A 256,101-nucleotide genomic window follows, 5' to 3' on the forward strand; every position below is an offset into this window, starting at 1 on the left:
ACTATTTGGGGGATACAAGAAGGGGGGAATAATATGTTGTGGCTATACTATGCGGGGGCTACAAAGGGGGATATACTATGGGCGCTACACAGGGGGAAGGGCTATACTATGTGGGGGGCCTATATTATGTGGGACTGCACAGGGCATCTATATTATGTGTGGGGGGCTATATGCCTGACTACTATTTGGAGGCACATATTGGGCCTGACTGCTTATGTGGAAGCACAGAGGGGGCACTGTTACTGTGTAAAGCAATGGGGAATATAAGGTTATAATGAGGTATAAGGTTAGGATGATGCTAGAACGTGGAGCCTAAAGTGTTTGTCTCGCAGATTCTGGGGAGACGAGTCATGGCTGGAGAAATCTTCATGATGGGATGAGCCAGATGAAAAGAAAAGGAAAAAACAGACAGCTTTCACTACCAAGAACGTCACTTATGATTCATGTAGGAAGACGCCTCCTGTAAGTCACTGGAAGTAACTGCACAATCATGCATAATCACTTTTTTGGTGCATTCACACGTACAGGATCTGCAGCAGATTTGATATCGGGTTCCGTCAGTGAGTAATAGAACAGGAAAAGAGTTGTCAGCTCACCCACTCAGTCTTGCTTCACCTGATGTGTGGATCTCCGTGATGTGGAAGCTCGCGGGTACTAATATTGGAGACCGCAGCCCGAATCATCCATGATAAGAAAAAATGTGTTCATCCGCAGCTTCATAAAATTCAATGGCTTTATTCAACGTCACAAAACATAAAATAACAGGTGATTTAAAAGACACGCCGACGCGTTGCAGGGTGAGAACCCCTTAATCATGGGGATGATTAAGGGGTTCTCACCCTGCAACGCGTCGGCGTGTCTTTTAAATCACCTGTTATTTTATGTTTTGTGACGTTGAATAAAGCCATTGAATTTTATGAAGCTGCGGATGAACACATTTTTTCCGTCATTGAGTAACAAAGCTATCTGCAGCATCAAATCTGGTGCATATCCTTTATGTGTGAACACACTCTTAAAGGGGTAGTTCACCCAAAAAAATGTTCTTTCAAATCAACTGCTGCCATGAAGTGCCAGAGATTTGTTAGTTACTTCTATTAAAAAATCTCAAGCCTTCCAGTACTTATCAGCTGCTGTATGCCCAACAGGAAGTTGTATTATTTCCAGTCTGGAGAGCAGGAGATGTTTTCTATGGGGATTTGCTGCTGCTCTGGACATTTCCTGACATGGACAGAGGAGGCAACAGAGAGCACTTTGTCAGACAGGAAAGAAAACACCACTTCGTGCTGGACACACAGCAGCTGATAAGTACTGGAAGACTTAAGATTTTTTAATAGAAGTGAATTACAAATCTCTGGCACTTCATGGCACCAGTTGATTTGAAAGAAATTATTTTTTGGTGGACTGCCCCTTTAAGGTCTGTAGATCCTTTGTATAGCTGGATCTCTACCTCTATTTGGTCACTGCTAGAGATGAGTGACCTTACAGTAAGTTCAGGTTCACATGAACCCAAATTCTCTGAACTTCATCTCTAGTCAATGCTGAGGTAGAATATTGCATTTTATATACTGGTGCTATAAAGGGAATATTATTTATAGACAGTACAGCAGTATTATCCAGTCACTGTATGGTGATGACGGCAGTGGTCATGGTATTATTTGTCCTGTGTATACTCCTTTTATTGGTATTACTTGTGTTCGTGTAGTGGATTTTATTCAGTGACAGTATAGTGGTATTAGTCATGTTGTTGTAATGATGGTAGTGGCCATAGTGTTGAGGTATTATCTGTTACTTGTATACTGTAATAATGGTAGTATCAGTCTCTTTATAATAGATTGGCCAGTAACAGTAATGATGATATTCGCTTCCTGTATACTGGTGTTTTTTGGTAACTATAATAGCTATTTAGAGATATACAGTATTATCATGCATAGAAAATTGTCTTACCAGTGCTAAAATTATATTAGGAAATGTGTAATATTATTTTACATATCCTACAAATTTCCCTAGGACCCTACTTATATATATTATCACTGCTGTAACCTGTTGTTGCATAATAGATAGATAGATAGATAGATAGGAGATAGATAGATAGATAGATAGATAGAAGATAGATAGATACAGTAGATAGATAGATACAGTAGATAGATAGATAGATAGATAATAGATAGATAGATAGGAGATAGATAGATGGATAGATAGATAGATAGATAGATAGATAGATAGATAGATAGATAGATAGGAGATAGATAGATAGATAGATAGATAGATAGGAGATGGATAGACTTGGCACCATTTCTGTAAATAAAAATGAGTTGAAATACAACACAACACGACCTAAGTGTGTTATGGTATGTGGGCTGGAGGGGTGTGAGTGCCAGGGCTGATTTTCAGTCCCAGTCCGGCCCTGCCCCCCCATGTCACTCCGCCGCGGCCGCCGCCATCTTAAGCTGATCGGGTGCACTGAGGTTGCGTATGGCCTCAGCGCACCACTGCTGGTACGTGCGCCGCCCACCTGTCAATCACCTCCGGCGCGGCGCTGTCCCTCTGGGTTCCGTCTCCCGCGCTCGCACCAGGTCAGTCACTTGCTGAACAGCATAGGAGCCGGACGGCCGCCTATGACTGCTGCTGCTGCACACAGAACAGGGGAAGGCCGACCTGGACATGTGGAAAACGGGGTGAGGCTGGACATGTGGAAAACAGAGGTGTGCTGGACATGTGGAAAAGGGGGGTGGGGTGCTGGACATGTGGAAAAGGGGGGTGGGGTGCTGGACATGTGGAAAAGGGGGGTGGGGTGCTGGACATGTGGAAAAGGGGGGAGCTGAACATGTGGAAACAGGGGGAGCTGGACATGTGGAAAACTGGGGGAGCTGGACATGTGGAAAACTGGGGGAGCTGGACATGTGGAAAACTGGGGGAGCTGGACATGTGGAAAACTGGGGGAGCTGGACATGTGGAAACAGGGGGAGCTGGACATGTGGAAACAGGGGGAGCTGGACATGTGGAAACAGGGGGAGCTGGACATGTGGAAACAGGGGGAGCTGGACATGTGGAAACAGGGGGAGCTGGACATGTGGAAACATGTGGAAAGCAACCGAGCTTCAATACCACACACACACACACACACACACACAAGATAAAGACAGGGGTGGTGTTTTTTTTTTCTAGAAGAGAGCAATCATGTTTTTCTTATCCTGAAGAACCTCTTTCATTTTATGTGTCTATATATGTAAATGTAGAAGCCTCTAACACTGCTCTTTATCTTAATTCACTATGAGTAATGGAGCAGAATATACCCTTTATTATTTAGAAAGCATTGTTGTTAAGTGAGGTTCCCTTTGGGTAACATAATCGGTTGGGGGCCCACTCAGACTTGCTCGCCCCCCCCCTAGGCTGAACCCCTAGCTACGCCCCTGATTTAGGGGTCTGACTGTACATTATTCCATACCTAACCCCATAATAACTGCCCTATCCAAATATATATCACATTATCACCTAGTATCTGCAGGGGTAGGGAATCTTAGCTCTCCAGCTGTTGCAGAACTACAACTCCCATCATGTCTAGACAGCCAAAGTTTTAGCTTTGACTGTCTATGTATGATGGGAGTTGTAGTTTTTCAACAGCTGGTGAGGCAAGGTTCCCTATGCCAATCTATAAAGCACCTGTACCTGTCATTTTTCTAAATTATTTCTATTTTGAATTTGGTGATGGAAAACCTTACTGGAGGTGTTACTGCTGTTGTCTCCGCTGCTGAGTGGAGTTGATCGAACCTCGGGAAATCCTAGGTTCTATAGAACTCGAACATTCATGAACCTGCCGCATTAGATTGGTGATGCCTTCCCGGTCCGTGGGGAAGGAGGAGAAAGCCCGGGTACCGCCTGGAATTCTGGGATTCAGCCTTTGTAATAGCTGGGTACTCTCCTCCTTACCCATGGACCGGGAAGGCATCAGCAATCTAATGCGTCAGGTTTGTGAATGTTCGAGTTCAATCGAACCTAGGATTTCCCGAAGTTTGATCAACTCTACTGCTGAGCGTATCTGTGCATTAGGAGACGGCACCATAGAATCACATTACACTGGGTGTCACACTGGAGATAGATCAGCTTTGCCTCCTAGCTTTGCCTCCTAATTCACAGGTACAGACAGCAGGGAGCAGAGACAACGGCACCTCCTCAGGTACAGACAGCAGGGAACGGAGACAACGGCGCCTCCTCAGGTACAGACAGCAGGGAACGGAGACAACGGCGCCTCCTCAGGTACAGACAGCAGGGAGCGGAGACATCGGCGCCTCCGTTGATGTACTTAGAGACCAAATTTTAAATGGGAACATTCCAGGTACACAGTAAATAGCCCATATTGTGAACACCACACTAGTGCTGCCGGTAGAGATGACCGATTCGCTCATCTAAACTATCGCTCACCTAAACTTCATAAAAAAAAAAAAAAAATTACCGTATTTTTCGCTTTATAAGACGCACTTTTTTTCCTCCCAAAGTGGGAGGAAAATCTAAGTGCGTCTTATAAAGCGAAGACGGCTCCCAAGCAGTGCAGAGCACCGCATGGAAGCCGTCCCGCCCGCCTCCTGTATTGCCGCTCACTATGCATATGCATAGTGAGCGGCTCTGAGCGATCCCCTCCGCCCGCCCAGCCTGCCCCTCCATCGCCGCTCAGCTGAGCTGATCAGAAGCCCGAGCAGCACTTTCCTGGGCTCCTGATCGGCTGTCAGCTGAGCGAGCGGGCGGAGGTGGTCCCGGAACTCACCTGTCTGGCGGCCCCAGCAGCTCCTGTCTCCCGTCGGCCGTGCGCACTACCGACATCCTCCGGGCACAGGCAGCGGGGTACAGAGACTGCCTGTGTCCTGGATGTGTTCTGCAGCCTCTATCATTCATGATAGAGGTTGCAGGACACTTCCGGCACAGGCAGCGTCTCTGTACCCCGCTGCCTGTGCCAAGAGGATGTCAGAAGTGCGCGCGGCCGACGGGAGACAGGAGCTGCTGGGGCCGCCGGACAGGTGAGTTACTGGTTTGTTGTTTTAGGGGGGGAAATGGCTGCTATGGGGGGCACAGGGTACTAAGGGGGTCACTGGCTACTATGGGGGCACTGGCTACTATGGGGGTCACTGGCTACTATGGGGGGATTGGCTACTATGAGGGGCACTGGCTACTATAAGGGGCACTGGCTACTATGAGGGGCATTGGCTACTATGAGGGGATTGGCTACTATGAGGGGCACTGGCTACTATGAGGGGCACTGGCTACTATGGGGGGATTGGCTACTAGGGGGGGCACTGGCTACTATGTGGGGCACTTTATGGGGGATTGGCTACTATGTGGGCACTATATGCTATCTCCAAACTGTGACAATGAGGAAAATATTTTTTTTTTCTATTTTTCTCCCCTAAAATCAGGGGTGCGTCTTATCAAAAGGTGCGTCCTATAAAGCGAAAAATACGGTATATATCTATATATATATGGGCCCCCCTGTGCTTACTGCGCATACGGGGGGGGGGGCAAATTGAATCTTTGCCCCAGGTGCAGGAGAGCCTAGCTACACCACTGGGCTTATGTGACAGGATCAGTTTATGGCTCTGTGACATGGGAGGCGTATGTGGCAGGATCCGTATATGGCGGCTCCTGTGCTGCATAATTTTCTCTGTTCCGGAAGCCTGTAGCGCTGTATATTCCACTGTCATACCTGTGTGGACAATGTGCGCCATCAGTATACCCGAGTGGCATGGTGTGTGACACCTATATTCTCAGGATGCCATGTGTGACACTCAGGTAGCACGGTGTGTTACATTCAAGGGGTACAGTATACACGGTCCTGTTACATTCAGGGCGTACAGTATACACAGTCCTGTTACATTCAGGAGGTACAGTATACATGGTCCTGTTACATTCAGGGGGTACAGTATACATGGTCCTGTTACATTCAGGAGGTACAGTATACATGGTCCTGTTACATTCAGGGGGTACAGTATACATGGTCCTGTTACATTCAGGGATACAGTATACATGGACCTGTTACATTCATGGGGTACAGTATACATTGTCTACATTTAGAGGGTACAATATACTTACTGGACTCTCCATATAGTCTGCAGTGTGGTAATACTCTGCAGAGCCTGTGATCAGGGGCGTAACTAGAAATGGCTGGGCCCCATAGCAAACTTTTAATTGGGCCCCCCCCCCCCCTCAACCGACCACTACACCGTCAACACACCCAGCTCTACACAGGGTCTGTACTACATATAAATTACAGTGCAAATTTATTTAGTGACTCACAGGGGACGTCTTCTCTGATCGGAGTTCTTCCCTTTTCATCTTCTTCTCCATCTGTCCTGGGCCGTTATGAGAACTTCTCCGAGCCACGAATCCACCGAATCTGCCAGACAGACATATTAGTCTCCTCACTCTGGCACCATCCTCATCTCTATACACACTGCACATCTGTTTTGGCCCCTTTAAGCCCTCTTTCAATGGGTAGCCCTGACTCCTTATAGATAGTCCCTTGTTCAGTCTTCCACATAGATGGCCCTGTGTGCATCTACTATAGTAGAGAGCCCCTCTGTTTTTATAGTACATGACAACCTCTGTAGGGTAGGGAACCTCGGCTCTCCAGCTGTTGCAAAACTACAACTCCCATCATGTGTAGACAGTCAAAGCTAAAGCTGTAGTTTTTAAACAGCTGGAGAGCCAAGGTTCCCTATCCCTGCCCTGTAGTATATGGCCCCCTCTGTGTAGTCCCCTTATCGATGACCCCTCTGTTTAGTCCACTAAAATAAATACCCCCCCCCCTCTGCGCATGCCCTATTATATACATCCCGCAGTGTAGTTACCCTTATAGATGCCTCCTCTGTGACGTCCTCCTTATAGATTGCCCCCTGTGTTGTTCCCCTTACAAATGGCCCCCAGTGTTGTCCCTCCCCATATATATAGCCCCTAGTGTTTTCCCTCCCCCATATATATAGCCCCAAGTGTTGTCCCTCCCCCATATATATATATATATATATATAGCCCCAAGTGTTGTGCCTCCCCATATATATATAGCCCCCAGTGTTGTGCCTCCCCCATATATGCAGCCCCCAGTGTTGAGCCTCCCCCAATAGCCCCCAGTGTTGTCACTCCCCCATATATATTGCCCCCAGTGCTGTGCCTCCCCCATATATATAGCCCCCAGTGCTGTGCCTCCCCCATACATATAGCCCCCAGTGCTGTGCCTCCCCCATACATATAGCCCCCAGTGCTGTGCCTCCCCCATATATATAGCCCCCAGTGCTGTGCCTCCCCCATATATATAGCCCCCAGTGCTGTGCCTCCCCATATATATACAGCCCCCAGTATTGTGCATCCCCCATATATATATATATATATATATATATATATATATATATATATATATAGCCCGCAGTGCTGTGCCTACCCCATATATATAGCCCCCAGTACTGTCCCTCCCCTATATATACAGCCCCCAGTGCTGTGCCTCCCCCATATATATACAGCCCCCAGTGCTGTCCCTCCCCCATATATACAGCCCCAAGTGCTGTGCCTCCCCCATATATATAGCCCCCAGTGCTGTCCCGCCCCCATATATACAGCCCCCAGTGCTGTGCCTCTCCATACAACCCCCAGTGCTGTGCCTCCCCCATATATATATATATATATATACAGCCCCCAGTATTGTGCATCCCCCATATAATATATATATATATATATATATATATATATATATATATATATACAGCCCCTAGTGCTGTGCATCCCATATATATATATATATATATATATATATATATATATATATATATATATATATGGGATGCACAGCACTAGGGGCTGTATATATATATATATATATATATATATATATATATATATATATATATATATATAGCCCCTAGTGCTGTGCATCCCATATATATATATATATATATATATATATATATATATATATATATATATGGGATGCACAGCACTAGGGGCTGTATATATATGGGGGATGCACAGCACTAGGGGCTGTATATATATATATATATATATATATATATATATATATATATATATATATATATATATACAGCCCCTAGTGCTGTGCATCCCCCATATATATGCAGCCCCCAGTGTTCCCCTCTGATAAAAATAAAAAACCTCACAACTCACCTAACCACACGATCCCCCGTCGGTCGCAGGCCTCTTCATCTGCACCCGACAGATCAGCAGCTTCCAGGCGAAGTCCCGGCAGCGCCACCACTGAGCTCAGTGTGCGCCGCGGCGGCTGGGACTTCCGGTACAGGGTGCGCGTCACTTCCTGTACCGGAAGTCCCAGCCGCCACGACGCACACTGACCTCAGTGATGTCGCTGCCCAGGACTTCGCCTGGAAGCTGCTGATCTGTCGGGGGCGGGGGCAACACTCTTGTGATCGCAAGCAAATGCTGCTTGCGGTCACAAGAGTGATTGACAGGGCGGGAAGCCTATGGCTTCTCGCGCTGTCAATCAGAACACTGAACACCCGGGAGGCCCGCTCGGCCCGCTCGGCCACCGGGTGTTGTAGGCAGTAAGCTCCGGGGGCCCAGGCCACGGGCCCCTCGTTGCTAGGGGCCCCGTAGCAGCCGCTACGGCGGTAGTTCCGCCCCTGCCTGTGATGACCAGGTATCAGCCCCCACATACAGTATAGCCTCCTGGCTGCCCCCGCACAGTGTACAGTCTACACTGGGAGGGTGGGGGGCATTTGCCTTCTCTGCCTAGGCCACCAAAACTCCTTGTCTCGGCCCTGCATGTACCTGTAAATGGTACTTGCAGCATCATAATCAATTATAATGCACTGATCTCCCTTACACCCAGAGTAATAACTTACTGAAGTGTCACAGCTTTGTCAGTTCTGTTGAGTATTTCTCTGGCCTTTTGAGAGCTCATTGCATCATTCCTATGATGCTGCGAGTCCCATTACACATAAGTTGTCAGTCCATCATAGAAGTGCAGCACACAGGCTATATATAATGGGTTGCACACAGATATGTGTTTTAAGGCTTTTAGAACCAGAGAAGGAAAAAGCAAAAACAAAAAAATTCTCCAGTCTTAAAGGGGTACACATAAACAGAAAATAAAATTACTTTTCCTCACTCCCCAGCATCCCACTTCTGCTTCAGTGTAATCACAGAAGTTTACTGTCTAAGAATGGGGTACTCTGCACATACTCTCTAACGATCATCACGTGGATGAAAGCACTGCCACATGCTGTAGCTAATGGCTACACAATACTGCATAAAAGGAGAATATGTCAGCTCACCCTTGATAGCCACAATTAGCGCAGGTGTGTGTGGACCTCCTGGAAGTGAAGCACGTTCTGGCTGTATTGCGGGCCACAACCTGGAAAGTCCATAAAACGAAAAATTCCATCCACGGCTTCAATAAATTTATGGTAGCTTTATTGGGTCATCACAAAAAAGAAAACAAAAACAATAATAATAAAAGATAAAAACACGCTGACACGTTGCAGGGTTAGAACCCCTTAATCATGGCAAATGTATGTGGGTAACTTACAGGTTTATATGTGTATGGAATGTGATGTCCCGCCTCAGGATAGACACTCCCCAGACAAAGGAGAACGGGAGCACCTGTTCCGAGTAAGGTCACATGACCATTAACATCCATTAGTATAGCATCATAGAATACAAATGAAAACAAACACAAAATATATACATCAGATACAAATATATACACAAATTGCTGAAAAGAAAACAAATCTGACTTGTAGTTTAACCCTTTCGGGTATCTAGTGTTGAGGTTGAGAATCCACAGTGCCTCCCTCTTGCGTAACAGATGGGTCCAATCTCCCCCCCGGTTTGGGTCTGTTAACCCTTTCTACAGCTGAAATTTTCAGACCATTCAAGTCCCCTCCATGACACTCAACAAAGTGTCTGGAGAAACCAGAGAGTGAGCGTGGGTGGGTAGAGACCAAAGCTGTGCGCACGTCACTCAAATGCTCCCTGATACGAGTCTTGAGCTTCCGCACACTGGATCCCACATACTGCAGATTGCACACAGTACAGTGGGCAACATACACTGTGTGCGTGGAGCTGCAGTTGATGAAGGAACGTATCCCGAAGCTCCGACCCGTAACACATGAAAAAACTGAGGACTGCTTAGATGCATATTCACACATGCTGCAGCGTGGTGCTGCACAGCGAAAAAACCCCTTCAACTTGAGCCAATTCTCACTATCTGTCTCTCTAGTGCTGATATCACTCGGTGAGAGTAAATTTCCTAGGGTTTGGCCTCTCCGGGCTACATACCTGACCCTAGCATTCAGGACCTGTTCACACTTGGTGTCTGCATATAACAACGGAATATATTTATTGATAATATTACGAATTTCACTAAATTGCAGACTATAGCTGGTAGAGAATGTTAAGGGTTTAACTGAAGGATTAGTGTCTGCTTGGGCATCTGCTACCCTATCACACAGATGGTACGATCTATCCTTTTGTTCAGCTATATGTCTTGCTCTATGTATGATATGAATTTTATAACCCCTAGCCAGGAGTCGCTTCTCTAAATTGTCTGCTTCCTGTATGTAGCTATCCTGGCTAGAACAGTTGCGGATGAGACGGATATATTCCCCTATGGGGAGATTTCTCGTGACATGAGGTGGGTGGCTACTCCTAGCGTGTAGTACACCATTACCCGAAGTGGGTTTACGATACAAACTAGTGGCTATTTTACCGTCCTCAAACTGCAACTGTACGTCAAGAAAAGCTATGGCGTCTGGCTCATACTGTAACGTGAACTGTAAGTTTAGGGTATTGCCATTGAGGTAACGGACAAAGTCTGCAGCCTCTTCTGGAGACCCCCGCCATACTAGGAGGAGGTCATCTATATAACGCCCATACCAAAAAATAAAACCTAAATAGGGGTTATTGGCGCTATATAGAACAACCTCCTCCCAGTAGGCCATATAGATGTTAGCAAGGGAAGGTGAGAAGCTGGCCCCCATGGGACAACCAAGGGTCTGAAGAAAAAAATCACCACAGAACTGGAAAAAAATATTAGATAGCAAAAAACGTGTGACCAGAAAAATGAAATCCAACAACTGTTTGCTGTAATTACTGTACTTGCCTATATGATAGGCCAATGCATGGATCGCCATGTCATGGGGAATATCAGAGTATAATGCGACAACGTCGCATGAAAGCCATGAGACATTGTCCATAGTTGGTAATTTGTCCAGACTAGCCAGCAAGCTCTTACTGTCTCTCACATAGCCCATTGTTCTTACTGCTAATGGCTGGAGCAAATTATTCAGCCAAACACAGAGTCTCTCAAGGGGTCAGTGGGGTCAGACAAAAGACATTTGTAAGTAGTGGTGTCTTCCAAGATTTTAAGGACTTCCCTGATATATAATGCTTTGTCCAAGACAACCACAGATCCGCCTTTGTCTGATCCACGAATAACCACATACGGATTATTAATCAGCTCATTTAAAGCAGTTCTTTCATTTTTAGAGAGATTGTCTCTATTGCCACCTGAAAGGGATCTATTACTCAGCTCAGTCAAAGCCTCCTCCACTTTGTGCTGGAAGGTGTCCATGGCAGGTGTTCTGGACTGAGTCTGGTAATAGGACGGATTCGGAATGGCAAGGCGACCATCTGTATGTGTTACCTGATCCAAGATGGGTGCAGTACTAGATTGTAAATTAAGATTTTGTACACACATTTGCTCAGGAAACGAAAGATGTAGGGGAGTAGAACCTTGACCCACAACATTTAGATCAGGAATGGGAGCTGACAATGGAGATGTGTTGTTGTGGGATTCATCTGCGGAAACCGCTTCTGAAATCCCTGACAAAAAATGTCTCTTAATAGTAATTAGACGTACAAACCTGTTGACATCCTGGATGGTATTATACAAATTAAATACTTTACACGGTTCAAAGGATAAACCCAATGACAATACTTTTATTTGATCATGTGATAGGCAACAAGCAGAGAGATTATAAACATCAAGGCTGGGGGATTTTAGTATCTCCTTTGAGAGCCTCCCCTCCCCCCTGTGTGCTGTGACCGATGTTTCCTCCCTGCCAGTTTGGGCCCTGATCGTTTTTTGTTTGGCCACTGCCACCTGCGGCCCTGGAGCGGGTATTGGGAGGTTCACGGTAATAGTTCTTATTCCTACGGCGGGGTTTTGGGGGGGGGAATGTTACCTCGAGCATTACTTGACATCTGATAGTCCTCCTGCTCCGAATAGTCCGTTTGTCCTATGCTCCTATGTCCGATGTGTCAAAGGATAAAAATTTCTGTTAAGTAGAAACATGGCTGGGATTTTTCAATATGGATGTAACTTGCCGCTGTCTGCGGCGATGTTCCCACCATTTGTAAACCATTTCTGAGGAATAGTCATCATATCCCTGGCAAACTTTGTCTTTTTTCCTTCTATGATGGTATTTTCTGTCTCTAGAAGGATTTTATTGGTAGTTTCCATTGCCTGTGTGAACTCCGGCAAATGGTGAAGTATAGTATCAACATCAAGCAACTCCTTGTCAATGTCCACCAACTTTTTTTTCACCCTTAGCAATAATAATGTCCATAGTGCATTGTTCCAGTCCGTTGTGTACTCCTCACCCTCTGTCGGGTTGGGGGGTCAGTCACAGCACACAGGGGGGAGGGGAGGCTTTCGAAGGAGATACTAAAATCCCCCAGCCTTGATGTTTATAATCTCTCTGCTTGTTGCAGACAAAGGCGGATCTGTGGTTGTCTTGGACAAAGCATTATATATCAGGGAAGTCCTTAATATTTTGGAAGACGCCACTACTTACAAACGTCTTTTGTCTGACCCCACAGATAACGTCAGGGCTGCCCTTATTAATGTCCTGGACACTGGCGCAGAGCTGGGGGTCCTAAGCTATAAACAAAAACAATATCTTCTTCCATCACATCCTATAGTGCCGGTTTTTCATGCACTGCCAAAAACACATAAAAATCAATTTCCCCCACCTCTGCGCTCTATTGTCTCAGGCATAGGGTCTCTCCTTGAGAGACTCTGTGTTTGGCTGGATAATTTGCTCCAGCCATTAGCAGTAAGAACAATGGGCTATGTGAGAGACAGTAAGAGCTTGCTGGCTAGTCTGGACAAATTACCAACTATGGACAATGTCTCATGGCTTTCATGCGACGTTGTCGCATTATACTCTAATATTCCCCATGACATGGCGATCCATGCATTGGCCTATCATATAGGCAAGTACAGTAATTACAGCAAACAGTTGTCGGATTTCATTTTGCTGGTCACACGTTTTTTGCTATCTAATAATTTTTTCCAGTTCTGTGGTGATTTTTTTCTTCAGTCCCTTGGTTGTCCCATGGGGGCCAGCTTCTCACCTTCCCTTGCTAACATCTATATGGCCTACTGGGAGGAGGTTGTTCTATATAGCGGCCATAACCCCTATTTAGGTTTTATTTTTTGGTATGGGCGTTATAAAGATGACCTCCTCCTAGTATGGCGGGGGTCTCCAGAAGAGGCTGCAGACTTTGTCCGTTACCTCAATGGCAATACCCTAAACTTACAGTTCACGTCACAGTATGAGCCAGACACCATAGCTTTTCTTGACGTACAGTTGCGGTTTGAGGACGGTAAAATAGCCACTAGTTTGTATCGTAAACCCACTTTGGGTAATGGTGTACTACACGCCAGGAGTAGCCACCCACCTCATGTCACGAGAAATCTCCCCATAGGGGAATATATCCGTCTCATCCGCAACTGTTCTAGCCAGGATAGCTACATACAGGAAGCAGACAATTTGGAGAAGCGACTCCTGGCTAGGGGTTATAAAATTCATATCATACATAGAGCAAGACGCAGTGGCATCACTAGGCATAATCATTCGGGGCCTAAGCCCCGAATGAATTATGCCTAACCCCGAAAGTTTTTTGCAGCCGCCACCCGCCAGCGCGGGATTTGCAGCAGCTGCGGCCTCTGACCCCTGGCCTGACCTGCACCTCAGATTGGCCGCTCTCAGGTACCACTCAGTCACAGATTCAGTGACGTCACTCGTCAGCCATGCATTGGATGCGTGCGCCGCGGCCGTCCGCTGCGGCGCCACGCTCCTGACCCAGCCTCTCTCCTGCCTTGCGCAGCACAGCCTCTCTCCTCTCTCCAGGAAGTCACCTGCAGTGTCGGACTGGCCCCATCCCCCGATCCCTGTGGCCTGTGCGTCCCCTCCTCCTCCAGAGACCAGGGCGGTGTGTCGGCGATGGTGGGGGGTATGTGCCGATCCTGCCTCTGTCATCCCCCAGCAGTCCCCCTGTCAGCCCCAATCACCCCAGCAGTCCCTGTCACCCTCAGCAGTCCCCCTGTCAGCCCTAATCACCCCAGCAGTCCCTGTCACCCTCAGCAGTCCCCCTGTCAGCCCCAATCACTCCAGCTGTCCGCCTGTCACCCCCAGCAGTCCCCCTGACAGCCCCAATCACTCCAGCTGTCCGCCTGTCACCCTCAGCAGTCCCCCTGTCAACCCCAATCACTCCAGCTGTCCGCCTGTCACCCTCAGCAGTCCCCCTGTCAGCCCCAATCACTCCAGCTGTCCGCCTGTCACCCCCAGCAGTCCCACTGTCAGCCCCAATCACTCCAGCTGTCCGCCTGTCACCCTCAGCAGTCCCCCTGTCAGCCCCAATCACCCCAGCTGTCACCCTCAGCAGTCCCCCTGTCAGCCCCAATCACCCCAGCTGTCCCCCTGTCACCCTCAGCAGTCCTCCTGTCAGCCCCAATCACCCCAGCTGTCCCCCTGTCACCCCCAGCAGTCCCTGCCACCGCCAGCAGTCCCCCTGTCACTCTCAGAAACCCCTGTCACCCCCAGCAGTCCCCCTGTCAGCCCCAATCACCCAAGCTGTCACCCCCAGCAGTCCCTGCCACCCCCAGCAGTCCCCCTGTCACCCTCAGAAACCCCTGTCACCCCCAGCAGTCCCCCTGTCAGCCCCAATCACCCCAGTAGTCCCCCTGTCACCCCCAGCAGTCCCTGTCACCCCCAGCAGTCCCCCTGTCACCCTCAGAAACCCCTGTCACCCCCAGCAGTCCCCCTGTCAGAACCAATCACTCCAGGAAAAAAGAACATCTTAGATCAAAGAAGACGTCACCTGTGAGTCACTGAATGAGGTTTTTGCATTTTGTAGAATGTTATCTGGTAGGAGTTCCCGAGGTAGAAAAGGTCCAGAAACACTGGCCTAGAGGATAGGACCTAGGGCAGACCTCCCAGAGGCTGTGTACTGGGGGAGCTGTGAAGGAGTTGCAGTAGTCTGCACCACTGGGGTGTACTGCTACTGGTGACAGTGTCCCTGACAGGAGCCCAGGGCGGGTGGCAGCCATAATAACTACTTAGCAGTTGTTATGGGTGGAGGCAATAGAGCTGGGCTAATAGAGCAGTCATTGGGGTTACTAGCTTCTGCACTGGGCTCCTTCGCTAACCACTTACGACGGCACTCAGAGCGCCGGGGCCCTGGATGTTTTTGGACCCTAGCAACGCCCCAGGCAAGACGTATAGCTGAACAAAAGGATAGATCGTATCATCTGTGTGATAGGGCAGCAGATGCCCAAGCAGACACTAATCCTTCAGTTAAACCCTTAACATTCTCTACCAGCTATAGTCTGCAATTTAGTGAAATTCGTAATATTATCAATAAATATATTCCGTTGTTATATGCAGGCACCAAGTGTGAACAGGTCCTGAATGCTAGGGTCAGGTATGTAGCCCGGAGAGGCCAAACCCTAGGAAATTTACTCTCACTGAGTGATATCAGCACTAGAGAGACAGATAGTGAGAATTGGCTCAAGTTGAAGGGTTTTTTTCGCTGTGCAGCACCACGCTGCAGCATGTGTGAATATGCATCTAAGCAGTCCTCAGTTTTTTCATGGGTTACTGGTCGGAGCTTCGGGATACGTTCCTTCATCAACTGCAGCTCCACACACACAGTGTATGTTGCCCACTGTACTGTGTGCAATCTTCAGTATGTGGGATCCAGTGTCCGGAAGCTCAAGACTCGTATCAGGGAGCATTTGAGTGACGTACGCACAGCTTTGGTCTCTACCCACCCACGCTCACTCTCTGGTTTCTCCAGACACTTTGTTGAGTGTCATGGAGGGGACTTGAATGGTCTGAAAATTGCATCTGTAGAAAGGGTTAACAGACCCAAACGGGGGGGAGATTGGACCCATCTGTTACGCAAGAGGGAGGCACTGTGGAATCTCAACCTCAACACTAGATACCCGAAAGGGTTAAACTACAAGTCAGATTTGTATTACATATACTAATGAAAAAGTTTTTGTTTTTTTTCCTCACGTTTATTTATATTATCATTTATTGGTTTTTCTTTTCAGCAATTTGTTTATATATTTGTATCTGATGTATATATTTTGTATTTGTTTTCATTTGTATTCTATGATGCTATACTAATGGATGTTAATGGTCATGTGACCTTACTCGGAACAGGTGCTCCCGTTCTCCTTTGTCTGGGGCGTGTCTATCCTGGGGCGGGACATCACATTCCATACACATATAAACCTGTAAGTTACCCACATACATTTACCATGATTAAGGGGTTCTAACCCTGCAACGCGTCGGCGTGTTTTTATCTTTTATTTTTTTATTTTTTTTTGTTTTATTTTTTGTGATGACCCAATAAAGCTACCATAATTTTATTGAAGCCGTGGATTTTTCGTTTCATGCTACACAATACTGCCAATTTGAACAAATGGAAGGTAGTACCTTTCCTCCTCCTGGATAACCCTTTTAACAGGTTATAATTTATGGAACATTTTATGTATTCCAGAGGAAACAGTGCTTTCTTTTGGCTGTACATTTATCTGTATGCAATTATTTTTCTCTTTTTAAAGGGTTTTTGCATGGAAAAAAAGTATTTTATAAAGGTAATAAAGATCACACTCTTTAATTACTGCGATAATTATCAAAATTTGATCATATTTTCACCTAAAAAAACCTTATGTAAACGTAGCTTCAAATTGTAGATAAGGTTTACTCAAGGGCAAAATAAAACAAAATATGGGCGTGAAATAGTTATAACATTTTATAACTATTTTACGCCCGTATTTTGTTTTATTTTGCTGTAAGTAAACCTTATCCACAATTTTAGGCAGATGTATTTTATCATATTATGTGATGCATTAAAGTTTAAGGAGAAAACTGTGCACAAACTAGTAAAAAAAATGTTGTTGTTTTTTTATGTGAACCTATTTTTTTTTACTGTGTGTGAACCTAGTCTTGAAATGCAGTTTTATGCTAGGTTCACACTACGTAAGTTTCCGGCCGTAGCGCGTTCCGTGAATAAGCGGCCGGAGATTTACGTCGTTTACGTACAATGGAAAGTATACGATCTACGTCTGCACAGTTCACACTACGTACAAACTTACGCCCGGATTGTATGCGGCGCCGTAAAAAATTAACCAGACCATTGTTTCGGGACGAAAATGCTGTGACTTACACCCGTAGCGTAATATGCGGTCCCGTACGGAGTGGTGATTTCTTCTTTTTTTCACTTTGATTTGCTGATCCAAAAGATTCTGTGGGGTGTCCGGGGCTAGCCGAAGATATCCCAGTAAAATACCGCTGTCAGATCGCTACGTACGCCGCTCGGGAAGCGTTTGTAGCTTACGGGCGTAAGTTCGCGGACCGTACGTAGCCGGCCACAACTTGCGTAAATTCTGGCCGGAGTTTTACACGTATATGTCTGGTCGCGAAAAATATGGCCGGACATATACGTAGTGCGAACATAGCCTTATAACTTAAGCAGCCAACCTTGTGTAAACATGCCCTAAGGCTATGTTCACACATTTTTTTGCTCAGTATTTTTTCAATCCAAACCAGGAGTGGGTTAAAAGCACAGAAACTGTGCAAATCTTTCCATTATAGTTTATAGCTGTCGGTTCCACTCCAAAATTTTGCCAATACTTTGCTGATTTATGTAGAGGCGCACTGCCTCTACATAAATCCCGTGTGCACTGAGGAAACCAGATCTGGCGTAGGTTTCCTTATCATTTTTCGGCGTGAAAAATTTTAAATTAAGCGGACCCAGAGTCCGCGCTCCCAGTTCCACCCCTTCCACACCTCCTCCCCGCCCCACTGGCGAAGTGGGCAAAAAATGTCCCGATGCGAAGATTTATTTGCAAAACTGCCATAAATTTATTCACATCTGGCCATTTTCTGACAAATACAACTTTTTTGGATGATAAATGTCCCCCTATGTGTGAACATAGTGAAAGGTGACACTAGTCGATAGCAAAAGCAATAACAAATTCAACCTTCCCCTCACTGTAAAATGAGGCCACAACGCATGTTTACAAATGTGTCCCATAAAAACAATAGGGACTGAAGATGTTCTAGGTCCACGAGGCTTGCCATAAAGCATTTCACTTACGCCTTATTCACATGTTCAGTAAAGTTGTCTGTGATTGCAGATCCGCAATTAGGAATCTACTTATTGGCCATTGATTTCTATTGGGCTATTCACACATTCCTTGCTTTCACGCATCCACAATCCGTGTGACAAAGCAATAGGACATGTCCTAGTGCAGATTGAATTGCAGCTCGGATTAGCCAATAGAAGTCTATGGAACCATGTTTTCACCAGACATCACAGATGTCACATCTGCGACATCCATGAAAAACACAAATCAAATCTAAGCAAACTAATGAATTATTTTTTTTACCAATCCAACATTTTTGTGGAAGCGGCTACAGATGCACTACTGGAAACAATTAGGGACCATTCTCCACAGAGAGAAAATAGTGGAGGTATTTGCTCACCATAAAAATCACTGAACACGTAAATGAGGCCTTAAAGAGGACCTGTCACCCCCCGTGCCGGGGTGACAAGCTCCCGACCACCCGTTAGAGCCCCCTATACTCACCTATTCCCGCTGGGTCCCGCTTCTGGAGATGGTTGGGTGACGGAGATCTCAGCCGCTGCAGCCCGGCGCGTGCGCTGAGAGATGAGTCCAACACCCATAGAGAATGACAGGAGAGTCCAGTGCTCTGTCATTCTCTATGAGCGTTGGACTCATCTCTTAGCGCGCGCGTCGGGCTTCAGCAGCTGAGATCTCCGCGAACCGACCGGATCCAGAAGCGGGACCCGGCGGGATTAGGTGAGTATAGGGGGCTCTAACTGGGGGTAGGGAGCCTGTCACCCCGGCACGGGGGGTGACAGGTTCCCTTTAATCCTTTAATGTAAAATGTACTAAAAATAAAATGAAAAAATATTACAATCAGAAAAATAGAAACAGGTCAGAAAAAAAGAATATGTTCCAGCATCCGGTTGTAATATCTAAGAACAAAACTAGATGATAAATTCTTTTTAGGTACTGCCGTAACACCCTGAGAAATGAGAAGAGGTTCTACCAAATAATTAACTTGCTCCTGTGTAATTATATATATATATATATATATATATATATATATATACTATTAATCCTTCTCCTGGAATAATACAGATGGGAAACGCTAATTATATGTTTCTATTTTGCTTTATAAGGGCGATATCATCATTGATATGAGGGTGTGGCCAGATTTAAATATTTAATTAATTCTCACGTACTGTATCCTTGGCATGTGATTCAGTGAGACAAACAGGTAATCACTTCTAAACCAAGTACCATAATTGTGGATTAACAGGAATATTCTCTTTCTATTGCATGACTTACTCTCCATAGATCTTATCACCTTCTTGTATTTTCAGGTCTACCCATCACATAGCTGACCACGCTAGTAAATTATTTTGTATTTACGTAGCATTGATGGGTGTGAGTATATATTGTAAACCATCAGATCATATTTACCAAATCTCATTAAGGCCATGTTCACACAAAGTATCTTAAATAAATCACGTGATTAATGCAAAAGATACCTTCTATTTTAAAGAATGGAATCCCAGCCAGAGTATATACACATAGTATACACTCCAGCAGGGACTCCATCATGAAAAATTGATATGTCATTTAATTAATTTAATAGCAGCCACACAGACATGTCAGCTCACAAAATGAAGAGTGCGGCTCTCCATCCATTGTGTGCTATTGCCAGCGTTGTTACATACATGGTGATACCAAATATGTGTACTTTTTTTCTACATTTATTGTTTGCCTTGGGGGACATGTGAATTATGTGTTTATTTTCAGTGATGAGTCCAGTTTTCATAGCTACCATCAGGACTCTGCTACCTCTTTGCAAAGCCCTGATGGTGAACAGAGGACGATTTCTTCCTCTGTTATTCCTATAGATGCAGCCACACTGAACACAGCATCTATAGGGTTAACTATGACGATCACAACGACTACAGTCCCTAAAGTTCTGTGCCTGTTTCATCCATAGATGTGTCAATACATCCAATACATCCAATAAACAGTTATACTTGCAGGGCTCGTCAAGTTTTTTTTTCTTTTTCCATGTTGAACACTGTTATCCCTTGCCCTTCAACATATATTCTGTAAAATTTCATTACAAATTGGAGACATGGTAAAAGAATGGATGCTGGAAAAGGTACAACCCACAGAAACAAGGAGGTATTATACTGGTAAATAAACAGTTAGTGTTATAACATTACAATCTACAGATGAATGGAAAGCAAGGCATACTTAGGCCTTGTTCACACAGCGCATGAGACTGGACGTTCTGCAGTACTGGCCAGATGATCTTCATTTCCGTTGAATTGGGATGCGGCACATCCGTGTGTTTATTGTGTTTATTTACCAGTATAATACCTCCTTGTTTCTGTGGGTTGTACCTTTTCCAGCATCCATTCTTTTACCATGTCTCCAATTCGTAATGAAATTTTACAGAATATATGTTGAAGGGCAAGGGATAACAGCGTTCAACATGGAAAAAGAAAAAAAAACTTGACCAGCCCTGCAAGTATAACTGTTTATTGGATGTATTGGATGTATTGACACATCCATGGATGAAACAGGCACAGAACTTTAGGGACTGTAGTCGTTGTGATCGTCATAGTTAACCCTATAGATGCTGTGTTCAGTGTGGCTGCATCTATAGGGATAACAGAGGAAGAAATCGTCCTCTGTTCACCATCAGGGCTTTGCAAAGAGGTAGCAGAGTCCTGATGGTAGCTATGAAAACTGGACTCATCACTGAAAATAAACACATAATTCACATGTCCCCCAAGGCAAACAATAAATGTAGAAAAAAAAAGTACACATATTTGGTATCACCATGTATGTAATAACGCTGGCAATAAAATTATCGCATGATTTAACCTGCACTGTGACTGCAGAAAAATGTTAATTTTACTTTTTTTTATTATTATTAAATGTGGGCAGGATATTGGCCAAAATTTACCACTAGCCTAAAGGTAAAGCATCACAGAGCTATCACCACAAGTGAGACATGTCAGATTTGAAAAATCATCATTCTTGTTTCATGAAGATCAAAAAATTTATTTTTATGTATCCAGTGTCTCAACCTCTGTGGGTCATTACCAACACAAAAAACAAGAATCATAGCTACAATATTTAAATATTACATAGAATGTTGAAAATTATACAGCGTGAACAAAACTCCCCCAGTCTTGTGTGGAAATAAAAACCAGAGCATTTCAAAGTGTGATCTATAGGACTAGTATCAAGGCACTCCTGCTATTATGCAATGGGGAGACTGCCTAATGTCAACCTAGACCAAAAACTAGCAGCCTATCTAATTAGTGAGTTTTGAAAGGGTATCAGGCCGCACAAACAGAATTAAAGGCACCATTTTAGTGGGGTCAGATAGTCTTGGCTGCTAGGAACTTAGGTTGCATCTGCAGAGGACAACTTACAATGGTTGTCCTGAATCCAATTAAAGGGAACCTGTCACCCCCCGTACCGGGGTGACAGGCTCCCGACCCCCCATTAGAGACCCCTATACTTACCTCATCCCGCCGAGTCCCGCTTCTGGATTCGGTCGGGTCCCGGAGATCTCAGCCGCTGCAGCCCGGCGCGCGCTGAGAGATGAGTCCAACACCCATAGAGAATGACAGGAGAGTCCAGCGCTCCGTCATTCTCTATGAGCGTTGGACTCATCTGTCAGCGCGCGCGCCGGGCTGCAGCGGCTGAGATCTCCGGGACCCGACCGAATCCAGAAGCGGGACCCGGCGGGATGAGGTAAGTATAGGGGTCTCTAACGGGGGGTCGGGAGCCTATCACCCCGGCACGGGGGGGTGACAGGTTCCCTTTAAGGCTGGGTTCACACACAGTATATTTCAGGCAGTATTTGGTCCTCATGTCAGGTCCTCATAGCAACTAAAACCAGGAGTGGATTGAAAGCACAGAAAGGCTCTGTTCACATAATGTTGTAATTGAGTGGATGGCAGTCATTTTATGGCAAATGCAGTGTCCCAGAACAGCCATTCTTATGCTCACACTTTCATTATAAACAGTTCTGTTCTGGAAAGCTATGGTCCACTGCAAACTGCGTGCATTGTGCCCCCCTTCTCAGTATTTAAGTCTGCCATTTCAGTCATTTATTGCATGTGAATTCAGGTATCAGTGTCAAAAGGTATTATGTCGCCTCCTAGTGTTCAAGGATGGTACTCCTCATGTATATTCCTCTGTATATGCCTAATGGTGTGATGATGCAATGGCTGGATGTCACGTGACTGTGCCCTGCTTCCATGGTAACACCAATGGTCATCGAGCTTTTGGCTGGGGTTACCATGTGACTTCCTGTGCTACCTCAGTCTCAGTCGTGAGTCAAGTCTTGTCCTCCACCATCAGGAGACAAGTTGTGCTTTTGTCCTCTCTCTCCCTGCTAAGGAGAGAGGCCTCTGTGTGCTCTGCTGCTCCAGTCCACTGGCTGTGTTCCTGTCTCAAGTCTCAAGATTCTCATCTGGGTGTCGATTCTTCAGTCATTCTTCAGCTCCTCTCATCATCATCTTCCCAAATCATCAACAGCAAGTATTCACTTCAAGTCTCATTCCACCCAGCATCTCTGCTTCAGTATCACTACTACTCCCATTATTCAGCACGCTAATCTCACAGCCTATTGCAGCATCACCCATTATTCTGCTTTATTCAAGATTGCCTTATTCCCGGTTGCATCCGGAGAGACTGTTACTACTAGTTACCACCGTTACAATAAATACACAACTACCGTTGTTTCTGAACCTTGGCATTGGTGTGATCATTGGTGCCCTGACTAAGGACAACGAAGAATCGCATGCCCAGTATTCCCGCATGGTCAGGAGCCCGGCTTCCAGCTGTAGCACCCTCGTGCCTAAACCGTGACCACTACTTCCTACAGCTGCCCCGATTCCTGCACCCATCCAACATCTGTATAGCGGAGTGGCCCCTAGGGGCCAGGGCATCGCATTTGGCTTCACGAACAGGATTACGTTTGCATTGTGTGCCCCAAGACTGTGCCGCAGCCCCAAAAAGACTTTGCCATATCACCATGGGGGTAATCGAGGCCCTCAGGGCCCTAGGCTGTACACAAGATGGCCGCCGTCTTCTTCAATTTCTAACTGCGCCATACCCCGGAGACGAGGGGGTTAATTGCCATGCTGCCAAAGCGCGGGAATCGCCCGGCGCCATAGACTTTGCATTGACTGCTCCTGATTGGCTGCCTGCGCCAGATGACGTCACTGTTACCGGGCAGACTCTGCAACCTGATCCTCCAGCTCTCTGCTCCTCCCCTTCCTGCTACAAGATCCGGTCAGAGAGCAGCAAGATGGCGACCCGCAAGGACGGCGCGTGTGTGGCTGCTACCGCTACTCTGCCTATGCAGCCTGCAAGTCTGCCTGAACTGGATCCGGCCTGCCTACTGGTCCCACTCCCGTCCGATGACGACTCCAGCTGGGGGTCCACCGCATCAGACACTGCCGGTCCCAGTCGAGCTTCCAGCCCGGATCTCGGCCAGCAAAGCGAGGACTCCTCTCCGAACCCCAGCCTCTCCCCGGAGCTAGGGCGCTCCAGCGACTCGGACTTGGCCTTCTCGACTGGGGGATCCACTTCGCCTGACTGCGATTTCAGAGTGAGTACTGACACTCCGTGGGCCCCTGTCCCCGTCCCTAGTAAGGGAAGAAACTCCAAGGCATCCCGCTTCACCAGCCCCTGGCGGCTCCCAGGACCTAGGTCGCCTCCCTTACCTCAGTGGGTGTTTCGGGATGAGCCAGCCATCCTTAAGTTGGCCGAGGATATCCAACAGGCGCTGTCCCTGCTGCCGTCTGTTACTAAAGCTGCGCCTGCCATGGCTACCCCGGCGCCTGCAGCAGCCACCACCGCCCGGCAGTTCACTGCAGCCCCTACTGCCGGTGATACCTTCTCTCCCCAACGCGGCCTAGCCCCGGAACCACCTCCATGTGTGCCTTATTCAGATTATGCTCCGCTGTGGGGTCACCCATATACCCCCTATCTGGAATCTCACGCTGCATCTGAGCGGTTGTTCATCCACGAGCTGGAAAAGCCCCGACCCGGTGCTGCCCCCCTAGAAAGGAGGAGAGGAACCGTGACCAAATTTGACAAGCGACGGGGGTACGGCCTGGTCATGGATTCGTACACCGGGTTACTAGTGCTGGTGAATAGACGAGCTGTAATGCGGGACTACCAACCCGCCTATCTCAATAACCTTGTTCCTGGAGAAGTGATTGAGTATACCCTGGTGGGATCCCCGAAGGGTCCATGGGCTGCAGCAGTCACCCGGCCTAAGAATCCGGTACAGCGGCCCTTCCTACCAACTCCCTCAGAGGACTGGAACGAAGATTGGCAGGATTTTAAACCGTTGGGTTCTATCACTGCTGCTTCCAGGGCTCCAGGTTCAGCTACCACCGCAGCCTGCTCTGCTGCCTCTGCTGCTGTGGCTAAAGCCGCTTGCTCCACCACTACGGTCACCTACCATGTGGCGCCCATCATCTCCCCCGTCACCACAGTGACCCCCAGCGTTGTGGTTACCACCGCGTCTGCGAACGCCTCTGCCCCAGGGTCCCCACGCTTCTATTATCCGTGGGAGGAGGAAAAGCAGAGGAAGGAGAAGGGGCCTAATGAGGTTCCTCCTGCCTCTTCCCAGTAAACAGAGACCAAAGTCTTTAACACTAGAACTACTGATGGAGTCATTTTGACTCCTTTCGTTTTTTATTTCTCTTCTGTGACTACATTTTTCAGAATTCTGGCTTGAAACTTGGTGACTTTTCCTCAAATATGATGTGAAAAAAGATTTTATGAGAATAAATAATTTTGGTGAAAAATTTGCGCGTTTTTTTCAAAATTTACCAAGAACTACTGAAGGGAGTCATTTTGACTCCCTACTATATTTTGAGGTCCTTTTGTCACTAAATGTTGCTATAAAGTTTTGTGCATAATTTTTTCACTCTGTCTTATTTACCCTGATGTTCATATAGATGTAGTTCAATTTACATGTCAACTTTTTACATTTTCCTTGTGTTCTACCTGCTTGTATTACTGTGTAATGCTGAACAAAATAGCTTGTTTACTCTAGGCTCTTATCTTATGCTAATGAAGGGTGGTGTTTTTCTAAGGTTCTAGCAGGAGACAGTATTCTGGATAGTAACTTTACTATCAGTTCAGCTGAAGAGACAAAGAGAACAGACGCAGACATACGTCGTGGACAGAAAAAATCAGCAAAACGTCCCAGAAATGAAAGAACAACAGGTAACGATGGCGGCGAAGGTAATGCAACAACAAACACCAGAGAAGGCGAATCTGAAGGAATACTAGTTTCAGCGGATGGTATTCAATGGAAACCTGTTGAAATTGGAGAACACTTGCCTGGTAGGCGTGACAGCCAAAATATTCTTCGAGAAGCACCTGGCCCTACAGGATACGCCAGAAGAAATATCATTATCGATAGTCCTTTGAGCGCATGGCGTTTATTTTTTGATTCATATATATTGACACATATAAACAAATGTACGCTTGCAGAAGCATGCAGGAACAATAATTTACAGTTTACTCTATCTGATGAGGAGCTAGATGCATTCATTGCGATATTCTATGCTCGTGGAATATCTGGCACGAACCGTCACTCGATTAGCAGTATTTGGTGTAATGACTGGGGAATACCGTTTTGCAAAGCGACAATGTCTAGGGACCGCTTTGTTGAAATTATGAGGTTTCTCAGATTTGATGAGAAATCGACTCGATCGGAGAGACTGCAAACGGACAAGTTTGCTCTATTTTCTACTGTGTGGGACAGGTTTATTGAAAATTGTATTGCGTGTTACAAACCTGGCCCATACATAACGGTGGATGAGCAACTTTTCCCAAGCAAAACTAGGTGTCCATTCACGCAGTACATGCCTTCCAAACCAGATAAATATGGCCACAAATATTGGCTAGCTGTTGATAAGGATAGCAAATATCTGGCAAATGGCTTCCCTTATCTAGGCAAAGATGACACACGCCGTGCTGAGGACCGTTTAGCTGACCATGTGGTAATGAAGTTATTGGACCCGTTTTTGAAAAAAGGTCGCAATGTTACAACCAATAATTATTTTACTTCAGTAAAATTAGCTAAACAGCTAAAAAGCAAAGGAACAACCATCGTGGGAACACTGAAGTGTAACGCCCGGAGTAGTGGATCCACTGGACCGGCACCAGCGATGGCACAAACCTCACCAGGGAGCGGAGTCTAAGGGGCCACTGGTTTTCACCAGAGCCCGCCGCAAGGCGGGATGGACTTGCTGCGGCAGGCGACCCCCAGGTCGCTACCCCTGGCTTGGTTGCTGGTGTCGGCAGGCGAGGCGTGGCAGGAGATGGCACAGGCAATAGTCTGCAGATGAGAGAGCACGTGACAGGCTGGACACGGGAACAGGTGAAGTGACAGGGGAACAGGAACCAGGAACGGGGACTAGGGACCAGGTAACGGACAGGACTCAGGAACAGGGACTTGGGACCAGGTAACGGACAGGACACAGTAACAACAGGGAGCTGGGCCAAACGCTATGGGAAGCATGTAGAGGCTCCAACACTAAGGACAGGGCATGCTGGGATTTATAGGGGAGTGATTGGTGACACTAACCAATTAGGAGCGCACTGCCCCTTTAAATCTGAGACAGCCGGCGCGCGCGCGCCCGAGGAGGCGGGGACGCGCGCGCCGGCCGGCACAGACTGCGACATGCACGGAGGAGAGGTGAGGCGCCCCAGGGGCCGAAGCAGCAGCAGCGCCGGGTCCCTACACAAGGACCCCGGCGGCTGCACGGGACAGGAGGCGGTCGCGGCGGCAACCCGGAACGGGGGATGCCGCCGCGGCCGTGACAGTACCCCCCCCCCTTTGGCCTCCCCCTCTCTCTTGCCTGCAAATGGCACAGGAAGCCACAAAGTCTTTGACATCTTGGGATAGGCTGGGCCACCAGTAGTGGCGAGAGATCCGTTGGCCGGTCTTACGGACTCCAGGGTGCCCGGCCTCCAACGAGGAATGTCCCCACTTCAAAATACCTCTTCGAAGCGCAGGGTGAACATGAGTCTTTCCGGGGGGTACTCTCTGAAGAGTGGGGGTGACGACTGGTACTAGACGATCAGGCGGTATAACGTGGCAAGGGACTGTGGGTCTGTGGACGAGGACCTTCTGTAAGTTCTTCCGGTGGTGAGAGGACACGACCTTAGTCTTGGGTACGGGGAGAGGGTACACCTCGGCAGAGAAGGCATCCGCCGAGTCTTGGTCTTCTGCCGGTAGGCCGGATAGAGGCTTGGCCGGGACAGGAAATGACATAGTACACTTGGTCTGAGGTGACTTGAGACACTGGTGGGAACAGTCCTGACCCCAACTGAGAATCTCCCCGGTTCTCCAGTCCAGCTGAGGGGCATGTTCTTGTAGCCACGGGAGTCCCAGGAGGACCGCGGGGGAAGAATGGGGCAGGACGTAGAAGGATATCTCTTCTTGATGTAAAGGACCCACCTGGAGGACTAAAGCTGCGGTCTGGTAGTACACACGGTCGGTAAGAATTTCGCCCGTGACCGAGGAGATAGTCAGGGGCCTGGCTAGTCGGGTCACGGGTAGCCGCCATCTTTGGACCAATGTTGCCGCAATAAAACTGCCTGCTGAGCCAGAATCGAGGAAGGCAGTAGTCTGATGATTTTGTCCTGAGGGAGTCCGGATGGAAACTGGCATAGACAGACTTGGAATGGTGGCATTCGCACCTAGGGACACCTGTCCCACCGGACCTAGGTGCGAGCATCCTCCGGATGTTTGGGGACGTAGGGGACATCCCAGCCGGAAGTGATCGGTACCACCGCAATAGAGACAGAGATTCTGCTCCAGGCGCCGGATTCTTTCATCAGGCGTCAGGTGAGCCCTTTCCACCTGCATAGGAATCTCAGGAGAGGGTTGGGACATCGAAAGGTCAGGATTCTGGAAAACCGGCGCCAGCTGGGGATGGCGACGGGAACGGGTTAGTAAATGTTCATGCCGAATCTCCTCCTCCCTCTCCGAAAAACGAGTATCAACTCGGGTGGCCAGTAGAATGAGTTCGTTCAGGGAGGTAGGCAGGTCTCGGGCAGCGAGCACGTCTCTCACTCGACTAGACAGGCCCTTCTTGAAGGTGGCCAATAGGGCGGCCTCGTTCCAGTCCAATTCAGCTGCCAGGGTGCGGAACTGGATGGCGTAGCCACCAACAGAGGAGCTGCCTTGAGAGAGGTTGAGGAGAGCAGTCTCGGCTGAAGAAGCACGGGCAGGTTCCTCAAAGACGGAGCGAAACTCGAATAGGAAGGCCCGGAGATTGGCAGCAACAGGATCATCACGGTCCCACAGTGGCGTGGCCCAGGCCAGGGCTCTACCTTCTAATAGGCTGATGATGAAAGCCACTTTAGAGCGCTCGGTGGAAAACTGACTACTCAAAAGTTCAATGTGCATGGTGCACTGAGTCAGGAATCCTCTGCACAACTTAGAGTCCCCAGAGTACTTGCTTGGGAGGGCCAGTCGGAGTGAAGAAGCAGCGTCAGGAGGTGGTGTGCGCTGGGCAGTAGTCTGCTGCTGTAAGGCGGCAGTGAGTTGCTGGATCTGCTGCGACTGTTTCTGGATTTGTTGCGCCTGCTGAGTGACCACTCTGGCGACGTCACGGAGATCAGGCACCTCGCCGGGATCCAGGGTTGGAGCCTACTGTAACGCCCGGAGTAGTGGATCCACTGGACCGGCACCAGCGATGGCACAAACCTCACCAGGGAGCGGAGTCTAAGGGGCCGCTGGTTTTCACCAGAGCCCGCCGCAAGGCGGGATGGACTTGCTGCGGCAGGCGACCCCCAGGTCGCTACCCCTGGCTTGGTTGCTGGTGTCGGCAGGCGAGGCGTGGCAGGAGATGGCACAGGCAATAGTCTGCAGATGAGAGAGCACGTGACAGGCTGGACACGGGAACAGGTGGAGTGACAGGGGAACAGGAACCAGGAACGGGGACTAGGGACCAGGTAACGGACAGGACTCAGGAACAGGGACTTGGGACCAGGTAACGGACAGGACACAGGAACAACAGGGAGCTGGGCCAAACGCTATGGGAAGCATGTAGAGGCTCCAACACTAAGGACAGGGCATGCTGGGATTTATAGGGGAGTGATTGGTGACACTAACCAATTAGGAGCGCACTGCCCCTTTAAATCTGAGACAGCCGGCGCGCGCGTGCCCTAGGAGGCGGGGACGCGTGCGCCGGCCGGCACAGACCGCGACATGCACGGAGGAGAGGTGAGGCGCCCCAGGGGCCGAAGCAGCAGCAGCGCCGGGTCCCTACACAAGGACCCTGGCGGCTGCACGGGACAGGAGGCGGTCGCGGCGGCAACCCGGAACGCGGGAAGCCGCCGCGGCCGTGACATGAAGAAGATAAGGCGAGAAGTGCCTAAAGAAATAAAATCCATGAAAGAGGAATTGTACAACACTAAAGTGTTTAGAAATGAAGACCATTTTACACTTACAGTATATCAAGGAAAGGTCAACAAAAATTTTGTCATTTTGAGTTCCGTCCATCCAGATGTTGTTGTTGCGTCTGATTCCGCAAAAAAAACTCCAGAAACGGTAAAGTTTTACAATGAAACAAAATATGGAGTAGATGCAGTGGATCAGATGGCACGAAAATATACCACACGAACATGCACAAGGAGATGGCCTGTTCATGCATTTGAAAATGCCTTAGACTTTGCGGGTATAAATGCATGGATAATATTCAAGATTACCCACCAAAAAATGTCACGCAAGGCATTTTTGCAAACGCTTGTGAGAGAGTTGAGTGGTCCTTATGTCACAGATAGGGAAAAGGGTTCCACGTCCCAAGTTTTTACAAGTGATGGTTCAAACAAAATTTTGCCAGATCAAAGAAAAGTGCAAGAAAAATAGATCTGTCGGCAATTGTAAGACTTGTGGTAAGTCTTTGTGTGGGCAATGTACTGCCATAAATCAAAGGCAATGCCTAAAATGCGAAACACAAAATGTTTAGAAGGTGAATTCTGCGCCATATTTTAATTTTTATGCTCCTCCACCTACATTTTCTCTGCTTTTTGTTCTTCAGTTGTTGTTGTTTATATGTGTGCACTTGAATAAAAAAAAATGTTTGAAAAACGTCTATTATAATTATTGTTATTTTCTGTAGAAAAATAAGAAAAGCAGAAAAAAAAAAATCAAAAGCATTACTGTTGGATCTCACAATAATAATACATTACAAAAAATATAATTATTAATAAATAACCACAAATGAAACTCTAAAAATAAACGAAAACAAGACAGGAGTCAAAATGACTCCTTTCAGTAGTTCTAGGCGGGGTGACGAGTCCAGTAGTCCTAGTGTTAACTGTTCCTGTTCTGTTGTTGTTTGCTGTGTGAAGTTCCTGCAACATTCAAGGTTCGTGCCTGGTCCTCCTGACCAAGTCCCTGTACTAACCAGCTATGTGCTGATGGACACTCATTGACCAAACTGTTCTTCAGTGCCTGTCCCAGAGCCTTTACATGGACGATGTTCTATGTTGCCTAAAGAGACTCTACCACACAGAGACACTTACCCATTCCTTCCTAAAGCATTTTCCAGAGTATGTGATTGTCAGAGGTTTATTATTGTACTTCAGTATTGCACTTCAGCATTGCACTTCAGTAGTTAAAAGTCTATTTTCTTGTCAGAGTCTTATATATATATTTTCCTACCTCTGAGTAAGCAGACAAGTCATTTAGATAGTCTCAGAGTAAAGTGTGTCTTTTGAAAAAAGCATTTCTTCTCACAGTGTATATTTTCATGTCAGAGTCAGACAGTTTCCTCCTCCTCTGAGTAAAGAAGTCAGCCTACATATTTATATCTATAGCCTCAGAGAAAGTGTATTTTCTAAAAAGTGTATTTTTCAGAAGAATCTTCTATTTTCTCCATGCATAATCTCATTGTGCATTATTATCATATCTACAGCTGGAAAGATTAAGTTGAGCCAGTTTGTATGCAGATTTTCTTCAGATTTTCATTCAGATTTCTCTCAGGTTTCCTTCAGAGTTATGTGAGCCAGTTCTCCTCAGGACCTCGCAGTATTTGTTGTCTTTTGTATTTCCCTTCCTTTTGTCTCCAGTGTTTGTTCACCTCTGTCTTGTTCCAACACAGTAGTTGCTACACATAGTCTTACTTAACATTCACACTTGTCCATACATATTGCACCTTGGATACCCTTTCGTGTGTTTGGCCTATTGAGTAATTGTGTTGTATGATTGACCCGTATGCATGGGCGCCCAAATGTATGTTTGCTTTTGTTATTTTATTCTTTCTCTTCCAGGTGTCCAAGTCACTTCACACAGACACCCAAGGCAGTACACAGGTCTTCACAGTTCTCTTTCTTCCAGTAGGGTAACTCATTGTCATTGGAAACCTACTGTCAAACTGACTGGAATATTGAGGGTCCCCCGCCAGCAGTTAAGTTGTCCTGGCTTCCATGTCAGATGGTCCACGCACTAACTACCTGTAACCAGAGTACGTTAGGCACCCCTAGGTGAAATCCTGCCACTAGGGTTTTCTTTCTCTTCATATTTCTCTTGTCACCTGTGCCTTGAGCGTGGGAAACACACATCTACAGATTCACTCACACTAACATTCCTTCCTCTTGTCTTGTTGTCCTGGTCCTCTATGTTCTTTCGGCCACATCTACCTCAGCTTGTGGTTCGCCGAGGTCGGCTCATTTCTAGTAGGGAGGTATGCAGTGTCCCAGAACAGCCATTCTTATGCTCACACTTTCATTATAAACAGTTCTGTTCTGGAAAGCTATGGTCCACTGCAAACTGCGTGCATTGTGTCCCCCTTCTCAGTATTTAAGTCTGCCATTTCAGTCATTTATTGCATGTGAATTCAGGTATCAGTGTCAAAAGGTATTATGTCGCCTCCTAGTGTTCAAGGATGGTACTCCTCATGTATATTCCTCTGTATATGCCTAATGGTGTGATGATGCAATGGCTGGATGTCACGTGACTGTGCCCTGCTTCCATGGTAACACCAATGGTCATCGAGCTTTTGGCTGGGGTTACCATGTGACTTCCTGTGCTACCTCAGTCTATTCCCTGCCACAGAGGGGGTAGGTCGTGAGTCAAGTCTTGTCCTCCACCATCAGGAGACAAGTTGTGCTTTTGTCCTCTCTCTCCCTGCTAAGGAGAGAGGCCTCTGTGTGCTCTGCTGCTCCAGTCCACTGGCTGTGTTCCTGTCTCAAGTCTCAAGATTCTCATCTGGGTGTCGATTCTTCAGTCATTCTTCAGCTCCTCTCATCATCATCTTCCCAAATCATCAACAGCAAGTATTCACTTCAAGTCTCATTCCACCCAGCATCTCTGCTTCAGTATCACTACTACTCCCATTATTCAGCACGCTAATCTCACAGCCTATTGCAGCATCACCCATTATTCTGCTTTATTCAAGATTGCCTTATTCCCGGTTGCATCCGGAGAGACTGTTACTACTAGTTACCACCGTTACAATAAATACACAACTACCGTTGTTTCTGAACCTTGGCATTGGTGTGATCATTGGTGCCCTGACTAAGGACAACGAAGAATCGCATGCCCAGTATTCAGGCCTGTATTTGGAGTTCATGCTGCCCTAGGCACCTTGGATACCCCCCCAGTCACTGGCAGGTTACATGCATGGTGCATACCCTGGCACAGCTGGCAGGCTGGTACACCAGCACCCAGTACTACTGAGCGGCACCCCCCCCCCCACTGTCAGAGCAGCAAGGCTCTGCTCAGTAGTATTGGGTGCTGGGTACTGGGGTGCTGCTCTGCTTGATGCCCGCTCTTCTTATCAAACAGACGTGATGGAGGAAGGAGAAGGAGGCCGGGGACGTCTTAGTTTGGGGACCGCTTCTGTCCAGTGTCTGGGACTGGGGTACCTGGGGCTCAACAGAGAAAATGATCCTTGGGGCCCACCAATATAGAACCAATGAGACACAACATGCTGACCCCGTCCTTTCCTGGATTCATCTGTATCTGTGACAAATTCTCAGAACCCCCTACACTTATACAGCTCTCAGGGTATGCTGGGAGTTGTAGTCTCTGAGAGCGTTATTCACACGGGTGATATATGTTGAATTTGTACTATATTATTTCTGCAAAGAAGTTTATATGAAAGATTAAGCAAAAACTGAGGTGTCAGTATCTTTATTGCATACGGATTGGTGAAGGGGATTAAGGCGGCCCCTATATCTGGCACTTTCCGCCCGGTGTGAACAGAGGTGCATCATCTTGATTCATACGTCTCTGAGAGGACAACACTTTAATAAATCACTGTGTGCAGAGTCTCCTGGTGGCTGCAATCTGTGGGTGACAACCATCAGCCCTGAAGGTCCAGCAATACATCTGTCTTCACTGTACTACAACTCCCAGCATATCCAGAGGGCTGCAGACTGTCAGTACATGCTGGGAGTTGTAGTGCCTGCAGCTGTTGTAGCTGGTTCCTATATACTGGATGCTTTGTGGTATATAAGAATACATAGATCTGTGGGGGCTCAGTGTAGGGAAGTGACCCCAGAACAGCACTAATAGGGGATAGAAGGAGATGTTTTTGTTCTATCCCTTATTAGTGATGTTCTGGGGTCACTTCCTTACACTAAGCCCCCACAGATCTATGTATTCTTATATGCCACAAAGCATCCAGTTTATAGGACCCAACTACAACAGCTGCAGGCACTACAATTCCCAGCTTGTACTGACAGTCTGCAGCCCTCAGGATATGCTGGGAGTTGTAGTGCCTGCAACTGTTGTTGTTGGGTCCTAGTTTAAAAGTTTGCGCTAGTGTACTGTAGTGACCGCGGGGCAAACAATACCATTTAGACCCCAATGGTACACAGGCTCTGCACACTATAGAAGCGATTACAGTGCAGTTACTAATGACTCACAGGTGACATCTTCTCTGATTGCCGTCGCTCACTTTTTGCTTTCTTCTCCATCTGGCGCAGCATCATGAAGACTTCTCCGACCACAACTCATCTGCAGGTGGGAAGCTGGGGGTGACTGGGGAAGGGAGGCAGCTGGGGGTGGAAGGGGGAGAAGCTGGGGTGACAGGGGGAGGAGGGCAGCTAGGGTAACAGGGGCAGGGGAGCAGCTGGGTGACAGGGGGAGCAGCTGTGGCAACAGGGGGAGCAGCTGGGGCCACAAGGGGAGCAGCTGGGGCCACAAGGGGAGGGGGAGAAGATGGGCAACAGGGGAAGAAGATGGGGGTGGCAGGGGAAGACTCTGGGGGTGGCAGGGGGAGAAGATGGGGGTGGCAGAGGGAGAAGCTTGAGGGCAGGGGGAGACGCTGGGGGTCGCAGGGGAGAGGCTGGGGATGTCAAGGCAGGGGAGATGCTGGGGATGGCAGGGGAGATGCTGTGGGTGGCAGGGCAGAGGCTGGGGGTGGCAGGGCAGAGGCTGGGGATGGCAGGGGAGAGGCTTGGGGTGGCAGGGCAGAGGCTGGGGGTGGCAGGGCAGAGGCTGGGGGTGGCAGGGGAGAGGCTGGGGGTGGCAGGGCAGAGGCTGGGGGTGACAGGGGAGAGGCTGGGGGTGGCAGAGGAGAGGCTGGGGGTGGCAGGGCAGAGGCTGGGGGTGGCAGGGGAGAGTCTGGCAGTGGCAGGGCAGAGGCTGGGGATGGCAGGGGAGAGGCTGGGGGTGGCAGGGCAGAGGCTGGGGATGGCAGGGGAGAGGCTGGGGGTGGCAGGGCAGAGGCTGGGGGTGACAGGGGAGAGGCTGGGGGTGGCAGCGGAGAGGCTGGGGGTGGCAGGGCAGAGGCTGGGGATGGCAGGGGAGAGGCTGGGGGTGGCAGGGCAGAGGCTGGGGGTGACAGGGGAGAGGCTGGGGGTGGCAGGGCAGAGGCTGGGGGTGGCAGGGGAGAGGCTGGCGGTGGCAGGACAGAGGCTGGCAGGGCAGAAGGAGCAGATGAGAAGCAGGGGGAGCGGTCGAGGGGCAGAGGGAGCAGCCGGGTAGCAGAGGCAGCAGCAGGGGGGAAGAGGCAGGCAGGTCCCCCCCATTGCAGGGCCAGGGTGAGCTTCCGGCACATTGAGCCTGTCACACAGGCCGGAAGCTCACAGTTCAGCCCCAGTTCAGCCCCGCGGCGCCCGGACTCCTCCCCTGCACAAGCGATTACAGTGCAGTTACTAATGACTCACAGGTGACATCTTCTCTGATTGCCGTCGCTCACTTTTTGCTTTCTTCTCCATCTGGCGCAGCATCATGAAGACTTCTCCGACCACAACTCATCTGCAGGTGGGAAGCTGGGGGTGACTGGGGAAGGGAGGCAGCTGGGGGTGGAAGGGGGAGAAGCTGGGGTGACAGGGGGAGGAGGGCAGCTAGGGTAACAGGGGCAGGGGAGCAGCTGGGTGACAGGGGGAGCAGCTGTGGCAACAGGGGGAGCAGCTGGGGCCACAAGGGGAGCAGCTGGGGCCACAAGGGGAGGGGGAGAAGATGGGCAACAGGGGAAGAAGCTGGGGGTGGCAGGGGGAGAAGATGGGGGTGGCAGGGGAAGACTCTGGGGGTGGCAGGGGGAGAAGATGGGGGTGGCAGAGGGAGAAGCTTGAGGGCAGGGGGAGACGCTGGGGGTCGCAGGGGAGAGGCTGGGGATGTCAAGGCAGGGGAGATGCTGGGGATGGCAGGGGAGATGCTGTGGGTGGCAGGGCAGAGGCTGGGGATGGCAGGGGAGAGGCTTGGGGTGGCAGGGGAGAGGTTGGGGGCGGCAGGGCAGAGGCTGGGGGTGACAGGGGAGAGGCTGGGGGTTGCAGAGGAGAGGCTGGGGGTGGCAGGGCAGAGGCTGGGGGTGGCAGGGCAGAGGCTGGGGATGGCAGGGTAGAGGCTGGGGGTGGCAGGGTAGAGGCTGGGGGTGACAGGGGAGAGGCTGGGGGTGGCAGGGCAGAGGCTGGGGGTGGCAGGGCAGAGGCTGGGGGTGGCAGGGCAGAGGCTGGGGATGGCATGGGAGAGGCTGGGGGTGGCAGGGCAGAGGCTGGGGATGGCAGGGGAGAGGCTGGGGGTGGCAGGGCAGAGGCTGGGGGTGACAGGGGAGAGGCTGGGGGTGGCAGAGGAGAGGCTGGGGGTGGCAGGGCAGAGGCTGGGGATGGCAGGGGAGAGGCTGGGGGTGGCAGGGGAGAGGCTGGGGGTGGCAGGGGAGAGGCTGGGGGTGGCAGAGGAGAGGCTGGGGGTGGCAGGGCAGAGGCTGGGGGTGACAGGGGAGAGGCTGGCAGGGCAGAAGGAGCAGATGAGAAGCAGGGGGAGCGGTCGAGGGGCAGAGGGAGCAGCCGGGTAGCAGAGGCAGCAGCAGGGGGGAAGAGGCAGGCAGGTCCCCCCCATTGCAGGGCCAGGGTGAGCTTCCGGCACATTGAGCCTGTCACACAGGCCGGAAGCTCACAGTTCAGCCCCGCGGCGCCCGGACTCCTCCCCTGCACTGCGGGGCTGCACTGTGAGCTTCCGGTCTGTGTGACAGGCTCAATGTGCCGGAAGCTCACCCTGGCTGCAAATCTACACCCCGGCCGACCGATCGAACCCCCCACCCCCTGGCGCGGACGTCAGCGGAGGCGGAGAGGGGGTTAGCAAAAAAAATTACAAAAAATGTGTCCTGCGGATGCCGCCCCCCGCAGGGCGCCGCCCTAGGCACCGGACCACGGGTGCCTAGTGGCAAATACGGCCCTGCCAGTATTCCCGCATGGTCAGGAGCCCAGCTTCCAGCTGTAGCACCCTCGTGCCTAAACCGTGACCACTACTTCCTACAGCTGCCCCGATTCCTAGGGGCCAGGGCATCGCACAAATATGTGCTGTTATCGTAAAACAAAGGCTGCTGTATTGAAATAATGGCAGTTATTTACCTTTAAGACGGCCATCCACTCAATTTTAACATTGTGTGAACAGAGCCTTTCTGTGTTTTTAATCCACTCCTGGTTTTGGTTGATATGAGGACCTGACATTAAGGACCAAATACTGCCTGAAATATACATAGTGTGAACCCAGCCTAATATTGTAAAGGACCATGCTCTGGTCAGTAGTTTGAGCAAGGACAGAGCAGAAGAACCCATATTCTCACAGCAAGGAGAGACTGATAAGACAGTGGGGAACTGTAATGGAGGCTAGGTGGCAAGTAGGGATGGGCAGTACCGGACGGATGATCTTAATTTCTGATGAATTTGGATGCGGACGCCATGTAAGTTTTTTGTGTGGCTGGATAGCGTATACTGTGTGTATGCGTTTCGGCCGGGATTCCATTTATTCTAATGCAACATATGTTTAGCATAAACCGGCCGTTGTTGCAAATTTATGCTAAACATACATTGTGTGAACATGGCCCTATAGTTATTTGTATAGTTTTTAACACAATGATTTAATTTCACAAAGTACAAAGATATATTATCAGGTTATGGCTAGGTTTACACTGCGTTTTTGAAGTCCGCTTAACATGTATCCATTTTAAAATGATTACTTTTGGTCAACCACGTTTTTGTGTACGTTAAAAAAAAGGATCTGTTTTGATCCGCTTTTAATATTCAATGAAAAAAACGGATCCAAATGGATTGCACACCACTGCATCCGTTTTTGCATCTGTTTTTTCATCCCTTTTTTTCCCCTCCATAAAACGTATATGTTAAACGGACTGTAAAAATGCAGTGTTAACCCAGCCTAGCCTCATTTTGCAACTGACATCTGTTCCCTCCACAGAGCACCTGCCCAGAGGTGGACTTATCACTTGTGCAGCCTGTTCAGCTGCACAGGGGCCCAGGCCAATAGAGGGGCCCACCAGGCTCAGACTCTAAAGTGTCAGATCAGCATGGCACATGTCTGTAATGGGCCCCCAGGCGGTATCAGCACCCGGAAAGTGCAGGCCCCCTTGCTCCTGTGGGGCCCACTTAGTGACTGGATGCTGTGTCGGGCCGGGGCTGGTTCTCCTCTCTCCTCCTACACGCTGCTGCTGCTGACACCCCCTCCTGTACTCCACTGTCTAGAATACCTTGTGTGAGGAGGAGAGGAGCATGTGATGACAGGGGCTGGAGGAATCCTGCAGGGTTATGGCTGCCAGGGACAGGACTGTGAAGAGGAGCAACAGCTCTGACAGTGAGTGATTATTGTCACTGTGTCTGTCAGGCTGCTGGAAGGTGTAAAACAGAAGGTGGACTGTGTAAGAGAAATCACAGAGCCCCCCACCATCTGATGATGATGTTTGATTATGAGTTGTTGCCAATAACTGTGCCCTCCTGCCCCTGCTGCATGGTTGTTTTTCTCTTTCATCTCCCCCTTAAGCAGCCACATACAGTACATGTATCCCCCAAGCAGCCAGATACAGTACATGTATCCCACCTGTGCAGCCACATACAGTACAGTCTTCCAACTGTGCAGCCAGATACAGTACATGTATCACACCTGTGCAGCCACATACAGTACATGTATCCCTCCTTTGTAGCCACATACAGAACATGTATCCCACCTGTGCAGACACATACAGTACATGTATCCCACCTGTGCAGCCACATACAGTACATGTATCCCACCTCTTGGAAACTACAACTCCCAGCATTCTTTGAGAGCTTCATAAGTGTAAGGCATTCTGAGAGTTGTAGGGTTCTTATTTGGTTGCCCCCAATATCCGTTCTATTGGTTGGCCACAGGTACTCCAGTCCCACACTGGGGCCTGCACAGACTACAGTACAGTCCTTTAGTGGGCCCTGGCATCTGTGCTGCGCTGTAGGGCTCTCCCGAGAAACCAGGACACGTACCGGATACCTGGGCGTTCATATGTGTGCGCCTTTAAGGCAGAAAGGTGGAGAAACTAATAGGTTATGGGGGCCCAAACAAATTTTTTGCACAGGGGCCCTTTGCAGTCTGTGTTCGCCCCTGCAACTGCCACCTTATGTCCTCCCCTACCACCTTGTGGATTTACTTCCTACACAATGATATCCTCCCTGATCTCCTCTTGCTGATTGGAGGGATGTTTGGAGGTGAAGATTTTAGCTGTATAAACAGATACAGTACATGGTCCCTTATTACATCCATCCATGGCTTATTTTGAACACTGCAGTATTAAAAGGGAACCAATCAGCCCGTTTGAGCTGATATGGTTCCCTTGAGCATTGTATAAAGCACCTGGAGCGGCCCCTGCACGTACTGGCCGCGGCCGCAGCAGGTGCTTTATACCGGAGAAAATGACTTTAATTCCCCGGCTCCTGACTAGATACGAGCGGGGAAGTAGTCATTGTGGGCGGCTCCCCGCTCGTATCTAGTCACTGCGGTCTACCTGTCAGCGTGCTCGGCGGGATGATTGACAGGTAGAGAGGCCAGTAACGGACCTCTCTGCCTGTCAATCATCCCCTCTGAGCGCGCTGACAGACAGAGCGCAGTGACTAGATACGAGCAAGAAGCCGCCCACCATGACTACTTCTCCGCTCGTATCTAGTCACGAGCCGGGGAATAAAAGTCATTTTCTCCGTTATAAAGCACCTGCTGCGGCCGCGTGCAGGGGCCGCTACAGGTGCTTTATGCAATGCTCAAGGGAACCATATTAGCTCAAACGGGCTGATTGGTTCCCTTTAAGATTAAAGCGACTTTGTACCCACAATCTGTCCCCCCCAAACCACTTGTACCTTCAGATAGCTGCTTTTAATCCAAGATCTGTCCTGGGGTCCGTTCGGCAGGGGATGCAGTTATTGTCCTAAAAACAACTTTTAATCCTGCAGCGCTGTGTCTAACGGCCGGGGCTTACATTTGTATATGCATTAGGCTGGCACCACCTCTTTGTCCTTCCTCCCCACCCTCCTCATCATTAGGAATGATCCAGGAACATTTACTGCTGTTTGAGCTTTGCACAGGTGTATTAACGATCCAGCCCATGTTCATTATACACACAGGTGGGGAATAGGAGGCAATCTGCCTGGAGCATTCCTAATGATAAGGAGGGCGGGGAGGAGGGAAAGAGAGGTTGTGCCAGCCTAATGCATATTCAAATGTAAGCCCCGGCCGTTAGACACAGCGCTGCAGGATTAAAAGCTGTTTTTATTACACTAACTGCATCACCTGCCGAACGGACCACAGGACAGATCTTGGATTAAAAGCAGCTATCTGAAGGTACATGTGGTTTGGGGGGGGGGGGGTCAGATTGTGGGTAGAGTCGCTTTAATCAATGTGTGAAACCATATGGTAACATGTCTTTGAGTCGCCATAGAGGCCCAAGCTGACTTCTGCCTATCCCACCAGGTTTGATAGATATTTCTCTATATACAAATAGGGAAAGTTTATGCATTAAGAAGAGTCCCTGTATATATTTATAATGTATTTACTCTTACTAGCAATTAGTAACAATGTAGCTCAAAGTTACAGATGTCTATGGCACAGATGCATGAGTGGCCCAGATTGAACTTTTGCTCCAAGGGCCATAAGCCTATAGTTACACCCCTGCATAATGGTAGTCTAGTTAAAAAAAAAATAATGTAACTGTAATCCTAGTACAACCCTAAATGTAACTGTAGTACAAAAAAACCCTTAAAAAGCCCAAGTACCTAAAATGTACTATGTGGAATTCAATGACATTTTCCATTGGAAGTATATTTGTTTTCTTCCTAAGCCTCTCTTGGAATGCCTCCATCTCGCTTGCCATTCAGCAGCTGGTATAAACTGTGTCAGAGCTGAAAGCTTTGTCTCTGCATACTGTGTGTAGTAGTAGAGCTGTGTAGCTGCAGAGCAGCTCTTCTTCACTGCAAACAGCATATGGAGCTGAGGCTCCTAGTTCCCACATACTGTTTATTTTGGATGACATGAGTCGGTCAGCTGATCAACCTTGGTGCACCCTGCCATTTAACTTTTGGTGGCCTATCCGGTGAATAGATCATTATTATTTTTTGGCAGATAATCCTTTTAATGTATAATAGGCTGTAATAACTATGATTTGCTTCTCACAGCGATCACCTTGTCAACAACCAGCCCCATACTTTCTGACCACGAAATGTTTAAAGGGGTTATCCAGTGCTACAAAAAAATGGCCACTTTCTTTTAGAGACAACACGACTCTTGTCTCCAGTTCAGGTGCGGTTTGCAATTAAGCTTTACTCACGTAGCGCTGGATAACCCTTTTAAACAATCAGATGCTGGCCACAGCCACCTCTGATTGGTCTTCTATAGCTATCTTCCTTTGTTGTTCTGCTGGATTTTCATGCTTTGCCTGTTAGGTATTTCTTGTAATCCAGTTTTTCTATTTCACCTAGACATTTGGAGCTTCCTGGCACATTTAAACAGATGGCTGCTGGCCACAGTCACTTGTTACTGCTGCTGGCTCTCACTGCATCCTCCTACAGCTTTCCCAAGCAGATCCAGTTCCTGCTCTAGCTTCTATCTATGGCCACTGCTATGCTCCTGTTGCTGCTAGTCCATCCTGTAGGGTGAGACTGCATTTTTTGCTGTGCACTCCTAATTCTTCCTCCTCTTATCTTTGCTTAATCGCACTTTTATCAACCAGCTCTCTAGTGCCCTGAGCATCATAGTGGTTTTCCATTGTGAATGTGTGCTGTCTACTCTGACCCTGCTATTTCTATGTATGACCCGTGCCTGCCTGGCTCATCTGCAGTGTAGCAACTCTCCTGTTACCGAACTTGATTGTTGACCCAGAACCTGTGAATTCTGCTTTGACCTTCTTGCCAGTTACTGAATCTGTTCTCTTCTGTGTTTCATTTAGACTGCTCACTATTTCTACTTGCCTGATCCAGTCATCTGTGGATGATTATGCCCATTTCCATGGTTTTGCACAATCCTAAGAAAGAAAATGAAAACAATTTAGGAAAAGGGTATTACTAAACAGCCTGATGTGTCATGAAAATCTATATAATAAAAATGAAAGTCTGTCTGTCTGTCCCAAATAGACTTCCAAACGCCTCAACCGTTTGACCCCAAATTTGGCACACAGATACATTGGGTGCCCGGGAAGGTTTTTGCGAAGGTCCCGTCCCCGCCAGATGTACAGGAGAGGAGGGGGAGGGGGAAGAGCGGCACCCCATAGAGATGAATGGGAAAATCTCCACACTGCAAACACAGGTGACATAATTAGCTGCAGCTGCCCAGCAGTTGGCAGTTGGGAGCCTTAGCAACCAATAGGATTACTACTTTCGCAGGGAGCTGGAATGTGAATGGTTGATAGGGCCAGCTGCCTCACAACAGATCCACAGAAATAACTGGTAGACCCCCTACTCCATCTATACAGTACATGTAAACAGGACCCCCTACTCCATCTATACAGTAAATGTATACAGGACCCCCTACTCCATCTATACAGTACATGTACAGTATACAGGGCCCCCTACTCCATCTATACAGTACATGTATACAGGACCCCCTACTCCATCTATACAGTACATGTATACAGGACCTCCTACTCCATCTATACAGTACATGTATACAGGACCCCCTACTCCATCTATACAGTACATGTACAGGATACAGGGCCCCCTACTCCATCTATACAGTACATGTATACAGGGCCCCCTACTCCATCTATACAGTACATGTATATACAAGACCCCCTACTCCATCTATAAAGGTATACAGGGCAGTATTACCAGCTGCTGCTGACCTAAGCACTAACAAGGAAGAGGTGAAGGAAAAAGGACTATTGTGGTGAGCCCAGAGGGCTGAGGGACCGCTGGGTAAGGCGTCCCTCCGCCAGACAGTTACTGGCCCTGCACTAATTCATCATAGAGAGGTATGTAGGCTGTCAAAAAAGTATATATGTCAGATCAATGGCTTTAGTAAAAGAGGCACCGATCGGTGTGCAGTAAGGGGAGTTAGGAGACTAGGATGGTGTCTCAGGTCAGTACTGTACTTGAGACACCATCCTAGTCTCCTAACTCCCCTTACTGCACACCGATCGGTGCCTCTTTTACCAAAGCCATCGATCTGACATATATACTTTCTTGACAGCCTACATACCTCTCTATGATGAATTAGTGCAGGGCCAGTAACCGTCTGGCGGAGGGACGCCTTACCCAGCGGTCCCTCAACTAGTATAGGTAGGGTATAACAGGGTCACCTTACCCAACAGCACCCTAGCTTTTTAATAACTCATTCACACCTTTATTGCACACTTATGGAATAATTGCACTTTCTATGTACTCTGCACTTTATGATCATCCAATAAAGCTGCTTTTTGTATAATACTCTAAGCTCACCACAATAGTCCTTTTTCCTTCGCCTTTTCCTTGTTTGTACTATAGACTTGTGGGAGCCACATATAGAACTATTCAGCTAGGTACCATACTCCATTATTACTCCTAGCCAGACCTGACCAATACCGACACACTGTGACTGAATAACACTGCCATACCAGACCTGACCAATACCGCCATACTGTGACTGGATAACAACGCTATACCAGACCTGACCAATACTGCCATATCCCCCCTCGAAAAGACACCAGATTTTCTGAACGGGAGGGTACTGCCCCACTGCAAGGTGCTACCCTAGGCACCAGACCATGGATGCCTAATGGTAAATACGACCCTGCAGGTATACAGGACACTACAGGTATACAGGACCCCAAAACTATACACTACAGGTGCACGGGACCTCCACCAACTATATACTACAGGTATACAGGACCCCAAACTATACACTACAGGTATACAGGACCCCAAAACTATACACTACAAGTATACAAGAACTCCACCAACTATATACTACAGGTATATAGGGCCCCAAACTATACACTACAGGTATACAGGACCCCAAAACTATACACTACAGGTATACAGGACCTCCCCCAACTCTATACTACAAGTATACAGCACCTTCACCAACTCTATACTACAGGTATACAGGACCCCCAAACTTTAAACTACAGGTATACCGGACCTCCACCATCTATATACTACAGGTATACAGGACCCCAAACTATACACTACGGGTTTACAGAAACCCAAAACTATACACTACAGGTATACAGAACCTTCACCAACTCTATAATACAGGTATACAGCACCCCCCCACCAACTCTATACTACAGGTATACAGAACCCCAAACTATACACTACAGGTATACAGGACCCCAAAACTATACACTACTGGTATACAGGAACTCCACCAACTATATACTACAGGTATATAGGACCCAAAACTTTACACTACAGATAGATATACAGGACCACCACCAACTCTATACTACAAGTATACAGCACCTTTACCAACTTTATACTACAGGTATACAGGACCCCCAAACTTTACACTATAAGTATAAAGGACCTCCACTAACTACATACTACAGGTATACAGGACCCCCGAACTATATACTTCAGGTATACAAGACCTCCACCAACTATACACTACAGGTATCCAGGACCCTCAAACTATAAACTACAGGTATACAAAACCTCCACCAACTACACATTACAGGTATACAGCACCAACTATTTACTACAGGTATACAGGACCCACGAACTATACAGTACAGGTATACAGGACCTTCACCAACTATACACTGCAGGTATACAGGACATCCCAAACTATACAGTACAGGTATACACCCCCCCCCCCAACTATACACTACTGGTATACAGGACCTCCCTCAACTATACACTACAGGTATACAGCCCCCCTCAACTACACACTACAGGTATACAGGCCTCCCCCAACTATACACTATAGGTATACAGCCCCCCACCCCCCAACTATGCACTACAGATATGCGGGACCACTACAAACTATACACTGTAGGTATACAGAACCCCTCCAACTATGCACTACAGGTATACACTAATTCTACTGATGAAACAATACCTTTGGATTGGCCTCCTGGGCACCTTAGTACAAATCTAATTAACACAGTGACACTGTATACCCGGGCAGTGCCGGGTACATTTTCTAGTCTATATAATAAAAATGAAAGTCTGTCTGTCTTTCCCGTATAGACTTCCAAACGTCTGCACCGTTTGACCCCAAATTTGGCACACAGATACATTGGGTGCCTGGGAAGGTTATAGCAAAGGTCCCATCCCCACCAGGAGGGGAGGGGGAGGGGAAAGAGCGCCCCATAGAGATGAATGGGCAAATCTCCACACTGCAAACAGGTGATATTATTAGCTGTAGCTGCCCAGAGAAAATGGCAGTCGGGAGCCTTAGCAACCATGTGAAAGGTTGCTAGGGCCATCTGCCTCACAACAGATCCACAGAAATATATGGTAGGCTACCTACTCCATCTATACAGTACATGTATACAGGACCCCCTACTCCATCTATACAATACAAGTATAGAGGACAGTATTACCAGCTGCTGCTGCCCTAAGCACTAAATATGAATAGACTTCCAAATGCCTGAACCGTTTGACCCCAAATTTGGCACACAGACACATTAGGTGCCTGGGAAGGTTATAGCGAAGGTCCTATCCCCACCAGGAGGGGAGGGGGAGGGGAAAGAGCGCCCCATAGAGATGAATGGGCAAATCTCCACACTGCAAACAGGTGATATTATTAGCTGTAGCTGCCCAGAGAAAATGGCAGTTGGGAGCCTTAGCAACCATGTGAATGGTTGCTAGGGCCAGCTGCCTCACAACAGATCCACAGAAATATATGGTAGGCTACCTACTCCATCTATACAGTACATGTATACAGGACCCCCTACTCCATCTATACAGTACATGTATACAGGACCCCCTACTCCATCTATACAATACAAGTATAGAGGACAGTATTACCAGCTGCTGCTGCCCTAAGCGCTAAATATGAAGATGCCCCATCCTCACTCACCAATTAGCATCAGGATAGGTAGATAAATAGCTCCACACGTCACATTTAACATGGCCACACCAGACCTGACCAATACCGCCACACTGTGACTTGATAACACTCATACCAGACCTGACCAATACCACCATACTGTGACTGGATAACACTGTCATACCACACCTGACCAATACCGCTATACTGTGAATGGATAACACTGTCATACCAGACCTGACCAATACCACATACTGTGACTGGATAACACTGTCATACCAAACCTGACCAATACCGCCATACTGTGAATGGATAACACTGTCATACCAGACCTGACCAATACCACCATACTGTGACTGGATAACACTGCCATACCAGACCTGACCAATATCGCCATACTGTAACTGGATAACACCTCCATACCAGACCTGACCAATACCACCATACTGTGACTGGATAACACCACCATACCAGACATGAGCAATACCGACACACTGTGACTGGAAAACTCTGCCATACCAGACCTGAGCAATAACGCTATACCCCTTCTCGAAAAGATACCAGATTTTCTGGCAAGTCTGAACGTAAGGGTACTGCCCCTCTGCAAGGTGCTACCCTAGGCAACAAACCATGGGTTCCTAATGGTAAATACGACCCTGCAGGTATACAGGACACTACAGGTATACAGAACCCCTATACTATACACTACAGGTGCACGGGACCTCCACCAACTATATACTACAGGTATACAGGACCCCAAACTTTACACTACAGGTATACAGGACCTCCACCAACTCTATACTCAGGCCTGTATCTGCCATGAGGCGAGGTGAAGTGTTCACCTCAGGCGGCAGATAACAGAGCCCTTGAGGGGGGCGGCATCAGCGTCCTGTGTCCTTATCATTACAATTAGTTACAGCTCAGTGCCCAGCCATGTTTCCTGTCAGTTGCCTCATGAGAAGCGCTGAGGAGGCACTGGAAGCCTCATATTCACAGGTATTCACATCACATAAGACATAGATATAGTGCCTCCTGCTGTTAACCCCTTCAATAATGCAGAGTTATTATACTCTGCATCACTTACACACTGTAGAAAAGATATATTATGTCTTCTCTGCACTGCCGACCTCCGAGCTGACTTCAGCATAGTGCAAGAGCAGGAGGAGAGGCATAAAAGTCATGTTCTGCTCTGCTGTTAACTCTTTCTGTATTGCAGAATGGAAGTGATGCACAGTAATACTCTACATTCTGCAGTACTGAAAGAGTTAACAGAGCAGCCCGTTTTATGGCTCTTCTCTGGCTCCTAATGTCAGAGGTTATCTATAGTGGTGTCCCATACACACTGCGATGCTGATCTGTGCCTGTCCTGGATCTTCTCTCCCTGACCATTGCTCTGAGGTCCCTGCAGTTTAGATTGCTGTCAGGTCACAGGATAGGATAGCTTAGGAATTTATCATGTTGAATGGGGGTACCAGGGAGTGCTGGAGTTCTTGTCTGGGGAATGTGAGGGGCACTATGCACATGGTAATATTACAGGGAATGTGTGGAGGGCAGGGGGCATGATAATCTTGTAGGGGGAATGTGGGGGAACAGGCATATAATGCTAAAATGTAATTTTTCAGCTCATTCAAGTACAGCTGCTAGTTCTGCTTCATCTGTGTCTTGGTGTATTTTTTCTGCTTATTTAACATAAAAATAGAAAATCGAGATTTAAATCGAGAATTGTCTCAAAATAAAAAAAATAGAGCTTTTATTTTTTGGCCATATCGCCTGGGGTGGGGGGGTGCGCTTTGTCAGTTCTCGCCTCAGGCAGCAAAAAAGCTAGAATTGGCCCTGTCTATACTACAGGTATACAGGACCCCAAAACTATACACTACAGGTATACAGGAACTCCACCAACTATATTTTACAGGTATATAGGACCCCAAACTATACAATATAGGTATACAGGACCCCAAAACTATACACTACAAGTATACTTGACCTCCACCAACTCTATACTACAGGTATACAGGACCCCAAACTATACACTACAGGTTTACAGGAACTCAAAACTACACTACAGGTATACAGGACCTCCACCAACTATATAATACAGGTATACAGCACCCCCACCAACTATATACTACAGATATATAGGACCCCAAACTATACACTACAGGTAAACAGGAACTCCATCAACTATATACTACAGGTATATAGGACCCCAAACTATACACTACAGATATACAGGACCCTAAAAATACACTACAGGTATTCAGGACCTCCACCAACTCTATACTACAGGTATATAGGACCCCAAACTATACACTACAGGTAAACAGGAACTCCATCAACTATACACTACAGGTATATAGGACCCCAAACTATACACTACAGATATACAGGACCCTAAAAATACACTACAGGTATTCAGGACCTCCACCAACTCTATACTTCAGGTATACAGGACCTCCACCAACTCTATACTACAGGTATACAGGACCCCAAACTATACACTACAGGTATACAGGACCCCAAAACTATACATTACAGGTATACAGGACCTCCACCAACTCTATACTACAGGTATACAGCACCCCCACCAACTTTATACTAGAGGTATACAGGACCCCAAACTATACACTACAGGTATACAGGACCCCAAAACTATACACTACAGGTATACAGGAACTCCACCAACTATATACTACAGGTATATAGGACCCCAAACTATACAATACAGGTATACAGGACCCCAAAACTATACACTACAGGTATACAGGACATCCACCAACTATATACTACAGGTATACAGGACCCCAAACTATACACTACAGGTTTACAGGAACTCAAAACTATACACTACAGGTATACAGGACCTCCACCAACTATATAATATAGGTATACAGCACCCCCACCAACTCTATACTACAGGTATACAGGACCCCAAACTATACACTACAGGTATACAGGAACTCCATCAACTACATAATACAGGTATATAGGACCCCAAACTATACACTACAGGTATACAGGACCCCAAAACTATACACTACAGATATACAGGAGCTCCACCAACTCTATGCTACAGGTATAAAGCACCTTTACCAACTCTATATGACAGGTATACAGGACCCCCAAACTTTACACTACAGGTATACAGGACCTCCACCAACTATGTACTACAGGTATACAGGACCCTCAAACTATACACTACAGGTATACAGGGCGCCTGAACTATATACTACAGGTATACAAGACCTGCACAAACTATACATTACAGGCATACAGCACCAACTATATTCTACAGGTATACAGGACCCCCGAACTTTACAGTACAGGTATACAGCCCCCCCCAACTATCAGACCTGACCAATACCGTCACACTGTGACTGGATAACACCGCCATACCAGACCTGACCAATACCGCCATACTGTGACTAGATAACAACGCTATACCAGACCTGACCAATACTGCCATATCCCCCCTCGAAAAGACACCAGTTTTTTTGAACAGGAGGGTACTGCCCCTCTGCAAGGTGCTACCCTAGGCACCAGACCATGGATGCCTAATGGTAAATACGACCCTGCAGGTATACAGGACACTACAGGTATACAGGACCCCAAAACTATACACTACAGGTGCAAGGGACCTCCACCAACTATATACTACAGGTATACATGACCCCAAACTTTACACTACAGGTATACAGGACCCCCAAACTTTACACTACAGGTATACAGGACCCTCAAACTATACACTACAGGTATACAGGACCCCTGAACTATATACTACAGGTATACAAGACCTGCACAAACTATACATTACAGGCATACAGCACCAACTATATTCTACAGGTATACAGGACCCCCGAACTTTACAGTACAGGTATACAGCCCCCCCCCCAACTATACACTATTGGTATAAAGCCCCCACCCCCACCCCCCAACTATGCACTACAGATATACATATATACATAATCCCTCCAACTATGCACTACAGGTATACACTGATTCCACTGATGAAACAATACCTTTAGATTGGCCTCCTGGGCACCTTACGATCGTTTCGCCAACACTGGCTTCCTCAGGGAACAGTGTGTTCCCTGAGGAAGCCAGTGTTGGCGAAACGATCGAAGGGACAGTCGTGACCCACGTAGTGAATATGGGTGAGTTTTAGACACTATGCAAGACTTGTATTGTCTGCAGATAATCATATAGTCCGTGTACTAATAGGGTGGCAATGTTTACACATCTCTGACATGTAAATAGACAAGTCTTCACACTCATAACTTGGCGAACTGTTCATTTTATGTGGGTTTTTTATATATATATATATGTAAATTTTATCATTGAGTGGTTATTTTAGAAGTATATATATAATTTTTATGTAATTTTTATTCCTAATCATGTTGTGTTATGTACCATGGTAAATAAACTTTGATACTATTCAGACTTTATGCCCATAGTTTTTATTGTGTATCCATTCTGTTGGTGGGTTGTTCTGGTTGTTTGGTGGAGTGACGCCCGGGGTTGCGGTAAATTTCTGTGCCCTATATTGTTATACAGGGTTATTGTGTCTTATCCACCAGTGAGCCTTTTTGTGTATATATACTACAGGTATACAGGACCCCAAACTTTACACTACAGGTGTACAGGACCCCAAAACTATACACTACAGGTATACAGGACCTCCACTAACTACATACTTCAGGTATACAGGACCTCCACCAACTATATACTACAGGTATACAGGACCACAAACTATACACTACAGGTATACAGGACCCCAAAACTATACACTACAGGTATACAGGAACTCCACCAACTATTTACTACAGGTATATAGGACCACAAACTATACACTACAGGTATACAGGACCTCAAAACTATACACTACAAGTATACAGGACCTCCACCAACTCTATACTACAGGTATACAGCACCTTCACCAACTCTATACTATAGGTATACAGGACCCCCAAACTTTACACTACAGGTATACAGGACCTCCACCAACTATATACTACAGGTATACAGGACCCCAAGCTATACACTACAGGTTTACAGGAACCCAAAACTATACACTACAGGTATACAGGACCTCCACCAACTATATAATACAGGTATACAGCACCCTCACTAACTCTATACTACAGGTATACAGGACCCCAAAGCTATACACTACAGGTATACAGGAACTCCACCAACTATATACTACAGGTATATAGGACCCCAATCTATACACTACAGGTATACAGGACCCCAAAACTATACACTACAGGTATACAGGACCTCCACCAATTATATACTACAGGCATATAGGACCCCAATCTATACACTACAGGTATACAGGACCCCAAAACTATACACTACAGGTATACAGGACCTCCACTAACTACATACTTCAGGTATACAGGACCTCCACCAACTATATACTACAGGTATACAGGACCCCAAACTATACACTACAGGTATACAGGACCACAAAACTATAAACTACAGGTATACAGGAACTCCACCAACTATATTCTACAGGTATATAGGACCCCAAACTATACACTACAGTTATACAGGACCTCAAAACTATAAAATACAAGTATACAGGACCTCCACCAACTCTATACTACAGGTATACAGCACCTTCACCAACTCTATACTACAGGTATACAGGACCCCCAAACTTTACACTACAGGTATACAGGACCTCCACCAACTATATACTACAGGTATACAGGACCCCAAGCTATACACTACAGGTTTACAGGAACCCAAAACTTTACACTACAGGTATACAGGACCTCCACCAACTATATAATACAGGTATGCAGCACCCCCACCAACTCTATACTACATGTATACAGGACCCCCAAAGCTATACACTACAGGTATACAGGAACTCCACCAACTATATACTACAGGTATATAGGACCCCAATCTATACACTACAGGTATACAGGACCCCAAAACTATACACTACAGGTATACAGGACCTCCACTAACTCTATAATACAGTTATACAGGACCATCAAACTATGCACTACAGGTATACAGGACCCCCGAACTATATACTACAGGTATACAAGACCTCCACCAACTATACATTACAGGTATACAGCACCATCTATATACTACAGGTATACAGGACCCTAAACTATACACTACAGGTATACAGGACCACAAAACTATACACTACAGGTATACAGGAACTCCACCAACTATATTCTACAGGTATATAGGACCCCAAACTATACACTACAGGTATACAGGACCTCCACCAACTATATAATACAGGTATGCAGCACCCCCACCAACTCTATACTACATGTATACAGGACCCCCAAAGCTATACACTACAGGTATACAGGAACTCCACCAACTATATACTACAGGTATATAGGACCCCAATCTATACACTACAGGTATACAGGGCCCCAATCTGTACACTACAGGTATACAGGACCCCAAAACTATACACTACAGGTATACAGGACCTCCACTAACTCTATAATACAGTTATACAGGACCATCAAACTATGCACTACAGGTATACAGGACCCCCGAACTATATACTACAGGTATACAAGACCTCCGCCAATTATACACTAAAGGTATCGAGGACCCTCAAACTATAAACTACAGGTATACAAGACCTCCACCAACTATACATTACAGGTATACAGCACCATCTATATACTACAGGTATACAGGACCCCCAAAACTATACAGTACAGGTATACAGGACCTTCACCAACTGTACACTGCAGGTATACAGGACCTCCCTTAACTATACACTACAGTTATTCAGCCCCCCCAACTACACACTACAGGTATACAGGACCCCCCCAACTATAGACTATAGGTATACAGCCCCCCCAACTATGCATTACAGATATGCGAGACCCCTAAAAACTATACATTGTGGGTATACAGAACCCCTCCAACTATGCACTACAGGTATACACTAATTCCACTGATTAACTCAGATGAAACAATACCTTTAGCTTGGCCTTCTGGGCACCTTAGAACAAGTCTAATTAACACACTGACACTTTATGCCCGGGCAGCACCGGGTACATTTTCTAGTAATATATAATAGGGGACATTTATCAAAATGTGCCCCAGGTGTACGTGCTCGTCCGAGCTTGGTACTCGATCGAGTATTACGGTACTCGATGGTACTCATTACTCGGACGAGCATCTCGCGATACTCAAGTAAATCTCATCATCCGTTTCCTGTCAGTTGGAGCACTATTTCTCAGCCAATAAACATGCAGGAGACTCTTTGGTACATCCTGCGTGGGACCCATACATGTCGATAGCAGTGATTGGTTGGCCAGATCAGATGACCCTGCCATATAAAACTTGGCGCCGGCAGTGCCCGCTTCAGACGCATGCTGTGAGAGATCAGGACAGAGCTGCTGCTGGTCAGGGAGAGTGTCAGTGTAGGATTTAGCGTTCCAGTAGGCAGGGTATATACTAGCAATACAAACAAACAGCCCCCTGGTGTACTACACTGTATTGCTGGGATTAGTAGTGCATCCTGCATAGAACTTCACTGCTCATTGTATTGGGGTGACAAAGTGTGTACAGTTGGTGCCCATAACAGATAGCACCGTCAAGCACCCCCTAAACTATTGTGTACTCCACTGTATTGCTGGGATTTGTAGTGCATCCTGCATAGAACTTCACTGCTCATTGTATAGGGGTGACAGAAAGTGTGTACAGTTGGTGCCCATACCAGATAGCACCGTCAAGCACCCCCTAAACTAGTGTGTACTACACTGCCTTGCTGGGATTTGTAGTGCATCCTGCATAGAACTTCACTGCTCATAGTATAGACGTGACAGAAAGTGTGTACAGTTGGTGCCCATACCAGATTGCACCGTACAGCCCCACCAAACCATTGGTTACTACAACTATTTTTCCAGATATCTGTATTTCATATGCAAGGCCTACCTCAGTTCCATACTGTGCAGTGTCCATAAAATGGTGAACCCCAGGGGTAAGAGTCGAGGGCGTGGGGTTTCAAGTGATGTGGTTGCTGGAGGCCGTGTTTCAGGGCAGGGTGATACAGCACCACCTGTTGAGGAGGTAGCAGTGGCACACTGCAGACGTCCACTGCCTAGCTTCTTTGACCAACTTACGTGGTCTCAAGGTAGACCGTTATTGAAACCGCAGCAGTGTGAACAGGTGATCACATGGATAGTGGATAATGTGTCCAGTAACTTATCCACCACCCAGTCTTTAACGCAGTTCGCCCACGCTACCCAAGGGAGTGGAACCCTTGCTCCATTAGCTCTGCCTCCTTCGCCACAGCCTGGCCCTTCAGGGCAGGAAGGGATTCAGATCCACCACCATGCTCCCAGGAACTGTTTTCTGGACCCTTCCCTGAGTCAGAGCACCCGGAGCAGTCAATTTGTCCTGATGCCCAAACTATGCAGCTCACTCTGTCAGTGGGTGATGAGAGTGGGGACTTGCAAGCGGGGTTGGAAGAGTTGTCTGATGATGACGATGAGACCCGGTTGTCGGACAGTGAGGTTGTTGTCATGGATGTAACTCAAAGTGAGGAGGAGAGTGAGGAGCTGGTGGATGAGGACGAGGTGACTGACCCGAGCTGGATGGATAAGCCTAGTGAAGACCGTGCTTCTGAGGGGGAGGCAAGTTCACCCGCAGGACCGGTTGAAAGAGGAAGAGGGGTGGGCAGAGGGAGAGGCAGGGATAGAGCAAGTAGATCAGCAACTGTTTCACGGAGTCAAACTCCCTTGGCCAGGGCTAGATGTTCGGAAGTCCGGAGGTTTTTTAAAGAAACTGCGGATGACCGACGGACTGTAGTGTGCAACGTGTGCCACGCCAGGATCAGCAGGGGAGCCACCACTACCAGCCTAACCACTACCAGCATGCGCAGCCATATGAGTGCTAAACACCCCACTCAGTGGAACCAAGGCCGTTTAATGACTGCAAGTCGCACCCCTGCTCCTTCCCCTGTGTCACTCGCTGGCTATGTCAGTCCCCCTGCCCAGGCCCCAGCGCCTCCCACCCTACACGCACCCCTTCACCTCCACTATGCTCCACACCCTCCAGCAAGATGTCCAAGCGCAGAGTTCAACTGTCCCTGCAGCAACTGTCCCTTGTCTCCATGTTGGCTACTGCTGGGCCTTTACTTGCATCCATGTTGACTACTGGTGTGCCTGCCCTTGCCTCGTTGTTGCAGGGCCTTAACTGGCATCCATGTAGACTACTGGTGTGCCTGCCCTTGCCTCCTTGTTGGCTACTGCTGGGCCTTAACTGGCATCTCGGGTTCTTGTGTAATTAGCAGTGAGCTTATTTGTGTGTGACAAGGGGCAGAACCTGGTGGCGGCTCTGCAACTCGGCAGCCTCACACATGTACCATGCCTGGCCCACGTCTTCAACCTAATGTTGCTGCGGTTCCTTAAAACTTACCCCAATGTGACTGACTTGCTCAACAAGGTGCACCGCATCTGTGCGCATTTCCGCAAGTCAACTGGCATCCATGTTGACTACTGCTGACTACTGGTGTGCCTGCCCTTGCCTCCATGTTGGCCACTGCTTGGCCTTAACTGGCATCCATGTTGACTACTGGTGTGACTGCCCTTGCCTCCATGTTGGCTACTGCTGGGCCTTAACTGGCATCCATGTTGACTACTGCTGGGCCTTTACTGGCATCCATGATGACTACTGCTGACTACCGCTGTGCCTGCCCTTGCCTCCATGTTGGCTACTGCTGGGCCTTAACTGGCATCAATGTTGACTACTGCTGCTGTGTCTTCCCTTGCCTCCATGTTGGCTACTGCTGGGCCTTAACTGGCATCCATGTAGACTACTGCTGGGCCTTTACTGGCATCCATGTTGACTACTGCTGTGCCTGCCCTTGTCTCCATGTTGGCTACTGCTGGGCCTTAACTGGCATCCATGTTGACTACTGGTTTGCCTGCCCTTGCTTCAGTGTTGGTTACTGCTTGGCCTTAACTGGCATCCATGTTGACTACTGCTGACTACTGGTGTACCTGCCCTTGCCTCCATGTTGGCCACTGCTTGGCCTTAACTGGGATCCATGTTGACTACTGGTGTGCCTGCCCTTGCCTCCATATTGGCTACTGCTGGGCCTTAACTGGCATCCATGTTGACTACTGCTCCGCCTTTACTGACGTCCTTGTTGACTACTGCTGACTACTGTGGTGCCTGCCCTTGTCTCCATGTTGGCTACTGCTGGGCCTTAACTGGCATCCATGTTGACTACTGCTGACTACTGTGGTGCCTGCCCTTGTCTCCATGTTGGCTACTGCTGGGCCTTAACTGGCATCCATGTTGACTACTGGTGTGCCTGCCCTTGCCTCCATGTTGGCTACTGCTGGGCCTTAACTGGCATCCATGTTGACTACTGCTGACTACTGGTGTGCCTGCCCTTGCCTCCATGTTGGCTACTGCTGATCCTGCCTGGCCTCCATGTTAACTACTGTTGCTCCTGCCTGGCTTCCATGTTGGTTACTGTTGCTCCTGCCTGGCCTCCATGTTGGCTACTGCTGCTCCCAAGAGTTCTCTGTGTGCTCAATGCCATGCAGTGTTTGGACTAATTTTGGGGAGGTTCACTTGCTTCCTCACTCACTTTTAATGGTTCTCTGTGTGCTCACTGCTATGCTAGGTCTGGTATAATTTTCGGAAGGCTGACTAGCTACCGCTTCTACCTTGTTCACTCTGTCCTCACCTCTATGCTGTGTCAGGCTGGTGGTTCATGATATGCTACATCTGTTTTAATTGTTCCCTGTTTTCTCACTGCCATGCTGTGTCAGGCTGAGTTTTTGGGTGATCCCTATGCCTAGCTCTGTTTTAACCAGGCTGTTGCACAGAATTCAGGCATAATGGTGCCATTAGGCAGCCTCAGAGGTATGCATACATGCTGCCCCTGCTGTTTCCTGTCCATTTCCGTTGTGTTTCCATCAATTTCTGAGGTTGACAGGTATTTACACGACCTTCTCTCTACCGAACTTTAATCTCCTGCAAAAAAGCTTGAGTCTCTCATTGACTTCAATGGGGTTCGTTACTCGAAACGAGCACTCGAGTATCGGGAAATACTCATCTTGAGTAACGAGCACCTGACCATTTTAGTACTCGCTCATCACTACTAACACTAACATGTGAAATTGCCACTCATGTTTTATCAGAATCATAAGCAGTCCAGCAAAAAATAGATGGGGCCTCATGCACCTCTATCATGTCTCTGTTTAAAATAAAGCTGTTCTGTTACATTACTTCACATACAGTGTCTGCATCCTAATGATGAGCAATGTACAGTAGATACAACACAAAAGAGGCAACATTTCCCTACCACACTGTATCATTGTATCATAGACAAACTCAGAATTAATAACAGACTGGAATGCTCCGGTATCTGCAGCCATACCTTTGGTTGAAAAGCATTTATATAAGAGTTATTATATTTGGATTATGCTAGGTGGACTTTTATATATGTCAGGCAGTTAGATGATAGCATAGGAAAGTATTACATATTACTTTATTGTATGTTAACATGTCACTGTCGTTTACATTTATTTATTTTTGCAGAAATCAATAGTACAGGCAATTTTAAAAAAAACTTTGTAATTGGGTTTATTAGCCGAAAAATGCATTCTTATCATGAAAAAGCAGTTTGAAGCTCTCCCCCCTGTCTTCATGATTCTCTTATGGAGAGGGGAGGGGTTAAGGGAGATGAGGCACCAAAACAGGACAACAAAGAGTTAATTCACAGCTACATCACTGGGCTATTCCCTCTGAAGTCAGCACTGATCTCTCTGATCTGCGAATACCCACTTTCACACAGGTCCGACTGTGTAATCCTTTGCTCTCTGCTGGTGACTAATCTCCCTCCTTCCCTCTCCATAGGTTTCACAGGGCCCACCTGATGTAAAAGAGTCGAGATTTCTGATAATGAGCAGTGGATGAGAGAGTGGAGGGAGGGGGGGACCTGGGAAAAGTCTTTTTAAATGAAGATAATGGCATATTTTCCTAATAAACCCAATTATAACGTTTCTTAAAATCGCCTGTACTATTGATTTCTGGGGGGACGCGACGGGACGACAGTGGCACTTTAAAGAATGGCATGTTGTTGCAACATCTAAATAATTGAACTCTTATTGTACAGGACACTTTTACTCTCTAATGTAACCCTATGGAAATGTATCCCAACCCTAGGCTCCATGTATTTAGTCATACTATTTCTATGTGAAAGAACAATATAATGAAAACAGAGATATTTTTTTTTTGCTTTGGGAACACCTTTCTTGAATTCATAGGATAAGATCTAATCCTGGTCTTGTCACTAAATATGTCATTATATTTGTTGGGGCATGGATCTGTGAGGTCTGCATAATTCTAGGGGCCTTATACTGGTGTCTTATTCTTGGGTCTGTATTATGCTGGGGGCTTCATACTGTTATGCAGAAGGCTCGATTTATTTTTCCCCACTTTTTACTGTGGAGTAAAAATAAAATTTCATCTTAACTCTGTGGCTCAGTAAAAACGCACTAATGTCAATTAGGTATTTAGGTTCTTTTTATATTTGATGGCTTTTTTTTGTGGGATTTTATTTGGGATTTATTTTTTGTGGGATTTTATTTGGAAGGGGGACTGAAGGGGAGGGGTTAAAAAATTCTAAAAAAAAAAAATTATAATTTTTTTATAATTAATTTACTGCTTTACAATGTCTTTTTATGACTTATCTAAGGCATTGGGATACAGAGTTTTTGCCTTATTGCTTTCTCCCCCTATCAGATTGCAGTGAAAAGTGTTTAAGGGTACAAACCCACACACCGTATATGCAGCATATTTACTACTGCGATACGCAGCAAATACGCAGCAGATACGCAACAAATACGCAGCAAATACGCAACAAATACGCAGCAGATTAGATCTAAATAACTGAACACAGCATCAAATCTTCACCATCACATCTGCTGCTTATTTGCTGCGTATTTGCTGCGTTTTTGCTGCGTATACGGTGTGTGGGTTTATACCCTAAAAGGCAAAAACTTACCTCTTGTGCTCCATTCAGTTCTCTGGCATCAGACCCTATAGACTGTTCCATTCAACCAATCAGTGGCTGAGGCAGGACTGGAGCCCAGGAGGTAATTATAACATCTTACTCTTCTGCACAGGCAAAAGATCTTTCAGGTCCTTCAGATGCCAAGGGGTAATGACCGGCCAGCTTCTGAAGGGTTAACTTGCTCCCTCTGTCAATCTCTCTTTACATGTTGTGATCTCTAATGACCACAGCATGTAAACAGTTAAACAGTTTTGGCCTCGGCCATTTAGCCCAACCAGGAATTGGGCAAAATTGTAGGCGGGGGGTTTACCTGTAACAAGCCACACACCCTTCAAACCCCACCCACAATAGGCAACTCCCACCACCACCAAGTCAAAGCTGAATTGTCCCTTGAAAACATTTTCTAAATTAAAAAATTATGGTAATATTTGGTCTATAGACAACAAGGTTATATGATAACTGTATATGCAAAAATCATAGGTGTCAGTTCTGACTCACAGTGGGAGTTAGTCCAGAGTGGGCCTGTGTTATTTAAGGGATCCCAGGCAACGTAAGACTATATAAATGGACAGGGTCAAATGGACAAAAAACACCAGGATCTGTCAGAAGAATGGTCATTAACAGTTTGACAACCCCCACACTGTATTCACACTATTATCAGAGGTTTGGAGCCTCCATTGGTAGTTACAGTAGATTGAATAGGATGGATAGTGCAGTATAATAAGAACAATAATTATAATTATATTTATTTTTTTCATATAGCGCCAACATATTTCATAGTTCTGGGGGTACATATACAGACATAGATCAGACACTACAAAAGTACACATAGATATCAAAAGTGAAGTGAGGGCTCACAAGAGCTTACAATCTGTAATGGACAGGGAGTGTGGACCCGCTGTGCTACACAACCAGTTTGGCTTTGTGCAAAACCAGTGAGCAGAGTCTAAGTGCTCTAGGTGTTCATTCTTTATCCTGCTCCAGGATATGGAAGCTGGACTTCTGCGGCTAGAGGCACCAAGTCGCTTCACAAGTGTGGCCCTGTGTAAGCAGCAGTTGTTTCCCAAGAACCAGCCAGATTCGTTGCTAGACACCAGGGAACAGGCCGAGTATACAATATGCGTTCAGCAGGAGAGTCAGCTCAGTACTTGGGATGAGACAAGTATCATACTCAACTGAAAGACAGGAAAAGCATGTGCACAAAAGTGCTGCACATTCAAACAATATTTTATTTTGTCAAATCTGCCCTTTTGGGAGTGCAAAAGGACTTACCAGACTTGGGGGAGCGCACTGCCCACGTGGATAAAATGGCGAATTTTGCTAAAGCACACAACACTGTGGCAGATGCTAGCATAGCACTAGAAGACCAGATGGAGGCGCTAAAGTTAAAAGTGGCTAACCTGGAGGACAGGTCACACCGAAATATCGTGCGGTTCAGGGGCATACCCGAATCCGTTAAACCGGACCAATTCTCTGATTTCCTTACTGATTTATTTGTGGCGCTGATACCTGATGCACAACAATTGGAAATAACTATAGATCGGGCCCACAGTATCCCGAAGCCTTAAGCTTTACCCCAAGCACTGCCCTGTGACATAATTGCACGTCTCCATTTCTTTCAATTTAAGAACAGACTGATGTATTCCTACCGGCTCGGCAACACGTTCTGACAATCACGAACGCCGATCCCCGCCCCGGGATATGACCGAAGAATGGTCATTGGTTCCTTCTGGTAGAAGAAGATCGCCTTACTCAGAGTCTGGTACAACCTGTTAAGCATTGGTTGGCTTCTGTCATAAGTTACTTTGTGCTGCACTGTTTGCTGACACTGCATAAAAGTGTCCTGTTGAGTATAAGGGAGATGGGATCTTAAGATGATTCGGTTTAAGGTAGAGGGGTACTGGTAGGGATAATAGAGAAGAGGGAATGAAAGGAGGGAGGAGGGGAGGGATGGGGAGAGAGAGAAAAAAACATATATATAGGATGATATATATATATATACTTTACTGTAGTTTATCTACTTATGTTTGCTGCCCCTGACCTCCCTAAAGATCACAATTGCAGTTATCTCTATTGAGAGTTATTTGGCGATTGTACCTCATGAGAATTTCCTGCCCTCCAAATTAACTCGGAGGAGTCTGGGTGCAGGCCGCACTGGTTACTTTGGTGACCTAATTCCCAGCTTGTGGTTCTATCCACCCGCTACGTGGAACCGATTCCATGGCCTGGTACACTTACACTGTTGTTTGTTGAATTTATGTTTTATACCTGCTATTCAGAATGATTACTGTCGTGCTATGATTTTGGAGTACCATCAGAGGATAGAATACTATTTTACAAGCTATGGTGATACAGATAGTATCTATTAATGTAAAGGGCTTGAATAGCCCGTTCAAGAGGTCGCAGTTTTGGAAGGAGGCTATGGGGACGAGGGCGGATATCATCTATGCTCAGGAAATGCATTTGAACCAAGAAGATTTGTTTCGTCTTAAGCATAGACGGTTTCCACATGTGTTCATTGCTCCAGCAGCCGCCAAAAAGAATGGTGTAGCTATAGTCATCAAGGGATCTTTGGCCTTCTCCTTAATAGCCTCATATGCTGACCTCGCTTTCTTTTTATAACTTGCTTACTGAATAATGTCCCCTATACACTAGTCTCGGTGTATGCACCTAACTCTGGGCCAACTAAATTTGTTAGAACTATGTTACAAGTGATAACTAAACATAAAGCTGGAACTCTTGTAATAGGAGGCGATTTTAATAAAACCTAATGGCCAGTGCAGGATTCATCGGCTGCACAGGGTGTAACCACACCCTCTGACTTATATAGCCTCCTACAGTCAGAAGACTTAACTAGACATCTGACGTTTACAACATCCTACCGAAAAGAATTTCCCTTATTACTCTCATCCACATACTACCTTTTCCCGAACAGATTTTTTTCTAATAGAGCGTTATTTTTTGCTAGAACTATGTCCTCAGACATTGGTACGATTAAGTGGTCAGACCACGCCCCAATCCACCTAAAACTTGCAGAGGAATTTAGCACACCCCTCCCCCCTTTGCGCCCTGGAGAGTGAACCAATTTATTGAAAAAACTGTTTTCTGTTAAGGAACAGTTAACAGAATTCTTTTCGCTTAACGAATCCCCTGAAACCTCAAATGCCACACTGTGGTGCACGCATAAAGCGTTTATTAGAGGGGTATTTATTAGTAAAACTGCTCGCCATAATAAAGAATGTAATAGTCTCCAGTCTACATCTATTAGCAAACATTGCTGAGCGGCCAACTAAAAAAAGCCTTCTGTCCCCACAAATATGACATGTTAAAAGACTTGCAAAACCAACTGCACAATCTAGACTAATGGCCCTATTCCACGGGCCGTCTAGAGGAGCAAACGAGCGCTCTCAGCTCCGGGACCTGATGGTCTCTCTAACGAATATTACAAAATATTTAAGTCCACAATAGTCCCCTACCTTCACCGCACCCTTCTGGCTATCCAAGCCACAGGCAGCATCCCGGCTGAAATGCTAAAAGCTTTAGTAAATGTCCTTCCTAAACCTGGGAAGTCTTGTGACAAACCCGGTAACTTCCGCCCAATATCCCTTTTAAAAATGGACCTCAAGTTGTACTCCTCAATCCTGGTTACTAGACTATCTGAGATTCAACCAGATCTCATTAATCAAGACCAAGTGGGATTTGTCAAGGGCAGGGTATCAGTGGATGGCATGAGACGTTTTGTGAACATTATTGACTGGGTGCCCTTCGCCCAATGTATTCGTGCCAATGCTGACATCACTGTAATACAAATTGCAGACAGGACCCATGTGATAGGCCTATTTGCAGATGATGTCCTCATTGCAGTTACTTATCCTGACACGTCCCTACCGGCAGTTATGCAAGTAATACACAGCTTTAGCTAAGTATCTTATTACAAAGTCAATTTCACTACGTCCCAAATTTTAAACATGGGTTTGACCCCACAGGTCCAATTACGGCTCCAGTCAATGCACTCCTTTCCATGGGTGACAGACAGACTTCCCTATTTAGGAGTAAAACTGGGTTATCCAGTTACTACCTTGTTTGCTTTAAACTTCCCCCCTTTACTCACTGCTCTGGTCAAAGAAATGGAAGCATATTCTATTCATGACTTATCCTGAATTGGTCGCATCTCATCTTTTAAGATGTTAATCTTACCAAAAATCCTGTACTTATTTAGGAATATGCCTATTCCTCTCCCAGCCTCCTATATAAGACAACTACAAGCATCCCTTTTACAGTATGCGTGGAACCGAAGGACAGCGAGAGTTAATAGTAAGATACTTTGTCTTCCGGTGGCCAAAGGAGGTTTAGGCTTTCCTAATGTGCAAAATTACTACCATGCTACCCTTCTAGACCAAACAAGACCAGACCACAATAACATTGGGTACATTTAGAACAAGGGGTTGCCTCCCCTATACCTCTTACGCTACTTCTACATAAGTCTTTTATGCGGTCCTCCTTACTGAGTACTCCCAATATTAGCATAACAAAAAATAACAAGTGTGGTGGTGTGGAATAAAATTGTATTACCCCACAACCTACTCTCCTTTAGGGTAAAAGATCAACCATTGGCTTACTTGACGCATGTTATCCCTAATCTTAATCTGGTATCAAGGCACGCAGCAAGGATACAACTAGAGATGAGTGAACCAGGTTCGGGTTCCAGTCGATCCGAACCCGAATGTTAGGTATTTGATTAGCTGAGGCTGCTGAAGTTGGATAAAGCTCTAAGGTTGTCTGGAAAACATGGATACAGCCAATGACTATATCCATGTTTTCCACATAGCCTTAGGGCTTTATCCCAACTTCAGTAGCCACTGCTAATCAAATGCCGAAAGTTCGGGTTCGGATCGACTCGAGCAGATCGCAGATACAACCTATAGGACAACTGTGGTCTGGATCTCACCTATCTTCCTTTTCGGACCTTACAAAACAGTACTGGTTACCAAAACATGACTTTTACAAGTATCTGCAAATAAGGCACTACCTATCTGATATAGGTGGGCCTGTGTCTCTACTCAAGACGCTTTATGAAATTTTCTTCTATAATTGTAAAAAACTTAAGAAAGGAACTTCTATGGCGTATCAAGCTATAGGCGACACCATTCAGATACTAGACCTTCCATGCCTCCATAAATGGCAAACTACTCTCAAGGTGCAGATACCCATGGATGATTGGAGAGGATCTTTTAAATTGCCCTCCTTAGTTTCTAGATGTACTAACCACTTGGAAGCAGCAATAAAGGTGTTTTACCAGTGGTATTACATCCCAGAAAAACTGGCAAAAATCTACCCTACTTGCTCCAGTCTCTGTTGGTGTTGTGGGACAGACACAGGCACGCTAAGCCATATTTTCTGGTCATGCACTCTGTTACATCCATTTTGGAATTCCATTAACTTGCTCCTAACTGACGTATTGGCAAGACCCTTTATATGTGACCCAATAAATGCCCTCCTACATATAGGTATTATAGATATGATCCCAGAAGAAAGTTCCATAGTCTACCATGTTTTAGCAGTAGCAAAGACCGGAGGTGATTGCGTCAGTTAATTTTAATTGCCGAATGGAGAGCGCCTACCATACATCTGAGAAATCGGACAAACTGTGGTACAAATGGATGTCCTCTAAATACTATCAAATTTAGCACGCTTTATCTCTATTCTTTATGTATGTAAGAAGGTAACTCTGATTGGCCATGTTGGTTGTTCAGTTGGCCTCCGTTATGGTCGTTGGTTATAACAGTATAACTTACATATAAAAACTCTTAGTCACTTATGCACTGATTGCATGTTCCAGATACACTACCCTGTGATTGTACACATTTGGAGAATTGTATATTTTCAGATCGTCCCTCATGACAGCACCACCTGGAGATTGATCCCCATAGGTCCTAATAGGAACAGGAAGCACAAGAGGTTAAAAAGGGCCCCACCCCTCCACCTCCTCAGTGTTTTCCTGTTCCTACAGGACACATGCACAGAAAGGTTTACCTCTTTTCTCCTGGTCCTGGGGCTGGCGCGGGATCAGTGTTTTCTGCCAGGCGGGCCAAGGCGACCGGATCATCCTCTCCTCTTCAAGTGGCTCGCACTGGGTCACGTGACTTTAGGTCTGTGCCTCCTGGTCCCGTCAATACCCCGCTGCCGCACTTAATGAGTTAAAGCAGCGGGGAAGCAGCATGGAGCTGCGTGCCAGGCCTCGGTCCCACGAGTGTGGTTTCCCTGGTTCTCTTCCGGCCTAGGATCCCTGCCGACGTGACCGGTGTCTTACATCACGACACCGCGTACTACGTCATCATGCTGCGTTGCGCGGGGTATCCTGGGACCGGAAGCTCCACCTCCAAGAGGACACCGTCCACCGGAACGCTGCCGCAATGGGGACGTCGGAGGGCAGGTGCTGGGGGCGTTTGGCGCCAAGGCCCAGCTGATCTGAGGTCTGCTGCTTATTTAAGGTAAGCCAGAGGCTGCATGTCTTTCTCTTTGAATCATGGACGCTCCCCGCTCTGAATCTGTGGAGCAGGCCTCTGCGGCAAACCCAGTAAGTAGCTGAGCCAGGGGCTCACTTGCTATACTTTGATACAAACATAATGGCTCTCCTTCTCTCTCTCTCTCTAGGGAGACAAGGAGACAGCTAAGAAACCTAAATCCAAGAGATGCAGTATATGCAATGACAGGCTGCCAGAGGGTTATGAAAAACTGCTATGTAAACCCTGTACGGCTAGAGTATTACGGCAGGAGTCCACCTCAGTCATGGATGAACTCCGTAAAGCTATTACTGAAGAGGTTAAAGCCTCAGTGTCTGCAGCTTTAACTAAAGATAAATCTCAGTCCCCTCAACCACCACCAAAAAGAGGCGCATGGTTATTGCTGACTCCGATTCGGAGGTTGAAGCTGTATCTATTGGAGATAAATCTGAGGAAATTGAGGCTGAGGATATAGAACCTACTGTAGAGAATGTAATACAGGATACCAAAAAATACTTCTACTTTTCGGCTGAAGACACTGACATCCTATTGAATGCTGTAAGGAGCACAATGGATATTGAGGAGGTGCAGCAACCTTCTAATAAACAGGACGAAATGTTTGGTGGTCTCAAACCGAAAAAAACATAAGTATTTCCTGTACATAAAAATGTGAAGGGGTTAATTACAGATGAATGGCAGGAGCCAGAGAAAAACTGCAAATTGCAAAAGAATATAGAGCCAGGTTCCCCTTTGATGAGGAGGAAACTAAATTATGGACTGAGTCCCCAAAGGTAGACGTACAGGTCTCCAAGATGGTGAAGAAAATTTCTCTTCCCTTTGAGGATGCTTCACAGTTAAGGGACCTGATGGACAGGAAAATAGATGGACTGTTGCGCAGAGCATGGACCTCCACATCCTCTGCGATCAATACAAATATTGCTGCCACTACCATAGCCAGATCTCTGTTTATCTGGCTCCAGGAGTTGGAAAGCCACCTGGAGAAAAAGACTTCTCCAGAAAAGATCCTAGAGTCTATCCCTATGCTTATATTGGCCACTGCTTACCTAGTAGACATCTCAGCCGAATAAGTTCGTTTTGCAGCTAAATCTGCGGCCGTAACTACGGCAGCCAGGAGGGCCCTGTGGCTAAAGAACTGGGACGGGGATAGTACATCTAAGAATAAACTGTAAACCATTCCCTTCGAAGGTTCCATGCTGTTCGGCTCCGTGCTCCACACCATTTTAGAGCAAGCAGCCGACAAAAAGAAGGACTTCCCTAAAGAAAAAGCTGCCAAAAGGTAAACAAAATTTTCGTTCCTTCAAGCAGTATCCCTCTAAATCCTATAGATGTAAAGGCAAAACGGGGAGGTGGAGCTACCCCAAGGGTGGAAAAGGGAGAGAATTCCTCCTCAACCCTAAATCCTCCGACAAAAAGCAATAACAGCATTCCAGTGGGGGGCAGACTCTCCCAGTTTTATCATCAATGAGAGAACATAACAAAAAACCCTTTCATTTTGTCATCTTTAGAAAATGGGTTCAAAATAGAATTTTCTGACCCCCCCCCTCCTCAAAAATATTGTACCACTAGGGTCAGCCATCTTAAATGAGCGTCTGTGGCAAGGGGTGTCAGAACTTATTACACTAGATGCAATTATCAAGGTACCTCCGGACCAACAAGGTCAGGGCCACTATTCCAGATTTCTAAAGGTGCCTGGTTAGCCACGATAACCTCTTAAGGACCTGGCCTGAAATAGCCTTAAGGACCGGAGCAAATTTTATGAATATGACCTGTGTCACTTTATTCATTAATAACTTCGGGATGCTTTTACCTATCCGGACAATTCTGAGATTGTTTTCTCATGACATATTGTACTTCACATTTCTAGTAAATTGGAGTCAATACTAATAACGAATCTTTATGAAAAAAAACAAAATAGCGTGAAAATTGTGAAAAAATCAATTTTTCCAACTTCAAAACTTTTCTACTTATACAGAAAATGGTTATGACCATATAAATTATATATTAAATAGCATTAGCAACATATCTACTTTATGTTGGCAGCATTTATTAAACTATATTTCATTTTTTTTTTTACAATAGAAAGCGTAAAACATTAGCAGCAAATTTCCAAATTTTCAGTAAAATTTCAAAATCAGATATTTTTAGGGACCTGTTCAGGTTTAAAGTGTATTTGAGGGGACTGTGTGTTAGAAAGCCCCATAAAGCACCCCATTTCAGAAACTGCACCCCCCCAAACTCTGCAAAAGCACATCCAGAAAGTTTTTTAACCCTTTAGGGGAGTCACAGAAATAAAAGCTAAGTGTGTAAGAAATGTGAAAATTTTAATTTTCTGTACAGAGATTTTATTGTAATCCAATATTTTTCATAATTATAAACCTATTACCAGAGAAATGCACCCCAATATTTATTGCCCCGTTTCTGCAGTTTATAGAAATACCCCATATGTGGCCCTATTGCGCTATTTGACGCAACCACAAGCCTCAGATATAAGGGAGTGCCTAGTGAATTTCAATGGCTCCGTTATATTTGGTCATTTCTGACTGTACCACTTCAGGTTGGCAGAGGCTCTGGGGTGCCAAAACCTAAAAAACACCCCTAAAGGGACACCATTTAGAAAACTACACCCCTCAAGGAATGTAACAAGGGGTGCCGTGAGCACCTGGACCCCACAGGTGCTTTACAGATTTTCCGAACAATGTGGCGTGAAAAAAGACAAAAGTATTTTTTACACTTAAACGTTGTTCTAGCCTTCAATTTTTCATTTTCACAAAGGGATAAAAGGAAGAAAAAAACACAAAACATGTAGCGCAGTTTCTCCAGAGGACGGAAATACCCAACATGTGGACATAAAGTGCCAAGCGGGCGCAGCACGAGCCTCCAAAGGGAAGGAGCGCCAATTGGCTTTTGGAAGCTGGATTTCACTGGAATAGATTTCAAGGCCCACGTCGCATTTACAGAGCCCTCGTGCTTCCAAAACACTGGAACCCCCCCACAAGGGACTTAATTCTGGAAACTACACCCCTCAAGGAATCTAACAAGAGGTGCAGTGAGCATATGGACCCCACTGGTGACGGGCACAAATGTGGAACAATGTGACGTGAAAGTGAAAAATTTCATTTTTTCACTTTCACGGCACAAATGTGCCCGTCATCAAGGGGTCCATATCCTCATTGCACCCCTTGTTAGGTTCCTTGTGGGGTGTAGTTTCCAGAATGGGGTCACTTTTGGGGGGTTTCCAGTGTTTTGGCAGCACGAGGGCTCTGTAAATGCGACATGGCGTTCATCATCCATTCTAGCCAAATCCAACCTCCAAAATCCAAATGGCGCTCCTTCCCTTTGGAGGCTTACCCTGCGCCCACATGGCGCTTTATGTCCACATGTGGGGTATTTACGGACTCGGGGGAAATTGCTCTACACATTTAGTGTTTTTTTTCTCTTTTATCCCCTTGTGAAAATGATAAATTTAAGGCTAAACCAACATTATAGTGTAAAAAATGTAATATTTCATTTTCACGGCACATTGTTCCACATTTGTGCCCGTCACCAGTGGGGTCCATATGCTCACTTCACCCCTTGTTACATTCCCTGAGGGGTGTAGTTTCCATAATGGGGTCACTTGTGGGGGGTTTCAACTGTCTTGGCAACATAGGGGCCTTTTAAATGCAACATGGCCCCTCGAAATCCATTCCAGCCAAATCCAGCCTCAAAAAACCAAATGGCGCTCCTTCTCTTTGGAGGCTTACACTGCACCCGCATGTCGCTTTATGTCCACATGTGGGGTATTTCCGTACTCAGGGGAAATTGCTCTACACATTTTGTGGTTTTTTTTTATCTTTTAGCCCCTTGTCAAAATGAAAAAATCATGACAAGATCAATGATTTAGAGTAAAAATTTTAAAAAAATTACACTAAATGTTGGTCTAGCCTTGATTTTTTTTCCATTTCCACAAGGGGTTAAAAAGAAAATAAACGCAAAACGTGTAGGGTAATTTCCCCTGAGTACGAAAATACCCCACATGTGGACATAATGTGCCATATGGGCACAGGGCAAGCCACCAAAGGGACAGAGCGCCATTTAGAGGCTGGAATGGAGGATGGAGGCCATGTCGCAAATACAAAGCTCCTGTGCTGCCAGGACAGTAGAAACCCCCTACAAGTGACCCCATTCTGGAAATTACACCCCATAAGGAATCTAACAAGGGGTGCAGTGAGCATATGGACCCCACTGGTCGTCACCAGGGGGCCATATACCCGCTGCCCCCCTTGTTAGATTCCTTATGGGGTGTAGTTTCCAGAATGGGGTCACTTGTGGGGGGTTTCTACTGTCCTGGCCGCACAGAGGCTTTGTAATTGCATCATGGCATCCTCTAATGGGAATAGCGGCCATACCTATTTAGCTGGGGAAAAGGGACGATTCTAATTTATTTGGGGGTATTAGGCCAATTATTAGTTTATAAGGTTGAAAATGAAAGGTGTCCAGAGGAAGGCAAAAAACCCTCGTAAGGCAGACAACAGTAGCCTCATCACAGGGAAAAAATTAGTTCCCGACTCCATAATGGCAATCAGAATAATCCCTGGACCAACGTGACCCCTGAAATAGGAATAAGGGACAGAATTTAGATAATGTAGAACTTCAATGACGTGTTGTACGCCTTGAAGCGATCCTGTATGCAGAGGCCGGGGTGATCAGGACAGGCGTCACACTGGAAAATGTTGTCCCTCCTGATCCCCCTGTTACGCCACACTCCACACTTCTTCTGGGGTCTCCCGTTCTCCTGTGTGTGAGACGTCACCTGGAAAATGTTGTCCTAGTGTGATACGGGGTCCCACATATCCAGAAGCACTGGGTCCACTCCATGGCTGCTAAATATTAGGGCTCTATTACTGCTTCTGATATTTTCGGATCGTGCCGCAAGCTACAGTAGCTCGGGCAGCGAGGGACCGGAAGAGGGGGGTGCTGGAATAAAAGTTATCCCCGTACAGGTGGTGACCTTTATCCAGCAGTGGGAAGATCAGGTCCCAAACTATCTCCCCACTATCTCCGAAGATGGGGGGAGGGGGCATCTGGGGGCTGGATTCAGGTGTCCCTTCCTACATACACTCTAAGGGTACGTGCACACTGCGGAATGGAGAAGGATAACCCTTTGTGCATTCCGCAACTGGCACCCACCGGCGGACTGATGCGGGCGCGCGTCTCTGTCCGTGTCATAGACTCCATTCTATGCACGGGCGGATTCCGCTCTCCGTCCAACGTATTCATTCTTTGGACGGACGATGGAATCCGCCCATGTATAACATGGAGTCTATGACACGGGTGGAGACATGCGCCTGCATCAGTCCGCCGGCGGGTGCCAGCTGCGGAATGCACAAAGGGTTATCCTTCGCCATTCCACAGTGTGCACATACCCTAAATCTGTAAGTGTACCCTGAGGTACTCTCACAGAGTTTGTAGAATTTCACGCCATACCGTCATCTCTTATTGGGACGATACTGGCGGAAAAGAGGTGTCTGGGGGGCAGCGTACGCTACGCTACCCCCAGACACGTCATTGGAGGATGAGGACGAGGATGAATGGAGGAACGAAGGATCCCCCATTCATCCTCACTGGCTGTTTCGGTGTCTGAGGCAATAATAGCGTATGTGTCCGATACCGAAAACACGCCGGGGACCACTTTTATATAGGAATTGGTATATGGGGTATGTAGTGGTGTAGTGTCAAACTTTATTCAATGTAGTGTAGTGTGGTGTAATGTAGTGTTTTTTACGTGTTTTTTTTACAGTAAGTATAAAAAAAAAAAAAAAAACCTACGCCAAAAATGGTGTTGCTGATAAATGCCGCACTTATGTGCGGCACTTATCAGCAGACCGTGGCAGTAGGATATAGAAAAAAAACACCCTACGCCAAAAAGGAGGAGTTGCTGATTAGCAGCGCACTTTCGTGCGATGCTGATCAACACTCAGCGGCGATAGGGTGTGAAAAATAGAAAAAAAAAATTTGGAAAAAAAAAAAAAAAACCTTTATTACATACTGAACATCCCTATAGTGGCTGATACGTGTATTACACTTATCAGCTGCTAGGGGGCAGAAGAGCGCAAGATCCGAAAAAAGACGACGCTGGAGCCGAAAATAGCCGTAAAAAGCCGAACAGGACGTCACGGAAGGAGCCGAAGACCCGACCAGAAGACGAGGACGCCGCGAACCCGGAAGACGCCAATCAGGATCCCGGGACACGTGAGTAATGTACAAATACCTGCTCTGGACCCCTCAGCTACTTAGCTGAGGGGTCCGGAGCAGGTATTTATAACTTTTGGGGCTACAGGCCGGACGTTCACGGCGATCGGGCCGGTGGCACCGTGACCACCATTACTTTTTACAGTAATGGCGGTCGGTTCCGTCCTCGGACAGCATTTTTTTCCGGGTCATCGAGTCACCGATGGCCCAGAAAGGTTCCGATCGCCGCTATTGGCTGATCTGAACTGATAAGCCAATAGCGGCGATCGTCGGCATGGGGGGGTTAACAACCCCCCATGCCGACAGGGAGAGATGGCCTGCAGTGTATTTCTGCAGGCCATCTCTCCCGATCGCATGCGGCCGGTCCGCGGCGCCCTCTTAAAGGACCCGCGTACCTGTACGTCATGGTTCCTTAAGTGTCAGTGATCCATGACGTACCCATACGTCATGGGTCCTTAAGAGGTTAAAGACGCTTATTTTCACGTACCCATATACGAAAAACATCAGAAATATCTGAGATTCTCAATAGTTCACAATCACATTACTCATCATTTTCAGTTCAAAGCCCTACCATTTGGTATAGCGTCAGCACCACGCATATTTACAAAGGTTATGGTCGAAGTAGTGGCTTATCTCAGACTACAAAATGTGACAATCATTCCATATCTAGATGACCTACTGTTGGTGGCACAGTCAAAAAAGCTTCTAGAGTTAAATATTGCAATAACCATATCTTGCCTTCAGGAACTAGGATGGATCGTAAACCTACAAAAATCGGACTTACATCCGTCTCACAGAAAGAAGTTCCTAGGCATGCTTCTAGATACGGAACTTCAGACAACTTTTCTTCCCCAAGAAAAGGTAAATACACTTCTAGAGAAATTCAGAAAATTCTCCAAGGAAAAGGTGACGACCATACGAGAGGCAATGTCTGTCTTGGGATCAATGACATCTTGCATTCCGGCAGTACCGTGGTGTCAAAGCCACTCCCGGACATTACAGTCCCAGATCCTAAAGCCATGGAATCAGCTTCAATCCTCTCTGGATAAGAAAATGTCATTATCCAGTCAAGTGAAGGCATCTCTAAAATGGTGGGTAAACGAAAAGAACCTAGCCAAAGGTCTTCTCTGGTTTCCTCCCCAGGTGACAGCGTTAACCACAGATGCCAGTCAACAGGGCTGGGGCGCCCATGTAGGAGACCGGTACCTACAGGGACAATGGTCGGAGAGGATAAGTCTCTGTTCCTCCAAATATCGAGAACTAAGGGCAACATACGAAGCTTTAAGACAAGCAGAGCATCAAATCTGCCGACAACACGTCAAAGTGTATTCAGACAATGCGACAACGGTGGCATTTCTAAACCATCAGGGGGGACACAGTTCTGCCCAGACAAAGATTTTTGTCTGGGCAGAACTGCATCTACAGTCTCTATCAGCAGTCCATCTAAAAGGCTCAAGCAACGTAGTGGCGGATTACCTCAGTCGCCAACGAATGCTACCAGGGGAATGGAGCCTCAGTCAAGCAGTATTCCAAGACCTCACAGAGAAATGGGGCACCCCAGAAATAGACCTATTTGAGTCAAAAAGAAACAAAAACGTAAAAAGATTATTTTCCTTAAATCCACAGGACAATCCATGGAGTGGATGCTCTAGCCCAAAACTGGAATTTTCATCTAGCTTACGCATCCCCGCCATTCCCTCTACTGGGGAAGGCCCTTCACAAAATCCTAACAGGCCGAACGCAAGTTATCTTCATAGCCCCAGTGTGGCCGAGGAGGAGCTGGTTCTGTCTCCTAAAACGTCTGTCAGTAGAAGATCCCATCATTCTTCATCAGACACACGACCTTCTGACCCAAGGCCCTCTACATCATCAGGGATTAGAACAACTCCATCTGGCAGCGTGGCTTCTGAAAAGTCCTTCTTAGCCCGCAAAGGTCTCTCCCCTAAAGTCATAGACACTATGCTAAAAAGCAAAAAAGACGTAACCTCCACTATCTATCTTAAATACTGGAAGAAATTCTGTACTTGGTGTGGTGAGTCCCCTCCAGATACTCTTAACCCAGACATTCCCCAAGTATTAGAATTTTTGCAAGACGGCTTGGATAAGGGGCTAGCCCTCAGTACCCTAAAGGTACAGGTATCTGCGTTAGGTTGTTTTTTTGATTCCCCATTGCAGAACATAAGTGGGTTAAGAGATTTTTTCGCGCCATTTCCAGGATGAAGCCCAAAATCACTAATCTTACTCCTCCTTGGGACCTTACTTTGGTTCTCCAAGCCTTAACCCAAGATCCTTTTGAACCCATTGAGAAGCTATCAATGAGATTTTTAACTCTTAAAACTGTGTTTTTGATTGCTATCACCTCAGCAAGAAGACTCTGTGAAATCCAGGCATTGTCAGTGGAAGATCCTTACCTGACCATTTTCGATGATAAAATCATCCTTAAATTAAATCCGTCTTTTCTTCCCAAAGTCGTAACACATTTTCACAGATCGCAAGACATTGTGTTACCTTCCTTCTGTGATCCAACGAATAATGATAAAGAAGCAAAATTTCATTCCTTAGACGTACGTAGGACTGTCATTACTTACCTAGAGGCTACAAGAGAATGGAGAAAAAATTCCAACTTACTGTTACAATTTCAAGGGCCTAATAAAAGTAAGAAGGCTTCCAAAGCCTCAATAGCAAGGTGGATAAAGTCTGCGATAACAGAAGCCTACAAGTCATCAGGTAAACAAATTCCAGAAAAACTTAAGGGCCCATTCCACCAGGGCAGTCTCTGTCTCCTGGGCAGAAAGATCGGCAGCTTCATTGGAGCAGATATGTAGAGAGGCAACCTGGTCATCACCGCATACGTTCTACAAACATTACAAGCTGAATGTGACAGCGTCTCAGGACATGGTGTTCGGACGCAAAGTGTTACAGGCTGTGGTCCCACCCTAAATGGATTATCTGGTATGTCTCCAGGTGGTGCTGTCATGAGGGACTGGAAAGGGTCTGAAAAGCTGGAATTATTACTCACCGATAATTCGTTTTTCATGAGTCCATCATGACAGCACCCATTTATTACCCGCCCGCAATGTATATTTATGTTGTGCTATGTTGGTAGTAATCTGTAAACCACTGAGGAGGTGGAGGGGTGGGGCCCTTTTTAACCTCTTGTGCTTCCTGTTCCTATTAGGACCTATGGGGATCAATCTCCAGAAGGTGCTGTCATGATGGACTCATGAAAAATGAATTATCGGTGAGTAATAATTCCAGCTATCATGTAATACTATGAATATGCTATGTACAATGTTGTTGTATAACTTGTGACTAATAAAAATATTTTGAAAAAAAAAAAAAAAGATGCAGACAAGAGACAACTCTCCTCAAGACCATGACAGGGTTAAAAACACTTAAAATGCATAGATCAATACTTGCTTGCTGTCAAGATGGAATACACTATTAACTGATCCCTAAACACATCATGGGTGTGTGGTGTCCTACCACGGGTGTTGCAGTTGTATACACCCCTCGCAAAACTCCGTACTTAATGCACTATTGTGGTGTTGAAAGTAGTACAAAGGTGTCGCCACTAGATGTCACTGTATTCTATATGTGTATTTGGAAGCCGCACAGCTGAAGGATGTAAAGGGTTACTGTTTCTCTACGTGTCACCAGAATCTGCAGATCAGGTAGGAATCTGTCTTTCTTCTTTCCTATCCCCATCTCTCCTTATTTTTTCTTTTGCACTCTTCACCCACTCACAGCGCATGTTAGTTACGCTAGAGAAGTGACATGGGTGGAGGAGGTGCAAGGTCTTTCGTGTTAAGGCATTGTGGAGGAAGGACGCAAGCTAGATACTGTAGCTCTCCACAGTGGACCTATCTGGGCCCTGGCCCTCTGCCAGGTCCCCGTATCCTCAAGAGTCAGTCTTAGCCAGAATCCCATATGGGAAGGATGCAAGACAGTACGCCTCTAACAACTTCCTTACTAGTAATGCTACACAGCACTATTAAACCCCTCTTAGGAGAGGACAAGCCAGAGACAACCTCAACCCACGCCGTGGACAAGGAGAGGTCACAGAGCAGGACAGTACCTAGTAAAGCCAAAGACCTAGGAACTGATCTAGATAGAGCAAAGTTGCAGTAAGCCTATGAACTCTGTCTTGCAGCGTGGGTGTCAGCAGGGAACCCTCAGCATTCGGCTGATCCCAGGTAACAAGGTATTGGGCCTGTGTCACCGTCTAGGAAGGTTCAGTCGAGTCTAGTGGGCAGAAGGTGGTGTGAAGACTAGTCAAAGTCAATACACGGGCACAGGTGTTCTTTTTCTTCTTCTAAGTATTCTACCTCATCCTCCAACATCCCGGCAGAGCACAGTACTACATGGATTGGGACTCTCGTGGCATTCTCCTCTCTTCTACTCTGCTTCCTCATATCATTCAGCACTACTCAGTCAACAAGACTATATCCTACACTGCACTTCTTCTACAGATCTGGTTGCTGTATTGTCAAGTATTTATTCGGAACTATTGTCCCGTGTGTTTTCAAGTGCTTTATCTACTGAAAAATTGTACTATTATGTATGCCCTGCTACACATTTGCGACTTTCAGTAAACCCAGTTTATCCATGTTAAACAGACTGTGTGATTTCCCGCTATCCACCGACACAGCACACACCATCACCTTGGGACACTTCCCCTTTCTGTGGGTGGTGGTTCCAATAGTACAGGAGGGTCACTTCACCACTCTGGCCATTCGTGATAACACTAACCCAAGGGACCCATTAGAATCCCAGCAGGACACTGACCACAGGGAAAAAAGTTACAACTGGCCTTGTCAACTAAAAGCAGGCGTGCCATCACACCTGTGTGCCCCCAGGCACCGGCGTCACAAAGTAACACTCTAAGGTCACGCTGTATCTCAGCCAACCACCACAGAAGTAGCGTTACACCTCACCACCTAGCAAGTGACTGGCCGCTCCTCCGATATAACATCACACCGGGGGTACACCACAGATGTAGAGTAATGGAAAAAATAAGTACAATCATTGAAAATAATGTGGTAATATTATAAACCCAAAAAGCAACAACAAAAAAAATACAATGAAAAAGTCAATTCAGTTAAAGCTGTGTTGACGGTGGAACGTGTGGGGTGCTTCTCCTATCTGACCCCTTTTTATCCTTTACACATAGTGACTTTTTTCATTGTATTTTTTCATTTTGGGTGGGGGTGGGGGGTTGATATTATCATCACATTATTTTCTATCATTGTACTTATTTTTTCATTACTCTTAATCCATGTTGTGTTTAGGGGTTAGGGGTTAGTAATTGATTTATGCATTTTAAGTGTTTTTAATCTTACCTTGTCATGGTCTTGTGAGAAGGCTCGTCTCCTCTTGTCTATTGTCTTGTATACTTTGACTAAATAAAATATTGTTTGGATGTGCAGCTCTTGTGTGCATATGAGTAGTTTGTATGCATAGCTGTTATATAATGTGGTGTCCACCTGCTTGCTTGTTAGGTACCTTATGGTGCGTTTACACAGACAGATTTATCTGACAGATCTTTGAAGCCCAAACCAGGAACAGACTATAAAAAGGGATCAGGTCATAAAGGAAAGACTCTTTTCAAATCCATTCCTGGCTTTGGCTACCAAAATCTGTCAGATAAATCTTTCTGTGTAAACGCACCCATAGTCAGACAGGTAAAGTATCAGGGAAAACAGCTTCAGAGGCAAGTCAGACAATCAGAGGCGGCAACAGGAAAAGTACACAATATAGACAGGATTCAGGCATAGAGATGAGAGCAACTTGAGAATGCTCGAGTTTGGCATTTGAATACCGGTGGTGGTGAAGTTCAATGCTGCCCTAGGGCTGCCCGAAAAACATGGATACAGGCTATGGCTATATTGACACAACGTAACTTTTGTCTTAATCGAGGCCGTTGTTGCCTTTTGCAACCACGGCCGTGATTAATGCACTGCAGTCTGAGGGAATCCCGTCCGGAGTGTATAAACATAGTATACACTCCGGTCAGGATCCCTAGCGGCCGCACGAAAAACTGACATGTCAGTTTTGTGCAGCTGCTATTCATTTAATAGCGGCTGCACAAGCCTCACAGGCTGCACTCTCCATTGTCGGCTATGGTAAATTGGGATGCGGGTGCAAGCGGATGCGGCCACATCCCAATTCATCACAAATAAAGATAATCAGGTCAGTACTGCAGTACGGCTGGGTCACAGAACGATTGGTGTTTTACGTAGTTTGAACCCGGCCTATTTTCCCAGACTCCCTAGGGCTGCATACAATTTCTTCAGCCACTGGTGTTCAAATGGCATTCTCAAGTATTGCTTATCTCTAGTCAATTAGTGTAAAGGCCCTATTCCACGGGCAGACTGTGAGGAGCAAACGAGGAGCATTCCCCGTTCACTTTTGCTGCTATTACACGCAGCGGCAGAGAGTGGGTGGGGGCGGGGCTGCCCGGGTGATCGCCATAGAGGATAGTGGCGGTCTGCTGCCACCGCTCCTATCCCACGGAGCGGCGGCAGCAGATCCCTGCCATCACAGTCGTTTGTTTTTCAACATGCTTGAAAAAACAAACAACTGCAACGATCAGCGGGCATGAACGATGTCGGCTGATTGTTGCCCTTTATGTCACCGGACAACCGCATGCGTCTGATAATCGTTCCATGGAATATGGCCTTTATTCAAACAAAGGGTAAGGGTCAAAATTCAGAGAGTCAGAAGAAGAATAGCAGAAACACACCTTCTCTTGCAATGCAAGAATCCAACAATGTTTAGGCAGGGAGGTGCAGGTGGAGCTGCTTTAAATAGGTACAAGTAGATCTGGATTGGCAGATGGCAGTAGCAGGTGAAGACAAGCTACCTCTCTAAATGCAGAGCAGTTTTCGCTTGTGCACCCTAGTGACCAGAGGTGTCATTGCAGGAGGAGAAAAAAGATGGCAGAAGACACAAGCAGCCCAAGGATGAGCATGGAGCACAGCAGAGGAGGAGGACACATGGACAGATCTCATTATAACATAACAGGGCCCATCAGATGGATCCAAGAGCACTTGTTACTTTCAACGGAGCAAACTTAAGAGCCCCTATTACTTGAGGCGATGTCCGGGATCAAGTGAGCACCGCCGACCTATCACATGCTATTACAGCAAGGGGGAAAGTGTGCGGGGGGGGGGGGGGTATTAGGCTCCCCGGATGATCTGGGGGCCCATAGGAGGTAGCGGCAGTCTGCTCCTATCACACGGCCAAAAGCAATGAAATGCACGTCAGGGTGGTGGCGTCCCGGGGATTGGTATGATACACACACACACACACACACACAATAGGAACTGCGACTGTCTGGTCCCTTATTTGTGTGGGGTTTGAGATGCTTAAGGACATTTTTTGGGGAATTAACTCTTGATGCTATGATGTGAACTGATATATGCTATGCACTTGCACTTTATATTATATTGTTGATCATGTAACTAGTCCGTTTCATAATTTTGCCATTTACCTAATTTGTCCATTAATTCTGATTTGTGTCTGGAATCATGATGCATGATTTTGTCATCTTCTTCAGGACTGCCACTATTCTATTTTAATGTTTGGTCTTTTCTCTTTCCTTATTTAATGATGTTTTATGGAATTAAAGATTATTCTGCTACTTAAATTCAGTTATTTTGTTTTGCATGTGGTAAATCAGTGATACTGTAGTAGCATAACAACCTCTTGAACATAGCTGTACACTGATCATTATTGCATGGTTAGAATTTTGGTGTATGGAGAGACATTTTAAGTTCTTCTATTAAACCAAGTGATTATTATTATTATTATTATTATTTTATAAAGTACCCTTAATTCCAGAGCGCTATACAAACGATAAGGGTAACAAACAGGAACAATACAATATAAACACATTACATGAAGGCAAATGGCAGACTGGTACATGAGGAGAGAGGATCCTGCCCGCAAGAGCTTACAATCTATAAAGTCGTAATGGCCGATAATTGACCAAATACGGCTGATAATCACTTTGTGTAATAGGGCCTTAGGGTATAAACACACACATCGTATACGCAGCGTATTTACTGCTGCGATACGCAGCAAATAAGCAGCATATTAGATCTAAATAACTGAACACAGCATCAAATCTGCACCATCAAATCTGCTGCAGATCTGCTGCAGATCTGCTGCGTATACGGTGTGTGTGTTTGTACCCTTAAGGTTTTTTCAAGGCCCAAGGCCCCCTAAACCTAGAGACAGCCCTATATGGGGATATGATTGTTTTTAAGACACATGAATTCCATGGATAAGTTTAGGTAGATATCAGGCCTTTTGATACTTTAGTCCAGGTGGTTAAACATTAGGGAACTATTTTTTTTTTTTTAAACGATATTTTATTAGTGGCTTATGTAATATTTGAACATACATATTGAAAATTCATTATATATTCAAAAAGAAAGTCGCTCACAGGCAACAAAGGATTGTATGTTTACAATATCATACAGATACAATGAGCCTTTGTAATAACCTTAAAAGACATATTATCATATACAATACAACGTAGTCTTACCAAAAACATAGGTAGAAAAACAGTAACCTATAATATCACCTTAAAACATGGTATAGATGTCAGATATTCAAATATGCTACCAATAGAATGGAGAGAATTGTCTTTAACAGAGAAGATATTTAAGAGAAGATATTTGGAGTGCTCCCAGAGTTCCCTGTTGGGCGGCCATGCAATACCAATCAGTGTCCTTAAATTGATTAATGACAGAGTCTCTCTCTTCTATAGTAAAATCATGAATTAGAAATTGTGTCCATTTGGACATAAATGTTTTTGTTGATTTTTCTTTGGTGCGCAATACATCCAAAAGTTCCCAATGAAAGATCTCCTTCAGAGCGGAGATTACCTCAGAAATGTCTGGTAGAGTATCCAGTATCCAGTGTCTTAATAAACATTTCAGGGAAACTAATAGAGTTAAATGAATTCCTTAAGGGTGCATTTACACAAAGATTTATCTGACAGATTTTGGAAGCCAAAGCCAGGAATGGATTTGAAAAGAGGAGAAATCTCAGCCTTTCCTTTATGACCTGATCCCTTTTTATAGTCTGTTCCTGGTTTTGGCTTCAAAGATCTGTCAGATAAATCTGTCTGTGTAAATGCACCATTAGAAGTAAGTAATTTAGGAGAGGGAGTAGTAGAGTCTATATCAATAAAATGAAAAAGATAACTAAGAGGGAGAAGTGGTATGGCATGGCCCCAAGTGGACAAAAGATAGAGCCGCACAGAGTCCCAAAATTCCTGCACTCGCATGCAGGCCCAGGCACAGTGAAACAAGTCTGCTTTAGGAAGTGAACATTTCGGGCAACTGTTTATGTGAGAAGTGTGGGAGTTGGAAAAAGGAATATTAAAGGCATATATTGCCTTGTGTATAAAGCGGAAATGTATTTCACGTAGAACCACATTAGGAGTGGCAGAATGCACTAGTTGAGATCCTCTCAATATTTGTTGGGTCAGATCCTCTGAAAAAATTACGGAGGACCATTTTAAAAAAAAAATTTGTCTAGATAAATTCTTTTGAGAGCGTGATCCAAGTTCTCCATATGTATGTGATAAAGAATTATGCACTGGTGGTGGGGGAACTATTATTATATGGGAAATAATTACTGTGGGACCTAAATTGTTAAAAATAGTTTAGTTGCGTAAACTTAAATATCATATGTGATTATATTAAAGATTTATAAGATTTACGAATACCAGGTAATATTTTGGCAGTTCCCATCCAAGAGATGGTAAAGCTTTACCACATGGATAGAAGATGATGCCTATGGGTGCCTTTACACAGAGAGAATTATCAGACAGATTTTTGAAGCCAAAGCCAGGAATGGATTTGAAAAAATGAGAAATCTCAGTCTTTCCTTTATGATCTGATCTGAATAACAAACGTTATCACAGCGGACATCAAAATAATGATCATGGCAATTATTTTGGGACATCTTATGTGGGGTATGTATTTCTTTACTTTCTCCCTCAGCACATAAATCACAGTAGCACTGGACAGATCTCTTCACTACTCTAAATGATAGGAGGATATTGGAACTACAGAACTGAGGTTCTTGTCCTCCGTAGCTGTGATTGGTCAGTCAGAATTGACTGACCAATCTTAGCGATCAGCGGGTGGGAAGAGACACAATTGGCCAAAGGACATGACATTTAGCTATCTATAATAGCTTCAGTGTTTCCCCCAGATTCTCCCCCTGCCACCCCCAGCATCTCCCTAACTGCTCCCCCTGCCCCAGCGTCTCCCCCTGCCACCCCCAACTGCCTCCGCCCCAGCATCTCCCCAACTGCTCCCAGCATCTCCCCAACTGCTCCCCCTGCCCCCAGCGTCTCCCCTTGCCACTCCCAGCTGCTTCCCCTCCCCCCAAGCTTCTCCCCCGGCCCCTGCCACCCCTAGCTGCCTCCCCTCCCCCTGCCAACCCTAGCTGCTTCCCCTCCCCTGGCCCCTGCCCCCCCTAGCTGCTTCCCCTCCCCGTCTCCCCAACTGCTCCCCCTCCCCCTGTCGCCCCAGCTGCTCCCCCTCCCCTGTCGCCCCAGCTGCTCTCCCTCCCCCCAGCTTCTCCCCCTCCCCCTGTCACCCCAGCTGCTCCCCCTGTCCACCAGCTTCTCCCCCTCCCCCTGTCACCCCTGCTGCTTTAGACTTATTATTTTAGATGCACTTTACACATGAAACTGTAAATATGCTGTATGTAGTTGGCTTGAATAAGCATTTGAAACAAGAAGCCATTTGCATTTTTAGATTGATGGTAACAGTGCGTTCACACAGATTTATCTGACAGATTTTTGAAGCCAAAGCCAGGAATGGATCTGAAGAGAGAAATATCAGTCTCTCCTTTATGACCTCTTCTCTGTTTATAGTCTGTTCCTGGCTTTGGCTTCAAAAATCTGTCAGATAAATCTCTCTGTATAAACACACTATAAGGATATGTTCACACTGCGTATGAGTCCGGCCGTAGCTCGTACGCCGCCGTACATGTGCGGCTGAAACTACAGGCGTGGGAAAAGTAGACATGCGACCGGATGCGTACGAACCGCGAACATACGCCTGTAGTACAGTTATGCTTCCCTAGCTTCTTTCGGAGCGATCTGAAACAGGTCATTTACTTGGAAATCTTCGCCCAGCCCAATAAAACTCACAGAACCTTTTGGATCAAAAAATCAAGTTCAATTTGGCTGAAATAAGTACTTCGTACGAGACCGCACTGAAATCCACGGCCGTGAGTTTCAACATTTCCGTCCTCAAACAATGGTCTTGTTCATTTTTCACAGCGCCGTATACGATCCGGTCGTAAGCTCATACGTAGTGTGCATTGTGCGGGCGTATATCGTATACTTCCCAGCGAACGCATCAACCTCAAAACTACGTGCGTATATTCGCGGTTCGCACTATGGAGAAAGAGTGAACACACTCATTATTACTGAAAGGTATAGAATACAGCACACAATCCCTTTCTCAATAAAGAAGCAAACTTTCCCATAAATATTTACTTTATATAGACACTGACACATCTGAATGATACAACAAAATACTATGTACAAGCATTGTATCTGCATTTACAGATGTAATACTCTACATTACCTATTAGCATTTCACTTATTTAACTTACCACAAATATTTCTGAAATTGTCACAATTATGTATTAGTACAGTGATCCCTCAACTTACAATGGCATACAATATTTTTAACATACAATGGTCCTTTCTGGACCATCGTAACTCGAGACCAGACTCAACATACAATGCTATGGACAGTCAGGATCTGCAGCACATGTAACAAACTAGATGATCAACCAATTAAACTGGCCAGTTTTTATGGTAAAACCCCAGTATTAGTGAAGTGCCTGCACTGGTTCGCTGTCTAGTAGTGATTCTCCAGAGTATAGTGTGATACTACATGTCCTGTGCTGCTCTTTACCTGGGACAGTTTTCCATAAATTGTTGGTCTCAACATACAATGGTTTCTTCCTGGAACCAATTAATATCGTATGCTGAGGGACCACTATATACCAATTAAAAAAAAAGGTCAGGTTTAAAATAACAAAGATAAGTGGTGTTGTCCATACAGGTCCAGTTAATTACAGGTTCTTGTTTATTGTGTAAGATAAGTAAATCAATTATACTTATATCATAATTATGCTCTATAATTATACCTCTATGTTTATACTACAGTGGTCCTTAAAAACATATTTATTATTAGCATAACAAATGTCTAGATCAGATATCCAGTAGTTCCTGTTTAAGAATTTTGGCAACACACCTTGAGTGTACAGTTGATTAAATTCTGGCATCGGGCAAGGCCCAGATTTGACAACACACCTTCAATGTACAATTGATTTAATTCTGGTTCTCTAGGGATCATCCGATTATGACTGCTGGCTACACACCCACAGCACTGGCCTTATTCACAGGCATTTCTTTGGTATCAGTGTTGTGCTCTAAGCACAACATTCATAGGGGAGTGCTATTTTACTACATATGCAAGTAATACCCACCCTATGTTTCACACAGGGACGCTTTCCCTTTTCATTTTGTTCTAGTGTAAGATTAAAAAGTGACGGGTGAAGACATAATACAGTAGTTAGACAACAGTATATGCAATATTTTAATACATAACCCTTAAAAAAAAAAGGCCACTTCATAAAGATTAGTATGTTACTTGCATCAACTATTATGTAGTGCAATGGTGGGAGCAAATTAAACCAATCTTCAGCCATTAATATGGATATTTTGAGGGTAAATTAGGGTCTATTTACACAGAAAGATTATCTGACAGATTATCTGTCAAAGATTTGAAGCCAAAACTAGGAATGGATTTGAAAAGGGGAGAAAGCTCATGCTTTCCTATATGACCTGATCTCTGTTTATAGTCCATTTCTTGCTTTGGCTTCAAATCTTTGGCAGATAATCTGTCAGATAATCTTTCTGTGTAAATGGACCCTAATGCTAGGTTTACACGGAACGATTATCGTGCGTATTTGCACGATAACGATCGAATTCAAACAATAATCGCACGTGTAAACGCAGCGAACGATCGAACGACGAGCGAGAAATCGTTCATTTTGATCTTTTAACAGGTTCTTAAATCATCGTTCGTCGTTCGCAAAAAATCGTTCTGTGTAAACAGTTGTCGCACGATAGTCCGGCCACCCGCAGCCCCGCCCCGCTCATCCGCAGCCCCCTGCGCCGGCTCGATCGCCGCCCCCGCCGATCCGATCGCCCCCGCCGCGACCATACTTTTCCTGCTCCGCGTAGCAGGTCTTCCACATCCCCGGCTCCCCTCTCCAGTTCACTGATTGGCTGAAGAGGGGAGCTATTAATTTCAAACGGCTCCTCTTCAGCCAATCAGTGCTCCTCTTCAGCACTGATTGGCTGAAGAAAAGCCGTTTGAAATTCCCGGCTCCCCTCTTCAGCCAATCAATGCAAGGCAGCACTGATTGGCTGAAGAGGAGCCGTTTGAAATTCCCGGCTCCCCTCTTCAGCCCATCAATGCAAGGCAGCACTGATTGGCTGGAGAGGAGCCGTTTGAAATTCCCGTCTCCCCTCTTTAGCCAATCAGTGCTGCCTTGCATTGATTGGCTGAAGAGGGGAGTCGGGAATTTCAAACAGCTCCTCTTCAGCCAATCAGTGCTGCCTTGCATTGATTGGCTGAAGAAGGGAGCCGGGAATTTCAAACGGCTTTTCTTCAGCCAATCAGTGCTGAAGAGGAGCAGTTTGAAATTCCCGGCTCCCCTCTTCAGCCAATCAGTGCACTGAAGAGCAGAGCCGGGGATGTCGAAGACCTGCTACGCGGTGCAGGTAACGTATGCTCGTGGCCGAGCCGGCGGGGGCGATCGGAGCAGCGGTGGCAGGGGGGGGGTTGCGATCGGAGCGGCGGGGGTGGATGATCAGAGCGGCAGTAGGGGGGCGATCGGAGCGGCAGGGGTGGCGCAGGGGGCTGCAGTTGAATGTGGGGCCGGGCTGCGGATGAGCAGGGGGCCGGGCTGTGAGCGGGGGGGGGCGATCGCAAAACGATTTTTCTGTACGATATATCGTACCGTCTAAACGCTGATTGTTATAAAAAAAAATTGTTACTTCGAAATAGTTAATCATACTATCGGGCCAATAATCGCCTCGTGTAAACTTAGCAGAAGGGTAAGATTTAGAGGTGTGTGTGGTAATAAGGCTGGTAACGACTGCATATGCAATTGTTGTTAAGTCAAGTACATGAAAGGATAGGCACACAATATAATTTTTAGAAAAAAAAATTGGAGACATCCATAGTTAATATTTAGGGCTATTCAATCGTAACTTTTATTAAAATAACATTTTTGTAATTTTACAATAATGGGAAGTATTTACTTGTGGTCGATACATAAAAAACAACATGTATATAAACTCTTTAATCTAAAAGAAAGTTCATAAAGGAACAGCTATCATATGACTATTAAAAATAACATTTTGCACCCTAAGGCCACTTTAACACTGTAGTATTTTGGTCAGTATTTTGCATCAGTGCTTGTAAGGCAAAATCTGGAGTGGTAGATAAACAGAGAGAATCCTTTAATGGAAAAACTTTTATTTCTTCTACATTTTAGACCCATTGCTAATTTTGTTTTACAAATTCTTATGCAATATACTGCTGTATGGATTGGCCTAAGGCTGTATTGACACATTGCAGTTATGTCAAACTTGTTTAAAGTTTCTAAAATTGTAGTAAGAGCACAATACTTTTGTAAAACTAACGGCATAAGAATGAAATATATTAATTTTAAAATAGCTAAAATGCTCACTGTAATATTTATTGCCCAATAAGGAAAGTAGCTGTATATTTTAAAACAAGTAATTAAAATGCCTATGCTTTATTGGTTCTCTGCATAGACATTTTCTAAATGCTAAAGGGGTCCTATTACATGATTATTACGAAATGTTCCCACACTGAAACCCCTGTAGTCAACTCTGATCCATAAAGAAACCTGGCAGTAGGTTATAAGTTTCCATGCAGCACCACCACAAGGGAAAATATAGTATAACAGTATCCACACAGTAAAGATATTCTTTGTAATTGCTCTCCACTCTGACAAAAAAGATCAACCTCTATTCCTTAAAAAAGGTCTATAATTTTTTTTTCTAAATTGGACAACCTCTTGTGTTTGACTTTTTTTTTTACTTTGCACTGTTTATACTCAAAAGGACTATAAAAAAAAAATCAGGTTATGTAATTTTTTTTTTTTTTTTTTTTACACCTGGGTTCACAAAAGTAATGTCAATAAACCCGTGTCCACACTGACATGTCATACGTTTTCATCCATTTCAAAACTTGGATTCACATAATCTCCCCGATCACTTGTTATTGCTAGGTCTTTAGGAATTGAAACTTCTTTATGATTTAATGGAGGCCACTCTGAGTCTTTTGACAATTGGTACTGTAGCTTCTTATATGGACTTTTTGATCTATAATGAGTCAGATGTTTCAGCAAGTTCCATAGTTTTACGTTCTCAATTAGGGTTTCCTGCAAAAGTATAAAAAATAAAAAAAAAGTTTAATATTATAATTAAAAAGACCCTAAGAGATACCATGTCATTTTAGGATTCTGGTCCTTTAGGATCCCTTGTCAATAGATAAAAACAGGTCGATAGACTAGTCAAAACAGGACCTATTCTCTTTCGGGAGAAAGATACCCAGCATTCACCAATTTGTTTAGTTGCTGATAAGCAAGCTGATGAAGGCCATGCTTAGCCGAAATGTGTACTTCTGTAATATTGATGCATCCTGCACTGAATAAATGAACTAAACAAATTTATTAGTGCTGGGTATAGTTCTCTACATACTGCTGGATTCCTCTACGACAAGCACCACTGACACATGGAGTGCCATTCTTCCATTTCTACTATTCTCTTTCCTGACATTACTGTTTTAGTAAATACTTGTATTTCCCATCACTTGACTATTAGTGGCGACAATACAGAGTGCACAAATATTCCTCTGAAAAAGTTTCGTCGTAACAGCAAGGTTATTTTTCAGAAAGAAAAAAAAGAAAAAAAAAGAAGAAGATGGAAACTAATGGCAAAACGTAGAAAACTTTCAAATTATGGCCTGTCACATTTTGGTCACTTACCTCAGAAACATACGAAAGTGCTAATATAATGAGTAGCATAATTATTAAAGAACCTCTCCACAGGAGGGGGGTACATACAAGCTGCAAGAGGGGAAAAAAATAGAAAAAGACATCAAAACAATTAAAATGTAAAGACTATGGATAGCTTTGCTTTTTTTTTTAATACAGTGGCCAACATTTCTCAACAGTGGAATTTTAGCTCATTTCTAAGTTAGGCCATCATGTTCACACAATGTCAAAATTAATGAAAAGGCGTCCGATTTTCATAAAAAAAAAAATGCAGTTTTTGCAGCAATTTAACTGACTGCAATGACAATGCATTGAAGTCTATGAGAAGACAGACGTCCAATGCACACAGTATTGAATAAAGGACATTTTTGCGTCTGACGTCAAAATAATGAACATGATCATTGTCTTTTGCAAACAGCTGAGTTTTTTTTAGTAGTAGTTCACACGCAGTTTTTCTTTTCTCACCCTTTTCACTATTAAATTCAATGGACTTTTCAATTAAGCCGCATCCAAAGGCCAATTAGTGACCCCAAACTAAAATAATGTACAAACACCAGTCATTGCACTACGGGAAGGCCAGGCTGCTAAATAACGTCTATTATTTTAGCCTCAAAATAACAGACGTCATTTTAAACAGAGATGAAAAAACGTTGTTTGAACATAGCCTTAAAGGGGTTATCTGGATATGCAAAATAACTATGCTGTTGCAAATATGTAGGGGGAAAAAAAAACATTAAAAGAAGTTATACCTATCCCAATGTGCTCCCCCCATTGCCCTTCTACGGCCCTCCTGAGACGAACTTGTCTCGGGGATGCAGCCTGCTTAGCCAATTAATGGTCAGGGTGGGACAGCGTAGCCAGTTATTGGCTGAATGGACTGTCATCCCCAAGAGGAGTCTCAAAAGAGGAGGCAGGATCGTCTCGAGAAGATACTGGCGACCCGTGGGAGGACAACAGGGAGGGGGTAGCTTCTTTAATTTTTTTTACATACTTGCAACCATACAGCTATTGTTTTGCATAGCCGAATATCCCCTTTAGAGCTACAAAATTTTATTGATGTAGTTAATGACACATTAATGGTTACCGGTTCCCTTCCTTTCTGTCAAAGTGTCAGAAAAGTTCACTTTTACACTGGCTCAAATGGTGGCACTTTTCCTACACTTGTGTGGACCTTTTTTTCCACCTCATGCAATTTTTCATTTAATCTTTCAATATCGGAGGCAATATCACAGCATGTCTAAGCTCATGTCTGAGTTGAGCTACAAATTACATTTACAAAAGAAAGGAGGGCTTGGCAGGAAGGCAGTTTTGGGTATTGATACAGAATTACGCACCTTGCAGCATATTGTAATACATATGGAAAATTATGGGAAAATAAATATTATAATCCTATTACAAATTGTTTTCAACAGCTACAGTACAATGCACTAGGGAGGGGAGAAAGAAGGGAAGGAAAGGAAAGGAAAGAATTGGTACTTACTTCCATAGCAGTGTATAAATTAGATATGTTTGCAAATAGAAAAAAAAGGCACACTGCAAACTGGACTAGAATCACAATAACAAATAGATCTGAAAGAGAAAAAAAGAAAATGGACATTTACCAATATTTCCTGTACAGTAAATCATATATACTATTTGATTATATACAATTTTATAATATCTATCTTCACAAAGAAATGTACTTACAATTTTTATAAACTGGTTGTCTGAATGGCTTCCCTTTTGAGAATACAAAAGCGACGATTAAACAATTTAAAGTTCCTAAATACCAAACAGTTGAGTTTTCATAACTCTGGAAATTACTCTTTACATCTGGGTTCTGTGGCTGCAGTATATAATCGGTTCTAGTTGTGGTATTAAGATAACTCCCATTAGCTGGTCTACAGGCACTGTGGTAGAGAATACAAAAAAAGGATATAATTATTAGTAAATTATTAAACTATTATTAAATGTGTGAAAGACATACTACATCTTACTATTATTAATAAATAAGTTTTTTTTTGCAGAAACACATACTAAACACTTCTGAAACGATGTCCTTGCAGAACAAAGAATTATTATGCCCCCAGAAAAATCTGCTATTGAGGCACAGTCAGATGCCCCAGCACATGTAAGATTGTGAGAATCTGCTGACATTTTTATTGTGCGTTTGGGTATTACTGAAAATGAGGCACAGTTTTATTCCAAATTAACATACTGTATAGCATTTTCAAAAATAGCAGTAAGAATAAAATAGCAAATAGGAATAGTAGAATTACTATTATAAGGATTATAAGGATTACTATTAGTTTTGTTTTTTTTCCCTATACATAAATACTACACCTTGTTATCAAAATATAAAATGTATTCAGTTTGTGTTAATCCTTAAATGGTACCTATCACAAAGTACTGTACGCTGGACCCAATCGGCATGCAATCCATTTGCTGATGGAAGTTCGGGAATCCATAGAGATGATCAGCTTCAGCGTGACAAGTACGCTTTCAATTTGGTGCAGTTCTCTATAGGTTTTTCCTGTCTCTAATCAACATTTTATTTTATATTTTTCATGAGAGCAGTGTTTGGATCAACACGATTTCCCCTGTTTTTCAGAAGGAAATGCACCCTCCCACCATAAGGGCCAAAATTGACACTTGTTATTCCACAGAATGAAGGACTTCACCAATATAACTCATTGTTGGTATTATGTTGGAATGATTAAGGGTATAAACCCACACACCGTATATGCAGCGTATTTACTGCTGCGATATGCAGCAAACTCGCAGCAGATTAGATCTAAATAACTGAACACAGCATCAAATCTGTACCAACAAATCTGCTGCGTATTTGTTGCGTATCTGCTGCGTATACGGTGTGTGGGTTTATACCCTTAAAAGGGAACCATTCACCCCGTGGCCCCCGTCAGAAACTGACATACAGTGACATAAAGGTCAATATACTTACCACATCGCTCCCGGTCCCGTCCCGAAGCCCGTTGTTGACACGGAGAAATCGACGATTCTTGTTCTCGCGCCCATTATGGTAATGAGCGCCGCCGGGTCCGAAGTCCAGCCTTCTCCCCGCCTCCGACACTTGATTGATGCCAGGTCCTCTTCCTCCTCGTCTTCTTTCTTCTCGCCGGATCCCGCGCAGGCGCCGTGACAGTCGTTTTCGGCGCATGCGCAGTTCACAATTAAAGCCGCTCCGCAGCTTCACTGTTTACTGCGCGTGCGCCGATTGGCTCGAACACGTTTCCTGTTTACCGCGCAGGCGCAGAAGAGGTGATGAGACCATCGCAGCGGCGCCTGCGCGGGAGTTCGGCAGAAGACTGAAGACTGAAGACGTCAATCAAGTTCCAGGAGGCGTGGAGCGGCGACGAGAAGAGGACCTCATGAATAAGTTGGACTCGTCCATCGTTTCCTATGGACGTTGGACTCATCTCAGCTCATTACCATAATGGGCGGGAGAAGAAGAATCGGCGATTTCTCCGTGTCAACAACGGGATCCGGGACGGGACCGGGAGCGATGTGGTAAGTATATTGACCTTTATGTCACTGTATGTCAGTTTCTGCCGGGGGCCACGGGGTGAATGGTTCCCTTTAATGTTTTTTTCTACTGTTCAACTATACTTACAAGTAAAATATTTGCTGTCGACATATCACCAAGACATTGGTTAATTGGGTTAAAGATGTTGGACTGCTATTGTAATAAGCCTACTGTACAATGCATTGAGAAAGACTTTACACCTTTCACTTTTTTACATTTTAGTATGTTTTTAGTATGTTTGTAACATCAGTCTACAGTTTATACCTGCAGAAAGGAACAACCAGCTTTTTTTCTAGAGCCAACTACCCTACCAAACTCTTTAATTGGGGAAGAAGGGCCAAAACCAAATTTTCACCCTGCCTGAGCTCCAAAGAATCTCTGTACAGATTGGAGAAACTTTCAGAAGGTCAACCATCACTGCAGCACTCCACCAATCTGGGTTTTTGACAAAGTGTCTAGAAAAAGGCTTCTCCTTAACAAAAAAAAACCCAAAAGATCTGTCAGGAGTTGGCCGTCACGCTCGGCTCCCAGTACTGAAGCCTGGGGCCATCCTCTCGCAAGCATTCGCCAAAGCATACGGTGGATCGAACGGCTGGTTTGTGAGGAGCGCACCGACTGCATCTGGCCTGGCCAGTTGCTAGGGACGTGGCAACATAGCTTTGCATTATCTGGGGCTGGGACTCCAGCCTCCATAAATATCCTCTTATGTGTGTCCTTCATTGCCTGCGATGAACCTGAGTGTCAGTACCTGAGTGTCCCTTGACCTAGCATTTGTATTCTGATTTCCTGGTTTCCTAAGTTCTAGCTTGGCTTTTGACGTTTCTTCTGACTCTGGTTTTGTACTGCATCGACCATGGGTTACTGACCCGGACTGTTTACCCTGCTATTATTGTGTTTTGTCTGTCTTGACTGTCGCCCTGTTATTCGCTGCCACCTAGGCAGGGTCTGCAGGGCGGGTGTCAGCGCTAGAGCCTCACCTGTCCCATATGCTCTAGTCTTATAACCTTACATGATCTGTCCAACACCATCCCGATAGTGAAGTATGGTGGTGGCAACATTATGCTGTAGGGGTATTTTTCAGTGGCTGGGTCAGTAGCCCAGCAAGAGCCCTGACTTAGACAAAAATGGCTGTCCATTAACAACCCCTAGCCAACCTGACGGAGCTAGAGAGGATCCACATAGAATGGCAAAAAGGGCCCAAATCCAGGTGTGCAAACCTTTTTCATACCCAAGAATATTGGAGACTATAATCACTGCCACGGTGGTTCAACTAAGTACTGGATAAAGGGTCTGAATATTTATGACAATGCAATATTTTGGCTTTTCTATTTGAATAAATTTGCAAAGATTTTTAACATTCTCATCAACTGGTTTCATAAAGTTATATAGATTTGTAATTTACTTCTATTTGAAAATCTCAAGTCTCCGCAAACACATCAGCTGCTGTATGTCCTGCAGGAAACATTGTTTCCCTATCGTCCCATTGGCATCACAACAGAATGGGGTAAATTCGCCCCTGCGAGCCCCTGGGACGAAGGAATCTTTTAATGAAACAATCAATCAATCATTTTAATCCCCTCCCACGGAAGTATAAGTGGGCCCCCCCCCCCTCACCTAGTCAGTCTTTTTTTGCTTCGCCTGTTTAGCCCCAGGGGACCTTGCCCCTCCTACCTAACTATGCTTTCTTTTTCAGGCTTTCAAGAGACGGCTTTGCTACACAGTTTGTACCTGTGTCTAGCGGCACCACGTTGCCCGCCGCTCGTGGATGCCGGGGCTTAGACCGTGCGTTCCCGGTAGTTCCTCCCTCCGGAGGCCGGACAGCGTCATGACGTCCGACGCCGGCGTCGCTCAGTCATGACGCCGACGCCGCTCGTGACGTCACCAGCGGCCGCGGCGCTTCAAAAGACCGGCGGTAAGCCAGAAAGCCGGATCCACAGCGTTCTCCTGGTGAGTGTAGCTTGCTGGGATCTTTTGCTGAGTCCTAACCTGCGGTGAATCCTCTGCTGTGCTTCACATCATCCTGTGTGCTGATCTACACTTCCAGCAAAGTAAGTGGAGATAGTCTCCTAATGCTAGGCTGCCATCTAGTGGTAAAATGAGAGTATTACAGGCTAGGCTTGTATGACCACTACTGATATATGGGAATATGCATATTTATTTCAGATGTCAGCCATGGAAACCAGTCCCACGGGGAAAAGAGTTTCTAAACGCAAACATTTTTTCTGTGCTGACTGTGAGACACCATTGCCAGATGCATATGAATACCGTACGGAGATTTTCTGCTATCAACTTTCAGGTTCCTCATGTGTATATTACGTATTAGTTACGTGGTTATATGTATTTTCAGTCCGTTGTGCTTCCTGTCGGCCTAAGCCTAATGAGGAACCTGATGTACAAGATGTGGTTGTATGGGTAAAGGATTACGTGGAAAAAACACTGAGTAGCAAGGAATGTCGCCATTCTCGCCAGAAAAAGAGATCAAAGCGTAGTGTATCTCCTTCTGTTTCCCAGCCTGTAAGTACGGTCTTTTTGCCTGGAGTTCCTTTCTCCTCCTCCGGTTGAGTCTGTGTATTTTTTTGCCTAGGGGTCTATTGTAAAGGTGATTAAGGAAGATAGATCATCGTCATCGTCAGAATCTTCTTCTTCCTCTGAGGATGACAATGAGACCTTCAAGGGATACTTTCCTATGGACAGTATATACAAATTACGTAGGGCTGTCCAGGAGGAGATTCATCCGGAGGAGCGAGAAGACGGGGGTTCTCACGCCAAAAAGCCTAGGGCTTTTTCGGTTGGAGAAACATCTTTGTCCATGATGCAGAATGAATGGAAGAAGCCGGAAAAAGCTCCGGTGTTAAGTAAAAAATTTAAAACCTTATATGTCCTCAAGGAGGAACAGTGTAAGGATTGGAGTGAGCCTCCTAAAGTGGATACAGCTATTGCTAAATTATCCAAAAATACTGTCCTACCAGCGGAGGATGGCTCTAACATAAAGGATCCCATGGACAGAAGAGTAGAGGTGGCATTTAAAAGAGCATATAATGCTGCTACAGCTCAAGGAGCTGTGTCTATCTCTTCCTTTGAGGTCTCTAGGAGCCTCAGAAGGTGGTTGGCCAAAGTCCAGGAGGATCTGGAAGGTGGGGTGAACAGGGACAAGGTCCTTCGTTCATTCAAAAAAGTTAACATGGCTATAGATTTCCTATGCGATGCCGCCTCGCAAGGAACTAGATTAGCTGCAAAATCTATGGCCCTGTCTACAGCAGGACGCAGAGCCCTTTGGTTAAAACCATGGGCTGGGGATTCCAATTCTAAGTTCCAGCTTTGTAATTTAGAATACCAACCTGGCAGATTGTTTGGCCCTGAACTGGATAAAATTATGGAAGAAATGTCCGATAAAAAGGGTAAGTCCCTTCCTCTAACCTCCTCGAGCGGATCATTTAAAAATCGTAGTTCCTTTCGTAGGAACAAGTCCCCTCAGAGAGGAAAAAGTCGCTACCAATCCAGAGGAAAGGGTAGATATTATAATAAAAGAGGCGGAGGTAACCAGCAGAAGAAGGAGTCCGCAAAGAAGCCGGACTTCTGACGCCAGAAGCATACCTGTGGGGGGACGTCTGGTTCATTTTCTTCATGCTTGGGAAGCATTAATAAAGGATCCGTGGATTGTAAGCATTATCAGAGAGGGTTATGTGCTTCCTTTATCAACTCCTCCCCCCCCAAGGTTTCTTACCTCCCGTTATCTAGGTCCTATAAGGCATCCGGTGTTGGAAAAAGAGGTTCTCCACCTCCTAGCGGTCGAAGCCCTAGAAGACGTCCCTCAGGCGGACATCGGTCTAGGGGTGTATTCTCCAGTGTTTCTCGTGCCGAAGCCATCCGGAAAGTGGAGGCTTATTATAGATCTAAGGTATCTAAATCGGTTCATGGAGAAGAAAAAATTCCGCATGGAGAATATAAAATCCGTAAAAGCCCTCCTCCAGGAGGGGGATTTTATGGTAACAATAGATCTCCAGGATGCCTACCTCCACATACCTATCTTGCCTGCCCACAGAAAATTTCTACGAATAGCGATCCAACTCCAAGGGAGAATAAGACATCTGCAGTTCAGGGTACTTCCATTTGGAATAACCTCAGCTCCCTTCATTTTTACAAAGGTGGTAGCGTCGATCATGGTCAACTTCAGGTTACAAGGGATAAAGATTATACCTTACCTCGACGACTGGTTGATTATGGCTCAGACTCAGACTCTTCTGAGTACTCAACTGGAATATGTCATGGACATTCTGCTCCAGTTGGGATGGCTAATCAACCAGGAAAAGTCAGACCTGATCCCGTCCACAACGAAGCTGTTTCTAGGATTCATCATAGATTCCAGACAGATGAAGTTATTTCTTTCTCCTCCCAGAGTGATTCGGATCCAGAGAGGAGCACAATTTCTCATTCCTCCTCGACAGGTCTCACTCCGGACCCTAATGAGATTCCTGGGACTGCTCTCCTCTGCAGCGGAGGCAGTTCCATGGGCGCTCTGGCACATGAGGCATCTCCAGAAAGAAGTCCTGTCTACATGGAGTCGGAGACTAGAAGATCTGGACGCCCTGCATGTCCTGTCAACAGGGACGCGACAGTCGCTAACTTGGTGGAGACAGGTGACACATGGAGTTTCGATAGCCGAACCACAGTGGATCACGATAACGACGGACGCCTCAGGCTCAGGTTGGGGTGCACATCTGGAGGAGAAGTTGATTTCGGGGGTATGGAGCAGACAGGAATCCGCCCTTCCATCCAACGTTCGAGAGCTCAGAGCAATCTACCTGGCTCTGTCACACTTCTCTCCTATACTAACACAGAAGGCTGTCCGGATCAGAACAGACAACATAGCGTGTGTGGCGTATATCAACAAGCAAGGAGGTACCAGATCATCTCTACTTCTCAGAGAAGTAGAGTGTATCTTCAGATGGGCAGAGCCCAGGATAGCCAGGCTATCTGCTCTACACATCAGAGGCATCCACAACACCTTAGCGAATCGATTGAGTCGAGGGTTAACGGTTCCGGGAGAATGGTCTCTTTCCAGGAAAGTGTTCATTCTGTTAACCCGGAGATGGGGTCTTCCGGAAATAGACCTCATGGCATCAGCAGAGAATGCCAAACTGAAGAACTTTTGTTCCCTCTACTCAGTAGACAATCCAGCGATAGTAGACGCCATGTCCATTCAATGGACCTTCCAGCTGGCATATATATTTCCCCCAATCTCTATGATACCGAGGGTTCTCATAAAGATCAGGAGGGATCAGACGTCAGTGATCATAATCACTCCCTTTTGGCCCAAGAGGTCATGGTTCGCCCTCCTCATGAATATGAGCAGGGGGGAGTTTTGGAAACTCCCCTTGATACCGGACCTAATATCGCAGAGACATCATCTATGCCAGGACCTTCACAGCCTCAGTCTCACGGCGTGGAGACTGAGGGGGCCGTATTAAATTCTAGAGGATTGTCTGAGAGGGTACTAGCTACCTTATCTCATGCTCGTAGTACAGCTACGAACAAGTCTTATTCCCGTATATGGAAGATTTTTCAGGCATGGTGCCTTTCAAAACAGATCAACCCTTCCAAACCTGACACTCCTCAGTTGTTAGAATTTTTTCAGGAGGGGTTTGATAAAGGATTGACGCCAGGTTCAATTAAGGTTCAGATAGCGGCAATTTCGGCCCATCTGAACTATAAATTGTTCCAGATTTTGGATATAAAGAATTTTGTTAAGGGCATAACAAGATTGAGACCCAGGGTCACCAGACACGTGGACTCCTGGGATTTGTCGTTTGACCTTAGAAGTCTTTGCCGTCCTCCTTTTGAACCTCTGGATGAGGTTGACTTGAAGTTTCTTACCTTTAAGTGTACCTTACTTTTAGCAGTAACTTCTGCTAAACGGGTGGGAGAGCTTCAAGCCCTAGGATCTACACCTCCATACGTTATCTTCGCGGAAGATAAAGTAACATTGAGATTTTTACCAGGGTTTCTTCCGAAGGTACCATCATTTGCCAATATTAATGAACCTGTCATCCTTCCAGTTTTTTCTCCCAATACCCAACCTCAGAGCCAAGTGGATCTCTCTTTGTTGGACGTATCCAGAACTCTAAGAATATACTTATCCAGAGTGGATGCTTTTAGAAGGGAAGAAAACTTACTTATCCTGTTTTCAGGTAGAAATAAAGGAAGAAAAGCATCCAAGCCCTCCATCTCCCGATGGATTTGTGATGCTATTGGATTATGTTATTCTTCTGCAGGAAGACCTCCACCAGAGTTTACAAGAGCCCATTCCACTAGATCAGTGGCTTCTTCTTGGGCAGAAAGAGCAGCAGTACCATTACAGGACATTTGTCAGGCTGCCTCATGGTCATCATTGTCTACCTTTGTCAGGCACTACAGGATTGAGGAAAATCTTTCTTCAAGAACGGCCTTTGCCAGGGCTGTTCTTAACGCTGCCTCTACAGATGACCCACCCTAGGGGAATTTACTTGCTAGTTCCCCATTCTGTTGTGATGCCAATGGGACGATAGGGAAGCAAAAATTATTATGTTAATTTGTTTTCCCTGAGACCCATTGGCATCACAGGACTCCCTCCCTGTTATGTTTCGTGCTATGAGACTGACTAGGTGAGGGGGGGGGCCCACTTATACTTCCGTGGGAGGGGATTAAAATGATTGATTGATTGTTTCATTAAAAGATTCCTTCGTCCCAGGGGCTCCCAGGGGCTCGCAGGGGCGAATTTACCCCATTCTGTTGTGATGCCAATGGGTCTCAGGGAAAACAAATTAACATAATAATTTTTGCTTTCTTTTCAGTTCGACACAGTGCTCTCTGCTGCCTTCCCTGTTGGAGACAGAGCAGTAAAGGTTTTCTATGTGTGTTTGCTACTGCTCTAGACAGCTCCTGTCTCAGCCAGAGATGTCAGCAGAGAGCACTGTGTCAGACTGAAAAGAAAAAACATTTTCTGTAGGACATACAGCAGCTGATAAGTATTGGGCACAAGGCCACAACATAACATGTGAAAAAGTGAAAGAGACTGAAAATGTGTAGACACTTCAAGAAATCACCTTGTTGAATGAAAATACCTTACTAAATTGTGGATATAGTGTTTATATACAGTAATACATTTCCTTAACCCCACACGTGCAGTGTATTTTGCTTACCTATAGATGTCACTTGAGCTGTACCACATTTGGTTTTGTACAATCAGAAAGCCACATATTTGTAAGATGAGACTTAGGATAATGTTAAATATTACAGAGAGAAAAAGTGGAGGAGAGACCAGTTGTGCTGGTGGTCTATACGGGGAAAGCTTTGGATAGGCATGATTCAAGCTCACTGAAACAAAGAAAATATATGTTAGGTGTATGTTCTGGAGCTTCATCTATTAGCTAGAGAATTGTATCTCTTACTTTTAATGATTTTAAGGTAAAATGACAGGTGTGTAATCAAATCCCTCACAGATTAGGAAGCCTTTACACACAGATTTATCTGACAGATTTTTGAAGCCAAAGTCAGGAACAGACTACAAAAACAGAGAAGAGGTCATAAAGGAAAGACCGATTTCTCCTAATTTCAAATCCATTCCTTTCTTTGGCTTCAAAAATCTGTCAGATAAATCTCTGTGTAAAGGTACCCTTACAGATGATCACATGTTGTCTCAGCAGTGAGATATTCCTATGATCAGCATCACTGCATTCATTTAAGATGATAAAATATAATCTAAAATACTAAAAACCTACAGAGCATTTTTTTAAACTTTAAAATGCATGGTATTTCTCTCACCCCCCCCCAAAAAAAAAAAAAGAAATAAAAAAAAAAGCTTGTGACGGCATTCCAAAGGAACAATTATTAAAGCACCATTAACCCCTTTCACTGCCACCAATTTGTGACACATTTGTAACATTTCACCTTCAAGGAGCCAGAACTCTCTACTATAAAATTGTTTTATGCTGTTCACTTTGCAGTAGAATTGATATTGTTAATCTGTGGGTCAGTAAAATTACAATGATACCCAATTTGCATAATCTTATGTTTTACTAACTGTGAAAAGGTTTAAAAAAAAAAAAAAAAAAAGAAAAATGCAGCAGCAACAAGGCTTTGAATCACCTATTTTAAATCTCTATAAACATTTATATTTTTTGTCTACAGACCAGTATGAGGACAATTTTTGTGTGCCGTGATGTGTAGTGTTTACTGGTAGCAGTTTGCAATCTTTTATTCTTCATTACATTGTAATAGCTCAGACAATTCTGCATACAGTAATACCAAATATATTTATTTTGGTTTACTTTTTTTTAGGCTATGTTCACAAACAACGGCTGTTAATTAATTCCGGTCGTAAGTAGCGTTAAACAACGGCCATTTGCAGCTATTTGTATTGTGAGGGTTTTTTTTAATAATTAAAGTCCTTTCCCTTATAATAGTTCAAGTCTGGTGACTTTTAACCTACCACTGTTCTCTGCTGTAGCTTCTTCCCCAACAACAATCTCACGTCTATATATTTACAGAATAATGAGTATAATAGGAATGTAACAAAGCATGGATATATAAAAATGCACTTTTACTTACTTGTGACACTAATGACAGTAGTTATAGCCAAATCTTGGAAAAGGAATTGATAGTTTGCATATGTATTTTTTTCCTGTTGGCAAAAAAAAAAAAAATTAAAGAGATTTTAAGGCTGAGCCGTTTGCTAAAATGTATGCTGTCTTGTTTGTGCCAATCCCCTCAGGAATACAGCACTAACTATACTATAACTATTCTCTCTCTTTTTGTGCTTTTATAAGTGTTTTACTCCCTCCTGGCTTCTTGGAGTAAAGACTTGTAACTATGTTATATGGGTTCTTCTACCACCACAGTGGAACAGTGACCAAATTCCAACCATCTATTCTAAATACTGTGATTTTGCAGCCCTAGCTCATTCACACCCGTATTCTACAGGATCTACAGGGTTAGCCATCTACAAAGTTATCTGTGACATCACAATAGACTTTATCTGAAAGACTACAACACTCAGCTAATGTGGACTATTCTCCTTATTGGACCCCTGCAATGTTAAGAATGGCCTTCCAGAGTGGGACTCTAAATGGAATGATGGTGCTTGCAGCCCTAGGGAAGGCTAAAGAAAGCCTAGCGAGGGCTGAAGTACATCACTTGACTATTTTTGGCACTCCAACATCTAGAATCAAGATTCCCTGAGAACCGTGCTGTCAATTTGCTTCGTTCTGCGAAGAAAAATCCAGCCGATTCGTTAAAGAAACTCACAAAAAAAAAACAATGGCGGTCGCACATACTGTCTGGAGCGTCACTGGGCAGAAAAAAGGGATTAACCATAATCGATGTTAGCACCTCCTCCTTTATACAAGGCCATTAGTTAACTGAAGTGGCCAGTCAGTTGTCTGTGGAGGAGAGAGCAGGATTGCAGCAGGCAGTTAAAGCAGAGCAGGGAGAGACTAAGGGTGGGTTTACACATAACAAAATCGCAGCGGATTTCATGCTGCAAGTTTGCAGTCAAATCCGCTGCGATTCCCCTCCTGTCAATTTCCATAGGATTACATTCTCGCAGCGGAATTGTCATCCCGCTGCAAGTATGAAAAAGGCAGCCCTCTTAATTGGATGATTGGCTGATTGAACATTTTTTAAATTCCGTTTTTTCCGATTTTTGACACTTTTAAAACAACATTCTTTAAAAAAAAAATTCCCTTCTGTAATAGTCCCAGTATTGTAGCTACTATAGTTTTGGCTGTTTTAATGAAATTTGTTAAGATTTAATGCGCAAATCTTAACTAGTTTGACTGGAAATTTACAAAGCTTGCAAAAAGTATTTCCGGCTGCTTTGCTCATCTCTACTGCCACAGAAAATAAATGGAGCAGCAGTCAAGTCTGCTGCTTGAGCTCTTCTGGTCCATTTTTGGGAGGCGCATGATTGAGATTGGAGAAGCGCTAAGTTTCTATACTGGTAAGTCCCCTTTAATAGAATTAATGCTGAAATTTTATGCATAAAATTTATTATGTCAAACGCTGTTTGTAAGGGACCTATAACAGAACACAAACAAGTGTACCTCTAATGTACCTCTGCATATGCCAATTTAATAGAAAAGGGTGGTATCATATAGGTTTTGGTAATACAGACTTAATAATTTACAGTGTTCTTCAATAATATGCAACATATCACAAGTAAAGGTTTCTATAGTATGTTCAGAGAATCTCAATATTGCCATCATACCCAGTAAAGTAGCAGCACACCAATATACTGGATCATGCTATACAGTGCCATGTACTTGAACACACAGAAGGAGGTGACCAAAGCAGCTCTTCCTTCCCTGCAAGAAAAGAAAATATCAGATTAGGATAATAAGAAAAATAAGGAAAACTTTTTTGAAACAAAAACACAAAACATTTTATATAATTATATTATATATATATATATATATATATATATATATATATATATATATATATATATATATATCTCAACTAACATAGTTATACTTGTAGCGTACATTGGGATAAATATTTTTGCCAATACATTTATTTAGCAAACGTATCTTCTTATCCTGGTATACCAACTTTGAAAGCAGAGTTGGTAACCTTTGTGAGCAAAACAGTGGTTTGACTGGTATATATATCTATATCATAAAAAATGAAAGTCTGTCTGTCTGTCTGTCCCATATAGACTTCCAAACGCCTGAACCGTTTGACCCCAAATTTGGCAGGCAGATACATTGGGTGCCTGGGAAGGTTATAGCGAAGGTCCGGTCTTCGCTATATGTACAGGAGAGGAGGGGAATGCAGAAGAGCGCCCCATAGAGATGAATGGGAAAATCTCCATACTGCACACACAGGTGACATAATTAGCTGCAGCTTTGCCCAGCAGTAAACGGCAGTTGGGAGCCTTAGCAACCAATAGGATTTCTACTTTCATTTTCACAGGGAGCAATGGTTGCTAGGGCAGCTGCCTCACAACATCCACAGAAATAACTGGTAGACCCCCTACTCCATCTATACAGTACATGTATACAGGACCCCCTACTCCATCTATACAATACATGTATACAGGACCCCCTACGCCATCTATACAGTACATGTTGTAGGGATCTTCCCAGGGGATGGTGTGTTTGGACACAGTTAACAGCAGACTTGGACTTTGGCGTTTATTTGCAGCATAAACAGTTCATCAAACAGAAACACAGAAGCACCGTGCTTTAAGAATAAAACAAACAAAAAGGTCTTGCCCGTCTGGGTGCTTACTAACAGGTTGGCTCACCTATCTAACACTTATCACAGTGAGTCTTCCACCTGGATACCGCAGGGTATACATAAGCTCCAGCAGAGGCTTTATTCCCAGGTTACTCCCAAACAGACACCCAGGCTGTTCACTCCTGGCTGAGAGCAAACACTGGATCCTCTGCAGTGCTTTTACCTTGTCAGGCTGATTAGGGTCAGAGACACCTGACCCCAAAACCTGACCTGGATCGGGGGGAGGGAATGGCAAATCCCATTACCAAAACCTACCTGCCATTCCATGTAAGTCCAGGCCCGGGAATAATAAATAATAGCTCAGCAGCATAACACTGCTGAGCACAGATCCCTCCTGGACTTACCATCTCACGCTACGTATTAACCTGGGTGAGATGTACATCCCCTCGAGCACTTCTCCCGTGACATGTCCACATATCCCCCCCCTCTTTTTCAGACCGGAGGGCTGAGCGTTTTGTCCCCACAGACAGTGTACCCTTGATAGGGCGTCAGCATTTGCCTGTAGCTTCCCTGGCCTGTGTTCCACCATGAAATTAAAATTGTGTAGGGACAGAAACCATCTAGTCACCCTTGCATTTTTCTCCTTGTTGAGCTTCATCCATGTTAGGGGGGCATGGTCTGTCACTAACTTGAATTTTCTGCCTAGCAAGTAATACCTCAGGGATTCTAGGGCCCACTTTACTGCCAGACATTCTCGCTCAACAATGGCGTAGTTTTTCTCGGCCGGGGATAGCTTTCTGCTCAAGTACATCACCGGGTGCTCCTCGCCATTCACGACCTGTGAGAGAACGGCACCTAACCCTGTGTTAAAAGGCATCTGTCTGTACTAGAAACTCTTGCCTAAAGTCAGGGGTAACTAGCACAGGTTGTTGGCACAAGGCAGACTTAAGGCTTTGAAAAGCCTTCTTGGCCTCTGGAGTCCATGTCACCATTGCGGACTTCGCACCCTTTGTCAGGTCAGTTAGTGGGGCTGCAACTGAAGCAAAATTTGGCACAAACCTTCGGTAATAGCCCGTAATACCCAGGAAAGCTCTGACCTGTTTCTTTGTAAGGGGTTGAGGCCAATTCTGTATTGCCTCAATTTTATTTAGTTGTGGTTTCACTAACCCCCTCCCAATAATGTAGCCCAAGTATTTGGCCTCTTCTAAGGCTAGTGCACACTTCTCTGCATTGATGGTTAACCCTGCATCACTTATGGCATCTAACACCGCCTGGACCTTACAGAGGTGACTTTCCCAATCCCGGCTAAAAATGACCACATCATCGAGGTAGGCAGTGGAGTAATCACGATGTGGTTGCAGAATCAAGTCCATCAACCTCTTAAAAGTGGCAGGGGCTCCATGTAACCCTAATGGCATCACTACGTATTGGAAGAGCCCATCAGGGGTGGAGAATGCAGTCTTCTCTCTAGCCTCAGGAGTGAGGGGGATCTGCCAGTAGCCCTTAGTGAGATCGAGGGTAGTTATGTACCTGGCATTACCCATCCTTTCTATTAACTCATCAACCCTGGGCATGGGGTAGGCATCGAACTTGGAGATCTCATTTAACTTTCTAAAGTCATTACAGAACCTCCAAGTTCCATTGGGCTTTGGGATTAGCACAATCGGGCTGGACCACACGCTCTGTGACACCTCAATGACTCCTAGGTCAAGCATACGTTTTACCTCGGACGATACCGCCTCCCTCCGTGCTTCTGGTATCCTATAGGGCTTGAGGTTTACTCTGCTTCTAGGCTCGGTTTTAATATGATGACTAATGAGATGCGTACGCCCTGGCAGGTCAGAAAACCGATGACCGATGACCAACAGGATTTGTCGCCACCAAGGATTCCCTGTCTTTCCAGGGCTTGATCAAGTTTATGTGATAAACTTGAAAAGGCTTCCTTCTACCTGGTTGGTGTACCTTGTAGTTAACCTCACTGACCTTCTCTACAATTTCATAGGGACCCTGCCATTTTGCTAAGAATTTGCTTTCTACCGTGGAAACAAGTATGAGGACCCGGTCACCTGGGCTAAATGTCCTGATTCTTGCAGAAGATTGTAAATTCTGCTTTGGCCCTCTTGCGCCCTCTGGAGGTGTTCCCTTACTAGGGGCATTACAGTGGCTATACGGTCCTGCATTTGTGCTACATGCTCTATAACACTCTTGTATGGGGTGGACTCACTTTCCCATGTCTCTTTCGCTATATCCAATAAACCCCTAGGGTGACGACCATAGACCAATTCGAAGGGAGAGAACCCTGTGGACACTTGGGGTACTTCCCTAATAGCAAACATCAGGTAAGGTAGTAAGTGATCCCAATCACGACCATCTTTTTCCACCACTTTCTTCAACATATGTTTCAGTGTTTTGTTAAACCTCTCCACTAACCCGTCTGTCTGTGGGTGATACACAGAGGTACGTATGTGTGAGATTTTAAACAGTTTGCATAGCTCTTTCATCATTTTTGACATGAATGGTGTACCTTGGTCAGTCAAGATCTCCTTGGGGATCCCCACCCTGGAAAACGTATAAAACAATTTCCGTTCAATTGTTTTAGATGCAGTGTTTCTTAGGGGTACAGCCTCAGGATAGCGGGTCGCGTAGTCTAATACAACTAGAATGTACTGGTGACCCCTAGCCGACTTTACAATGGGACCCACCAAGTCCATTGCGATCCGGTCAAAAGGAACCTCTATGATGGGGAGTGAAACCAAAGGACTGCGGAAATGTGACATTGGGGCGCTAAGCTGACATGTGGGGCACGACTCACAGTATTTTTTTTATGTCAGCATAAATCGCAGGCCAACAAAACCTCTGGAGGACTCTCTTCCGCGTTTTATCCGTCCCCAAGTGGCCCCCAAGGACATGATTATGGGCCATGTCGAGTACCTGACGCCGGTACGACTTAGGCACCAGAAGCTGTTCCACAACCTCATCATTAATTTTAGTGACTCTATAAAAGAGATTGTTAGTCATAGAAAAATGTGGAAACTTTTTCTCAGCTTCTGGTTCCTGAGGTACCCCATTTATAACAGCAACCTGCTCTCTCGCATTTTTGAGAGTGGGGTCCTGTAATTGTGCAGTACCAAAATTATCTCTAGACACCTCTAAGTCTGGAACATTCTGCTCAGTGGGAGGAGCCTCTTCCTCACCAGCCAGGACCTGCAAAGGAAAAGCATCATTTTCATCCTGTACATTTCTATCATTTACCGTGGGTAATGCAATAGACTTAGGGGTATTCTCACTTCTTTCAGGGGATTGTTGTTTTCCCCATAGAGCCCAGAACAATGGAAAATCACGCCCCAATATCACATTATGCATAAGATTTTTAACCACACCCACTTCATATGGTACAGTGCCTAGTTCCGTCCCGACATTAGCCAGTACTATAGGGTAAACCTTTGTATCGCCATGTATGCATACCACGCTCATATGTCTTTCTGGCACAAAGTCCCCAGCCACCAGACTGGCATGCACCAAGGTGACAAGGCTTCCTGAGTCCAGCAACGCCTTAAAAGGAAAGTCATTGACTGTAATGTTGCAGACTTGCGGTTCAGTCTCTAGTCCAGTGACTGCAACAAAAGACGGTTCCGCAAATAGCGACTGACGCCGGCTAGCGTCACACTCCATGGGCTCAGTGGTAAGAGGGCAATGGGCAGACACATGTCCCGTCTCATGGCATCTCCAGCACTGGATAGGGCCTGGTCTCCTTGGCAGGGAGTCCTTTTTAGGGCCACTTAACCACCTGGGAGCATCACCAGTCTTTTGCCCTTGAGACACCGCCTGAGGGCTCTTCCCTCTTTTAGCACCCCTCCACACTCCCCCAATAGATGGAAGTCTCTTACCAGCTGAAGGCACAGGTCTGGCACTCCGGGGAGGTGAAGGTGCTGCAGGAACATCACGGAGGTAGTCCTCGGTCGCCTGGAACCTCTCGACAAGGTTGACAAGTTCGTCAGCACTCCTAGGGTCACCTTGTCCCACCCAGCGTTGTAGATCAGCAGGAAGTGCACAGAGGTAGCGATCCATCACGACCCTCTCTAGGATCTGTGCAGGAGTAGAGGTGTCTGGCTCCAACCACTTTCTTGCCAAATGGATCAGGTCATACATCTGGAACCTCGCTGACTTGTCCAGACTGTAGCTCCATTTGCGTACCCTCCGGGCACGGACAGCAGCAGTAACTCCTAGTCGGGCAAGTATCTCCGCTCTTAGCCGATGATAGTCTTTGACCTCTTGCTCACTGAGGTCATAGTAGGCCTTTTGAGGTTCGCCTGTTAAATAGGGAGCAATGACCTCTGCCCACTCAGTGGATGGTAACTTCTCCCGCTCGGCCACACGCTCAAAGACAGTTAAGTAGGCCTCAACATAGTCATCGGCAGTCATCTTTTGCAGCGCTCGCTGCACAGCTCTTCTTACAGACAAAGTCTCTGGAGCAGCAACGGCCGCTGGCTGTGGATTAGCACCTGCAGGCGCCTCTTGCTTTGCTATCAGGTGCTCAATAAGTTTCTGTTGTTGAGCCATTGCCTGTTGTTGTTGAGCCATCGCTTGCTGATGTGCAGCCATTTTCTGTTCATGGCGCAGGTTAGCGTCTGTCAGAGCCTGTTGTTGCTGTCTATTAGCCTGCTCATGGCGCAGGTTAGCGTCTGTCAGAGCCTGTTGTTGCTGCAAACTCACTTGCATTAACTGCTTCATCATCTCCTCCATGTTGCTTGTCTGTTTTTGGAGTGAAGCAGCAGCCTTCACCCAGGACATAAGCAGCTGTAGCCAAGTTGATGCACACCGTTGCCCCTAGCAACAGTTTTGCCCACTCCGCAGCACCAATTGTAGGGATCTTCCCGGGGGATGGTGTGTTTGGACACAGTTCACAGCAGACTTGGACTTGTAAAATAACAGCTTGGCGTTTATTTGCAGCATAAACAGTCCATCAAACAGAAACACAGCAGCACCGTGCTTTAAGAATAAAACAAACAAAAAAGGTCTTGCCCGTCTGGACGCTTACCAACACGTTGGCTCACCTATCTAACACTTATCACAGTGCGTCTTCCACCTGGATACCGCAGGGTATACATAAGCTCCAGCAGAGGCTTTATTCCCAGGTTAGGGCCCTTGCACACTGAGCAATTCTCGAGGAATTGTAGCTGAAAGTTTTCAGGCAGAATTCAAGCAGAATTTAAGCCCCCCATTGACTACTATAGGATTCCTCTAGCAGATCTACAGCAGAAAATTCTGCTCGGAAATTCTGCAGTGTGAACAACAGAGCAGAAAACCCATTGAACACAATGGGACTTTGCTCTGTACATATTTTACGGGAGGAATTTCAAGCTGAATTTCAAGCTGAATTTCAAGCTGAATTCCTCGCCTTTTCCTCAGTGTGCACATACCCACACTCCAAAACAGACACCCAGGCTGTTCACTCCTGGCTGAGAGCAAACACTGGATCCTCTGCAGGGCTTTTACCTTGTCAGGCTGATTAGGGTCAGAGACACCTGACCCCAAAACCTGACCTGCATCGGGGGGAGGGAATGGCAAGTCCCACTACCAAAACTTACCTGCCATTCCATGTAAGTCCAGGCCCGGGAATAATAAATAATAGCTCAGCAGCATAACACTGCTGAGCACAGATCCCTCCTGGACTTACCATCTCACGCTACGTATTAACCTGGGTGAGATGTACATCCCCTCGAGCACTTCTCCCGTGACATGTCCACAATGTATACAGGACCCCCTACTCCAACTATACAGTACATGTATACAGGGCAGTATTACCAGCTGCTGCTGCCCTAAGCACTAAGCCTGAGGACGCCCCATCCTCACTCACCAATTAGCATCATGATAGATTGGTAGATAATAGCTCCAGAGGTCACATTTACCACCATCATACCTGACCTGACCAATACCGCCACACTGACTGGATAACACTGCCATACCAGACCTGACCAATAAAGCCACACTGTGACTGGATAACACTGCTATACCAGGCCTGACCAATACCGCCAAACTGTGACTGGATAACACCACCATTCCAGACCTGACCAATACCGCCATACTGTGACTGGATAACACTGCCATACCAGACCTGACCAATACCACCACACTGTGACTGGATAACACCGCCATACCACACCTTACTAGAGATGAGCGAACCAGGTTCGATTCGATCCGAACCCGAACGTTTGGCATTTGATTAGCGGTGGCTGCTGAACTTGGATAAAGCTCTAAGGTTGTCTGGAAAACATGGATACAGCCAATGACTATATCCATGTTTTCCACATAGCCTTAGGGCTTTATCCAACTTCAGCAGCCACTGCTAATCAAATGCCGAAAGTTCGGGTTCGGATGGACTCGAGCATGCTCGAGGTTTGCTCATCTCTACACATGACCAATACCACCATACCGTGACTGGATAACATTGCCACACCAGACCTGACCAATACTACCATACCCCCCTTCGAAAAGACTAGATTTTTTGGCAATTCTGAATATGCAAGGTGCTGCCCTAGGCAGACCACGAGTGCCTAATGGTAAATACGACCCTGCAGGTATACAGGACACTACAGGTATACTACAGGACCTCAAAACTATACACTACAGGTGCACGGGACCTCCACCAACTATATACGACAAGTATACAGGACCCCAAACTATACACTACAGGTATACAGAACCTCCACCAACTATATACTACAGGTATACAGGACCCCAAAATTATACATTACAGGTATACAGGAACTCCACCAACTATATACTATAGATATTAAGGACCCTCAAACTATACACAACAACTATACAGGACCCCCGAACTATATAATTCAAGTTTATAAGATCTCCACCAACTCTATACTACAGGTATACAGCACCTCCACCAACTCTATACTACAGGTATACAGGACCCCCACCAACTCTATACTACAGGTTTAAAGGATCACAAACTATACACTACAGGTATACAGGACCCACAAACTATATACTACAGGTATACAAGACTTTCAGCAACTATACACTACTGGTATCCAGGACCCTCAAACTATAAACTACAGGTATAAAAGACCTCCACCAACTATACATTTGAGGTATACAGTACCTTCACCAACTATATTACAGGTATACAGGACCCCCACCTATACAGTACCGGTATACAGGACCTCTACCAGCTATACACTGCAGGTATACAGTACTTCCCAAACTATACAGTACAGGTACACAGCCCCCCCCCCCCCCCCAATTATACACTACTGGTAGACAGGACCTCCCTCAACTATACACTACAGGTATACAACCCCCCCCAATTACACACTACAGGTATACAGGACCCCCTCAACTATACACTACAGATATACAGCCCCCCCCAACCCCAACTATACACTACAGGTATACAGGATGGATGTTTGAAGTTTTTAGTTTATTTCTAATGTGCAAAAGCTAAAATTTACATAAACAGTGCAGAATTGTTGGGTTTATAGGGGCATATAGGGCTACTGGCAATTTCTACTTAAACAAAAAAAACAAGGACATAGATTGGCCTCCTGGGCACCTTAGAATAAATCTAATTAACACACTGAAACTTTATACCCGTGCAGCGCCAGGTACACTTTCTAGTTTATCTATATAATAAAAATAAAAGTCTGTCTGTCCCGTATAGACTTCTAAACGCCTGAACCGTTTGACCCCATATTTGGCACACAGATACATTGGGTGCCCGGGCAGGTTATATTGAAGGTCCCGTCCCCGCCAGATGTACAGGAGGGTAGGGGGAGTGGGAAGAGCAGCGCCCTATATAGATGAATGAGAAAATCTCCACACTGCACACACACAGGTGCCCAGAGGAAACGGCAGTTGGGAGCCTTAGCAACCAATAGGATTACTACTTTCAATTTCATAGGGAGCTGGAATCTGAATGGTTGCTAGGGTGGCTGCCTCACAACAGATCCACAGAATTAACTGGTAGACCCCCTACTCCATCTATACAGTACATGTATACAGGGCCCCCTACTCCACCTTTACAGTACATGTATACAGGGCAGTATTACCAGCTGCAGCTGCCCTAAGCACTAAACCTGAAGATGCCCCATCCTCACTCACCAATTAGCATCAGGATAGGTCGATTGGTAGATAATAGCTCCAGACCACCACACCAGACCTGACCAATACCGCCATACTGTGGATAACAATATCATACCACACCTGACCAATACCACCATACTGTGACTGGATAGCACAGCTATACCAGACCTGACCAATACCACTTTACTGTGACTGGATAACACTGCCATACCAGACCTGACCAATACCCCCATACTGTGACTGGATAGCACAGCCAGACCTGACCAATACCGCCATACTGTGACTGGATAACACCACTATAACCAGACCTGACCAATACCACCATACTGTGACTGGATAACACCACCATACCAGACCTGACCAATACCACCATACTGTGACTGGATAACACCGCTACACCAGACCTGACCAATACCACCACACTGTGACTGGATAACAACGCCATACCAGACCTGACCAATACTGACACACTGTGACTGGATAACGCCGCTATACCAGACCTGACCAATACCGCCATACCCCCCCTCGAAAAGGTTTTTCTGGCAAGTCTGAATGGGAGGGTACTGCCCCTCTGCAAGGTTCTACCCTAAGCACCAGACCATGGATGCCTAATGGTAAATACAACCCTGCTGGTATACAGGACCCCAAAACTATACACTACAGGTGCACGGGGCCTCCACCAACTATATACTACAGGTATACAGGACCCCAAAACTATAAACTACAGGTATACAGGACCTCCACCAACTATATACTACATGTATACAGGAACCCAAAACTATACACTACAGGTATAAAGGACCTCCACCAACTCTATACTACAGGTATACAGCACCCCCACCATCTGTATACTACAGGTATACAGGACCTCAAACTATACACTACAGGTATACAGGACCCCAAAACTATACACTACAGGTATACAGGAACTCCACCAACTATATACTACAGGTATATAGGACCCCGAATTATACACTACAGGTATACAGGACCCCAAAACTATACACTACAGGTATACAGGACCTTCACCAACTATATACTACAGGTATACAGCACACCCTCCAACTCTATAGTTTGGGGGTCCTGTATACCTGTAGTATTAGGTTGGTGCTGTATACCTGTAATGTATAGTTGATGGGAGGTCTTGTATACCTGTAGTTTATAGTTTGAGGTTCCTGGATAACTCTAGTGTAAGTTGGTGGAGGTCTTGTATACCTGTAGTATATAGTTCGGGGTCCTATATACTTGTAGTATGTAGTTGGTGGAGTTCCTGTATACCTGTAGTTTATAGTTTTGGGGTCCTGTATACCTGTAGTATAAACTACAGGTATACATGAACTCCACCAACTACATACTACAAGTATATAGGACCCCGAACTATATACTACAGGTATACAAGACCTCCACCAACTATACACTAGAGTTATCCAGGAACCTCAAAACTACAGGTATACAAGACCTCCATCAACTATACATTACAGGTATACAGCACCAACCTAATACTACAGGTATACAGGACCCCCAAACTATACAGTACATGTATACAGGACTTCCCAAACTATACAGTACAGGTATATAGCCCCCCCCCAACTACACACTACAGGTATACAGGACCCCCCCCCCAACTATACACTATAGGTATACAGCCCCCCCTTCCCCCAACTATGCACTACAGATATGCAGGACCCCTAAAAACTATACACTGTAGGTATACAGAACCCCTCCAACAATGCACTACAGGTATACACTAATTCCAGTGATTAACTCAGATGAAACAATACCTTTAGATTGGCCTCCGGGGCACCTTAGAACAAATCTAACACACTGACACTTTATACCCGGGCAGCCCCGGGTACATCTAGTATTATATAATATATCGCTATACAGCTACGTTAAAGCTATAAATACAGCAGCCAGACCACTGCTTCTAGGATAGAGTGGTGGTCAGTAATCTAGACAATGAGGAGCATATGAGTTTGCTAAATTATTGCATTTGCAAAAATAATTATCTTGATGAGCCCTACAAGTTGAACTAGTTGTTAGTTGAGAAGGGTGTACCTTAAGGCTATGTTCACACAATGTAATACAACGACCGTAGTTTACTACTACATGTTCCTGTGGTTGACCAGCCATATCGGCTGCAGGAACATTATCTTTTTCCCATTCAGATTGCGAGCACCAAATAAGCATTGCATAAAACAAAGTGTGGCCAGCAGCTGTACTTTACATTGATCGACGAATTGCAGCCGTAGAAAATAGTCACAATGCCTGTAATGTATATTGTGTGTATAGACTATGCAAACATATTGATTTAATTAAGAATGGTCGCTCCACGTGTAGTGCAGCAAGTCAAGCATTATCTGCTAATGGAACAATTGGAGGCAGAGCCCTCTAGGGAAAGGAGAGCTGAACCCTTCTTCAGGAAATGGAGGGCATTTATAATCAAATTCCTGGATGAGGCTGAAAGGCAGAAGGTGGTTAGACCTTTTTGCAATACAAGGTGGTACCTCATGGCTGATATTGCTGGTACTCTGGGCAGATTACATCTTCCTGATTAGGCAGTGTTGCTGAACCTGCTGACTGCAGAATGAGAGAACCTTGGGCCGCGAGCAATTTTTTTTTTTTTTTTTGGGGGGGGGGGGGGGGGGGTGTTGGGTTGTTTTGTTATGTTGAAATGCCTGTTTCTATATGCCTGGAGGGAACGAGATGTGAGACTTCCTTTGTCAAATGACCTTCATATTTTGTAAAATTGTGAAAATGAATAAAAAAATGTTTGAAAACAAAAAAAAAAGAATGGCCGCTCATTTAAATGAAAAGAATAGCCATTGTTAATTAAATTAATACATTATATCTCCTACAAAGACCACCAGACCTGACCCAGGTCCTTACACAAAAATCCTATACAAAAAGGCCACCACTGTTATACTGATAACTTTATTTATATCACATGTAAAATCACAAAAAATGGAGTAAAATTATGCGCACAAGAGGTACTGTAAAATTTACACAAGAATGTTAAGACAAAATGTTGAATACAAGGGAATAGGTATATTATCTACCACTGGAAATGGTAGGTGAATCCTTCTCAGTCCCTACAGAATAGCCTGGGCTGGAAAGTTCCTGCACAGACTAAGCTAAAGTTCAATCCCAAAGACCTGAAAACAGTATCTGATATAAGCTGCGTGCTACCACCTCTAAAGGGAGGTGGTAGCACGTGAGAGGTGGTAGCACGCAGCTTATATCAGGTACTGTTTTCTTGTCTGAAAAGTGTCATCCATATTCAGTTCCTCTTCTGCTAATCTGATATATTGCTCTTGCTGCTGATTTATTTGGAATAGTTAATGGATGTTTAACCCCTTCTTGACTGTCACACATTAACATAAGGGGCAGGGTTGTATGAAGTGGGCTTAGGGTCCATTTACACAGAAAGATTATCTGACAGATTATCTGCCAAAGATTTGAAGCCAAAGGAGGAAGGTATGTGTGTTATCTTCCTCCTCGGCGCCAGTCATGCGCCGTTATTCGCCAGAATCTTTGTCTGGGAGCACTGTTAGGAGCACTTGCCGCCCGACAGCATCATTTGGCTCTTTATTTATGCTAATTATGTCATGCCCTTTTGATGGTGTTGATATAGAGTTATTATTTAAATACTGTATTGAGGAATAATTTGAGCACTGTATGGTACTGCTTTTAATCTATGTAAATACAGTATTATTCGGGCTCTTTATGGTGGCAATATTTAAGCAAGGTTTGTTGGTACCATTTAGGCGCTAAACTGTTTTATTACACAGGTGAAATGACATAAGGAGAGTCTTGGAAGTACTTACTTTAAAAGTTTTGGGACGCACTCAATATTTGGAGTATGTGATGTAAATGGTGAAGCCACCGATGCTTCTTGTTCAGACAAAGAAACTCCAACATGTGCCATTTTTAGGGCCTGAAAGAAATGAAATATTAGGTAATCACAAGTGTGAATTTATATTATGCAGATGCAACTGACAAAGGAAACCAAGGATGTTAAATTACTTACACCACAGTCATTTGCACCATCACCGCACATACCAACGTAATACCTTAAAAAAAATAAAAATATGTTAATTATATTATCTTTCACACTCATCACTATGAATTCCAAAACAGGCACAATACCATCCTAAATTTCAACATAGCAAGCGGTTTAGCATTTATGTCAGAGTTGCATCATGAGATAATTGTTGTTCGCCAAATGTTTCTTTGTACTAGCGTAATTATCTATATGCACGCAAAGATTTTACCTTATATTTTTCCTCCTTGTTATATACATTTGGAGATTATTAACCTTTACCTCATTTCTCTTCACTTTGCACATTGCCCCCAGCCTAAAGATCCTAATACACCTTAGTTAAAGGGGTACTCCAGTATGAGAAAATTGTATTTAAATTATCACCCAAAGATATATATATATATATATATATATATATAACTTTCTAATATTATGTTTTTACCAATAGTCTTCTCTTCAGTGACTTTTCTGGATTTTTACCACTGACAGGACTATAAAACTTGTATTGACCCCCAGCTTTTTGCCCCCCTGTTCAACGCATCATCTCTGAAGTCAGAGGAGGCTTGGCTGGATTTCCCACCTTCTGAGTGATTTACTATCTCTGACCAGCCCTACAGCCTACACCTGAGCGGGCAAGGAGTGACAGAAGCAGCTGCTGCAACTTCACTGTGCAAAAGTCTGAAATTAGGGCTATGTCCACACACGGAATTTCATTGCAGTACTGCAATGTCTTCACAGAAATTATGAAGCACTGCAATGAATTCATGCAGTAATGGAATTAAATCATAATAAACAGCACAGAAGATCAGGGCCAGCACTGCCAATTCCACCCGCACAAAAAAACAAGACATAGACTATGTTCCCACACAATATTTTTGCTCAGAATTTTTCAACCAAAACCAAGAGTGGATTAAAAACACAGAAAGGCTATTTAGTGAATGGCGTCATATAACAGCCGTTATTTGCCGTTAAATGACGGCCATCCACTAAATTTCAGCAGTTTGTGAACCTAGCCTTTCTGTGTTCTCAATTTACTCATGGTTTTGGTTGAAAAATACTGAGCAAAAATACTGTGTGGGAACATAGCCGTAAACAGTATATCTCATGGTAGATAATATCGGATATTGTGGGGCTTAAGTTCAAAGACAAAAGATGCTTGATCATAATACTGTACATGCATGGCAATGAAAAGAAAACAGCACAAATTAAATTCAAAAAGTTCCAATATCGGCGTTACAGATATACAGTGTGCTGTGTGGGTGGGACCACAATGAAATGATAAAGTACTGCAATAAATATTTCAGTAACAGGATAGTAGCTACCATAGAGGCAGGGTAGGCAGTTGCTATAGAGCCCATGCAGGAGGGGAGCCTGCGGTAGAAGGTAAGGTGTGTCCTTCTGCTTAACCCCTTATGTACTGCAGTGTGTAAGTGACCCAATGTTTACAAAAAAAATGCTGCAAAAAAAAAAAAAAGCAGAAGAACTCTGCTTCACTGCAATGATAACCTCTGACCTCTGTTTTCCAGCTGCGCAATCAAGCAGGAAAATGTGCAGGGGTCAGGGGTTATCAGTGCACCAGCAGTAAAGCAGATATTGCCTTGTCTTCTGAACTTTGGGTCACCTACACAGTACAGTACATAAGGGGTTAGGCAGAAGGTAGTCTGCTCCCACACCTATGTATTTACCCATAAGGCCTCCTAATGGGCTCTCATGGGTAAAAACAGTGGACTGTCATAGCAAGCAGCCATTGGTGCTCTGTTCTGCCAGTCACTCTTGTGGCTGCAGACAGAATTCTGCCATATATATAGACGCAGAATTCTATGATATATATGTATGCAGTGTGTAGGGGAGGGGCCCTTAACATTTTTTTGCTTTGTGTGAAACTGCAATGTGTGAACACAGCCTAGATGTTCAGCAAGAGCTGCGGACAGGAAATGGGCAGGGAGGGGGACTATGGGAGCTGAGGGAAAGCAATGCATTCTGGAACCTGTAGTATTGAGCAACTGCTGAACCAGGAAGTACACCCACACAATACAGAACTAAGATGCCTAAAACAAATGGATTTTGGTACTTTTAGAACTGTGTCAGACAGGTAAGTAATGCTATATGCTTCTGCAGTAGTTTTTTTTTTTTTACTTCTATTTGGCCACCCTTTGGTCCAGGACTAGACAATCTGTACTGACAACTTGATGCAATTTCAAAACAAACATTTGAGCATATAGTTCATTACCCTAATTTTTGGAATTCCTCGACAAGGCTTGATTTTTGCCCAGGAGACATTCGAGCAAAAATTGCTCCATTTATAAGTATCTAAAGATAAAAAAAAAGTTTAGCATGTTGTAGCTTGTACAGTATGTTTACAAATTTCCTATGTTACATGCCCATAACTGTCCTAAGGTGTTGTGTCAACCTCCATACAAGAAAAAAAAACAATCAAACTTATCTTCCTTAAGGTGATATAAGAGATATGTGAATATGTATTTGCTTTAGTCAGTGACGAGTGACATTTCACAAGAAGAACAGGGTAAGCAAATAATATAGCTGGGTGTGGATGCCCATATTATTTAGACAATCTGTACAGACTGCATGCATACATATAGGAAAAACAAGTCATTTAGATAAACAATACAATTTTAATGTGAAACATTAACCCCTTAAGGTCAATTTCATATTTGCACTTTTGCTTTTTTCTCCTTATGTTTATAATACCATAGTGCTTGCAATTTTTCGCCTACAGACCCACCATGAGCCCTTATTTTTTAAGACACTAATTGTACTTTGCAATGACAGACTTGATTTTTTCATAAAATATGCTGCAAAATGGGGGGGGGGAATCATTTGTGCTGAGACATTTAAAAAAAAAAAATTCATTTCAGGGAGTTTCGTGTTCACGCCGTTCACCCTATGGTAGAACTGACATATTATCCATGTTCTTCAAGTCAGTACGATTACAATTTTATTTCCCAGATGGTAAAAAAATAAAAAAAATAAATGTGTTTTAAATTGCTCTATTACCATCCTCATAACGCTTTACAATTTTTGATCTATGGGGCTGTGTAAGGTGTCATTTTTTGCGCCATGATCTGTACTTTCTATCGGTACCTAGATCACTTTTTATTACAATTTTTCTAGATTTAAGGTGACCAAAAATGCACAATTTTGCACTTTTTTTGCGCTTATGCCGTTTATTGTGTGAGATCAGGAATGTGATAATTTAATAGTTCAGGTGATTGCGCACGTAGCGATAACAAATATGTTTGTTTATAAAATGGGAAAAGGGGGGTGATTTGGACTTTTATTAGGGGAGGGGATTTTTTTTTATAAAAACACATTTTTATTTTTATTTTTTTTACACTAACTAGAAGGCCCCCTGGGGGACTTCCATATACACAGCACTGATCCATCAGATCAGTGATACATTGCTTCGGGCTGCAGCACCCCAGAGCAATGTACTGCTGAGTCCCGGCCCGGCTAGAAGAACGGATCTTCCCCCCGCGGTCGCATCGCATGCCACTAAACACCGGGGACATGCGGAGGAGACAATTTAAATGCAGCTGTCAAATTTGATACATTGATAAGAGCCCAGTTTAGATAACTACAGAACAGCACTATACTTTAAACAAAAAACATTCAACAAAACCAGCAAAACCAGTCTTATACAGCACTGTACTGTATGTGAAGCCTCACCAGGTACAACCCACAATTCACGGTCGCAAAAACGTTTAGATACCAAGCAAAGTTTGAACTTTGAATGTTACTTCCAGGTAAATTTTTGTTTGAATACTGCGGTATTACTGTACTTCAAGACTGGGTGCCTGAAAAGTGTTTGAGAACCGAGCAATAGTTTAAGAACCAAAGCAAACTTTCCTTGAAAACACTGAGTTCTGAGCAGTTTGAGAACCGAGGTACCACTGTATTTGATACTGCATTTATTTGGTACTGCATATCTTTCTCTGCACAGTGAGCATTAATGCTCTAATAAATCAAAGACTTTTTCTACTTAAATCAAATGTACCACTTCCCGTAGATCCCGGTAGTTTAAAGTGAATCTGTCAGCTGCAATTCATGTTCCAAAGGGAATCTGTCAGCATCTGGACCAGACATGCTGCCAGTGTAGTGTAGGTGTCTGGCCCCTCGTGTGCATGGTACCTGCATCTATGCAGTGGATTCTCTACAATCTTGCTAAACCTTCAGTAATCAAGAGTTAAAGGAGTAGTGGCTTGGCATTTGTGCCGCACTGTGGTGCGCCTCACCACATCTTCCTCCTCCCTCTTTTTGCTGCATATTTACCGCAGGCCAGCCTCCTGTTCCATGCTGGCATCATCTTAGTGCGCGCATGTGCTGTTGTTGGCAAGGGCCACATGCGCTGATATGTCAGTTCAGGGCTGTGCTGTGCACTCCCAATAACGTCGATCACGCAGGAGGAGTGGTGCATGCACGCTGAGTGATTGAAATCAATGCCCTCAGTTGGGACACTCAACATGCGTGCAGATCCTTCAGCCTATGGTACATGCACAATCAACATTACTGTGAGTGTGCATCCCAAGAGACCAGCAGCGCAGGCGCGAACTGGCAAGTCGGGGCGCCCGGCCCTTGCCAGTACAACTCCTCTTCGGCTCTTGATTACAGGTGGTTTAGCAAGATTGAAGAGAATCTACTGCACAGACGCATTTAATACAGGTAACATGCTCACAAGGGATCAGACACCTACACTACACTGTTAGTACCTCAGATCCTATCCGGGTGCTGACAGGTTTCCTTTAAACACTTTCAATGACTGATATATCTACTGTATAGTGTCATATTTAAGTGCATAATCTTAGTTTTTAAATGATACCAGGATAAAAAAAAAAAAAAGAATAAGGTGAGAATTACACAATAACCTCAGCCTTAATAAGAACTCCAGGATTCAAATGTTTAAGGTCATATTGGCTTGCATGGGTTTCTGGTTGGTTTAGTGCTTATGAATATGTGATAAATGCATGTAGTCGAGGCTTATGGGTAAGATGGTATAATATATATATTTTTTTGAAGTAGTGCATTTGTCAAAATGGGATATCATATAAAACATGCCTCTTAAAAATAAATAAAAATTCATTAACTTACCTTTTGTAGCGAATGATTAAAATGTTGCAAAATGACATCATAGGTGTTTCCAGTCATAGCAAAATAATAAGGAGGCTTTTCGTTGTCTTGTTTGGATTTATCTGGAATATCTATATAAATGTCCTAGAAGCACAGTAATGTCAATCTTTTTAGTTAAAGCTTAAGATAATAATATTAAACTTTAAACTCTTTAGAATGTGGGAATTGTTCACATCCTGACAAAATGGGATGACAGCGAAAATGTACTCATACTGACATGGCTCTATTCACTCCATGTACTGAACATAAGAATCTATTGACTACATTTGGGCCATTTCTCACGTGCATAAATGTATTACCGGGAGTGCAGAACACCACACTGCTCTTGAGTCCCAGTATAAATATACATATCTGTATGCGAAATGGCCTAACAGAGAGGCTAGGTTCACACATGGTTGTACTGTAATCTGAGGATTTTTACTTAAGACATACAGCAGTTTAATATTCAAGCCACTTACCACTTCTTCAAAACTTTTTTGTTTCACAGCTTGTACAACAGTCCATGTAATAGAGGCCAGGCTGGACTCAGTGGGATTCTTAGCATCGACCATGATAACATTGCTGCTTTCACTTATCATGCCAGAGTTTTTAGCAACAGTTACGGCTGTCTGCAGATTGTCACCTGAAAGAGGAACATTACAGAGTTGTTAAAATAGGATATTCTGTTTTTGTAATATACATAGAAAACTCCTAGTATGATATTATGGGTTACCAAAACATGAAATACAAACAAGAATAATAATAATAAGAATAACAACAATAATAACAACAACAAAAATATTATTGTTATTAGTTATTATCATTAATAATAATTTGTTTCAAAACCTAAACAATTTACAGATCCCACCTTATGGTGCTTTCTTTCTGCAGGGGTGAAACATAAAAAGGTAGTGCAATGTGGCATAAGGGATCATTTGTACTAGGATAGAATTTTTTGCATTTTTGCGAAAGCATAAAGCTGAACAACAGAGATAATCGAATTACTCGTAAATTCATTTTGTGAATATTCGTGAAACACATACAAACGCTTAAAAAAAAACCCAAAAAACAGGAAAACTATAGCAGCTACAATAGTGGGACTATTACAGAATAGCATATTTTTTTTCAACAGCTGTTGCTGTGACAGTGTCAAAATCGGAAATTGACAATTTTTTTAAAATGTCAATCAACATGTCAATCATTCAATTTTCTCTATGGACAGTAATGGACGTTGGTGGCGTAACATCAATTTTCTCCCAGGACAGCAGTGGGCATTGGTAAATGAGCACCCAGTGAGGTATTAAGATGGACACTGCGTTCACTGTGACTTCCTATAATGCACACCCAGCACCCAGTGACTTGGTATAATGAACAACAGTCAACCAGTTACTTGTATACTGGACAATGGCTTCACTGCTCCCACAGAAAACCACACACAATCCGACCTCCTATCCTCTCCTCTCTGTCCCGATCTCTCTGTATTTCTCTTCCTGCTCTAACTGCCTGCTGCAACCTACTCTCCAGTATACACAGCCGACTAGACGCCTCCAGCAAGGGAATCATTGATTGGATTGGCGCTAGGGATTATGGATAAGTCCCTATCTCTGCCCCCTCCCCTCTGTCCCCTGACGCTGTTAAAAGCTTGTAATAGCAGTAGGGGAGAGAGGGGAGGGATAAGAGCTCGCAGCCACACGCTTAAAGCAGCCTTACCTCCTTTCCCCACCGGCCTCCATAGCCATGACATCGGGAGGCTGAGGTTACCAGACAGACAATTCTCCCTTTGTAGAGGGAGACTTCTCTGTCTGAAGTCCTATAGATGATGTGATCGTGCTGACTGCAGTATCTATAGAGTTACCCGTCAGCACCAAACCGCAGCTCGGGTGCTGACAGTTGCAGAGAGGCCCCGGCTATCACTGACAGCCAGGACCCGCCACAGATGACACAGGCACAGCTTCTGTGCCTGTGTCATACTGTATCGTAAATTAACATTGCTTCAGCCTCTGGCATAGGCAGCAGCAATGTTACTTTACTGCGCAGTGGTGGAAGGGGGTTAAGTTCCATTCTGGATAAAAATATGGGCCTATAAATGTAGTCAGTCATTGCTAGGTAGCACCCAAACAGGTAGTTGCCTTGTCACAGACACCGCCAACAGCATGTGAGAATGTCAAAGCTGCATGCTTTGAGGTCTAGGAGTGTCACTCAGCCCAGAACATAAGGGTTAGCCAATATACACCACTGACACCCGCATTACTTACTTAAATATGTGAATCCAATGATTTGACATGGAGGAGACAAACTAGTAGGGCAACTTCTCAAAAGATTTGTATAAAAAATATTGCATAATTCTTAATATATTTGTTTCTTGATCAATATATTACTGGTCATGGATAAATAAACAATATGTAAAGAAACTGTATGAGAATGGAAAACAGGGCTGAGGGAGTTGCGATTACTCTTGCAGTAACTGTAAGGTCAGGCATACACATATTACCTTTCATTTAGCTGCCCCTGACTGCAAGCTGGTAATAAATAAATAAATAAATAAAATGCTGTTTTAGGATGCACAAAAGTGGCGTAGCCCAGGCATTCAGAACTATGTAACACTGTAAACACTTTGGTACTCAATTTCCAGGTGATAGATTTCCTTTACATACTAGGCCATACTGGTCACATTATATAGTGTCCTCAAGACCCACCAATAGGTCATGTTTTGCGGATAAAGAAATAGCTGTGGCAGTTACTGGTGCACTGACTAGAATTATATCACCTGTGAAATCCTCAAAACATGACCTGTTGGTGGGTCTTGATGACTGGAGTTGAAAAACACTGATATAGAGTAATTAAAAACCATAGAATTTTACCTGTAATCATGACTGTTCTGACCCTGGCATTAGACAGCTCCCGTAACACGGGTCTGGTTTCCAATTTAAGACGATTTTCCATCACAAGGAGACCAAGGAAAGATAGCTCACATTCCACTTCGTCTCTTAATATAAAAAGGTAAATTATTAAATAATGTGCAACACAAGGAAATCCTGTTATATACATGACTTATCAAGGAGCTTTGTAACATACATATAATCATCATACATAGACTTCAATGTTTAAAAAAAAGGTATACCATGTGCTACTTTTTTTTTTTTAAAAACTAAATCCTGCTCTGTGGAGTAGCACAGAGGTTTTCACTATTCAATTTAACAGAAAAACACAACCCTGCTGAAGAAACACCAAAATGGAGGCCAAAATGAATTTTTCTGGCCTCCGTGGGGTAATTGGTATGTGTGCTATATGCGCTGGCAGTTTCCCAATGTATATGGCAAACTCAAAACCACAGATGTGTTGTGAAAAGAACCTTACAATCCAGCACGCTGTCATTTTTAGAATTCCTAAATTTTTACTTGGTTTCCCACTATACTTTTGTTTGGCAATACAACTTACAGCAAATAGAAAAGCTGATAAAGCACCCTTAGATACTAGATCTAAGGGTGCCTTTACACACAAAAAAATTATCCGACAGATTTTTGAAGCCAAAGCCAGGAATGGATTTGAAAAAAGAGGAGAATCTAAGTCTTTCCTTTATGACCTGTTCTCTGTTTATAGTCTGTTCCTGGCTTCAAAAAAGGTGTAAAGGCATCCTAAAGGATCAAAAAATGCCAGATCAATGACTAGCAAACCACAACAGAAGTTCTAACATTTTGCTTTCTTTTTTCATTAAAGCAATATTAAGATAACTGATAGGGAATTGGTCCAAATACGGGTATGCTGTTAGCAGAATTATAGTACAACAATGGAATCCAATAAATAGAAATTCCTTTTAAGCACATTCAGAAAAACACAAAGGATCAGCAAGCTTTAATGGATGGATTATTGCTAAAACCAACTTTTTCTATCTGCCTGGTACCAGAATAGTTCTGCATCCAACCTCCTATTTCATAATGTAGTTCAGCAACACCAGATATCAATCCAATATAATGTCTAGTATATGACATGATATTAAATAGCCTTACCGCTTTAAAGCTTTGATGTTTATATTTTGACTTCTGTCCAATATTTTGTAGGCTAGCCCAATAACACGAAATCCTTGCTTTGTGTACAGCTCCAGTTCATCTGAGAAGTTGAGGGGAACTGTTTGACAGAACAGAATATAATCATTGTAATAATATTCTAACTGTTAAAGTGGTTGTCCAGCGAAAATCTTTTTCTTTAAAATCCACTGGTGTCAAAAAGTTATGTAGATTTATAATTTACTTCTATTAAAAAAATTCAAGTCTTCCAATACTTATAAGCTACTATATGCAATGCAGGAAATGTTTTCGTTCAAACACAGTGCTCTCTGCTGACATCTCTGGCCAAGACAGGAACTGTCAAGAGCAGGAGAGGTTCTCTACGGGGTTCCCATAGAAAGCCTCTCCTTCACTAGAGAGTGCCTGTCTGGGTCAGAAAGTATTGTATTGCCCCCAAAAAGTTATACAAATCACCAATATACACTTATTACAGGAAATGCTTATAAAGTGCTTTTATCCCAGCACTTATTACTGCATCAAGGCTTCACTTCCTGGATAAAATGGCGATGTCACGACCCGACTCCCAGATGATGGCAGAGGGATGCTCAGTGTCCCTTCAGTGCCCTGTGTCCCTCAGTGCCCCCCTGCCATCATCCTCTCCAGCAGCCACAGCCCGCAACTTCTGCTTTAATAGAGGCACTTATTACTGAGTTACTGTAGTGCAGCGGTCCTTAACCTTTTATCCACCCAGGACTTGTTTCAAGACAAGACCATTTTTCCATAGCCTGGCAGGGAAGGGCTGTGGTCATATCGTGACACGGTATTAGAGTGGGGTTGGCATACTGTATCATTTAATTATCATATATTATATATATATATATATATATATATATATATATATATATATATATATATATATATATATTATAATATATATATATATATATATGACTATAGGCAGCAGTAGACTAAGCAGCAGAATATGAGCAGCAGTAAATTGCTGCTTATGCATTTCCTTAAAAAGGGAAACTAACCTCTGTAACATCTATTTTTGTCTATGTATGTACCCCCAGAATTGTGTACAGTGCTGCAAAATCTGTTGGCGCTTTATATAAATAAAAATTATTATTATTATTATTATTAACCACAGCTTGGAAGACTCCATGGCACACAAGATGATCAGAGTGAAGGTAATTTTTTTAAATCTTTATCCACTATGTTTTTGTTAAATCTCTAGTGTAATTAATATGTAAATTAGGTGATTTGTCTGTTTCTCCTCATGAATATTCATCTGGTGGTTTGCATTTACGAGCGCCAGAGTGACTTCACTGCAGAGAGCTACCTCAATATTCATGAGGAGGCAGTCGGGGGTTGGGGTGTATTGGTGCACTAAGGTTAACAGTCCTGCCCCAGTGCTCTAAACCGTGTAATTTACATATTAAATAAACTGAAGATTTAATGATGCTGAGGATAAAAGGTAATAAAATTAATAAACTGCCTTAAAGGGGTATTCCCCCAAGAGATAAAAAAAAAATGCAAAAGGTCCGAAAATCTTCCCAACCCCCCCCCCCCCCCCCGAGTATTTTGAGCCCTCTCCTGTCTTTCTAGCTGCCACCATTCCAAGTTACAAGTTTTTCTCAAGATGGTCTATATTGGCTTCTCTCCCTGTCGTTCATCCCGCTGAGAGAGAGCAGTGACTAGTCACGGACGGGGAGCAGTGCAGATGACTACCTCCCTGCCTCTGCCTGCCGCACGCCCAGGTAATAAAACTTCTTTTTCTGCCGTATTAAACTTCGGCTGCAGCCGTGGCCCGAACGTGCCGCAAGCTGCACATCAGCTGTATACAGTGCTCCAAGGATTGGGCTGATTGGCTCCCTTTATTAGTTGCAGAACTACTTTTTTTACATTTTCAGACCAGAAATATTATTTTTCCTGTTTTGCAGTATGTCGTATGATAAAATGAATTATGTCATTAAAAAGATCTGTTTGTCCTGCGAAAATTAAGCCCACATATGGCTCATTATATGGAAGAATATAGTTATGACTCTTTGAATTTGTGGAGTTCAGGGCTGTGGAGTCGGAGTCGTGGAGTCGGAGTCAGAGCTAGTTTTGGCTGGAGTCAAGCTAGCTTGGCTGGAGTCGGAGTTGGAAAAAAATGTACGTGTTTCAGAGCACTGCTCAGCTCTTTCCTCAGTAATGAGTTGCAAAAAAAATTTTTTTGCAACTCATTACTGAGGAAAGAGCTAAGCAGTGCTCTGAAATGCGTATAAAGAGTTGCTACTACTATTGAATATACTGCAGAAATATACTGCCATAACCACCTACCACCGGTCCCACCATTTATTAGCTCACAGCATAGTGAATGCATACAAATACTCTTATGCTGACAGAGAACACAGGAGCAGCTCTTAAGGGTAAACATCCATCTGATGTCAGGAGAGACAACCGAGCACTGAGCATTCAGCTCCAAACCGGACAGTACTCTAAACAAGACCCCGTGCACACGACACGAGGAACACTGAACATGAGGAGAGCTCCTGACGACATCTTCAAGTAAATAACCCTTTGTCTGCTCCCACCAGTCTGCAGACCTCATAGAATCAGAGTCTTCAGACCGGTGAGAGGTGGATTTCCACCAAATCTATTTTAACATATTTCTGTGAAAACGCTAATAAGCGCCACTAACTGTTGCAATTTATATTGAACTGATAAACAGAACAGTGATAACTGACTTGATCAAATATAGTAGTAATAAACCACGGCGACTTGCAAGGGCCCTGCACTAGTCGCATGCGGTTTTAACCGCACCGTATGCAACAACTACATGCGGACTTAACAGTACTATATTAATTTTAACCGCATTATATGTATTTTAACCTACAATTAATCAAGTCTATATCCTGTATTATACCATTTGCATCCGCATGAGATTTATATACAGAGATTTTTTTGTAAGCGTGTAGTTACATGTTCATTTGTTTATATGTTTTTATGAATTTTAATTTTGATTTAGATAAAGTGTTATATATACATATTTACTTGTGATTTAATTATACCTCGAGATTTACATTTGTCTCAAAAATAATATTTTAGGGGTATTGCTAGAGAGCCTACTAATTATACATACTAGTCTAGTTCTGAGTTGTTCAGGACATGGAGGCTGGAGACTGGCTGCATCCACTGCACACACAGGAGAAGCTTCCTTTGTATGTTTCAGAAGTCGCCCCAGGATCATGTAATACATTAGGGAGAAGCTGCTGAGCCAGTGTGATAAATAACTCCCCTGGTATATGACTGGCCATTTATGAAGGAGCAGGAGTCGGGAGTCTGAGTCGGTCCTGATAAAATTCAGGAGTCTGAGTCGGAGTTGGAGTTGCGGCTTACCGACTCCACAGCCCTGGTGGAGTTACAAATTTACCAAAAATCTCATAGGGGGGAGGGGTTAATGTTTTTATTTATTTTTTAAACACAACTAACCTGTGTCCGGTTTGCAAAATGAGGCCACCATCTCTGGAGCACCTTTCATGTACACAGCATATTCATCACCATTGAGGATTTGGGTGATCACAGACATGCGTTGCAGGCCAGAGGAGAACGGAAATTGTTGCAGGATGACAATACCTTCAACAGTGACCTAACAGCAATAAATGTTGCAGCTATTAATATTCATATATTTGGCAATCACTCTGCAAATTCTATACCCTATAGGATTATGTGGTATGGACAGTAGCTAACACGAGTAAATGTGTGTAGCTATCTCTAAATATTTTTTACCTTAGTTGCCTCAGGACCTGGTTTTACAGTCATGGATTGCATTGACTCTTCACAGTTACCTTCTGGAGCTTCCTCAATGTCCTTAATAAAAAAAAATAAAGGAATAGCATAAATTAGCACAGTATTAACAAAAATGTATCACACAGTATTTTTATTTACTTAGGGGGTCTAGAAGTAGTAGTATTTTATCCATAGAAGTTACTTATTCTTACTATTAAGTATTTCTTACTAGTTACTATATTCTTCCATATTATATTAGTAGGTTTCAACTAGTTTCAGACCAATACTAGTGTACAATGTAACAAGAGACAGAAGAATTTACCCAGCATGTGAACTCAAACATTTTCAGGTCCAGTGGATCTCCTTGTACGCTGCCATCTAACAAAATCAATGAATGGCAAGAAGCCATAGCTCCCAACAGAGGCCCCCAGGAAAGTGATGAGCCGCTTGTAACTGGAATGATATCTTGAAATCTAGAGTTAGACAAAGGAATAAAGCATGAACATTTTAAAGTCTTAAATCTAGGCTGCTGCCATGAAGTAATCTTTCCAAAACAAGGAGGTTATATTGCAGGGCACAGAATGTTGTAAGTTTTTTAGGAAGACAACAAATATATTGCATTAAGGTTAACGGTGGCACAGCTAGACATGAAAACACAAGTCTGGGGCATACACGCAGGTCTGAGGCATACACACAGCGTGGGTGTTTCCAGTGTGCTGCAGAGTGTATTTCCTAGATATACGCAGCTCCATATCTACACAGTTGCATACTGTAAAATTGCCAATAATCATCATTGTAAAACAATGTATATAACAGTACAGTGGTACCTTGGTTTAAGAGTAACTTGGATTAAGAGCGTTTTACAAGAAGATCTCACAGTTTTTCAAAACTGTAACTTGGTTTGAGAGCATTGCTTTGGTTTAAGAGCTTCCTGTACTGGGTGGAGATGGGAGTGGGTCAAGGTCTGCATAGTGTGGTCTACAGCACTGTACTCTGACCCAGGAAGTCTCCCTTACCTTCCAAATCATAGCAGATCCACTTCAGGCTGGGGCTTACATCAGGAGACAGGACTGTGGAGGTAATCTCTCCATAGCTGTAACCCCTCTCTTCCCAGATAGAGAGTGCTGCATTTATGTGCCCACATCTGCCAGTTCATTCCTTCATACTCCCTGCAGTCTCTGTCAGCCCTTGTGTTTCCCATCCTCTCCATTCCTGCTATAAGGTACCTGCACTCACACTCAGTTATACACTCTCCTGCTATAATGTGCCTGCACTTACACTCAGCTGTACAGAAAAGTTTATGTCACTGTCCTCCTGCACAGCTCTGTGCTTCTCACTTCCTGATTGGTCCATGCTGAACACACACCTCTTCCCCATTGCTGTCATGTGACCACACAGACCTCTGACAGCACTCCTGCTTCTCTGTTCTGGCCTGTTGTACTATGCTACTGCATTATGGGTATCTGCATCTCCATTCTGTATCTACAAACTGCTGCTGTTTTTTTCAAGTTTATGCACTTACTATACTGTACATTATACTCCATATGCTGATTGCTATACTGTACAGTAACTCATAATATGACAGATTCAGCTGTTCCTAAATGTTTGGTTTATCTGCTTCATGTTATTCAGAATAAAAAAAAATCATTATTTTGCGGTTATATAACCAATTGTCTGCATATAAGTGATTTCTTTTGGGAAAATTTGCTTTTGTTTAAAAGCAGATTTGGATTCCAAGCACAGTCCCGGAACGAATTATGCTCGTAATCCAAGGCACCACTGTATATTACAGTCATTTATTCTGACTTCTTGTAGAAGGTGCAGATAAACTCAGCAGAAGTTTTGAGAATGGCTGAGCATTGTACTATTTCCCTGACTATATTTGAGTGTGAATGAAGCTGTGTATACAATCCAATATGTATCAACTGGTAAATCGGCACTATGTGTTTAAGCATTTTCCTACAATAAACACTAACATTCAGGGGGCCTTTACACACACCAGATCTGCAACAGATTTCACGCTGCAAATTCGCTGCGGATCCAGTGCCCGTTCATCCCAATGAGAATACATACCGGCAGCGGGATTAACATCCCGCTGCGTGTATGTAAGTAAACCCCCCGCCGGCCTGAGCATACATTACCTGCTCCACGCTCCGGCTTGCTTCAGGGGTTCTCGGCTGGACGTCCCGCTCAGCCAATCAGTGGCGGGGCAGCGCACTGATTGGCTGAGCGGGACAAGCAGATGCCAGGAACCCCCGAAACAAGCAGGAAGGCGGAGCAGGTAATGTATGCTCTGGCCAGCGGGGGGGTTAAGTTACACACACGCAGCGGGATGTCAATCCCGCTGGAAGTAAGTATTCTCATTGGGATCAATGGGCACTGGATCCGCAGCGGGTTTCGCTGCAAATTTGCAGCGTGAAATCCGCTGCGGATCCAGTGTGTGTGGAGGCACCCTTAAAGAGGTTACCCATGCATTACAAAGACAGCTCACTAATTTCGATGGGTGTCATATGCAGATGCATTTTGTTGCATGAGTAGGGAGGAATAGTGTTAAGAGTGACCTGGGGATATGAGCTGATCCTAAAGGGTCCTAGAATTGAGTAGCCCCACCTCCTTCAATTTATTATGAGAGATAAAATCAGACCTTCCAGACACACCCTCCATTTAAAAATGAGATCACTTTTATTTATTTATTCTTTGATTGATATTAAATTATGTGCAGAGAATACAAAATACAAACATGCATAAAATGCTAAGCAACAAAAATCTTATTAGCTGTAAATCCCTACAGGTCTGTACATGTTGTAGATGTTTTCATGTAACTGTTACGTGTGTTTTAAATAACTACAAATATATAGAACATTTAAAGGATTAAAAGGTGAAAAGCATTCCATACCATACATTCAAAATGTTCACGGAATTCTGCTAAATTGTGCAAAGCATGCTATATACTATAAAACAACATATGGTCCTGTGAGTTCAAAAATATTGCAACAATCACAAATTGCTGTGATATGATCACTAGCATTTATAGCAACTCTAGCATGGATTAGAAAAAGTTACTAAGCCTTTTGCTATTGTAAAGAATTATGAAAGTCAATTTATGTCACATAACTTTATTACCATGTTGAGTTCATATTCCCAGTATGCACTGAACACCTACCGATATCCATAAGAAGGGACAATTCCCCAAAGATCCAAGCCATCTTCTGTTAAGGTTCCAGTCTAGCAAAAATAGTAACATAGGCACCTATGTTAAACATACATGTATACTTAAAATATTCAGTACATAAAAGTAAAAAAAGAATGTATAGATGTACTGGTGGACAGCACTGTAGACTTTGCTTAAAGGGAAACTATCAGCAGGTTAGACTTATCTTAGTTTCCATTTGATGTGATTATTCGTTACTCCTTAAAAATATTAGGGAATATTACAATATAATATGCATCAATTTGTTGTTGTAGTAATAATAATAATAATATTAATAATAAATATAAATAGTCAAAATACTCAATTACATGTATCCATCTTATGACTGATACACTGTAGTATACCATATTGGTATCCATGCAAATAACACAATCTATAAAAAATGTACCGGCTGATCGTTCTCTCTATTCCACCGAGCGATAATCGGCCGTATCGGGCCGAATGGGGCCGATACGGCCAATTATCGTTCCTGTGGAATAGGGCCCAAAGGCTTACAGCCCATCTTTATCGTCTGGACACAATTGTAATTGTCTTTCCTAATAATGGTCTTAATCTCATGAATGTATTGTTGTTTGCACACTTTGAGGGGGATTTATGAAGACGGGCATATTTGTGCAGGTCTTAAATGAGGCCCTGCCCCAAATTGGCCCACTGGATTCAAGCACCTTTTAGCGAATCCAGCCTGATCCTGTTCATGAGCGGGTGTCGATTTCTGCTATGATTCACGCCTGCAAGCAGGTGTAAACCATGGTAAATATGGTGCTGGAAGAGGCCACACCTCCTCCCTGCCTTGCCGCAGCCCCCCTGCCCACCCATCATGTGAGCGGGGGATACAGCAGGAATACGCCAGGGAGAAAGGGCGAATGTACCCCTTCTTCCAGGCTTACGCCTTGGGCGCAACAATGATAAGTCCCCCCTGTTTTGGTAAGGGTCTGTTCACATCCCATTCATGGCCTCTGTATAACATATGCTGGGATGTATCCATTGAACTGATGTCACCAGGACATATGTAACAAACAGTAAACACAAGAAGTACAATCCAAAGTTTTTTAGAGAGGAAAAAAAAAACTGCCTGGTATTGGAACAATCAAAAAAAATGTAATGACTAAAAGTTCAAATCACCCCATCTTTAAACCAATAACATTACAGCTGACTAAACACACTACATAAGTCCTCACATGGCTCCCTAGACTAAAAAAAAACATGTTATGGTGGCGATGGCCATGCAAAGTAACAAATCTAAAAAAAATATATAAATTAAAATGGCTGCCACAGTAATTATTTTGAAAGTGTTGTAAAAATATTGCTTCAGAGTGCAATTATAATCAGAGCTGTAACTGATGAATCATATGTTTGTTTTTAATGCAGTTGTAACCTCAAACTAAATGACTCTTATAGAAGTTTCAATTTTCACCACACAGAGCTCCATAACAGTACCTTATCAAAGCAGAATAGGTTCACAGACCCACAGAGGTTGATACGTTGAGGACTAATACAGAAGATTCCAGATTTCTCTAGTCTCTTCTGAGCATATATAATTCCTGCTGTGAGGGCTGCTGGAAGAGCAGGAGGAACAGCAATGGTGATGACATCTAGAGCTTTCTTCACAACTTCTCCAGCTTCAACCTAGTCAAAAAAATACATAAATAAATAAATCGTATAGTAATAAAAATCACCTAAAGGCTATGTACTCACACTCTTTTAGTTCGGCTCTTTTAAAAGAACAGCCGCCATTTGGTGACCAAATAAGATCAATTATTTGGTCTCACAATTACAGCCGTCCCTAAAAGACGATCATCAATCGCCAAAAATAAAAATTTCTTTGTTCCTGATAGTCAGAACAGGAGTTCATCTATAATGTGAAAGTTAATGTACCACGTAAGATTCAACTAAGTAGATCTGGAGAGTGTATTTAAAGGGATACTCCAGTATGAAAAAAATTGTATTTAAATGAAACTATCACCCGAAGATATATAACTTTTTAATATAACGTTATTACCAGTGGTCCTCACTTCAGTGGCTTTGCACCACTGACAGGAAAATGGAAAGACTACAAAACTTGTAATGACCCCCAGTACTGTGGTGTTACAGGTAGAGAATACAGCGTGCTGTGTGGTGTTACAGGTAGAGAATACAGCGTGCTGTGTGGTGTTACAGGTAGAGAATACAGCGTGCTGTGTGGACAAGAACACAATGAAGTGCAGAACTGCAAATGATAAAAGTACTGCAATTAAATAATTCAGTAACACAATGAAACTGCAATGTGTCAACACAGCCTAGATGTTCTGCAAGAGTTTTGGGAATGTGCAGGGTGGAGGAGTGTGATGGACAGCTGAGGGAAAGCATTGCATTCTGGAACTTGTAGTACTGGGCAAATGCTCAACCAGGAAGTACAACCACAAAATACAGAACTTTTTGGATTTTTGGTAAGTCAGATAGGTAAGCAATGCTACATGCTTCTGCAGCATGTTTATTTAGTTTTACCTTTAGCTGGAGTACTGGACTTACTGTAGCTGGAGTTGCTTAATTTTTGTACACACTTATCCTAACAAGTGCTACAAATGCATTTCATTTCTCCACGTCAATTTGACTATTATTTTGCATAATTTGGAGGTTAAAGGGAAACTATCAACAGGTTAGATTAATCTAACCTGCTCATAGCCCCCATTGCACATGGGGTGCTGAGGATGAAGACAAGTCTCTTATCTTCATCCTCACTCCATTTCAGTGACTTTGCAGTTTAATCTGGTGAGTAGTAAGGTCATTTGGAGCACTGGTGGGCAGGGCTAAAGCCCCGGATCACTGATTGAGTCGCCCCCCCCCCCACCCCCTTAGCAAGCCTTCATTAGAAGGGATGTGTCAGCCGTGGACGCATTGGGGGGAAAGGGGGGGCTTTACTACACACTGGATTAAACTGCAAAGTCATGGAAACTGTGTCAAGGATGAAGGTAAGAGACTTACCTTTATCATCAGTGCCCTGTGCGCAATAGGAAGCTATGAGCAGGTTTGATTTGTTTAACCTGCTGATTGTTTCCCTTTAACTCTCCTTTGCCCTTTTCTGTATTTTTTCAGACAGATCTTATTGTTTACTAGCCACTGTAAGCCAAGCGCAAACACATCTGGGTTTATGATACTATATATGTGAAATGAGCATGTTATTTATATTACACCAGCTTCCTTTGTATCAAGTAAAAAGCTGGGAAAAAAAAACAAGATATACCGTAGTTTCTTATTTTTCAAAGGGTGTAAAATTGAAACTGGTGTAACCGCCCATAGCAAACTTAATTGTGTTACCAGAGCTCAAAGCTGAGCTCTGATTAGTTGCAGTGGACAGTTTACACCAGTTTCGAATTTAAAACACTTTGATAAATCTGGACCACAGTCTGTACATTTCCATAACAAAATGTGCTTCTAAATAGGCCCTTGAGGTGTATACGCCTATCAAGTTGCCAAAAAGTACATTCTGTTCTTACTTTTATAATAATTACAGTTTGCAAGAGTTTATCTTAAACATTTTCCATAGCCTTGAATGGCAAATCTGCCTACTTATAGAATCCATTACCCCTCATATATTAGAGGGATATTATGACCTCATGCCCCTCCACCAATTGGTTTGAAAATGCAGTGTATGGGGTAGATTTATCAACCTGGTATGCAGAAAATCTGTGCTTTTTCCCCTGACATAAGTCCCGCTTGCCGGCAGCCGGGAGGGGCATGGAAAGGAAGGGAGTCTGATTTATAATGGTTTACGCCTGCAAATTATAGTATAAATCTACAAGCTATAGTATAAATCTACAATCTTTGGAGCAAAGATTGCCACAGGCCCTGACTGATCTATTAAAACACGTGATCATTACTAAATCAGACAAGGTGAATAGGGGCGGGCTTTAAGACCTAGATACATCTCCCGTAATATGTCTTTTAAAGGGGATATCTGGAGAGCAGGAAAGATCCTACCTCTGCTCTTCAGCACTCCACTTCCCCCATCTGCCTGTCTATGCTGATACTTTCGCAGACAAGAGGGGGGCGGGGGAATATTGCGGGCAGGGCAAAACTACACCCGGACTGTCCAATAGCTGCACAATGTTGCTGCAACATTGGTAATATTGGGCAGCTATTGATCATTGCCCGCAACCTGATCCTGCTTCCCTCTCGTCTGCAGAGGTATCAGCAGGAATGGGCAGAGGGAGGAAGTGGAGTGCCAGAAAGAAAAAGAGGTAGCACCTTCCCTTTAGGCTTTTGGGGCATGAATTTTAAATTGAATACAGTGAAGTTTTCATTTTTTGATGGTGTGTTTGTAGCAAACTCATAATAGGAAATTATTTTAGGTTTATACTGCAGGGTTTTTTAATCACTGAAGGTTCATAGTCTTGAGTACAGAGAGATTTTGATATAGGTTTTGTGTTTGCAAGTTTGTCGTTCAGGAGACTGAATGACATAGATGGAAACCCCAATAGGAACTCTAAAGATACGAAGTAAAATGTGTCTCCTTTAAAGAAATAAATACAAGAAATAGCAGACTAGATTACAAGAACCTGACAGGGAAATATTATATGCAGTTAATTCTATTCTATCTTAGAAGGAAGCTGTGTAACAAAAACATTACTTTTGGGCATTTGAGTAAAAACTTGTGTACTGTATGTGCGGGAAATAACACAAATGTATTAACTAGTTGACTACGTTTGGCTCATTAAAGTAAATGGGCCTTTGTCTGTCTGAGCACAGTAACGTCGGCATCTGATTTTGACAAGGTGCTAGTGTATGAGCGCATCAGAAGGCACAGTTGTAATAGACAGGGCCGGCGCCAGCATCCAGCTTACCAGGGCAAGTGCCGGGGCCCACAGCGCCACCAGGGGTCCACGGCTGTCTGGTACTTTTTTTGTCACTGCAGGCTGTGGCTCTACCAGGGCTGTTTGCAGCATCATGATGGGGACCGCGCTGGAGCAACGCAACCCCCCTCCCCTGACCTCACTCAGCACGCCTCTGACTGGAGGAGCACAGCGCTCAGGACAGTCAGAGGCGACAGGGAGGAAGAGGGAACCTGGCAGGCGGGAAGTTGCTGCTTCTCTTGCACCTATTGCTGGTAACTTCATCACCCAAAAACTGCTCTAGGAATATTGCACACAGACTCTGCGGCTGCTGCTTAATGTGAGGCAGAAGAAGAGCTGCAGGAGAGTGTAGAGGCTGCACGGAGCCTGCGACCGGTAGATGCACTGTGTCATCCGTCCCCTGCTCAACGGAGGCTCCATCACTGATTAGGAAGTGGGGATATGCAAAGGTATGGCTACTACTAACTAGAGATGAGCGAACTTCTCAGATTTTTTTGAAAAGTTCGGTTGGACCGAATTTCGGATTTCTTCGGATTTCCTAATAATCTTTTTGTCTTTGCTTTTGTACAATATCTTCTCAGTGCAGCAGCAGCGTTTTGTCACTGACAAGCTTTGTGCACTGCTAACAGTCTCCTTCCTCTCTCTGTGCAGACTGCCTCATGTGACCGCTCCTCTTAAAGCGATACCAACGTCACACAGGGGGTGGGCTAGTGCAACATCCCTGCTGATAGGATGTGTTCAGGGCATCATGGGAAAGCGCTATTCCCGCCCAGAACACTTCCTGATTTCTAAAATGGCGGCTGCCATTTTAGAAAGCAAGAAAAAAAAAAAATCGGAGCGGACTTCCAAAAATCAGAATCCGACAGGACTCTGATTTTTTGAAAAATCCGAACCGGATCCCATAGCGGCCGAACTGGTTTGCTCATCTCTACTACTTACCCCATCATGTTACCACACATCACATGGGGCAGCTACTGCTCAGCTAGCTAGATAGTTTTACTATCCCTATAGGTGTGCCAAAAAGGATGTGTTTCACATTAGGGGAAAGTTCACATTTGGGAATTGAAGAACAATGGCATCCTTAGAATAAGGCTAGGGCTGCATGGTCACAGTGAACCACATGTAAGGGCATGTTCACATCAATGATAATTGCATGATTTTTGACACCTTAAAGAGAACCTGTCAGCCCCCGTGCCGGGGCAGAGCCCAGCCGACCCTCCGGTGCAGACACATATACTTACTGCATCCATAAATTCCCGGAGCCCATCCCGCCACAGAGATATTTCCGACCGAAGCCGCGCGCGTGCTCATCAGAGAGGAGTCCGACGCTCATAGAGAATGACAGGAGCAGTCATTCTGTATGGGCGTCGGACTCATCTCTGGGGAGCACGCGCGCAGCTTCGGACGGGGATATCTCGGAGGCGGGACGGGCTCCGGGACCGGGACTTTGTGGATGCAGTATATATATGTGTCTGCACCGGGGGGGTCGGCCGGGCTCTGCCCCGGCACAGGGGGTGACAGGTTCCCTTTAAACAAAAACCCTTTAACATTGGTTTCAGTGGGAGACAGAAATGTGCTAAAATAAATGACATGTCACTTCAATTTTGCATGTTTATATTCTGAAGCACCCATTGAAATCAATGGGAACTTCATAACAGGCTTTCAGCGATTATCATTTGCGCAACTTATCTGGGAGTTTTACAGTGACATTGTGACATCACATCTGATGATTGTCAATGTAATCACAATGCGACTTGATACATGATGCAACAGTGACATAATAGTCGCTCAGAATCTTAACCTTAACAGATTTTTGGTCACAGGTCACACTTTGCCAACATTGACCTGAATGTAAGATGTGGCGCCTGCCACAAATAAAACTTTTGACATGTCATAACTAGCACATACAACATGTCGAAAGTTTCTGATTGCACTGGGTCTCACTCCTCCTGAGTCCTGACACCCAACACATGATTTGCTCCACAAAGGGGCCCTTTGAGGCTCTGTCACCCGAGGGCCCACAAAAACCTGAAGCCAGCCCTGGTAATAGAGCACGGCATATGTTGGAAAGTTCTACTTCTTAGGCATCATTTAGTTACAATGTAAGGCCTTTTCAAAATATTATAAAGAAAACCATGGGAACTGTGAAATAGATATAAGGTGTAAAAAAAAAAAAAAAAAAAAAAGATTAAAGGACTAGTGCCATGAAAAACTTTTTCCCTGTAATTGAAGCACATTACAAAGTTATATAACTCTGTAATATGCTTCAATCACCTATCTGCCTCCCTTCCCTGTCTTTTCCCCCCTCCACCCCCCACCAGAAAGTGCACTAAACTCACACAGACCTGATTACTGTCGTCACAGTCACCAGGCAGCTCCTTCTTGTGAGGATGAGTCATCAGCAGGAGGACTGCTCTAGGTCCTGTTACACCAGCCTCCCCCTCCCCTCCTTGTCAGGCGACTTGCTCAGCTTATCTTCTCTAGTGACATGACTTCTTCACTGAGTCCACGGCAGCAGGAGAGAGGGTATGAGGGGAGGGGGGAGCTGCCTATGTGCCGGAGTCAGTCTGAGGGAAGATAAGCAAGTGAGATGTGACAAGTGATGGCTTGTAGTTGTTCAGCCAATGGGAGCTGAGCAAGCCTGTCACCTGACAAGGCAGGGGAGGGGGGAGGCTAGTGTAACAGGAGAAGGAGCTGAGAGAAGAGCTTGGTGATGGTGACGACAGTAATCAGGTCTGTGTGAGTTTAGTGCACTTCCTGGTGGGGGGTGGAGGGGGGAAAAGACAGGGAAAGGAGGCAGATAGGTGATTGAAGCATATTACAGAGTTATATAACTTTGTAATGTGCTTCAATTACTGGGAAAAAGTTTTTCATTGCACTTGTCCTTTAAGGCTTTGGTTCTCCCAATGTCTTTTTAAAAACAGACTTTTATAGTGATGGCTGCTAATAATAATCATTGTTGCAGCCATTACTAGAAAATAACGGCCATTAATATAAAAACAAAAGTTTATAGAGAAATTAACAGCATGTTGAAGTTGTAACCTGCTGTTATGTTTCCATAGGGCTAGGGGTCTGAGAATGGAGGTCATTGGATTATTATTAACCCTTTTAAGGACGGGCCTAAAATGGCCTTAAGGACCGAGGCAAATTTTATGAATATGACCTGTGTCACTTTATTCATTAATAACTTGGGAATGCTTTTACCTATCCGGCTGATTCTGAGACTGATTTCTCGTGACATATTGTACATTACATTTCTGGTAAATTGGAGTCGATACTTTTAACGAATATTTATGAAAAAAAACAAAATAACATGAAAAATTGCATTTTTCCAATTTTGAAACTTTTCTGCTTATACAGAAAATGGTTATGCCACATAAATTATATATTAAATAGCATTAGCAACATGTCTACTTTATGATGGTGGAATTTATTAAGCTATCTTTCACTTTTTTTAGACAATAGAAAGCTTGAAACATTAGCAGCAAATTTCCAAATTTTCAATAAAATTTCAAAATCAGATATTTTTAGGGACCTGTTCAGGTTTAGGCTAGGTTCACACTATGTAACTGTGCGGCTGTATTTTTTATGCGGCTGTAAATGTGCGGATGAAACTCCGGCCGTGGGAAAAAATAGACATGCGGCTCAAAACATACAGTCATTTACTTGGAAATCTGGTTCAACTAAAAATAACAAATAAAATCTTAAGAAAGTGATGCAAACACCTCTGGATGCATCTGGAAAAGCAGGGAACACAGTTTACATGAATTGCTATTAACGGGGTTTGCGATCCTCTGCAGTATGCCGATGTCTCTCATGGTTAATCTATTAAAATAATAAAACACATTTTCGTTGTAATAAAGTGCCTTTCGTTGTTCAATAATTAAATTTAAACTAATCCATCATTTTGCAATTAAATATACTGTTAAAATAAATAGATATATAAATAAATGTATATTTATATATATATTTATTTTTTGACAGTATATTTAATTGCACAATGATGGATTTGTTAGAATTAAATTATTGACCAACGAAACTGAATTTATTTCAACGAAATTGTGTTTTATTAATTAAATATTAATTAGTACAGGAAGCTCCATAAGCCGTTAACTCATATGCCGGCAATAGAGCTTTCTGTACTAATCATCACTTTACTTTAATGAAAACATCAAATGTTTCTTCTAATTATGTTATCACAATAGCATTATTAGAAGAAACATTTAGAATTATATGTGCGCTCAGCTGATTGGCTGATCGGCTCAGCGCACGTATAATTAGCGGGTCCGCAGCACAGTGACTTCATTATGCTGTGGACCAGCGAAGAGGACACATCGGGGTGAGTATAGAGCTCTCCCCACCCCCTCCCCAGCACTGCACCCCTCTCAGCAAGGAAGGGGGGGTCAGTTAACCCCTTCCTTGCTGGGATGGGTGCAGTCTGACATCAGTCTGGCCCCCAAGGGGTTAAGGGGGATGCAATACATCCTCCCTTAACCCCTTGGGGGCCAGACTGTAAGCAGCGATCTGTAAAGATGCTGCATACTGTAAGGAGCACAACACCGCTCACAATGATGGGTGTTGTGCTCCTGTTTGTGTGTTTTTTGTGTGTTTCTCCCTTTTTGTTTTTCAGATATCGGTATCCTGTGGATTACGTCGGATTCTGTGGACTACGTCGATGACCAGCGTTTTTTTTATGTTGTTTTTTTTAATAAAATGGTCAATGAGGGGTGTGGGGGTGTTCTTATTTGAATAAAAAAATTTTTTAACTTGTGTCTTGTCTTTATTTCTTTACTTTATAGACTTAGTAGTGGAAGCCGTCTAATAGACGGAATCCATTACTAAGTTGGGGCCTAGTGTTAGCCGGTATAAAATGGCTAACACTAACCCCCTATTATTACCCCAGTACCCAATGCCACCAGGGGTACTGGGAAGAGCCGGGTGCCAGTGGTCCCGGAGCGTCAAAATTGGCGCTCCTGGACCGGGCGGCAGCAGGCTGGTAAGATTTAGGCTGGGGAGGGCCTAAACCAATAGCTCTTCCCACCCTGGTGTTACCAGGCTGCTGTAGTTTGGTTTTTTACCCGGCTGGTTATAAAAATAGGGGGGACCCTATGCGTTTTTTTTTTTAAAAATAAATAAATAATTAAAAAAAAACGCATAGGGTCCCCCCTATTTTTATAACCAGCCGGGTTAAAAGCCAAACGACAGCAGCCTGGTAACACCAGGGTGGGAAGAGCCATTGGTTTAGGCCCTCCCCAGCCTAAATCTTACCAGCCTGCTGCCGCCCGGTCCAGGAGCGCCAATTTTGACGCTCCGGGACCACTGGCACCCGGCTCTTCCCAGTACCCCAGGTGGCATTGGGTACTGGGGTAATAATAGGGGGTTAGTGTTAGCCATTTTATACCGGCTAACACTAGGCCCCAACTTAGTAATGGATTCCGTCTATTAGACGGCTCCCACTACTAAGTCTATAAAGTAAAGAAATAAAGACAAGACACAAGTTAAAAAATTTTTTTATTCAAATAAAAACACCCCCACACCCCTCATTGACCATTTTATTAAAAAAAACCATTAAAAAAACGCTGGTCATCGACGTAGTCCACGGAATTCAACGTAATCCACAGGATACCGATATCTGAAAAACACACAAAAAAACACACAAACAGGAGCACAACACCCATCATTGTGAGCTGTGTTTTGCTCCTTACAATATGCAGCATCTTTACAGATCGCTGCTTACAGTCTGGCCCCCAAGGGGTTAAGGGAGGATGTATTGCATCCCCCTTAACCCCTTGGGGGCCAGACTGATGTCAGACTGCACCCATCCCAGCAAGGAAGGGGTTAACTTACCCCCCCCTTCCTTGCTGGGAGGGGTGCAGTGCTAGGGAGGGGGTGGGGAGAGCTCTATACTCACCCCGATGTTGTCTCTTCGCTGGTCCGCAGCACAATGAAGTCACTGTGCTGCGGACCGGCTCTTTATATGTGCGCTGAGCCGATCAGCCAATCAGCTGAGCGCACATATAATTCTAAATGTTTCTTCTAATAATGCTATTGTGATAACATAATTAGAAGAAACATTTGATGTTTTCATTAGTAAAGTAAAGTAAGTAAAGTGATGATTAGTACAGAAAGCTCTATTGCCGGCATATGAATTAACGGCTTATGGAGCTTCCTGTACTAATTAATATTTAATTAATAAAACACATTTTCATTGAAATAAATTCAGTTTTGTTGGTCAATAATTTAATTCTAACGAATCCATCATTGTGCAATTAAATATACTGTCAAAAAATAAATATATATATATAAATATACATTTATTTATATATCTATTTATTTTAACAGTATATTTAATTGCAAAATGATGGATTCGTTAGAATTAAATTATTGACCAACGAAAGGGACTTTATTTCAAAGAGAATGTGTTTTATTAATTTAATATATTAACTATTAGAGGCATCGGCATTCGGCATCATTGCCAGCTATTTTTGAAGTACTCCTTACGGACCGCCTGTCAATCCTCGGCCGCATGTCCAGCCGCAAACAATGGTCTTGTTCATTTTTTACAGGTCCGTTTACGATCGGGCCGTAGATTCATACATAGTGTGCACTGTGCAGCCGTATATCCTATACTTTCCAGCGTACGCATGAACCACCAAAAATACCGCCGCACAATTACAGCCGCAAATACAGCCGCACAGTTACATAGTCTGAACCTGGCCTTAAAGTGTATTTGAGGGGACTGTATGTTAGAAAGCCCCACAAAGCACCCCATTTCAGAAACTGCACCCCCCAAACTCTGCAAAAGCACATCCAGAAAGTTTTTTAACCCTTTAGGAGTGTCACAGAAATAAAAGCTGTGTGTAAGAAATTAAAAATTTTAATTTTCTGTGCAGAGATTTTAATGTAATCCAATATCTTTCATAATGATAAACCTATTACCAGAGAAATGCACCCCAATATTGATTTCCCCGTTTCAGCAGTTTATAGAAATACCCCATATGTGGCCCTATTGCGCTATTTGACCCAACCACAAGCCTCAGATACAAAGGAGCGCCTAGTGAATATCAACGCCTCCGTTATATTTGGTAATTTTTGACTGTACCACTTCAGGTTGGCAGAGGCTCTGGGGTGCCAAAACATAAAAAAAAAACCTAAAGAGACACCATTTAGAAAACTACACCCCTCGAGGAATGTAACAAGGGGTGCGGTGAGCATTTGGACCCCACAGGTGCTTCACAGATTTTCAGAACAATGTGGCGTGAAAAAAGAAAAATTTATTTTTTACACTAAAACGTTCTAGCCTTCTATTTTTTATTTTCACAAAGGGATAAAAGGAATAAAAACCCAAAAACCGTGAAGCGCAGTTTCTCCCGAGTACGGAAATGCCCCACATGTCTCCAAAGGGAAGGAGCGCCAATTGGCCTTTGCAAGCTGGATTTTACTGGAATGGATTTCAAGGGTCATGTCGCATTTACAAAGCGATCGTGCTGCCAAAACACTGGAAACCCCCCACAAGTGACCCCATTCTGGAAACTACACCCCTTAAGGTATCTAACAAGGAGTGCATTGAGCAAATGGACTGCACTGGTGATGGGCACAAATGTGGAACAATGTGACGTGAAAGGGAACATTTTCATTTTTTCACTTTCACAGCACAAATCTGCCCGTCATCAAGGGGTCTATATCCTCATTGGATCCCTTGTTAGATTCCTTGAGGGGTGTGGTTTCCAGAATGGGGTCACTTTTGGGGGTTTTCAGTGTTTTGGCAGCACGAGGACTCTGTAAATGCGACATGGCGTTCATCATCCATTCTAGCCAAATCCAGCCTCCAAAATCCAAATGGCGCTCCTTCGGAGGCTTGCCCTGTGCCCACATGGTGCTTTATGTCCACATGTGGGGTATTTACGGACTCGGGGGAAATTGCTCTACATATTTTGTGTGTTTTTTTATCTTTTAACCCCTTGTGAAAATGAAAAAAATCAAGGCTAGACTAACATTATAGTGTAAAAAAATGTAATATTTCATTTTCACGCCACATTGTTCCACATTTGTGCCAGTCACCAGTGGGGTTCATATGCTCACTACACCCCTTGTTACATCCCTTGAGGGGTGTAGTTTCCATAATGAGGTCACTTGTGGAGGGTTTCAACTGTCTTGGCAACACAGGGGCCTTTTAAATGCAACATGGCCCTCGAAATCCATTCCTGTCCTGGCAGCACAGGAGCTTTGTAATTGCATTATGGCAAGTCTCTAATGGGAATGGCGGCCATACCTACTTAGCTGGGGAAAAGGGACAATTCTAATTTATTTGGGGGTATTAGGCCAATTTTTAGTTTATAAGGTTGAAAATGACAGGTGTCCATCAAATTCAACCTGTGTTGATCCAGGGGAAGGCAAAAAACCCTCGTGAGGCAGACAACAATAGCTTCATCACAGGGAAAAAATTCCTTCCTGACTCCATAATGGCAATCAGAATAATCCCTGGACCAACGTGACCCCTGAAATAGGAATAAGGGGAAGAATTTAGAAAATTTAGAACTCCAATGACGTGTGGTACGCCTTGAAGCGATCCAGTATGCAGAGGCCGGGGTGATCAGGACAGGTGTCACACTGAAAATGGTGTCCTTCCTGATCCCCCTGTTACGCCACACTCTGCACTTCTTCTGGGGTCTCCTGTTTTCCAGTGTGGGGGACGTCACCTGGAAATTGTTGCCCTGGTGCGATACGGGGTCCTTCATATCCAAAAGCGCTGGGTCCGCTCCATGGCTGCTAAATATTAGGGCTCTATTACTGCTTCTGATATTTTCGGATCATGCCACAAGCTACAGTGGCTCGGGCAGGGAGGGACCAGAAGAGGGGGTGCTGGTATAAAAGATATCCCCATACGGGTGGTAACCTTTATCCAGCAGTGGGAAGATCAGGCCCCAAACGATCTTCCCACTAACTACGAGGATGGGGGGGGGGCATCTGGGGGCTGGATTCGGGTGTCCCTTCCTTCATACACTCTAAGGGTACGTGCACACTGTGGAATGTCGAAGGATAAACCTTTGTGCATTCCACAGCTGGCACTAGCCGGCGAACTGATGCAGGCGCGCGTCTTCGCACATGTCATAGCCTCCATTCTATGTACAGGCGGATTCCGCCCTCCGTCCAAAGAATGAACGTGTTCATTCTTTGGATGGACGATGGAATCCGCCCGTGCATAGAATGGAGTCTGTGACATGTGCGGAGACGTGCGCGCCTGCATCAGTCCGCCGGCAGGTGCCAGCTGCGGAATGCACAAAGGGTTATCCTTCGCCATTCCGCAGTGTGCACGTACCCTAATAATCTGTAAGTGTACCCTGAGGTACGCTCACAGAGTTTGTAGAATTTCACGCCATACCGTGATCTCTTATTGGGACAGTACTGGCGGAAAAGAAGTGTCTGAGGGGCAACCCTAACCCCAGACACGTCACTGGATGATGAGGATGAGGATGAAGATGAATGGAGGAAAAAAGGATCCCCCCCCCATTCATCCTCACTGGCTGTTTCGGTGTCGGAGGCAATAATAATGTATGCCACTGACGCCGAAAACACCCTGGGGGCCATTTTTATTTGGGGATTGGTATATGGGGTATGTAAATGTGTAGTGGTGTAGTGTAAAACTTTATTCCGTGTAGTGTAATGGTGTTTTTTACATGTTTTTTTAACATTAAGTATTAAAAAAAAAAAACTTACGCCAAGAAAGGAGTTGCCGATATATGCCGCACTTATGTGCGGCACTTATCAGCAGACCGTGGCTGTAGGATATAGGAAAAAAACACCCTACGCCAAAAAGGAGGAGTTGTTGATCAGCGGCGCACTTACGTGCGATGCTGATCAGCACTCAGCGGCGATAGGGTGCAGAAAATAAAATTTAAAAAAAAATTGGGGAAAAAAAACCAAAACACCTTTCTTCAACCCTATAGCTATTGATATGTGTATTAGGGGGCAGTAGAACACAAATTCCGGAAAAGGCCGAAGTTTGACGACGCTGGAGCCCATGATTGCCTAAGGGGACCCCCGGAAAAAGACGCTGTCGAAGACGAGGACGCGATCGGAACCTGGAAGACACGATCGGGACGCTGGATCAGGTGAGTATGGGTCAATACCTGCTGTGGACACCTCAGTTACCTAGCTGAGGTGTCCACAGCAGGTATTTAACCCTTTCTTGGGGTACTTACTCACGGCGATCGGGACGTGGCACCGTGGCCACCATTACTTTTAACAGTAATGGCGGTCGGTGCCGTTCTCGGACAGCACCGACCGCCATTGCTTTCCAGGCCATCGGGTCACCGATGACCCGGAAAGCTGCAGAGCGCCGCCATTGGCACCCCCCGTGCCCACAAGCAGGGATGGCCTGCTATACATTATAGCAGGCCATCTTCCCCGATCGCTGCGTGTGGACACGCAGCGATCGAGAAAACCCGGGCGTAAATGTACGCCCGTTTGCGTTAAGGCACGGGCTTTCGGGGCGTACATTTACGCCCGCGGTCATTAAGGGGTTAATAACAAAGTTCAGAGACATAATTGTAAAAAATGCACCTTCAGAAGTGTAGGTAAATGAGGTACAGAGATTTGAATTTTATTATCATCTTAGATCTGCTGCCAAAGTTTGCCCAGTGGCTTTTCTCAAACGAAGGCTATAAACCCACACACCGTATATGCAGCGTATTTACTACTGCAATACGCAGCAAATAAGCAGCAAATATGCAGCAGATTAGATCTAAATAACAGAACACAGCATCAAATCTTCACTATGACATCTGCTGCGTATTTGCTGCGTATACGGTGTGTGGGTTTATACCCAAAAACAGTATACTAGTACTATAAAATGGTGTTTAAGGGTAGCTTCACACGGGCGGGCTCGCAGCGAGATTCTCGCTGCGAGCCCGGCAGGTCCTGTCAGTTTCCATAAACTACATACTTGCTGCGGACCGCAGCGAGTATGTAATTGTACCGCGCTTAACTCCTTCTACTCCCGCCCGGCTCCCCCGCTGTAAGCAGCATACATTACCTCTCCTTGCTGCACGGGTCCGGCGTCCTGCTCTCCCGCCCGGCCAATCAGTGGCTGCGGCTGGGCAACACACTAATTGGCCGGACGGGAGAGCAGGACGCCGGACCCGAGCAGCAAGGACAGGTAATGTATGCTGCTTACAGCGGGGGAGCCGGGCGGGAGTAGAAGGAGTTAAGCGCGGTACAATTACATACTCGCTGCGGTCCGCAGCAAGTATGTAGTTTATGGGAACTGCCAGGACCTGCCGGGCTCGCAGCGAGAATCTCGCTGCGAGCCCGCCCGTGTGAAGCTACCCTAAAGATGAGGTATGGTCTCAATTGAAAAAAAGACAAATTTGGTCAGCTACTAGGCAGGAGCACGTTGTTATGACTGAAGTTGCAAACACACAAAAAAAATGCAACAGCTCACTGCAATGGCAAGTTGCAGATCCACTACAGACATCAAAATAGTTAAAAGCAGCCCCCCTAACTGCTAAAAAAAAATTCCCACAAAAATAATGAGGCTTTTGGTTTCCATTTGCAAACGGTGTAAACTATCCCACCACGTTACGGTGGCCTTATACCGGGGCAGTCCTACACTGTACTATGGCCTCTCCATGGCATGAAATACTCCTATAGTCTGGGCATGCAATATCTGTCTTAGGTCCTTTTACACAGAAGATTATCTGACAGATTATCAGCCCAAGATTTGAAGCCAAGGCCAGGACTGGATTTGAAAAGAGGAGAAATCTCAGGCTTTCCTGTATGACCTGATCTCTGTTTATAGTCTGTTCCTGGTTTTGGCTTCAAATCTTTGGCAGATAACCTGTCAGATAATCTTTCTGTGTAAAAGGGCCCTTATACCTGCAAAAATAATTACACCACCTGGTAAGATAGGTGGAGTGCACGACCAAGTAGAGGCAGCCACTCCCTCCCATCTGAAACACAAAAAAACAACAACATGCAGGAGCATGTTGTTATTGCTGAAATTACAAACACACAAAAAAATGCAACAGCTCACCGCAATGGCAAGATACAGACATGAAAAGTTAGACCCACTACACACATGAAAATACTTAAAAGCAGCCCCTCCAACTGCTAACAAAAAAATCCCCCAAATAATGAGGCACTTGGTTACCATTTGCAAACAGTGTAAACTACCCCACCACGTTTGGTGGGGCAGCTGACCAAATTTGTCTTTTTTTTCTGTGTCTGCCTCTACTTGGTTGTGCACTCGACCCATCCCACCCAGGTGGTGTAATTACTTTTGCCTGTATAAGATGGATCTTGCATGCCCAGAGGATAGGCGTATTTCGTGCCATGGATAGGCCATAGTACAGTGTAGGACTGCCGTGGTATGAGGCCACCGTTTGCAAATGTAAGAGCCTCATTATTTTTGTGGAAATTTTTTTCAGCAGTTGGGGGGGCTGCTTTTAACTATTTTCATGTCTGTATCTTGCCATTGCGGTGAGCTGTTGCATTTTTTTGTGTTTTTGTATGGTTTCCATTACAGATTTTACATTGTAGCCCTAAAACTACACCATTAACTTTAACAGAGTTATCCAGAATTAGGAAGGCTAGGCTATAGGATTATCATTTAAATATGAACGATTTTCCGCACGATAATCATCCTGTGTGAATTAATTTGACCTTACGGCATCTCTCTTCATTTAAGGTGAGCCTAAAGGTCCTTTTACACACATAGATATGACACATTTTCTAACAGATTTTTTTTAAGCCAAAACCAGGAATGGATTTGAAAAAGAGAAGAAATCTCAGTCTTTATTTCTTTCTGTCTTTACTCTGGTCCTTGGTTTCAAAAATCTGTCAGATAATCTGCATGTATAAAAGAACCCGAAGAGACACAAGGCTCAAAGACAGACAAAACTTCACACCTATATAATCTAGAGCAAATTGAAGAGATGCACATTTACACTGATATCTGTTTGTTACTTTTAAAGCAAATAAGGTTCAGAGATGATTAAAGGGGTATGCCAGAGACTAAGCAAAAAAAAAAAATATATATTTTTTTTCTAATACATTGCTTTAACCCCTTAGCGACCCATGACTTATCCGATACGTTATGGTGCCACGGGGGGAGTTCAGAGAGGGGTCCCGCCAGAACCCCGCTCTGAACGATGCAGCGCTCGGCTGTTATGTACAGCCGGGGAGCACCTCTATTAGCCGCCACGGGTCCCGTTGCCGCGCTGGCTAATCAAGCTTGGTGTCCCTGGTGTCTAGTGGGGCAGATCTCCCCCCTGAGATCAGTCCTTCTGCCCGTGCCGACACTCAGCATCGCAATGACGCTGATCCCGGCTCGGCAATAGATTGCTGTGGCTTGCAGCAGGCCAAAGCAATCTATCACCAATCTAAATCGATCTGATTGATGATTGATCTTTATGAGAGATCAGAGCTGTCTATATACAAGTCCCCCAGGGGGACTTCTTGTTAAAGTAAAAAAAAACAAAAAAAACCCTCCCCTAATTAAAGTCCAAATCACCCCCTTTTCCCTTTTTATAAATATCAATAAATAAACATATTTGGTATCGTCGCGCTCGTGATCGCGCAAATTATTAGCAAATTATTGCGCATTTTTGGTCGCATCAAATCCCCCCAAAAAATAAAGTGATCAAAAAGTTGCATATGCGCAATCAAGGTAGCGATAGAAAGTACATGTCATGGCGCAAAAAATGACACCTCAATGAGCCCCATAGACCAAAGAAGAAAAGCGCTATAAGCATGGGAATAGAGCAATTTTAACCCCTTAGCGACCCATGACATATCTGATACGTCATGGTGCCGCGTGGGGTGTTTAGAGAGGGGTCCCGCCGGGACCCCCCTCTGAACGGCGCTGATCCCGGCTGACATGTGCAGCCGGGCAGTGCCTCTATTAGCCGGCGCGGGTCCCGTTGCCGCGCCGGCTAATTAAGCCTCTAAGTGCAGCTGTCAAACTTGACAGCATCACTTATAGGCTTTCCTCCGTGCATCCCTGGTGTCTAGTGGGTCGGATCTCCCCCCCGCGATGCGATCACGGGGGGGGGGGAGGAGATCAGTTCTTCTGCCTGTGTCGGTCCTCAGCGTCGGAATGACGCTGATCCCGGCTCGGCAATAGATTGCTATGGCCTGCAGCAGGCCATAGCAATCTATGACCGATCTAATCGATCTTTGCTGTGTATATACACAGCATTGATCTCTATGAGAGAGAGGGGGGCTTCTAGTTAAAGTAAAAGTAAAAATGTTTTTTATTAATAAAAAATCCCCTCCCCTATTAAAAGTCCAAATCACCCCTCTTTTCCCATTTTTAAATATAAATAAACATATTTAGTATCACTGCACGCGTAATCGCCCGAACTATTAATCACATTCCTGATCTCGCACGGTAAACTGCGTAAGCGCCAAAAAATTTCAAAGTACAAAATTGCGCATTTTTGGTGGCATCAAATCCAGAAAAAATGTAACAAAAAGTGATCAAAAAGTCGTATATGTGCAATCAAAGTACCGATAGAAAGAACTCATCATGCCGCAAAAATGACACCTCATACAGCCCCATAGATCAAAGGATAAAAGCGCTGTAAGCCTGGGAATAGAGAGATTTTAAGGAACATATATCTGTTAACAATGGTTTGAATTTTTTACAAGCCATTAGATACAAAAAAAGTTATACATGTTATATATCGTTGTAATCGTAACGACTTGAGGAACATATATAACAAATCAGTTTTACCCCAGGGCGAATGGCGTAAATGCAAAACTCCCCGAAATCAAAACAAATTCCTTTTTTTTTTTTCAATTTGACAGCACAAATGATTTTTTTCTGGTTTCGCAGCATATGTTATGGAAAAATAATTCCTGTCATTGCAAAGCGCTATGGACTTTTAAACATAGTGGAAAAAGCAAAAGTGCAAAAACGAAAATTGGCTTTGACCTTAAAGGGTTAAGGAACATATATTTGTTAACAATGGTTTGAATTTTTTACAAGCCATCACATAATATAAAAGGTATACATGTTACATATCGTTATATTCGTAACGACTTGAGTAACAAATATAACAAGTCAGTTTTACCCCAGGGTGAACGCCATAAACACAAAACTCCCTGAAATGAAAACAAATTCCTTTTTTTTCAATATTTTATGGGAAAATAAAGTCTGTCATTGCAAAGTACAATTGGTGTCGCAAAAAATAAGGGCTCATGTGAGTCTCTAGGTGAAAAAAATGCAAGCGCTTTGGCCTTTTAAACATAAAGTGGAAAAAGCAGAAGCGCAAAAACGAAAAATTGGCTTTGACCTTAAGGGGTTAATAAAGTTATATTACTTACATACATAATTACTTTCATTGACTGGCAGTAGTAAGGGGCGACAAGGCCACCTTGTGTGGGGGATGGCAGGCTCTGATCCCCTGGTCTGTTCTAGTGCTGCCACACATCCCTATATAGAGCAGGGTCCTGTCCCCCCCCCCCCCCCCATGTACTGTATATTCTTATATACAGTACATAGGGGGAACCTACCCGACAATTCCTGTGTCTGACAGCCTCTGCACAGTTAGCCATGATTGCCACCACTGCTCACTGTGCTAGAAGCAGAACAAGCAGTGAAAAATCCAGTGCTTAAAGTGCAAAGGCTGCCAGACACAGCAATAGTTTTGGGTAGTCTGCCCCCTCCCCCCTTTCTGCTGGATACCGTATATGACAGTAGACAGTACACAGGGGAACAGGACTCAACAGGAACAGGATGCAGCAGCCCTTGAGAAGAGCAGGGGATCGGGAACTGCAGGGCATAAACATCGGTGGCAGCAGAGGAGGCCATGTCACCCCTTACTGCTACCGATTATATACTTAAAAAAAAAAAAAAAAATATTATATATATATACATACAGTTTAAAGTTATATCACAAAGTAATATAGCTTTATTAAAGCAATGTAATAAACTATTGTTTTGTTTCCTGGACCGGAGTACCCCTTTAACATTTATCCTTTACACCTGTGGAGAGCAGTCAAAATGCAAATAGGGGGTGACAGTGTCACTTTAATCAGACAGTAAAGCAGCTTACTGAAAGCAAAATTTAAATTTTTACAGAAATACTATAAGATTTTCAACATTGAAAAAAATATCATACCCCATCCAAGGCAAATACGCAAATTGCATAGATCATCCCAATCACAGACAGACCAATAAGGCAGCACAGGAATGTCAGTGCATCTCTGTACAGCTTGTAGTTCACAGGTTTAGGATACAGAATGGACCGTACCAGGTCACCTTTTGCTGTATTAAAACCTAAAAATAATGGTAAAATAAATGAGAAAAATACATAACTGCAAATGAAGGCATGTTAATGTGTTCTCCATTAATACCATGTATCACTTTAAAAAGGCAAAAACTGGAAATAATTTATTTGGTTCTGATATGGTGTACACACCCCCTAAACCACTGAAATTATATATTTTTTTAAATGTCTGGGGACAACAACTTTAACACTTTCATGACCCAGCCCGAAATAGCATAATTGACGACACCAATTTTAATTTTTTTTTTGGTATGCCGGGCTCAGAGTAAGGCGCACAGCAGGCCGCATTAACTAAGAGGCATGAGCCTCTTAGTTAATTCGGGCAAGGAAAAGGGGATGGGGCCTAATTTAAACCCCCAAGTGCTTATCAAGCAGGGAGGGGGAAACATTGTTTTAAAAAAGCGACATTTCATTAAAAAAAAAAAAAACAACTGGAAATGCTGTCTAACAATATCAGTATTTTAGAATGTGAATTCTAGCTGACAGGTTCCTTCTAATTACAGTAGCTGTGGTCTTGTGACCCAGATTGCAGGGTTCTGTTTGTCTATATGGCCGCACTGGCACCTTCACAGCTAAAACAGACGCTTTAATTACACAACAAACACTGGGCATATGATTCAATGAGCAGCATATTAGATGCATATGCTTAAATAGAGCAGTGCCACTGTTTTTCATAGTTGTACACGTGAAACCAGCATATTTACTTAGGAGTTGACCTATTACATACTGTACTCACAAGATTGTCTGAATGTGGCAAGTTGCTCATTCCATTCCTTGTTCTTATTACAGGTTTATAAAAGCAACATATTCTGCACAGAGGAGTCCATGAACTTTACAACATCCTATTTATGAGTAAATGACAATTGTAGGGTTTAAAAGCCATAGTCATGGACACCCCTCCATGTCGCTTATTAAAAACTCAGAATTTTGTTTTTGTCTAGAGATGCACTTTCAAGGGAAAAATGTTTTCAGATCAACTAGTGCCTGTACTTTCCAGAACTTTTCAGCTGCTGTATGTCCAGCACGAGGTGGTGTATTCTTTGCCGTCTGACACTGTGCTCTCTGCTGCCACCTCTGCCTCTGACAGGAAGTGTTCTGGACAGTTCCTGACATGGACAGAGGTGGCAGCATTTGTGTTTCCCCAGAATACCCATTCTTTAAGTACAAAGAGGATGACTAGTATCACATATTTATCCATTTTAATGTATTCTGTTTTTACATAGCACTGTGGGGTGTGTTTGCCCTATCTAAGTAACAGGATAATAGGTTAATCACCTCAATTATGCAAGATGGGTTCCTTTTATACTACATGAAAACACCATTTTGATTTCTGTAGTTGTTAGACCATATATACCTGGCTAAGGGTGACTTCATGCATAGCGAATCACAGCACTGTCATTTTGAATAGGTTTACATACTTGCAGCACCCCGCGCCACAGCCACTAATTGGCTGAGCAGTACGTCAGAATGCCAGGAGCCCACGAAGCAAGCGTGAACTGGTAATGTATGCAACGGGCCATCGCGGGTTAAGGGGGCTGGCGTTTACATACTTCCAGCAAAATGAAAAATCCGCTGCAAGTATGTAATCCTATTCAGAATGACAGTAAGGCATTTGCAACGCATTTCACTGTGAACTCTCAGTGTGAAATCCACTGCGGATCCATTACATGTGAACCCAGCCTTTGATACGCCAACAAAAATCTTCACGGCATCAGTCAGTTCAAGATATCCTATTTAACCAATTTAAGCTGTAGTACCATTCACTTTTCTTAACAACACATTTTCGGGGAAAAAATACACAGTTAATTGGCAGGTTTTATTTGTCCCAAGATCTAGTAGGTCATGTTTAAACATTATAAAATTACCTGTTCTTAATACAACAGCTTTCACATAATCTGATGACTTGGTCTGAATGACTTGAGTCCCACAGAACAGTACATGTCTCTTATAGTCATGCACACTGTGAACTTTCCATGGCTCTGTGTTGTCTGTATTTGGCAGTGGAGTCTTAGTAACTGGAATACTTTCACCTAAACAGTATAAAGGACAGGTAAGCCACAGTAATTTCATATACATTGACTCTAATTGTGGTCTTTAAAGTATAAAGCTACTTGTAATAAAATACTTAACTAACACACCTCACAACATCGTTATTAAAGAGGTTTATCCAGCTTCTAAAAATTGATGGACTTTCCTTCTGGTAGGCCACTTTTATGTTAGATCAGCAGGGGTCGAACTCCCAGCACCCCATAAATGGGCAATTGGAAGGGTCTGCCATGCTGGTGTTTTTTAGTTAACCTGCACTCATCCTTGTAATTCCCATACTATGACTAATGATGGTGGAAGAAACTGCTATGATGTCCTATTCTACTGATAGCACTCACACAAGTTCTGAAGATTCTTCAAACAGCTGATCAGAGTAGGGACACAGATTGTTACAGGTATCCCTAACCTCTGCCTATCCACATTCACTGTGCAGTTTCCCACTACTTGTTTTATTTAGAATTCCCTATGAGTCCACACACGTGCAGTGTTTCATAACCTTACGTGGGAAACAGAGGGGGGAGGAGTGTGCTCTGGTAGGAGATAAAACTGGTTTAGGACACTTCAGTTTAGTCTAGTCTAGAGGTCTGTTGTTCAAGCTAGGAGTATCATAGGATCAGTACTATAAGCCGTTATTGCAGCCTCTCCATACAGGTGGGGACCAGCAGTATTGTGGCCTCCGTGTTAGAAGAAGACCAGAGTTACACATTTGCCTGGGATCAACTGAGGCATATCTGCTCACGGAAAGTGACTGCAAAGCAGAGCTTCATTTATACTATACAGAGGGCAATTTCTTAGGGAAGAAACTTTAGACTAACATTACCTTGAAGTATTCCTCCCAAATTTCCTAAACCCACTTACACTAGGTGCACTTCTTGCTCCAGTTATCTACCATTACTGCACCTGCGTCTATAGAAAATAGGATTGTCCTGTGAAGCCAACTTTCCTAGTGACAACTACTGAAAACTTGTGACAGAACTACTGTACCCACCCATACCACATGGGCATGCCCAGCTTGCATTTCCTTAGGGACAATTATTTACCATAAACACAAGCCATTGTCTGTGGACTATGCTAATAAATGTACGTAAAAGGGGATATGAAAATAGTTATAGTCTATGGTTTGTAATCAGTTTTTAACTGGCAACTTTTATTAACTTCAGGATGAAAGTATGGTGTAATGGGGATGCTCAATCCCCTAGTTACATCAAGCCTGAAGATATAAAGTCCCCCTGGCATAGCTAGGTATATGGAATTGGACCTAAACTTTAATTACAAAATAATATTACCTGTAAGCATGCTTTCATTAACAATACATGTTCCACTGATAAGCAATGCATCACAAGGGAGAAGTGAATTTCTTTCTACTACAATGACATCACCAGGGGCCAAGCGAGAGGATTCTTCATAGAAGGCACCTGCAAAGATTTAAAAATCTCAGCATATTAGAGAAACTCATCCAGAGACAAACATAAGCATACCATTTTTTACATTGGGGTTTGTAATTTAGTCTTTGAGATTTGAATGGAGAGATACAGTAGCTGGCCTTATGTAGTAGACTAAAAAGAGACAGGAAACTATTAAAGATGATGGTTCTACCAGCAAAACTACATGCTAAAATTTTTACTTTATCTTCTAGAAGCATGGCAAATATTTATCAGGTTAGGCATGTATCTGGTCAGTCTTTAAAGACTTTTATCATGAGACATTCTAAATAATTTGTTGCAGACCTCACTCACTTTTAATATTATGTATACTCTAGGCTTTACAGGAACAGAGAGGTTACAGTCAAAAGCTGATGGCAGTTTTCCCCTTTCACCCTCCCTTGCAGACATACAAAACCATACTTTATTACCATCTAATTTTGATTATTATTTTTTATATTATATCTTTATAGTAATCACTGCTTTCTTTTTGTGATCTCTCGATCCTATGCTTAGGTCATTTTTAAATAAGAAACATGTTGGCTACCAGCAGCCACCACTAGATGGATCTAAAAAATAGTTCAATATCCAGTAAGCTCCCTCTAGTGGCAGCCAGCATGTTATGATTCAGGTTTTCATTTAGGCAGGGGACAGATATGTAACTCTGTATCAGGAGAACAGAACTCCTATCCTTAGAGATACTTTAGGTAATGAAACATCACATTTTGGGCTTAGCATTATTCGATACTAAAAGCAAAAAGCCATTTATAATTCATAGAAACCAAGAAGGTGGTCGGCGGAAAAAGACTACCTGGTCCATCTAGCCTGCCCATATTTATTTCCTTTATGGTTATCTTAGGATCGATATCTGTTTATTTAATTTCAGGCATGTTTAATTTCAGTTACAGTAGATTTACCTACCACATCTGCTGGAAGTATGTTCCAAATAATATTTTCTCATGTTGCTTCTGCTCTTTCCTCCAACGTACGTCATTGTGTCTAGTGTTCAGTTTCCCTTTTTAACCTTATTTAATCCTTTAACATACTTAACCCCTAATGACCCATGATGTATATTTACGTCATTGCACCGCTAGGGGGATTCAGGGGGCGGCCGTCAAATGCAGCTGCAAACATGACAGCTGCATTCCTTCATAGGGCATCAGTGGTGGTCTAGTGACTGGGCCCCTCAGCCTGTGATACAATCGCGGTGGGGGGATCCCTTCCTTTTACCGGGCCGGGCCTCAGCGTAGAAATGACGCTGATCCCGGCTCAGTAATCTAAAGATCTGGGTTGCAGTAGCCCAGAGTAAAGGCCCTATTCCACGGGCCGACGGAGAGGAGCAAAACGAGCGCTGTCATTGCTCGTTTGCTCCTCGTTTCCCACTCGCTGCCACCACTATTACACACGGCAGCAGCGAGCGGGTGAGTGTGAGAGCGACCGCAGTGACCTGCCGGAGGGGCTGCCCGAGTGATCTTTAGATCGTCCGGGCAGCCCATAGGGGATAGCGGCGGTCTGCTGCCACCACTCCTATTCGATGGAGCGACGGCAGCAGATATCAGTCGCTTGTTTTTTTATTCCAAGGGAAGATTATTGGCCGTGACAGCCAATATCGGACGAATATGGCCGATAATCGTTTAATTGGAATAGGGCCTTAATACAGCACTGATCTCATCAATCAGTGCTGTATAAAGTATGCTGAACTGATCTCTATGAGAGATCAGTGTGTTTGTGTTAGAAGTCACCCAGGTTGACTTCAAATTAATGTACAAGTTCAAAAAAAAATATCCCCTAATAAAAGTTTGAATCACCCCCCCCTTTCCCATTTTATAAAAAAAACACATATTTGGCATCACCGCATGCATGAGCAGTAAACAGCGTAGGTATAAGAAATTTCAAACTGCAAAATTGTGCATTTTTAAACGCATCAAATCCAGAAAGATTGAAAAAACTATTGTTCAAAAAGATGCATATACACATGCAAGATACTAATAGAAAAGAATAGATCATGGCACAAACAATGACATACAGCCCCATAGACCAAAAAATAAAAGCGCTACAAGAATGGTAATAGAGCAATTTTAAGGAACATTCTTTTTTTAAAGGTTTTATTTTTTTAAAAGCTGTCAAATAAAATAAAATTTTTATGCAAATTGCATAACATTGTAATCGTATTGACTTTAGAAACATAGATAACATGTCAGTTTTACCTTAGGGCAAATAGCATAAACACGAAACCACACCAAATTATAAAGAATTGTATTTTATTTTCTGTTTCACTGCTCAAATTTTTTTTTCTAGTTTTTAGCATATTTTATGGAAAAATTCAATGTGTCTTTGCAAAGTACAGTACAATTAGTGATGCAATAAATAAGGGCTCGTCTGGGTCTGTAGGTGAAAAAATACAAACGCTGTGGCCTTTTAAACACGAGCAGGGGGAAAAAAAGCGCAAAAGTGAAAATTGTCCCAGTTCTCAAAGAGTTAATCTCTTCCCTTCTTTCCTTTAGACCAAGGGTACTCAACAACCTTTAGTGAAGGTCCACTTACCGGGGTCTATTGTCAGGTGAAGGTCCGAGCTGAACGTCAGTAGGAAACGTGTTTTGTTACTTTTCCCAAACGTTCAACTATTTACATACAGAATTGCTGCTTATTAGCGGGAAAACTGGCATTTTCTTTCTCTCACCAGCACTTTGATATTAGGTACAAAGGGGGTGACTGCCCTAGTAGCATATAGCCCCCCTGTGCACTCTCCCCTGTAGTGTATAGCCCCCCTGTGCACTCTCCCCCTGTAGTGTATAGCCCCCTGTGAGGTCCCCCCTGTAGTATATAGCCCCCCTGTGCGCTCTTTCCACTTATAGATGACCCCCCCCCCCAAAAAAAAAAAAAAAAATAACTCATTTAGCACCTCGCTCCCCGCTGCGGCTGTCTTCTTCTTTCCACCTGTCGGTCCGGCCCTCGGCTGATACACGCTCTCTGGGGACGTCACAGGGATTCCCCAGCAGAGCGCGCACCCGGAAGTATAGGCCGGCGGCGTGTACTTCCGGGTGCGCGCTCTGCTGGGGAATGCCCGGGACGTCCCCAGAGAGAGCCGGACCGACACTGCCCCCAGCCCCACAGGCATACTGAAATCTAAGGACAGTACTCCTATGGGGCGGGAGGCATTGCGGTGGGGAGCGGGACCTCCTAACCGCCCCGGATCTGGGGCGGTTAGGAGGTCCGACCAGGGGTCTGGACAGCTGGCCTCCGCGGTCCGGGTTCGGACCGCTGCTTTAGACTATACAGATTAAGATCTAGAAGTCTTTTTGATATGTTTTATGCCTGAGACATTCTACCATTTCTACCGTTCTATAGTGTTGATTGAACTGTTCGAGGAAAGTTAAGTTCGAGTCGAACATCTCGATTTTCTTGAACCAAACATTTTACTGTTCGTTCGAGTTAGTGTTCGACCGCCTTTTTTGGCACCCAATCAGTGCAGAGTAGAAACGTCATTGCTGAGGTATAGGGGTCTCATTGGTTGCTTAAATCACATGACCATGTCACATAAAAGTCTCTGTGCCACGTACTGGGCGTCATTTGCTCCTCATTCAGCGTGGTGTATGGACGGCAATCTCAGTGTACTATCGTCTGCCTGCAGTCGCTGTGCTGTGTTCTGGACACCATTGTCTCCTTACTCACTGTGCTATAAAAACTGCTATCGCAGTGTGTCATTTCCCTGCATGCAGCCATTTTGATTAGCCCCTATGCAGCTTTCTGGACGCCATTGTCTCCTCACACACTTTTCTGTACAGACAGTTATCTGACAGATAGGCATTAAGATTAGAGAGATTAATTGGGTGTTCATCAAGGTTACAATACCATATTTGCAACAAGCATTTTCAACAAGCCAAGGACACAGATGGCTTCCATCACGTTCCATCCCGTCATGTTGCAGAAAATATCTCAAGCACGTTAGCGGCATCTGTGTCCACCAAGGTCCATCTCACAACAGATCCATGGACCAGTAAGCACGGTCAAGGTCGTTACATATCCTTGACTGCTCACTGGGTGACTTTGGTGGCTGACACTGCCTCTGGTGCCTTTGGGTCTCCATCGACAGTCTCCAAAACTGCTTGGATGGTGCACAGCCAGGATCCTCAACCTCGACAGGTAGCATCACTTACTAAGAGAAAACAGGCCGTTCTTAAATTAATTTGTCACGGAGACCGTCAACACACAGGTCAAGAGCTGTGGAGGGCTCTTTGCACTCAGACTGACCAGTGGCTGGGTGTTAACAACCTGTGCAATGATGTGCGACAACTGGAGCAATCTCCTTGCTGCCCTTAAGATCGGCAGACTTACACATGTGCCTTGTCTGGCACACATCATGAACCTGGTTGTGCAGAAATTTCTTAAGTGCTACCCTGGTGTTGACTGTCTCCTGAAAAAGGCTCGAAGTTTTAGCTCCCACTTCTGATGTTTACACACGACACCCGCTAAGAGACGTGGTCTTAGGTCCCACTTCTGACGTTCGCACTTTGGTGCGACTGGCATCATTGCAACGGTATCTGGGCTTCCCCATCAACCATTTCATCTGTGATGTGGCAACACTCTGGAATTCCACGCTCCACCTGCTCCAGCGGTTGTGGCAGCAGCGTAATGCCATTATGCAGTACGAATGTCGCATGGCCTATCAGTGGTGCGGACCTCGGGATGTTCACTCAGAGTGGACACAGGTGAAAGATCTGTGCGCCATCCTTGCCAGCTTTAAAGAGTAAGTCAAGACGATGCCCTTAACAGCATCACCGTTCTGGTGATATTTTTACTGGAACAAGCGTTAGGCAGCAGGTCTCAGCAGTGATGGAAGAGAGGGAGGAGGCAGACACGGAACCTTACTCACCAGAGAATGTAGAGGATCCAACTGTTACACAGTTGTATAGGTCTTCTTTAGGCACTGGTTCTAGGTCGAGGGCAGGTGCAGGGCGGCAGTACAGCTCCCAGGGTAGAGTGCATGAGGCTAGTGATGGTCAGGAGGAAGAAGTGGAGGAGGATGAGGAGGCAGGGGTGGACACCACCAGTACTGATTCCCCTTCACTGGTAAGAGGTTGGCACAGATTACAGGGGAGGAGGAGGAAGAGGAGGAAGAGGATAAAGATCCTGTTAGTGCCTCTCGACCCCGAGGCTTTGAAGATCCCAGTAGCATCTCATACATGAGTGTTTGGATGCTACATTACTTCCAACATGATCCACGCATCAAGGCAATAAAAATTAACCGATTACTGGGTGGCAACCCTCCTTGATCCACGTTACAAGACCAAAGTGAGTAATTTCCTTCCACCCACAGAAATTGGTAGTAGAATGCATGATTTTGAGACAGTGCTCATCGACCAACTCAAAACATCTTTTGGGTCTTCACATTCTAATGTCATGGCGGAACAGCGTCAGCAACGCGAGAGCAGTAGAATCACAAGTAGCCGCTGCAGCAGCAGGCAGTGTGGCAGAACCTTACTGGGTGACATTTGGCAATCAATTTTTACCACATCACCAACACCGGCAAGGCAGGGCAGCATTAGGACACAGAGACCGCATTAAGACCATGGTCCATGACTATCTGCGCCTTAACATCGATGTTTTTGGACTTGGTCTTAAACCAATGAACTGCTGGGTGTCCAAACCGGATGAATGGCCTGAGCTTGCTCGACATGCCATAGAAGTGTTATCATGCCCAGCAGCCAGTTTTATCTCGGTACGCACATTCAGCACAGCTGGCGGGGTGATACCTGAGAAACATATCCGTCTATCCACTGACAATGTGGATAGTTTGACATTTATAAAAATGAATCAAGCATGGATCTCTGACTATTTTGTTGTCCCGGTTGCCAATGTCACTGACTAGTAAACTGTAGCATATCTTCTTGGAAATGTGAAATACACATTTCCACTACACTACATCTCACGTCTGTAGTTCCTATGCCTGCTGCTCCAAAAAATTGGATTCTGCTGCTGCCCACAGCTAGTGTTCCAAGTGTTACTGCTGAATGTATTTTGGAAAAATACACCTGTATGAGCTTGATGCGCACTGCATACACCTCTTTCTCCTCATCCTCTTTGTAGGCCTCCAAATGGTTATTTTTTAAATGCCTCCATCTCTCCTGCCATGTTCTGCTACCTAATTTAGTTGAACCCGCTGCCGCCAATGGTACCAATTTTTCAGGAGTGGATAAAAAGCCCTTTTTTTTTTTTTTTGTCAGTCAGCATTTCAGAATATTTTTTTATAATTAGTCTGAACATCTGTTTGATTAATCAATCTTTGGTACAGAGGAGTTGGTGGTTCAATTTTTTCTGAGTGGGCAAAAAGCCAATTTTTCTCAGTCTGCATTGCAAAATATATATATTTTATTTTAAATTAAGGGGTTGTCCAGCAAGAATCTTTTCCTATTAAATCAACTGATATCAGACAGTTATATAGATTTGTAATTTACTTCTATTAGAAAAATCTCAAGTCTTTCCATACTTATCAGCTGCTGTATGTCCTGCAGAAAATTTTGGTTTATTTTCAGTCTAACACAGTGCTCTCTGCTGACATCTCTGGCCAAGACAGGAACTTTGAGTTTTCTATGACTCCCCACAGGAAACCTCTCCTGCTCTGGACAGTTCCTGTCTCGGCCAGAGATGTCAGCAGAGAGCACTGTGTCAGACTGAAAATAAAACAACATTTTCTGCTTGACATATAGGAGCTTATAAGTATGGGAAGACTTGAGATTTTTTAATAGAAGTAAATTACAAGTCTATTTAACCAGGGCCGGCCTTAGGGGTGTGCGACCTGTGCACTTGCACAGGACGCCTCCCTCCCGGCCAGCTAGGGGGCGCTTTGGCAGACAGAGAGCTGCTCTGCATATCTAACTAGAAATAAAAGTTAGTTGTGCTGTCTGCTGGAGCGCCCCCCCTCCCCAGGCAGCACAACTAACTTCTATGTGTCTGCCTAATAGGGCCAGGATCCAGGGCTGCAGTGTGTGAGGAGAGGGGGCTGGGCTGCAGCTGCCAAGGGTCCCACACTCTGTGGCACTGTCTAATGACTTGCCTGTCCGATCTATGTACACTCTGCACAGGCAGTGAGACTGGGCAGCAGTAATACATATCCTGCAGCTACTTAGTGCCTGTACTGTAGTCATGTATTTTACTGCTGCCAAGCAGTCTCAGTGCCTGTGCAGACTGTACATAAATCGGACAGGCAATAGATAGACTCCTTATCAACCCTGACAGCTCCCAAGGACCCCTGCACACTGACTGCTACAAGTGGATAGAAAGTCTTCAGAGAAACTTTATGTAGGGGACAATGGATCAGGTAACGATCTGCTGCTCTGTCTGTAGCAGCCACCACATCCCCCCATGTCAGCCCTGCATTGCCTGATCTCACTGTGCCAGCAGCCTGCAGCAGAATATACCCCCAGAGATACCAGCTGCTGCAGACTGGCAAGATGGCAGCCCATGTCACCAGCAGGGGATCACCTCATCTCCTCTGATCACCTGGTTATACAGCCCCAATAGTCTACCAAGTAAGTCATATATGTATATGTGTTTTTATTGTTGTGTTGTGTTTAGTTGTGGTATTCTATCTATCTCCTGTCTATCTATCTATCTATGATCGCACCACCCAAAAATGATCAATAATTAGTAAACACTTATGAGGACACTTAGGGCCATTTTACACAGAAAGATTATCTGACAGATTATCTGCCAAAGATTTAAAGCCAAAACCAGGAATGGATTTAAAAGGGGAGAAATCTCAGTTTTTCCTTTATTACCTGATCTCTGTTTATAGTCCATTCCTGGCTTTGGCTTCAAATCTTTGGCAGATAATCTGTCAGATAATCTTTCCGTGTAAAAGGGCCCTTACACAGCTTTGCTACAATAGTGTGTCAGCAATACAACACAGCCGGCATCCATAAGTGATAATGCGTCCACAGCTCCTGTGTCCATACCATCAATCCTCTGTTATTATATGGCCACCCCTCCATGTTACTAGCATGTAATGGACTCTATCTGCATTGTTTGGTGCTTGTCTCTTCTCCGCTGCCATAGACATTAGTGGGAGCTACAGAAAAAGCATAGACAGCTGGTGTGACTGTATTTGGAATCCCATTCACCTCTGCCCACCGCTCATGGTTACGTTATGGGAAGCATATTGGTGTTTGGGCAGTGGACTGTAATGGTGGTAGAAATGATTTATTATTGTGTGATCATGGTATTATGTCATGTTGCAGCGGTTTTATCTGTTTTGTGCGCTTTGTTCAGTAACAATATGGAGGTGATAGAAATTAGCGAATTTATAGTACCCCAGTAAGTTTCCCAGGACTGGATGCAGCTTTTCCAGGCACTCAGGGTGGAGCGGCACAGACTCTAAAAGCAGCAGGGTAATAAGCAGATTGCCAAGCTAACAAAGCGATTCGCTTTGTACTGTAAATTCACTCATCTCTAGTGATAGTTTATCGCTGTATGGCAGTAAAATACGCTCTTGGTATAGTGGTACTGTATGTACAGTATATAAAGATTTGTGTGTATAGGAAATATGTAATTGGTTTAGAGGCTGAGGAGGCTATGGTACGCTATTTCTGAATAAACTGAGTGTGTCCGTTTTGCTGGTGCAATATTTTAGCATTTGAGGCCCCACTTTTCATTTTGCCCAGGGCCACACTTTGCCTAAAACCGGTCATGCTGCCGAAGCGCCCCTGCCGCCCTCCTCTCACAGTGGTTAGCTTCTCTTCTCCCTTGTGCACAACGTCCATCCAATCAGTAAGGGGACGTGTGGTCTGGGTGAAGACATGCCATGGTCGGCGCTCTGGTAAGAATTCACGGCTGTGGCTGGGGGCTGTAGTTGTGTGGGAGGCTGGGGGTGGTAGTTTGGGGGGCTGGGGGTGGTAGTTGTGTGGGGAGATGAGGGTGGTAGTTGTGTGAGGGGCTGTAGTTGTGTGTATGGAAGAGAGGTAGCTGTGTGAATGGTGGAGGGGTAGTTGCTTGTATGGAGGGCGGGGGTAGGGTAGTTGTGTGTATGGCAGAGAGGTAGTTGTGTGAATGGCTGGCAGGGGGGGGGGGTGATGGGTGTTGTCTGGAGGGGCGGAAGGCTGAAGGAGCTTTATGTTACCTTAAGGGGGGAGGGCGCCGAAAAAAAGGTTTTGCACAGGGCGCTATTTACCCTAAGGCCGGCCCTGTATTTAACTTTCTCACACCAGTTGATTTGAAAGAAAAGGATTTTTGCTGGACAACCCCTTTAATCTGATCATATGTTAGATGAATCAAACTTTGATACAGAGGAGTTGGTGGTCAAATTTTTCATGAGTGGACAAAAAGACCATTTTGGTCAGTTTATATTGCTGAATAATTTTTTCAAAAATCAATCTCAACATCTGTTAGATGTATCAATGTTTCGTACAGAGGAGTTCCCAAGTATTTTTCTCCCATAGACTACAATTGGATTCAATATTCGTACGAATATTGGGAGCTATTCTATTCAAATTATCGAATATTTCACTATTTGCCCATCTCTTTCATTCTTAAAGCCAAATTTCAGGCTATAAATTGTTCCATGTTTCCAGTTTACTCTTCTGGATGATAATTACAGTTTCTCCTACTACATATAGGTGTCAAAATTAATCCGAACATCTCCCATTGACTTTAAAGGACAACTCCGGCAGGACCTGTAAAACAAACAAACAAAAAAACACACACACACACCATACTCACCATCTCTCTGGTGACTATCAGCAATCGCCCGCCGTCTCCGTCACCTCCGCCCGCCGTCCTTCAATCTTTATCACTTCCAGGCTCATGGGAGAGAAAAGGCTGCCGGTGCGCTTGCCAATCAGGGCTGAGCAAGCTGGAAGCCATGTGATGTGCTCCAACCAATTAAAAGGCTGATGGTGCGCAAGTGCACCAGCAGCCTTTTCCTGTCCCATTCACTTAAGCAAAAGACGCGAGGAGGAAGAAGACCTGGCCCGCCCCCTGCTGTGACTACATTGCCACAAGATGCCGCTCGGGAGAATAGGATGGGGGTCGACAGTTATTGGGTATGTATACTTTATTTAACTTCCGGGGGGGTTGTCTGGGTCGAAAAGTGGGGGAAGGGGGCCAGATACATTATTGACACACATTACAAATGTATAACTTTGTAATGTGTGTTAAATAAGCTAAAAAAAAAATTGTGGGAGTTGTCCTTTAATGGAGTCCGAGTTGAACTTCGAACCGAAAACAACTACTGTTCGAGGTTCAACTCTAACATTTTACTGTTCGCTCATCACTACTGTTCTATTTTATCAATATCTTTTTGTAAGTGAGGTCTCCAGAAAAAGGACATAGTATTCCAGATGTGGTCTCACTAGAGCTCTATACAGCAGGATCACAAACTCCCTCTTCCTACTGGTTATATCTCTAGCTATACAGACCAGCATTACATTTGCTTTTCCTACCGCCTGGTGGCACTGGTGACTCATTTAAAGGAAAACTGTCACTATGAAAATGATACCTGAACTATTAAAGGGGTTGTCCGGCGAAAAAAATTATTCACAGAATAACACACATTACAAAGTTATACAACTTTGTAATGTATGTTATGTCTGTGAATGGCCCCCTTCCCCGTGTCCCACCACCCCCACCCGTGTACCCGGAAGTGTGGTGCGCTATACATTACCTGTCACGTGCCGACCACGGTCTCCGATCTTCAGTAGTGACGTCTTCTTCGGGAGGCCAGCGGATCTTCCCGAGTGCCGGCCGCCCTCTGCAGCGTCATCCGAAGCTCAGCCGCGATTGGCTGAGCATAACTGTGCTCAGCCAATCGCGGCTGAGCAGCTGATGACGTGGCCGCGTCATCAGCCGCTCAGCCGCGATTGGCTGAGCATAACTGTGCTCAGCCAATCGCGGCTGAGCGGCTGATGACGCGGCCACGTCATCAGCTGCTCAGCCGCGATTGGCTGAGCACAGTTATGCTCAGCCAATCGCGGCTGAGCTTCGGATGACGCTGCAGAGGGCGGCCGGCACTCGGGAAGATCCGCCGAACTTACGAAGAAGACGTCACTGCTGACGATCGGAGACCGTGGACGACACGACATGCGGTGAGTATAATGCACCACACTTCCGGGTCTAGCGTGGGTGGGGGGAAACACGGGGAAGGGGGCCATTCACAGACATAACATACATTACAAAGTTGTATAACTTTTTAATGTGTGTTATTCTGTGAATAATTTTTTTCGCCGGACAACCCCTTTAATATCATGTTAAAGAGCAGAGGGAGCTTCTATATATGTTTATGGGAAAAGATTCAATATAACTTGTAACAGGTTCCCTTTAATGCTTTCTAAAATCACTACCCCTAAATAGGCCTCTTCTGAAGTCTTTGCTAACACAGAACTGCCGATATGATACTCAGAGGATTCCTCCTCCCAAAGTGCATTATTTTAAGATTTGGAAACATTGAAGTGCATTTTTCATAGTTTTGACCACTTATTTAGTGAAGCTAAATCACATTTCTAGGAAGCTATTTTGTGCAAACAAACCTCCCTACCTCCTCTTTCTGGCACCAGTCTTGTTATTTTTTGTATAACCTGCCATTTTCAAGTAATTTAATCTGAACAAAATATGTAAATGAGCTCCTTTGGTGCTCTTCAGCATTCCTTGACCGCCTCCAGTACACCATTTGGCCCACCCGCCAGTCATGCCTACTTATGCATATTCAAAGTACTCCAGTCTTTGATGTGCATGTGCAGTTACCCGCCTGTACAGAGAAGAGCTGCTGTTCCGAAAAATGTGCTGCTCATACTGTGTTTTTGCAGTTAGTGTGCTGTTACTGCAAAGACTGGCATGATTATGTATACTTGAATATGCATAATAAGTGTGACTATAGGAGGGGACGTGCTGAACGGTGCACTAGGGGCTAAAGAACACCCCCAGTGCACCAAAAGAGCTCATTTACATATTTCCTCAAAATTTAATTATTTAAAAATGGGAGGACCTACAAACGTAAGACCAGTGCTGGATAGAGAAGGAAGGAAGCTACAGGGACTTATCCGCAAAAAAAAAAAAAAAAAAATCAAACATCCACCTCAGTGGAAGTTTAAGAACATATTCACATCATAATTTGTGCCTGAAGCATGAATACATCAAGAAACTGTCAAAATGAAATAGTGACATAGCTCTGCTTAGATCAGAGCATGTCCAATTCATTTTAATGCCCCAAGTGGAGTCAGCTAGTAACTGTGTTGTGGTCACTTTCAAGGGGGTATCCGAGTCTTGTCTCAGTCTGAAAAATGTTGCATTCCACACTTTTTCAATCTGTCACTAGAGGACTACGCTCAGACAATTAACATACAGTAAGTACTTATCCAAGCAGGCATACATCAGCGTGTTTCCTGAAGGCACAAATGATGGTGTAAACCCTGCGCTCAGCACTGCAAGGGAACAGTGCTACATTAACCATTAAGCCAATGGCTGCCAACACATTACAATAAATATATATACAAAGTATTAAAGGGATTTGGTAGAATTTTCATTGGGCAATGATTACCTTTTCTTTACATGAGCCTAGAAATGGCATTAAAATGTAATGCAGTAATTTTTCAGTAGTGGAAAACTGGAAATGCTGATTTACCTGCAGGATCACCCTATGGAATGCAACTAATGGGATGTTTGCTTACAATAACATTGTTAGACATCCTACATTCAGGTGATTATTTAAATGCTTATACAAAACTCTACAAATAGTGAGATATATATGCTTATATGCTTTACTACAGCAGCTTATAATGTACTTATGTACCAATGTATTTGGCATTGAATGGTGGCCATCTACTAAATTCCAACAGTGTGTGAACATAGCCTATCTGTATTTTTAATCCACTCCTGGCTTTGGTTGCAATATGAGGACCAAACTACTGAGCAAAAATACTGTGTGTGAACATAGCCTTAAGCTGTCAATGTCTGGGTGTTCAATAGAATGAATAGAATAGAATGCTGCCCACGCTCCCTTGACCTAGACCTAGATGCACTCCATAGACTTGCATTGAAAGTCCGTCTAGGTCACATTGGGAGTGAACACACTGCATGCAGACTTTTCCTGGCTCATTCTCTTGAACAAAACTTTTGATATGTTTCTCTGAGGTTTTTTTTTAATGACAGTGCCCATTGAAGTCCTGAACCCTATACAGATTTTATACGGATTAATGCTGCATGTGCCGATGTCAAATATTAAATATCTACACGTAGACAAAAAAAAAAAATACCAAACAGCCATTTCTAAAGACTAAAAAAGCTCCTGATACACAAAGTAAAGGTAATTCAATACAAGTCAAGACAGATTTTAAATACAACTGGATATTCTTGCTTTTTTAACCTCTAGTATTTAGCTATTTTCAGGGAAAGGCCTGAATGGGGAAAAAAAAAATAATAAATCACTGCATTTTCTTCAGGTGTATTATGTTCCAAATTATTGATTTCAGGTTGGGTTCACACACCAAATGGGAACTAAAATACACACGCCATACTCATTGAAGAGGTGTAAAGGAGCTATGAAAGTGCTGTGTAGGGATTTACATGAACATATTATGACCACATTTTTCTTCCATATTATGGCAGCAAATTCTGGACTACTTGTGGGTGAAAAAATCATGCAACATTTATAGAAGGCACATCAGACCAGTCTTGAAGAAAATAAATTATGTCTTCTTCATATCAACTTATCGGAACTTCTCGATTACATAATTCTGTACTTTTCACACCCTAGTTCTCTCTTGCATATGTTCCCTGTTACCAGTGACAGCCACAATAATACATATATTACAATATATGTATTTTATTAACATACATTAACCAGAGAAAGCCCCAATGCCTGAGAACGAGAGTATGTCCTCTACTGAAAACTCACCTTGGTGTTCTCCATATACAGAAACCTTGATGTTATTATGAGATTCAACTAGTCTGTGCAGTTTAACTGATTGCTGTAAATTGGGGGAAGCAGATGTGTGTAAAGTGTTAGAACAGCAAAGCAAGGTTGATCATGCATCACATTATATTATTAGGGAATAGTAAAAATGAAAATTCCTGCTACTGTACGAAAGCTGTTGTCTGTCAAGTTTCTAGAAATGTTACTGTGCTAATAAACCATATAGAATAGTAATATAGAGTTGTTTCTGCAACCACTGTTTTTCTTACATATAAAATTCAATGATTACATGTCAGCACAAAACATAAATGATGATGTGGGAAGCAGGCACCTTGCTTCCCCACGGGCACTGAGTCATTGTGAGGATAAAATCATATAGGATTAGAGTTAGTCTGTACGAAAACTTTGTTGGCCTTAATTGCTTTGTCATGTCTGCTGTCATCAGTGGCGTGGCTATATGGGGCACAGAAACTGAAGTTACACCTAAGTAAGGGTGCCAATGAAATCCCAAAGACACCCATGTTGCATAATAGAATGGCAAGACTATGAACTGTCTGTAGAGGTTGTTGGGGTGCCACACACACACATTGTTTCTGGGGTGCAAGAGTCATAACCCCATATATCCAAAACCTGTTAAACTTAAAAGGATTTACCATCAGCTCTTTAATCTGACCCAGGGATAGATCGGCGCAGTCACGGGGAAGCCCATGCCGCGGTCCGTTTTTTGGCTCCCGTGTACCGCGCCGTTCTACCCACAGGTCCCGGGCCAGAGCTGAAGCACAGGAGGCGGGCCGGCCTGCCCCCAGTGGGAGGGAACCCCCCCCCATGAAACGGCTTCATAAGAATCAATGGAGCCACGTCATACAGGGGCAGGGGATTCCTCCCACCGGGGGCAGGCCAGCCCGCCTCCTGTGCTTCAGCGCCGGACCAGGACCCGTGGGTAGAACGGCGCCGTACACAGGAACCGGGCATCAGTTCAAAAAACTGACAGCGGCACCGGCTTCCCCGTGACGGCGCCGATGTATTCCTGGGTCAGATTAAAGAGGATGTACCTGATGGTACATCCTCTTTAAACATTCCAAAAGGGAACATTTGTGTTCAGGTCACAAAATACACAGTATTATTACCTATAGTTATATCCTTGCAAATACAAACATACCTGTCTTAAGGTGTACACAGACAGGCCTATGCAAATCACAGACATGATTATTATGGCCACAGAATATTCAATGTATTCTTCAGCAAACCATAGGCAAATACTGAACAGCTGGAAAATATAGAATGGACTCAGCACCTAATAGAGAAAATAATTATACAAATAACTAATTCAAAGAAATAAATTGAATGAATTGCTCAATGTGACTAAAGATCTGATAGCAGATACTATAGGGGAGATTTATGAAACTGGTGTAAAGTAGAATTGGCTCAGTTGCCCCTAGCAACCAGATTCCACTTTTCATTCCTCACAGGTTCTTTGGGAAATGAAAGGTGGAATCTGATTGGTTGCTAGGGGCTACTAAGCCAGTTTCACTTTACACCAGTTTGTACTGACCTATTTTACTATAAAGTGGCCAACTCCTTTAACAAAGTACAGTGGTGCCTTGGATTACGAGCATAATTCGTTCCGGGACCGCACTTGTAATCCAAATCCACTTTTAAACCAAAGCAAATTCTCCCATAAGAAATCATAGAAATGCAGAAAATTGGTTCCACACCCCAAAAATAATGATTTATTATTCTGAATAACATTTAAAACAGATGAAACAAACATTTAGAAACAGCTGAATGTTATATAATAATTTACTGTACAGTAATGGAGAGGATGGAAAACACAAGGGCAGACAGAGGCTGCAGGGAGTATGAGGGAATGAGCAGGGCAGATGTGGGCACAGTATAGCAGCACTCTCTGTCCGGGGAGAGCGGGGTTACAGCTATGGCGAGATTACCTCCACAGTCCTGTCCCCTGATGTAAGCCCCAGCCTGAAGTGGATCTGCTATGATTTGGGAGGTGAGGGAGACTTCCTGGGTCAGAGTACAGTGCTGTAGACCCTGCTATGCAGACTATGCCCCTCCCCCACTCCCCCTCCCACCCATTACAGGGAGCTCTTAAACCAAAGCAATGCTCTTAAACCAAGTCACAATTTTGAAAAATTGTGAGCTCTTCTTCCAAAACTCTCTTAAACCAAGTTACTCTTAAACCAAGGTACCACTGTATTCGTACCTGTACTCGCTGTATATACTGACAGCAGCTCTCTGTGTACCTCATAGAGCTAATATCAGACTCCCCTTCACCAGGCTGTGGTGCCCTGCTCGGTTTTGTTTCTGTCCATAAAATGGCCGACATGAAGGAGCATGTGACCATGCCCTGTCCCCTGTGTCCTCCATAAACATATACAAGCTCAGGGGTGGACACTGGGGGACAGGGCCTGGTCACATGCTCCTCCATGTCAGCAATCTTATGGACCAAAACACCACAGAGCAGGGCAGCCCAGCCTGGAGGAAGGGAGTCTTGATATTAGCTGTATGAGGTACACATAGAGCTGCTGTCAGTATATACAGTGAGTAGTTAATACTGTACATTGACCTATTTTACTATAAAGTGGCCAATCCCTTTAAATCTCCCCCTATGACTCCAAAATGGGCTTTACTATAGAACAGAACTCAGCTGCAGAAAAACTGGCATTCTGAAAATATAATTCACCACAAAGTACTTTGATACCGGTAGCCTATTAGGATAGGCTATCAATATCAGGTCATTGGTGGTTCAAATCCTGCACCCCCATTGATCAGCCGACTGAAGGGCCCATGGCCATGTCTCATGCTTTTGTAACCAGACTAATGGTGCGTTTACACAGAGAGAGAGAGAGAGAGATTTATCTGACAGATCTTTGAAGCCAGGAACAGACTATTAACAGGGAACAGGTCATAAAGGAAAGACTGGGGTATATCTTTTCAAATCCATTCCTGGCTTTGTCTTCAAAAATCTTTCAGATAAATCACCATTAGCATTATAGATTTCATAATGACTGCACCTGGTACTGTCTCTTAACATAGCCTCAACCTGTTTGCAGTTGTAATTTAAGTGTGGGGGGCAGTCGTGGGGTGCTGGGGTTCAGCTTCACCCCTGCAGCCCCGTGGTCCCGAACTACTCTCCTGCTGCAGCGCACGTGATCATCGCGCAGAGCAGGAAAGAAGTTCGGGCACCGCAGGGCTGCAGGGGTGAGCTTCCGGCCGGTGCTTGTGGCAGTCTGTGCAGGAAGAAGCTCACCCTGAACCCGAAGCTGAACCCTGGCACGACCCCGAAGCTGCTTTGGGGGGACCTGCCCAGCCTGCCCCCCCCGGCTGCTCCCTCTCCCCCCCCCCCAGCTTCTCCCCCTGCCCCTATATGCTTCCCCTGTCTGCCCCCAGCTTCTCCCCTGCCCCCCCAGATGCTATCCTTTCACCCCAGCTGCTCCTCCTGCCCCCCGCTGCTCCCTTTGCCCCCCAGCTGTTACCCCTCCCCCAACAGCTGCTCTCCCTGCCTCCCCAGATGCCCCTGCCACCCCCAGCTTCTCACCTGCTCCACTGCCCCCCCAGCTGCTCCCACTGCCACTTTCACCCCAGCTGCTCCTCCTGCCCCCATCTACTCCCCCTGCCACCCCAGCTGCTCCCTTTGCCCCCCAGCTGTTACCCCTCCCCCAACAGCTGCCCTCCTGCCCCAGTCACCCCCAGCTGCCCGCCTGCAGACGCGTTGTGGTCGGAGAAGTCTTCATGATGGCTGCGCCAGATGAAGAAAGCACAAAGTGAGCAACGGCAATTCGAGAAAACGTCACCTGTGAGTCATTAGTAACTGCACTGTAATCACTTCTATAGTGTGCAGAGCCTGTGTACCATTGGGGTCTAAATGGGTCAGTGTATTGTTTGCGGTAGTGTACTGACACAGCCCCGCGGTCACTACAGTACACTAGCGCAAACTTTTAAACTAGGACCCAACTACAAGAGCTGCAGGCACTACAACTCCCAGCATATTCTGAGGGCTGAAGACTGTCAGTACATGCTGGGAGTTGTAGTGCCTGCAGCTCTTGTAGTTGGGTCCTAGGTGCATTATACACTGGATCAGGCTCGGACTGGGCCACCGGGGAGCCGGGGGCTTCCCCGGTGGGCCCCGCCCCCTCCTCCCTCTTGCTGGGCCCTGCCCCTGAGCCGGAGAGGGGCCTCCTGTTTAGATCCCGTTTAGTATGGGGAGCTCAAGGGGCCCCCTGCTGGCTCCCACACTGCTGTGGGGAGTAAAGATCGGCATCAGCACTGCCCGGTGAGCTAATCATGGGCCCTCCCCTCCCCCTGCACTCAGTCAGTGTGGCCCAGCTCCCGGCACTGCTCTCTTCCTGCTTGTTATCAGGAAGATGCAGAGAGAAGGAGCAGCTGCAGGGCCCCTCCATCCCCCTCCCCTCTGCAGTGACATCTCTTCTCTTCTGCCACTGTGTGTGCTGTCGGTGCAGAAGAGAAGGGGGAGGGGCTGCAGGCTGCCGAGTCTGGCTGGGAGAAGAGGAAGTGAAGATGGAGACCAAATGACTCCATGGAGCTTCCTGCCCTGCTTAACATGTGAGTTTTGTTTACTGTATATTTGTCTGTCTTTGTCATCTGTGTGTGTTTGTACATCTGTGTCATGTGTTTATGCATGTGAGTGTTATATCTATGTAATGTGCCTGTGTGTGTGTGCGCATCTACCATGTTTATAGTGTATATTATGTAATGTAATTCTATAGATATTTTATTGTATATATGTAATCTGCATGCTTTTGTATCTGTCTGTCCTGTGTCTGTGTGTGTTAGTATGATTAGATGTATGTATATATGTAAGGTGTGTTGTGTCTGCATGTTTGTGTATCTCTGCAGTATGTCATTTTGTGTGTATGTATGTGTATGTGATGAGAAGAAGTTCGCCTTTTGGAGGTCCCAGTTGTGCAGGAGATCTGTGAGGCTTAGGCGCCGATCAGCTGATTGAGGATTCTCACATCAAAGATGATAGGAGTTGTAGTAGACGTAACAGTAAGACTTTAATCAATGGATAATATGTTTTGTAGTAAACCCTCAATAGATCTGACGAAGAGGGTTCCCCTCAAAACATCCATTGATTAAAGTCTTACTGTTACGTCTACTACAACTCCTATCATCTTTGATGTGAGAATCCTCAATCAGCTGATCGGCGCCTAAGCCTCACAGATCTCCTGCACAACTGGGACCTCCAAAAGGCGAACGTCTTCTCAATTATTGCACCGACTCAAAAAATAAATATATAAGCAGCATCAGCTGCCGCAGTAGACGCAGGTAGGATAATGCACTCCATCTGAACAGAGTTTTAAAAAAGCAGCAGAGACAGCACCGAAGTAGTAAAAAAATTTTGTGACTTTATTCAAACCCTCTAGTGTGATGTTTTAATTTTAGTCGCACAAGAGGGAGTGAATAAAGTCACTTTGGTGCTGTCTCTCCTGCGGAATGATTGTACCGAGTCTCCTGGTTGTGTTGAAAGGGCTGCAGATGGCGTCAAGGTGTATAAACCACCACTAAAGTGACTGGCAGTGTTGGGCTTGTAGCCCCCATGGTGAGCAGCAAGTTTAGCTACTGGCACAAATCTGTTCTGCAGTAATACGCCATGTGCGCCTTATGGTGTTCTCTGCCATTTCCTTGTACATGTATACAATGGCAGATCACACCTTGATAAGGCTAGATTCACACTATGTAAAAGTACTGCCGTTGTTGGCATTTGCAACAACGGCTGTACGGTGTAGGACACTGGGATCCCATACTGCGCCGCAAAGAACATGTCAGTTTTCGCCCGCCGCAATTCAGTGAATTGGGGCCGAATCCTCTGGTGCACTCCCATCTGCTTCTTCCGGTCCTAACTAAAAATCTCCAGTCTTCCAGTACTTATCAGCAGCTGTATGTCCGGCAGGAAGTGGTGTATTCTCTCTAGTCTGACACAGTGCTCTCTGCTGTTCTGAGACAGTTCTGGACAGTCTCACTGTGTCAGACTGGAGAGAATACACCAAGTAAAGCAATTTACTGATCTGTAACTTCTGACATCAGAGTTGAAAATTGTTTTTTCTTTACCGGATGACCCCTTTAACGCTTTAATGACCACTGATATGCCATTCATGAAGGTCCTTAAAAGTCTTATTCTAGCCCAACAGCTTGTGGTGAGGCTAGAATGAACCGTTATGGGTCTCCTCTGCTGGAAATTGTAATAGAAGAGAAGACTAGATGGTCATTTTCTCCTTCATCTTCTGAGGCTGTGTTCACACATGACATTTTTCATATGTTTTTGCAGCAATATTCTTGAAATTTCATTTAGGTTTCTACATAAATAATCCTGTTTTACCGTAACTGCATAAACCAGTAACAACAGTACAAGTGACTGGCAGTGCACTAGCATTGCTGCTCACATACACAGCTCAATGCAAAGTCACTGTAGTAACGTGAAAGGTTTGCCGCTGATTATGGCTATGTTCACACTACGTAAATCTACGGCCGTAGTTCTCGCCGCAGAACTACAGCCGTAGATGTGCGGCGTGGAACATAGCATTGTTTGCTATGGGTCCGCAGAAGGACCTGGCAGTTCACACAGTGAAGCGAGCGGCTCCAGCCGCTTGCTTCACTCTGTGCTATGGGAAGCTCTGATGCGGGCGCGCGCTGATGCGCCTGCATCAGAGCTCCACGGAGGAAAGATTATCCGGCCGGTACTTAAGTACCGGACGTGATGATCTGGGCTGAGACCAGCCGTTCCGTGACCCGGCCGGAGTCACGGAACAGCCGGTCTCCTCCATAGTGTGAACATTGCCTTTGTCTGTGTATGTCGGGTGGGCCCCAAGAATCAATTTCCCTGGTGGGCCAAGGTACCCCAGTCCGACACTGCACTGGGTGCTTTGTGGAATATAAGAATACAGGGTTCTGTGGGGGCTCAGTGTAAGGAAGTGACCCCAAAACAGCACTAATAGGGGATAGAACAAAAACATCTACCCCTATCCTCTATTAGTGATGTTCTGGGGTCACTTCCCTACACTGAGCCCCCACAGATCTATGTATTCTTATATGCCACAAAGCATCCAGTGTATAGGACCAAACTACTGAGGGGGGGGCGCCTCAGCATGCAAAGTGCCTAGGGGAAGCATGAACTCTACATACAGGCCTGATTGCAGACATGTAATGTATTCAAGGTCAGACTAGACTAAAAGGCACTTTTAGGATTCATTCATCACACCAGTATATTTTTGCTGATTTGCATTTTTTTTTGCAGACATTACAGAGGTGATGCCCATAATGTCTGCAAAAGTTGTGTATCCCATAGACTTCTATTGGTGTGTCTGAAACCACATGATAATGTCCAGATGCCATAATAGGGAATATTGACAAATTGGGGCTGATTTACTAATGTGCTTTAGTCAGAAAAGTGTCGGTTCTGTGTCCATTTTCCCTGTCGAACTTATGTACTAATGGTGTGCGACACAAAAAGGCCACAAACCCGGCACACCCTTCATTTTGTGTTTTAGAACCGAAAAGTGGGGTGTCCTTTAAAACCTTCTGGCCCTGTCAAAAATCGGACAGACAATAACAAACAAGTACTCTCCCTGTACCCACAATGAGCAGCGTGACTGGCCCCGGGACCCCTTCTGGAAAGCATCTTCCCTTCAAATTGTGATGACTTCATGAGTTGGGGGAAAATGCCCATCCCAGCTAATGGTCAGTCTGCTCAGCCAATTAGTGACTGGAGCGGCGTCCCACCCACTCACTGACTGAAGTCAGTTAATGTGTTTTTTATGTTCCCCTTGCTCCTGATATTAGAAAAATGTTGCCCCTAGGCGGGCTTCTCCTTTTTTAAGCTTTTTTTTTTTTTTTTTTTTTTTAATACAGGTTTTTCATTCTAAATATTAGCCACTTCTAGTGTTTTACGGGATGGTCAGGTTTTAGTTTAGTCATATGAAAAACCCGACCATTACCACTGCTAATACTTACAGAAATATGTACAGCAGTGATTTTCAACCTTTTTTGAGCCGCGGCACACTTTTTATACTTAAAAAATCCCGGGGCACACCACCAACCAAAATGGCACAAAATGACACTAAAACAGTACATATTATACATATAGTTAATAATATAGATTCTAAATGTATTTATACTCACTCAGTGTGAAACCTGGGCCTGTTGTCTTCTCCCCCCCCCCTGTGCTTCTCTCCACCATACTTCTCCCCCCTACTTCTCTCCTGTGCTTCTCTCCACCATACTTCTCCCCCCTGCTTCTCTCCTGTGCTTCTCTCCACCATACTTCTCCCCCCTGCTTCTCTCCTGTACTTTTCTCCACCATACTTCTCCCCCCTGCTTCTCTCCTGTGCTTCTCTCCACCATACTTCTCCCCCCTGCTTCTCTCCACCATACTTCTCCCCCCTGCTTCTCTCCACCATACTTCTCCCCCCTGCTTCTCTCCTGTGCTTCTCTTCACCATACTTCTCTCCCCCCTGCTTCTCTCAGCTGTTTCTCTCCCCCATCTCCAGGTTTCTCTCCCCCCTGCTTCTCTCCCCCATTGTTTTCTCCTGTTTCACAGGGGCACCATAGTTTGGGGAACTTTCCCCGAGGCACACCCGACCATGTGTCGCGGCACACTAGTGTGCCACGGCACACTGGTTGAAAATCACTGGTGTACAGCAAAACAAAAAGATGCCAGGTTCTTTTTAAGAGCTTGTTCACATTTTTGCTATCCATTGTGCATATACGTTTATATGCATGAAAGATGCACTGAAACATATTACTTAATGTACCCACAGGTTTTGATAAAAGTATATATTTCACATATACAATATTAAAATGTGATGCAAATCCAAGATAAGTATGGCACACATTTTATCCAGACTTTAGCTTCTGACCTACAAATATCTACAAATAATTAGGTTTTAGGAGGAAATGAGTCAGTGAAAGGGAGAGGTCAGCCTCACTGTTCTGGAAACAAAGCTTCAGGGCTGCTATAAATCTACTCACAACCATGCCCATCATTTTATTATAGAACAAAACTACTGACTCTTGTAATTGGAGATAGGTGTTGGTATGAGAAGAATGAAGCAAAAGGGTTTTTATGTCTTTTTTTTAACTTACTTTTCACTTGGGAATCAGAATGTGAGTGACCTTTTAAGTGAATCTCCGCCTTTTACCACCATTAGATCCAAAATTCTATGCAAATGCAAATGAGAGAACCTCAGGCATGGCCGTGGCGCCTTATACACAACACTGAGGAAGTGAGACAGGTGGGATTCCAAACTGAGTCCACGGGGATTCTGCTCGGAATTTCCGTCCGTTTTACGCAGTATGAATGGGTCCTAAACATTTAGCATTTGATAACCCGAGGCTAAAGAAGTTGGATTGAGCCCTAAGGCTGCCTGGAAAGCTTGGATACAGCATTAGGCTATGTTCACACATATTATTTCCGTCAGTATTTTTTTTTTAACCACAATCAGAAGTGAAATTGACAGGGTAAAATTATAACGGAAAGATAAGCACACCTGAGTGAAATGCAGTGTGTGAACATAGGCCAAAGGTTGTATTTATGTTTTCCAGGACTCCCTAGGGTTGCAAACAACTTCTTCAGCCACCCATAATCAGTGCATTTGAAGTTTGTATGTTCGTTGGTTTGTTTCTCTCCTGTGCTTCTCTTCACCATACATCTCTCCCCCCTGCTTCTCTCCGCTGTTTCTCTCCCCCATCCCCAGGTTTCTCTCCCCCATTGTTTCAATAGGAGGGTAAAAACAAAATAAAAAAATGTATTTACGTATATTGTATAATAATTTACGCTAAAATGAGAAGCTGCAAAGAAAAAAAAAAGCAGGAAAATTTCATCACAGTTTTATTGGCGTTCTTTGTGTCGTTTCTGTGTAAAACCTGTGTCTGAGGGAAGCTTGAGACCTTTGTTTTTCTCCTACAGAGCTCAAGCACAGACTGATTTAGTCTAGAGTTACACAGAAATAGGTCACATGTGAAGATGAGCGAACTGTAAGTTTGCACCTTGAATTGCTGACAGTTATGACAAAGTCATGTGCAATGGCTTCTTTTTGGGGGTCTACAGGTATGCAGACTTGAATAGATAACAGTGTTCTATAAGTAGGAAAGAAACTCATGAGTTCAAGGTACATGCCACCTGCATGTATGATATTGTAGCTGTAGTTTATAATAGGCATGTCATATTTGAGCCAATAATGCCTGATCCAACTAAATATTCTTTGGTATGACATAACCCTCAGTAGTGTATTAAGGGGCATTGGTACAAGAATTCATCTGTCTGCAAAAGGTGAATATTTTTTTTTTTTTCTTTTACTACAGAACAGGTCAGGAGCAAAAAAAGAACCACCCGTCATATTGTAGGGTTTAGGTCTGACAAGTGTCTGCTCTTAAATAATAATTACGAAGGATTATCTTACCTCTTTAAATAGTAATTTCCATATTGGTACAATTCCAACATCTATTACGTTGGGCCCACAGATAAGCCTCCTGCAATTACAGCAATTTTCAGTTTGTGTTTTACTAGCACAGCAATTTATCATGAAAAGGTGTAACATGGGTCTGTTTTGTAATTTAATAAAACAATAAAATCCAAAAAGGAAGGGATGTTTTCTATAGGAGTACAAAAATATTTTCTCCTTCATTGAGGATATTTCCCTTGTGCACCTTGTTGAGATACAATCGGATTTGTTAAAGAAAATAGATAAATAATGGGATAAAAAGATTTTTTTTTTTAAATTAGTTTTGAAAAATTTAAAGTGTCACTATTGTTATAACTTTCAAAATCTAAAACAGTAGATGTGATATAAAGCCAGCTTATAATAAAGCAAGCTTGTAATTTAAATTCATATTTTTTTTTTTCAGTTCTAATGGAAAACACGGCACTTCCTGTTTTCTGACTTTTTTTTCTCAAAAACAGGAAACAGTCAGTCCTGTGTTTCCCAGGCCATTTGAATGCTCACAGAGAGAAGGCAGTCATGAGATTGATGGAACTCCTGTGTTTAGTTTTTTTTTTTTTTTTCAACAAGCACAAGTCAGAAAATCTGCCTTCAGGAGACTGGACCTGGATTTCTGGTAAGTTCAACTTTGTTTTACAGCATCCTACTAACATACTGATAATGCATTGTGCTATTCTTGTAAAAAAAAATCTGGAAAGGTTGATGGAAAACCCAACAGAACTCCTCCACAGTAATGTAAGCATAGCCTTAATATATGCAAAGCTTTTTGCTACATTCATCACAAGGCCTTCTCTGAGCAACTGGACTTCTTTATATTAACACATTTACCTGACATCCTGCTCCCCTTTCGTAAAACCATGCCCAAAATTGTCATGTATGGATGCACACGTGTAATGTTCTTCCAGAATCCTGCAATTAAAACATACAAATCGTAAGATAATTAAGAGAATAAAAATACATAAATATTTCAAATGCTTTCCACATACCCAGACTTGGTAAACTGATTATAGTCATCCCATATGTAACGAATTTTCTGTACTTGTATGTATCGGACCTATAGAAAAAAAAAAAATACATGAGGGCGGAAAGAATAAATAGATTTTCTCCCTTTCAAATGTGAGCACTACTAATGTCTATTTATTACCACATCTGTACTGCTAGTTGGGGAAATCTGAAATTAGTATGTCTGTGAACCCTTGACAACTGCCTAGGCTCAACCACAAATGAATAAATATAAACTCTAAATGCAAACTGGAAAGCCTAAAATCCCATATGTAGGCATAAGAACTTGTAGAGAAGAGAGTCCAAAAGCATCCGTAGTATAAGGAATTTCCAGCTTTTTATTGCATGAACAGGAAAAAGAGTGAAACGTTTTGACTAGAGATGAGTGAATTTACAGTAATAAGAAAGCACTTTGTTATCTCTGAAATTTGCTCATCAGCCTGCTTCCATTTAAACTGACTGCCGCTCCTCCCCGGGTGCTTGAAAATTTCCCAGAACTGGATCCAGCTTTTCCCAGCACCCGGAGAGGATCAGCACGGAGTGGCACTGAGTTAAAAGGCAGTAACCATCGCTGTACCTGATTATGCAATAAAATGCCTGAAATGGTTTATACTACTGATCCTGTTGCACTCTGAACAGCCTAGGCTTGGCACAAATCTGCCAACTGCTAATCTCTCCTGGTGAATCAGTATAGCTAAACATGAAAGCTCCTATCATCAGCATATCACATTCCAACTGCATTTTGCAGCAAATGTAATTGATTACATTGCAACAGGCAGAAATATTTATCCATAAATCATCTCAAAAAACAAAAGTAACTTTTCAGCATAAGAATTGCTTGAGATCTTAAATACAATTTATCTGTAGCTATTGTACATAATACATGAGCTGCACAGGTTAAACATTCCTTTGCATACAGACTACAGTGTTTTGCCTGTGGCATTATATTCATTATATTATTTACAAGTGGTTATATCCAAATTAGTATATGGACAAGGAAATTCATTTTACAATTACGCACATTTGGTTACACCTAGTCCTTCATAAATAATAGGGTTAACCCACAACTAAACTAGTTCACATACTCATCATTCCTTTAATTGTAGTTCAAGGCATAGTTGAAACAACACAACCAGGTTAGATTAAAACACAGGCTTATTCTGACAACACAGGTAAAGGGATCATCCAGGATTAGGAAAAACAAAAAAACATAGCTGCCACTCTTGTCCTCAGTTTGTGTGTGCTATTGCAGCTCAGTTCCATTGAAGTGAATAAAGCCCGGCTGTAATACCACAGATAACCTGATGACTGGTGTGGTGCTGTTTTTGGAAGAAAGCAACTACATCTTTTTAAATCCTTAATAATCTATTAAGCAGTGTTCTCTGACGGCTGAGGGCTCTATGCAGCTCATATTTTCTTGGAAACATGTAAATTTGTGGATTCCTACTGAACTAAAAATGACCTATACAACACCCAGACCAGCTCACAAAAGGTCCAATGAGAAAATATGAGTATTTTACAGTCAAAATAAGTACAATGGAGTTCTGGACTAATGTGCCATTTCTGTCTGACAATCAAATCTACCAAAATGTATATAATACAGGGCTCTTGGCTAAAGAGATGATATAGTAGATTCATTGATCCATTTAGAGCTCATCGAGATTTTACATAGCTTGTTGTGCAGTTTATGTTCTTCTCCGACACTGCCCTAATGCTGTACTGAAATACCCTAAACCAAGCCACAGCGACTTGCTGCCATCCACCAAAGCACCTGGGCATGTGCCCTCCTAATCCCACTAAACACCCTATGGTGATGAAGACTATGCTTAAATGTTTATACACAGAATAGGTTATTTAAACAACAAAAAAGTAACTCCAACCCACATACTTTTGCCCAGCTTCTTTTTTCATTTTTAGGGTGTCATTCACTTAAATGAGTTATAGGTTATGCATATAGGCATTTTTTCCAATTAAAGGTTTTACATATAAACTACCTATAGGTCAGTAGAATAAACTTATTTTTCATACTACTTTTTCCATACTTCAGAATAAACTCTTAGATTTAGTTCAAACTGCAAAAAGTAACCTACAGTAACCCTTCACTGCACTGCTATACAATCTGCTATTTCTTTCACCTACAGTCTTCTTCATGTACATTGTAGACACTCTAGGGCAAGGTCTTCTCTACCCCTGTACTTGGGTTATGATATGTATTTTAATCCATACGATATGTACAGCCCTCTGGATTAAGCGTGTTCTGAAAGTAGTATGACTTATGACTATTTGAATCACGGCTGCCTGTGCTTTGGGGCAACGTGATCAAAATAAATATCATGCATCAATAACAGACATCAGTGATCATGCTGATGATAATCATTTAACTACCTAAAGCGAATGTCCCACCACTACATTGCTTTTCTGATATTTACATGGTTAGAGTGGCGCAGGGATGCTGGTGCCGCAGTCCTTTTTTGAACCGCAGCCCGATTTCTGCGTATGGCGCCATTCTATTCCCGGGCACTAGCCAGGAGTGAAGCACTGGAGGCTTGCCGGCCTGCCCCGAGTGTGAGGAAACCCATGCCCCTTTATGAAGCGGCTCTGCACAGTATGAATGGAGCCATGTCATAGAGAGACGGGGGTTTCCCTGTCACTAGAGAGGGACCAGCCCACCTCCAGTGCTCCCCCCCCCCCCAGCCGGTGCCCGGGAATAGAACAGCGATGTACGAAGGAAATGGATCAGCATGATCAGTGAAGTCGGTTATTGATGGTGGATGTTAATTATTGTTGTCTATGAAGGAAACTTAGTGCTTGAGCTTGCCTTATACAACTGTAGCTGCTGCATAATGTTCATTTTGGTCACGTAGCCCGCATTTCCTGCAGTGATCCAGTAGGGAACTGCTCAGCCACACACTCCTCCTCGCTCTAGGGGCCCTATTACACACACAGATTATCTGGCAGATTTTTGAAGCCAAATCTAGGAACAGACTATAAACAGAGAACAGGTCATAAAGGAAAGACTGTGAGATGTCTCCTCTTTTCAAATCCAATCCTGGCTTTGGTCTCAAAAATCTGCCAGAAAATCTGCGTAATAGGGCCTTAAAGGAGTATTCCACTGAAAAACTAAAAAATTAAATTCCTCCAAACCTATCTGGTCTTGCTAACCAAGTGCCCCTGTCTATTTTGAGCCATATTCCATCTTTCTTGCAGCCGCCATTCTTGAGCTACAAGTTTTTTTAAAAGCTGGTATATATCCAAGATGGTGCCGTCCAGAAAACTACATTTCCCAGCATGCCAGCATTGCACCTCCAAGCCAACTGACAAGCATCTGCCTCATCTTGTAGTATCTGGCCATTGCTGGCTCTATCTGCTTGTATCCAAACTTTTGACATGGGGGGGGGGGGGCATGGCAAGCTCCCGATGGAAGCAAATGCATGGTAAAGGAGCTCCCGAGCCACGCAGCTACATTGAGAGGCCCACGATAGCCAGCACCCGTTCACCCAGCCAGCTTAGGGAGAGGAAGAACAGGGGGACCCCTAGACAACACTCCCTTGCCCTGAGACCAGCTACCAGTACACCCTCAGTATATCCCTACCTCACCTGAGGGACCGCCGCCTCTGCACAGTGCCCGCTTGCCTTCCAGCCCCCAGCTCCATCTACCTCTGATTGGGCTGCTCGAGCGGTCACCAGGTTTTAGAGTCTCCCTCCAGGCAGCCCGCCTCAATCTCTGGAGCAGGAGGTACAGGGTCTCCCATACAACGCATGAGGCAGTACTCGGGAGCCAGCACTGGCACCACAAGGAGAGACATCATCTTGCCCTTGGGCTGTGACGCAGGAGAGAGTGGGTGAGTTAACCCCAGCACTACTGTACCTGCCAGGAGAGACTATACCTTCGATAGCTGCTCCCAACATTTCCCCTCCTTTATTGTCACCTTGGGAGAGCAGTTGCATGGCTAACCAAGCCAATTTAAAGAGACAAGCACCAAAACAAATACATGATGCCGGATACCCCTAAGCCACCCCGAAACAATAAAACTAAACTGGGAAATTATATGTTTCCCCCAACTGCTGCTAAAGCCACCCTGGGTGCTACCAGACACAGCCCCCAGCATACCACAGATTGGCTCCATTCAGATTCTGAGTGAGAGGCTTCAGGCCTAGGGACTGTCACAGCAAGGAGTCCGTGAGATGCTGTCCCAGTTCCCCACAAAAAGACTTTCAGTCCCTTATTTCTGAAGTAAAAGAATCAAATCATTTAGAGCAGAAATTGCAGTGGTCAACAGGGACATAAAGCATATGACTCAAAGGGTGGAAACCCTAGAGGAGGTTAACAACTCCACCTGTGCCTACATTGGTACACGAAAAGACAAATGTCCAGCTCCAAACTCCGTTCCCTTGCAATACTTTATTAAAGTTAAAACCAACACTTCATAGTCCGAGGACCAATATTTTTCTGGGCAAAACCCTTATACATTGTATCACGTGGTTCCACATATGTCATCCGTGACATTTGCACTTTCAAACAGCATCTGACAGGGGTGCCCACTATCGCCTCTACATAGAGCCCCTGGTGGCTTTAGTTAGAAACTGCTCTGATATACGAGGAATTTCTGTAAGAGGCAAGGACTTTAATATAATATTATTTGCTGACGATGTTCTCCTCACCTCGTCAGAACCTTTGGTTTCTTTGCCAAATTTGCACAAACTACTCACTGACTTTGGCCGACTGTCAGGGTATAAGGTTAACACCTCCAAGTTGGAAGCGATGCCTAAATTTGTCTGAATCTCTGACAATTCAGTATGGCCTTTAAATTTAAGTGGACATCTTTTTGAAACTCTGCCAGTTCGTATTCAGCTTTCTGAACTTAGAGGCCTTCAAAGAGATATTTTTAGATTTATTTACGGTAATAAAAATGGATGGAGATAGAAAAAAAATCTGGATAGCTCCCTTTCACCGTAATTCCTTTCAATGGCACACTAGCCTATGGCACACTAGGTTATACTAATTGCTGGAAGCAGTATAGTCATTGCACAACAATGTTTGGATACCTGTCCAACCGTCCCCATCAAGGATAGGAGACCACCCAACTTTTTTTTTTTTTTTTTTTTTTTTTTTTTTACATCATGTCTTAACGGCATCTTTAAATAATAAGATTTATGCATTTGACTCAGTTTGGGCCCCTTGGGATTCCTACTGTGATTCCCCCTGCCAGCAATGGAGGAGTGTCCAAGATTTCCCTTCCTTTGTCCGTCTTCCCTTGTTAGTCCCCAATTCCCTTCTGTCTTGTCTTGTCTTGCCTTTGAGTGCTTTGGCATCGGTTCACAGTCTCTTCAATAGATTTGGTTTTTCGTATTGCTACAGCAGAATGATATGTTATCTTATGTGTCTTGGACTTTCTCTCAGGATTGTGTCCGGTGCCTTTCATGAATTTACTGCTACTGGTTTTCTATGTATACTTCTGTTTATATTGTGTTAAAAAAAAATTGTAAAACTAATAAAAATTACAATTAAAAAAAAAAAAAAAACCTTTTGGACATTTCTCAGTGACATATTAAAAGAACACTTTAAAACACTCCACAAGTGTGTATAAAGAAAGCCTAAAGAAGTTTTTCTGGTTAAAATCATTTTCATTATTTTGCGCAAGACAATTCTAGGAATAGTGCCAAACTTACCTGCAGTTCAGGTTTAATCACTGCTTTATTAATGACTGAATCTAAATCATGTGCAACAGCACTATAAGACTTGTACTGAGAGTCAGTCAGCTGAAGTGTGAGCACGTTTTTCCACGTATGTTCTTTAAAAGCATCCTACATGAAAATAGTAAAAGATCAATTCAAGGACACATTTCATCCAATAAAATAACAAATAAAATGCATGCATTTAAGAAATTATGTGGTCTTCTTGTTTACATTAAAGGGCCTCGGGTGAATTTTAATATGTGGCTAAGATGCTCTGAAAATATCTTAGACCTACTCCCCCACCTCTGCATCTCCCGCATTTGCAACTTGCCAGGAAATGCCTCTGGGTAAAAGGAGAACTCTGGCCAAAATGTATTTTTAAATATGTTAGTACATAAGCAAAGTTAGAAAAATTTGTAGTGTACACTAATTATGGGAAATGCACAGACAGGCTTCAATTTTATAGGAAAAAAAAAGGTGATGTCACGACATTAAATGGTGAAAATAACTGGGGCCCTTCCTGTGCTTTACTCACAAAATTCAGCTACTGCGGTCCCAACACCCCCCCCCCCCCCAACCTGACAGGAGCCCTGTAGTGAAAAATAACCTTCCTTTCGTATGATGGGTTAACCAACAAACTTGTAGTTGGTTCTTCAAGTAAAGGGCTTTTTTTAAATATATTTTTTCTACTTGGAAATGGGTCAGACTAGAACAAAAGTGTTACGGCACTTGTCCCAGGAGAGAGTGCACACGTGAGACTGAGAGATGTAATGTATGATTAATTATATTCCTTTGTCTACATATAAGAAGTAGGTCACAGACACTTCCCCATCTATGCAAATGTCTCACTTAACAGCATGTCAGCAATGAACATGAACTATTTGAAGCAATAAAGAAAGCTTACTGATTGATAAACCCAAAACCTACTTTCTGCTAAAAAAAAAAGGAGTGCACACACTTGGCCAGTCATGTTTATTCTTTATTTAAACATATCGTTAGGATAAAACAAAAAAAAAAAACTTACTGTGGTTCTAAGTAATACAACATCAGCTTCTCGCAAGGAACATGGGATGCAGTGTGCCCATACATGCCATTCCGGTTTCCAGTAAAAGATGAGCCATAGAAATCCAAGAGAGAATATATACCCACATATGCACAAAGCCTTTCGACAGGTGCTGGTCCTGTATCCAAATATGTCCTATAAAATATTAGAAATTATTTTACATATTTCCATGTTTCTTTAAAACATTACTAGTCTTTTTTCCAATTGACCTACAATGCCAACTGAACATGTTATTATGCACTGATGTCTGTATTCATTAAAAAGCACGGCCCTCAATTCGCAAACTTTCACAGAGCGCATTCATGAATTGATGATCAAGATCATAGAAATATCCAGCTTATATAAGTGAAGAAGCAGTCCAAAGTACCATTCACATCCTAAAGGGGTGTTCCCAGCTCAACTAATATAGTTAAACTTGTGGGCATTAGAGTACCATGGGGGATGGGTGGCAGTAGTCCAGATGCAAAATTCGAAGGGGTGCAAGATATTGCATAGCATGTAAACTAGAGATAAGTAAACTTACAGTACAATCAGGTTTGCAAACCCCTTGAAAGCTGAGCATTTGACTTCCAGTGGCTGGAGATGATGGATGTATCCATGTTTACCTGGCAGTCCTCAGGCTACATCCATCTTTTATAACCACGGGGAGACAAATTTTGGGAAACCTGAATTTACTATAAGTTTGTGCATCTCAAATGTGAATTATATCACAAATGTATTGTAAAGGCCCTATCACCAATTACCTGTCCAATCACCCCCATGCAATAGGGCGATTTGCTTGCAAAAAATAATCAGTTGTCTGCCGCACTTCTTCCAGTGTAAGGGCGGGTTCACACTACGGAATTCTCGCGGACAATGTCCGCGGAATTCCGTAAGCTGTCCGCCCGCACGGGCACGTGCTTTTCCGCCGGCTCCATAGACACCATTCTATGGGCCGGCGTATTCCGCGATCCGCTAAAAGAAGTGACATGACACTACTTTCAGCGTATAGCTGAATACGCCAGCCCATAGAATGGTGTCTATGGGGCCGGCGGAAAGGCGCCCAGATGTGCGGACGGACAGCTGACGGAATTCCGCGGACATTGTCCGCGAGAATTCCGTAGTGTGAACCCGCCCTAAGGGTCCATTTACACAGAAAGATTATTTGACAAAGATTCAAAGCCAAAGCCAGGAATGGATTTGAAAAAAAAAGGAAAAATCTCAGGCTCTCCTTTATGACCTGGTCTGTTTATAGTCTGTTCTTGCCTTTATGACCTGGTCTCCATTTATAGTCTGTTCCTGGCTTTGGCTTCAAATCCTTGGCAGATAATCTGTCAAATAATCCTTCTGTGTAAATGGAAAAACAAAGAGCTGCAGAGATAATCTAGCAACTGTTTATGTAGTCCTGGCTGCATGATCATAAAGCAATGTAAAAGGTGCAGATTTAGGAAATGTGGGTTGTGCAGCTTGGACTGTGTAATATGGCCTTCATTTTAGAAGTAAACATAGCCTAAGGCTGGCTTCACACTGTATAAAAATCATGGAAAAACGGCAATGGCCAGATGTGGCGCTTTTCTCTCCTCCTTGGCATTTTTGGGGCTCTGTGGCAGTTATGTAAAAAAGCAACATGCTGAGGGTGTGGATTTAGCTTTTTTTTTTTTTTTTTTTTTTTTATAGCAAACTCTGGTATTTTTCTCCTGAAGACTTCAATAGAAGTCTTCTGCTCTACTAAGAAATGCCAATGTGTATGGCATTTTTAGAGGCGCTTTTCTGGGAAGAAAGCGCCACAGTCTGGTCCCCAGGGGGGTTACTGAACCACCTGTCGGCAAGAATGTGCTCAATTGGGGTGTGCAAGGGGTAGCAGTCTGGTCCCCAGGGGGCTAAATTAACCCCCTGTGGGCCAGACTGCTCCGCTACGGGTGGGGGAGGGTTACTTACTTCAGTCACTGAGCGGCTGAGGCAGGACCCTGCGTCAGCCACTGCAGAAGTGTCTGCTCAGCCTATCAGTGGCTGCAGCGATGTACTGCTTCAGCTGCTGATTGGCTGATGGCAGATTTGAAAAGACAGAGCCTGCCTTACTTCTAGCTCAGTGTGGCTTACTTTGGTGAAGAGAGAAGACATCGACAGTGAGTATGAACACTTCCCCCTCCCCCACACACACACCTGCACTACAGCCATTGCAGCACTGAAGGGGGACACCTAATCCCCTTTCGTATAGGTATAGTATAAGCTCAATCTGCAATGCATCCTCACTTAATCACTTGTGTGCAAGATTGTAAGCAGCATCTGGCCAGATGCTGCATACATTAAGGAGCAGAACACCTGTCAAAATGATGGGTGCTTCTGTTTTTTTTGTGCGTGTCTTCCCTTTTGATTTCCGATATCGCTATCCAGAAGATTGTGTTTGATTTCGTGGACTACATTGATGACCAGAGTTTTGTTTTATTTTTAATAAAATAGTCAAAGAGGGGTGTCATTTTTTTTAAAATAAGTACTTTTATCAATTGTACAGTGCCCCCTTCCTGGGTGCAGTGCTTGTCTATAACCACCTCTGACGCCTTCTTTCTTCACCAGAGCCCAAATTACTGAGCTAGAAGTGAGGCGGGCTCTGGCTCTTCGAATTTGCCATCAATCAATCAGTGGCTAATGCGGGACAACGCTGCAGTCGCTGATTGGCTGAGCTGACACTGCACAAGTCTCTGACCAGCTAAACAGTGGCTGTAGCAGGGTCCCGCTGCAGCCCGATTGCCTGAAAACCAGGAGAGGATTGGAGGGTAAGTTGACCCTACCCCAACAACCCCCCAACCAGAACAGAACGCAGTCTGGCCCACTGGGGGTTAAGTTGACTACCTGGGGACCAGACTGTTTGTTCTTCCCCCTTGCCCGGCCGCCTCTCCCCAGCACACAGAAAACTGTGCGCCGGGTCTGGCACCCGCTCCAGCAAGGAAGGGGTCACTTAACCTCCTCCTTTCTGGAGCGATTGCATTTGCGTTGACATTTGGACCCAAACACGGGTTTCAGCAGTGAAGTTCATGTTTGGGTAAAAACACCAGAACAACGCCAAAACAACAAATAGTTTTCACACACACAAGAACAAAACAGAAAAAAAAACAAAAAAAAGGTGTGTAAAAAAAAAATTGCGCGCCACATTGACATTTTTCTGGCTTTTTTGGCCTAAAAAAATATTAGGTTACCCTAAAACTGTTAAGTCTTTGACTTTCAGCACATCTACTTTGTGTTTTTCACTTATTTATTTAAATTTAAAAAAGTTTTCTTTTTGCCAAAGCTAGAAGTGGATCCAGCAGAAAGAAAATTCTACTTAGCAATTTTGTTTTTATTTTGCAGACATGATCTTGCTTTAAAGAGGATGTACCACCAGGTACATCCTCTTTAATCTGAACCGAGGGATCGAACGGCACCGTCACGGGGAAGCCGGTGCCGTGGTCCATTTTTCAGACCGCGGCCCGGTTCCCGTGCACGGCGCCGTTCTATACACCAGAACCGGACAGTGCTTAAGCATTGGAGGCCGGCCGAGCCGCCCCCAGTGGGAGGGAATTCCCTCCCCTCTATGACGCCGCTCCATTCATTCTATTAGAGCCACGTCATACAGGGGAGGGAATTCCCTCCCACTGGGGGTGGATTCCGGTGCATAGAACGGCGCTGTGCACGGGACCGGCTTCCCTGTGACGGCGCCATTCCATCTGTCGGTTCCGATTAAAGAGTATGTACCACCAGGTACACCAGGTTCCTTTAAAGGGGAACTATTAGCAGGTTAGACGAATCTAACCTGCTGATAGCTCCTTAAAGCGCCCGTGTGTTACCTTCCTTCTCTGTGCTGGTCTAGCGCTGCTAGTAAGAGTGATCTTCGCTCTGCTGCACTGTTAGAAGCACTGTTGGGTCACCAGCCTGCTGCTCCTAGTGATATCCAATGGAAGAGTGAAGATTACTCCGACTAACACTGTGGGATCGGCGCAAAGGAGGGAGGTAGCGCATATACCTTCCTCTTCAGCATCCCGCTACAAGGGGCTATCTTCAGGTTAGATTCATCTAACCTGCTGATAGTTCCCCTTTAAAGCAAGATCAAGAACAATGAATCCAGGTCAGTGTGTGTAGAAAAAAAAAAAGTTTCCAATATTCCATTTTGTAATGGACATGGGATTTTTTTTATACAGGAGGAAAAAAGCTAACATCTGGCTGCAGTCAAAAATGCCATGGGCCATGCATTTAAATGCTCTACTAAAGCCATCCCTGGTGGTCTAGTGGAGGGATCGCAACCTTCGCCCAAAAATTTTAATAAAAAGTGGTCAAGTCACATAAACGCAAGCAAGCTACCGATAGTAAGTACAGATCATGGCGCAAAAAAATAACACCTCATCTAGAACCATAAATCAAGGATTAAAAAAGTGTTATAGGGATGGCAATAGAGCAAATTTAAACACATTGTGGGAGATTTATCAAACATGGTGTAAATTAATACTGGCTCAGTTGCCCGTAGCAACCAATCAGATCCCACTTTTTGGAAAATGAAAGGTGGAATCTGATTGGTTGCTAGGGGCAACTGAATCAGTTTCACTTTAAACCATGTTTGATAAATGTCCACCATTTAGTTTTTATTATTTTTTTTTTAAAGGTTTTAATTTTTTAAAAGCAGTCAAACAAGTAATATGTATATAAGTTGTGGACAGCGTAAACACAAAACCCCCTAACATGAAAACAAGTTGCTTTTTTTTATTCGGTTTGGCAGCATATTTTATGGGAAAATTAAGTCCACTTTTTGTAGATGCCATGTGCCTAAAGCTTTTCTCCCCTAGAAGCTTTACTTTCAGGGTATAATAGCTATTATCAGTATGAAATTTAGATGTGTCTTCCAAGCAGGTACATGTTGCATTGTATAAATGAAAAGGTTACTGGTTACTGAAACTGTCTGGCAGTGGCAATTATTAACATATGATAGGTTTTGTCTCACTAGACCAATACTCATTGAACTGAAACTGATAAAACCTAAAGCTCCCATTGTGGTTATTCTTTTGGGAGCCATGGTGATATATACTTTTTGTCTATGCTGTCTATTGTGGAGATCCAGCATTGTCATTTGCATTGAATAGATGTGGTGATAATGCTGTATGCTGAGCCATGTACATGGACAATACTACAAGTCATGAATCTAGTTGCCATGATTATCTAATCCAGCTCTAAACTATTTAAAGGTATTATACTCTAGGGAAATATTTTATTGTTGGTAAAAGTTCTGCAATATCCAAGATTAGGCCCTCTATAAGTCACAGATCTCTAATAAAGGTGAAAACATATATGCACGTAAGACTTAGGCCAGGTCCACACTGTGTCGCAGCCTTCATTGCAGATTCCGTTCAGCACTGACAAAGAGCCAAATGGACTGCTGCACAAACAGCCAAAAATAGAGCCCTGAAAGACCCCACTGACTGTAATGTGGTCCATCTGGTTGGTTCACATTTTATGTCCATGTGAATAATTTAGGGTCACTTCATTAACACATATTCTGCACAGGAGACACTTTGAGAAACCAGGATGTGGTTTAGCCCCATAAAATATGGATACCGAGCTGTGAGAAAATACATAATATAAAAACAAAGAGAATAGGCGACATGGCTACCTTTGGATTGCTGCTGCATACAATGCAGCGTTTCCCCCCAGAACAAAACACACATCATGTAAAACTAGCCTTATACTGGTAGGGATTCTGATTCACTAGTAATTCCATCCCTTTTAAATTCCTAGGTGTAATAAGTGTTTGTGCCCTGTGGCAGAATACAGGGACGAACTCATCCTACTAGTCTGAGCAGTTTCTGAGCAGGTAAACAAAGGCAAAGTAACTCAAACAGTACAAAAAAAAATATTCTAATCAATTTTTGTACAAGTACAAAGTCTACTCCAGAAATTCAGTTTCTATGGCAATGCCTAATAGGTTTAAATGCTTAATAAAAGTTAACATTTTCATGCCACTGGCAAACACTACGCTCTAGGTCAAGCATGAAAGATTTGAATGGCATTGGCATTTATTCACCTTTTGAAATCCTAAAGCTGACTTGGATCACGCCAAGCTGGCATCCTCAACATGTCCCGAGTAAGTATACATGTGTCTCAGGAAATCTCTAGATTTCATACAGGCAACAGGCATTTTTCTTGAAGCGCTCTTAACTATATGTGAAGAAAAATAAACTAGGCTTACATTTTCATACACCACCTTTAAACTATACCTTTCCAAGTTTTCTATGTAAATTACTGATGCTAGAAGAGACAGATGTAGCAGAGTTCATCCTGTTTATCTGTGCACTATGAAAACTGTTCACATAACTGTAGCCATTTGGTCCTGTTAGAGCCACAAGTAATAGATGGGGGTGCTGTCATACATTTTAGCAAAACAAAGTATGCCATTTGCTATTTCTTTAGCAGATAAAATATTATTAAACCTATTAAGACATCCAGTAAAGAGAACTCAAGGATGCCAAGCCAAGAAAGTTTCTTTGTAAACAGAGAGCAAGGTGCTGTGTAAATGGATGAAGTCAGGAAACTTACCATCTCATTTTCCTCCCCCTGATTAAGCAAAGCATGGTGATTTTTCATTAGTGTTTCCCCCATCAATCCCAAGGAAGTTTTCCTGCTGTAAACTCCAAAGTAGTGAAATCCCTGCACACCTTGCTGGATAGTCACATACAGATAAGCTTTTCCTTTGAAGGAACTAAAAGTTGGCTCCACCTTCAGGATCAGCCAGGTGATGTAACCCTTTAAATACAGGTAACTTTACAAAATATTCAGGAGAAACTTGAAATACAAATGTGACTGCATACCTGCAGGACAAGCTAGGTATTAAACAGCACATTAACAAGTGCCGATTGCTTAACCCCTTCTCTGCCAGTTCTTGTACATATTTTGCCCCTTTATTGTTCATTACCATGTATAGGATCTGCAGCAGGTTTGACGTCATAGATATCAATGTAACCAAATGATTGAACACAGCATCAAATCTGTAGTTTCAAATAAGAAACATCAAATTTCCTGCTGACCCTGTATGTGTGAATGGACTCTCATAGAAAATTTAACCAAAGTGACAGTTTTTACAATACAGCTCATCAAAGTAATGAATGTATCAGCTTTAAAACTACTATTGAATGACCCTAAAAACTAATGTCCAGTGTAAGGTCATGTTCCCACAACATGTTTTTTTGAGATGAAAGAACAGGTTTTTGATAATGACAGCTATTAATAATGATCATGATCATTACTTATGGCCGCCATAATACAATAACGGACGTTATTTTACCTTAAAAGACATTGTGAAAAAATAGCCTAAGGGTGAAAACACACAAGTGGTCAGCTACATGCATCTGGAATGCAGCAGCAAAACGATGCACACATTTGCCTGGAAATTGTGCGGTGAGTGTCTGCCACATTCCAACTGCATGCAGCTTATAGCTTGTGTGTTTTCATTCATCCTCATAGAAATAATGTTTTTTTTTTCCTTCATGTTAACCAGGGGGCCACTTACCTACAGGGGACATATTACCGACTAGGTGGCTAAGCACAGGGAGAATAATTACGGGGGAAGGGTGATAGCTACATGGAGATACTATACTGTGTTCTTATAAGGGATAAAATTTTAACAAATCTCTTCTAGATGCTGAAACTAAAGCCCACAGTGCAAGGTGAGCAGCATTGCCAGTTTCGTTGCCCACATGCAAACTATTCTTGCAGAATTTTCTAACAGACTTTAGCCATTGCAATGCAAACATTGAAAGCTATAGGAGACCTTGTGCAATTAATGCAGGTCAAGGGCAATTACATTCAGTGTCAGTATTTTCTGCTGTTTTCCTACCATAGGTTTCCTACCTATGTTCACACATTGTCAAAATTATGGCCATTTTATTAGTCGGCTGTTATCTGTATAATATAAAATTATCTGTTATTATAAAATTATGCCATTATTTGTTGTTAAAGGGAGCCAATCAGCCCAGTTTGGCAGATTTGGTTCCCTGGAGCACTATATAAAGCTTCTATGCAGATGGCAGCACACCCCAGCCACAGCAGCAGCTTTATACCGAAGACGTTTTAGTTTAATCCCCGAGTGTGTGGCAGGTAGTCATCTGGACAGCTCCCCGCACGTGTCTAGTCACTGCTCTTTCCCTTTCAGTGCGCTCAGCGGGGATGATTGACAGGGAGAGGCGCCAGTAACTGGCCTCTCTGCCTGTCACTGAGTGCGCTGACAGGGAGAAAGCGGTGACTAAACACGGCCAGGGAGCTGGCCAGATGACTACCTGCCGTGCCCTGTGATTAAACTTAAAGGGGTATTCCTCCCAAAATCTTTTTTACAGTGTTAAATAGCCCATCCATAGCTCTATATGTTGCTCAATGCAAGTAATTAGCTGTTCTCAGCCGTTTTGGAGCTGTTACTGCCAACTCACCCCCTCTACATGCACTGAATGAGGTAAATCCACGTCCACTCCGACACGCTCTCTCCTCCTGGCTCCCACCTTCAGAGTCGGGATCACGTGTCCTTCCTTCACCGATAGATGACAGGCCAGTCTCCTCCCTGCTGCAGTAGCACCCTCCCCCCTGCACAAACATCAGGTCGGCTCCATTCTGTGCTGATGCCCCTGCTCCCTGCTAATCTCATCCCTGGACCCACAGGGATGTAAGCTGCTCCCCCCACTGGTCGGACCCCCCACCCCCGCACACACTGTAAGCTGCTCCCCCCCCCCCTGCTGATCGGACCCCCACCCCCAGCACACACTGTAAGCTGCTCCCCCCGCTGATCGGACCCCCCACCCCCCGCACACACTGTAAGCTGTATATGTAATGGCCCAGACCGGTATTTATTGTCAGGCGTCTGGAAATGTATTGTTGCTATTGGCAACCTTAGACAGTCTGTATTAGGGCCTATGTATTTGCTGCTCTTCCTTAGCTCTCTTGTAGTGGTATTGTTTTCTGCTATGTATTTATTTAATATGTTGATATGTATTAATCTCTAATAATACAAGTGTTGAGCTTGATCAATGCTGCTCCCCTATCACAATCTAGTGATTGGCCAGGGGAAAGCTAACTCCGCCCACCTTTTACCCAGAAGGGCTGTGCGGTCTTGTTAGTGTCAGTTGGTAGTCTGGCATTGCCAGAGTCACATCTAACCTCCCTACGTCACCTCAGTAATCCTGTCAGACTCCATCCTCAGACCATAACCTGTTTCCAGTCAGCCATAAGGACTAATACGTGTCTTCTAAGTCTCAGCAGGACATCCTCTGTATTTATTAGTGCCTGCTGTCGGGTTGGTGAAGTGAAAGAGGGTCTCCCATTCACCGTCCACATTTTCCTGGCTTCCAAGTCAGTGTGTCCATGCGTCTTCCTCCTACATGATAGTGAGCGTCGACAGCATCAAGTCTCTTCAGTAACTTCAAGTACCTATTCACACGTACCTTATAAAGGTGGAAAGCTATAAAGTCTCTGGAACAGGTCTGTCTCTTTGTAATCCTATTTATCCACCAAGTCTAAGCTATAGTAACCAAGGTAACCCTCCCCCTGAAGCAAAGGACTCTGATCAAGCCAACAGTTTGCCATCATCAGATGCTCCTGTATTGGATTGTATATAGTTATCCTTCAAGTAAAGTCTTGATATACCTTCACCGCTATTGTGTGAAGACTTTTATTAAAAATTATATGTCCCTGCGTGTATGCTGAAGAAGTCAAGGGCCCCAGCACCCTCGGACCCCACCGTGACAGGAAGGTTTCAGAAGGTGAGCCCTAAGGTTGCACTACACCACCCAGCAACACAATACCCTCAGCATATTACCATAATACCACCAAAGGGACATGATCATTTTTCTTGGCATCACGCATAGGACACTATATATACACTCAAAGATAACAGCCCGGCTCCATCCCTGCTGTGATTGGCTCTACTACACATGGTGAAGCAGAGCCGACAAGCCATTCATTCTAAAGGCAGAAGCAGCAGGGACGGACCTGGGTTTATAAGTCTGTGTGTGTGTGTGGGGGGGGCATCAGTATGGAAGGGAGCAGTGGGGTTGAGGGGGTCAGATCAGTGGGGAGCTTACAGTGCGTGTGGGGGTAGGGGGGGTCCGATCAGCGGGGGGGGGGGGGGGGGGGCAGCTTACAGTGTGTGTGTGTGTGTGGGGGGTTCCGAACAGTGGGGGGAGCCACTTACAGTGTGTGTGTGTATGCGTGGGAGGGGTCTGATCAGAGGGGGGAGCAGCTTACAGTGTGTAAGGGGGGTGGGGGTCCGATCAGCTTAGTGTGTAGGGGGGGGGTGAGGGGAGCAGCTTACAGTGTGGGTGGGGGTTGGGCGATCCGATCAGCGGGGGGAGCAGCTTGCAGTGTGTGCGGGGTCGCGATCAGCAGGGAAAACAGTGTGGCTTTCACAGTGAGGAAGCTGGCTTTGTTGATCATAAGAAGTTGGCTAGCTGCTGAGAACTGTGCTGGAAGTTGTAGTTGCTCATCAGCTATCAGTAATATGATGCAGAGAGAGCTTCATATTACTGATAGCTGCTGAGGAACTATAACTCTTAGCATAGTTTTCATGTACTGCAGAGACAGCCAGCTCCACACCTCTGCTGCAGCTCTTTAGATCAGGGATTTCTGTTATGCTAAGTTTACACGGAACGATAATTTTCCCGATCGTACGATTAACGATGTCGGAGTAACAATTTTTTTTTCATAACGATCAGCATTTAGACTGTACGATATATTGTACGGAAATTCGTTTTGCGATCGCTTAAGCCTATCTCACACATTGGTTAAACCGTCGTACATGTGCGGTTGAAACTACGGGCGTGGGAAAAATCGACATGCGGCCGGATGCATACAAACCGTGAACATACGCCCGTAGTATAGCTATGCTTCCCTAGCTTGTTTCGTAGCGATCTGAAACAGGTCATTTACTTGAAAATCTTCGTCCAGCCCAATAAAACTCACAGAACCTTTTGGATCGAAAAATCAAGTTCAATTTGGCTGAAATAAGTACTTTGTACGGGACCGCACTATAATCCACGGCCGTGAGTTTCAACATTTCCGTCCTCAAACAATGGTCTTGTTCATTTTTCACGGCGCCGTATATGATCCGGCCGTAAGCTCATACATAGTGTGCATTGTGCGGGAGTATATCGTATACTTTCAAGCGAACGCATCAACCTCGAAACTACGTGCGTATATTCGCGGTTCGCACTACGGACGGAAACATATGCAGTGTGAACATAGCCTTAAAGTGTCAGATGTATTGGAAGAACCATTTTGTGTCTTGGAAGTCAGGACTGGTACAATGAAAGACCATTAAAGGGGTAGTGCGGCGCTAAGAAATTATTCACAAAATAACACACATTACAAAGTTATACAACATTGTGAGCGGTGTTGTGCTCCTTACAGTATGCAGCATCTTTACAGATCGCTGCTTACAGTCTGGCCCCCAAGGGGTTAAGGGAGGATGTATTGCATCCCCCTTAACCCCTTGGGGGCCAGACTGATGTCAGACTGCACCCATCCCAGCAAGGAAGGGGTTAAGTGACCCCCCCTTCCTTGCTGGGAGGGGTGCAGTGCTGGGGAGGGGGTGGGGAGAGCTTTATACTCACCCCGATGTGTCCTCTTCGCTGGTCCGCAGCACAATGAAGTCACTGTGCTGCGGACCCGCTAATTATATGTGCGCTCAGCCGATCAGCTGAGCGCACATATAATTCTAAATGTTTCTTCTAATAATGCTATTGTGATAACATAATTAGAAGAAACATTTGTTTAAACAGATGTTAATTAATTAAAGTTGTTAATTAAAGTAAAGTGATGATTAGTACAGAAAGCTCTATTGCCGGCAATATGAATTAACGGCTTACTGGAGCTTCCTGTACTAATTAATATTTAATTAATAAAACACATTTTCGTTGAAATAAAATCAGTTTCGTTGTTTAATAATTTAATTCTAACGAATCCATTATTGTGCAATTAAATATACTGTCAAAAAATAAATATATATATAAATATACATTTATTTATATATGTATTTATTTTAACAGTATATTTAATTGCACAATGATGGATTCGTTAGAATTAAATTATTGAACAACGAAAGGGACTTTATTACAAAGAAAATGTGTTTTATTAATTTAATATATTAACAATTAGAGGCATCGGCATTCGGCATCATTGCCGGCTATTTTTGAAGTACTCCGTACGGACCGCCTGTCAATCCACGGCCGCGTTTCCAGCCGCAAACAATGGTCTTGTTCATTTTTTACGGGTCCGTTTACGATAGGGCCGCAGATTCATACATAGTGTGCACTGTGCAGCCGTATATCGTATACTTTCCAGCGTACGCATGAACCACCAAAAATACCGCCACACAATTACAGCCGCAAATACAGCCGCACAGTTACATAGTCTGAACCTAGCCCAAAGTTGTATAACTTTGTAATGTGTGTTATTTTGTGAATAATTTCTTAGTGCCGCACTACCCCTTTAAGTAAAAATATCAACAAGTTACACTTCAAACAAGGGGGGCTTTAACCCCAAACTTTGCAAAACAAGGATGCTTGGTGACAGCTGGCCAGCTTTGGAAAGGTCACAATTAGCCGTCAGGTAAATTCCACGTCCAGTGCTAATGCATGAATGTCAATAGCAAGATGAAGAGGCAATTCAGGTCTGAACACATTCTGAGGACATAAAATCTACCTATGGTCTGTATTGCAGACAGTGGTTATCTGAGGTTTGGAATTTATAGTCTGGTAATAATTCTTCCATTCTGTATTGGTGTGTTATTTCTGGGAACCATTCTATGATAGCGGGAGGGCGATTGCTTATCCACAGAGCTGGGCTAGGTTCATGCACCGTTTTTTTAGGCTGTTTGACAGCCGTCTTTATGGACGTCAGTCATTTTGAGGCCAAGTAATGTCTGTTATTTTGCAATGAAATACTCAAATGGCCCAAAAAAGATGGTGAGTGAACCTAGCCATGGAATGACTACTTGTGCTGCTAGAAGCAGAAGCCTAAGGGGTCATTCACACAGAGCAAAAGCTGCGGTATTCCGTGGCGGAATTGTCCGTTGCTGAATGCTGCCAGCCTCTGTGTCATAATGACACTCTATGGGAGGCTCGCGCGGCTCGTCTCTCCGCGCTGATGAACATGTTCATTCTTCAGCGCGGAGAGATGCGGCTTGCGAGCCTCCCATACAGTGTCATTATGACACGGAGGCTGGTGGCTTCCGCCGCTTTTGCTCTGAGTGCACGGAGCCTAACCGAACATTTAATAGGTTTTTAAAGAGTCTTAAAAAATGGATAGTAATAAAGGGGCTAGATCATGTATTTGTATAAAAAGGGAGGTGGTGATGTAGGTAGTAAGAGCTAACAAGCTGATTCTGGGGGGTTCGACCTGACAATACAGAGTGTTCAGTGCGCATGTGGGCCATTGTGGCCGGCACGCCAATCATTTTCTATGAGGCTGCCAAAAGCTTCCAAGCACTGAATGCGGAAGTGTTTAGTAAGCTCATTTGAAATGAATAAAGCACGGGCTGCAGTGGCCATGCAATCAGACTGAATGCTCCATTGATTGTCTGAAGATTGTGTCCTCGTTCCTGGGAATGGTGGGGCTCCTGATGGTCTCATCCCAAAGCAATCAGCTTGTAATCCCTGATTCTATGAATAGAAGATACCAATGGAATGGAATGAAAATGCATGTGTAAACACAGATTTAAAGGAGAAATCCCACCGAATTCAAAAATGGAGGAAGGCAGGGGAGTACAGGAGAATAATAAACAATGAAAACTCAGTCGTCCTCATGCCTCCATAACGCTGTCCCCAAGTCCTGTAATTTTCTGGATGTCATTTTCTGGCTCTTCCAGCTGAGCAACTGCCCACTCAGCCAGTCAGTGACTGATTGGCTGAGTGGGCAATCAATCAGCGAGGTACATGAAGTTGCAGCTGGAAGACCTGCAGGACACTGGCGACTGTCAGCTGGAGCTGGACCCAGAGGCGGTATTACGGAGGCATGAGGATGATTTAGTTTACTTTATTATTTTCCCCCACCCCCCTGCCTTCCTGTCATTTTTGAACAGTACTATCAGTTTCCTTGACCTAACAGCTATTAAAGTGGGAACTGCAGCTGACAGATTTACTTACCGTAAATTAGACAAATAACGCATTCTTTGGGGAATCCATTTACTTCCCTGTCTTCAGCAGTGCCACCCTTACTCTGCCACTCCGTTCCCTGGTGTGTGGCCGTTTCTGGGTAACATGATGTTGTAGGCCCAATTAAAGCGGCACTATCAGCAGGTTTGGACCAGTGAACCAGCTAATATGAGCCAGCCACTATTTACCTCTGGTGTTCAGGGCTGTCATTTATACTGCTGTGGGGTCCGGTAACAGGTTGTTCTTCGCTAATTGCTCATATGCTAATTAGCTGTTCCGGAGCATTTGGGGCGTTCCCTATGCTCCCTGAGCACCAGCACGGCCGCCCTAGCCTGCCTCCTTCCGGCCCGCCCCACTTAGCATTTTCATTTTTGCATAGCCAGGCCGCTTGTTATGGCAAATGTGCAGGAAGCATCCAGTTACAAGCGGCCTAGCTATGCATAAATGAATATGCATAGTGGGGCGGGCTGCGAGGAGGCAGGCTAGGGCGGCTATGGGGAACGCCCCAGATGCTCCAGAACAGCTAATTAGCATATGAGCAATTAGCAAAGAACAACCTGTTACCAGACCCCACAGGAATATAAATGACAGCCATGGAACCTGGAGGTAAATAGTGGCTGGCTCATATCAGCAGGTTTACTGGCCCGAACCTGCTGACAGTGTCGCTTTAACCATTCAATGACACAGTTGGGACACTGCTACAGCTGCTAAATGCTCGAGTCTCAATAAATATTTTATACGTCAATATTTATTCCATTCTTCCCGGACCTGCGCCCTTTGATCCGTGCTTCGTTGGTGTTGGAGGTTTTTATGCACAGCTGCTAAATGACTGAGTGGGCCTGCAATGTTACCCAGAATTGGCCACACATTGGGTTTACTTACAGTAAAATGGCTTTTCTCTTTAGCTTTAAAGTATTCATAAAACAGTGCTTTAATGGTTAAACATTGTTAGATTTTCTTTTAATAATGTGTTCCAGTGTAATCGATGGAAAATCTGCCATACAGCTAAATAATTAATGTGCTTGTATTTTAGTTTTGACTGATTTGGTCTATGTTCAAACAACATCTTATTTTGGCTGTTTACGGCCACCTTTTGGGACAGCCGTCTTTTTGGCTAAATAGATGTTGTTGAAACATAGCCTGAGGTAAAAATTGCCAAAATAACAAAAAATGTAAGACATTTGTATAGAAACTGCATAGTATAAAAACTGCTGTTTTAATGGCTGCAAAAAAAAAAAAAAAAAAAAAACAGCCCCCGCAAAAATGCATGCATGGACTTAACATGAAATATACCAGTGTTTGCAGAGTTCAAACATAGTAATAGTGCCCATTTTTTGCCGTAAACCCTGACTTCATGGTTAAAAAACATCCAATTTCTTTTAAATAACATGTGCCCAATGTAATAAAGCTATTAATGCACGCATGAAGTAAAATATGTTGGTTGTTATTTCAACGCCCAATAAATTAATTTTCTAAATTGCTAAAAAAAAATGCATTTTTTGCCTAGTATTTAAAGACATAAAAAAATGGACAAAAATTAAGCCAAGAAAAAAAAATCACCTCCCATCTGTTTTTTTTAACTTGTTTTTATTAGGAGTTACAAATAGAACATCATATAAACAGAAGTCCATGCAGTGAAAAACACATTTACAGACAAATAGGAAATATTGCATGACACGGAATACCTCCCATCTGTTTTTACATGAAATTCGGTCAATTTTTATGGCTGAAAATAAGGTCCAAACAGTAGTGAGTAATCATAGCCATAGGCGTGATTCACACACCATATTCTGTGCCTTATTTGGCCAGTAGTTTTACTAAAACTAAAATAGCAACTGACACAGAAAAACAGTAAAGGAAAGTTTTGCAGCTTTTTTGTCAACCCTGTCCTGGTTTTGGTAAAAATACAGACAAAATAGGCTCAAAATACTGTGTATGGACCCTCCTGAATCTGCATCAAAGGCTTAGGCTACGTTCACATTAGCGTTTGACCATCCGGCACCATTCCGTCTACCTTTTCCGTTTTAGAGTAAGCAAAACGGAAACTGTCGGATCCGTTAAAATCTCCATAGATTCCCATGCTATTTTAGTGTGCTCCGTTTGCCCTAATTGTGCTCCGTTTGCATGCAATCCGTTCAAGATCCGTTTTTTTGAACGGAAGAAAAAATAGTGTTTGCAGTATTTTTCTTTCCGCTTAAAAAAACGGATTACGAACGGAAAGTGCACTTCCGTTTTTTTTTACATTGTAGTCAATAAGGACGGATTTAAAACGGAAGGTATTTACGTTCACATACGTTTTTTTCATCCGTTTTTGCACTGAGCACTGAAAAACGGATGCTGACTGCTGCAAACTGATGGACAAAAGTCAGTTTTTTTAAGCAAAAATACAAACGGACCATTAAAAAAAGATGAACATTTTGCAATCAGTTTGCATCAGTCTGCTCATCAGTTTATGCTCATCCATTTAATTAATATAGACGGATCCGTTAGAAACAAAGAAAAACGCTAGTGTGGCTGAGCCCTTAGATAGATGTGAATAGACATATTACTGAATCTGTGCTATGCACATAAGCAGCATACAGACTCTGACTTCCAGCTCAGAACATAACGTGCTTGTGCTTGTACAACAATCTCAGAATGAAAGAGAATTACAAGTCTCATGATTTATGACTTTCCCATCTGTCACATAGGAATGCAATTTTTTGAATTAAAAAAGGCATATAAGCAAAAACTATTACATGGATAAGGCTATGTTGCTACAATGGAAAATCATGATCCTTAATAACAGCAGTTGTTTTGCAGGAACGTAGCTTAAAGGGGTTGTCCAGAGAAAATCTTTTTCTGTCAAATAAACTGACATCAGAAAGTTATATAGATTTGTAATTTACTTCTATTAAAAAAAATCTCAAGTATTCCCATACTTATCAGCTACTATATGTCATGCAGGAAATGTTTTATTTTCAGTCACTGCTTTCTGCTGACATCTCTGGTCGAGACTTTGTCTTGGTTTTCTATGTATAGAAAACCTCTCCTGCTCTGGAGAGTTCCTGTCTCGGCCAGAGATGTCAGCAGAGAGCACTGTGTCATACTGAAAAAAAAAACATTTCCTGCATGACATATAGTAGCTAATAAGTATGGGAAAAGTATTGACATTTTTTAATAGAAGTAAATTACAAATCTATATAACTTTCTGACACCAGTTGATTTAAAAAAAAAAAAAAAAAAAAAAAAAAAAAAAAAAAAAGATTTTCACTGGACAACCCTTTTAACCTCTTAAGGACATAGGACGTACCGGTACGTCCTATGTCCTCACTTGCACTTCAAAGCGGGGCCGCGCGGCGGCCCCGCTTTGAAGTGCCCTGATCCCGGGTGCCGCGTGTAGCCCGGGACCGCCGCTATTAGCGGGCACGGTCTGATCGCCGTGCCCGCTAATTAGCTAATCGGAGGCAGCTGTCAAAGTTGACAGCTGCCTCCGATTACCGGAGGCAACGTTTCCCTGGTGTCTAGTGGGGGAGATCGCTCCTCCGGGACCTTGTCCCGGAGGAGCGATCTCCGTTACTGATGCCGGCCGGGGACGCGACCAAGATGGCGCCGTCCTCGGCTCGGCACTCGTTTGTTTCCGGCTGCAGCAGCCGAAAGCAAACGAGTGCCGATCTCATGGATCTCTGCAGCATATCTATGCTGCAGAGATCTCAATGAGAGATCCAAGTGTATATACTAGAAGTCCCCCATGGGGGCTTCTAGTATATGTGTAAAAAAAAAAAAAAAAGTGTTGTTAATAGTAAAAATAATACTAATAAAAGTCTGAATCACCCCCCTTTTCCCAGGTTTTAAATAAAAGTAAACAAATAAATAAATAAATAAATAAACATGTTTGCTATCGCCGCGTGCGTAATCGCCCGAACTATTAATTAATCACATTCCTGATCTCGTACGGTAAACGGCGTCAGCGCCAAAAAATTCCAAAGTGCAAAATTGCGCATTTTTGGTCGCATCAAATCCAGAAAAAATGTAATAAAAAGCGATCAAAAAGACGTATATGGGCAATCAAGGTACCGATAGAAAGAACACATCATGGCGCAAAAAATGACACCTCGCACAGCCCCATAGACCAAAGGATAAAAGCGCTATAAGCCTGGGAATGGAGCGATTTTAAGGAACGTATATTGGTTAACAACGGTTTGAATTTTTTACAGGCCATCAGATACAATATAAGTTATACATGTTATATATCGTTTTAATCGTAACGACTTGAGGAACATGCATAACAAGTCAGTTTTACCCCAGGGTGAATGGCGTAAAAACACATTTCCCCCAAATAAAAGAAATGCGTTTTTTTTTTTCAATTTCACCACACTTCGAATTTTTTTCTGGTTTCGCAGTGTACTTTATGCAAAAAATCAGCATGTAATTGCAAAGTACAATTAGTGACGCAAAAAATAAGGGGTCATGTGGGTTTCTAGGTGGAAAAATGCAAGTGCTATGACCTTTTAAACACAAGGAGGAAAAACCGAAAACGTAAAAACGAAAATGGGCCATGTCCTTAAAGGGTTAACCCCTTAGGGACCAAGCCTGTTTGGGCCTTAATGACCAGGCTCATTTTTCAAAATCTGACCTGTCTCACTTTATGCGCTTATAGCTCAGTGATGCTTTAACGTATGCTAGCGATTCTGAGATTGTTTTTTCGTAACATATGGTACTTTATGTTAGTGGCAAAATTTGGTCACTGTCTTGTGTGTTTTTTGTGAAAAACATCAAAATATAATGAAAAATTTGAAAATTTTGCACTTTACGAACTTTGAAATTCTTTGCTTCTAAAAAAAAAAAGGCACATGACAAAAATGAGTTAGTAAGTCACATTATCAATATGTCCTCTTTATTCTGGCTTCATTTCGTAAACATATTTCACTTTTTTAGGGTGTTACGGGGCTTAGAAATGTATCAGCAAATTATCACATATTCATGAAATTTCCAAAACTGATTTTTTTAGGGACCAGTTCTTTTTTTAAGTTGATTTAGGAGGCTTGTATACTGGAAACCCCCATAAGTGACCCCATTTTGGAAACTAGACACCTTAAAGAATTAATCTAGGGGTATAATGAGCATTTTAACCCTACAGGGGCTGGAGGGAAGTTTTCACAATTAGGCCGGAAAAAAATGGAAAATAGAAATTTTCCAATAATATATTTGTTAAGATTAAAGTATCTCATTTTCATAATAAAGATGAGAGAAAACGCACCCCAAATTTTGTAACGCAGGTTCTCCTGCGTAGAACGGTACCCCATATGTGGGCGTAAACCACTGTATGGGCACACAGCAGGCCTCAGAAGGAAGGGAGCACCTATTAGCATTTCCAGTTCAGATTTTGCTGAAGAAATTTCTGAGCGCCAGGTGCGTTTGCAGAGCCCCTGTAGTGTCAGCAGAATAGAACCCCCCCAAAAGTTACCCCATTTTGGAAAGTACACCCATCAAAGAATACATCTTGGGGTGTGGTGACCATTTTGACCCCACAGGTATTAGAGGAAAGTATTCAAAAGAAGACAGTAAAAATGAAAAAATTGAATTTTTCCAATAATATGTTTGTTTAGTTTGAAATTTCTCAATTTCACGAGGAACAGGGGAGAAAACTCACCCCAATATATGTAACGCAGGTACTCCTGAGTAGAACAATACCCCATATGTGGGCATAAACCACTGTGTGGGCACACAGCGGGGCTCAGAAGGGAAGGAGCGCCAATTAGCATTTCCAGTTCAGATTTTGCTGAAGAAATTTCTGAGCGCCAGGTGCGTTTGCAGAGCCCCTGTAGTGTCAGAAGAATAGAACCCTCCCAAAAGTTACCCCATTTTGAAAAGTACACCCCTCAAAGAATACATCTTGGTGTGTGTTGACCATTTTGACCCCACAGGTATTAGAGGAAAGTATTCAGAAGAAGACAGTAAAAATGAAAAAATAGAATTTTTCCAATAATATGTTTGTTTAGTTTGAAATTTCTCAATTTCACGAGGAACAGGGGGGAAAACTCACCCCAATTTATGTAACGCAGGTTCTCCTGAGTAAAATGGTTCCCCATATGTGGGCATAAACCACTGTGTGGGCACACAACGGGGCTCAGAATGGAAGGAGCACCAATTAGCATTTCCAGTTCAGATTTTGCTGAAGAAGTTTCTGAGCGCCAGGTGCGTTTGCAGAGCCCCTGTAGTGTCAGCAGAATAGAACCCCCCCAAAAGTCACCCCATTTTGGAAAGTGCACCTCTCAAAGAATTCATCTTGGGGTTTAGTGACCATTTTGACCCCACAGGTATTAGAGGAAGGTATTCAAAAGAAGACAGTAAAAATGAAAAAAATCGAATTTTTCCAATAACATGTTTGTTTACTTTGAAATTTCTCAATTTCACGAGAAACAGGGGAGAAAACTCACCCCAATATATGTAACGCAGGTACTCCTGAGTAGAACGGTACCCCATATGTGGGCATAAACCACTGTATGGGCACACAGTGGGCCACAGAAGGAAGGGAGCGTCAAGCATTTTCAGTGCATGATTTTCCTAAAGAAGTTTCTGAGCGCCAGGTGCGTTTGCAGTGCCCCTGTAATGTCTACAGAATAGAACCCCCCCCCCCCCCAAAATCTCCCCATTTTGGAAAGTACACCCCTCAAGGAATTCATCTTGGGGTGTGGTGAGCATTTTGACCCCACAGGTATTGGAGGAAAGTATTCAAAACTAGACCGTAAAAATGAAAAAAAATTTAATTTTTTCAATAACATGTTTGTTTAGTTTGAAATTTCTCAATTTCACTAGGAACAAGGGAGAAAAAGCACCCCAAAATTTGTAACGGAGGTTCTCCTGAGTACAATGGTACCCCATATGTGGGCATAAACCACTGTATGGGCACACAGCAGGGCTCAGAAGAGAAGGAGTGTCATTTTAGTTACAGGCAATATGTGGGTGTTTACTGGTTATCTGGGGTGGTAATAGACAATCTCGGGGTGTTTACTGGCTATCTGAGGTGGCAGCAGGCAATCTGGTGGGGTTATGGGCAATCTGGGGTGGTTACGAGCAGTCTGTGCCAATCTGGGGTGGTTACGGTCAATCTGGGGTGGTCACAGGCAATCTGGGGTGGTTACGGGCAATCTGGGGTGTTTACTGGCTGTATGGGGTGGTTATGGGCAATCTTGGGGGGTTTACTGGCTATCTAGGGGTGGTTACTGGCTATCTGGGGTGGTGATGGGCAATCTGATGGTGTTCACTGACTATCTGGCGTGGTGACGGGCAATCTGGTGGTGTTCACTGACTATCTGGGGTTGCAACGGGCAATCTGGGGTGGTGACGGAAAATCTGGGGTGGTGACGGGCAATCTGGGGTGGTTGCGAGCAATCTGGGGTGGTTGCGAGCAATCTGTGGTGGTTACAGGCAATTTGGGGTAGTTACAGGCAGTCTGTGGCAATCTGGGGTGGTTACGGGCTGGAATGGTTATGGGCTATGGGGGGAATACGGACAATCTGGGGAGATTACGGGCAATATGGGGAGATTACGGGCATTCTGGGGTGGTAACAGGCAATCTGGGGTGGTTATGGGCTGTCTGGAATGGTTATGGGCTGTCTGGGATGGTTATGGGCTGTCTGGGGTGGATACGGGCAATCTGGGGTGGATACGGACAATCTGGGGAGGTTACAGGCAATCTAGGGTGGTTACAGGCAATCTGGGGTGGTTACGGGCAATCTGGGGTGGTTACGGGTAATCTGGGGTGGTGATGGGTAATCTGGGGTGGTGATGGGTAATCTGGGGTGGTTACAGGTAATCTGGGGTGGTTACAAGTAATCCAGGGTGGTTACGGGTAATCCACGGCACTTGACTTTGGTGACAGGCGTAAAAAAGTGCCGGCACCATTTGGAACAAGCGATCAGTGGTATATAGTATATACCGCTGATCACTTGTACTGGGACCACACCGGGTGGTCACCGATCATTGCCCCATGCTCTCCGCCACCTCCGGTGGTGGAGAGAATGAAGCTTTGATCATTTTTAGGAATCCATCACTGTGAACAGAGTCTGTTCACAGTGATGACGGCGGCCATCTTGGATCAGATGGCCGCCCAGGGAGGGGAGGGTCAGTGGCCAGGTCACTAGGGTTAATTCTGGGGATGGGGGGGGACATGTTTTCATCTCCTCTCACTGTGGATTCACGGTGAGAAGAGATGAAAGCGTTCAGCTGCGCTGGCAATGCCCGTTACCGGTAGCCGCCGTTATACTGATAATAACGGCGATCACCGGTGAGGGGACTTGCCGGAACTGACCCCACACTCTGCCCCAACCCCTCAGCTACCTCCAATAGCTGAGAGGAGGAGGCTGCGGGCATTACCGGCGCCGCTGCACTATTCTGCACCATCGCCATAAAGAGCTGATGGCAGCAGAATAGAGCCCATTAGTGATCGCCGTAAAAATCCGTATCGGCGGTCACTAATAACATAATACATGTATTCTCTGGGTCGCTACGGTTACGGCGATACCACATTTGTATAGTTTTTTTAACTATTACCGCTTTGGCGCAATAGAAACTATCATCCTAGGAAAAACCCACAAAAACTGTCCCTGCATTGCAAGATCCATAGCGTTTTCATCTTTTGCGCGACAGAGCTTGTTTTGGCTTATTTTTTGCGGGAAGATCTGTAGTTTCTATTGATACCAAGTTTTATATGTATATGACTTTTTGACCTCTTTTATGACGTATTTTCTAAAGTGGATTGATAAAATACAGCTATTCTAGTACTGTTTTTTTTTATTTTTTTTTTACAGCGTGTGTCGTGCGATATAATTATTGATATAGTTTTATAGATTGGGTTGTTACGGACGTAACGATACCAAATATGTATAGGATTTGTGTTTTTGATCACTTTTATGTAATGTTTTATAGTGTATGGGGAATGTAATGCATCTTTATTATTGGGGGGGCTGGGGGGGGCTGTGTTGTGTTTGGTGCACACTTTTTTTTACTTTTACACTAGTGTACATTACTGTGCACTAGTGTAAAATACTTAGATCATTGATACAATACATTGCAGTACCTGATGTACTGCAGTGTATTGTATCATGCCTCATGCTGAGAGGCAATAGCCGCGGCCACCCCTGTCAGCATCAGGCATCTCCATGGTGACCCTGGGGACCTTCATTAGGACCCCGGAATCACCATGGAGACATCGGGACCCCGGACGGCGCCGCGGGACATCGCGATCATGTAAGTGGACCTGCGGTGCTGTCCGGGATCCACCGGGACCCGTTAAATGCCGCTGTCATGGTTTGACAGCGGCATTTAACGGGTTAAACTGCCCGGAGCGGAGAATCCTCCGCTCCGGCAGTTACAGGAGGGTGTCAGCGGTCACACTGACCGCTGATCACCCGCCCTGCAGCCGCCGCCGGGCGGTAATTTATTCCGATGCGCCCGCCGTTAAAAGGCGTACGCATCGGAATAAAGCCCATTAGTGGCCGCCGTGAAAAGGCAGCATGGCGGTCACTAAGGGGTTAAAGTGGCACTATCAGCAGGTTCTTCTCAGATTACTTGCCGCAAATTACTTGCTTAAGAGCATTTAGGGCGTTGCTCAGTGCGGGGAGCATCGCAGCGACCAGCCCGCCCCCTCCCGTCCCGCCCTCTATGCGTATTCATAACTGCATAGTGGACTCTATACACGCCGGCTGCGCAGGGAAGCAGTTCGCTTCCCTTGCATGCGTGAATCCCTCGGGCCGCCGGCAGACTTCCTGGAACGGGCTAGAAGAGTCACGCAATGCTCTCCTCCAATGCCCTAAATGCTCTTAAGCAAATAATTTGCATAAGAGCATTTAGCGATTTTAGAAACAATGCAGGTGAGGAGAGGGGTAAAAGTAGTGGCTATCTACTACTGAGGTACACAGCTACTGCGGCATATCAGCAGGTTCTCAAAGTGCAGCTTTAATACATTTAGAAATACATACCACAATATCTTCCCTTACAGCATATTGTAAACAAGCAAAGGGGGTTACAATGCAATCCTTCGATTATATTATATGACAAAAATCATAGAAAACTGTTGTATTTGATCCTCCAGGATTGCCAGATGAACAATATTTCTAGTTTCTAGTATCCAAAGCAATATGTTGTTATATTAGCAACTCTGTACCCTCAATCTGACACCCCTAAACCACTTGTACCTTCGGATATCTGCTTTTAATCCAAAATCTGTCCTGGGGTCCGTTTGACAGGTGATGCAGTTATTGTCATGAAAAACAACTTTTAAACTTGCAGCCCTGTGTCAAATTGGCGTGGCCTACAGTGTGTGTGCCTAAGCCTTGCACTGCCTCTCCTTCCCTCCTCCCCGTCCTCCTCATCACTAGAAAAGCCCCCGGGCAGGATTTTTCCTATTCAACTGAAAACTGCACAGGTACCTTAACGATCCAGCTCATGTGCAGTGTTCACACAGGTGATGAATAGTAAAAAATTGTTCTAGGGGCATTCCTAATGTTGAAGAGTGTGGGAGGAGGGATGGAGAGGCGGGTCAAGCCTAGGGTATAGCCACTCTAGGCCACGCCAATGTGACACAGGGCTGCAAGTTTAAAAGGTTTTTTTTAATGACAATAACTGCATCACCTGCCGAACGGACCACAGGACATCTTAGATTAAAAGCAGCTATCTGACGGTACAAGCGGTCTAAGAGGGTCAGATTTTGGGTACAGAGTCACATTAGAGGTACGTTCACACTTACCGGATCCGCAGCTTATTTTCTGCTGAGGATCCGCAGCAGATTTCAATTAAATAACTGAACACAGCACCAAATCTGCACCATCAAATCTGCTGGGGATCTGCTGCAGATCCTGTGGGTATTAACGCACCCTAAGGAGGTAACCTTTGGCTGTATTACACTTCTTCTTGATCCTTTCCTGATCAGAGCATTGATTTCTTAGAGCAGCACTCGTTTAGGTCCATTTACACAGAAAGATTATCTGTCAAAGGCCTCATGCACACTGAGCAAAAGAGGCGAAATTTCTGCTTGAAGATTTCTGCTTGAAATTCCTCTGAGGCTATGTGCACACTGAGGAAAAGGCGAGGAATTCAGCTTGAAATTCAGCTTGAAATTCAGCTTGAAATTCCTCCTGTAAAATATGTACAGAGCAAAGTCCCATTGTGTCCAATGGGTTTTCTGCTCTGTTGTTCACACTGCAGAATTTCCGAGCAGAATTTTCTGCTGTAGATCTGCTAGAGGAATCCTATAGAAGCCAATGGGGGGCTTAAATTCTGCCTGAAAACTTTCCTCTACAATTCCTCGAGAATTCCTCAGTGTGCAAGGGCCCTTGGGGTATGTGCACACTGAGGAAAAGGCGAGGAATTCAGCTTGAAATTCAGCTTGAAATTCAGCTTGAAATTCCTCCCGTAAAATATGTACAGAGCAAAGTCCCATTGTGTTCAATGGGTTTTCTGCTCTGTTGTTCACACTGCAGAATTTCCGAGCAGAATTTTCTGCTGTAGATCTGCTAGAGGAATCCTATAGAAGTCAATGGGGGGCTTAAATTCTGCTTGAATTCTGCCTGAAAACTTTCAGCTACAATTCCTCGAGAATTGCTCAGTGTGCACATACCCTTACAGGGTATGTGCACACTGAGCAATTCTCGAGGAATTGTAACTGAAAGTTTTCAGGCAGAATTCAAGCAGAATTTAAGCCCCCCATTGACTACTATAGGATTCCTCTAGCAGATCTACAGCAGAAAATTCTGCTCGGAAATTCTGCAGTGTGAACAACAGAGCAGAAAACCCATTGAACACAATGGGACTTTGCTCTGCACATTTTTTACGGGAGGAATTTCAAGCTGAATTGAATTTTGAGCTGAATTTCAAGCTGAATTCCTCGCCTTTTCCTCAGTGTGCACATAGCCTTAGGGTATGTGCACACTGAGGAAAAGGCGAGGAATTCAGCTTGAAATTCAGCTTGAAATTCAGCTTGAAATTCCTCCAGTAAAAAATGTACAGAGCAAAGTCCCATTGTGTTCAATGGGTTTTCTGCTCTGTTGTTCACACTGCAGAATTTCCGAGCAGAATTTTCTGCTATAGATCTGCTAGAGGAATCCTATAGAAGTCAATGGGGAGCTTAAATTCTGCTTGATTTCTGCCTGAAAACTTTCAGCTACAATTCCTCGAGAATTGCTCAGTGTGCACATACCCTTATTCTGCTGTGGCAGAATAGAAGCAGAATAGGAGCGGAATTTGAGCAGAATTCAAGCAGAATTTAAGCAGAATGCAAGCGGAATTTTAAGCAGATATCAAGCCTCATTGACTTCGGGCGGGTTCACGCTACGGAATTCTCGCGGACAATGGGCGGAATTTCGGGCGGAATCCGCTCAAAAATCCGCCTCTTTTGCTCAGTGTGCATGAGGCCAAAACCAGAAATAAATTGGAAAAGAGGAGAAATCTCAGGTTTTCCTTTATGACCTGATCTCTGTTTATATTCTGTATAACAACAGCTGCGACAAAGACTACTGGATCATCTAGATTGTGCTCATTGTCATGTGCTCTTCTATCTTGCGATCTGCAAGATAATTACTTATGTGATGGCTACTGTAAGCAAGACAGCAGTCCAGCTACATCCAGAGTGCGGGGGCGCTTCCGAGGTGGAGTCGCATATCGGTGAAGCAGAGATAGAAGAGGAAGTCCCGTCGGGGGATCAGCCGGAAGCACAGACAGCTGATGAGTTAGTTCAGCTTCTCCTGTCGAGAGCCGGCTCAGCGGGAGGAGTGGAATGGCTGCAACGCTGCGTGGAGATGATCTCGTTACCGGGATCAGAAGAAGGCGAACTGGCGGTGCAGAATCGGGATATGTCTGCTCCCACAGGTGAAGCGGAAATGGCGACTCGCCGCGCTGTGGCGAGGGAAACCAGGGAGACAAGCCGTCGTCACTGGGCATATACTCCGCCTCCCAGAAATGACAGTAGGCGTTGAGGGGCCCAGTGATCGGCTTCAATGGCTGCAGCAATGGTTGGAGCGTCGGTTGATGTTGCAGATGAAATTACACCGGTGGCTCAAGCTCCTGCAGGTCCTGTTGGTGAGTATGTGCACCTCACCACACAGACTGTTAGCGACAGTTACAGACCTACTCGACCTGGCCTCAATGACAGTCACGACTCACATATCTGCTCCCCTAACTGACTGATGTAGTCACGTGACACACACTGTGACTAACGTTTTGGGGTGTTTAGATGGTGTTGGTTTCAGTGCTTCCCAGCTAGAGCAGCTCAAGTGTATTATCAATGCTGTTATAGCTGGGAAGTCAATGCGTAATGACTCGGTTGCAGGTGTTTGTGACCAATAGATGCCCCTGGTGATGAGGGGCAGCATAGTGAGAGAGTATTTTCTTCCTGTCCGCGCTTAGATAAGGGGTCTGGGGTGAAGGAGACTGCAGTGAAAGACCTGATGTTATGCGAAGTGTCCTCCTTAGGATATCATTTGTCTACCACAGTAAAGGAATGTATTTGCAAATTGGAATTTGTTGACATTTTGTCTTTGCTGCCATCTAATAGAGAAATTGTGAGAGATAGGAAGGTTCATAAGGAAGACGATAAGAAAAGTGTGCCTCCCCGATTTCAGCAATGATTACCTGTGTTCTGGTTTGTTCCAGCACTTGGATACCATAATTGAAGCTTATCGCAATTTTGGTGGCTTAGCATGGTTTCATTATGATACCATTTTTCGGCAGAAACTGGCCATTTATCCATCTGTTAAGTTTGGTACTCGCAATGTCGGATTATGGGTTAATCTAATGATCCCGCATTGACAAACTGTGTCCAAACCGCCAGTTAGTGTGAGTGCTGGGGCTGTAAGAAAGGGTAACCGTTTTGCCTTCAATGAGGGTAATTGTAAATGGCAAGCGAATTTTTGGTACCGCCACGACTGTTCCTTTTGTGGCGGTGCCCACTCCATGTTGCGATGTTTTAAACAAGCCATTCAGCTGGGAAAGCAGCTGCAAGCGAAATACACAGAAAGGCTATGTTCACACAATGTTGAAATTGAGTGGATGGCCGCCATATAACGGTAAATAACTGCCATTATTTCAATACAACGGCTGTTGTTTTAAAATAACAGCAAATATTTGCCATTAAATGAATGCCATCCACTTAATTACAACATTATGTGGACATATCCTTTCTGTGTTTTCAATCCACTCCTGGTTTTGGTTGCCATGAGGACCAAATACTGCCTGAAATATACTGTGTGTAAACCCAGCCTCAGGGTTGTTATTATTACGATAAGTGTTTACCAACGAGGTATTCTATGTCTTGTTCCTATTTTGAGAAGTTTTCTTCATTTCTAGAATGGGTTGTGTTTGATCATACGAATTTGAGATATACAGTTATTACTTAGACGACTTTCTATTTGTTGGCCCGTATGCTACTGATGTTTCAGGTTATATGTAACCTGTCCGGTTGGCACTTGAGAAGAGTGTGTTGCCTTGTCAAGTTATACATTTTTTAGGCATAGTTATTGACTCTGTGAACATGGAATTTCTGATAAATTGATTAGGACTAGCTATAGAGAGGATTTTGGGTTGTAAAAAAAGCTCTTGCAGGATTTTCAAAGTTTGTTGGGTTGTTGAATTTCTGAACCAGAGTGATTCCTATGGGTAGGGTGCTCTCTAAACGGCTTTGTGCCGCCACTAGAGGCTGCAAGTCCCCCGGTGTCATATCACGATTACATCTCCGATTAAAGATTTATGGTTGTCATTTTTAGGTGGATTTAACGGCCACTGTCTATGGCAAGAAGACTTTATAAGCTCTGATGCTATTGGCTTCTTTACCGATGCTGCAGGCTCATATTGTTCTAGGGCAGTGTGTGGCGATGAGTGGTTAGTGAGCCCTTGGCCTGAGTCTTGGGTAGAGAGTGGAGTTACAAAAAATATTCTGCTGATAGAGTTGTTCCCGGTTTTGGTGGCATTACACATTTGGTCGGATAGATTTAAAAATAGGCAGGTTTAATTGCACTCAGGTAACAAGGGAGTTATGTTCGCAATAAATTGCTTGTCAGCAAAAAGTGTGGATGGGGTTAAAGTTTTGAGACAAATTCTTTTGCTATGCTTAAAGTTTAATATATTGTTGAAAGTGTCATATGTAGGAGGTATTACTAACACTTTGGCGGACGCCATGTCTTGTTGTCAGCTTGCCAGGTTCAAGGACATGGCTAAGGATTGCGTGGTATAAATACTTTGTCCTTCTGCCTTATTGAACGTCATATAGGATTAGTGCAAAGCTGCATTCGCTCTTCGCTTGCTGTGACTGCATGGGCTAGTTATTTGGCTGCATGGCAGCGGTGGAGCTGTTTTTGTAGTTCTCTTTCTTTGGAAACATTCTCACCTGACTTGCAAAACATGTTGGGGGACATTTATGAAGTCCAGCGTTTTTTACGCCGGGCTTACAAATGTCCCCACAGCTGCGGAGCCCAGGGGATTTATGTAGAGGCGCATTGCCTCTACATAAATCCTGGTTGCGCAGGTTTCAGTATCATTTTTTAACGGAGAAAATGATAAATGTGGACCCCCCCCCCCGTAACGCCCCCTCTTCGTCCCACTGGCAAAGGTGGCACAGATGGGGCAGATGTGAAAAAAATATTCACAAAAATACCATATTTTTACGACGATTTGCCCCATCTCTGCCTAAAAAAGGCATTTACGCCTTTTCATACATGTCCCCTGTTGTGCTTTGTGGCCGATTTAATTTGTTCTGGTCTGGCTGAATTCAGTGTTATTAAAATCCTGTCTGGGATTTCATTCTTCTTTAACCCCTTAACGACATCGGGCGTAAACTTACGCCCTCGCGCCCTGGTACTTGGCGCATCAGGGCGTAAATTTACGCACGATGTTTCCCCGATCGCTGTGTGTTCGCACACAGCGATCGGGGAAGATGGCCTGCTATAAATCATAGCAGGCCATCTTAGCTTCTCGGCACGGGGGGTGGTTAACACCCCCCGTGCTTACGATCGCCGCTATAGGCTGATCAATTCAGATCAGCCAATAGCGGCGATCGGAACCTTTCAGGGTCATCGGTGACCCGATGACCCGGAAAAAAATGGCGGTCGGTGCTGTCCGAGGACGGCACCGACCGCCATTACTGTAAAAAGTAATGGTGGTCACCGTGCCACCGGCCCGATCGATTATTATTGCCTCCGACACCGAAACAGCCAGTGAGGATGAATGGGGGGATCCTTCTTTCCTCCATTCATCCTCATCATCCTGTGACGTGTCTGGGGGTAGCGTAGCGTACGCTGCCCCCCAGACACGTCTTTTCCGCCAGTACCGTCCCAATAAGAGATCACGGTATGGCGTTAAAATTCTCCAAACTCTGTGAGCGTACCTCAGGGTACTGTTACAGATTTAGGGTACGTGCACACTGCGGAATGGCGAAGGATAACCCTTCGTGCAATCCGCAGCTGGCACCCGCCGGCGGACTGATGCGGGCGCATGTCTCTACCCGTGTCATAGACTCCATTCTATGCACAGGCGGATTCCGTCATCCATCCAAAGAATGAATACGTTGGACGGAGAGCGGAATCCGCCCGTGCATAGAATGGAGTCTATGACACGTGTGGAGACGTGTGCCTGCATCACTCCGCCGGCGGGTGCCAACTGCGGAATGCACGAAGGGTTATCTGTCGCGATTCTGCAGTGTGCACGTACCCTTAGAGTGTATGTAGAAAGGGACACCCGAATCCAGCCCCCAGATGCCCCCTCCCCCCCCCCCCCATCCTCGGAACAAGTGGGAAGATCGTCCGGGAACTGATCTTCCCACTGCTGGATAAAGGTTACCACCTGTACGGGGATAACTTTTATACCAGCATCCCCTCTTCTGGTCCCTCGCTGCCCGAGCTACTGTAGCTTGCGGTACGATCCGAACATATCAGAAGTAGTAATGGAGCCCTAATATTTAGCAGCTATAGAGCGGACCCAGCGCTTCTGGATATGAAGGACCCCGTATCGCACCAGGAGAACATTTTCCAGGTGACGTCCCCCACATTGGAGAACGGGAGACCCCAGAAGAAGTGCAGAGTGTGGCGTAACAGGGGGATCAGGAAGGACGCCATTTTCCAGTGTGACACCTGTCCTGATCCCCCCGGCCTCTGCATACTGGATCGCTTCAAGGCGCACCACACGTCATTGGGGTTCTACATTATCTAAATTCTGTCCCTTATTCCTATTTCAGGGGTCACATTGGTCCAGGGATTATTCTGATCGCCATTATGGAGTCGGGAAGGTGATGAGGCTACTGTCGTCTGCCTCACGAGGGTTTTTTGCCTTCCTCTGGATCATCACAGATTGAATTTGATGGACACCTGTCATTTCCAACCTTATAAACTAATAACTGGCCTAATACCCCCAAATAAATTAGAATTGTCCCTTTTCCCCAGCTAAGTAGGTATGGCTGCCATTCCCATTAGAGGATGCCATGATGCAATTACAAAGCCTCTGTGCGGCCAGGACAGTAGAAACCCCCCACAAGTGACCCCATTCTGGAAACTACACCCCATAAGGAATCTAACAAGGGGGGCAGCGGGGATATGGCCCCCTGGTGACGGCCACATTTGGGACGTGAAAATGAAAAAAATGGTATTATTTTCTCGGCATATGTTCTACGTAAGTGACTGTCACCAGTGGGGTCCATATCCTCACTGCACCCCTTGTTAGATTCCTTATGGAGTGTAGTTTCCAGAATGGGGTCACTTGTAGGGGGTTTCTACTGACCTGGCAGCACAGGAGCTTTGTAATTGCGACATGGCCTCCATCCTCCATTCCAGCCTCCAAATGGCGCTCTGTCCCTTTGGTGGCTTGCCCTGTGCCCATATGGCACATTATGCCCACATATGGGGTATTTTCGTACTCAGGGGAAACTACCCTACACGTTTTGTGTTCATTTTCTTTTTTAACCCCTTGTGGAAATGGAAAAAATCAAGGCTAGACCAACATTTAGTGTAATTTTTGTAAAGTTTTTACTCTAAATCATTAATCTTGTCATGATTTTTTCATTTTCACAAGGGGCTAAAAGATAAAAAAAAACAATAAATGTGTAGAGCAATTTCCCCTGAGTATGAAAATACCCCACATGTGGACATAAAGCGCCATGCGGGTGCAGGGTAAGCCTCCGAAGGGAAGGAGCGCCATTTTGTTTTTGAAGGTTGGATTTGAATGGAATGGATTTCGAGGGGCCATGTTGCATTTAAAAGGCCTCTGTGTTGCCAAGACAGTTGAAACCCCCCACAAGTGACCCCATTATGGAAACTACACCCCCCAGGGAATGTAACAAGGGGTGTAGTGAGCATATGGACCCCACTGGTGACTGGCACAAATGTGGAACAATGTGGCGTGAAAATGAAATATTACATTTTTTACACTATAATGTTGGTTTAGCCTTGAATTTATCATTTTCACAAGGGGTTAAAAGAGAAAAAAACACACAATATGTGTAGAGCAATTTCCCCCGAGTCCGTAAATACCCCACATGTGGACATAAAGCGCCATGTGGGCGCAGGGCAAGCCTCCGAAGGAAAGGAGCGCCATTTGGATTTTGGAGGTTGGATTTGGCTAGAATGGATGATGAACGCCATGTCGCATTTACAGAGCCCTCGTGCTGCCAAAACACTGGAAACCCCCCACAAGTGACCCCATTCTGGAAACTGCACCCCTAACAAGGGGTGCAGTGAGGATATAGACCCCTTGATGACGGGCACATTTGTGCCATGAAAGTGAAAAAATTAAATTTTTTACTTTTACGTCACATTGTTCCACATTTGTGCCCGTCACCAGTGGGGTCCATATGCTCACTGTGCCCCTTGTTAGATTCCTTGAGGGGTGTAGTTTCCAGAATGGGGTCACTTGTGGGGGGTTTCCAGTGTCTTGGCAGCACAAGGGCTCTGTAAATGCGACATGGCCCTTGAAATCCTTTCCAGTGAAATTCAGCTTCCAAAAGCCAATTGGCGCTCCTTCCCTTTGGAGGCTCGTCCTGCGCCCCCTTGGCACTTTATCGCCACATGTGGGGTATTTACGTACTCGGGAGAAACTGCGCTACACATTTTGTGTCTTTTTTTTCCTCTTATCCCTTTAAGAAAATGAAAAATTGAAGGCTAGAACAACATTTTAGTGTAAAAAATAAATTTTTCTTTTTTCACGCCATATTGTTCGGAAAATCTGTGAAGCACCTGTGGGGTCCAAATGCTCACTGCACCCCTTGTTACATTCCTTGAGGGGTGTAGTTTTCTAAATGGTGTCCCTTTAGGGGTGTTTTTTAGGTTTTGGCACCCCAGAGCCTCTGCCAACCTGAAGTGGTACAGTCAGAAATGACCAAATATAACGGAGGCGTTGAAATTCACTAGGCGCTCCTTTGTATCTGAGGCTTGTGGTTGCGTCAAATAGCGCAATAGGGCCACATATGGGGTATTTCTATAAACTGCAGAAACGGGGCAATAATTATTGGGGTGCAATTCTCTGGTAATAGGTTTATAATTATGAAAAATATTGGATTACAATAAAATCTCTGCACAGAAAATAAAAATTTTCCAATTTCTTACACACTTAGCTTTTATTTCTGTGACTCCCCTAAAGTGTTAAAACACTTTCTGGATATGCTTTTGCAGAGTGTGGGGGGTGCAGTTTCTGAAATGGGATGCTTTGTGGGGCTTTCTAACATACAGGCCCCTCAAATACACTTTAAACCTGAACAGGTCCCTAAAAATATCTGATTTTGAAATTTTACTGAAAATTTGGAAATTTGCTGCTAATGTTTTAAGCTTCCTATCGTCTAAAAAAAATGAAAGATCGTTTAATAAATGCCGCCAACATAAAGTAGACATGTTGCTAATGCTATTTAATATATAATTTATGTGGTATAGCCAATTTCTGTATACGCAAAAAAGTTTCAAAGTTGGAAAAATGCAGTTTTTCACATTTTTTCACATTATTTGGGTTTTTTTCATAAAGATTCGTTATGAGTATCGACTCCAATTTACCAGAAATGTAAAGTACAATATGTCACGAGAAAACAAACTCAGAATCAGCCGGATAGGTAAAAGCATCCCGAAGTTATTAATGAATAAAGTGACACTGGTCATATTCATAAAATTTGTCTCTGTCATTAAGGCCATTTCAAGCTCTGTCCTTAAGGGGTTAAGTTGGCTGGTATACAGGATGTTACTAAAGAATTTTCTGTTAAACAAGTGGTTAAAAGGCATGGTTGTGTTAATTTGCCGGGACGTCAATCTTGCCCTACTTCAGTGTCTCTTTTGCATCGATTATGTTCTTCTTTGGCGGACGTTTGCTATACACCTTATGAAGCAAAATTATTCCATACAGCTTTTGTCCTCGCATTCTTTGCTGCAGAATCTGAGAGTTTACGGTAGAGGGTCAATTGGCGGTGCCCCCTTTGCTGATTTCCGACATTACTTTTCGCACCAATGAGGTATTTATCAGACCTTAATGAGGTTTTTATTAGACATTCCAAGACTGACCAATCTAGTAAAGGCGATGTTTTGGTGTTGCACGTTGTTTCTTCCCGGCTTCCGTGCCCTGTATCAGCTTTAGCTGACTGTGCCGTGCCTAATTCAAAATGTAGTTGAAGTATGGCTGCGCTGTTTTGGGGGGAGGCCATCAGTTTCTCATGGCCTTGGTGGGGTTAAAATCTCTCTAATAAGTGGATAAGGTTTTTTTTTTGTGTTATTTATATAGTTTTATTTACGGAAAACTTATGAATTGGTTATAAAAGTGATATTGTAATTAAAAACATTAATAAAAATAGCGGCCATAATATTGCCACTATTAATTTGGTTGTATAAGTGTTTTTATTTATAGCCAATTGTGAATTAGAATACCATGTTTCTGGCTTTGGCTTCAAATTTTTGGCAGATGATCTGTCAGATAATCTTTCTGTGTAAATGGACCCTTAGACAAGCCTATTACACAGTTTATACTGGGCTGACAGGGCAGTACAAATGATTACTGGATTGATTTTGTGGCTTTTTTTTTTTTACATGGGATAGCTTTTTGACAGGTCAGATAGAGCTGATCAGCCATTGGCTGATTGATGGCACTACTGCATACTATAGGTCTAACAATAATATCCCTGATTTACACTAAAGGCCCTATTACAATCAGGCCGATTTGGCAGATTATCGCTCTGTGTAATAAGGACAACGATCAGCCAAAGAAACGTTCACCGACTGTACGTTGTCTTTTAACATGTTAAAAAACCATCAGCCACTGACTGCGCATCACTTTGTGTAAAGGCAATGCATGAGCGATGACTGATGACTTTGGAGAAAAAAAAATAAGTTTCGCATTTCCCGATCTCCTTCTAGCTTCTGCCCGCTCAACGCAGCTGCCCCATGGAACTTCTGAGCTGGTCTCTTAAGAGACAGGCCACTCAGCCAATCACTGGCCGCGGTGCTGTCCCATCTTGGTCAGTGATTGGCTGAGCGGCCTGTCAGTGAGAGAAGGGTGAAGAAGCTTCCGCGACAGGTCCTGATGCAAGGGAAAAGCTAGAAGGTCACTGGGGAGCATGGAGAGGTAAGTAAAAAACTTTATTTTCTATATACATCAAGGGCTACACGGACATCACTAACGATAGTCAAGCCATGTAATAGGCTTTGTAAGCGAGCGCGGATCTAACAGATCGGTGCTTGCTTATCCAAAATATCAGGCAGTGTAATACACCCCTTAGGCCTCATCCAAATGGCAGGGTATTTAGTTGGTAAGCAGCATACATACAACATACATACCAGGTGAGTGGTCATGAAAAGACAAACTAATGAAAATAAGATGTGTTTTTGAAATGTGGTTCAACAGAAAATGAACCCTGAGGCTGCATTCCCACGTTCCGTGATCCGACGTGGAATGCATGTAACGGAGCCCCCCCGCGCCCGGACAGCATGTGTAATTAGATGCTGGGAGCGGGGGAGACTGTTTTCATAAGTGCCGCACTGTAGTAACAGCACCGCGCGGCTGATTCATTACAGCGCGGCGCTTATGAATACAGTCTCCCCCGCTCCCAGCATCTAATTACAGTGGCTGTCCGGGCGCGGGGGGGGGGGGGGGGGGGGGGGGGGGGGGCTCCAGTACATACTGCCCACGTCCGTGATCCGTCAGGATCACGGAACGTGGGAATGCAGCCTTAAGGGGCACATTTATCATTCTCTTTATCATTTTGGCCAATTTTGGTGTTTTTGAGCACAGTGTAAAATTTTAAGCAACATTTATCAAGGTGCTTATGCTATTTTTGAGAAGTTTAGGCTAGCTGCAACTTTTTTTATCTTGTTTCCAGTCGGAGGGGCATTGTTTCATGTTAGCTACTTTGTTAGGTAAATTTATCATGTGTGAGTTTTTAATTTTTGCGCAAAAAGTTGCACAGCACTACTTCACTTCTACCCTGGTGTAGTTTTTAGTCTAGATTTATTAGCTAAAAAAATTGAGCATACAAAATGTGCAAAATTCAACAAGACGAATGTGCGCCAAATTATTAATTTTGAGCAAGGTCTGTGAGTTTTTGCACAGCATTGAAAAATGCACAAATGTGATTATTTTTAGTTTGTTTTATATTTATTTATATATATATATATATATATATATATATATATATATATATATATTTTTTTTTTTTTAGGGACCCTTAACTCCTTAAGGACACATGCCGTACCTGCCGTCAGCATGTGTCCGCTCCTGGAATTCAGAGAGGGGTCGGCTGATATCTGTGATCGCCCGCTAATTTAAGGACAACTCCGCCCAAAACTATTTTTCAATATGTTATTGCTTACGGAAAGTTAGACAAATTTCTAATGTACATTAATTATGGGATATGCACATATAGGGCTATTTCCTTTAATTTAGTAGATCAGGGAGACTTCAGATTCTCTAAAAAGAGATGACGTCACGAATCGGGGGTGTAATTACAATGGAGTGTCCAGCAGGGGCGCACTATATATAGAAGTCAATGAGTACCATTGACTTCTATATATAGTGCGCCCCTGCTGGACACTCCATTGTAATTACAATGGATGTGTATGTAAATGTAATACAGTATACAGTGTTTTTGATTGAATACATTTATGGAATACTTTGGGGAGCAAGTGTCCTCAAATGTAATCAATCAGTACATAACAGTAACCCGCCAAACCGCCGCCCGCCCGCCGAACCGACGCCGCTACCGAACGCCTGCCGCTCTGGACTAGACTCAACTACTTCTCTCATGGTGATGGGAGAGTAGTAGTTGGGTTATATCGCCGCCGACGCTGCTGCTGATGGGCGCAGGGGCAGCCGCTTATCACTGTGCAGCTATCATCCCCCTCTGCTCCCCCCTCCTCCTACGGCCAAACTTTACACTGACTATGTGATGGCTGACTCCCCGCCCGGCCACCGCTCTCCGATAACACATGCCTGCCGGGGAAACCAGGAAGCACCGGGAGCCGGCATGTGTTATCGGAGAGAGGTGGCCGGGCGGGAAGTCAGCCATCACATAGTCAGTGTAAAGTTTGGCCGGAGGTGGAGGGGGGAGCAGAGGGGTATGATAGCTGCACAGTGATGAGCGGCTCCCCCTGGGCCCATCAGCAGCATCAGCGGTGGCGGCGATATAACCCAGCTACTACTCTCCCATCACCATGAGAGTAGTAGTTGAGTCTAGTCCAGAGCGGCGGGCGTTCGGCAGCGGCGGGCGTTCGGTAGTGGCGGGTTACTGTTATGTACTGATTGATTACATTCATGGAATACTTTGGGGAGCAAGGACACTTGCTCCCCAAAGTATTCCATAAATGTATTCAATCAAAAACACTGTATACTGTATTACATTTACATACACATCCATTGTAATTACAATGGAGTGTCCAGCAGGGGCGCACTATATACAGTGGCGGTCTTTGGCACCAAGCACCCCAAGCGATCGCTTGGGGCCCCCAACATCCAGGGGGGCCCCCACGCCCTGCTCTTGTGCTCAAGACCGCTGGACAGGGCCGCTGCCCCGCTTGCTGCTGCCATCTGAACTGTAACTATGAGCACTCATAATGAGCGCTCATCGTTACATGCAGCAGCACTGACAGGGCGGGAGACATTGGCTCCCTTCCTATCAGTCACTCTTGTGGCCGCAGGAAGGGTTTTCCCTGCAGTCACAAGTGGCAGCTTTGTCCTTGTGGTGCCGGCGCTCCAGTGACATCAATGGAGCATCGGCTCCAGGACAAGGGGAGTGCGGCCTCTTGTGATCGTGAAGAGATTGTGAGTGAAGAGAAGAGAAGACGCCCGGACCCAGGTGAGTATAAGTGTTTGTTTTATTGTGTTATATACTATATGGGAGGGGGAGCACACAGGGGTCTGTTTAACTGGGGGAGCGCACATCGGGGGTCTATATAAATGGGGGGAGTACACAGGGGGGCTATATAACAGGGGGACCACACAGGGGGGCTATAGACTACTGGGGCTTTACAGAGGGGTCTACATACTACTGGGGGCAGCACACAGGGGGTCTATATACTACTTGGGGCTATATACTACTTGGGGCAGCAGAATGGGGTCTATATACAACTTTGAGAGCACACAGGAGGTCTATATCCAAGTGGGGGAGCACACAGGGGGGTTATATACTACTGGGGGAGCACACAGGGGTCTATATACTACTGGTGGGGCACACAGGGGGTCTATATATTACTGGGGGAACATACAGGGGGTCTATATACTACTTGTGAGGCACACAGGTGGTCTATATATAACTGGGGAGCACACAGGGGTCTGTACTACTGGGGCAGCACACAAGGGGTCTATATAATACTGGTGGGGCACACAGGGGGTCTATATACTACTGGGGGAACCACACATGGGGTTTATATACTACTGGAGGAGCACACAGGGGTCTATATCCAAGTGGGGGAGCACACAGGAGGTCTATATCCAAGTGGGGGAGCACACAGGGGGGCTAAATACCCGAGGGAGCACACAGGGGGCCTATATACTAGTGGGGGAGCACACAGGGGGTATATACAACTGGGGGCAGCACAGAGGGGGTCTATATACAACTGGGGCAACACACAGGAGGTCTATATACTTCTGGGGGAGCACACGGGGGGGGGGGGCTATATATAACTGGGGAACACACAGGGGTCTATATACTACTGGGGGAAGCAAACAAGGGGTATATACTACTGGGGGCAGGACACAAGGGGTATATACTATTGGGGGCAGCACACAAGGAGTATATATTACTGGCGGTAGCGCACAAGGGGTATATACTACTGGGGGCAACACACAGCGGTCTATTGTTTTGGAACAAGTGTCGAGGGGGGGCCCCAGACATAACTTCGCTTGGGGCCCCAGAAATGCCAAGACCGCCCCTGACTATATATAGAAGTCAATGGTACTCATTGACTTCAATATATAGTGCGCCGCTGCTGGACACTCCATTGTAATTACACCCCCGGTTTGTGACGTCATCTTTTTTTTGAGAATCTGAAGTCTCCCAGATTAAGGGAAATAGCCCTATATGTTAATTTACCATAATTAATGTACATTAGAAATTTGTCTAACTTTCCGTAAGTAATAACATATTAACCCCTTCACGTCAGCCATCTGTATATATACGTTCCTTTTGCACATGCCCCGTGCAGTAGGAATGTACATATACGTTCCGGCTTTGACGGGGCTTTGTGATGAGAACGGGATCGCTGCAGGGACAGCGATCCCGCTCTCATCTGTGTACAGCACCGGAGATAATGAGGATCAGCTGCGATTCCGCAGCTGACCCCCCATTAACCCCTTAGTGACCGCCGAAACGGCGGTCACTAATGGGCCGCTGCCGCCGCTGTATTTCATCTCCCCCCACCGTGAATCCACGGTGGGGGGAGATGAAATAAGTAAAAATCAGACCCCAGATCAGCCCCCTAGTGCCCCAGTCACTAACCCCCCCTCCCGCGGTGGCCATCGGATCCAAGATGGCCGCCACGATCACTGTGAACAGACTAATGTCTGTTCACAGTGATCAAAAAAGAAAAATGAATGAAAGCCCCATGCTCTCCGCCACCGGAGGTAGCGGAGAGCATGGGGCAGTCATCGGGACCCCCCCTGTGGGGTCCCGATACAAGCGATCAGCGGTATATACTATATACCGCTGATCGCTTGTGCCATGTGCCGCCGGCACTTTTTATCCCCTGTCACCATGAATGATTGGTGACAGGGGATAAAAAGTGATGTGACCCCCTTCAGATTGTCCGTAATCACCCCAGATTGCCTGTAACCACCCCAAATTACATGTAACCACCCCAGATTAGCTATAAGCACTTCACTCTATCCGTAACAATTCTAGATTGTCTGTAACCCCTCCAGGTTGCCCCTAACCACCGCAGGTTGGGCATAACCACCCCAGATTGCCCGTAATCATGCCAGACTACATGTAACCCCCCAGATTGCACGCAACCACCGCAGGTTGCCTCTGACCACCGCACCTTGCCTCTGACCCCCGCACGTCGCCTCTGACCACCGCACGTCGCCTCTGACCACCGCACGTCGCCTCTGACCACCGCACGTCGCCTCTGACCACCGCACCTTGCCTCTGACCACCGCACGTCGCCTATAACCACCGCACGTCGCCTATGACCACCGCACCTTGCATCTGACCACCGCACCTTGCCTCTGAACACTGCACCTTGCCTCTAACCACCCCAAATTGCCAGTTACCCCCTCCAGATTGCCCGTAACCACGCCAGATTACAGGTACCCACCTCAGATTACCTATTAGCACTTCAGTTTATCCGTAACCACAGCAGGTTGCCTGTAACCACCCCAGATTGTCCGCAACCACCCCAGATTGTCCGTAACCACAGCAGGTTGCCTGTAACCACTCCAGATTGTCCGCAACCACCCCAGATTGTCTGTAACCACAGCAGGTTGTCCGTATTCACCCCACATTGCCCATAACCACCCCAGGTTGCCTCTAACCACCCCAGGTTGCCTCTAACCACCCCAGGTTGCCTGTAACCACCCCAGGTTGCCGTCACCACAGCAGGTTGCCTGTGACCACCCCATGTTGACCGTATCCACCCCAGATTATCCGTAACCACCCCAGATTACCCGTAACCACCTCAGACTGTCCGTAACCACCCCAGACTGCCCGTAACCACCCCAGACTGCCCGTAACCACCTCAGACTGCCCGTAACCACCTCAGACTGCCCGGAACCACCTCTAGATTACCTGGAACCACCCCAGACTGTCCGTAACCACCCCACATTACCTGTAATCTAATTTTTTTTATTGTATTTTAGTAACTGCGCTATTCTAATAACTGTTACTAGCTGCGGTTTTGCTCCAGCAAATTGGCGCTCCTTCCCTTCTGAGCCCTGCTGTGTGCCCATACAGTGGTTTATGCCCACATATGGGGTACCGTTGTACTCAGGAGAACCTGCGTTACAGATTTTGGGGTAGATTTTTTCTCCTGTTCCTTGTGAAATTTAGAAATTTCAAACTAAACCAACATATTATTGGAAAAATTCAAGTTTTTCATTTTTACTGGCCAATTTTGAATACTTTCCTCTAATACCTGTGGGGCCAAAATGCTCATCCTACCCCAAGATGAATTCTTTGAGGGGTGTACTTTCCGAAATGGGGTGACTTTTGGGGGGATTCTATTCTGTAGACACTACAGGGGCTCTGCAAACGCACCTGGTGCTCAGAAACTTCATCAGAAAAATCTGCAGAGAAAATGCTAATTGGCACTCCTTCCCTTCTGAGCCCGGCTGTGTGCCCATACAGTGGTTTATGCCCACATATGGGGTACCGTTCTACTCAGGAGACCCTGCGTTACAGATTTTGGGGTGAATTTTCTCTCCTGTTCCTCGTGAAATTGAGAAATTTCAAACTAAAGGAACATATTATTGGAAAAATTCGACTTTTTCATTTTTACTGTCTACTTTTGAATACTTTCCTCTAATACCTGTGGGGTCAAAATGCTCACCACACACCAAGATTAATTCTTTGAGGGGTGCACTTTCCAAAATGGGGTGACTTATGGCGAGATTTTACTCCGCTGGCACTACAGGGGCACTGCAAACCCACCTGGCGCTCAGAAACTTCTTCAGAAAAATCTGCAGAGAAAATGCTAATTGGCACTCCTTCCCTTCTGAGCCCGGCTGTGTGCCCATACAGTGGTTTATGCCCACATATGGGGTACCGTTCTACTCAGGAGACCCTGCGTTACAGATTTTGGGGTGAATTTTCTCTCCTGTTCCTCGTGAAATTGAGAAATTTCAAACTAAAGGAACATATTATTGGAAAAATTCGACTTTTTCATTTTTACTGTCTACTTTTGAATACTTTCCTCTAATACCTGTGGGGTCAAAATGCTCACCACACACCAAGATTAATTCTTTGAGGGGTGCACTTTCCAAAATGGGGTGACTTATTGCGAGATTTTACTCCGCTGGCACTACAGGGGCACTGCAAACCCACCTGGCGCTCAGAAACTTCTTCAGCAAAATCTGCATTGAAAAAGCTAATTGGCGCTCCTTCCCTTCTGAGCCCTGATGTGTGCCTATACAGTGGTTTATACCGACATATGAGGTACCTTTTTACTCAGGAGAACCTGCGTTACAAATTTTGGGGTACTTTTTTTCTCTTGTTCCTCGTGAAATTGAGAAATTTCAAACTAAACGAACATATTATTAGAAAAATTCGAGTTTTTCATTTTTACTGTCTACTTTTGAATACTTTCTTCTAATACCTATGGGGTCAAAATGCTCACCACACCCCAAAATGAATTCTTTGAGGGGTGCACTTTCCAAAATGGGGTGACTTATGGCGAGATTTTACTCCGCTGGCTCTACAGGGGCTCTGCAAACACACCTGACGCTCAGAAACTTCTTCAGCAAAATCTGCATTGAAAAAGCTAATTGGCGCTCCTTCCCTTCTGAGCCCCGCTGTGTGCCCATGCAGTGGTTTATGCTCACATATGGGGTACCGTTGTACTCATGAGAACCTGCGTTACAAATTTTGGGGTACTTTTTTTCTCTTGTTCCTCGTGAAATTGAAAAATTTCAAACTAAAGGAACATATTATTGGAAAAAATTGGAGTTTTTCATTTTTACTGTCTAATTTTGAATACTTTCCTCTAACACCTGTGGGGTCAAATTGCTCATCCTACCCCAAGATGAATTCTTTGAGGGGTGTACTTTCCAAAATGGGGTGACTTATGGGGTTTTTTCTCTCTGCTGACACTACAGGGGCACTGCAAATGCACCTGGTGCTTGGAAACTTCTTCAGCAAAATCTGCAATGGAAAAGCTAATTGGCGCTCCCTTCCTTCTGAGCCCCGCTGTGTGCCCATACAGTGGTTTACGCCCACATATGGGGTACCGTAGTACTCAAGAGAACATGTGTTACAAATTTTGGGGTGCTTTTTCTCTCATGTTCCTTTTGAAAATGAGAAACTTTAATCTAAATGTATATATTATTGGAAAATTTAAATTTTTCATTTTTTTACGGCCTAATGGTGAATACTTTCCTCCAGCCCCTGTAGGGTTAAAATGCTCATTATACCCCTAGATTAATTCTTTAAGGTGTCTAGTTTCCAAAATGGGGTCACTTATGGGGGTTTCCAGTACACAAACCTCCTAAATCAACTTAAAATAAGAACTGGTCCCTAAAAAAATCTGTTTTGGAAACTTTCACGAAAATGTGGTAATTTGCTGATACATTTCTAACCCCCGTAACACCCTAAAAAAGTAAAATATGTTTATGAAATGAAGCCAGAATAAAGAGGACATATTGGTAATGTGACTTAGTAACTAATTTATGTAATACAACTTTCTTTTTTTAGAAGCAGAGAATTTCAAAGTTCATAAAATGCAAATTTTTTCAATTTTTCATGATATTTTGATGTTTTTCACAAAAAACACACAAAGTAGTGACCAAATTTTGCCACTAATATAAAGTGCCATATGTGACGAAAAAACAATCTCAGAATCGCTAGCATACGTTAAAGCATCACTGAGCTATAAGCGCATAAAGTGAGACAGGTCAGATTTTGAAAAATGAGCCTGGTCTTTTAGGTGCAAATTGGCTTGGTCTTGAAGGGGTTAAAAAATTGTTTTGGACGGACTTCTCCTTTAAGACAGTTAAATGCAGCTGTCATAAGTGACATTTAACATTTAAATGCCTGCTGTAGCCCCTCCATGGTGGTTTAGTGGCGGGATCTCCCTTAGGGGGACTTCTAATTAATGTAAATGTAAAAAAAAAAATTTTCATTATTTAAAAAAAATCCCCTCCCCTAATTAAAATTTAACTTACCCCCTCTTTACCGTTTTATAAATAAAAATAAATAAATAAAAAGGTAAATTTATTTGGTATTGTTACGTGTGTATTTGCTCGAACTATTAAATTATCACATGCCAGGTTTTCCTTGGTTTGGTATAAAAACTTAAGAACATGCAAAAATTGACTGTGTTGCACAAAAATTTGGAAATAATTTTCTCTGCTACTTTTCTGGTGAAAGCTCACACCTATGACTTTAAATATTTCAGTGTAATTGGCTTTAAACAGCAAACGTTTTGGTAATTTGCAAATATAACCATGAAAGATATTTGTCTAATGTATACAGTCTTTTATGTCTGTTCCAGGCTGGATTAGCCATTTAACTTTCAATCTGAGCAAAGACTGAAATAAATATTTTGCTAATTCTTTTACAAATGTTACCAGGCATTACAGAAATAGTTTACCTTTTCACCCTACAGGTCTCATGCAGGCAGTATTGTTGACTAAGGCAGTGTTTTTTGGTCTTTTTTTTTTTTTTAAACATTTTTACTACATTTTTTAAATGCTAGTGTATAGAGCTATTCATGTATTAAAATTTGCGTATATTTTAAAAACGCAGCATGTGCCACTTTAAATGGTTTTATTTGTATAGCGCACACAGATTTCACAGCACTTCACCTATCCGTATGTCTTTAATCCATTTTGTAGATAAATGACAACCAGACACATGCTGTCAGACGAGGTTTTTTTTCCCCACAAAAAAAAATAAATAAATTCTGCAAAACGCTGCACCAAGAGAGTCAATAGAGAAATATGATATATATACTATGTTGATGGCACCAGGACAGCCATGCTTTTCCTGTGTCGTCAAACGATTAATGTCTGCTGTTACAGATAGACAACCTGTGAATAAAAAGCTGCTAGACCTATACATTCAGAACTTGAAGGAAAAGAATAAAGAGGGGTAAGACCTTATGCACACATTCTGTGCGGACCGTGAAGCTGCGCAGTGGAATTACAAACCTCCTGGCTTGAATTATCATGCTGGCAGCGCAAAAGTATTTAAATCTTCGCCGGACTGCACTAATACAGATGTGTGGCTTTGTCAGTACAGTCACGCTAAGATTTTTGATACATGATCCTGGGAGGTCTGTGGTTTCAACATGCAGCATCACGGTTTGCATGAGGCCTTAGCCAGGATGAGAAAGTGTATGTGTGGGTGGGTGGTAAAGACACAAATGTAGATTGATACACAGCAATGGACCCCATCAAGTAGGTCCTTTAGTTTCCATTTTGATCTATTACGCATCCCATGGGGACCAAACATTCCCAAAGAGTTGTAATTTATTATTCAGCAATGAAATTAAATGTACATGTGCATATAGGTCGTTGTGGGGTGGAGGAGTGGGCCAGTAGGTTGCAATAAGGCAGCAAGTTGCTGTGAGAAGGTATAACAGCAATTTAAGATTATTACAACTGAGTTTTTCTGATATGACATTAAAGGGGTATTCCCCCCAAGAGCCAAAAAAATAAAAATGCTCCTAAACCTAGCTGGTCTTACTCACCAAGCCCCCCTGAGAATTTTGAGCAGTCTCCTGTATTTCTAGCTGCTTCCGTTCCATAGTTACAAGTTTTTAAAAAAGCAGAACTATATCCAACATGGCGCCGGCCAGAAAACTACATCTCCCATCATGCAATGCTTATGCCTGATTGGTCCATGATGTAGCAGAGCTGATATCCAAAAGATATAGCAGAGTTGTATGAGCGGCATAGCAGAGTTGAACGAGCTGCCTAGCAGAGTTGAACGAGCTGCCTAGCAGAGTTGAACGAGCTGCCTAGCAGAGTTGAACAAGCTGCCTAGCAGAGTTGAACGAGCGGCATAGCAGAGTTGTATGAGCGACATAGCAGAGTTGGGTGAGCTGAGTGAAAGGGGGGGTGCGGGCATCGGGTGAGACGTGAGGGGTAAGGTCAGATTTGGGGGGGAGGTCTGGTGGGCTTCTGGTGAGCTGCGAGTTGTGGGGGGGATGATTGGTGTGCGGGCACCGTGAGATTTTGGGGGGCGGGGCTAGAGCGGACCACGGCCGGGTGAGATGCGGCCACCGGTGAGTGTGAGTGAAGGGGCGGACGCAGGTGAGCCGGGGGGGGGGGGGGGGGGGGAAGGGGGGTGTAGTGCGGACCACGGCCGGGTGAGATGCGAGGGGGCGGGTGAGATGCGGCCACTGGTGTGTTGCGAGAAGGGGGGCCGCAGGTGAGCGCGAATTGAGCGCGCGGGGGGCGGGGACCAGGTGAGATGCGGGCGGGGGGTGTCGGCACCAGGTGAGATGCGGGCGGGGGTGTCGGGCACTAGGTGAGATGCGCGGGGGGGGGGGGGGGGTTTGACGGGGCCAGGGGAGGGTGACCGCGGCCTGTACTGAGGGGGGCTGCACTCACAGGAGCGGCCGCCGGGTGAGCTACGGGGGATACAGGGTGTGGGGCGGGTGAGCTACAGGGCTAGGGGGTGCAGACAGGGGGGGGGCTTCTGTCAGAGAGGGAGACAGTGAACAGCAGAAGCTGCTGTCACTGTCTCAGTGTCCTCCCTCACTTCAGTGGACTGGGTTAGAAGCGCTAACCCAGCCCATTAAAGAGATGGAGGACACGTGATGCCGTCTCGGAGGGTGCGGGCCAGGAGCAGGGAGCCATGTCGGAGTGGACTGAGAGCTGATGATTCTATGCATTCGGTGAGGGTGAAGGCATCTTGATAGCAGCAAAACTGTGCAGAATCCATAATAACTTTACATTGGAAAGATGGAAAGCTACGGGTGGGCAATGTGTTAATGCTAAAATAATTTGGGGGGGAATACCCCTTTAAAGAGATAGAATACTGGATCCAGAGGGAGGCAGAGGCTTATTAAAGGGGGTTATCCAGCGCTACAAACACATGGCCACTTTTCCCCCTCTCTTGGCTGGAGACTGGCAGCATCCACTGCACACACACGAGAATCTGCTTTATATACAGTATTCCTTTATTCATTTAGAAGTTGCACCAGGATCATGTAGGACGTTAGGGAGAAGCTGCTGTGCCAGTGTGATAAATAATTCCCCTGGGATCTGACTGGTCATTTATGAAGGAACAGGAGTCTGAGTCGGAGTCGGTCCTGATAAAATTCAGGAGTCGGAGTCGGAGTTTGAGTCGGAGCTGCGGCTTACCGACTCCACAGCCCTGGAGCTAATGCTAGAGTATAGAGCTATTCATGCATTAAAATATGCTCATATTTTAAAAGTGCAGCATGTGCCGCTGTCTCAATGTGATGTCTCGCTCTCTGCTCAAAGAAATTACATGTCAATTCTTTAGAGTGGAGGTGCATGAGACATCACATTGAGACAGTGAGGCAGGCGGGATTTCTAGCAGAGTCTGCGTCACGGGTTCCGCTCAGAATTCTGCCTGTTTTACTCAGGGTGAACAGGCCTTAAAGGTCACTGAGTCTTCTCCAAAGCCTTTCTAATTCTGAATCATTTGAGTGGGGCGGGTCCTATATATTTTGCCTAATGGGGCTTGGTGTAAAGCATATCACTAGATGATGTTACAATATTTCAGGCAATATGGCAGCCCCCATAATGATTTACAAAAAAAAAAACTATTACAATCATAAAATAGAAAGATTAGAAAAAAAAATATGTTCCAGTACCTGACTCTGGTGCATTCTCTTTAAAGGGTTACTCAAAAGAAACAGGAACCACGACAAATATTTAGCCCTCGTTCCTGTAGCTTTTCTAGTAAAGGGCCATAGATGTTAGCTAATGTAGGGGACTTTAGATCACATAAAAAGAAGTAAGAGTTGGGTCAGAGGAGAAAGTTTTTTAAGCCTCTTTAATCTTAAACCAAAGGAAAAATATTTGCATGTAAACCTGTTCACTGATGATTAGAGATCTGCACAAATCGAGCATGCTTGAGTCAGAGTCCGGGAAAAATGAATACACCCAAGATCAAAGCTCTATAAAGCTTTCAGAATACTTTCTCCAACATCAGTTTAAACGTAGGTGTGTATTATTAACTCCTTATCTCCCAACTTAGTTTCCATTCCTTAATTGCCCTATTAGGTCATGTTCACAAGGCGCGAGACGCCGATTGTTCCGTGACCCGGCCGGTCATGAAACGGCTGATGTCAGAGAAGATGATCTTCAGTGTCGCTAAATTCAGATGTGGGCATATCCGTGCACGCCCACATCCGAATTCCCCGCTGCACACAATGGATTGTGCAGCCGTAGCCTGTGTAGAGTGTTTTCTGTGGCTGATATTTACTGAATAGCCGTCTCAGAAAAGTGACATGTCAGTTTCTTGTGGCACCGCTAGGGATCCAGGATGGAGTGTATACTATGTGTATACACTCCAGTAGGGATTTCATAGAGGGCAGCACTATGTAAGTTACATGGTAATCACGGCCGTTGTTGCAAATCGGTACCAACAGCCATGATTATTATGAAACTTACATAGTGTGAACATAGCCTTAATGTCTGTAATCTGCACCTCCCATTGATCTCTGATTTCACAATAGACATTAATGTCAAGGAGGTAACATTTTATTTTTAAGATGTTTTGCGCATTAGTTTTTATTTAGTAACATGCCTGATGAGCAAACCTAAGATGATTTAAAAGATGTCGCACAAAACCTTAACCCCTTAGCGACCCATGACGTATCTGGTAAGTCATGGTGCCGCGGGGGGTGCTCTGAACGGCGCTGCTCCCGGCTGATATGTGCAGCCGGGCAGTGCCTCTATTAGCCCGCGTGGGCTTTAAACTTCATGTCCCTGGTGTCTAGTAGGACGGATCTCCCCCACCGCAATGCGATCACGGTGGGAGATCCGTTCTTCTGCCGGTGCCGGGCCTCAGCGTCGCAACAGTGCTGATCTCGGCTTGGCAATAGATTGCTGTGGCCTGCAATCTATCTATTACCGATTTAATCAATTTTTGCTGTGTATATACACAGCATTGATCTCTATGAGAGATCAGTGATGTGTATATACAAGTCCCCCAGGGGATAAAAAATCCCCTCCCCTAATAAAAGTCCAAATTACCCCCCTTTTCCCATTTTTTAAATATAAATTCATAAATAAACAAATAAATAAAAATATTTGCTATCGCCACGCACTTAATCGTCCGAACTATTAATTTATCCCATTCCTGATCTCGCACGGTAAACGGCGTCAGCGCAAATAATTTCCAAAGTGCAAAACTGCGCATTTTTGGTCGCATCAAATCCAGAAAAAATGTAATAAGAAGCGATCAAAAAGTCGCATATGTGCAATCAAGGTACCGATAGAAAGAACGCATCATGGCGCAAAAAAATGACACCTCACACAGCCCCATAGACCAAAGGATAAAAGCGTTATAAGCCTGGGAATGGAGCGATTTTAAGGAACATATATTTGTTAACAATGGTTTGAATTTTTTACAAGCCATCAGATAATATAAAAGTTATACATGTTACATATCGTTGTAATCGTAACGACTTGAGGAACATGCATAACATATCAGTTTTACCATAGGGCGAACGGCGTAAATGCAAAACTCCCCGAAATCAAAACAAATTCTTTTTTTTTTCAATTTGACAGCGCAAATGATTCTTTTCCGGTTTCGCAGCATATTTTATGGAAAAATAATGCCTGTCATTGCAAAGTACAATTGGCTTAGCAAAAAATGAGCACTCATATACGTCTCTAGGTGAAAAAATGCAAGCGCTATGGACTTTTAAACATAAAATGGAAAAAGCAAAAGCGCAAAAACGAAAATTGGCTTTGACCTAAAAGGGAACCTGTCACCCCCCGTGCCGGGGTGACAGGCTCCCGACCCCCGTTAGAGCCCCCTATACTCACCTAATCCCGCCGGGTCCCGCTTCTGGAGGTGGTCGGGTGATAAAGATCTCAGCCGCTGCAGCCCGGCGCGCGCGCTGAGAGATGAGTCCAACACCCATAGAGAATGACAGGACAGTCCAGCCCTTCGTCATTCTCTATGAGCGTTGGACTCATCTCTCAGCGCGCGCACCGGGCTGCAGCAGCTGAGATCTCTGTCACCCGACCACTTTCAGAAGCGGGACCCCGCGGGATTAGGTGAGTATAGGGGGCTCTAATGGGGGGTCGGGAGCCTGTCACCCCAGCACGGGGGGTGACAGGTTCCCTTTAAGGGGTTAAAGGAGAAGTCTGGAGAAAATTTTTATTATAGTATTGTATTGCCTCCCAAAAGTTATACAAATGACCAACTTATTGCGGGAAGTGTTCATAAAGTGCCTTTTTCCCTGCACTTACTATTGCATCATCCTCTTCAGCAGCCACAGCCCGCACAGCTCTGGGAGTCGGGTCACCATCACCATGTTATCCAGGAAGTGAAGTCTTGATGCAGTAGTAGGTGCAGGGAAAAAAGCACTTTATAAGCATTTCCCGTAACAAGTGTATATTGGTGATTTGTATAACTTTTGGGGCGCAGTATAATACTTAAAAAAAATGTCTCCTTTAATAATATTAATTGGCCTACCTTAATGATGCCCCACCACGTACAGATGTCTGGTGGTGGCGGCTTATAGATAGGGCAGTGATGTTCCATCATTCCCCCCATGCCTATCTCCACCAACATCATGTTGGTGGAGGTTCTGGAGAGCCCTATACACTTTATACAGACGGCCAAACCTGTGTGGCTGACAGAAGTATAAAGTATATAAGGACCATATGGCCATATTATGAATGTTCACATATGAGTTTACCTAAAATCTGAGGTTTCATGGCAACAACAAACTGAATGCTGAAGAATTAAGATAAAGCACAATTATACCACATGTGGTTAAGGCATGCAGTTACTGCATTGTGTATTGGCACCTTAAAGTGAATCTGTACCGGCATGTACCACCCCCAAACCGCCGGTACAGCGTTGTAGAGGCCCTCATGCTGTGTCCAGTTCATGGATCAGCGTTTCTCCTGGTGTAAGTATTTTGAAGAGAAACCCCTATTGCTGCGCCACGCTTGCGTGGGGGGGAGTTGGGTCAATCTGGCATGGCAGTCTATCTTTAAAATTCTGGGTTCTAGAGAAAGGTCGACCCCCAATGTGAGGACCTCTACAACATGGTACCGGCGGTTTGGGGGCAGCTACATGCCGATACAAGTGTGCATTAAGCCTGGGTTCACAAGTAGTATTTAATCAGTATTTTGGTCCAAAATACAGAAAAAGGTGTAATTTTTGGTTATTAATTTTAAAGCACACTAGATTTCTAAGCACTGTAAATATTGATTTGGATGCACTCTAAGAGTGCTGTCATATTGACTGTTCCAAATTTCAAGTTAAAGTGTACCTTCGGATAGCTGCTTTTAATACAAGATCTGTCCTGGGGTCCGTTCGGCAGGTGATGCAGCTATTGTCCTAAAAACAACTTTTAAACCGGCAGCCCTGTGCCCTACGGGCGTGGCCTAGATTGTGTATGCATTAGGCTGGCACAACCTATCTGTCCCACCTCCCCACCCTCTTCATCATTAGGAATGCTCCAGGCAGATTGTCTCCTATTCCCCACCTGTGTCAGCCCGGCACATAGGCTTGATCGTTAATCACCTGTGCAGTGTTCAGCATGCAGAAAATAATCCAGTGGCATTCCTAATGATGAAGAAGGTGTCTGTGTGTGTGTGTGTGTGTGTGTGTGTGTGGGGGGGGGTGCAAGGTTAAGGCACAGATATTCTAAGCCACACCTATATGGCACAGGGCTGCAAGTTTAAATTTTTCTTTTTTTTTGGACAAAAACTGCATCACCTGCCGAACGGACCCCAGGAAAGATCTTGGATTAAAAGCAGCTATCCAAAGGTACAAGCGGTCTGTGGGTACAGAGTCGCTTTACAAATATTATCTTGTACACTGACATAGTTTATGGTCAAAGTAGATTTCATTTATTCAAATATGACAGGCAGTATACATAGCTGGGGGGAGGGGGCATTCTACAACTAAGGCTCATGTTATTATTTCATTGGCTGAGGTACAAAAGAAGTTACTTGTGTGTGGATACTAACATAAGCCTTAACCCCTGAAGCTGGGTTCACACTACGTATATTTCAGTCAGTATTATGGTCCTCATATTGCAACCAAAACCAGGAGTGGATTAAAAACACAGAAAGGATCTGTTCACACAATGTTGAAATTGAGTGGATGGCCGCCATTTAATGGCATATATTTGCTGTTATTTTAAAACAACGGCTGTTATATTGAAATAATGGCCGTTATTTACTGTTATATGGCGGCCATCCACTCAATTTCAACATTGTGCGAACAGATCCTTTCTGTGTTTTTAATCCACTCCTGGTTTTGGTTGCAATATGAGGACCACAATACTGACTGAAATATACGTAGTGTGAACCCAGCCTTAAGGTCAAAGCCAATTTTCGTTCTTGCGCTTTTGCTTTTTCCACTTTATGTTAAAAAGGCCATAGCGCTTGCATTTTTTCACCTAGAGACCCAAATGAGCCCTTATTTTTTGTGAAGCCAATTGTACTTTGCAATGACAGACTTTATTTTCCCATAAAATATGCTGCGAAGCCAGAAAAAAATAATTTGCACTGTCAAATTGATAAAAAAAAAAAGGAAATTTTTTCATTTCAGGGAGTTTCGCCGTTCACCCTGGGTCAAAACTGACTTGCTATGCATTTTCCGCAAGTCGTTACGATTACAACGATATGTAACATGTATAACTTTTATTTTATTTGATGGCTTGTAAAAAATTCAAACCGTTGTTAACAAATATATGTTCCTTAACATTGGTCTATTCCTAGGTTTATAGCGCTTTTATCCTTTGGTCTATGGGGCTGTTTGAGGTGTCATTTTTTTGCACCATGATGTGTAATTTCTATCGGTACCTTGATTGCGCATTTGTGACTTTTTGATCGCTTTTTATTACATTTTTTCTGGATTTAATGCGACCAAAAATGCACAATTTTGCACTTTAGGATTTTTTGGCGCTGACGCAGTTTACAGTGCGAGATCAGGAATGGGATAATTTAATAGTTCGGGTGATTACGCACGCGGCGATACCAAATATGTTTATTTGTTTGTTTATTTATTTATTTATATTTATAAAATGGGAAAATGGCGGTGATTTGAACTTTTAACCCTTTAAGGACCAGGCCCAAAATGACCCAGTGGACCCAAATTTTGATCTTTGCGCTTTCGTTTATCCCTCCTCCCCTTCTAAGAGCTCTAGCACTTTCAGTTTTCTATCTACAAGGCCATGTAATGGCTTGTTTGTTACAGGAATAGTTGTACTTTGTAATGGCGTCTTTCATTTTACTATAACATGTATGATGGAATCCCAAATATATTATTTATGAAGATATAAATAGGTAAAATTGTAAAAAAGAATGCAATATGGTAACGTTTGGGGGGTTCCTGTGTCTACGTAATGCACTATATGGTAAAAGCGACATGATATCATTTATCTATAGGTCAGTTCGGACACAACCATATGCAGGTTTATACAGATTCTCTAATGTTATATATATTTTTTTTTATGAAATCCTTTTTTTTTGGCAATTAAATATTAATAAAATGGGCCTATTGTGACGCTTATAACAGTTTTATTTTTTCACCTACGGGGCTGTATGGGGTGTCATTTTTTCCGCCATGATGTCTAGTTTTTATTAATACCATATTTGTGAAGATCGGACGTTTTCATCACTTTTTATGAATTTTTTTTATATATATAATGTAACATAAAATCGGTAATCCGCACACTTTTTTCCCTCTTTTCGCGTACGCCGTTTACCGTTCGCAATGACGCTTGATATATTTTAATTGATCGGACAATTACGCACGCTACGGCATATTATATGTTTGTTTATTTTTATATGTTTTATTTATATAATGGGAAATGGGGGTGATTTAAACTTTTATTGGGGGAGGGGCTTGGGGTAGTGTGTTAGTGATTTTAACTTTTTTTTTAATACATTTTAAGTCCCTTTGGGGGACTTGTACATACATGAGATTCATTATCTACACCAGTGCTTCTCAAACTATTTCTACTGGAGCCTCACCCAACAGACCAAGGCAATGCTTGGGCCTCACCAGACTGACCAAGAGGGTGCTGGGCCTCACCATCTATCCATTTAAAAGCTGAAAATAATGCTAGTGTTATCGGAGCTCTGCTCATTGAGCCTGCCTGTGCTGGCTCAGTGACCAGAGCGCCGATTGGACCGCACGGAGGCAGATGAGAGACCTCCGGCGGTCCGTTTTAATGATTGGGACCCCCGCAGCCACACTGCGGGGGTCCCGATCGGTAAGTGACAGGGGACTCCCCCTGTCACTTACACTTAAACACCGCGGCGTTTAAGGAGTTGATGTCACGCTGCAGCGCGATCGCTGCAACGTGTCATTAACGGTGAGGTGCCGGCTGCTGATTGCAGCCGGCCCCCATCTGCTATGATGCGCTTTATAGCTCAGGACGTACCGATACGTCCAGGGTCGTCTGGGGACAGACTTCCAGGATGTACCGGTACGTCCTAGGTCGTCTAGGGGTTAATAGGGGAGGGGATTTCTTATTAATAAAAAAACATTTTTACTTTTTTTTTTTTACTGTAACTAGAAGTCCTCCTGGGGGACTTGTATATACACAGCACTGATCTCTCATGGAGATCAATGCTGTGTATATACACAGCAAAGATCCATTAGATCGGTGATAGATTGCTTTGAGCTGCTGCAGGCCATAGCAATCTATTGCCATGCCGAGATCAGCATCATTGCGATGCTGAGTCCCGGCCAGAAGCATGGATCTCCCCCCCGTGATCGCATTGCGGGGGGGGGGGGGGAGATCCGTCCCACTAGACACCAGGGACACCGGGAGCACAGCATCTAAATGCAGCTGTCAGGTTTGACAGCTGCATTTAGATGCTTAATTAGCCGGCGCGGCAACGGGACCCGTGCCGGCTAATAGTGGAGCTGCCGGGTTGTACATAGAAGCTCTCTGAAATCCCTCCGCTTCACCATGATGTATCAGATACGTCATGGTACGCTAAGGGGTTAAAGAGGTTGTCTGACCAATTTTTCTTATTGAAAAAGGGAATAATTTGTAATCTTTCCCTTTCTCTTGGTGGTTTCCTCTAAGCTTTTTTCTTCTCTGTGTCCCTGGGCCTCCTTCTCTGTTGCTGCTTTTTGGATTTGTGTTTATTTACATTAATAACTTCCAGGTCACGGGGTGAGCATTGACATAACAGCTCTGCAAGCCTTTTGCTTCACTCCTCCTCTCTGAATCTAGCTCCACCCACTCTATACATAGGCAGGGAAATGTCTGTCTTCCTAAAAGTGCATTTTGAGCAGTATGGTGGCTCAGTGTCTACCAATTACTTATATTATCAAATAAACTAGTTTTCTAGAGTTCCGAATCTTTTATCTGTTGTAGTACTACAAACCCCAGCCCACATGTACATGTTAGGAGTTGTAGTCCTGGATTACATATAAACTACAGTAGTGATCCTACAGATGGGTCAGATTTCAATAAGCCAGGATTCTGTTTACCTCAGCAGTAGACAGAATGGTGACTGAGGTGAGGTACAGTAGCATCTCTCCTCTCCATATTACACTGCCACTGTAGATCTTTACACTAAAATAATAACAATATAGTTCCTTTATTTATATAGCTCCAAATTATTCTGCAGTGTTGTACAGATTGTAGTCACTCATATTGGTCCGTGTCCCCAATGGGGCTCACAATGTTATGGAGTGTGGGATAAAATTCATGCAGACATTGGGGGACATATATGCAGCTGTTATCCTTGGTGGCATTCGATCCCAAGACTGCAACACTACAAAGAAGCATGGCTAACCTCTGTGCCCCCCATAACATAGCTATCATCTCCTGCTCTCCTCCATGTCATGCTGCCCTTACTGCTCCAGTTTCTACCGATGTTAACTCCTCCGACAGGGTGGGGCTAATTTAATATGGATGCATGCCCTGCCCACCTGATGACTTACTGTTCCTTCACTTGCAAGAACAGGAAACAGACAGGAATCGTGATACCACAGAAAGTAATAAAAAAAAACACAAGCAGTGTGGTAATGTGACTGAGAACACAATAAATGCTCTTAATAAAAAACATAACAACAACACCCACAGAAGTCAATACAATGCTAGTTTATTGAAAAATCCCGGACAACTCCTTTAACCCCTTAAAGTGACTGTACCATCAGGCCCGGGCTGAAGCACCGGAGGCGGGCCGACCCACCCTTAGTAGGAAGAAACTCCAGCCCCTCCATGACGTTTCGTTAAAACTTTCAAAATCTAAATCAGCAGTAGATGTGAAATAAAGCAAGTTTGCAATATACATTCATTATTATTTTTTTGTTATCAAGCTGTAAAAAAAAGCTGAACTTAACAGAAAGTGTCATGGCTTAATGTGTCCGTCAATCACAGCATTGCCTTCTCTGCGAGTGCTCAGATGACCTGGGAAACACAGGACTTCCTGTTTTTGAGAAAAGAAAAAAAAGAAAAAAAGCCAGAAAACAGGAAGTGCCGTGATTTCCATGAGAACAACAAAAAAATAATGAATGTAAATTGCAAACTTGCTTTATATCACATCTACTGCTGATTTAGATTTTGAAAGTTGAAATGATAGGTACACTTTAAGGACTGCTCCAGTTTTCATTTTTGCATTTTCGTTTTTTCCTCCTTGCCTTCTACCTTTTTTTTTCAGGAATAGGTGACATTTGTAATGGCACCTTTCAATCTATCATAAAAATAATGATGGACCCCCAAAATATCATTTATGGGGTGAAATTGTGATTAATATATGCAATTTCTCATATTTTGGGGTGCTTCCGCGTTTACCTAATGCACTTTATGGTAAAACTGACATTTTTTTTGCAAATTGGTATTTTTAAAATGGCCCTAATGTGTCTCTTATAGTGCTTTTATTTTTTAACCTATGGAGCGGTATAAGCGGTATAATTTTGTACATCATGATCTCTATTTTTTTCTAGTATCACATTTGTGTAGATCGGATGTATTGATCACTTTTTATACTTTTTTTAATATATAAAATGTAATAAAAAATCAACTATCCTGGCGTTTTTTACTGTTTTTGTTTTACTGTTTTTTTTTTTTACTGCTTTTTGTTCTCACAGTTCCCCGTGCGGGAAAAATCTTGTTTTATTTTAATAGATCGAACCATTACGCATGCTACGACATACAATATGTTAATTCATTTTATTATTTTTATGTGTTTTATTTATATGGGAAGGGGGGTGATTTAGACTTTTATTGTGGGAGGGGCTTTGGCATGTTTTAAAAACATTTCTTTTTACACTTTTTAAGTCCCCTAAGGAACTTTTACATAGATAGCATTGCAGGGATCAGTGTTATATGCGATCTTCTGATGGCGAACCTTTGGTAGACTCTATTAGAAGACTTAAGACCTGACTGCACAGAGAAAAAAAAGGTTCCTCCGGCGGTCAGCCCATGCGATCGGGACCACTGCAGACACGCTATGAGGGTCCCGATCAGTAAGTGACAGGAGCTGCACCTGTCACACTTAAAACGCTATGGTCATGTCGTTAAAGGGGTTTATGGCGGGCAGCCACGTGATCACAGCGGCCTGCCATTGACTGTTATGAAGCAAGTTCAGCTCCTGAGCTCGCTTTATAGCCCGGTACCCTGGCGAGGGGTACATTTACTCCCGTTTGCACCAAGGGCCAGGCTGCAGGGGCGTAAATGTACACCCATGGTCATTTAGAAGTTAAGAAATGTAAACATGTTGTAGGGATCTTCCCAGGGGATGGTGTGTTTGGACACAGTTCAGGCAGCAAACTTGGACTTATAAAAGCAGCTTTGGTGTTTATTTGTAGCAAAAACAGTCCACAACAGAAATATAGCAATACCGTGCTTTTCAGAATAAACAAAACAAAAATGTCTGGCCTGTCTGGGCGCTAACTAACACAACCGGTCACCTATCTGGCACTTTGGTAAGCAGAGCCGCTGGGTATGAATAAGCCCCCCAGCAGCGGCAGTATCCTTTGCGCGAAGCAAACCCAGCCTGCAGGCTGTTCACTCCTGGCTGAGAGAGTTCCCCTGCAGCTCTGTGGAGCTTTTACCCTGTTGCAGGCTCAACAGGGCACACCTGCCTGCAACACCCGAACTGGATCGGGGGGAAGGGAATGGCAGGTCCCACTACCAACCTACCCACCATTCCAGTAAATCCAGGCCCGGAAAATGGAAAGAACCACTCAGCAGCATAACACTGCTGAGTGACAGATCTCACCTGGATTCACCATGTCACCATATGCAGTAGCCTGGGTGAGATGTACCTCCCCTCGAACACTTCTCCAGTGACATGTCTACAATGTATATACTGTATGTATAGAAGGTCAGCGCCATACTGTAATGGCTTCAGAAAACATACAACATAAAGACATCCTCAACAGTCCCCCTTTGAAGCCATTTTTAAAAGCAGATGACCTGTATTCCTATGCTAAAGAGCTAACAATCTGTTCCATTGTGTGTTCTGAGGTCTTCACCACTTCTTAATGGGCTCACACAAAGGTCGAAAGTCAGATGGGCTGCATTCACACAATCTGTGATTGCTCCGTGAAGCACGGATGGAGAATCCCTGTCCTCGAGTGTTTCCTTGCATGGCATGATGTATTAATATCATGCCGGGAGTGGGGAAACTGTAAATTTTTGCAGCAGGGTAGTGACAGAGCTACCCAACTCTCTGCATCATATTAAAACATCATGCGGTGCGGGGAAACACTCCAAGGGATTCCCTGCCCGTGCTTCACGGAGTGAGCATGGATCATGAATGCATGATCATTAATTCCAGCGTTTATAAACCGCCATTCACGGTTTTTAATTCCTGAGGTGGGAATTTATCAAAATTGTTATAAATGGAAAATAGTCTATATTATGCCTGTTGCCTTTAGAGCACTTTTTTTCTGTGCCAAATTTATCAAAATGACACAGGCACCGTCAGGGGCGGGCTGGGCCGGGGGGCAGGGTGGCATATGCCCCCCGGGCCGGTCCCCCCAACTCACCAAGGGCTGCGGCAGCCGGATGTCAGTAAGGCTGCTGTGCAGGGCCGTTTCTACATATCACAGGCAACAGGAACAGCTAAAGCACATTCAGGCCGTATTTGCCTAGGACGGCACCTTCAGGGGAAGGGGCAAAGGTTTTTTTTCTCTCCCATGGTCGCCGGTGAGTGGGCGGGGTCATGATCGCGGGGGCGGGGCCACGGTCGCTGCGGGAGAGGGTGCTTACTTGTGTGGTTCTTCCTTCACTCTTGGAGCAGGCAGCACAGCTCACAGCTTCCTGCCCACTGCCCTGGAAGAGAGGACAGACCACCCCCTCCTGCCTGGGACTGATGGAGAGGACCCCCATCTACTATGGCCTAGGTAAGGGTCGCGGGTGAAAGGGGGCGGAGCCAAAGTTGCGGGGGCGGAGTTTCGCGGGTGGGGGCCCATCCACTAGGCCTGAACAGTATATGGGTAAAATGTTTATTATGAATTATACAGCATTCCCTCTCCCCTGCACCATGGCCTAGTAAGCAGTATTGTGAGGGCAGAGGGGATCTGTACCCCCTCCCATGTACTGTTCAGGGCCTGGTGCCCAAATATGCAGGGGGGTCTGTATGGGTGCCAGGCCCTGAACAGTACATGGGTGAGGGGATCCCCTGCCCCCTCTCTGTATACTCTGGTCACCCAGCTTTCCAAGCATCATGTATGTAAGTGTAATTGAGGTCACCCAGCTTTCCAAGCATCATGTATGTAAGTGTAATTGAGGTCACCCAGCTTTCCAAGCATCATGTATGTAAGTGTAATTGAGGTCACCCAGCTTTCCAGCATCCTGTAGTCAGTATAATGGAGGTCACCCAGGTTTCCCAGCATCTTGTAGTCAGTATGAGAGGTCACCCAGCTTTCCCAGCATCCTGTATGTCAGTAAAGTGGAGGTCACCCATCTTTCCCAGCATCCTGTATGTCAGTAAAGTGGAGGTCGCCCAGTTTTCCCAGAATCCTGTAGTCAGTATGATGGAGGTCACACAGCTTTCCCAGCATCCCGTAGTCAGTATAATGGAGGTCACCCAGCTTTCCCAGCATCCTGTATGTCAGTGTAATGGAGGTCACCTAGCTTTTCAGCATCCTGTAGTCAGTATAATGGAGGTCACCCAGCTTTTCCAACATCCTGTAGTCAGTATGATGGAGGTCACACAGCTTTCCCAGCATCCTGTAGTTAGTATAATAGAGGTCACCCAGTTTTCCCAGCATTCTGTATGTCAGTGTAATGGAGGTCCCCCAGCTTTCCCAGCATCCTGTAGTCAGTATGATGGAGATGACCCAGCTTTCCTAGCATCTTGTATAGTAGTCAGTATAATGGAGGTCACCCAGCTTTCCTAGCATCCTGTATAGTAGTCAGTATAATGGAGGTCACCCAGCTTTCCTAGCATCTTGTAAAGTAGTCAGTATAATGGCGGTCACCCAGATTTCCAGCATCTTGTATAGTTGTCAGTATAATGGAAGTCACCCAGCTTTCCAGCATCTTGTACAGTAGTCAGTATAATGGAGGTCACCCAGCTTTCCTAGCATCTTGTATAGTAATCAGTATAATGGAGGTCACCCAGCTTTCCTAGCATCTTGTATAGTAATCAGTATAATGGTGTCACCCAAGGAAATAGTTGCACTTCCTTCTACACTACGTGATATTTTCCATATGACTGTGTTACTGTAGTTAGCACCACAAGGGTCTTGCCTCTTGTTCACTCCGGGAGCCAGCCCCGTACCATGAACTGTCATTGGTAGTGCCGCCCACCTTTGTTCAGTGTTACTATAATAGGGTCACCCAGCTTTCCCAGCATCTTGTGTAGTAGTCAGTATAATGGAGGTCACCCAGCTTTCCCAGCATCTTGTGTAGCAGTCAGTATAATGGAGGTCACCCAGCTTTCCAGCATCTTGTGTAGCAGTCAGTATAATGGAGGTCACCCAGCTTTCCCAGCATCTTGTGTAGCAGTCAGTATAATGGAGGTCACCCATTTTTCCCAGCAGCCTGTAGTCAGTATGATGGAGGTCACCCAGCTTTCTAGCATCCTGTAGTCAGTATAATGGAGGTCACCCAGCTTTCTAGCATCCTGTAGTCAGTATAATGGAGGTCACCCAGCTTTCGCAGCATCCTGTATGTCAGTATAATGGAGGTTACCCAGCTTTCCCACCATCTTATGGTGTGTTTACACAGAGAGATTTATCTGACAGCTTTTTGAAGCCAAAGCCAGGAACAGACTATGAACAGGGAACAGGTCATAAAGGAAAGATTGAGATAACTCCTCTTTCCAAATCCATTCCTGTCTTTGGCTTAAAAAATCTGTCAGATAAATCTCTCTGTGTAAACGCAGCATAAGGCTGGGTTCACACTACGTATATTTCAGTCAGTATTGTGGTCCTCATATTGCAACCAAAACCAGGAGTGGATTGAAAACACAGAAAGGCTCTGTTAACACAATGTTGAAATTGAGTGGATGGCCGCCATTTAATGGCAAATATTTGCTGTTATTTTAAAACAACGGCTGTTATATTGAAATAATGGCAATTATTTACCGTTATATGGCGGCCATCCACTCAATTTCACCATTGTGTGAACAGAGCCTTTCTCTGTTTTCAATCCACTCCTGGTTTTGGTTGCAATATGAGGACCACAATACTGACTGAAATATACGTAGTGTGAAACCAGCTTAAGGGTACAAACCCACACACCGTATATGCAGCAAATACGCAGCAAATATGCAGCAAATACGCAGCAGATACGCAAAAGTTTGATGGTGAAGATTTGATGCTGTGTTTAGTTATTTAGATCTAATCTGCTGCGTATTTGCTGCGTATCGCAGCAGTAAATACGCTGTGTATACGGTGTGTGGGTTTATACCCTTATACTCAGTGGCTGGTAGCCTCGGGGAGCTGCACAGTAGATCTATACTGTGCAGCTGAAAACCACATCAGCACAACTGTGCTAATTGGTTCCCTATAAAGGAGCACTCCAGCCCTTACCTATTATTACCCTCCCCACATCAGTGCAGGGATGGTAGATAGCACCCCGGACCTGTACTTCTGTCAGCAGCGATGTTCTGACAGTTCGGATAACTTCTCCAGCCCTTCTGGTCATTTGTGACAGGGAATTTCTACTGCTCTGTGTGAAGGGGCCAGAAGTCACTTTGTCAATATAAGTCTATGGGACTGTTCTGTTTCTGTGATGAGCCGTCCCATAGACTTAGGGTATGTTTACACCAGGGCTGTGGAGTCAGAGTCAGCCCTTGTTCACACTGGGTAAATCAGGCGGAATAGTCACACTGAGACAGGCGGGATTCCACCGCAGAATCCCGCCTGTCTCAGTGTGAAACTGCTTCTCTATGGGAGAGCGCGCGCTCTTCCGCTGCCGCCGCTCTCCACTCAAAGAAGTGGCATGTCATTCATTGAATAGCAGCCACAGAAAACCCTGTCAGTTCACACAATGGAGCGTCCGGCTCCGGCCGCATGCTCCATTGTGAGCAGCGGAGAATTCTGATGCGGGCGCGCATGGATGCACCCGCATCTGAATTCAACGGCGCTGAAGATCATCCTGCAGTATCGGCCAGGATGATACTATCTGACACCAGCCGGGTCACGAAATGGCCAGTGTCATACAGTGTTTGAACATAGTCTCATACAGGAAAGTGACACAGGGAGCAATTGGAATTCCCTGTTTACAAATGACTGGAAGGCCTGAAGACGTTATCCGAACTGTGGGAACATGGCTGCTGGAGGACGTACAGGTCCAAGTTACCATCTACCTTCCCTGCACTGATGTGGGGAGGGTAATAATAGGTAAGGGACAGGGTGGTCCTTGAAGGATGGGCCGCTAGCCGCTACTCATGGGCCAGTGCTGTGGGCTTGCCCCCCAGGCTAAAATTTGCCAGCCAGCCCCTGGGCACCGTCATAAATATGGAGTGGCTGCGCCATTTCACCCACGGTGCATCTTGCATTTGCACCATTTTAAGGGTGTAATTTGCGCCATTTGTAAGAGTAGTCTGGACTGGAGAAGCCTTGCGCCCTTTTGTGCCTTTTTGCGCCATTTAAAAAATGTTGCATTTGTTAATTTAGTCGTGGCACTGAAAACATATGCACCAACAGACCTATTTTAAGAAGAGATGTGAGTATTGCACAAAAAATGTGCAACTTTTTTTATGCCAAAAGACATATATAAAACAATGGTAAATTCTCCCCCTATTTTTTTTTTTTTTTAAGTAAACGCATGTTTATTTAATGTTGCCAATATAAAGTGCATGTAAGGCTGGTAAAATGTAAAGCCCAGTTCTGCCCTCTGGTGACCAGCTAGCATTGTTACAGGCTGTTCTATATAGTATATATATTCATATATTATACGTTTCACGGATGACATGCAGGTGGAGGGCCTGAAGTGGAGTCCACCCCTTGCATGAAAACATCACCAATATGATGCTGGGAGGGGGAAAACGGTATGCGCCGTGCATATTCATTCCAGTGTTCCCCGCTCCAAGCTTCATATTGGAGATACTGCCGTGTAAGGGGGGGAATCCACTACAGGCCTTCCACGTTTGTGAAACATGAATGTGTGAATAAAGCCTACATTTCTAGAGATCCTGTACAAAATCCGGAGGATCCAGTAATTCACAGCTTTAAAGAGGTACTCCAAGCTGGGGGTATTTTTACGGTATGGCCGGGGAGAGGATAGATATAGATGCCGCCGTCCCCTTACCTCTCCGGTTCCAGCGCCGGGTCCCAGATCTCCCGATCTGGTTTCCCCCCCAATCTCCCGTTCCGCTGCCTAGTCTGAGCTGCGGCTTGAGACATGCCGTCTCAAGGCAGCTCAGCCATTTAGCGGACGTAGCGGGGACCCGCCTCGGACTCTGAATGGCCGAGCTGCGGCTTGAGACGTCATGTGTCAAGCCGCAGCTCAGATCAGGAAGAGGGTTATTGCCCCTATGCATTTGGGGCTTTACCCTAGGCCCAGAGCACCAGCTTGGCCCGCTCAGTCCGCTCCCTCCCATGCTGCTCACTATGCATGCACCTCAGCCTGCCCAGCAAGCCCACTCCTGTTCTGCCCAGCCCGTCCTCTCCCTTGTGGCACGGGAGGGGGCGGGCTAGGCAGCAAAGGAGGGAGTTGCTCTGGGCCGCCAATTATGCATATTCATATATGCATAGTGAGCGGCACGGGAGGGGCCAGACTGGGCAAGCCTAGCTGGTGCTCTGGGCCTAGGGTGAAGCCCCAAATGCTCCTAAGACCCTGATTAGCATAGGGACTGCAGGGGAGAAGACAGGATTCATTACCAGCTGGGCTGTCATCAGGTAAAGATCTTCTGCGGCATATCAGCAGGTTCATTAGGCTGAACCTGCTGATAGTGCTGCTTTAATTAACCTGGCATACCTGTAGAATGTTGTCTAGTTCAGGTCCATACCAATACTTTACATTCAGGGCCATATTTACAGCTCAGACTGCCTTAGGAATTAGGCCTGAATACACCACCATGCGAAGCCAAGACTGTCATGGTGCTATTTTTAAGCAATTGTAGTGATAGTAGGTCAGCATTAATGAAGGGAAAGATAAATGCTAAAATTCTTGTTTATAATCGATCACCCACTGTGATTATTGTTGTGACTATTGGTGATACAATGGATAAGTGTAAACTGCACTGGGCACAGCTATGCAAAGCACCGGTACAGAATGCTGTACCGGAATCTGTCATCTGTGCACATAACTTAGTCCTACCCTCACATAATACTAAATAATACTGCTAGAGATGAGCGTAACTCGAGCATTTTGGATGCTGTTCACAGAGGAGAGATGGTAAGTCCCAGTGTGTCTATGATACATGTGCCATGTCTCTTTGACAGTCTTCATTTCCAGCATCTCTGGCATTATGGAAACATAACAACAGGTTATGGTGCGTTTACACAGATTCGAAGCCAAAACCAGGAACAGACTATAAACAGAGATCAGATCATAAAGGAAAGCCTGAAATTTCTCCTCTTTTCAAATCCACTCCTGGCTTTGGCTTCAAATCTTTGGCAGATAATCTGTCAGATAATCTTTCTGTGTAAACGCACCATTAGGGTGCCTTCACACCTACCGGATTCACAGCGATTCTCACTTCTGCGGATTCGAAGCGAGAACCGCTGCGGATCCGGTATCAATTCATCCCTATGATAGCACCTATTCGCAGCGGGATTAACATCCCGCTGTGAATATGTGCTTTAACTCCCTGGTGCCCGCAGCCCCGCCGTCGCATCCCCCATCCCCGGCGGCGGCACATCCCCCCCATCCCGGCCACATCCCCCCATCAGCCCATCTCCGGCCCGCCGCCACGAGCATACATTACCTGCTCGGCGGCGCGGCTGCAGTGAGACTCCCGGATCCGGTCCCGCTCAGCTGATCTGAGCGGAAGCGGAGCCGGGAGCCTCACTGCAGCTGCGCCGCCGAGCAGGTACTGTATGCTCTCGGCGGCAGGATGCGGGCGGCGACGGGGTGGGGGTGGGCTGATGGGGGGATGTGGCCGGGGATGCGACGGAGGGGCTGCGGGCACCAGGGAGTTAAAGCACATATTCACAGCGGGATGTTAATCCCGCTGCGAATATGTGCTATCATAGGGATGAATTGATACCGGATCCGCAGCGGTTCTCGCTTCGAATCCGCAGAAGTGAGATCCGCTGAGAATCCGGTAGGTGTGAAGGCACCCTTAGAGTGTTTGTTTAAAAGGGAAACCATCAGCAGGTTAGACAAATCTATGTATGAAGTATGAGTATGAAGATATGTCTCTTACCTTCATCCTTGGCATTGTTCCTGTGCAGTGTAAGACCATGTTCACACATGACAAATTAGTGGACGTTTTGTGTCACAGCCGTGTAACAGAACGGCCGCTGAGATGTTCAACCCGGCCGGTACTGACGGTGCGGTGGAATGGGATCCCGGGGCGGAGTGCATACAGTGTGTATACAATCCGGCAAGGATTCCATTAATGTGGCAGAGCAGGACAGGTTAATGTGGCAGAGCAGGACAGGTAAGTATATATCAGTGACATGTCCCCCCAGCCTCGGCACCATAAATATCGTTAAAAGACTTGTGGTTGTGTGGTAAAAATGCTCACTATCCCTAAGTAAATAACCTGAGGTGTAACATTACAAAATAGGGTCACTTGAGGTACTGATGTACATTGGAGAAATTGCATAAGATTTTTTTCTTATTTAACATATAATTATATTTTTTTTGTACTGTACTAGTACCATAAGGGGCAAGTGGTGTCACCACATAAGTGTATGGTGCCCAACCATGGTCCCATCAAAATCTGCGTATAATCTCGCCCATCACAATCATTTTAGCAACTTCATACCCATCTTACCCATCTATTGTTCGGCAGTGCGTATCATGAAGCTGTAATCAGGGAGCCCTCGGCTATTACATGATAGCAACAGGGGTTGGCTACAGGTCCACTTCAAGAACGTTACATTCTCCGTCCGGCCTGCAATGGCTGATGACAGGGAACAACAGACAGTATCGCACTGACAAGATACAGTGACAAGTTTACAGTGCGAAAATATCTGAACGCGCATTCATTAATTTCTTCTTCCCTAACTGGAACAGTTCTATCCCGGAACCCTGTGTGCGTTGTCCTGTTTCACGGGAGGAGCGCTATTACGCCTGCGCTCCGTTCTATGCCGGAAGTGTAGTCGGTGACAGCTTCGGGTGCCCTTGTTTGGCCGCTCGGCTTGATGTTAGGGCGCTGGCGGTGTCCCCCCGGTCACACAGGATGCTGCGAGCCGCCTGGTGAGTCAGAAACATCACTACCCGGACATTCCCTGCTCTGTGCCCCGGCTCCTCATTGCCCTGTCCCGCTGTCACCTACTTACATGTGGTGCGCTGAGCCCGGGGACCCTCCTGACAGCTGACTGGACGTGTGGCATTCTGTGTGACATGTAACATGAGGTGATCGGAGCAGGGATCACCTGGAAGCACAGATCCGAATGTCAGACAGATGAACCTGTACGGGTGATGGTGCTGATGACTGCACAATAATACTTTAGGCTGAAGATCCATCATCATGGGTCATAGGGACTGCCACAATGTTTCTGCAGCCTCCCCAGCTGGGATTGCTATGTGCAATGGTTCTCTATGGGCTGTGCATTATGGTGACTGAGCTATGGACCGTGCAGCAAGTGTTGCGCGGACCTGTTAAACGAATAATGTTTGGCAACATTCAGCTGACCATGCATGTGTATGGGTCCCTTTACACACAAAGGTTATCTGATAGATATTTGGCAGATTTGTGCAACCAAAGAGGAGAAATCACAGTCTTTCCTTTATGACCTGTTTTCTGTTTACAGTCTGTTCCTGGCTTTGGCTTCAAAAATCTGTCAGATATCTGCATGTGCATATTCAGCCATAGCCCCTTCTCCTACACTGCAACATAGTTTTTTTGGTGCACCATATTGTTAAAGGGGCTTAACTAGGATTACAACGTATCATAGAAACATTGATGATCCATCTAGTCTGCCATTATATTATTTCCTTTCTTATTATCTTAGGATAGATATATGTTTATCCCAGGCATGTTTGTATTCAGTTACTGTAGATTTACATACCACATCTGCTGGAAGTTTGTTCCAAGCATCTACTACTCTTTCATTAAAGTAATATATAACCTAAAGGTCCTATTAAATGGGACAATTAGTTGCCAAATTAGACATATAGTACCCTGTGTGCTAGGGCCAGAGATCAGCGGACGAACGAGTAAATGCTCACTCGTCAGCTGAACACTCTATTTTGACCTGTCCAAAAAGTATTTGTGGTTGGCCTCACATCTCGCTGTGTAATATGCTGATAAAGCAGAGGCTTGCATAGACAATCTAGCAATTGTTGTTGAGGCTCTTTAAGCGAGCGCTGATCTGGCAGATCTGTGCGTGTTTACAGTTATGGCTGTGTAATACAGCC

General features: G+C 44.5%; 2 protein-coding genes across 2 annotated transcripts in view; one reads left to right on the forward strand and one right to left on the reverse strand.

The window, feature by feature from the left end:
- Positions 1-87,079: 87,079 nt before the first annotated feature.
- Positions 87,080-194,455, reverse strand: LOC138795672 (probable cation-transporting ATPase 13A4). The gene is made up of 30 exons (XM_069975059.1): positions 194,292-194,455; positions 187,719-187,892; positions 186,689-186,823; positions 181,003-181,070; positions 180,845-180,925; positions 179,978-180,047; positions 170,701-170,835; positions 169,524-169,596; positions 155,507-155,635; positions 154,040-154,204; positions 152,007-152,164; positions 132,488-132,676; positions 131,003-131,064; positions 128,162-128,312; positions 127,840-127,920; positions 127,543-127,699; positions 124,069-124,186; positions 122,923-123,047; positions 120,541-120,704; positions 120,044-120,166; positions 117,168-117,247; positions 114,926-114,968; positions 114,723-114,832; positions 101,822-101,918; positions 100,165-100,237; positions 98,757-98,931; positions 89,742-89,944; positions 89,536-89,624; positions 88,047-88,127; positions 87,080-87,440 (listed from the first exon to the last, which is right to left on the reverse strand). The coding sequence occupies exons 1-30, from the start codon at positions 194,352-194,354 to the stop codon at positions 87,222-87,224; spliced, it is 3,591 nt and encodes a 1,196-aa protein (XP_069831160.1). The 5' UTR covers positions 194,355-194,455; the 3' UTR covers positions 87,080-87,221.
- Positions 194,456-254,830: 60,375 nt separating this feature from the next.
- The window catches only part of OPA1 (OPA1 mitochondrial dynamin like GTPase), a 106,918-nt gene continuing 105,647 nt past the window's right edge, over positions 254,831-256,101 (forward strand). Inside the window, 1 exon segment of the mRNA XM_069975060.1 lies at positions 254,831-254,937. Within this exon segment, the coding sequence (XP_069831161.1) occupies positions 254,921-254,937 (17 nt within the window). The 5' untranslated portion in view covers positions 254,831-254,920.

The sequence above is a fragment of the Dendropsophus ebraccatus genome, chromosome 6 (assembly GCF_027789765.1).
Source record: "Dendropsophus ebraccatus isolate aDenEbr1 chromosome 6, aDenEbr1.pat, whole genome shotgun sequence".
Classification (NCBI taxonomy): Eukaryota; Metazoa; Chordata; class Amphibia; order Anura; family Hylidae; genus Dendropsophus; species Dendropsophus ebraccatus.

What these genes read in the sequence shown, in the direction of transcription:
- LOC138795672 (XM_069975059.1), bottom strand. Translation starts at nt 194,354, where the DNA reads ATGGGGGAAACACTAATGAAAAATCACCATGCTTTGCTTAATCAGGGG. An exon ending in ATGGTGCAAATGACTGTGGT is followed by an intron (nt 114,833 to 114,925) that starts GTAAGTAATTTA and finishes CATTTCTTTCAG; the next exon opens with GCCCTAAAAATGGCACATGT. An exon ending in TGCGTCCCAAAACTTTTAAA is followed by an intron (nt 101,919 to 114,722) that starts GTAAGTACTTCC and finishes CTTTTCTTGCAG; the next exon opens with GGAAGGAAGAGCTGCTTTGG.